Source organism: Lepisosteus platostomus, chromosome 17 (assembly GCF_059453375.1).
Source record: "Lepisosteus platostomus isolate fLepPlt1 chromosome 17, fLepPlt1.hap1, whole genome shotgun sequence".
Classification (NCBI taxonomy): Eukaryota; Metazoa; Chordata; class Actinopteri; order Semionotiformes; family Lepisosteidae; genus Lepisosteus; species Lepisosteus platostomus.
This window is the reverse complement of record NC_142627.1, coordinates 1-259,056: the sequence shown is the minus strand read 5'-3', so window position 1 is coordinate 259,056 and position 259,056 is coordinate 1. Positions and strand designations below refer to the sequence as shown.

The following is a 259,056-nucleotide window of genomic DNA, read 5'->3' as shown; positions in this document are numbered from 1 at the left end:
TACACAACAAACATTGTTTTAATTCAACTACCTCTCCAAGTTGATTTTCTAATTGTAATGAGCCACAGAAGCAAAAAAGAGGTGACGACATATTTTAACATGTAACTAAAGTAAAAAAAGAAAATAAGTTTGAACACTTACAACACTAAATAAACTACTTTGCTACTGTTAAAAGTGATGTAATTGGGTAATGAAGTCAACAGATAAATGTTTTGAGTCTTCGTTGCCTTTGTGTTAATGTCTCTTGTGTTCAGTACACTCGTGTCTACATTTCTTTCCTGATGCCTACGATGAGAGACTCAAATACCGCTTCAGCTTCTTGATCTACACAATAATGCAGCATTTTCTCCCTTGTTTTTCCAAAAACACTTTCTGGTTTCTTTCATCAGTGACATCAAAGCATGATGTGACACAACACTGCATGCCATATGATGTGTGCGTTTCTGGTGACAAAATAAATTGACACGCTTATTACACGAGATTATTCTGTGTTTGGACACTTGTAACGTTTTCTGGTGACAGTGTAGCAATCAACACATGGAATATGCAGAGTCATTTTTATTTTCTGCATCTTTATATACAGTGATATGTCAGACGGCACCAATACTCAAGTGTACCTCACATACAGATGCAGCCATTCAAAATGGGAGGGGTATTTCGCGGTATACCCCGGTGTGCGTGTCGCATCAAAATGCAGTATCACACGGTATATCGCATCATTTGACGTCATGCCGGAAAGTATCCGGAATCACCTTGTAAAACCACCAAGAGGAGCCAATAAAGCTTAACCTCTCATGTACAGCATTTGAGCTTTTAAATTTAAACTGTGTATTACAGCATGTTAATCATCAGTCATTAAAAAGTTGGTATATTTTATGAAAGCAAGATTGCTCAGTTGGACAAAAGTACACAACCTACCTTTATCAGAAATATTTTATGCATCAAAGCCTTTACCGAAGATATTACTAATAGTATTAATAATGAATGACTTTGGACAAGCTGTAAGCTCAAAGTATTACGCTGGTCCACATTCTTTCTAACCGTCATTTTACACTAAAATACTTTTAGTTTTTTCTTTGACAAACACCACAGTTTTTTGTAGATCTAACTAACGAGGACAGGACATTAACTAGCCAATACGACAAAGGAATGACTTTTTTTGCTAATTTCTTTAGCACATTTGTACAAGCACTTGGAATCTGTCCAAGCCCTACTTTGTCAGGCATTTTCTTTTATTACAACGGACATAAAAACTCCCTTGCTTTTAACAGAGCGTTTCATAATTTCTAACTACGAAAATGATTTAAAATGCGACACTTCATTCAGCCAGAGCTCAAAATATCACAAGGGTCTTTAAAAGCACATCAAAGACTGTATTAAAAGATACTTGTATCAGATACATGAGAATCCAGGCTTTTTTATCAACGCTTTCTTCTCCGTATACCAGACATTATGGTACCACTTCAGAAGGGTGTCAGCCAGTCAGATTCCTGGAATCGGTACTCCATTTCTCCCTAAACATTTTAAGCATCGAAGTCTTTAACTAACGTGAAATAGCGTGTAAAAAAGTGGTAGTTTTAAGCTTTTCTGCTAATATAATATGGAATCGCGTATCTAAAGAAATTAATAACGATATGATTATATTCGTGTACTGCGACAGGGCGTTTCCCTGGGTCAGAGATTAAATAAAACTTCACTTGCACCAAACAAATTTATATTTCTAAATATCACAACATGATCGAATTTAAGTCATTTTAATAACAATGAACAATAACAATGAATAGTCACCTACAATATAAACATTTATATTGATTTAAATCGCGTTTTGATTTAAATCGCAAACGCGTTTAAATATGTGTGTTTTTTTATTCACAATCAGACAAATGCAACATAAATTGATTTCTTTGTCTTTTAAGTATCTTAATAAACTTTCAGCATAGCTTTCTCCCCGTTTAGATTTATTTTTCTTGCGATCTTGGGATCAAACGTGGAAAGATTAGATTGTAATCGTTTTTATTTTTTAAATACACTTTAGAAAAGTGTAATCTATACTAAAAAGCTGTACACCACCTGCTATAAAGATACATATTGTAATACTTTTGGGCTCGGATAGAACGGACACAAGAACTCAGACTTGCGGAGTTAAAGCCTTGATTTTATACATCACCTTTAAAAGTGGCATCTCAAAGCAATACAGATTACAAAGTAAATACCCAACACTGATTGTACCCATCTGCCATGCTAATAAAGCACCTTGAATTGAATTGAGAGAGGGGGGGGGGAGGGTGAGCGAGAGAGCACAGCCAGGACAGACAGGCAAATAAGATACACTCCACAGACATTCACAACAGCGACATATCATAAAAAAATGTTTGCACATATTGTTAAATTATTACTTGTTTTTCAGGAAGTTAAAAAAACACTTGAATTACTTATCCAGTCTCTCAAATAAAATTATTTTTCAAGCAATGCAACTAACGTCAGCCAACGTGTTTTTTTTAATCCAACATTGAGAGCCACATCTTAAATCTTGTCAGTCAGCTCTTTTTTCTCTATTTGAATTGTGGCGATTCAAACAACTTGGGATAACAAGTGGTCTCAAAGTCACCGAGCTCACAGAGCTTCAACAACAGATGACAATTCCCTTAGTCCTTCCTTAGTCTTCCTGAAATTGTCAGATTATAAGTGAATAAAAGCATTTTATTAAAAGCACGTTTGCGTTTGTTTGGGATTTTTTATATGTAAGATATAATGATGTGTTCCTGCTTACACATCGCACGACTTTAAAAGCTAGAAAAACAGGTTTTGATTCACATTATCTGGCGAGCCTTGTTTTGTCAAAGGACAGCACACTCTCTCTCACTTGCCCTAAATGGACAATACACAGGGGGGAAGGCGAGAGAGAGACTTTTTTGCCCTCTGTCAAAAAACCCAAATCACTCGGGGCAGAGACTCTGGGGGGATCATTGTGTGGTACAGAGCGGAGCTCAGTCACTCCAAACAAGTAGTAAAGACAGAAGAGTCAACAATTGATTTAAGGACGATCTGTCAAAGTGCAATGAAATACAATATTGTTGTTGTTGTTATTGTTGTTTTTATCCTGTAAAGCGTTTTGAGAAGCCACCTTTAAAGGCAATATATAAAAGCGCTGATTCTTATGGAATGTGTTTTCTTTCTTCTTTTTTTTCCAGCATGGAATATACCTATTACTTGATTCTTACGGATGCCCGGTTCCGCCGGGGATTTTTTTAAATTGCAACCCATAAATAAAGCTTATACTGTTTAGACTTTCAATTACTTTAAACTGTATTACAGCAGCACAATGTGATGTAAATTGCAAAAATGCACTTGGAATCTGTCCAAGCTCCACTTTGTCAGGCATTTTCTTTTACTGTTACGGACATAAAAACTCCCTTGCTTTTAACAGAGCGTTTCATAATTTCTAACTATGAAAATTATTTAAACTGCAACAATTATCATTCAACCAGAGCTCAAAATATCACAAGGATGATATTTTGATACTTTGAAAAGACCGCAAATGTATTAGCAAGGGTTAATGGACCGCACAAAGAAATTTAAAATAGTCTTCTTTAGGTGTGAAGAAAGATGTGAAGACGGGGGTTTGAATTTAATCCTTTCTGTAGGGGGTTTAGACTTCTAAGTCACAAGCTGGGGTTTATGGCAGGAAAGAGGGTTAACTGATAAGGATTGCAGATGCAAGCTAGGAACCCCCCTGGGTGTAATGTTAAACTGACCATTTGTCCAGAACATCGTAAACTGGCCAAATACCATGAACCCCCCTCTTTACCATCAGACCGAGTGACGTCAGAAACGGAGAAGAAAACACTATATAACCCAAAAGTTTGTACCAGTACGTGGAACAATACTTCGGTTTTGTTGTTTCTTGCGGGAAACAAGACTTCGGCTTTATTGTTCCTTGCATGCAATAAACTCATTTTTTTTACTTCATCTCGGGATCAAGAACCTTATTTCTTCTGTTACAACAAATTTGGCGTAGTCGGCGGATGCTCCAGAAGGCGCAGAACTTCCCATCGGCAGGAGAGACGGTCAGCGCTCACATTACTAAGAGGTAAGGACTCCTCTTTTTAAAAAAAAAAGTCCCGACTCTCTCTGACCGATTGGGAAATCTCTGCTCCCTGCAAGAATCGCCCGAGATGACGGAGTAAACTTGAGTTTCTGAATTCCTCTGGCCCGGGGAAGACACTGGTGTATGTAATGGGTTGTTTGCTGTAAGCCCAGAATTTGGTCTGGCAGGGGTTCCGCGGTATTGTGTACAGGCGTTCGAAACTGGTGTATGCCTTAATTGCGCGTGGAGTTTTTGAACGGGTTTTGGACCCTTACCGTGAAGTTCAGGACTGGTGTGGGCCTTAATTGCGCCCGGAGTTCTGAAGGTCAGAACTGGTTTGGGCCTTAATTGCGCCCGGAGTTCTGAGGCTCAGAATCGGTGTGGGCCTTAAGTGCGCCCGGGGTTCTAGAGCAAGTGGTGCATTAAATGCACGTAGTTCAGGACTGGTGTGGGCCTTAATTGCGCCCAGAGTTCTGAAGGTCAGAACTGGTGTGGGCCTTAATTGCGCCCGGAGTTCTGTGGCTCGGGATCGGTGTGGGCCTTAATTGCGCCCGGGGTTCTGGAGCTGAGTGGTGCATTAAATGCACGGAATTCAGGACTGGTGTGGGCCTTAATTGCGCCCGGAGTTCTGAAGGTCAGAACTGGTTTGGGCCTTAATTGCGCCCGGAGTTCTGTGGCTCAGGATCGGTGTGGGCCTTAATTGCGCCCGGGGTTCTGGAGCTGAGTGGTATATTAAATGCACGTATAATCCAGGATTGGTGTGGGCCTTAATTGCGCCCGGGGTCCTGAGATTAGCTACGCCTTGATCGTGCACGGATTGGCGTGGCGTGGTTTTTTGTTTTAAAGGAAACAGGAGTAGAAGAGATAGATATATATGTATGTATGTTTTTGGTGTTTTCCTTGTTTGTGAAATACATATACACACGCACGACACTAACATAAACACACCTCATAATAAAAGAGCAAAGCATTAAGTAGCGGGATTTAAAGGACGTTGAGACCCGAGAATCGCCCTGATTGAGCTCAGTGCGTAAGTCCACCCCGGGGCAAAAGTAGCGATGCTGGCGTTCTGGGGATGGTGAATTACTGATCAAGAAAGGGGGTTTTCGAAGGTCTCGTTCCTTACCTGTGAACAGTGCGGTGTAAGTCCTCTCTAAAGTCTCTGAGAGGTATTTAGATCTAGAGGTAACAGACGCCCTTGGCTGAATGAGTGCAGGAATGCACAGGTTTTTCAAGTGAAAGCATCCCCTTACTGTATGAGCTGTTACCTCACACACGACAAAAGTAAAAGAGACCGAACATGTGTGCTAACTGATGGTTTGAGAAAGTGGTGGAAGGGTCCGTTTATATATCGGAAAAGTGTAAGTTGACAAAAAAAAAAGGAGAAAAATATGCGAAAAGGTAAGTTTGTCGGGGGGAGTCTGGGGCGAAGACGCCTGTAAAGAAAGCATATGAGTATTGATTGGCAAAAGCACAAGCATGTACAGATGCAGCTATTCAAAATGAGCGGTACAGACACGTACCGCAGGTAAGATGACACGCGATACCGCGGTGCGTGATTGGTTGACCGACAGGGGCACTCGTGGTCCGTTGGTCTGTCGTAGAAAGACTTACTGTACTGTAAACGTCTTTACTGTGCCCGTTGTAGATATTGAATTTTACCACTGAAGGGAAATCTTAGTAGCTGAGCATAAAAAGAATAGGAGCATACTGTAACGCGTGTGAAGGCCATAAACAATATTAATTTTGGAACGTAAACATACAGTATATAGCTGGTCTTGGTACTTTAAAGAAAAAAATACACACCAGTATTCCATTTCTCCCTAAACATTGTAAGCTTCGAAGTCTTTAACTAACGTGATACCGGAGTCAACAAGCATACTTTTAGAATTTGATTAAAAGGGAATATAATATGGAATCACGTATCTCAAGAATTTAATAACGGTATGATTATATCCGTGTACTGCGGCAGAACTGTGTAGGGCTCTTTTGCCTGCCTGATCATGCGAGCTCTCTTGTAGCCTACTGGTCTAGGTGTGTGACTACCAACTGGCAGGTTGTGTGTTCGAATCCAGCTGGTGCTGGACTTTTCATTTTTATTTATTTATTTTTTAATCGCGTAACATAAACATATTACCGTATGCAAACTGTACTGTATACAGTATGTATATGTATATTTAATGTCTTAACTGTGCCCGTTTAATTGAATTAAAAAAAAATATTTAACACGAACATTAAGCTGTTTACATCTTCCGCCTGAGAACAGTCACCCGTTGCTACCCAACGCAGAATGGTGATTGGCTGACACCATCTGACACCCCTCTGATTGGAGAAAAAAGACGTGCTGGTTTGCTATACCAGGAAGAGGATTTCTTTCTATTCAAAACGTGTATTTTAAAAGTTTAAGAAGTAAAAACCTTACAGCGTACACAGATTTCTAAACTGATCAGGATCGTTATCTTTGTCTTATGCATAATAATGTTCACCGCTCTGTCCAGCAAATTAATAATAAACTTTATTTTATATAGCTTTTTAAACGAATAAGTAATTAGATTGCTCATAAACCTAATCACTTGCTTTTTATTTTTATTTAGGCTCAGATTTCAACTATAGATCGTATTATTAATAACCATAATAACAACCAACCAACAAAAACAACCATATAAACATAATACCAACCAAAAACATAGATAACAACCACAATACAAAATCAAATAATCAAACCATTTTACACTCGCAAAGTCCTCCAATTATCATAATCCCGCCCCTTATGCAAAACCAAACCTTCCTCCCATCCCAGTTTATCCTGTTTATCATAAACAAAATCCACCTCAATTTTCAACATAAAGCATTACACAAAATCAATACCTCAACACTCCATACTCAACAACGATAATTCACAAACAGCCAGAACATGTAACTACACATTCCCAAACATACCTACTTTCCATAGCCCCGCCCCTTATGCAAAACCAACATCCCTCCCCTGTTCTCTCTCTCCCCTGGCGGTTGTAATTGTTTTTATTTTCAAATAAATTTTAGCAAAGTCATGTATTTTAAAAATCTTAAGATTTTTCTATTTATGTCTTTATTTAGTGGTTTCATTAGTGACAAAGGCTAAACTTTTTTGGAAAAATGTCTTTTATGTAAACCATGTTTGCTATTAATTCATTCAGGGCTAAAATATGTTCATTGTCTTCTAATGAAAGAAGGGTTCCTTTCGCCGTAGTCGGGAGCCTAGCCTTTAACTAGTAAGTACTGTATTTACTGGGTTTTTGAGGGGGGGGGTGTCTTTCGCTGGAAATCTCGCCTCCTACTTTGAAAATACCCGTGAAACCGGTTCAATTCGTCACAGCCAGCAATCCTGCAGAGAGTTGGGTTGTACTTGCAGTGTATACAGTACACGCGTTATGCTCTTCGTTAATGTCTGTGAAGTTTTATTTAATCTCTGAGCCATACTGATTCTTCTGGAAGCCAGTTTCCGCCAGGGAGTAAAAAAAAAAACACACTATGGTATTCTCTCCAATGCAGTGCAGTTAAAAACATACCTCTGATGCTGCTCCTAAATGAATATCGTTTATGACCATCAGAAGCTTTATGCTCCTTTTCTTTTTTCCAGTGGATTGAACAGGGAGAGGCATTTCATGATGTACTTTTCACTGATGAAACAACAGTGGCTCTGGAACAGTTTTCAACCAAGTCGTTTTATAAAAAGGGGAGATATGTACACGTTACTGAAGCTAAAAGTTTAGCCTTTGTCACTAATGTAAACACTAAATAAAGACATATAGAAATCCCTACGTTACAGACTGTATATGGCTGGTATTGGTAGTTTAAAGAAAAAATACACACCAGTATTCCACTTTCTCCCTAAACATTTTTAGGATCAGAGTCTTACATGTGGTTATTTCGAAAACGTTTGTACGTGCTCCTTCTTACCATGTTACTGTTTACCGTTACTGACCATATTAAGTTTAAGTGCCTGTGGGCACTTTTCCTGTCCGTGGGGGGTGGACCGTCTTTCATTAGAAGGTTAGTCTGTTCTACTCTGAGAATGTAGAGGTGGGAAGTGCCCGCGGTCATTTAATTAGTATTAAAATCTTAGTTATCTTTCTAGTTCACAGGTTTGCATGCATAATTTAATTTTGAAAGCCACTGAGACATCAGGTACTACTGTTGTATTTATGAAAAAGAAACAAAACAAAAAACATACTAACAACTGTGCCATCCTACTCCTTAGTTAATACATTTTATTATTCATAAACAGTTAACATTGTTAGCAAAATATTTTGAATTATATTTAACCCTATTTTTTCTTTAGTTTTGTATTTAACTTATTATATGATAGTCAGACTTAATGTATATTAATGTATATTTGAACAATGAAAATATATTTTTACAAGATTTTACATTAAGCACTTAAAATTAATATGGTTAATAATAGTAAACTGTAACATGCTGTAACAAGATCGGTTAAACTCCGAAGAAAATCCTTTCAGAGAAAATGTTTCAGGTGTGAAGAACAAACCTGTTCCCACACACCCTGCCCCCACTACCATTAGAATATACACAAACATTTTAGCGTTTCATTCTGAGCAGAAGACCCTCACACCTGAAGAGTGCTGGCTGTGACGAATTAAACCGGTTTTACAGGTTTCAATCACAGATTGGGACTCAGTAAAGTAACACACAGCGCCACTGGATTTGATAATACTGTACCTAACCAAAATCCTCAATATGGAAACAGAACCTGTGTAATTGTTGATAGATGATGTACTCGTAACATTTTTTCCAGACGAACTACAACATTTAAAAAATGACTTGTATGTACTTGATATCTCTAATCAATCCACGGGTTCCAGCACAAAACGAAACTAAAACGCATACCGTTTAGCGCTTCTTATTAGTTGCTCAAAAGTAATTTGACCGTATGAAATGCATAATATAAACCTAGAAACATATACGTGAGCAGTACTTAAGCACTGTAGTATCGGTGTTAAGACATACCTCTCAAATACTGTAAACCAAGTTAAAAATATCTCAAGACCGATTCTGGTCGTAATGAAACCATGTTTCGTGTATGTTTTCTTTTTCATCTTGAAATAACTCATTTCTAAATACCTTTTTCACTGTTAACATCTTGTAGCAACAAAATATACACTCTGACAGTTCATCCTGCTACCAACATTAAATAAAACAAATCTTAAGATTTCTATATTTATGTCTTTATTTAGTGGTTTCATTCGAAGCTTACAATGTTTAGGGAGAAATGGAATACTGGTGTGTATTTTTTTCTTTAAAGTACCGAGACCAGCCATATACTGTATGTTTATGTTAAGATTTCCCTTCAGTGGTAAAATTAGATATGAATATTCAATACTTAAACGGGCACAGTTAAGACATTAAATATACATATACATATTGTATACAGTACAGTTTGCATACGGTAATATGTTTATGTTACGCGATTAAAAAATAAATAAATAAAACTGAAAGGTCCAGCACCAGCTGGATTCGAACACACAAGCTGCCAGTTGGTAGTCATGCACCTAGACCAGTAGGCTACAAGACAGCTCGCATAAGCAGGCAGGCGAAACAGCCCTCCCGCAGTACACGGATATAATCATACCGTTATTAAATTCTTGAGATACGCGATTCCATATTATATTCCCTTTAAATCAAATTCTAAAAGTATGCTTGTTGACTCCGGTATCACGTTAGTTAAAGACTTCGAAGCTTACAATGTTTAGGGAGAAATGGAATACTGGTGTGTATTTTTTTCTTTTCATGATAGGTGTCGCATTTTAAATCATTTTCGTAGTTAGAAATTATGAAACGCCCTGTTAAAAGCAAGGAAGTTTTTATGCCCGTTGAAGTAAAACAAAATGCCTGACAAAGTATGGCTTGGACAGATTCCAAGTGCTTGTACAAATGTGCTAAAGAAATTATACTTTGAGTATACAGCTATTCCAAAGTCATCCATTATTAATACTATTAGTAATATCTTCAGTAAAGGCTTTGATGCATAAATATTTCTGATAAAGGTAGGTTGTGTACTTTTGTCCAACTGAGCAATCTTGCTTTCATAAAATATACCAACATTTGAATGACTGATGATTAACATGCTGTAATACACAGTTCAAAATTAAAGGCTCGAATGCTGTACATGAGAGGTTAAGCTCCCCTGGCGGTTTTACAAGGCGACGCCGGATAGCTAGTCACGTGACACACGTGATACCGCGTGATACCCCGGTGGGCGTGTCGCGGTATGCCGTGAAATACCTCACCCATTTTGAATGGCTGCATCTGTACATACACCGGTGTCTTCCCCGGGCCAGAGGAATTCAGAAACTCACGTTTACTCCGTCATCTCGGGCGATTCTCGCAGGGAGCAGAGATTTCCCAATCGGTCAGAGAGAGTCGGGACTTTTTTTTTTAAAAAGAGGAGTCCTTACCTCTTAGTAATGTGAGCGCTGACCGTCTCTCCTGCCGATGGGAAGTTCTGCGCCTTCTGGAGCATCCGCCGACTACGCCAAATTTGTTGTAACAGAAGAAATAAGGTTCTTGATCCCGAGATGAAGTAAAACAGATGAGTTTATTGCATGCAAGGAACAATAAAGCCGAAGTCTTGTTTCCTGCAAGAAACAACAAAACCGAAGTATTGTTCAACGTACTGTTACAAACTTTTGGGTTATATAGTGTTTTCTTCTCCGTTTCTGACGTCACTCGGTCTGATGGTAAAGAGGGGGGTTCATGGTATTTGGCCAGTTTACGATGTTCTGGACAAATGGTCAGTTTAACATTACACCCAGGGGGGTTCCTAGCTTGCATCTGCAATCCTTATCAGTTAACCCCCTTTCCTGCCATAAACCCCAGCTTGTGACTTAGAAGTCTAAACCCCCTACAGAAAGGATTAAATTCAAACCCCCGTCTTCACATCTTTCTTCAAGTATAATACACATTCAAGAAACAAGTTAAATAAAGATGCCATTTCAGTTATATCGCAACACAAGTGAAATTCTTTGAGCAGTGAAGGGCTGAATTCAGCATGCTGAACAGAACCATAGTGCACCGCACATCATCCTCTGATGCGAATTTAGATACATATTCTAGATGGCTGCATCTGTATGTCAGAAAGTGATTGGTGCTGACTTTTTGCCCTTTCCCATGTCTGTGAGTTCTGAGTTTTGTGTAAAGCATGTTCCATTCTAGAGGACCCTTCAAACCCTTCTTACCTTCATACTTCACACAGATTTTCCAATTTAAAAACAAATAGGGTTACGTTCTCTAACCTTGCTTAACAAATGATTATTTTCTGTATGCACATGTGTATTGCTTGTTTACGTTTTTTCTTTATATTGTCTGCTGCTTTAAAAGAAAATGCCCCTTGCAGATAATAAAGACTCTCTCTCTAAATATTAACGAGGCTTTCATTTTTTAAAGTGAGTGAACTTTCTTTGAATTTCCTGAATTTGAATACTGCCTCCTTTAGTTCACTATGAAATCTATGGATATTCAATTATCCATTTATATCCCGAATGTGTTTTTCAATTCAATTTCCTATTTCAATTCAATAATCTGATTGGAGGAAAACTAGAAATTCAGAGTTGCCCTGACCCCTGGCCTTTGCAATATATGGTCATGTTTTACAAATATCGATTTGTCTATTTGTAATTATTTTCTTATTTTTCTTACACACAAACAGAAAAAAAAACATATATGTGGCTATCCTGTCAACTTCAGTTTTCTTTTACTATTCTTTCACATAATGCATAATACTCAGTGGTTCTAAATTACGACTCTTGGTGTAACATTGGGATTATTGTAAAAATGTCATTATTAGGATACATTATATGTGTATAAATGATCAGTTATACGTGGGATATGTGCTAGATACAATTGAGTACATTACATATGACAGAAGACTAAAATCAAATTACAATGAAAATTGTACTCTTTTGGAAGTCTCTTCAAGTTTATCTTTTAATCTTACACAAACATTCTGTCAAATACAGCATGTGTTATTCCAGAAAAAGAATAAAACGTAAACCATCTCTATCACAATCTGCAATCTTTCATTGTCACATCACCGGTTCCAGCAGCAGGCCTGGAGTGAGAAGTGGGTTTGGCTCAGACTGAGCGTTGAACTCTGGACTACTATGATTCCAGAGGAACAGAAATGGTAATTAATGGTCAGATTTTGTCATCTTGTTTGAGGAAATAGATATGCAAAGGTGGTGTTTCTCACCTTGAGTGTGTGGGTGAGACCTAAACCTTTGTAAAAACAATAATTTGTAACCCCAGTTTTCTCAAGATTCCCTTTCCTGGGAAACCTAGCTTGATAGATTCCTGCTTGGAAATCACAAACCCTTATACATACTGTAAATGATGTTTCTTAACTCAATGTGGGATATGAGAGAGAGAGAGAACCTTACATAGTTTGGCTTATAGTAGTAGGATAAACCCTTTCTTTGTTGCTTTCTTTTGTTGATATGAACCACTCTACCGCTTTCTTTAACTTACCAGTGGTTCAATGTGGTAACAACCAAGTGTGCTGCCACATACCTCTCTAAAGCTCAGTCAGCTGAGTCAAGCTCAAACCTGATGGCTCTAGAACAACTCCTCTGGTCAGACATCACTCAGTGATTTATAATTTAATATAATTAATTATAACTTGTCAATTTCAATTTTCTTTTACTATTCTTTTCACATAATGCATAATGCTCACTGGTTCTACATTACCACTATTGGTATACAGTAACTTATTATTAGGATAAATGATATGCGTATAAATGATAAATTATACATGGGATATGTGCTGGATACTACTGAGTACATACAATATGACACATGATACAATGTAAATTATTTTTTGTCTTGTTAAAGTCTCTTCAAATGTATGTTTTAACCTTACACAAACATTCCTAACATTCCTAACAAGTACAGTATGTATTGTTCCAGAAAAAAACAAAACATAACATTTCTGTCACAACCTGCAGTTCACACCAAAGAAAAAGATAAAAATATAAATAACAGATTCAGGCTTGGATTGAGAAATGGGTTTGGCTCAGACTCAATATTGATGACTTTTCTGCTCAGGAGGAACCGAAATAGTAATTTTTGCCATTGATCGACACAAAACACTCTGTCAAAGTGAAAACAATTGTACAGACCCTCCTAAACTAACTACAGTATACATTAAATATAAAATAGAAAATGATTGAATAAGTAATCATCCCTCTTGAGTCAATTGGTAGAGGACCTTTGGCATTTGGCAATTTTTGTCCATTCTTCTTTACAAAATAGCTCAAGATCCCTCAATGTGAATGGAAACTTCTTACTACTGATGTTAGTGGCTTTCTCTCCCTCTCTCAGATCATCTCATATCTCCCTGATCTCCATGTTTCTGCTGTTTCTGTCTTTTTATATTTTCATTAGAGCTTCAGCTGCAGTTGTATGTTGCAATCTTTATTTCATTCCTTCGGTCTCCTCTACACCAAGCAATAGAAACTTCTCTGTGATTCCTTTTGATTTGGCATCAATTCATGGAGCATTGTTGCCCTAGATAGTTTTTGCAATCTTTTTGTATCAAAGAAAGGTTGGTAATTTAAGGGTGATCTCCAGAATCAGGATTGGGGATCACTTCATAACAGGGTCACACTAACTTCTTGCTCTTTTTCAATAACATCAGTAGAAAAAACAGATACATTAAGCATCCAAATAAGAAAACAGTACATTATTTTAAATAGTTTGAATACAAACATTTACGAATGCAAACATTTACTGTTTGTTAAACATCCAGTGTTTGTGTTCAAATGAGCTCCTCCACAGGCTGTGTCCTGTGCCTTTGCCTTCACCCTCAGCACCTGCAGTAGGTCCCAGCTGCAGAAGTGCTTTCACTATGCAGTCCTACTGAGGGAGGTTTTTGTATGGGTGTGTAGTACTGTGTGATTACACAGGTACTGCCAGGGTAGTGGAAAATCTGATGGGAATAATCTGATGCATCTTCAGCCAGGATTTAATGTCAGAGTGAAGTTAGTTCCCAATCCACTACCATTGAAACACCTGTGATCCCAGATTGATGAGTATTGCATCATGTATCAGGAGTTTATTCGCTTTCTGTTGGTATCAGAGGAGGCAATTGTCACTGTAGACTGCAGGCCTGGTCTTACAAGTGATAGTAACTACTTCTCTTGTCTGAGCTGATATCACAAGTGTATGAGTCCCACTAAATTGTCCAATAGTCTCTGAAAATGAAAAAAATAGAATTCAATAAAGAGAACATGAAGATATAACCCTATGATGAACTGGTAACCTATCCAGAGTGTACCCTGCCTTGCACATGTTGTTTGAAGGGATAGGCTAAAAATCTGTTAAAATCTATAGATAATGGATGGATCCATATTAAAATATCCACAATTTGTGCTTTTTCTAATTTTGTTTCTTGAATTATACAAAATGCTTCCTTCCTTACAGATTAAAAAAAATCAAATCTATGCTGGTAGAACGTAAACAGTAATTCTCTAAACACATTCTTCCCCCGAGAACAGATGAGGAGTGTCCAGATGAAGATGGTGATGAAGGTCATTGTTGCTGTAGGTTCTGTTGACATGAAGGGCAGCTCTCAGTCATTAAGTGATAAACTCACAGGGCTATAAACACTCCCAGAGCACTGAAGCATGTGCTGCCATATATCTTTTAATGCAAATTGTCTTTCCTGATAAAGTAGTTGTCATGACCACCAACCTGCCCAGAACAGCCACCAAGAGGACTAATCAGTTCCAGCATCAGGGTGATAATTACAAATGCTGCCGTACGGTAAGGTGTCTGATGTGAAATTAACACGTGCGGCACATCAGACGCCTTACCGTGCGGCAGGCTGCATTATTTAAGCCTCCCTTACCCGCTTATCGCTGCTCGGTATTGAGTAAACTTCTCGTAAGCTCTACCTAGCGTTTTGTTTACCTTTTACCTTCCTGGAATTCTGACTACACCTTTTTGCCTTCGGACTTCGGATCTCGCCTTGCCCCTTGGATTGTTTGCTAACTGTGTCTACAGTGTATATCGGATTTGACCCTACCGCTCTCTTTTCGACCTCGATTCTGTCTCACGTTTTGGATTGTTCGACACCAGTGTCTTTACCGGATCTCGACCTACCTTACACCTTCGGACTACGATTCAGCTCCTGGTTTCGGTTTGTTCGCTTACTTACCTCCAAACGACTCCTGCATCTGCATCGGATCCTTTTCACCTCTACAGAGCAGCGTTACAGTAGTGTTGTGACAGAGCAAGATGATCAGTTTAGCAGTAACACTCCCATGACAGCAGGACTAGACAGAGAGCAGCTTTAAAAGGTGTAGCTGATAAGACACAACAAGCTAAACCCTTCTTCCACCCTAATACAGCTGGAATGGAATTGAGTGTGAAGGGTCTGGTTATACAGTTGGTGCTGTGTGCTCAGAAATAACAGGGCTGAATCCGCACTGAATCAATGTCAAACAGCAAAAGCGATAAAGAACGCCTTTGCCTTGTGACTTGTAATTGTCATAAATTAATATTGTGGCTTCCAGACAGGCAGATAACAGTGAAACCACTTTACAAAGAAGTCCTCAAAGCCAGAACAGTTAATTTAACCAAAAACATGTATTTCCATTCAAATTGATTAAATGCATCTATTTAGCATCTAATAATATGACAGCAAGTCCAGGTGTTCTTATTACAATCAGCATATAAAATATTCAACATGTGTCATTTTTGAATAAGAGAAAGAAAACCACCCAGGACACAGATCCTCTCTGATCGGGATGTATCGGGTTGTATAAGGGATGATATGTATTCCATTCTTTGAAAAAATGAAACGTTTCCCTTGGTCAGAGATTAAATAAAACCTCACTCGCACCAAACAAATTTATATTTCTAAATATCACAACATGATCGAATTTAAGTCTTTTTAATAACAATGAATAGTCACCTATGCGTTACAAAATAAACATTTATATTGATTTGAATCGCGTTTTGATTTAAATCGTAAACGCGTGTTTAAATATATGTGTTTAAAGGCGATATACTGTATAAAAGCGCTGATTCTTATGTAGTGTGTTCCGCCGGGGATTCAAAAAATTATTTTTTTTTAATCGCGTATCTAAGGAAAATTGCAGTATAACTTTGTTCATGCACAAACAGTGGCATGTTACATTATAATTTGGGTGTCTCCTCTTGCCAGAAAGCTCTAAATTGCATTTTGAGTGCGGTTTTTGACTTTTTCTAAATTGCAACCCATAAATAAAGCTGATAAAGCTTAGACTAACTGTATTCTAAACTGTATTACAACAGAACATTGGACAATGCAACGTAAATTGCACAAATGCACTTGGAATCTGTCCAAGCCCTCCTACGAAAATTATTTAAACTGCAACACTGATCATTCATCTCTAAATAAGCTTTATTTTATATAGCGTTTTAAGCGAATAGGTAATTAGATTGCTCATAAACCTAATCGCTTTTTCTACATAAACACAGCGTGATTCCTCTCTGAAAATGCTTTTCCTTTATATTTAGGCTCAGATTTCAACTATAGATCGTATTATTATAAACTTTCTTGGAAAAATGTATTTTATGTAAACCATGTTTGCTATTAATTCATTTAGGGCTAAAATACGTTCATTGTCTTCCAATCGAGTCGAGTTGACATTGGAAGCTTGCCACGCCCGGACTGTTAAACCAACGCATTAGCATGTTAAAGCAATTCCACTGAGGAGCCCAGCTACCAGTTAACACTGTACTTCCTACTTTGAAAATACCTGTGAAACCGGTTTAATTCGTCTCCGACAGAGAGGGGGTTGTACTTGTAAAGTAGAAGCAGGCGAGATTTCCCGCGAAAGACACCTCCCCCCCCCCCCCTCAGAAACCCAGTAAGCAGTAATGCTTTATGTTGAAAATTGAGGTGGATTTTGAGGATGATAAAGAGGATAAACTGGGGTGGGAGGAGGGTTTGGTTTTGCATAAGGGGCGGGATTATGATAATTGGAGGAATTTGCGAGAGTATAATGGTTTGATATATTTGATTTTGTATTGTGGTCGTTATCTATGTTTTTGGTTGGTATTATGTTTATATGGTTGTTTTTGTTGGTTGGTTGTTATTATGGTTATTAATAATACGATCTATAGTTGAAATCTGAGCCTAAATAAAAAGAAAAAGCAAGTGATTAGGTTTATGAGCAATCTAATTACTTATTCGTTTAAAACACTATATAAAATAAAGTTTATTATTAATTTGCTAGACAGAGCGGTGAACATTATTATGCATAAGACAAAGATAACGAAATCTGTGTACGCTGTAAGGTTTTTACTTCTTAAACTTTTAAAATACACGTTTCGAATAGAAAGAAATCCTCTTCCTGGTACAGTACTGTATGTATAGCAAACCAGCACGTCTTTTTTCTCCAATCAGAGGGGTGTCAGATGGTGTCAGCCAATCACCATTCTGAAGCCCTACCATAATCTCTGGTATGGGGAGACCCCAGAATTCTGTCCCATAGTTTAGACAGATGATAGATACTTTTATTGATCCCGTGAGGGAAATAAAGTAAATCATTTTCATTTTAGGAAATTATTAAACGCTCGGTTAAAAGCAAAGGAGATTGTCTGTTATAGTGGACATAAAAACAAGAGTTCGCTGGCATTATATCCTAGAAGACACAGACCGGCACCAGACCGGGAGAATGCCCGCAGCGTAAAAGAAAATGCCTGATGAACTAGGGATTGGACAGTTTCCAAGTGCTTGTACAATCGATGGAAATGTTCAAATAAATGTGCAAAAGAAATAAACAAAATAATCATTTATTTCTTTATCATATTGGCTAGCTAATGTCCTCTCTTTGCTAGTTAGTGGCTGTGTTTCTGCGTTGGGTAGCAACGGGTGACTGTTCTCAGGCGGAAGATGTAAACAGCTTAATTTTCGTGTTAAATAATTTTTTAAAATTAAAATTCATTCTATACAGCAGTCACATATTTGGGTACCGTTTCATAAAACTTTCATGCTTAAAATGTTTAGGGAGAAATGGAAGACTGGTGTGTATTTTTTCTTTAAACTATCAAGACCAGCCATACACAGTACAGTTTATGTACATACAGTAATGTTTATGTTCCTAAATTAATATAGTTTATGATGATATGACGTTATGCTCCTCTTCTTTTTATGCTCAGCTACTAAAATTTCCCTTTAGTGGTAAAATTCCATATAAATATTCAAAACTAAGTGGATTAAAATGTGCACAGTAAAGACATTAAATGATTAAATCTTTTCACTACCAACCAATGCACCACGAGTGCCCCTGTCGGTCATTTTGGCCAGCCAATCACTTACCGCGGTGCCCTCCGGTGCCCTGCGGGTAGGTTACTGTACCGTGGGTTTTTACCGCGCATTTTGAATGGCTGCATCTGTACACATTCACAGACTTCAATGCAAGTCATTAAAAAACTGGGAGGCCATAGGGATCACTGTGAGAATCCTACCAGACTAAATCCATCCTACACTCATTAGTGCTCAGCTAATTTTACATTGATTGTGAAGGTCCTGTCACAGTCACTAGTGACATGAGGTTCAAACCAGCAACACAACCTGCACTCAAGTGGGGAGCTTTGTAGTTAAGCCAATCAGGAGCTGTGGAATCTCATCTATTAATCAGCCCAGAGACTGAGCAATATAGATAAAAAGATAAAATATAGATAAAATCTAAGACAAGCTTAAGATCATACTTCTAAGTTCAATTTGAATAATTCAACAGTTCTATAATTCAGCATAAAGCATGCAGTAAAGAAAGAAAAACGTATATATTGTTCCTCATCATTTCTAAAAATTGAAGATTCAACAGTAAAAAGGCAATGAGTGCAAGATTGAGCCTTCTGATGGTGACGTTCAGATAGCCACAATGTTCTTCACAACAGATGGAAGCATGTAAGTGTATTTCACTTTTGTGCTTTTATTAAGGGACTTTATTTAATCTTCAATCTTCTCCAGGTCAGATCTGAATCCAAAAATCAGATCCTGAGGTCTTTTCTCTGTGAAGAGCTTCTCTACAATACAGTTGCAGCCATTCAAAACAAGTGGGGTATGCTGCGGTATAACACAGTGGGCGTGTCGCAGAATACCGTTTGAGCTGTTACCAGAAAACATCCGGTTTCGAATCCCGATCACTGCTGAGGGACAATCTTTATTCAATTAATTATAATTAATAATTGCTTACACTTATGTAGAGCTTTTCTGGACACTCCACTCAAAGCGCTTTACAGGTAATGGGGACTCCCCTCCACCACCACCAATGTGCAGCATCCACCTGGATGATGCGTCGTGTAGCGGTGAGGCTTAATAATAAGGCAGAATTAAGTGTTTCTGAGCTTCCCAAATGAGGCCCCATTTCTCTGTTCATCTCTGTGGTGCAGCCACAGAGAAACTATTCATGCAAGATGTTTTCTTTTGATAAGGACAGCTCCCAAAGGGGGATGCACTTAGCTAAGCCTGGCTATCATGATCAATGGTCATCCATTGGCGCCTATCTGTTTAGGGAGTGCCAGTTGGACATCTGGACTGCATTACTAAGTGTCAGGACTAAGTGACTCATATCTCACCCTGATCAACCAATCAGGGACTGGTAGGGCCGAGTAACCCACGTGGGACTCTGATGCCCATGGAACTTTCAGCCAATCAATGAGCTGAAGTTCCTCCAGGTAAAAACAGGCAACACAGAGATTCAACAAGATTCAGAAGGGAAGATTCAACAAGATTCAGTAAGATTCTAAAGGGAATTCAAAGGAGAATTCCAGGGCAGGACAGCCCAGGAGCAGAAGGCTCCCAAGGGCAGGACATTCTCGCAGCGTGCCTCCTGACCATCCTGAGACTCAGCCCGGACAACCACGGAACGGCCAGTGTGTCCGAGTGCCAGAACTTTCCTTTGTTCTAAGAGTCTAGAGCGGAGGTTGCCAGAGAGTAACCAGCAGCAGGCCTCGTGAACAGGTCGGAACTGTGGACAGCTGAATCACTATTCAGAACTAGCTCTTCATCAGGAACGAACCGGTCCTGTTCCTGACTTGCTGGGACCCACAGTCATCTTTTCTCCTGTGCACAAACTTTGCCAACTAGCCGGACAGTGAGCATCAGCAGCGCACCGTCGCAAGCCGCACAGCACAGCCTGGCACGGAGCCAGAGAGCGCGGATTGGACAGCAACAGCCTGCAACTGTTTCTTTGTGCCCGCAGGAGATCTGAATCCCCAAAGATTGGATGAGTATTCAACTTCAATGCATTACAGCTCGAGAATTCAATTGTTATCCCAACCAGTTGATATCAATTTAATTCCTAAGAGTTATGTACTTGTTTTGAGTATCTAATGTAGAAGTTGTAACCAAGTTCACTTTACGAAACGGTCTAAATGAATGATATACTGAACGTATGTCCTCTTGATATGTGTAACACTTTGTAACTGATTGAATATATACCTTTTGTATTCTGATAACCCTCTCGATAAGATCTGTTAGGTTTACATGCATATTCTATGTATTAATAAATGTATCCTCGTGTATTAGTACCTGTGTGTGCGCGTTGTTTGAGTTATGTCGCATGGTTGGATTCTAAAGCCATCAAAAGAATCAACTTTGTGATTTACTGCTACAATTAATAATTGTCTCAGTAAATGCCCAAACCCTACAGAACTGGTGCCTTCAGAGAGCCACTATGATTACATATTTGGCGTCCCTGAACCGGTTTTCCCTACATTATTTGGCATCCCTGGGTGGGCATGGCAAGACTGAAATGAGTCAACCAAGCGGAATAATTCAATATAAAACGCCGCGGGTTTCATACACGACAATACAGTGTGCTGAAAGCCGAAAGAAAAAGTTCCCCTTGCTCTTTAAGCAGTGCTTGATTGTTTTGTGATCTTTTGCGATCTACCGGGTTGATTGCATACTTGATCTTGTGGTTTTCTGTGGTAAAACTGTGATTTCGTACTTAAAAGTAATACTCTTTAAGTTTAACGATGGTTGCTAAAAGGTCTGAATTCGAGTCGCTATTAAGCACTCTCTCTAGCAGCGACAGGTCTGACAACGATCTCTTCCATATCTCCGTCAGCGGAGAAGCTAGGAGAATAAATCTCCATTCTCTGAGAGAGCTAGCGAAGGACATAGAGAGATTTGACCCCGCAGTGTCAGAGAATAATATCGAGAGTTATATTCAGGACCTCAGGTATAACCTGCAGTACCTGCCAAACGCCACAGAACAGGAGAAAGTGTTTCTGGTTAGAAAAACTACCAGCAGAGCTGTACATGAGTGGATGGATAGGCAGATGAAAGAAGTCTGTAATGACTTTGAGCAGCTATGTCAAGCACTTATCGAAGAATACAGTGCGTTTATTGACCCGACCGCTGCGATAGCCGCCGCTCTTAACATTAAGCACGAGAGAGCAGAGTCCCCTCGCGAATATTACGAGAGACTTAGACGAACTTATTTTGCAGGGCGAAATGATGAGGGTTGCGAAGAGAACACACATTTCAAGGGTTTATTCATTGCGAATCTCCACCCGTCAGTCAGAAAGATGATCTTAATGCATACAGATGCACAGACCATGAAAATGACTGATATTAAGAGATTCGTGCAGAAAGCCTGGGAGTATGATGTCCAAAGTTGCTCTGAGCAAAAAGCTGCTAAAGCGACTGTGTTCGCCGTCAGAGCCAGCAGGGTTAATTCCCCCCTGCTCGAAGGAGCACAGGCTCCTGAGCTGGCTAAGCCCCGTTCCAAAGCACTCACACAGGACCGCACCCAGTGTCCTAAGTGCCATGAGAACACCGGGGGAGGGAAAGGGCTAGATAAAGCTGAACAAAAGCATTCAGTAGCCGCCCGCCTGGCCAGGCTTGAACAAGCTTTATTAGGACAAGGACAACCGCTCCCCAAGGCTGCCGGAAGCGTGAATGAGCTGATACTCTCCACTGGAGGAGGCGGAGACCCGCCCCCTCTCCCTCCCTTAGTCTATCTGATTGAGCGGAAGGGTTCCTGCCTGGATAAGGTCAGCCACTCCCAAGTGAGTGCTGACTCCACCCCTGAAGTCACAGAGCAGCCAGTAAAACGCAGAGGAAAAGTAAGAAGCTTTTACCTCAAGGCTGCCATTGGAGATGTCTTACCCAGTGAGACACTGATTGACACTGAGGTTGAAAGGTGTTTGATGTCACACGGCAAGCTCAAACGGGTAGAAAAAGAAAAGGGCATGCGACTCAGAGAGGAACCTTTGGTGGATCACCAGAAAGGCAAAGTGTGGAAACAGGTCAAGGCTCCTAAGCCTTCTGTACAGAAGGAAAGGGGGGCCAAGAGGCAGACTGTGCTCACACAGTGCCCACCGAACACAGAAGCCTATGTGAAGATTCCTTCTGTTCCCTCTGGACAAGAAATAAAAATATTTCCTTGTTCCCCAGATATACAGGGAAGTCGTGTCCCGGCTGAGGTCACAACAGCCTCCCTGCCACAGGAGCGGTGCTCTGAGCAGCCGCCTGATCCACCAGGTAAAGCACACACCTTTTACATCCCTAAAGAGGAGCAGATCTCCCCACCTGGCGATGAAAAGGAGCTTTCCCTGTGCACCCTGGGACCCAAGAGGGGTCAGGACCACCACCCCGCAGTGGTGGAAGGGATCCAGATGGCAGGAGAGCAGGTTGGTGATGTAGCCCTCACCCTTAGCCCTGACAGGTCCTCTATTAGTGAGGATCTGCTTGAGCAGCTGTCACAGTGCCACCACCAGGTGCCCCTAGTGCAACATTCACAGGTTAGACAGGAGGTCCAGCTGGACGCTGAGACTACTGCGCTGTGGACACACCTGATCCCAGATGCCGATTCCCTCTGCTTTGACCCAGGGAACCTGCAGTCAGGTAACATTATTTCTCACAACTACCAGGTAGTGAGTGAGACTGACCTGATTGTTCCTGCCTCAACGGCAGGGTTGCCAACACACCCAGTCCCCCAGAAGGGACAGGGAATGAAAGCCGAGCCGGTTTTCTTACAGCCACCAGCTCAGTCTGTCAGTCTGAGTCTGACCAACAGTGGTTCAGCCAGACTGGAGCTGGATGGTCAAGCCACCCGCCTGCCAGTGCAGGACATCGCAAAGAGGGGTGTCAGAATCCCCGCCTGCACTGACATGGGCCTGGTGAGTGATAGTGAGTTCAAAGATAGTGAACTAGCTATCCCACTGCTGGGGCAGCTCCCTGAACCCCTAGCGAGGGAAGGGGGGAGCGAGCAGGTGTCCTACACCTACCCCCAGCGAAAGATTGTAAACATGCCGATAGAGGGATTCCTCAATCAGGAAGTGTGCAGGGTGGACCTGAACAGTGAGAATGGGGTAACAATCCCAGATCACTCAGGTGCTCCAGATGACCACTCAGCCGAGGGTCAGGCATGCTCCACCACTGCACCACCCCCTGCAGGGTTCCTAGAGCACAGGCATGAACAAATCGAAAAAGCAAATGCCCTGGAAAAGGAGGAGCAGCATCAGCAGCTGCGTCAGATCTCCCCAGATTTCCAGGATGTTGGCGCCCAAGATGCCACAGGGCATACTGAGAAAGACACCATGTACACGCTGCGCCAGCTTAGAAAGGCAACAGTCACTCAGAAGGAGATGACTGGGATCAGCCACCCGAAAAGACTTTTGGGAGGACTGATTGCTGCCACCACTGTTGTGCATTTGCTATTTCTGGTAGGTTTGTGTGCTACTGGCACTCTCACCCTGACTGCCCCAAGAAGGCAGGTGTCAGAGATGCCAGAGGGTAGTGACAGACTGTATCAACAGCAGCAAAAGTTGGAAAGCTTAGGGAAAACCCTACAGGCAACTTCCTATGCAACAGGGTTAAACCTTATTCCCCAAACAGTGGACATGATTGTTGGTGTTATACAGTGGGTTTATGCTTGTGTGCAACAGGCCAGAATGTTGACACAAGACCTGTTAAGGGAGTTTAGTGCCACTGTAGCCAGTCTAACCACGGCACAAATCCCAACCCACTTGATTCCACTCTTCTCAGTAGAGGAGTATGTGACATTAACCCCATCGCTCATAGCTCACCCAGAAGGCAATCCAAGATTGAATTCGGTTCCAAATCTTGAGATGGGTATGGCTACCAAAGCTATCCATTGGCTGTGTCTAAACGATTCACCAATGAAGGGTGTAAAGCTACTAACGAGCAAAGGGAGGTTAATGAACCCCATGAAGAGCAGGTGGGAAGTAAATGGCTGGTAAGCACACCACATTTAACAGACACTGTGACTTGTGACAGGCATGATATAGCTACCGCAATGCAGCTTCCTAATCAAACAGTTTCCTGCAAGTTCCCGAGGAGGCCACAGTGCTCTTGAACTTAACACTGTACGGTCTGGAACCAGACAACATAAGACCAAACGTGAGGTCGTGGATGCCTTCAGATGCCACACTAAGGATTTGGATAGAAATCCAAGAAACAGTAAGCCCTGAAGAGGTACAGGTAGTTAATTTGCTTTAATGGAACAAACCTCCAAATCACCCTAGCAGATACCCAACACAGGTGTTGTGGTTTATCGGGGGGCTGGGAACAGGAACTGTTGTTGTTGTAACACTACTGCTGGGTAGCTGGATCATGACTGACAGTGTACTCTGAATGCTGTACTCTCACATCAAGATGTACTCTGGGTAGCATGAATGAGTCAAAGGTAGCATGTCAAAAGAAAGGAAGTGACTTCTCCCCAAATATCTACCACAGAGGTATCAGATATTGACAGTGAACTTCCTGATGTGTAATTCCTAGACTTAGATAATGTCTCCTACCGTGTTTATACATACTCCAGATGTTATTCATCCTGTTTGTATCCAATGCTGGTTCCGGTATGAATTCTCGAGGAGTAATGTAGACATTTAAGGTTAATGTTCTAATGGCAAGGGACATCACTTAACTCTGTTTTGTTTTGAAGGCAACAATGCCTCGGGACCTCGTGGCCTTCAAAAAGGGGGGATATGTAGCGGTGAGGCTTAATAATAAGGCAGAATTAAGTGTTTCTGAGCTTCCCAAATGAGGCCCCATTTCTCTGTTCATCTCTGTGGTGCAGCCACAGAGAAACTATTCATGCAAGATGTTTTCTTTTGATAAGGACAGCTCCCAAAGGGGGATGCACTTAGCTAAGCCTGGCTATCATGATCAATGGTCATCCATTGGCGCCTATCTGTTTAGGGAGTGCCAGTTGGACATCTGGACTGCATTACTAAGTGTCAGGACTAAGTGACTCATATCTCACCCTGATCAACCAATCAGGGACTGGTAGGGCCGAGTAACCCACGTGGGACTCTGATGCCCATGGAACTTTCAGCCAATCAATGAGCTGAAGTTCCTCCAGGTAAAAACAGGCAACACAGAGATTCAACAAGATTCAGAAGGGAAGATTCAACAAGATTCAGTAAGATTCTAAAGGGAATTCAAAGGAGAATTCCAGGGCAGGACAGCCCAGGAGCAGAAGGCTCCCAAGGGCAGGACATTCTCGCAGCGTGCCTCCTGACCATCCTGAGACTCAGCCCGGACAACCACGGAACGGCCAGTGTGTCCGAGTGCCAGAACTTTCCTTTGTTCTAAGAGTCTAGAGCGGAGGTTGCCAGAGAGTAACCAGCAGCAGGCCTCGTGAACAGGTCGGAACTGTGGACAGCTGAATCACTATTCAGAACTAGCTCTTCATCAGGAACGAACCGGTCCTGTTCCTGACTTGCTGGGACCCACAGTCATCTTTTCTCCTGTGCACAAACTTTGCCAACTAGCCGGACAGTGAGCATCAGCAGCGCACCGTCGCAAGCCGCACAGCACAGCCTGGCACGGAGCCAGAGAGCGCGGATTGGACAGCAACAGCCTGCAACTGTTTCTTTGTGCCCGCAGGAGATCTGAATCCCCAAAGATTGGATGAGTATTCAACTTCAATGCATTACAGCTCGAGAATTCAATTGTTATCCCAACCAGTTGATATCAATTTAATTCCTAAGAGTTATGTACTTGTTTTGAGTATCTAATGTAGAAGTTGTAACCAAGTTCACTTTACGAAACGGTCTAAATGAATGATATACTGAACGTATGTCCTCTTGATATGTGTAACACTTTGTAACTGATTGAATATATACCTTTTGTATTCTGATAACCCTCTCGATAAGATCTGTTAGGTTTACATGCATATTCTATGTATTAATAAATGTATCCTCGTGTATTAGTACCTGTGTGTGCGCGTTGTTTGAGTTATGTCGCATGGTTGGATTCTAAAGCCATCAAAAGAATCAACTTTGTGATTTACTGCTACAATTAATAATTGTCTCAGTAAATGCCCAAACCCTACAGAACTGGTGCCTTCAGAGAGCCACTATGATTACATATTTGGCGTCCCTGAACCGGTTTTCCCTACATTATTTGGCATCCCTGGGTGGGCATGGCAAGACTGAAATGAGTCAACCAAGCGGAATAATTCAATATAAAACGCCGCGGGTTTCATACACGACAATACAGTGTGCTGAAAGCCGAAAGAAAAAGTTCCCCTTGCTCTTTAAGCAGTGCTTGATTGTTTTGTGATCTTTTGCGATCTACCGGGTTGATTGCATACTTGATCTTGTGGTTTTCTGTGGTAAAACTGTGATTTCGTACTTAAAAGTAATACTCTTTAAGTTTAACGATGGTTGCTAAAAGGTCTGAATTCGAGTCGCTATTAAGCACTCTCTCTAGCAGCGACAGGTCTGACAACAATCTCTTCCATATCTCCGTCAGCGGAGAAGCTAGGAGAATAAATCTCCATTCTCTGAGAGAGCTAGCGAAGGACATAGAGAGATTTGACCCCGCAGTGTCAGAGAATAATATCGAGAGTTATATTCAGGACCTCAGGTATAACCTGCAGTACCTGCCAAACGCCACAGAACAGGAGAAAGGGGGGCCATGATTGGTAAGGGCCAATGGGAAATTTGGACAGGACGCTGGGGTTACACCCCTTCTCTTTTTGAGAAACGCCCTGGGATTTTTAATGACCACAGAGAGTCAGGACCTCAGTTTTATATCTCATCCGAAGGACGGCGCCTGTTTTACAGTATAGTGTCCCTGTCACTAAACTGGGGCATTGGGACCCACATGGACCGCAGGGTGAATGCCCCCTGCTGGCCCCACTAACACCTCTTCCAGGAGCAACCTTAGTTTTTCCCAGGAGGTCTCCCATCCAGGTACTGACCAGGCTCACACCTGCTTAGCTTCAGTGGGTTGCCACTTGTGAGTTGCAGGGTGATTTAAGTTGTATACTCTTTAGACTTTTAAATTCAAACTGTGTATTACAGCATATTAATCATTATACATTAAAAAGTTGGTATATTTTATGAAAGCACGATTGCTCAGTTGGACAAAATTACAAAACCTACCACCTTTATCATAAATATTTTAATTATGCAGAAATATCTTTTGCATCAAAGTCTTTACCGAAGATATCACTGTCATGCCCAGTACACCTAGAGGGAGCTCTACTTTTCTCCTGTTCCTAGTTCCCTGTGATCATTCTTGTCTTTCTGGTGTGTCTTGTTGTGTAGCCTATTTATTTCCTTCTGCTCTGCTCCTCGCTCAGCATTTACATTCGGATGTCCTGAAACCAGCCTAGCACCAGGTCGCCCCACGTCCGCTACCTGAGGGCATAGGTTTCTATACGGCATTTCCTGAACAGCTGAGCCCGGGCTTACCCCCGTCTCGTTGCTATGCATAGGGTCTTTTCGCTCTCTTGCCATTCTACAATTACCCTTATCCACATTCTTTGTAACCATCTTTGTAAATGAAAATACTTTATTTTTTCATTGACAAAAAGTAACAACACAGCATTTTGTTGATACGATCACGCATTCATGCGTTTCACATGCTCATAAAATATATTAATTTAGAAACATAAACATAATACTGTATGTAAACTGTACTGTATTTGGCTGGTCTTGGTATTTTAAAGAAAAATACACACCAGTATTCCATTTCTCCCTAAACATTAATATACAGTTTGTAACGTAGGGATTTCTATATTTATGTCTTTATTTAGTGGTTACATTAGTGATGAAGGCTAAACTTTTAGCTTCAGTAACGCGTATGCTGTATAGTATACATGTTTGTTTTGGCTTTTGCTTGTTCACATATTTCCCCTTTTTATAAAATGACATGGATGAAAACTGTTCCAGAGCCACTGTTGTTTCATCAGTGAAAAGCACATCATGAAATGCCTCTCTCTGTTCAATCCATTGGAAAAAAGGAAAGGAGCATAAAGCTTCTGATGGTCATAAACGATATTAATTTAGGAAAAACAAAGAGATATGTTTTTAACTGCACTGCATTGGAGAGAATACCATAGCGCATTTTTTTTTACTCCCTGGCGGAAACGGGCTTCCATTAGAATCAGTATAGCTTCTGAGAAATACATTTTTCTTACATTTAAGTTTAACTAGTTCAGAGCGCCTATTTCTTTTTAAAAAAATTTTTAAATCATTTGCGCAGCCTAAGAGAGGGGGTCTGCTCTCAGTGACAGCTGACAATCCTCCATACACTCAAGTGAAAAATGTAAATGTTGTATTTACAATTTGTTGATAATAAAAATGTTATGTTTTCTAAAGCTTTGTGATAGTTTACCCAGGGAGCTGTGTAAGCATTCGTGGCCAGCAAAAGATCAGCTAAACTGGAAAGATGCGACACGGAAGAGATCATTAATAACCTTTTAAATCTGAAGGGAGATCTAAAGGGATCCCCACACGATCCACATGATACAGGTGTCATGCCCTCTACTCACTGCATTCTCACACGGAAACGCACCCGTACTAATTACACTCCAGTCCTGAGCAATTCTGCCAAACGACACTGTCCCTGCAAATCAGCCAACCACGACACTTCCTTAATCAATGCACCTTCCTCTTCGCACAGTACTTAACCCCCTCTGAACGCTCTGCTCTGTGCTTGGTATTGGTTGTATTTCTGTTCACCTGCCTTGCCTTTGTTACTCTTTGTCTTCTGTATCCTCATTACCAACCACGGAATTCTACCTTGACTGTCTTGCCTCACAGATTTGGAAACCCACTTGTTGCTCTCCTCCTACTGACCTTTGGATCTGCATACTCGACTTTGACCTCAGCCTTGCCCCTCTCCAGTTTGGATACCTTCTCTCTTGCCTTTTTCCTCACTGACCTCGGAACCTGACTCGGACTTCGCCTTTTGTTTTGCTCCTTAGGTACCACATAAGGACCATGTACTTAACAGGTCACTCCTGACAACAGGTTCCTGCTACTGGAGCGATTCAGAGGGAAAGACGGTGACTATTCATTGTTATTAAAAAAATAACTTCGATTCGAACATGTTGTGATATTTAGAAATATAAAAAAGTCCATTAATTGTCCATAATATTGCTATTTTAGTTTTTCAAAAATGTTTTTAAAAGAAAATTCATGGCGCTAGCTGGATTTGAACATCCAACCTCTCAGTTAGAAGTCGGGCACAATCATCATGCCACTAGCACAGTCACATGACAAGTGGAGAAACAGCCATACACACGTAGCGGCAATGCTTGTTAATAAGACAGAATTAAGTGTTGGTATGCTGTCCTAAAGGAGGCCCCATCTCACCCTCCATCTCTGTGGTGCAGCCACAGAGAAAGTAATCATGCAGGCTGATTTAAGATGTTTTCTTTTGATAAGGAACAAGCTCCCAGAGGGGGATGCATTTAGCTAAGCCTGGCTATCATGATCAATGGTCATCCATTGGCGCCTATCTGTCTAGGGAGTGCCAGATGGACATCTGGACTGCATTCCTAAGTGTCAGGAGTAAGTGACTCACATCTCACCTTGATCAACCAATCAGGGACTGGTAGGGCCGAGTAACCCACGTGGGACTCTGATGCCCATGGAACTTTCAGCCAATCAACGAGCTGAAGTTCCTCCATGTAAAAACAGGCAACACAGACAGCCTAAGAGAATTGTGGAGAATTCTGTGGACTTTTCTAAAGGGAATTCAAAGGAGAATTCCAGGGAAGGATGGCCCAGGAGCAGAAGGCTCCCAAGGGCAGGACATTCTCGCAGAGCACCTCCTGACCATCCTGAGACTCAGCCCGGACAACCACGGAACGGCCAGTGTGTCCAAGTGCCAGAACTTTCCTTTGTTCTAAGAGTCTAGAGCGGAGGTTGCCAGAGAGTAACCAGAGGATCCACCCGAGGTTAGCACCAGCAGCAGGCCTCGTGAACAGGTCAGAACTGTGGACAGCTGAATCACTATTCAGAGCTAGCTCTTCATCAGGAACGAACCGGTCCTCTTCCTGACTTGCTGGGACCCACAGTCAACTTTTTTCCTGTGCGCAACTTTGCTAGTTAAAGCCAACACTAACTAGCCGGTCAGTGAACATCAGCAGCGCACCATCGCAAGCCGCACAGCACAGCCTGGCACCGAGCCAGAGAGCGCAGATTGGACAGCAACAGCCTGCAACTATTTCTTTGTGCCCGCAGGAGATCTGAATCCCCAGAGATTGGATGAGTATTCAACTTCAATGCATTACAGCTCGAGAATTAAATTGTTATCCCAACCAGTTGATATCAATTTAATTCCTAAGAGTTATGTACTTGTTTTGAGTATCTAATGTAGAAGTTATAACCAAGTTCATTTACGAAACGGTCTTAATGAATGATATACTGAACGTATGTCCTCTTGATATGTGTAACACTTTGTAACTGACTGAATATATACCTTTTGTATTCTGATAACCCTCTCGATAAGATCTGTTACGTTTATATGCATATTCTATGTATTAATAAATGTATCCTCGTGTATTAGTACCTGTGTGTGCGTTGTTTGAGTTATATCGCATGGTTGGATTCTAAAGCCATCAAAAGAATCAATTTTGTGATTTACTGCTACAATTAATAATTGTCCCAGTAAATGCCCAAACCCTACAGAACTGGTGCCTTCAGAGAGCACACTACACACATATCAATAGATACTGTATGTGTACAGTATATACTACTGTTTGTTTTACAGTACATGAATATAATTATATCGTTATTAATTTATTTAGATATGCAATTCCATATTATATTCCCTACTAATCAAATTCTAAAAGTATGCTTGTTTACTCCGGTATTGAGCATAGTCACAGAAAAGCTTAAAACTATCACTTTTCTCACAGAGTACTGTATATTGTATAAACGTCCAGTACAGTAACATGCTCAGAGGGAGCAAGGAGCATGTACAATAATTTCTGAAATAACCACATGTAAGACTTCAATGTTTAAAATGTTTAGGGAGAAATGAAATACTGGTGTGTATTTGTTCTTTAAAATACCAAGACCAGCCATATACAGTACAGTTTACATACAGTAATATGTTTATGTTCCTAAATTAATCTTTTATGAGCATGTGAAAGGCATGGTGAATCGGAGATTCTCAAGAATTACTTTGTATGATTGGAAACGAATACATGATCGGATCAATGAAATGCTGTGGTGTTACTTTTTGTTAATGGAAAAAATAAAGCCTTTTGTTTACAAAGATGGTTACAAAGAATGTGGACCAGGGTAATACTTTGAGTTTACAGCTTGTCCAAGGTCATTCATTATTAATACTATTAGTGATATCTTCGGTAAAGACTTTGATGCATAAGATATTTCTGCATAACTAAAATATTTATGATAAAGGTGGTAGGTTATGTACTTTTGTGCAACAGAGGAATCTTACTTTCATAAAATATACCAACTTTTTAATGTATAACGATTAACCTGCTGTAATACACAGTTTATATTTAAAAGTCTAACCAGTATACAACTTAAATTCTTAATTGAATTAAGATTGTCCCTCAGCAGTGATTGGGAGTCGAAACCGAGTGTTTTCTGGTGACAGCTCAAACGCTGTACATGAGAGGTTGAGCTTTATTAGCTCCTCCTGGCAGTAATTCCAGATACTATCTTACATACGGTATGACGCATTGCGAGGTGTTATACCACGACAAGCCCACCGCGTTTTACCACAGCATACCCCGCTCATTTTGAATGGCTGCATCTGTAGCAGTTTAAAGTACGTCACTAACTCCAGCCACAAGCTCTATGACTGCTGTAGGTGATTGCAGCTGGGGAGCTGTATAACAAATATCACTCAACAGCAAGAGTCAATGGACTCAAAGGGATCACTCTGCAAGCTTTTTTGAAAAACTCGTGCTGAGATACTATTTATGTATATAGTATATACAGTTCTATATCTTCTAAAACAGAGTCATAATGCTCAACATAAATGAATGAATGCTCAAGAGCATTAAATCCTGAGTCTGCTGAGGCAGGTTACTGTATATATAAGAAAGATTGCTTAAAGCTTAGTAAAAATGTCTAAGATTTGACAACTCTTTGTTTTGATTGTTCTATGCTTAGCCATGTGTATCTATGCCTTTTTGTCTGGGTTTTGTCTTTCTTGTCAGGCAAGTGAAGTGAACTTGTATAGTAAGCATAGATTGCATTCTGTGCTCAAGAAATTTCAGTAAAAAATTAAATTAAATGAATTATTAAATTAAAACTTTTGAGCTTAAAAATAAAATGCTGTACAACGGCATAGGGAATTATTCTTTTCTATTCATTTATCTGCAACATATAAATTTGACCACATTCTTCCAGGGCACTAAGGTATCAAGTACGATCAGAGGTGTGACACAACCCAGTAAACTGTTTTAGAGGAATTCCAAGAAAATATTCATAGTTTGAAATGCCACTGAAGATATCAATTATCCATGCCTTCCTATACACAATTCCTACTGTATATTTGTGTAACAGTGCCAGACCAATGAAACAAATTACAGGTTTAATAAGTATTTTTTTACTTGTTCAACAATAGGCAACCTTGACTTTTCCATTCTATTAATTGCAAGTCATTGTTGCAGATAATCCTTAATTTTGAGAGAGTGGTTTAGTACCAGGGTCAATTAAAGAATGAGTATATTGGCAGGTTAAAAGTCCTGTAATGGCATGACAGGACCATGACAGGACAGGACCAAAAGTCCTGTAATGGCATGACTCCGGCACTGAAAGCACTATGAGCATCATCCCCCGGGCCAGGCTGACCATCACAGCTGACCAGGTGAAGAAGGAGCTGAAGAGGCTGCACGGGGGTAAGGCCACAGGACCAGATAACATCTGTCCCAGAGTTCTGAGGGCCTGTGCTGATCAGCTGAGCGGAGTGCTCCAGCGACTGTTCAACCTGAGCCTGCGCTTGGAGAGAGTCCCGGTGCTCTGGAAGACATCATGCCTGGTCCCGGTACCAAAGAAAGGGCGCCCCTCTGTCCTCAACGACTACAGACCAGTTGCACTGACTTCTCACATCATGAAGACACTGGAGAGGCTGGTCTTATCCCACCTGAGACCCATGGTCAGCTCATCACTGGACACCCTACAGTTTGCCTACCAGCCCAGTGTTGGTGTGGAGGATGCGATCATCTACATGCCGCAAAGGGCCTACTCACACCTGGACAGGGCTGGCAACACTGTAAGGATCATGTTTTTCGACTTCTCCAGTGCCTTCAATACCATCCAGCCCTTACTTCTAAGGAGGAAGCTGGAGGAGATGCAAGTCGATGCCTCCATGACCTCGTGGATCACTAAATACCTGACGGGCAGACCACAGTCTGTGAGACTTCAGAACTGCGTGTCTGAACTGGTAGTGAGTAACACAGGGGCACCTCAAGGGACAGTTCTTTCTCCATTCCTCTTCACCCTCTATACTTCGGACTTTAAGTACAACTCAAAGTCATGCCACCTGCAAAAGTTCTCAGATGACTCTGCAATTGTGGGATGTATCAAGGGTGAGCAGGAGGAGGAGTACAGAGGACTGGTCAGCAGCTTTGTGGAGTGGTGTGGGGTGAACCACTTGGAACTGAATGTTACAAAGACAAAGGAACTGGTGGTAGATTTTAGGAGGAAAAAGGTCAAACCTACTCCTGTCTACATCCATGGGAGTGGCGTGGAGATGGTGGACTCGTACAAGTACCTGGGAGTGCACATCGACGATAGACTGGAATGGTCTAAGAACATCGAGGCCATCTATAAGAACGGACAGAGCCGACTTTACTTCTTGAGGAGGCTCAGGTCCTTCAATGTGTGTAGTAAGATGCTACACATGTTTTATCAGTCGGTGGTAGCGAGTGCCATTTTCTACGCAGTGGTGTGCTGGGGCTCTGGGATTAGAGCAGTAGATTCCAAAAGGCTGAACAAGCTCATCAGGAGAGCGAGCTCTGTCATTGGGTCTGACCTGGACCCCTTGGAGGTAGTGGCTGAGAGGAGAATGATGTCCAAACTGGAGGCCATCATGGACAACTTCTCCCATCCCCTCTATGACAGGCTTGCAGGAATGAAGAGCACGTTCAGCAATAGACTGATTCACCCACGGTGCGACAGGGAGCGCTACAGGAGGTCATTCTTGCCGTCTGCCATAAGACTGTACAACGCATCCACCTTGCGTCTTGGCAGAGGCAACAGCGACAGTGAACTGTTTCTGGACTAAACGCATATACACATATACTGCTACATCTGTTCTCTTTCTTTTTCTTTTTCTTTTTCCCGTTTACAACCACTTTTGTGCAATATATGCCAGGGACCTGTGCAATACATTTATATTTATATTTATATCTATGGTTACATCTATATTTATATTCATACGTGTGATACGATTTTCTGTGTACTGTTCTGTTCTAGTTTCCTCTTGTGTGTCCGGACTGTGAGTAACTCTTGTATTGTATTGTATGTATTGTACTATTAGTATATAATTCGTTACACTGTGGCTGTGTTGTGTGTGTTAAGCTGCTGTTGCACTGCAATTTCCCTCACGGGATCAATAAAGTATCTATCTATCTATGAGATAGAGGAGACATTCCAAGGGCCAAGAGATGAATGGAGCAATTCCTGGTGTTGTCTGGGTTTTGTTCTATTTGCATTCTAAAGTTACATAGTGGGTCTAATTTAATTAGCTGCAAAACTGCTATCCTACCAAGGCTGCATGAGGATTTATAAGTCTGTACCCTTAATGAAGTGAATGTCTTGTGTAATCAACTTAAAAGACCTTAAGAAACAATCTATGCATGTTTGAGAAAAGTGCAATGATTGTTTGCCTCCTCCAGTTGGAACAAAATCTAGAAGGCCTTCCTAGACCTGTCTGTGGCTGTTGGAATGGAGAATTGAACAATTCTCAAAAAACAAAGCAGCCATGACATAACTATTACATAACCGAAGCACATCTGATCTACATTTGTAATTGTATTCAGATCACAATGCATTGCACGAATTATTCATCTGAATCGTTTCAAAAGTTCTCATATAGTACATTGGGTGATTTCCCAATTCATTTTGTAAATGATTATGCTTTAAAACTTAATAATTTGTGGACTTTGCTTATGTTTACAGGCTACCTTGAGAAGGATGAAGCAAAACGTCTAATCCACAATTACAATCTCATTTTCAACTTGAATTTGAAAATTAGTGAGGGACTTCATACTTTTCAATCTGAAGGGGGAGTCAACTTGGATTCATTGCTGCATTATCTTAAAGAATTGTAACACTTGTTGTGAAAATACATAGAACCACATTGTATATGATGAGTAGATTTTATTTCTTTTTAAAAAACTCAAAGCTACAAGTTGTTGTACTTAGACTGGAGCTGATTATGTTTCTTAAAATAATATCTCATTTCTGAAATCTGTTTTTAATCTATGTGCAAAGTAAACTGACACCAGGGTTAGATCCCTACTCTTTTCAAGAAACACCCTGGAATTTTTAACGACCACAGAAAGTTAGGACCTCAGTTTTACATCTCATCTGAAGAATGGAGCCTTTTACAGTATAGTATAGTCACTATATTGGGGCACCAGGAGCCACACAGACTGCAGAGACTACAGGGTGAGCACCCCACACTAGCCTCACGTCCAGCAGCAACCTTGGTTTTTCCCAGAAGGTCTCCCATCTAGGTACTAATCAGGTTCACACCTTTTTAGCTTCACTGGGTTGCCAGTTGTGAATTGCAAGGTGATATGGCTGCTGGCTATTATTATCTGAATTATCTGAATTTGATGTTGATGTTTGCTCTAAATTCATGTTTAATCAGTTAATAAATACAGCAAAGAAATTCGATGGTTTTGTGAATAATGTAAATCATTAAGTGTAATAAAAAGGTTTGGAAAAATCTACAAATCCAGCTTTTGAAGCTCATAATTTTGCTGAAGATATGTAATTATATTAATAAATTTGTGGATGTTCTGCCAATTAATATAGTAATGTTTATGTAGCGCCCTCGCCTGGCGTTGTGGCAGAAGAGTGCCCGGTTGGGGTGCACGGCAGAGGCAGGAAGGGAGTAGTAGTGGCCAGGGCGGGGACTAGGAGAGCCACTGGTCGGTGCAGCCAGAACCGGTGTTCACAGTTGCGAGATCGCCCGGACTCATGTACTGTAAATAGTTTCCCTGGTTTTGCACCCCTTTTTATACATATACCCAATTATTACCCTATACCTGTGTAACCAGTGTGTTGTACCGTGTTTGTCTCTTTCTCTCACTCACCTCCCATTGTGGTGGTTGTGCCGGAGGTGCGCCTGATTAAAAAAAGCGCCGTGTTCTCAGTTAACAAGAGCTAGAGTTCTTGTCTCCGTCCTTGCCGGACCCGTCGCGTTATGTTTATTATATTTTTAAACATACAGAAGAAGAGACTTCTTTTTCAGGTGAATGCTGCACATTGGTGGTGGGGGGGAGTCCAGTTAAGTGGAGTGTCCAGAAAAGCCCTATATACTGTAAATGTAAGAGATTATTGTAACCCTCCGGGGTTTACATGGGCGCCCTCACCGCTGCTACCTCAGGTCAGCCCCCCAGCATTGGGGACTCAAACCTGGGCCTCCGGCATCACTCAACAGGGACCCAGCCTCTTGAGTCAAAGGGAAATCTCCACTCAGCCCGCCGGCTGCGGTCCCTGCTATTCACAGGATGGGCGGTGACGTCACCGCGCTTGTAAGCCGGCTCTCACAACCAATTGAGGCCGTATGCGTTACATTATTATTATGATTATTATTATTATTATTATTATTATTATTATTATTATTATTAATATGCAAATAGTCGTGAAATTATGGAGCAAGCTAACCGTTTTTTAAAGAAACAAACGGACAAGATTTTGGTATAAATTTCCTACAACAGTACAAATGAAATATTATATAGTTTTGCTAAACAGCTTCTTATTTTATGGAAGCCTGTTTCCGCCAGGGAGTACAGAAAACGAGCTATGGTATCTCGCAATTGCGACTTACTGTAGTATCTCAGAATTGCAATTGTGAGATACAGATGCAGCCATTCAAAATGGGTGAGGTATTTCGCGGCATACCGCAACACGCCCACCGGGGTATCACGCAGTTAACGTGTGTCACGTGACTAACTATCCGGCGTCGCCTTGTAAAACCACCAGGGGGAGCTTAACCTCTCATGTACAGCATTTGAGCCTTTAATTTTGAACTGTGTATTACAGCATGTTAATCATCAGTCATTAAAATGTTGGTATATTTTATGAAAGCAAGATTGCTCAGTTGGACAAAAGTACACAACCTACCTTTATCAGAAATATTTATGCATCAAAGCCTTTACTGAAGATATTACTAATAGTATTAATAATGGATGGCTTTGGACAAGCTGTATACTCAAAGTATAATTTCTTTAGCACATTTGTACAGGCACTTGGAATCTGTCCAAGCCATACTTTGTCAGGCATTTTGTTTTACTTCAACGGGCATAAAAACTTCCTTGCTTTTAACAGGGCGTTTCATAATTTCTAACTACGAAAATGATTTAAAATGCGACACCTATCATTCAACTAGAGCTTAAAATATCACAAGGATCCTCAAGAGCACAGCAAAGAGTGTATTAAAAGACACTTGTATTTATCAACGCTTTCTTTTCTTATGGAACCACTTCAGAGGGGTGTTCCAGGAATCGGCACTTTAAAGAAAAAAATACACACCAGTTTTCCATTTCTCCCTAAACATTGTAAGCTTCGAAGTCTTTAACTAACATGATACCGGAGTCAACAAGCATACTTTTAGAATTTGATTAAAAGGGAATATAATATGGAATCGCGTATCTCAAGAATTTAATAACGGTATGATTATATCTGTGTACTGCGGCAGGGCTGTGTAGGGCTGTTTCGCCTGCCTGTTCATGCGAGCTGTCTTGTAGCCTACTGGTCTAGGTGCGTGACTACCAACTGGCAGGTTGTGTGTTCAAATCCAGCTGGTGCTGGACTTTTCATTTTTATTTATTTATTTTTTAATCGCGTAACATAAACATATTACCGTATGCAAACTGTACTGTATACAGTATGTATATGTATATTTAATGTCTTAACTGTGCCCGTTTAAGTATTGAATATTCATATCTAATTTTACCACTGAAGGGAAATCTTAGTAGCTGAGCATAAAAAAATAGGAGCATACTGTAACGCGTGTGAAGGCCATAAACGATATTAATTTTGGAACGTAAACATACAGTATATGGCTGGTCTCGGAACTTTAAAGAAAACATACACGAAACATGGTTTCATTATGACCAGAATCGGTCTTGAGATATTTTTAACTTGATTTACAGTATTTGAGAGGTATGTCTTAACACCGATACTACAGTGCTTAAGTACTGCTCACGTATATGTTTCTAGGTTTATATTATGCATTTCATACGGTCAAATTACTTTTGAGCAACTAATAAGAAGCGCGAAACGGTATGCGTTTTAGTTTCGTTTTGTGCTGGGACCCGTGGATTGATTAGAGATATCAAGTACATACAAGTCATTTTTTAAATGTTGTAGTTCGTCTTGAAAAAATGTTACGAGTACATCATCTATCAACAATTACACAGGTTCTGTTTCCATATTGCGGATTTTGGTTACGTAATATTATTTTCTAGATTTCACGTTGTGAATATGATGGGATGTCTGATGGGATGTTTCTAAAAATCCATCCTCTGTAAAACGTCTTCTCTAGTTGTCCTGCATATGTATTCGCTAATGAAGCTGTGTGTTCTGAGCCTGGATCTCTACATTTCTGTATGAACCAGCTTAGAGGGCTAAAGACAGCTTGTGTTTAAATTGAGTGTAAGGCAATTTATGCTTCTAAAGTCATGGTCAGCATTTATTTTTGTACTGTGCTGTAAACTTGTTCTGTGCCAAGTCACATTATTTTATAGCGTTTTTATAGCGTTATCAAATACGGTGTTACTGTAGTTTACTGAGTCCCATGTCACATGGTCTGTGATTGAAACCTGTAAAACCGGTTTAATTCGTCACAGCCAGCACTCTTCAGGTGTGAGGGTCTTCTGCTCAGAATGAAATGCTAAAATGTTTGTGTATATTCTAATGGTAGTGGGGGCAGGGTGTGTGGGAACAGGTTTGTTCTTCACACCTGAAACATTTTCTCTGAAAGGATTTTCTTCGCAGTTTAACCGATCTTGTTACAGCATGTTACAGTTTACTATTATTAACCATATTAATTTTAAGTGCTTAATGTAAAATCTTGTAAAAATATATTTTCATTGTTCAAATATACATTAATATACATTAAGTCTGACTATCATATAATAAGTTAAATACAAAACTAAAGAAAAAATAGGGTTAAATATAATTCAAAATATTTTGCTAACAATGTTAACTGTTTATGAATAATAAAATGTATTAACTAAGGAGTAGGATGGCACAGTTGTTAGTATGTTTTTTGTTTTGTTTCTTTTTCATAAATACAACAGTAGTACCTGATGTCTCAGTGGCTTTCAAAATTAAATTATGCATGCAAACCTGAGAACTAGAAAGATAACTAAGATTTTAATACTAATTAAATGACCGCGGGCACTTTCCACCCCCTCTACATTCTCAGAGTAGAACAGACTAACCTTCTAATGAAAGACGGTCCACCCCCCACGGACAGGAAAAGTGCCCACAGGCACTTAAACTTAATATGGTCAGTAACAGTAAACAGTAACATGGTCAGAAGGAGCACGTACAAACGTTTCCGAAATAACCACATGTAAGACTCTGATGCTTAAAATGTTTAGGGAGAAAGTGGAATACTGGTGTGTATTTTTTCTTTAAACTACCAATACCAGCCATATACAGTCTGTAACGTAGGGATTTCTATATGTCTTTATTTAGTGGTTACATTAGTGACAAAGGCTAAACTTTTAGCTTCAGTAACGTGTACATATCTCCCCTTTTTATAAAATGACTTGGTTGAAAACTGTTCCAGAGCCACTGTTGTTTCATCAGTGAAAAGTACATCATGAAATGCCTCTCCCTGTTCAATCCACTGGAAAAAAGAAAAGGAGCATAAAGCTTCTGATGGTCATAAACGATATTCATTTAGGAGCAGCATCAGAGGTATGTTTTTAACTGCACTGCATTGGAGAGAATACCATAGTGTGTTTTTTTTTTACCCCCTGGCGGAAACTGGCTTCCAGAAGAATCAGTATGGCTCAGAGATTAAATAAAACTTCACAGACATTAACGAAGAGCATAACGCGTGTACTGTATACACTGCAAGTACAACCCCCCTCTCTGCAGGAGTGCTGGCTGTGACGAATTGAATCGGTTTCACGGGTATTTTCAAAGTAGGAGGCGAGATTTCCAGCGAAAGACACCTCCCCCCCCTCAAAAACCCAGTAAGTACAGTACTTACTAGTTAAAGGCTAGGCTCCCGACTACGGCGAAAGGAACCCTTCTTTCATTAGAAGACAATGAACATATTTTAGCCCTGAATGAATTAATAGCAAACATGGTTTACATAAAATACATTTTTCCAAGAAAGTTTAGCCTTTGTCACTAATGAAACCACTAAATAAAGACATAAATATAAAAATCTTAAGATTTTTAAAATACATGACTTTGCTAAAATTTATTTGAAAATAAAAACAATTACAACCGCCAGGGGAGAGAGAAAACAGGGGAGGGATGTTGGTTTTGCATAAGGGGCGGGGCTATGGAAATTAGGTCTGTTTGGGAATGTGTAGTTACATGTTCTGGCTGTTTGTGAATTATCGTTGTTGAGTATGGAGTGTTGAGGTTTTGATTTTGTGTAATGCTTTATGTTGAAAATTGAGGTGGATTTTGTTTATGATAAACAGGATAAACTGGGATGGGAGGAAGTTTTGGTTTTGCATAAGGGGCGGGATTATGATAATTGGAGGACTTTGCGAGAGTAAAATGGTTTGATTATTTGATTTTGTATTGTGGTTGTTATCTATGTTTTTGGTTGGTATTATGTTTATATGGTTGTTTTTGTTGGTTGGTTGTTATTATGGTTATTAATAATACGATCTATAGTTGAAATCTGAGCCTAAATAAAAAGAAAAAGCAAGTGATTAGGTTTATGAGCAATCTAATTACTTATTCGTTTAAAACGCTATATAAAATAAAGTTTATTATTAATTTGCTAGACAGAGCAGTGAATATTATTATGCATAAGACAAACTTTAAAATACACGTTTTGAATAGAAAGAAATCCTCTTCCTGGTACAGTATGTATAGCAAACCAGCACGTCTTTTTTCTCCAATCAGAGGGGTGTCAGATGGTGTCAGCCAATCACCATTCTGAAGCCCTACCGTAATCTCTGGAATGGGGAGACCCCAGAATTCTGTCCCATAGTTTAGACAGATGATAGATACTTTTATTGATCCCGTGAGGGAAATAAAGTAAATCATTTTCATTTTAGGAAATTATTAAACGCTCGGTTAAAAGCAAAGGAGATTGTCTGTTATAGTGGACATAAAAACAAGAGTTCGCTGGCATTATATCCTGGAAGACACAGACCGGCGCCAGACCGGTAAAATGCCTGATGAACTAGGGATTGGACAGTTTCCAAGTGCTTGTACAATCGATGGAAATGTTCAAATAAATGTGCAAAAGAAATAAACAAAATAATCATTTATTTCTTTATCATATTGGGTAGCTAATGTCCTCTCTTTGCTAGTTAGTGGCTGTGTTTCTGCGTTGGGTAGCAACGGGTGACTGTTCTCAGGCGGAAGATGTAAACAGCTTAATGTTCGTGTTAAATAATTTTTTTTAAATTCAATTAAACGGGCACAGTTAAGACATTAAATATACATATACATACTGTATACAGTACAGTTTGCATACGGTAATATGTTTATGTTACGCGATTAAAAAATAAATAAATAAAAATGAAAAGTCCAGCACCAGCTGGATTCAAACACACAACCTGCCAGCTGGTAGTCACGCACCTGGACCAGTAGGCTACAAGACAGCTCGCATGATCAGGCAGGCGAAACAGCCCTACATAGCTCTGCCACAGTACACGGATATAATCATACCGTTATTAAATTCTTGAGATACGCGATTCCATATTATATTCCCTTTTAATCAAATTCTAAAAGTATGCTTGTTGACTCCGGTATCACGTTAAAGACTTCGAAGCTTACAATGTTTAGGGAGAAATGGAATACTGGTGTGTATTGTTTTCTTTAAAGTACCAAGACCAGCTATATACTGTATGTTTATGTTCCAAAATTAATATCGTTTATGGCCTTCACACGCGTTACAGTATGCTCCTATTCTTTTTATGCTCAGCTACTAAGATTTCCCTTCAGTGGTAAAATTCAATATCTACAACGGGCACAGTAAAGACGTTTACAGTAAGACTTTCTACGACAGACCAACGGACCACGAGTGCCCCTGTCGGTCAACCAATCACGTACCGCGGTATTTTGCGTCATCGCGCGTCACGGTGCACGACGCCGTAGCCAATTACCTCCGGTACGTGTCTGTACCGCGCACTTTGAATGGCTGCATCTGTACCATAGTGCGTTTTTTTACTCCCTGGCGGAAACGAGCTTCCATATCTTATCGTTTGCAAACATTAATTTTGCAAGAAAAAATAAGGACATTGGGCAGTCACCCAAGCTTAACTCTAATGGTGTCTGTCTCTGATAACTTTTTAGCTGGCGCAACAAGTCTGAAATTGTGGATTACTACCAAACAGTAAGCTAAAGTTTTCCCCTTGGGGAGGCCGTTTTTTCTAAGATTTTCTGGTGCGTAACAGGACATTTAATAACGTCGTCATGGATGTGTTGACTGTGTCCCAGTTTATAAAACAATTCACAAAGATCACTATGTGTGCTACGCCTCAGCGTACTGTGGTCAGCAAGTGGTATTACAACAGAAGTGCACAGTGAACTTTAAATCGTAGCGCAGAGCAAACCTACTTCTTTACACACTTCACTTTCGGATATTTTATCTATTTATAATGGAGTATCTTCGCATTTTCTTTCATTACTTCTGGGAATGGTTGGACGTTCGAAGTATTCTGTTATTTTCTTTCGTGTTTTTGGTTCTCGGCGATGTGTTTAAAAACAAGATGCCGAAAGACTTTCCACCAGGTCCCATGGGTCTACCTTTCCTCGGAAATATCTGGGATTTTGATGCCGAGAAACCTCATCTGTATATGGCTAAGGTACACTGTATATTTGTTTAAGGTTTTGTAACCAGAGACTGAACACGGGTAAGATAATATTAGGTGAAACTAAGAAAAAAAAATAACCCCACCCGATTTGGCAGCGTCTGTGCGGAGTTGTTCAGTACATTAGCTCCTTCAGCACTTTCAAGCCTGACCAGTTTAATTCGTTTACCACTTGCCTTTTTATTACTCGTTTTCTCTGTAATATTATGAGAATTATTGTTAACGTTCCTCTGTTTTGGGGGATGGGGGTTGTTATGTGAGGGTCCTTTAAAACGTGTTTTTGGACGTTTTGGTTTCGGTTTATAACACTAAAATGGAGTTTATGACGACAATCCGGAAGGTATGTCAACAACCAAGTTCAATCAACCTCAGCAGTTAGTAATTTGTAACCATTCCTGATGTAATTTCCTCACATAAAAAACAACAACAATAATAATAAGAATAATAATATGCATAATCTTCTTATTTTTCTCTAAAACTACTTTTGCGACCCTCCTCCACCGTGTATCCACCTTTGCAGCTGCCCTTTGGACACTCCTCATGGGAGTCGTAGCCCCTCGTCCTATGGCCAGGGGGTTTACCCTCAGCCAAGCTGGCTATGGCAATGTATTTATTGTGACTAAAACACTATAAACGTTTCAATACGCTTAACTGCTTAATTTTAAAGTGGTGTTATTCCTAGTGAACTGCTATCATGAAATAAAGAAACATACTTTTCACTACACTTCAAGTACAGTACTGTTTTATTTTGTATACTGTGGTAATCACAAGTATAATATTTAAAATAAATGTGGTTAATGATTATTAGAAACATACAATACCAAGAGAACAGTGGTTGGTAAATTGAGTAGGACAATAATGCAATACGTGCAAAATGTCTTTTGAAGGGTCTGTGGTTGTTAAAAATCCAAAGGCGCAGATCCTTAGCCACAGAGCCACCACACCGTTTCTGCAGTGAACCAAGATATACTACAGTTTCATGGAAGTTCGGGAGGGATGACAACAGCCAAGTTCAATCAGACTCAGCTGTGTAATCAATCCTGACATCATTCCCTCTTCCTCTAATACACTATAAATACTGTATGTGATCCCCTTCTCTCTCTCTCACATATGTCTTTTTGCATGGACTGTGATATGACCCTGCTTTATCCTATCTTTTTTTCCCACTTTGCAATGGATATTCCTGTTTGCTGATCCAAGTGAATAGTTGTTGCTTTTTTTGTCTCGGCCAGGAATCTCCAGCTCTTCACCTTCTGCCTGTACCTGCATGTGCTCCATCTGCTCCTTTGCTGTCTAAGTTCCTCTCTTTTCCAACCCTGTCTTGTTTGGGTCTCTATTCTTGGTGTCCATTTCAGCCCTGTGTTCATTCCTCTCCTCCCCTGCTGTTCCTGATGTCATCTCCTTGGCCCCTGATCCACTTTCGCTTTACCTACATTCGAGCAGGTACTGTAGCTCCAGGTTGCTGCTGCTTCATGGTCAGTGCAGCACCTTCTCAGTTACAGTAATATAGCTGGAAGGATTTACTGTGACTGAAACACTTTGTACTGTAAATCTTTCAATATGCTTAATTCTTTGATGTTTTTGTTCCTAGTGAATTATTATTATTGAATTAGTGAATGTGAAGTGTCTGAATGTAAGAACATCTTTCTTTTTGTTGTTCATTCAGTAGGAAGAAAAAATGAACCCATTGCCAAAGACTGCACGCTGCTTGCAGACCCTTTTGAACATTTTTGCTTTTGCTTACTGAAAAGCAAGCCGAGCTGTGCCACCATGTCAGCAGATGTCTTGGAGAAAACACTGGAAAATGAGTATAGCTCTAATCAAGGGTCTTTTTTCATTAGCAGATGTTTGAGAATCTTAAACTGCTGTGGAATGAAGAGGTTAATAATAGTCCATGTAGCATAAACACCATTCTGTGTCATTGTAGATCCTCAGAATTGTGTTACCTTGAGGTTAAGCTGGGTGCAGCCTGTCATGTGAGATGTTTAGATATCTATCAACATAAAATGTAGGTAAAAGATAAAGGCTGAATCACTCAGGAGAAAATAACTTCCTCTCATTTAACACCCTTTGTTAATTGTTTTATTTAAAGAAAATAAATCCACCGTACTTCTTTGGCCTGTCAACAAAATATTTTATGACACACCTGAAGAAGGCTCCACGGCCGAAACGTGTTTTCTTTCTCCTTTTTTCAGCATGGAATAAACTTATTACTTGTTCCTTTGCAACAAAATATTTGACATGCTTACTGCCGATTCACAACTAATTCTCGGATTGAATCAGTTCCAAAAGGAGCAATCCTTGCTGCCATTTGTTTTTTTCTCCAGATAAAGCAGTTGTCTGGAGAAAAATGTTTTAGCCATGATACTGTTCCACTAACAAAATGAAAGTTTGTTTTACTTATCTGAAGACATGTCAGGTCTTCAACGATTGACCAACTGGGGTGTAGACTAAAGAGTTAAGATTTTGCGCCTGTATGATTAGTTCCATTCTCTAAAATCAGGAGTTAGCAAGAAAAATAGGTATCTTATTTTATGTGTGCAGCTCAAGTAATAAAAAAGAAAAGGGAATTTTGAGGTTTCAAACTTGCCTTCCCGTAGAACTATGTTCCCACAATACATTGCACTTTTTCTGGTAACAATTTTTTTTTCTGATTTTCTGGTAACAGCACCAGTAGAGTGGTCAGAAAACTCATAATTATTGGCAGTTATAGTAAGTGTGTTAAAATAGACTCTACTCTCTAATCAAACCATCACCAAATATTCACAACTCTGCATGGGGGTCCTAATCCTCTTCCTATGATCTTAGCTCTCACCAAGAGGGTTAAGCCAAAGTTTGACTGAACACTTGACAATCCTTTCAGTACACTTAGTTTTAAGGTGTTGTTTTTCTTAGTGAACAATGATTTATCATATTATATTCAAGTATTTCACAACTTTTCAGCTGAGCTAAAAGCATTTACAGCTCTCCTCAAATATGATACTATAAAAAGCTGTTAGAACATTTAAATTGAATATCTAATGTACTTCACATGCAATATTTATACAATACAATACTATATTTCCACTTCTCAATAGTATATAGAAAATCAGCTTGTAAGCTCTAAAGTTCAACCATTTTTCAATTATTGAGGTTATATGACATATGAATGATATCTCCCTTGATTTAAAATTGCTTTTCCATTCAGCTTGCAGAAAAATATGGAGATGTATTTACCATCCGTTTGGGAAGACGCTTTGTTATTGTAAACGGCTATAAACTGGTAAAAGAAGTTTTGGTTCATCAAGGAGGCAGTCTGACAGACCGTCCACCATTTGCAATGGGTGATGAGCTCACCAAAAACCAAGGTATTTACAGTAAATGATTTAAGTAAGGAACATGTGCATCTTGCTCATAAGCATTCCATCTCAAACCTGATCTGATTTAAAAAGCTATACATAGATGAAGAAAATCAGTGGCTCAATGTTGCAGATAGAACTGGTGTTGGGTGACTTGTATGACTTGTAAGTAGCACAACTTTGTACAAGGTATTTACAACCTCCCTTCATGTGTTGACAGGGACCATTCTTTTACTAAAGCTATACACTAAGGTCTTTACTATTGTTGTAACAGAAGAAATAAGGTTCTTGATCCTGAAATGAAGTAAAACAGATGAGTTTATTGCTTGCAAGGAACAATAAAGCCGAAGTCTTGTTTCCCGCAAGAAACAACAAAACCGAAGTATTGTTCAACGTACTGTTACAAACTTTTGGGTTATATAGTGTTTTCTTCTCCGTTTCTGACGTCACTCGGTCTGATGGTAAAGAGGGGGGTTCATGGTATTTGGCCAGTTTACGATGTTCTGGACAAATGGTCAGTTTAACATTACACCCAGGGGGGTTCCTAGCTTGCATCTGCAATCCTTATCAGTTAACCCCCTTTCCTGCCATAAACCCCAGCTTGTGACTTAGAAGTCTAAACCCCCTACAGAAAGGATTAAATTCAAACCCCCATCTTCACATCTTTCTTCATTCCCCCCTTATAAAATATGGCATACGTCAGTGTAGCCTATTTTTATACATACAATGTCAGGGCAGATATTTCCTTTCTTGGCGAACAGGTATGTATTGCCATGTCATTGTACGTTCCACGGTTATAGCAAGATGTGATACATGTTTTTGTGAACGTGATGATTACAATTATACATATAAACAATACTATTCCTACAGATAAACACTATAAAAAGGTTCCACCCCAGGCCCCAAACACAGACTTTACCCAAGACCCAGTTCCCCAATTTTCATTATAATAGTCCTGATATTTCTGTCCCTCATTGTAAATGTGTTGGGCCAGATCTGAGATGTGCTCAGAATTATCAGGAATATATGTGCAGCATTCAGTGCCAATTACTGCACAAGTTCCTCCTTGGGCCGCCAGTACATAATCTAAAGCTAGTCGGTTCTGCATGGCCACTGTTCTGAGGGCTACCATCTCATCATTAACAGCCTTCAGACTAGATGAGGTAGAATTTGCTAATTCTTCTAAAGTCGAGGCCATTTGAATTAACTCTCGACTCAGAAAGTTGATGCCGGCTTGTGGAAATATTATACCTAAATAATATTCCCAATCAGCCAATTTTCTTTGTGGTCTGTGGTTAGGTCCGAAGGGGCTGTGGATTTGAACACGGATATGAGGAACCACATATCCTAAATAACATGAGCCAGACCACTGGGCTGGCAACCATGGGTAGGCTCGTTTTCCACAAATGAAAGATGTTCCGTTTGGCGCTCCCCATGCCTCTGAAAATAAGAAGCTTATACCGAATTGTGGGGTGTGCCGATCCCATCCTGGAATTTGGAAGGTAGAGGTGGATATATTTGCAGCGATGGTAAGGTTGCAACGACTCCATCCAACCAAGTGCAGACCATTAGTGTGCTGAAAACATATGTTTCCTCACGTTCCTTATTTAGAGTCAGGTATGGTGGTGTATGGCTTCTGTTATATTTAGGAGCGTAAGAGCCTGTGAAACTCGTGGGCTCTAAGCCTCGCTCCTGTAGCTATTGTAATGTTGTGCAGGTTAAAGTCGTGTTATGGCAACCCCCATAGTTTGTCATATTAAAATCTCCTAAATTATCCCTCCAAATGATCATGCCTATGACTTCCTCGAGACGCCAAGGAATGGCTCCCATAGGAAGTCCTCCCTGCACATATTTGGGTAATGCGGCACACACCCAGCAGGCACTTTGGTTGGTTTTCTTAGCTGTCAAATAGGAGAGGCCTAAAAAGGAATTAATTCCATGTTCTCCTTTGTGGGAGAGATGATCATTAATTCCTGCGGAACATAGTCCTACAGCAACAATTATTGTTGTAAACAGAAATGATTTCATTCTGAGTCTGTAAATGGGGATGAGGCTCGTCGGCAGTGTGGCGCGTGGATCCAGCGATCTTTTCCTTCCACTCGAACCGCAGACTCGGTTGTCAACAGGATCTGGTAGGGTCCGTCCCACCTGGGCTGGAGAACCTGTGAAGGAAATTTCCTGATCCACACCCACTCTCCTGGGATGAGGTTGTGCCCTCCTTCAGGTGGTGGTCCCCACGCCTCCAGGACCTGCTCGCGGGCTCCTTGGGTGGCCTCTGTCAGCAACTTGCAATAATACAAAGGAATGGTTAATCCATCTGAGGAAACCCCAGTCTCAGCACCTGTAAGAGAGCTTGTTTCAAATTATTACAGGCGGCTTTTGCTGCGGGAACCAAGGCAATCTTGTCCTTGTACTGCACTCCCCCCTTAAGCAGATCTGTTAAGAGTTGTGCTCACCCTGTAAAAACATTGCACCCAGGCCCTGTTAAAATTTCACAATGCTAGACACAAAAGGGCCTTATCATAACTGCTTCTATTAGACACTCTAAAGCTGAAGCAACTCAGACTTGTGGGTTTCCTCGTCAGGGGAAGCACTCAGAATACCATCAACATACTGAGTGATCACAGCCAGTTGAAGCCACGTGATACCCTGTTCTGGATAGTCATTCTTTGTAATGCATAATATTCCAACCCAATAGATCTGGAATAAAACCACCCATTAAAATCTGGTACTCGGCAAGTAAAACTTGCTGTCCCAATACTCCTGTGGCCTCCTGCCGTCTTCCCATATACATTAATCTATAGCACACTGTCGAACAGAGGAGTGAAACAAGCATGACAGTAGTGCTCCAGTATCCCCTAACAGAGAAACCAACACTCCATTAACAGTACATTTTTAACCACTGGACTGGGACAGACTTAGGGAGGCTACAAGGGATTTACAGGATCTAATCGTTAGGTAAACAGATTTTCTCACAAGACGTTATTCTCCCCAGTCTCGATTCTAAACCTACAGCGTTTCAGCATGTCTGGTTTCGAGACATTCGAATAAAACCAAATTGTTTCCATTATTGCAACTAATTGTATAAAAATACAAAAACTGTTTAACTACTTTTACGTCCACCTGTACTGTACTTATATGTTTCAGACGCTCTTATATTTTCCAATCTCCTTAAGTTGATTTTCGTCAAGTCTCTTTAGTTACGTCTCACTCACACCGTCATTTAGTATACCAAAACTCACAGTTACACACATACATGCCGGCACACAAATTCATAAAACACACATACACATCGAGAATATATTTTTCTCTTCGTAATACAATGTGCTGTATTCTTGTTTTACTTCTACATGAATCCTTTTAATTCCTGAAGCGCACTCCAGGTTCGCTGCATTTCTAATTTCGGGTGCGGTACTTTAGCCCACCGGTCAATATCTTACGGTTTTGGATTTGATCGTATGGGGGAATCAGGGAAGGTAGGTGCGAGTGCAGACCCCCTCGACGGGGTGCGAGACAGTGTTAGAGTGGCGCTGTCATCAATGGCGCCAGCCCCTGCTACATCAAGTCCTTTCCCTCTTCGAGTGAGAGTACAGATCTGCGGGCGCCCTCCCTCTAACAGGGGAGACCCTGATCCGTCTTTATCACACTCATACCAAGTGTTATCCCAATCAGACCCCCCTTCTCCATATGGCCACTGTGGGAATTGATCCCAATTATTTTCGTTTCCTGCCTGTTTGTTCCCTGTGGGAGAGCAGGATATAACTTAGTCGCCGGCTGTAGCACATTAACCAGTGCAGCGTGACCAGGAGTTAATTCCTTCTTTAGTTTCTCATTCTCCTGTACTGGCTCTTTTAGCTTTTTTTCTATACTCTTTCGTAGCGAGTAAAGTATCTTTTCTTCCGGGTTTTTGTTTTCCCCGTAAACACACTTTTAAATCACATCCCAATTTCTTTTTTTTTTTTCATGTATCTGCCACCACTGGTGCCGGCCGTGCACCAGGGTGGGAGCTACATGCTTGTGCTTTTGCCAATCAATACTCATATGCTTTCTTTACAGGCGTCTTCGCCCCAAATTCCCTCTGACAAACTTAGCTTTTTCCATATTTTTCTCCTTCTTTTCCGTCAACTTGCACTTTTCCGATATATAAACGGACCCTTCCACCACTTTCTCAAACCATCAGTTAGCACACATGTTCGGTCTCTTTTACTTTTGTCGTGTGTGAGGTAACAGCTCATACAGTAAGGGGATGCTTTCACTTGAAAAACCTGTGCATTACTGCACTCATTCAGCTAAGGGCGTCTGTTACCTCCAGATCTAAATGCCTCTCCGAGACTTTAGAGAGGACTTACACCGCACTGTTCACAGGTAAGAAACGAGACCTCAAAAACCCCCTTTCTTGATCAGTAATTCACCATCCCCAGAATGCCAGCATCGCTGCTTTTGCCCCGGGGTGGACTTACGCACTGAGCTCAATCAGGGCGATTCTCGGGTCTCAACGTCCTTTAAATCCTGCTACTTAATGCTTTGCTCTTTTATTATGAGGTGTGTTTATGTTAGTGTCGTGCGTGTGTATATGTATTTCACAAACAAGGAAAACACCAAAAACATACATACATATATATCTTTTCTACTCCTGTTTCCTTTAAAACAAAAAAACCACGCCACGCCAATCCGTGCACGATCAAGGCGTAGCTAATCTCAGGACCCCGGGCGCAATTAAGGCCCACACCAATCCTGGATTATACGTGCATTTAATATACCACTCAGCTCCAGAACCCCGGGCGCAATTAAGGCCCACACCGATCCTGAGCCACAGAACTCCGGGCGCAATTAAGGCCCAAACCAGTTCTGACCTTCAGAACTCCGGGCGCAATTAAGGCCCACACCAGTCCTGAATTACGTGCATTTAATGCACCACTCAGCTCCAGAACCCCGGGCGCAATTAAGGCCCACACCGATCCCGAGCCACAGAACTCCGGGCGCAATTAAGGCCCACACCAGTTCTGACCTTCAGAACTCCGGGCGCAATTAAGGCCCACACCAGTCCTGAACTACGTGCATTTAATGCACCACTTGCTCTAGAACCCCGGGCGCAATTAAGGCCCACACCGATTCTGAGCCTCAGAACTCCAGGCGCAATTAAGGCCCAAACCAGTTCTGACCTTCAGAACTCCGGGCGCCTGTACACAATACCGCGGAACCCCTGCCAGACCAAATTCTGGGCCTGCAGCAAACAACCCATTACATACACCGGTGTCTTCCCCGGGCCAGAAGAATTCAGAAACTCACGTTTACTCCGTCATCTCGGGTGATTCTCGCAGGGAGCAGAGATTTCCCAATCGGTCAGAGAGAGTCGGGACTTTTTTGTTAAAAAGAGGAGTCCTTACCTCTTAGTAATGTGAGCGCTGACCGTCTCTCCTGCCGATGGGAAGTTCTGCGCCTTCTGGAGCATCCGCCGACTACGCCAAATTTGTTGTAACAGAAGAAATAAGGTTCTTGATCCCGAAATGAAGTAAAACAGATGAGTTTATTGCATGCAAGGAACAATAAAGCCGAAGTCTTGTTTCCCCGCAAGAAACAACAAAACTGAAGTATTGTTCAACGTACTGTTACAAACTTTTGGGTTATATAGTGTTTTCTTCTCCGTTTCTGACGTCACTCGGTCTGATGGTAAAGAGGGGGGTTCATGGTATTTGGCCAGTTTACGATGTTCTGGACAAATGGTCAGTTTAACATTACACCCAGGGGGGTTCCTAGCTTGCATCTGCAATACTTATCAGTTAACCCCCTTTCCTGCCATAAACCCCAGCTTGTGACTTAGAAGTCTAAACCCCCTACAGAAAGGATTAAATTCAAACCCCCGTCTTCACATCTTTCTTCACTATACACTCACTAAAGATTCCATGGTAGAAGTCGCAAAGTTGCAGTATCTAATTCTGACACTAATTCTGTTGCCCTCAATTAGCCACTATAATACTGTGGTTAAGAATATACTCTACTTTGTTGAGCCTTTTGCTTGTAAAAAGGAGCAGGTGGAGGTTAATTATGTTCTTAAAAGTATAAAGAAGAAAAAAATGTAGTGTTCTCACTGTGAGTGTGAAGAAGTTTCATTTTGGAAAAAGTACTTTATCAATGTTGGGTGTTATTAGGACCATGATTATGAAGTGCTAGTGGTATACATTTTCAGTTTTCAAAAAGCAGTTGTATTATATATATTTGTGTGTACTGTATATGTACGTTCATTTTCTTAAACAAATGCATGTTTCATTGGATTATGAAAGATATTAGATACATTTCTAAGAAATTAAAATTATCGCTTTTTAATCTCTTTGGACACAAACGTTACATCGGTGCAGGCCCTATTTATAAATCTATAATGTACAACATGCAGGGTTGGTATTATCCAATGGTTACTTATGGATGCAGCAGAGAAGATTTTCCCTTATGACTTTAAGGAATTTCGGTGTGGGCAAGAGGAGCCTGGAACATACCATTGTGGAGGAGTGCAGGTTCCTGAATGAGGCCATGGAGGATGAGCAAGGTATCTGTTACTGACCCAACTGATTTTTGTCCATGACTTGTGTGAGTGTCTTGTAATGTTATACCAAAGGTGAACTGTTATGTTACTTTGCACAGGGCTGTTATTTCTCCAATGAGCTATGTTGTCAGTGTCATCTTTGTACTCATATCCATATTTGTTTCACTATAACTTCAGTACCATATACAGATGCAGCCATTCAAAATGGGTGAGGTATTTCGCGGCATACCCCGGTGGGCGTGTCGCGGTATCACGCAGTGTCACGCGGTTAATCGCGCGTCATTTGACGCTCTGCCGGAAACTATCCGGCGTCGCCTTGTAAAACCGCCAGGGGGAGCTTAACCTCTCATTTACAGCATTTGAGCCTTTAATTTTGAACTGTGTATTACAGCATGTTAATCATCAGTCATTAAAATGTTGGTATATTTTATGAAAGCAAGATTGCTCAGTTGGACAAAAGTACACAACCTACCTTTATCAGAAATATTTATGCATCAAAGCCTTTACTGAAGATATTACTAATAGTATTAATAATGGATGACTTTGGACAAGCTGTATACTCAAAGTATAATTTCTTTAGCACATTTGTACAAGCACTTGGAATCTGTCCAAGCCACACTTTGTCAGGCATTTTGTTTTACTTCAACAGGCATAAAAACTTCCTTGCTTTTAACAGGGCGTTTCATAATTTCTAACTACAAAAATGATTTAAAATGCGACACTTATCATTCAACTAGAGCTCAAAATATCACAAGGATCCTCAAGAGCACAGCAAAGAGTGTATTAAAAGACACTTGTATTTATCAACGCTTTCTTTTCCGTATACCAGTTTTTATGGAACCACTTCAGAGGGGTGTCAGCCAGTCAGATTCCAGGAATCTGTACTTTAAAGGAAAAACACACACAGTCAATTCAAACAAGTTCAGTTTCAAAAGAACTGCAACGGACATAAAAACGTCCTTGCTTTTAACAGGGCATTTCATAATTTCTAACTACGAAAATGATTTAAAATGCGACACTTATCATTCAACTAGAGCTCAAAATATCACAAGGATCCTCAAGAGCACAGCAAAGAGTGTATTAAAAGTGTATTATGAAACGCCCTGTTAAAAGTTTTAACATACACCGTTTTTATGTCCGTTGCAGTTCTTTTGAAACTGAACTTGTTTGAATTGACTGAGCTCCGTGCTGTACCACACAATGTCTGTTTTTTTTTTGAGCTGTCCTACTGTACTTCCTACATTGAAAATACCCGTGAAACCGGTTTAATTCGTCACAGCCAGCCCTCCCGCAGAGAGGGGGGTTGTACTCGTTAATGTCTTAGCACAAAGCAGAAACTTCTTGGAAAGATTACAGATTTTAATCGTCTTTTTTCTGAACCAGGGAAAATCTGATCATGTTTCTCTATAACAATAATAAAAAACTTTATTTTACATATCACCTTTAAAAGTGGCATCTCAAAACAATACAGTAGATGTAAACCACAGATTACAAAGTAAATACCCAGACAAAAGCAAACGCGTTTTTAATAAGATGCTTTTATTCGTTCATAATCCGACGATCTCAGGAAGACTAATGGGGGTCTGGCTTTTTTTCTGGAAAACCATAACTCTGGTCTTGTCCTTATTATTGTTATAGAGAAACATGATCAGATTTTCCCCAGTTCAGAAAAAAGATCTAAAGGGCTACACATAACTTTCTTAATTCGATGTATTTAAAGCAGTGAACTACTGTAGGTGTCACATAACATTCAGAAATACAATCACGTATTTGACAAATAAAAACGATTACAATCTAATCCTTCCACGTTTGATCCCAAAATCCCAAGAAATATCAATCTTGACGGGTAGAAAGCTATGCTGAAAGTTTATTAAGATACTTAGAAGACAAAGATACTGTATCAATTTATATTGCATTAGCCTGATTATGATTAAAAAACACATATAATTAAACACGCGTTTGCGATTTAAATCAGAACACGATTTAAATCAATATAAATGTTTATATTGTAATGCATACTGTCCAGCCTCCATTTCTCTATAAAAATTTACTCTGTTGCACACACACACACAATAGAAGCAGGAAGCAGAAGCAGGGACTGTTGTCAGAAGGGAAGAAGGTGACTATTCATTGTTATCAAAAATGACTTAGAATCGATCATATTGCGATATTTTGAAATATAAAAGTCAATTGATTGTCCATAATATTGCTATTCTATTTTTTCGAAGAAATGTTTGTTAAACAAAAAGTCCAGCACCAGCTGGATTTGAACACACAACCTGCCAGTTGTTAGTCAGGCACGTAGACCAGCAGGCTACAAGACAACTTGCATGAACAGGGAGGCGAAACAGCCCTACACAGCCCTGTCGCAGTACACGAATATAATAATATTATATTCCCTATTAATCAAATTCTAAAGGTATGCTTGTTGACTCCGGTATCACGTTAGTTAAAGACTTCGATGCTTAAAATGTTTAGGGAGAAATGGAATACTGGTGTGTATGTTTTCTTTAAAGTACCGAGACCAGCCATATACTGTATGTTTAAGTTCCAAAATTAATATCGTTTATGGACTTCACACGCGTTGCAGTATGCTCCTATTCTTTTTATGCTCAGGCACTAAGATTTCCCTTCAGAGGTAAAATTCCATATAAATATTAAATACTACAATGGACACAGTAAAGACGTTTACTGTAAATCTTTCTACGACAGACCAACGGACCACGAGTGCCCCTGTCGGTCAACCAATCACGTACCGCGGTACCCTGCGTCATCTTGCGTCACGATGCGCGACGCCGTAGCCAATTACCTCCGGTACGTGTCTGTACCGCGCACTTTGAATGGCTGCATCTGTATATATAGCTTTTATAGTTAAACACTTCTTTTAAGTATTTAAATGAAGGGCTAAAGGATTGTGCCATTGTGTGAGTCTAGAATAAACTATTACCTCGTGATCTTGCATCCAATATTCTGGATTACTTCAAGAAATAGCTGGATTAGATCCTTGGATTAATTAATTACTAGAAACTGAACACCACAGATAATCCAAAAGACTCTCCTATTGTTTGGAACATTTCTTTTGTTCTTTTGATTCTTTATCTCAAACCAGCATAGGGATATCTGTGATCAAACTTTACTGTAGTTTGCAGCTTGTACTATTACTGTACACTGATGTATCATTTGTTATGTGCCATTTTAGGGAGGCCCTTTGATCCCCAGTTCATCATTCACAATGCTGTATCTAACATAATCTGCTCTGTGGTGTTTGGAAACCGGTATGAGTACACAGACAGACGCTTTCAGGAGCTGCTGCATTTGATTGACGTAACATTAAAAATGCAGGTTACCATGTGGGCCCAGGTGAAAACAGCATGTTTTTCTTTTCCTTGATGTAACCATGAGAAGATTCAAATAACATTTCCATGAAAGTCTTTGGCTTTCCAGTGAAGTGTTTAGATACTGTCCCTGGTTTGTGTTCTCAGTAATGTGTTTTATGTATGTAAAAAGGGCTACATAACGCACTCCCTGAATTGTTAAATTGAAGATCAAGAGACAGACAAACTTCTCTGGACAGAATGTTCCTAAAACATCAGTTCCCTTGAAAATCTGTGCAGTTCAATCCAGCATACCACGACCATCATCATAATTTAATCTGTCATCACAAGGCTGTGAATTTAAAATTAGTTGTGTATTTTATAAAGCTATCACATTCATAGTAGACCTTAAGAAATGTGAAGATGCTGGGAAACATGGAAACATTGCTGTAACTTTTTACCACAATTAAAAGTAGGTACATCAGATGGAAACACAATTAAAAAAGAAAATACATGGTGATTTATGATGCATAAATGTTAGTGTCATAATGGTTCTCTCTTGTGCAGCTGTATAATGTGTTCCCTACAATAATGAAGATAGTTCCTGGGCCTCATCACACTATCTTTTCAAATTGGAAGAATGTGATTTCATTTGTGAAATCAGAGATCCAGGCTCACAAAGAAGACTGGAATCCATCCTGCCCCAGAGATTATATTGACTGCTATCTGGATGAGATTGAAAAGGTAAACCAAAGCCATAGTCCAGTCATATCAGGTAGTTGAGCAGTTGGCTAGAATTGCACTGCTTTTCCATGAAACTTCTACAGTTTATCTTAAAAAATGAGGAACCTCAAGTCAAAGTGACTGTTTATCGGAGTTGATAATGAAAATTAGGGGGAAGGGGACTCTAATTCTCAGTATACCCCAGTGTTGTTTATCCTATCCCAGTGTTCATTGTACTAGCAATCTCCCAGTCAACCATTCAGCTAAACACCAGCATCTTGCTTGCTGACAGTTCTCAGTTTCCTTATACCTGTCCCTGGCTGCTATTGATTTCAACTGCTAGTTAATACCCCTGACCTTTATCAAAGTTTCAACTATAGCCATCTGCACCTGATATCTTGATACCATACAGAACTACTTATACAGTGTTTCAGATACTATTCTTTTAAATGCAATCATCTTAACTGCTGCTTCCTTGATATATGACAGCTGTGACATAATCATTTAATTATTCTGGATCGGTCATTCTTTTGAAGTCTTCCATGTCATCGTGTATTAATTCCTTAGGTGTTGCAGTTATTCAGTGAACAAGTGTAACAATATTCTAGCTCTGATTAATTGCTACATACAGTATGCTTCAATTGATAAAGTGTTTTTGTCTAACAGAGATGGAACCAAATGCTTACCAAGCTAAGATAGATATCCTTATTTGCTTTTAAGTAAGCTTTTAAGCGCTTTGAGAAGCCACCTTTAAAGGTGCTATATAAAATAAAGTTTATTATTATTATTAAGTAATGTTTCTTTGCTGCTATTCTTATAATGTGGCCATTTTCTTAGATTCCTCATTTATGTCTGATAATGGTGTTTTTTTATTATTTTTCTGTCTCTTATGGCATTTCTAGGGCCCAACTTTTTGACCTATGTTACTGGAAAAAATAGGAATAAGACTGCAGAACTTAGAAATTGAATAACTTGTTTTAGTTACTGCAGTTCCTGGCTTATGTCCACACAATTCATGAATCTCAATTTTTATTATTTGCAAGTATCAGTGTTGGTTTAATCATGTTTTTCTTAAAGCTTAGCTTAGTCATCCTTAAGGGTCTTATTAAAGAATCGTCCTTGTATTTTCCCCATTTAATGGAAGGTAAATAATGCTTCCCAGGTTTTTATCAATCAGTTTACCATTTATAGCAATATATCTTGATATATCCATACACTTCCTACAAGAATATTTTCCACAATATATTCCACAACTTAAATGCATTAAATTCCAAGGGATATACAGTATAGAATATTCTTCTGACTGTTCCCAGGATGTCCACAAAAATATTTCCTAAAACTGTGGAATGTCCAATGTTTCGTTTTTGAGTACTTTGAAACGTAAGATATTTTAGTAAACAGGATTTGTTTTTCCACTTTCAGAGTAAAGATGATGTTGACGCAAAATTTGATGAGGAAAACCTATGTTTCTGTGTTCTCGATCTGTTTGTGGCTGGGACAGAAACCACAGCAACCACACTATGCTGGGCTCTCCTCTTCATGACCAAATACCCAGAGATACAGAGTAAGTCAAGTGCGATGATCTTTTTGTCTAAATTACATATTGAAAATTGACATTTTCATATCTTGGCCTTCAGTGCAAGGTTGATTCAGTGCAGGCTCTTCTTTCAGGAAAGCATATTTTATCACACATGGAGTAGAATGTCATAAACATTTTTGGGCTGTTCAAGGTACAACAGATACACAAAACAGATGTGATACAGAGTTAAAGCTCTTTAGGTTACAGCGTGGGGAGAAATAAACCGACACCACAAAAATCAAACAAAACAAAAGCCTAGTTCTCTTTGTACAGATTTGTACAACTGTATAATTAAACTGTGTACCAGCAACAAAACCAAGTCTGTTCTGGGACTCTTCCAAAACGCAAGTGTCAAACCACTGCAAAAGGTCAACCATTCTATCTCTCCCTCTGGCGTTACTTGCATAACAGAGGATCTGCCCTCTATCTCTATCTGATGGCAAGTATAGTTGAGACAAGAATCTGAACTTGTCTCATTCCACCACCCTCTCAGTTGGCTATATAAATTCATAGTATATACAGTACATTAAGTCTAATAAAGATCTCTCACTTGGGCTCATGTTATGCTTAATAGATAAATCTATTGAAAGATTTCCTCTTTACTTACTCTGTTGATTTTTACAGAGAAGGTCCAGGATGAGATAGACAGAGTCATTGGACAGGGACGGCAGCCCTCTATGGCAGACCGTGCTAACATGCCCTACACTGATGCTGTGATCCATGAAGTCCAGAGGATGGGCAATATTATTCCTCTGAACCTGCCCAGGATGGCAACAAAAGATATTACTGTACGAGGTTACGTTCTTCCAAAGGTAAGACTAATGGAGTATATAATGAAAGTTTGGGAGGAATGACAGCAGCTAGTTTCAATCAACCTCAGCCAACTTTGTAATCATTCCTGACATCATTTCCTAACATAAAAACAATAAATCCTCATAATTCCCTCGCAAATGTCTTTTGTATGCCTCCTCCTTCCCATTTCCACCTTTGCAGCTGCCCCTTGACCACTTCTAACTCCACATGGGGGTCGTAGCCTTGTTGTCCTATGCTCAGAGGTTGGCCTTCAGCCAAGCAGGCTGAGCAAACTTTACTGTGACTAAAACACTATATAAATTCACTACACTTAACTCTTGGATGTTGTTATTCCAAGTGAAATAAACTTTCATGTTAAAATACATATATTTTTACAGAATGCATGTTGCTTATTCTAAGTAGGTCATAAATCATACAATGAAACTGTTGTACTAAAGTTCAACTAATAAATAGGTCAATACATTGAATAGGGAAATGTTTTAAGTAGTTAAAATAAAGTCACAAGAAATTAATCACTCTAGATGAATCTTGAACTTTCTTTACTTATAAAAAGAGATTACATAATGGCTTTGCTTATAATGATATCAGATACTGACATGGAATTTACATTTCATTAGCACGATTCCTTTCCTTTCTGGACATTTGTATCAAATATCATTTCCTTTTCAGTGCTGTATGTTATTGTTAAGAGTGTTTTGAGTACTATTGTTAAAGTTGATAGATATTTAAAGTTGTAATTTATTTTTTTAGGGTACACAGATCTTTGGAAATTTAACTTCTGTGCTTTTTGACAAGAATGAGTGGGAAACACCACACCATTTTAATCCTGAACACTTTCTAGAGGAAAATGGGAAGTTTGTCAGAAGGGATGCATTTATGCCATTTTCTGCAGGTAAACATTAGTGTAACCTAATACAGTATACGCTAGACATTTTATTATAAGAATAATACATCTAGATATTTTAAGCAGATACATTTTCCATGCTGTAAAATGTAAAATGAAAAATCCTTTCAAGTCCTAAACTACCTTCTGTTCCTCTAGGAAAGAGGGTGTGTCTGGGGGAGCAACTGGCTCGGATGGAGTTGTTCCTATTCTTCACTTCTTTTCTTCAGAGGTTCACAATTTCCCCACCACCTGGCGTGGAGCCCAGCCTGGAATTTAAGATGGGATCCACACTTTACCCTAAGGAGCTGAAAATCTGTGCTGTCTCTCATTAGAAGAAAAAACTTTGCAGTTAAAGCAGGTTATATACTAAGTTCTTGAGCATCTCAAAAGGTCAATTTAATTAAAGTATTTCAAATCTTTGAAGGCATTGATAAAGTCACTCCAGTGGACTTCCTCAGAGTCAACAGTGAAACCCTAACAGAGAACACAAACTGACATTACTGGGAAATGCATTTAAAACTGAGAGTAGGAAACACTTTTTTACACATAAGGGCTGTGGGGGTCTGGAACAGGCTGCCTAGTGATGTTGATGAAACTGATACCATTTCAAGAAATGGTTGAATACGATCCTTAGATCAAATATGTACTTGAAAACATCAGCTTGGGCTGAATGGCCTCTTTTGATTTGTGACATTTCTTGACATGACATGTGGGACAACAACACTGGCCAGAAATCACTCAGAGGGGGGTTGTCTAATTAGCTCAACCCCTGCATTATGAGACAGCTCTTATTACTTGAGGCTGAGAATCGCAACAAAAAAAGGATGCAGCAAACACAGCTCTGTTTTTGAGACCTGATTATGGGTTATAGGTTTTATTTTCAATACAGTCTTGTTTGGAAGAGTGACTGGTAATGGAAAAATAAGTACTGTAATACAGAAATGTATGTGTGATCTGAGAAGTGTTCTGAAAAGGCTTGTTTACGGGTACAGTAGGTAATTTGATTACCGCCTTACCCCAGTTCTTTAGAGAGACCTTTGATCCACAGGTTTATTGTAAGCTCCAGAAAGAGAGCTAGCTATTCGCCTGGTTTGCTTTACACTCCTAACACGTGATGACAAAACTAAAACAGCCTAACTGTTGTACCCAGAAGTAAAAAAATGCCTTTCTAACAATGCATTTCCCCAGCAATTTTATCATCACAAATGCATTACCTTTCCTTACACTTTAGTCTATCAAGTTTTATCTTGGAGAATACCCTGGGACACCCACAACAGGTCATTCCAAAGGACCAAAGGACAGCCCTTTTTTACAGTATAGTGTGCCCATCACTATACTAGGGCATTAGGATGCAAACAGACGACCGAGAGCCCCCTTCTGGTCCTACTAACACTTCTTTCAACAGCAACCTTAGCTTTCCCAGGAGGTCTCCCATGCAGGCACTGGCCAGGCTCACACCTGCTTAGCTTCAGTGGGTTATTAGTTGTGAGTTGCAAGGTGATATACTGGTTATGAGTAATGGTGATTTAAATTTAAAGTCCAAGAAAACAAAAAAGTAAACCACTGAGAATGTTGTAGTATGCATTTCCTCAGAAAATGTTTTGCCTAATGACTTGTTACATCTGAACATCATTAACTCTTTATATACAGTATTTAGCATGTATTCAGTTATACTGCTCAGGGTTACACGGTCACCTTGAGGAGTCTTTCTACAGACTCCTATAAAGAAGGTGTGGCTTGAAGCGTGTGGGATGGTTGGGGTAAAGGAACTGAGGGAATTAACTAAAAGTTCTTACTAGAAGTTTGTATTATAACTTGTTAACTATGTATCTTTTTACTTACATTTTACTAAATCCGTCTCAGGATATCTGGTCTCAAAAGATAACTTAGCCATATGGTGTCTTTATGCACAGCTGACATAGTTCTCAGGGAAATGACCGAGTGACCTCTCCTGGAACAAATGGTTTATTCAGCAGAAGGGTCTGCTTGTCACGCAGGCCAGCAGTAAAGGATATATACGTAATGGTCAGCCTTTTAGAATGACCATATATAGCCACAATGCAAGTAGAGAGTCACGTGGGACTGTATCTTGTATCGTTTGTTTCACTGTATAAAAGAGCACAGTAAGCATTGTCTTTGAACTCCATCTGTCGTGTTTTCCAATAATCCAGAGGTGACCTTGCCTGTCAGCAGTTAGCCCATGCTGTGCGCTTTATCCTCCCATCAGTTCAATTTAAAACTTTGCAAGGTATCTCTAAGGATAACTGCTTCAATATAACCATCTTGTTATTGTAGGTTCCAATGCTGTATGCATATGATATGAGCATCAGACATGTTTATATACTGTATAGTAATGACTGTCAATATCTTGTCTCCCTGGACCTTCTTGATACATTTTTCAAAGGGTTTGTATGATTATAAGGGCAAAGTTTGGTTTTTAAGACTTGTGAGTGTTACATTTGTCTCATTTTAAAATAGTGCTCGGCTCTGATTTCAACATGGTTATGGACCCCTCTATGGATTATTCCAGCTCCACAAACACCAGGCCCAGTCACATGCAACTGCAGACTTAAAGCACTGCATATTGGATATACAGCAGGTTTAACCTACTGTTTCAAGTATTCAGTCCTGCACTCAGGGAATACATCTACAGTACCTGTATTTCTCACAGATTGTAGTATTCCAGGATTCCAGATAGAGCAAACAGGAGTGCAGAAAATGCACAACCCTGACAAGTCCGGCTGGAGATTGAAAATTGTGTTGAAATTAATTATCATCACTGACAGATTGAAGTATAAGACTGTAATCATATCTACTAAGTCTTTGCCCAGTCCAAAGTGATCCAATACAGCCCAAGAGATATTCCCATTCCAAGCGAACAAAAGACTTGAGATTATTATATGATCAGTTATATGAAGGAGTCGCTGGATATTATCTGAGGCCAATCTTTGGTCTTGATGTACAGATGCAGCCATTCAAAATGCACGGTACAAACCCATACCGGACGCAACTACCCACAAGCCACCGTGTTGTACCGCAGTACGTGATTGGCTGGCCAAAATGACCAACAGGGGCACCCGTGGTGCATTGGTCGGTAGTGAAAAGATTTAATCATTTAATCTCTTTACTGTGTACGTTTTAATCCACTTAGTATTGAATATATGGAATTTTACCACTAAAGGGAACTTTTAGTAGCCGAGCATAAAAAGAAGAGGAGCATAATGCATGCAAGGTCATAAACAATATTATTTAGGAACATAAACATATTACTGTATATGTATATGGCTGGTCTTGGTAGTTTAAAGAAAAAATCCACACCAGTCTTCCATTTCTCCCTAAATATTTTAAGCATCAAAGTTTTATGAAATGGTCCCCAAATATGCGATTGCTGTATAGAATGAATTTTAATTTAAAAAAATTATTTAACACAAAAATTAAGCTGTTTACGTTCCTCCGCCTGAGAATATAGTCACTCATTGCTACGCAACGCAGAAACACAGCCACAGGTAACTAGCAAAGAGAGGACATTAAGCTAGCCAATATGATAAAGGAATAAATTATTTTTTTCTTTTGCACATTTATTCGAACATTTCCATTGATTGTACAAGCACTTGGAAACTGTCCAATCCCTAGTTCGTCTGCATTTTCTTTCTGCGTCTTCTAGGATATAATGTCGGCGATTTGTGTTAAAATTGGGTTTCCAATAATGCCGCAGCAAACTCTTGTTTTTATGTCCACTATAACGGACAATCTTCCTTGCTTTTAACTGAGCGTTTCATAATTTCCTAAAATGAAAATGCGACAGAATTCTGGGCTACCCCTATACCAGAGATTACGGTAGGCTTCAGAATGGTGATTGGCTGACACCATCTGACACCCCTCTGATTGGAGAAAAAAAACTTGCTGATCTGTTCTACATAGCAGGAAGACATGAGCATATGCTGCTTCTATTCAAAACCTGTATTTTAAAAGTTTAATTAGGAAGTAAAAACATTAACAGCGTACACAGATTTCTAAACTGATCAGGAGGAAGAAAAATCACCCGTGTTTCGCACATAAAAAGTGGTTATTAACTATCCAAACCTGTTTTATTTATTTTATTTTTATTTAGATTAAGCGTTCCCGTCACCGCCATTTCCATTTAAATCGCAAACCCGTGTTTAATTTAATATTTTTATTGATTCACAATCTGGCAATGCAACGTAAATCGTTATCTTTGTCTTCTGCATAATAATGTTCACCACTCTGTTCAGCAAATTAAAAATTTTCTCGGAACGTTTACCCAGCGTAATATTGTATTTCATTGCAGTTTGACAGATTGTCTTTAAATCAATTGTTGTCAGAATATCACCGCCTACAAACAAGAACAAAATTGCAACAATTTTATTAACTGGCTGTTTCAGTATATATTTAACGTAATAATTTAACAATATATGTAAATGTTTTAAGATATGTTTATGTTGTGAATGTCTGTAGATTGTATCTTATTTTTAGGTTTTGTTTTGTTTCATGTTAATTTTATAAGGGAATCTTGATTAAAATACTTTTATTTTTTCAGACAATTCACATTCGCTGCAGACAAATGGCCTTGCAGATCAGATATCAAGGAACAAAACAATTATCGCGCCTGGCTCTTTAATGGAATCGCTTTAACATGCTAATGCGTTGGTGTAACACTCTGTGTCTACAGTACATTGTAAACAAACCGGTTTCCCAGGTATTTTCAACCCCCAACCACTGTTGTTTCATCGGTTGTTATCCTGTAAAGCGCTTTGAGGAGCCACCTTTAAAGGCGCTATATAAAATAAAGTTTATTATTATTATTAATATTGATCATATTTTTCCTCCCAGAAGTTGTAAATTGTTGTTGTTATCCTGTAAAGAGCTTTGAGAAGAATACTGTCCAGCTTGTCAGGTGCATTCTCTTGTAAAATAATAAGTAGAGCTTTGGGCTTATTAGTGCTCCACTTAAAGCAACCCAATGTAAATACACTTTGTCTCCAAATCCACCACCACTTATATGAATCATAGCCCTGCCAAATGATGCAAATTCCACTGCAATGGTTGTGTGCAGAAATTATTCAGTATGGCATCTCCATGTTCAAGTAAACACTGCTCTGTGTGCAAATGCACATGCATTTAAAAAAAGTTTTTTTTTAAAAAAAGACACCTTTAAAGGCGCAATATAAAATAATGTTTATTATTATTAATATTGATGATATTCTTCCTCCAAGGACTTGTAAAATTGTTGTTGTTATTGTTGTTATCCCGTAAAGCACTTTGAGAAGCAAACTGTCCAGCATATTCTATTTCATTGCACTTTGACAGATCGTATTATAATCACTTGTTGTTAGAATATCCCCCAAGATGATATTCCCCCCAAGAGGATATAGAGGATATCCCCCAAGAGGTATCCAGGTAACAGTGAAACGGGCGTACAGTCTGGGGAAATCGCCCGTTTTCCATGTAAATAGTTCCCTGGTTCCGCACCCCTTGTTGTCTCTCTCTCTCGCTCTCTCTCTCTCTCTCGGGCCTGCACTATTGGCGGGCTTGTCTTATGTCTCTCTCTTGTCTGGGCGCAGGAGTGCTGCTGGTGGGTGGTGATGAAGAAGAAATAAAGAACAGTTTTTAACTCCACAAGTTTGAGTCTCTGTGTTCGTCCTCAACAAACTCAAATTCATTACATTGGTGTCAGAAGCAGGAGGATGGACAGTGAACATGGAGATGCCATACTGAATAATTCCTGCACAGAACCATTGCAGCGGAATTTGCATCATTTGGCAGGGCTATGATTCATACAAGTGGTGGTGGATTTGGAGACAAAATGTATTTACATTACACAGAGACTCAGTAGCAATAGCAATTAGCAATATCAAAATAGCAATATTATGGACACACAATTGACTTTGTTTTTACTTTTTTTTGACAGCTGGTTTTTGTTGACAGCTTGACACAAGTTTATCAGTGAAAAAACCACGGGCATTCTTCCTCCCCCCTACATTCTCAGAGTAGAATAGAATTTATTATTAGCACAATTTATTACAGTGCTAAATTTAATATTATTGATTACTAATAGTTTATGCTAACACCTAGCTTTCTAAATGTGAGAAGTACTACCGTAAGTACTGTACAGTAAGTACTTACTGTACTTACTATACTGTACTTAAGAACTACTAGTGTAAGCAAAAAAAAGGGGTTTTGGAGGGGGGAGGTGTCTCTCGCTGGAAGACTCGCCGCCTTCTACTTTGAAAATACCTGTGAAACCGGTTTAATTCGTCACAGCCAGCACTCCTGCAGAGAGTGATGAAAACCGCGCAGCACCAGGCGAATGCACATTAATATGTTGGGCTTTCGGGTTTGGGTGGATTTGCGCCCTACAGTTCAACCTGCGGCACCGCTGTGTACTGTACATACAGTACAGTACGAACGTGTTATTTTGAAATATAAAAAATGTCAATATACTGTAGGAGAAATTGAGTATTGGTGTGTATTTTTTCTTTAAAATACCAATAACAGCAACATACAGTTTACATACTATGTTACCGGGGTAAAGTTAGCTTGAAGTTCGAAAACGATTTTGGCACGCCTGTAGCGCTTTCACGAAATCTCTTAGAGTTACAAAAACACTTGCTTTGTGTATAAAATACATTGTGGATGATTTCTCAGCCTTTACTTTTTCGGTTTTATGACATTTTTTTGACCAAGCACGAATATTCTTTTGTCCATATCTCCGCAATGGAAGCACAGAACGCCTTCAAACCAAAAGCATTTTAAAGACCACGACTTGTGGATATTTCCACAGCCTTTACATCAAACTATCAGTGAGCTAATTATCTTTTTTTAAACCTCCGGTTTTTCCGCTCACACACGTTCACAACGCGAGAAATACTGTTCAATACGGCTTCGTGCGAAAAATGTTTATGTTCCTAAATTAATATCGTTTATGACCTTTATGACCTTCGTTATGCTCCTCTGCGTTTTATGCTTAACTACTAAAATTTCCCTTTAGTGGTAAAATTCCATATAAATATTCAATACTAAGTAGATTAAAATGTGCACAGTAAAGAGATTAAATGATTAAATCTTTTCACTAACGACCAATACACCACATTATCTTCCGTGTCGCATTAACATTGGAATGTTTTTTTTACAAGTATCAAAAGAAGCGATACACAACCTGTCTCCTCTATAACTCTTCAGTTTACAGAGAAATTCCACCAGAGCATCACAACATTGTCCAATACTCTTCTTGTTTCTAATTTTAAGAAGGATTTGAGCTACAGACCATAACAGACCAAAAAACAGAATCCACCTGCGATTCGGGTGTTAACAAAACGTGTTTACAAAGAAAGTGAAATACAGTAATACTTCCAGCTATATAGATACATATATTTAGATATTTAGATCCTTAAATTAATATCATTATTAATTTCTTTAGATACGTGATTACATATTCTCGATTATAAAACAGATCATTCCGAATCTGACTAGCTGACACCCTTCTGAAGCGGTACCATAATCTCTGGTATACGGACGCCCCAGAAATTTGACTTTTTACTGTGTGATAAATTTTAAAGACTACTTCTTAGCGTAGATAAGAAAGCGTAGATAAAAAAGCTTGGATTCTAATGTATCTGATACAAGTATCTTTTAATACAGTCTTTGTTGATCTCTTGAGGATCCTTGTGATGTTTTGAGCTCTGGTTGAATGATGTGTCGCAGTTTAAATAATGTTCGTTGTTAGAAATTATGAAACGCTCTGTTAAAAGCAAGAGAGTTTTTATGTCTGTTATACTAAAAGAAAATGCCCGACGAACTAGGGATTGGACAGTTTTTCAGTGCTTGTACAATTGATGGAAATGTTCAAATAAATGTGCTAAAGAAATAAACAAAAAAAGTAATTTATTCCTTTATCCTATTGGCTAACTAATGTCCCATCCTTTTTAGTTAGATCAACGAAATGCTGTGGTGTTACTTTTTGTCGATGAAAAAATAAAGTCTTTTCATCTAAAATGACGGTTACAAATAATGTGGAAAACCCTAAGCTTGTCCAAGGTCATTCATTATTAATACTATTAGTAATATCTTCGGTAAAGGCTTTGATGCATAACATTTTTCTGCATAATTAAAATATTTCTGATAAAGGTAGGTTGTTTACTTTTGCCCAACTGAGCAATCTTGCTTTCATAAAATATATATCAACTTCTTAATGACTGATGATTAACATGCTGTATTACACAGTTTAAATTTAAAAGTTCAAATGCTGTACATGAGAGGTTCATTGGCTCCTCCTGGCGGTTTTACAAGGTGATTCCGGATACTTTCCGATGTGACGTCATATGACGTGTGATACTGCGTCATGCCGGGTTAGGATGCGACACGCCCACTGCATGGTACCGTGGTGTACCTCACGCGTTTTGAATGGCTGCATCTGTATCAAGGTAGTCATGAACATCTCAATGCATTGGGCAAGAACGTTTACAGTATATAAGTACTGTATGAAGTTAGCTATTAATTTAGGAAAGGGGATGAAAACTTTTGCAATTACCTAGGCCCTTCTCTTTCTTTAATAAGAGTATGTTTGCCGAATTTACATATCACAAAAGCTGCATTTACTCACAGTATTCCGAATCATGATCTCATCAGTTGGTCCCAGCAGTAAAGTGGAAGCTCTGGCTGTATCCCTTCAAGGCCAGGGGAACAGTTTTTTGCAATAGACTGTAGAGCTGCTTTACACTCCTCCAGACAGACGCTTACGGCTTGTCAAAAATCTTGAATATTTTTCTCAGTCAAGTTGGCCATGAGGGGTGTGTAAAGTTTGATAAAAATAATGGAATTCAGAATTTATTTGGTGAGGATCAGACAGCAGAGCACCATTACTGGATTTAATTTAAAGATAATGCCCACCAGCTTTTTACTGCACAATTTGAGCACTCATAAAGGACTTGGTCTTACATAATATCTACAATATGCATATTACAATAGTAAAGCTGCTGGGTTTTACAAATTAAGAATTCAGCACATTGATTAAGTTCTGTTCACTTTTAACTAAATGAAGTTCTTTGATGGTAAAGTCTTAGAATTTAGACTGTTGGGTATGTTCTAATATTTTTATATTTCAGATCTGAAATTTTGTAAGCCTGTTCTTGTTTAAATGGGATGGAAATTTAGTTGGAAAATCCCTGAAAAACCCTCTTTTAGTGTATCCCCTAATTTACGGGGATACTTGACTGAGCCCTTATTGAATACAATAAATTCAAGAAATCATGTTTGAAATTCAAACTTAAATCTCTGTTATATCATAGAGACGTGTAAAAATACCATCTGGGGGCAGGAGATGAGGAATCAGTATGGACCTTCTGCCTGCACAAGAATGATCTGAAATTCTGTTTTGCATTATCTCACAGCCCTGCCTAAAATGCTTAAATGACGTACCATATCCCCTGTTTTTCATTGTGTCTAATCAACCTATTTTATTTTCTTTATGGAAAAATAGAGGCATGCACACTTCAATGATATCATTGAACATATTACTCTGCTCACATTTGAGGACCTCAAATTGAAGTACACATTTCAAGGTACCTCTTCCTTTTTGTATCTGCATTAGTGCTCTGCAATTCATGCTTACAGAGGGCGTGGAGGGATACAGTTATCATTACATGAGTTGCAGGATTTTTTTAAAATATTGATAAAAAGAAAAACATACAATAATTCCAAATAATACATTTTCTTTTCTTGAAGGCAAGATATCAGAAATTAGCTGTTCACTATACGTGGGTTAGATTTCTGCAGATGACATTACATGGGACACAACATGGACAAAGTTGGCATACATTATGCCTCCAGAAATCCAAATCATCAGTTTATGGATTCAGTCTCATCCACAGATCTCATTTTATCTGACAAAAAAGGTATCTAATGAAATTGGAACCATTGGAACTATGCTGTGTTCTCGGGATGCTGTGGGCACTTTTATGCATATGTTTTAGGACTGTTGGGAGGTGAAATGTTTCTGTACTCAAGTTGCTTTACAAGGGCTACACAAGGCCCAGGGGGAAACAATTTTAGCAGGACATTGCTGAAACAGCCAAGACACCTATATAAATACACCTATACACCTAACACAAAATATTTGAACGATTAAAAAAAAATCTTTCTTTTGTGTCTCCCCTTATGTTTCATAACTTAAAGAGATGGAGAGGAGGGGATGAGGAAGGGGAAAGGAGAAGATAGGGGAGAGGGAGGGAGGAGTAGAGGGGAGAGGGAGGAACTTCACTGGGTTTTGTCTTCTTATTTTTTACGTACAATTCCTTTGCATTCACTTCACACCATATACAGATGCAGGCATTCAAAGTTCGTGGTACGAACCCACACTGGGGTAATGCAGTGCCCACACTTGGGTAAATTTTGCCTGAAGTTCAAAAATGATTTCGGCACACCTGTAGCTTTTTCACGAAACCTCCTAGAGTTATGAAAACACTTGCTCTGTGTACAAAGTACATTGTGACAGTTTTCACAGCCTTCACTATGCCGTTTTTTTATTTCTATGAAGAAATCTATGAAGCTTGTCATGGAAATATAACTATCAAGGAAGCCACAAGAGAGAGTTCTCACCCGAGTAAGGTCTTTATTTCAATATTGCAATGTTGGGAGCCCTGTTTTCACTCTGCAAAGTGCATCAGAGACTCAATTTGTTACAAGCAGGACAGGTTTTTTTTTAAAGATGTTGCGCTGTAAGAGAAAGCTCAGCAATTTGTCCCTTCTAACACTTCCCCTTTCCTTAACACAAAACAGATTACATCATAAAAACGAAAGAAGAAGCACCACTAGATTTGTTTTCAAAGCTTATCAGTTACTTTCGGCTAATCTAATGATCCAGACAGCAAATATTGTTTTGGTACATTGTCTTCTAAAGTAACCTTAACAGTGCGTACTTTGTTGACACACTGTTTTCTAAAGTTCTGCACGTAGCACAGCAGTTACATCCTTGAAATATATTTTCTAAAAGCACCAATATATTTTTTGCAAAGCTCTCTACATTTTAAGAATCAATTTACTTATTAGATTTCCATTTCAAGCTTTGTTTGATTTAATTTCTTTGTTTTATTTCTGAAACACTTTCTTTATGTCCTGTTTTCATTCAGGTAAGGGTCAACTATGTAAACAATACTGCTGACAGCAGGAAAATTCTTATACTTTACTCAGCAGCATCTTAAAAACAGCATCCATGGTGTACAAACCGATTTTTTTTACACAGAAAACTGACACAGCTTTGCGTTGTGAATCTGTTTTTCTAAGAAACACATCAGTGGGGGAAGGTGGAGTGTCTTTCATTGGAAGACTCACCCTATTCTACTTTAAGAGAGAGAGAGATGCAAAAACCATGCAGCGCCAGGTGAATGCACAACATTCAGGGCTGCACAACAGGAATGCACAACATTCACGTGGAGTTGCACCCTACACCCTGCGGTACCACTTATACATATAGTATGAACATGTTGTGATACAGATCACAGATCACAGACCTTTTTTATCTGTGATTTATTTTTTAATCTGTGATCTGTGCTAAAAAAAACCGGTTGAACAACTCTCAAGCACCGGGGTGAAGTTAGCTTGAAGTTCGAAAACAATTTCGGCACACCTGTAGTGCTTTCACGAAACCTCCTAGGGTAACAAAAACACTTGCTTTGTGTATAAAGTACATTGTGAATGTTTTCTCAGCCTTCACTTTGTCGTTTTTATGACTTTTTTTTGACCACGCACAAATATTCTTTTGTCCATATCTTCGCAATGGAAACACAGAACGCCTTCAAACCAAATGCATTTTAAAGACCGCCACTTGTGAAAATTTCCACAGACTCACCATCAAATTATCAGTGAGCTAATTTCAACGATGCGCAATTATACACTAACTGGAACAGCTGTGTACACACGTTCACAACGCGAGAAATACTACTCAATACGGCTTCGTGCGAAAAACCTGTATATCACCATTGGAAGCAGAACAGCGCAGTCTCCAATTACCCAGACTGTAAGCACGGGAAAAAAGCTTTGTTTGATTTCTGAAACCCTTTCTTTACGTCCTGTTTTCATTCAGGTAAGGGTCAACTATATTTACAATACTGCTGACAGCAGGAAGATTCAAATATTCTTTACTCAGCAGCTTATTAAAAACAGCTCCCATGATGTTCAAACAGATTTTTTTTCACAGAAGACTGACACAGCTTTGCGTTCTGAATCTCTTTGTTCAGAATCACAATGCTGCAAGTAAGTGTTTTACACAGTAAGCAGGTCCTCTGACCTTTCCAAGCCTTGCTTTGGCTTGTGAAACCTATTTTTTATTATTTTTTTCAATATGGCACATTTAGACATGCAATACACTGGGATAGGTGGGTCTTCTTCATGACTCAATAGCTTTTTAAGCACAACAGCTACAATGCTGCAACCAAGTGTTTTACACACCAGACAGTCCCCCTAACCTTATACAACCTTGCTTTGGGTTGTGCAACCTTTCTTTATTTTTTATAATTTTTTTAAAGATAACACTACAGGTAATACACTGGGATAGGAGGTCTTCTTCATGACTCAATAGTTTTTAAGCACAACAGCTATAGTGCTGCAACCAAGTGTTTTACACACCAGACAGCCCCTCTCACCTTTTACAACCTTGCTTTGGGTTTCAGAAATCAAACAAAGAAATCAAATCAAACAAAGCTTCATAGATTTCTTCATAGAAATAAAAAAACGGCATAGTGAAGGCTGTGAAAACTGTCACAATGTACTTTGTACACAGAGCGAGTGTTTTCGTAACTCTAGGAGGTTTCGTGAAAAAGCTACAGGTGTGCCAAAAACATTTTCAAACTTCAGGCAAAATTTACCCCAGTGTGGGCACTGCATTACCCCAGTGTGGGTTCATACCGCGAACTTTGAATGCCTGCATCTGTATATGGTGTGAAGTGAATGCAAAGGAATTGTATGTCAAAAATAAGAAGACAAAACCCAGTGAAGTTCCCATCTGTATATAATAATAATAATAATAATAATAATAATAATAATAATAATAATAAACAGGATAGGAGTAATATGAACACTTGCACTAGACCTGGTCAGGATTCTGGCTGCTGAATTTTGGACATACTGCAGTTTGTTTAGAGTAGATTTAGATACCCAGTGAGCAGAGCATTACAGTAGTCAATTCGAGAGAATACAAATGTGTTGATTAGCTTTTCAGCCACAGTTAATGATAGCATAGGGCATAGTCTTGCGATATTTCTAGGGTGAAAAAAATATGTTTTGACAGTTTGCTGCACATGTGGGTCGAATGTTAAGCCAGAATCGAAAGTAACCCCAAGGTTTTTCAATTTTGATTGAAGCTCAAGTACAGAGCCATCTACAGATAGGGTTACAAGACTGACTTTACGAAGTTGATGGGGGTACCAATAAGCATGACTTCAGTCTTGTCGCAGTTAAGATGAAGGAAGTTTTGAGTCATCCAAATTTTTACATCAGAGATGCAATTAGATAGAATAGAGACAGCCACATCAGTGTCAGGTTTGGTATGCATGTATATTTGAGTATCATCAGCGTAAAAATGAAAGCTGAGGCCATGTGATCTTAAAAGCTGACCAAGTGGGAACATGTAAATGCTGAAGAGCAAGGGGCCCAGTATTGAGCCCTGAGGGACACCAGACTTATCAAGACCAATTTCAGACCTGTACCCATTGAAAGAGACAAAGTGACAGCGATCAGTGAAGTAAGATTTGAACCAATTGAGGGCAGTGTCAGAAACTCCAAACACAGTCTCAAGACGAGAAATGTAAGATGTTATGGTCAACAGTGTCAAAAGCAGCACTGAAATCAAGAAGGATGAGTATATAAAGAGAACCAGAATCAGAAGCTATTAGAAGATCGTTGGTGACTTTGACTAGGGCAGTTTCTGTGCCGTGAAGTTGACGGAAGCCAGATTGGAGGGGTTCGAAAAGGTTGTTTGTCATGAGGTAAGGTTGTCATGAGAGAAGATGGATAAGGAGGGAGGAGGTAAGGAAATGAGATGCGTAGTGGAGAGAATGTGATGCCGGATGTTATCAATCTTAGAACTAAAGAAATCTAAGAATGTGTTGCAAAGTTGTGATGAGGCAGGTAATGTGGTGGGGCAGTTTGGCTTGAGCAGTCTGTTGATGGTGGAGAAAAGATGTCTGGGGTTGTTTTGGTGATTTTCAATGATGTGAGAGAAGTAGGTGGATCTAGCAGACTCTATAGTAACCTTATATTCAGATAAGTAATTTCTCCAATCCTGATAATGTACATTTAGGCTGGAAAGATGCCACCTATGCTCAAGTTTGCAAGAGGCTACCTTCATTGATTGCAGATGGTCATTGTACCAGGGGGCAGGGCGAGAGAAAGAGATGGTTTGAGTTTTTAAAGGAGCAAAGCTGTCGAGGGTAGACAAAAGAGCAATGTCAAGTAACTGTATTTTGTCCTCTAGAGCAGTGGTTCTCAAACTTTGTGGACCAAGTACCACCCCTAATCCAACCAAAGTATCCAAGTACCACCTACAAGTCATCATCTCATAGGAACCCCAGAAATGATCAATGACCAACATGAGCGCACTTGCACACACACTCACACATACATATAATAAATATTATAATAATAAACTTTGTTTGATATATTAAAATGTGGCTTCTCAAAGTGTTTTACAGAAAAAAAAAAACAACACATAAAAATAAAAAAGCACCATTTCAGTGAGAGGGGTGAGCCTGTTTAGTCGAGCAAAGCAGATGTGAATTAATTTTTCGAGCCTTGATACAATTCACAACAGTCTAACAGATTTTAAATCGTCAGGCATTTTCTTGACGGCAAAGGTCTCGCGGTGGATGTTGCAATGAAACCATTAATTTCTGGAGCAACCTCTCTAATTCGTGCAACTACACCGCTGTGTCGGCTTGTCATTGCTCTAGCACCGTCTGTACAAACTCCGACACATTTTATCCAGTCGACGCCATTCTCTTCGATAAATTCATTCAGAAGCTGAAATACGTGCTCTCCTGTAGTTCCTGTTGGTAGCGGCTTACAGAACAGAAAGTCCTCACGGGACGTACCCTCAAACTCGTATCTAACATAAACGAACAAATTGGCCAAATCGACTACAGACTCATCTAATTGCAGTGAAAAACATCTGCTCATCTTAACGCGCTCTGTCAGCGTACTTTTGATATAATCCTTAATTTCAATAATTCTATGAATGACTGTGTCTTTCGGGGGGGGCAGCAGGTCGAGCTGTTCAGCAGCTTTTTCTCCACACATAATAGTGTGGGGCTTACCTGATTTAGCAATCCGCAAGCTTGCATTTTTCCACGTTTCGGTTTTTATTTCAGTGTTTATTTTAAGTATTTATTTCATGCGCATGGGAGAGAAACACAGAGACGCTCGGTGTATTTTTCTCAAATTAACTTAGAACAGTTCTTAAATATTTTTCTGTTATTTTTCACGCTTTCCTGTGCTCACAAGATTACCAGCGTTCGTAGCACGCATTTCTATGCATTCCTGTGTTTACAACGTTGGCATTGTTCCAAAATCACGCACATTCTCATTTCTCCCTGTTTGCTGGAGATACAGTAGCTTTTTTTAAATACAATTGGTCACTTGCGTCCGTAGCACGCATTCCTATAGAGTGGTATAGAATTACAGAGTATCTCTTGTGTCCACTGAAGTATTAGCGCGCAATGTATCGTAGTACATAGGTTGCGTATTCGACACGTATAAAAATACAAAATATGAAAACCCCTCCCGATTTTTTCAGCGCACACAACACAGTTCCAGGGTCATTTGGCATACCACCTGGCGGCAAGCCACGTACCACTGCCGGTACGCGTACCACAGTTTAAGAACTACTGCTCTAGAGGGTCAGAGGAAGAGAAACAAGATAAGGAGGACAGAACAGAATTTGCAAACCTTGGTTGATCAATTGATCGCCAGTTGAGGAAATTTACAGAGCGTGGGGGGGAGGTGTGGTGTGGTATATGGTGTGAAGTGAATGCAAAAGAATCGTACATCAAAAATAAGAAGACAAAACCCAGTTAAGTCCCTCCCTCTCCCCTATCTTCTACTTTCCCCTTCCTCATCCCCTCCTCTCCATCTCTTTAAGTTATGAAACATAAGGGGAGACACAAAAGAAAGATTTTTTTTTTAAATCATTCAAATATTTTGTGCTTGCCGATGAAGTAATATAGGTGTCTTGGCTGTTTCAGCAATGTCCTGCTAAAATTGTTTCCCCCTGGTCCTTGTGTAGCCCTTGTGAAGCAACTTGAGTACAGAAACATTTCACCTCCCAACAGTCCTAAAAAATATGCATAAAAGTGCCCACAGCATCCCGAGAACACACCATAGTTCCAATGGTGTCAATTTCATTAGATATCTTTTTTGTCAGATAAAATGAGATCTGTGGATGAGACTGAATGCATAAACTGATGATTTGAATTGCTGGAGACATAATGTATGTCAACTTTTCCCATGTTGTGTCCCATGTAATGTCATCTGCAGAAATCTAGCCCATGTATAGTGAACAGCTAATTTCTGATATCTTGCCTTCAAGAAAAGAAAATTTATTATTTAGAATTACTGTATTTTTCTTTTTACCAATATTTTTTAAAAATTCCTGCAACTCGTGTAATGATAACTGTATCCCTCAAGGTTCTCTGTAAGCATGAATTGCAGAACACTAATGCAGATACAAAAAGAGGTACCTTGAAATGTGTACTTTAATTTAAGGTCCTCAGATGTAAGCAGAGTAATATGTTCAATGATATCATTGAAGTGTGCATGCCTCTATTTTTCCATAAAGAAAATGAAATAGGTTGATTAGACATAGCTACGATAAGACAGGAGATTAAACCTACTGTATATCCAATATGCAGTGCTTTAAGTCTGTAGTTGCATGTGACTGGGCCTGGTGTTTGTGGAGCTGGAATAATCCATAGAGGGGTCCATAACCATGTTGAAATCAGAGCCGAGCACTATTTTAAAATGAGACAAATGTAACACAAGTCTTAAAAAACAAACTTTATAAATTGTCCTTATAATCATACAAACCCTTTGAAAAATGTATCAAGAAGGTCCAGGGAGACAAGATATTGACAGTCATCTCTATACAGTATATAAACATGTCTGATGCTCATATCATATGCATACACCATTGGAACCTACAATAACAAGATGGTTCTATTGAAGATGTTATCCTTAGAGATGCCTTGCAAAGCTAGCTGCAAGTCTGCATCTTTGTTTTAAATTGAACTGCTGGAAAGATAAAGCGCACAGCATGGGCTAACTGCTGACAGGCAAGGTCACCTCTGGATTATTGGAAAACACGACAGATGGAGTTCAAAGACAACGCTTACAGTGCTCTTTTATACAGTAAAACAAACGATACAAGATACACTCCCACATAACTCTCTACTTGCATTGTGGTGTAAGAGGACACCGGGAAGGGCCACCCAGGATAACCAGCTGACCCACTATTGGAAAAGGCCTATGCAGCGAAACAAGGAGACACAGCTGAACTACATCAGGAAACGAGATATAAATGCCCCAGAAGCGGTGAGCCGGGGCGGAAGCCGATAAGGTGAATGCGTTTTGGAGGAAGTAGAGGTTTAGGATTGTGCTGGAAGGAAATAAAGAATAACGGACTACGGGATACAGTTTATGACTAAGATTTATGGATTACGACTTGGATACGGTGCGGATTTGTGTGGACATCCGGAAATTTGGATCATTTAAGGATACTGGCAACGGATATCCTTATCCAGTATCCTGGGAAAGCTAAGGTTGCTGTTGAAAGAAGTGTTAGTAGGACCAGAAGGGGTCTGTTTGCATACTAATGCCCTAGTATAGTGATGGGCACATTATACTGTAAAAAAGGGCTGTCCTTTGGTCGTTTGGAATGACCTGTTGTGGGTGTCCCAGGGTATTCTCCAAGATAAAACTTGATAGACTAAAGTGTAAGGAAAGGTAATGCATTTGTGATGATAAAATTGCTGGGGAAATGCATTGTTAGAAAGGCATTTTTTTACTTCTGGGTACAACGGTTAGGCTGTTTTAGTTTTGTCATCACGTGTTAGGAGTGTAAAGCAAACCAGGCGTATAGCTAGCTCTCTTTCTGGAGCTTACAATAAACCTGTGGATCAAAGGTCTCTCTAAAGAACTGGGGTAAGGCGGTAATCAAATTACCTACTGTACCCGTAAACAAGCCTTTTCAGAACACTTCTCAGATCACACATACATTTCTGTATTACAGTACCTTTTTTTCCATGACCAGTCACTCTTCCAAACAAGACTGTATTGAAAATAAAACCTATAACCCATAATCAGGTCTCAAAAAAAGAGCTGTGTTTGCTGCATCCTTTTTTTGTTGCGATTCTCAGCCTCAAGTAATGAGAGCTGTCTCATAATGCAGGGGTTGAGCTAATTAGACAACCCCCCTCTGAGTGATTTCTGGCCAGTGTTGTTGTCCCACATGTCATGTCAAGAAATGTCACAAATCAAAAGGCCATTCAGCCCAAGCTGATGTTATCAAGTACATATTTGATCTAAGGATCGTATTCAACCATTTCTTGAAATGGTATCAGTTTCATCAACATCACTAGGCAGCCTGTTCCAGACCCCCACAGCCCTTATGTGTAAAAAAGTGTTTCCTACTCTCAGTTTTAAATGCATTTCCCAGTAATGTCAGTTTGTGTTCTCTGTTAGGGTTTCACTGTTGACTCTGAGGAAGTCCACTGGAGTGACTTTATCAATGCCTTCAAAGATTTGAAATACTTTAATTAAATTGACCTTTTGAGATGCTCAAGAACTTAGTATATAACCTGCTTTAACTGCAAAGTTTTTTCTTCTAATGAGAGACAGCACAGATTTTCAGCTCCTTAGGGTAAAGTGTGGATCCCATCTTAAATTCCAGGCTGGGCTCCACGCCAGGTGGTGGGGAAATTGTGAACCTCTGAAGAAAAGAAGTGAAGAATAGGAACAACTCCATCCGAGCCAGTTGCTCCCCCAGACACACCCTCTTTCCTAGAGGAACAGAAGGTAGTTTAGGACTTGAAAGGATTTTTCATTTTACATTTTACAGCATGGAAAATGTATCTGCTTAAAATATCTAGATGTATTATTCTTATAATAAAATGTCTAGCGTATACTGTATTAGGTTACACTAATGTTTACCTGCAGAAAATGGCATAAATGCATCCCTTCTGACAAACTTCCCATTTTCCTCTAGAAAGTGTTCAGGATTAAAATGGTGTGGTGTTTCCCACTCATTCTTGTCAAAAAGCACAGAAGTTAAATTTCCAAAGATCTGTGTACCCTAAAAAAATAAATTACAACTTTAAATATTTATCAACTTTAACAATAGTACTCAAAACACTCTTAACAATAACATACAGCACTGAAAAGGAAATGATATCTGATACAAATGTCCAGAAAGGAAAGGAATCTTGCTAATGAAATGTAAATTCCATGTCAGTATCTGATATCATTACAAGCAAAACCATTATGTAATCTCTTTTTATAAGTAAAGAAAGTTCAAGATTCATCTAGAGTGATTTATTTCTTGTGACTTTATTTTAACTACTTAAAAAATCATTTCCCTATTCAATGTATTGACCTATTTTTTAGTTGAACTTTAGTACAACAGTTTCATTGTATGATTTAAGACCTACTTAGAATAAGCAGCATGCATTCTGTTAAAATACTGTAGATGTATTTTAACATTAAAGTTTATTTCACTTGGAATAACAACATCCAAGAGTTAAGTGTAGTGAATTTATATAGTGTTTTAGTCACAGTAAAGTTTGCTCAGCCTGCTTGGCTGAAGGCCAGCCTCTGAGCATAGGGCAACAAGGCTACGACCCTTATGTGGAGTTAGAAGTGGTCAAGGGGCAGCTGCAAAGGTAGAAATGGGAAGGAGGAGGCATACAAAAGACATTTGCGAGGGAATTATGAGGATTTATTGTTTTTATGTTAGGAAATGATGTCAGGAATGATTACAAAGTTGGCTGAGGTTGATTGAAACTAGCTGCTGTCATTCCTCCCAAACTTTCATTATATACTCCATTAGTCTTACCTTTGGAAGAACGTAACCTCGTACAGTGATATCATTTGTTGCCATCCTGGGCAGGTTCAGAGGAACAATATTGCCCATCCTCTGGACTTCAGGGATCACAGCATCAGTGTAGGGCATGTTAGCACGGTCTGCCATAGAGGGCTGCCGTCCCTGTCCAATGACTCTGTCTATCTCATCCTGGACCTTCTCTGTAAAAATCAACAGAGTAAGTAAAGAGGAAATCTTTCAATAAATTTATCTATTAAGCATAACATGAGCCCAAGTGAGAGATCTTCATTAGACTTAATGTACTGTATATACTATGAATTTATATACCCAACTGAGAGGGTGGTGGAATGAGACAAGTTCAGATTCTTGTCTCAACTATACTTGCCATCAGATAGAGATAGAGGGCAGATCCCCTGTTATGCAAGTAACGCCAGAGGGAGAGAGAGAATGGTTGACATTTTGCTGTGTTTTGACACTTGGGTTTTGTCCCAGAACAGACTTGGTTTTGTTGCTGGTACACAGTTTAATTATACAGTTGTACAAATCTGTACAAAGAGAGCTAGGCTTTTGTTTTGTTTGATTTTTGTGGTGTCGGTTTATTTCTCCTCACACTGTAACCTAAAGAGCTTTAACTCTGTATCACATCTGTTTGGTGTATCTGTTGTACCTTGAACAGCCCAAAAATGTTTCTGACATTCTACTCCATGTGTGATAAAATATGCTTTCCTGAAAGAAGAGCCTGCACTGAATCAACCTTGCACTGAAGACTCGGGGGCCAAGATATGAAAATGTCAATTTTCAATATGTAATTTAGACAAAAAGATCATCGCACTTGACTTACTCTGTATCTCTGGGTATTTGGTCATGAAGAGGAGAGCCCAGCATAGTGTGGTTGCTGTGGTTTCTGTCCCAGCCACAAACAGATCGAGAACACAGAAACATAGGTTTTCCTCATCAAATTTTGCGTCAACATCATCTTTACTCTGAAAGTGGAAAAACAAATCCTGTTTGCTAAAATATCTTACATTTCAAAGTACTCAAAAACGAAACATTTGGACATTCCTCAGTTTTAGGAAATATTTTAGTGGACATCCTGGGAACATTCAGAAGAATATTCTATACTGTATATCCCTTGGAATTTATTGCATTTAAGTTGTGGAATATATTGTGGAAAATATTCTAATAGGAAGTGTATGGATATATCAAGATATATTGCTATAAAAGATAAACTGATTGATAAAAACCTAGGAAGCATTATTTACCTTCCATTAAATGGGGAAAATACAAGGACGATTCTTTAATAAGACCTTAAGGATGACTAAGCTAAGCTTTAAGAAAAACATGATTAAACCAACACTGATACTTGCAAATAATAAAAATTGAGATTCATGAATTATGTGGACATAAGCCAGGAACTGCAGTAACTAAAACAAGTTATTCAATTTCTAAGTTCTGCAGTCTTATTCCTATTTTTTTCCAGTAACATAGGTCAAAAAGTTGGGCCCTAGAAATGCCAGAAGAATAATAAAAAACAGCATTATCAGACATAAATGAGGAATCTGAGAAAATGGCCACATTATAAGAATAGCAGCAAAGAGACATTACTTAATAATAATAATAAACTTTATTTTATATAGCACCTTTAAAGGTGGCTTCTCAAAGCGCTTAAAAGCTTACTTAAAAGCAAATAAGGATATCTATCTTAGCTTGGTAAGCATTTGGTTACACCTCTGTTAGACAAAAACATTTTATCAATTGAAGCATATGTAGCAATTAATCAGAGCTAGAATATTATTACACTTGTTCACTGAATAACTGCAACACCTAAGGAATTAATACACGATGACATGGAAGACTTCAAAAGAATGACCGATCCAGAATAATTAAATAATTATGTCACAGCTGTCATATATCAAGGAAGCAGCAGTTAAGATGATTGCATTTAAAAGAATAGTATCTGAAACACTATCAAAGTTTCAACTATAGCCATCTGCACCTGATATCTTGATACCCTACAGAACTACTTATACAAAGGTCAGGGGTATTAACTAGCAGTAGAAATCAATAGCAGCCAGGGACAGGTATAAGGAAACTGAGAACTGTCAGCAAGCAAGATGATGGTGTTTAGCTGAATGGTTGACTGGGAGATTGCTAGTACAATGAACACTGGGATAGGATAAACAACACTGGGGTATACTGAGAATTAGAGTCCCCTTCCCCCTAATTTTCATTATCAACTCCGATAAACAGTCACTTTGACTTGAGGTTCCTCATTTTTTAAGATAAACTGTAGAAGTTTCATGGAAAAGCAGTGCATTTCTAGCCAACTGCTCAACTACCTGATATGACTGGACTATGGCTTTGGTTTACCTTTTCAATCTCATCCAGATAGCAGTCAATATAATCTCTGGGGCAGGATGGATTCCAGTCTTCTTTGTGAGCCTGGATCTCTGATTTCACAAATGAAATCACATTCTTCCAATTTGAAAAGATAGTGTGATGAGGCCCAGGAACTATCTTCATTATTGTAGGGAACACATTATACAGCTGCACAAGAGAGAACCATTATGACACTAACATTTATGCATCATAAATCACCATGTATTTTTTTTTAATTGTGTTTCCATCTGATGTATGTACCTACTTTTAATTGTGGTAAAAAGTTACAGCAATGTTTCCATGTTTCCCAGCATCTTCACATTTCTTAAGGTCTACTATGAATGTGATAGCTTTATAAAATACACAACTAATTTTAAATTCACAGCCTTGTGATGACAGATTAAATTATGATGATGGTCGTGGTAAACTGGATTGAACTGCACAGGTTTTCAAGGGAACTGATGTCTTAGGAACATTCTGTCCAGAGAAGTTTGTCTGTCTCTTGATCTTCAATTTAACAATTCAGGGTGTCCATTATGTAGGCCTTTTTACATACATAAAACACATTACTGAGAACACAAACCAGGGACAGTATCTAAACACTTCATTGGAAAGCCAAAGACTTTCATGGAAATGTTATTTGAATCTTCTCATAGTTATATCAAGGAAAAGAAAAACATGCTGTTTTCACCTGGGCCCACATGGTAACCTGCATTTTTAATGTTACATCAATCAAATGCAGCAGCTCCTGAAAGCGTCTGTCTGTGTACTCATACCGGTTTCCAAACACCACAGAGCAGATTATGTTAGATACAGCATTGTGAATGATGAACTGGAGATAAAAGGGCTTCCCTAAAATGGCACATAACAAATTATACATCAGTGTACAGTAATAGTACAAGCTGCAAACTACAGTAAAGTTTGACCACAGATATCCCTTTGCTGGTTTGAGATAAAGAATCAAAAGAAATGTTCCCAACAATAGGAGAGTCTTTTGGATTGTCTGTGGTGTTCAGTTTCTAGTAATTAATTAATCCAAGGATCTAATCCAGCTATTTCTTGAATAATACAGAATATTAGATGCAAGATCACGAGGTAATAGTTTATTCTAGACTTACACAATGGCACAATCCTTTACCCCTTCATTTAAATACTTAAAAGAAGTGTTTAACTATAAAAGCTTTATATATGGTACTGAAGTTATAGTGAAAGAAATATGGATATGAGTAGAAAAATGACACTGACGACATAGCTCATTGGAGAAATAACAGCCCTGTGCAAAGTAACATGACAGTTCACCTTTGGTATAACATTACAAGACACTCACACAAGTCATGGACAATATCAGTTGAGTCAGTAACAGATACCTTGCTCATCCTCCATGGCCTCATTCAGGAACCTGCACTCCTCCACAATGGTATGATCCAGGCTCCTCTTGACCACATTGAAATTCCTTAAAGTCATAAGGGAAAATCTTCTCTGCTGCATCCATAAGTAACCATTGGATAGTACCAACCCTGCATGTTGTACATTATAGATTTATAAATAGGGCCTGCACCAATGTAACGTTTGTGCCCAAAGAGATTAAAAAGCGATAATTTTAATTTCTTAGAAATGTACCTAATATCTTTCATAATCCAATGAAACATGCATTTGTTTAAGAAAATGAACGTACATATACAGTACACACAAATATATACAATACAACTGCTTTTTGAAAACTGAAAATGTATACCACTAGCACTTCATGATCATGGTCCTAATAATACCCAACATTGATAAAGTACTTTTTCCAAAATGAGACTTCTTCACACTCACAGTTAGAACACTACATTTTTTTCTTCTTTATACTTTTAAAAACATAATTAACCTCCACCTGCTCCTTTTTACAAGCAAAAGGCTCAACAAAGTAGAGTATATTCTTAACCACAGTATTATAGTGGCTAATTGAGGGCAACAGAATTAGTTTCAGAATTAGATACTGCAACTTTGCGATTTCTACCATGGAATCTTTAATGAGTGTATAGTAAAGACCTTAGTGTATAGCTTTAGTAAAAGAATGGTCCCTGTCAACACATGAAGGGAGGTTGTAAATACCTTGTACAAAGTTGTGCTACTTACAAGTCATACAAGTCACCCAACACCAGTTCTATCTGCTACATTGAGCCACTGATTTTCTTCATCTATGTATAGCTTTTTAAATCAGATCAGGTTTGAGATGGAATGCTTATGAGCAAGATGCACATGTTCCTTATTTAAATCATTTACTGTAAATACCTTGATTTTTGGTGAGCTCATCACCCATTGCAAATGGTGAACGGTCTGTCAGACTGCCTCCTTCATGAACCAAAACCTTTTACCAGTTTATAGCCGTTTACAATAACAAAGCGTCTTACCAAACGGATGGTAAATACATCTCCATATTTTTCTGCAAGCTGAATGGAAAAGCAATTTTAAATCAAGGGAGATATCATTCATATGATATCTCATATGACACAGCTGAAGAAGGCTCCATGGCCAAAACGTTGTGTTTTTTCTCTTTTCTTTTTTTCAGCATGGAATAAACCTATTACTTGTTCCTTTGCAGCCTACGCATGCTGACGCAGCTACCCACCTGAATCATTCATATGTCATATAACCTCAATAATTGAAAAATGGTTGAACTTTAGAGCTTATAAGCTGATTTTCTATATTGAAAAGTGGAAATACTGTATAGTATTGCATTGTATAACTTTTGCGTGTGAAGTACATTAAATATTCAATTTAAATGTTCTAACAGTTAAAAGAAAAGGTGCTTTTTATAGTACCATATTTGAGGAGAACTGTAAATGCTTTTAGCTCAGCTGAAAAGTTGTGAAATACTAGAATATAATATGATAAATCATTGTTCACTAAGAAAAACAACACCTAAAAACTAAGTGTACTGAAAGGATTGTCAAGTGTTCAGTCAAAATTTGGCTTAACTGTCTTGGTGAGAGCTAAGATCATAGGAAGAGGATTAGGACCCCCATGCAGAGTTGTGAATATTTGGTGATGGTTTGATTAGAGAGTAGAGTCTATTTTAACACACTATAACTGCCAATCATTTTGACTTTTTCTGACCACTCTACTGGTGTTGTTACCAGAAAATCAGAAAAAAATACAAAAATTGTAAAAATTGTTACCAGAAAAAGTGCAATGTATTGTGGGAACATAGTTCTATGGGGAGGCAAGTTTGAAACCTCAAAATTCCCTTTTCTTTTTTATTACTTAAGCTGCACACATAAAATAAGATATCTATTTCTCTTGCTAACTCATGATTTTAGAGAATGGAACTAATCATACAGGCGCAAAATCTTAACTCTTTAGTCTACACCCCAGTCGGTCAATCTTTGAAGACCTGACATGTCTTCAGATAAGTAAAACAAACTTTCATTTTGTTAGTGGAACAGTATCATGCCTAAAACATTTTTCCTCAGACAACTGCTTTATCTGGAGAAAAAAACAAATTGCTCCTTTTGGAACTGATTCAATCCAAGAATTAGTTGTGAATCGGCAGTAAGCATGTCAAATATTTTGTTGCAAAGGAACAAGTAATAAGTTTATTCCATGCTGAAAAAAAGAAGAAAGAAAACACGTTTCGGCCGTGGAGCCTTCTTCAGGTGTGTCATAAAATATTTTGTTGACAGGCCAAAGAAGTACGGTGGATTTATTTTCTTTAAATAAAACAATTAACAAAGGGTGTTAAATGAGAGGAAGTTATTTTCTCCTGAGTGATTCAGCCTTTATCTTTTACCTACATTTTATGTTGATAGATATCTAAACATCTCACATGACAGGCTGCACCCAGCTTAACCTCAAGGTAACACAATTCTGAGGATCTACAATGACACAGAATGGTGTTTATGCTACATGGACTATTATTAACCTCTTCCTTCCACAGCAGTTTAAGATTCTCAAACATCTGCTAATGAAAAAAGACCCTTGATTAGAGCTATACTCATTTTCCAGTGTTTTCTCCAAGACATGTGCTGACATGGTGGCACAGCTCGGCTTGCTTTTCAGTAAGCAAAAGCAAAAATGTTCAAAAGGGTCTGCAAGCAGCGTGCAGTCTTTGGCAATGGGTTCATTTTTTCTTCCTACTGAATGAACAACAAAAAGAAAGATGTTCTTACATTCAGACACTTCACATTCACTAATTCAATAATAATAATTCACTAGGAACAAAAACATCAAAGAATTAAGCATATTGAAAGATTTACAGTACAAAGTGTTTCAGTCACAGTAAATCCTTCCAGCTATATTACTGTAACTGAGAAGGTGCTGCACTGACCATGAAGCAGCAGCAACCTGGAGCTACAGTACCTGCTCGAATGTAGGTAAAGCGAAAGTGGATCAGGGGCCAAGGAGATGACATCAGGAACAGCAGGGGAGGAGAGGAATGAACACAGGGCTGAAGTGGACACCAAGGATAGAGACACAAACAAGACAGGGTTGGAAAAGAGAGGAACTTAGACAGCAAAGGAGCAGATGGAGCACATGCAGGTACAGGCAGAAGGTGAAGAGCTGGAGTTCCTGGCCGAGACAAAAAACCCAACAACTATTCACTTGGATCAGCAAATAGGAATATCCACTCGACCTCAGGGTTATAAGTCAGTCACTTAAGCGATCACGCCACCGAGGCAGTCATGTGACAAGCACATCTCAATGGAAAGTCTTATACTACTGTTTGTGCTACAGTACATGAATGTAGTTCTACTGTAGTTCTACTGTTATTAATGTATATAGTTAATTCCCTATTAATCAAAATTTGAAAGTATGCTTCTGTTTACTCCGATATCGAGCGTATTTGCAGAAAAGCTTAAAACTATCACTTTTCTCACAAAGTACTGTATACTGTATAAACATCTAGTACAGTAACATGGTCAGAAGGAGCAAGGAGCACGTAAAAACGTTTCCGAAATAACAACATGTAAGACTTTGATGCTTAAAATGTTTAGGAAGAAATGGAATACTGGTGTGTATTTTTCTTTAAAATACCAAGACCAGCAAAATTCAGCTTACATAATATGTTTATGTTCCTAAATTAATATCGTTTATGACCTTCAGATGCGTTATGCTCCTAGTTTTTTTATGCTCAGCTACTAAAATTTACCTTTAGTTGTAAAATTCCATATAAATATTCAGTTCTAAGCAGATTAAAATGTGCACAGCAAAGACACTAAATGATTAAATCTTTCTACGACCGACCAACGCACCACGAGTGCCCCTGTCGGTCATTTTGGCGCGGTATGATGCGCTATGACGTAATGATTTGCCCACGGTACGGTTTTGTACAAACACAGGGAAAACATACAAAATCTACACAGATAGCACCCTGGGAGTTGACACCAGAGCACTGTCAGAAAGCAATGCTGACCACTGTGCCAACCTGTATGAAGTATGTTGATGTAAAAATGACAACTCTATGAAAACTGTGATATAACATCTATAATATATTCTTGCATTCTTATCCAGCACTTTTATTACATTGGTGCATCTATGTAAATGTCTAGATTGTCTGCTTGTAAAATTATAATATAGAAACACCACCTACTTAATGGAGTTTATAACAAAAGTTCAGGCAAGATGACAACAACCAAGCTCAATCAGACTCAGCTGTCAGTAATTAGCAATCGCTCCTGACAATCCATTCCTCTTCCAAACGCTATAAATACCTATGAGATCCTAGTCCCTCTCACCCTTTTACATCCCACCTCCCCCTCTGCAGCTACCTCTTTGTCACCCTGCAGGGGGGTCCTGGTCTCCTTGTCCTCTGGCCGGGAGGCCAGCCCTCAGCCGAGTGGGTTAAGCCACATTTTCGCTCCAAGACGCTTTCATCTTGGGCATTGTCATTCCTCGTGAACAGCCCAAAGTTTGTAGGTCTTTCACTTTCAAATTCATTCAAAACACAATCCAGCATTTACTAGTGCACAACCAGTGCAGCAAGACAGAAACTGTAACCCATAAAAAAAATTGTTGTAGAAAGTGTTGTCACTTAGATATGCATCTGCACATTGTATAAATGAGTAACTGCAATACCATGAGGTTCTGCAGGTGTACACACCTATTGTTTTATGTGGAAATTACGTCAATCCTTCGTTTATAAAAGCAAGTATAGGTGAAAGTAAAGGTTATTCTTGTTTTGCCTTCCCACCTGCTGATTGAGAAGAGAAGACTTTAGTCCAAAGTCAGACGACAAGTAATGTATTTAATGTCTTGTTATTTAAATTCTATACTGTAACTATTGTTAAGGTCTGACATAAATGATGTTGAAATTAAGCGTTACACTTTTTTTTGTCTCTTTGCAGGTACAGCTCTGGAAAAGTGTGATGGCTTCAGCTTTGGGCTGGACTCTAGCAGCATTTTTGCTCACAGAAACTCTGGCCTTCTTTCCTGTTCCAGTCCCATTTGTAGTCAAATCAACAACTCATGCAGACATCACCCGTAGAGCCATCCTGCGCAAGACAGCTGAGGTCTGCAGGGACCTGGCCCAGGCACAAGGCAGAGACTTCATCCTGATGGTGAGGACACACATTGTTTTGTTTCTGATATATATGATCATCAAGTTCCTTAAAATTGTTGGCACACTTTAAAGCAGATACTGTATAACATTGGAAAATCTAACTTATATTGTTAGTGTTTTCATAAGTTGAACATTGTTTCTCTAAATACTTCCATCCATCCTTTCTTTTATTTTTAACACGCAATTTAGGGCGCAGGGGAGCCTGAGCCTATCCCCGCAAGCAATGGGTGCAAGGCAAGACACTCCCTGGACAAGACAGTTCATCACAGGGCAGACACACAGATGCACACTCACACCAGGGCCAATTTTCCTAGAAGCCTATTAACCTACCAATATGTTTCTGACAGTGGGAGGAAACTGGAGCACCTGGCAAAAACCCACAAGATCATGGAGAGAACATATAAACTCCCTGCAGATAGCTAACAAAGTCTAGAATTCTAACCAGGGCTTCAGCGCTGCGAGACAGAAATGCAACCCACAGTGCCACTGTGCTGCCCTTCTCAGAACGCTTTTACGATCTAATTTACACAACCTGTGAAAATTAGAAACAGTATGTTTGGTGATGATTATTAAGATGCATGTACTGTATGTTGCATAAAAAAATCAACACAGATTTAGTGTGTACCTTAGTAAGTAAGTAAACTATAAAATTTAAATAACCAAACACCCCACTATTCAGGAAATGTTAAATGTTAAATGTTCACATGGCTTCTTTGTTACTGGCATGGTGGGCTTTCAGAATAAAAGAAAAAGTACTCAGAATACACAGACTATAATTTGCAAATATGTTATGTATCTGTGAGTATTTGTGCCTAAACTATTAAAAATCTTGTGACCTGGATATCATAGTGACAAACAGATCTCAGCCCCTTCTAAATCTGAGACAAATTCAGTAGAAGAAAGATAAAAAACTTTCTCATAATAGAGCCTGTTTAGGTTTTATGGCAAATGGGAACAGAAACTTAAATCTGAAATGGGCATCCACATGTTAGTGAATGATTTGAAAATATGTCAAGGTTTATTCCATGCTAAAAACAAAGTTTTGGCTGTGGAGCCTTCTTCAGCTGTGGCCTTCATCACACCCGAAGAAGGCTCCACAGCCAAAACGTTGTGAAATAAACCTTATTTGTTCCTTTGCAGCCTATGCCTGCAGATGCAGCTACTGTACGTACTTGAACTTATTCAAATATGTGAATAAGAACATAAGGTTACATTTGGCACATCTAGTAGTAGTTAATTGATCCAAGAATCTTATCCAGTCAAAGTACCAGCTTCAAAAAGTGATGAAAGTATTAGCTTCAACTAAGTTACTGGGTAGGTTTACTTTTCCCATTCTCATTTTTTCCATGTAGTTTTCACTTGTTTTCTCTCATTTGGGTTTCACTGATCATCTTGAAAAAGTCCTCTGTGTTGACTTTGTTAATGTCTTTCAGCATTTTAAATACTTATATAAAGTCTCCTTGCAGTCCTCAAGACTAAAAAAAGGCCCACCTTCTCATTCTGTAAGTGTAGAACATTTCTTTAAGTCCTGGAATATGTATATGTAGCCTCTTCTAGCTCAGTGCTCAGGATTTTGTATTTATAGGTAATTTTTACTACCTGCATGCCAATGCATTCCCGCACGTGTCTATATTAAATATCATCTGTCAGCTGTTTGCCCCATCTAAACCTTTCGGAATTTTATTTCCTGCTTCTCTAGTATTACTTAATTCTATTAATGTGATATCATCCACAAACTTGACCTGATTACCAAATATAACAGAATCAAGATCTTTCATATACAGTATATAAGAAAGAACACTGTCATGATCATCATCCCTACTCTAGAGGGTGCTCCGACCCTTTTGTGTTTAAGTGTCATTATCCCGTACACCCGTCCCTGGATTCCCAGATATTATTTAAACCCCGTGCTCCGAAAGCTCAAGGCTCTGCATTGGAAGACGGACACCCTCACCTAGCATCAAGTCGCCCTACGTCCGCGGCTGGCTCATGGCCAGTTAATTTACAGTTCTTCCTGCAACAATCTGCCCCTCAAAATTCTCTTTATCAGCAATTTAAATGTCGTTTATGCTAATACTTCAAATTGTAAACTGCTTTATAGCAAATTTGGAAAAGGTTTACCAAAATTATCTTCACCTGTCTTGATTGTTGATTGTTCTTCATGCAGTTGTCTCATACCAAACAGTAAAATGTAATTTTCATGACTTTGTTTCCAATGGTGTCACAACCTTCCTTTTCTTAAAATTCCTATGTCCTTCTTACGTTCATACTTCAATTATATATTTGAAATGTTTTGGCTTTCTTTGTACCATGTAAAACATTGTTTTCTTGTTTGCACATAATTTATGCAGCACAGCTAGGGTACAGGAATGGATTCTGTCAGTAGCGTGCAGTACAAATGCAGCCACTCAGAATACATGTCAGTTACGAGTACCATATTGGCTGTACTGCAGTGCAGTACATTCTGTGATTCACTGGCCAAAGACGATTGATAGGTGGCACTTATGGTGCATTAGATGTTAGTGAAACTATTGTTGCATTTTCATCTCTGTACTGTGCATGTTTACATCTGCTTAATATGGAATATCAATATGGTACTTTAGAACTGAAGGAAACTTTTGTTAGCTGAACATAAAAATAACCAGAGCATAACGTCTCTGAATGTCACAAACTATATTAATTTAGGAATATAAATATATTATGTATACTGTGTATGCATGGTAGTGGTAGCTTAAATAAAATGTACACAACCGTATTTCACTTTCTTCATAAACATTTTATGCATCAAAGTCTTTAACTCAGTAACTTACTGTGGTTGTTTAAGAAAAGTTTTGATGTGCTTGTTCTTACTGCATTAAGTTTATATATAAAAAAACTATAACGTTTTAAACTTTTCTATGAACACTTGCTGTTGTTACTGCAGTAAAAATGTGTACTTTTCAGAATCCGCTTAATAGGGAATATAATATGGAATCTCATAACTAAAGAAATTAATAACGATATTAATTTAAGGATCTTAATATATTTATATGGCTAATAGTATTACCATATTCCACTTTCTTTGTAAACATCTGCATCAATTTATTTTATAATTTTTATATATCACCATGTGTTCCACCAGTTTATTTAATTCAGTTAAAAAATACTTTTATTCATCCCAGTGGAGCAATTAAACACAAGTCTTTATTATAACAAAGTGGTATTAAAAAGACCACTGAAACTTAACTATAATAACATATCTGATCATTGTTAACAATATAAATGTATTAATAATAAATAATCATTTCAAACATTTTGTATTTTGTTCAGGGTAATTTGTTGTCTCCAGTTTCCATAGCCTTTGCTTTCTTATTAAAATGTCTATTTATGAGACACCATGTTTCAGATGTCAATAACTTTGCAAACAAATGACACAGAGCCTTTAAACCACAGGTATTTTAGTGATCGTCATTTGCGAAAATTTTCACAATTTTTATTTAAATAACATCTAGTACTTGGTTGCATTTTTAGAAACCTTAGCTTGAATGAAGCGGATCCCAGGTGTAAGCAAGTTCATATCGCGAGAATTACAGTGCAATTCAAAAGCTGCTATACTGTATGTGAAACACCTGACCTTATAAAGCAGAATAACACAAACTCATTGGGTTTAACCCTTCTTTAATTTGTGAACCTCTTTCTGTATTTTCTGTTTTTACGCAGATAAGAATGAACTAGATATGAAATTCTGTTGACAGGAGGAAAGATGTTCTGTGCTCAATAGCTTGATCACCACAGCACACATTAAGCTACATTTTTATGCATCAATCGAAGCATTCTGAAGTCTCTCAAAAACATAAAAAATGTAATATTATACGGTATGGCATAATGGGCAACTGATTCTTTCATATTTTAAATAAGAAACAATGACGTGTCACTGCCTAACGTAGACATTGACTTTAAGAGCTATAAAAAAACAGGTTTAAATTTTCTCACTTTTTATGTGAGAAAAAGGGGTGATTTTTCTTCCTTGTGATCAGCTTACAATCTTTGTGTGAGCTGTAGGTTTTTCACTTTTTAATTAAACTTTTAATCATTTTAAGTTTGTAAACGTAACATGCACTTTTTGTACAGAAAAAAAACATTACATTCTCCTGTCTTCCTTTGGTGTGGAGCAGATCAGCAGGTCTCTGAGAAAATTGCACACCAGCCGCTGGCTCCGACATCCAAAAGCAAAAGGAAGCGTGCTGCTCAGCAATACAGAAAGACTGTTCTGCAGACTGGAATGCCTGCGGCACTGAGCGCGTTTGCCTTTAAAGTTAGTTTTTAAATTGTGTTAAAAAACATTAAAAACAACATGGCGTTACAGTACATACAAGGTGTATCCTGCCGTGCACCTATTGTTTTATGGGTTAGATTCCAGCTCCCCTGTACTGGACACATCAGTATTCATAGCTAGTTTGTTATTTGAACAAATTGTCTCTAAATATGAACATCTTAAGGTGCTGGCTCCGTGGATCAGCATCAGCTACTGTATGTTTGCCAATTCCTTCTATTTACAGTATGTGTAGTTTTCTCTTTATTTTGTTACTTGTCCTACAGAGCTAATTGTTTCAAGAATCTTTAAATTAATCTACGCACTTTTTAAACTCTTATTACTAAGCACTGAATTATTGCACTTGACATGTGTTGTATCCAACAAAGGAGACACGATCCGGGTGTGTGTGAAGCAGGCATTACCTTTATTACGTGTGCACACGGGAGCCAAAGCCGATGAAGCACTGACTCAACTCATTGATACAAAAGGACACATTATATACAAAATCACAAACAGAAAACCCACCCATGCCATATATGGTGTAAAGCCAAGGCTGCTAGTCTTGGTACATAATAAACTGCAAGAATATTCTTGGGTTCCTTTATTTATTGTTTAAGCAGATAGTATTGTAATGCATACGGCCACCATTGAGCGTGTAAGAGCCGGCTTACCAGAGCGGTGATGTCACCGCCCTTCCCTGTAATAGCAGGGCCCACAGCTGCTGGGCTGGGGGGAGATCTCTCTTTAGCTCAACAGGCTGGGTCCCTGTTGAGTGACGCCGGAGGCCTGGGTTTGAGTCCCCGACAGTGGGGGGCCGACCTGATGCGGCAGTAGGAGAAGGCGCCCACATGAACCCCGTAGCGTTACAGTATGTACTTCTAGATTTTGTTAATCATGGTTTAAGCAGATGCCAGACGCTCTCAGTTCTGGTCAGGCTGCCCGAAGCTGGCTCTGCCCTTCACATTCCAGGCCCTTCTCATTATTTACACAGTAAAAGCAAATTAGGGAAATAAGAGAAATAAATGTTTGATCCTTCACATTGCTTAATTCACCCTTTCCTGAACTTCTGTGGCTAGTGCTGTCTCTGGTGTGGTCTTCTGCAGTTGAAATTTCACTGTTTAAATAAATAAAAAAATAGATTATTTCAATTTCTAATTACTTATTCTATGTAAACACTAAGTAGTTAGTCTCTAAAAATATTTTTCTTGTTTGTTTTGGAGACATTGATCAAAATTGATTTGAGATCTCAAAAAGGATTTATTTTCTTTTTGTATTTCTGCTTCAGAAAAATTACACATTTCCAACGTTCCTCTGTTTGTCAAGATGTTAACTCTATATTTAGGCTCAGATTTCAGTTATAAATCTTACACTAATTACTAGCAGTAAATATGAATGTTTTACTTCCCATTACCACATAAATTATATAAATGTATTGTAGCTGGGATTCACTTTTTTCCGTGTGTGTCTCTCCCTACTCTCTCACCTGCTGTGATTAAGACATAGAATGGTTAAAAATGGGAACAAGTCAGTCAGCCAGAGCGAAGAGGGGGGTCATCTTCCCACCTCTATGACTAAAAAGCCAAAGAGGAGAGGCTTAAGCAACATACAGTACAGATCCGAGTAGCTGACAGTTTGAGGTAACCTATCATGTAAACTTGGCATTGTTGCTGATAGGTTAAGCTTTCAAAACGCAGCCTCAAAGTCATGTGACTGATTTTTCGCCCTGTTTTGTTGGTTAAACTCAATGATCACAAGGACCGCCATGTTAACTGTGTAGTTTTTAGTACAGCTGGAATTGTAACTGTATGTACTGTCTTTAAAGAGGTGGAGCGCCAAACATTTTCAGTGCCATCTTCTCTGCTTTAATGGTACCCTCCTCATGGAAGAATTTTCACCTTTATCGTTTGCCCAGCAACTAACACAAACTAAATAACAACACAAAGTGTATGTGCAAGAATAGCAATTACAAACATTTAAAAAGCATACTTGCAAGATCAGAGTAATACACTGTTATATTAAAACACTCTATGGGCACTACACTGTGAGAGACGCTGCCCAGTAACCCAAAAACTTCATGGCAACGTCACGTAGCTAATTCACAGCTGGATACAATTTTATCTTGCCTCATGAAGCTGAAAATCCAGAAATTTGTCAACCTATTTACTAAAATGATCATCATTAATCTCATTGTGCACCCTGGTGCTCACTCAGTCTTCATACTCCCAGTATAGTAAAGAAAAAAATGTGTTTTTTTCAGGTGTGAAATATATTTTGTAACTGTTAATAAATATAATTGTGATTCTCTCACAATAAAACACAATGCAAACTATATTCACATTTCTGAAAATTGTACATATCAAATACTAATATTGATAATAATGTAACAACATGAATAAACCTCCTGACCATCTCCAAGATGTTCAGAAAGAGCTCAGGAGGGATTGTTTCATGCCAGCCAGCACATTATCACCTTGCACACAAGAGGGAAGGGAAAGTGCTGGTGAGCTTTTATTTTACTTTCCATTACCCCCCCCACCCGGAAGGACAAAGGTGAAAAAGGTAATAAAAATACGTTCAAAAGGGTGTGGTGTGTTAACACAAATTTTAACAGAGCTTGTAAGAGCAAGGTGACTTTCTGCTCAATTAAAGCTATAGTACAGATAGATTTTAAATAATTCAAGCAAAATGAGCTGTTTTTCAAAATCAGCTACTTTACAAGCAGTACACGACTTCTGAAAAGGTACCTTTTGTCTCTCGTGCAAACTAAAGTTTATTTTTTTAGAATTCTGAAACTTGGAGGGTATTCCTTAGGGACTCATTATAGTATAATCAAAATCCCCCCCCGCTGGGTCTCACCTCCCACTGTTCCACACACGCGAAACCCATGAAGTCAGATCCACAGATATACCACAACAGTAGCGCGCATGGCAATGAACGGCAGTGTGTTCCTATACTGTATAAATATACGATACTGTATGGTTTTAAAGCCACTACAGTACAGTATGTATGAAGTATTTTTACAGATGGTGGATACATATAATTTTTTGCAGTTTATTACTGAACATCCTCATTTACTTCTCCGCATTCTCTCCCACTCTCTTCCTGATCTCCCCCTGTCCTAGTCACGTTCTCCCTGTAAACCTCTCCAGCAACTGATCCAGAGAATTGCACACAACTCCAAAACATTTCAAACTGCTCGACTGAGCAGAACTACAACAGGACCTAAGCTTACATTCATATTCCCTATTGTGTGGTATTACATCTTATAACAATAATGGCAAGTGTTCTTATTACACATTCTTCAAAAAGGATAAAACATTTTTTTATGAAGTATAAACACATCAAAACTTTTCCAAAATATCCACAGTAAGTTACTCAGTAAAAAACTTAAATGTATAAAATGTTTATGAAGATGTTGTACTACTGTGTATACTTGTTTTTTTTTTACATTTAGTTACTACTACCATCTACTGTATGTACATTAAGTTGCAATATATATGAGACAGTACGGCTTTAAAGATACAGCAGTTCAGTGTGTGTGAAATATATTTTTCACTTTCAGAATTTAAAGTTAAATTATCCTGATTACTCATTGCTGAAATTTATGTTAAGGAACAATACAGTATATATTATCACAATGTGGATGCAAGCCTAAAAAAAGCACATTGTGTTCACAACAAGCCACAGTAGAATAATAAACTATTTTTCATATATCGAACTGAGTAATGTTGTTTTTGCAGAATAGCCCTACTTTTTTTGTTAATTTAATATTTAGCATACTGTAATAATCTGTTTTAAATTAATAAAAGTCTAAACAATTTACAACTTGTTGTGTATCTTAATAAAGAGCCGTTTTTATATTCTTTTAACTATTTTATTAACTACACAGATCACGCCCTTACACCATATATTCCCGCCTTCTACTCTCCAGTTCTGATGTCTACTCACTATACTACATCCCTTCCTTTGTTATTTTTAAAGTCCATAACTTTTCCATACAATTGTAACAATTCTATATCAACACACAGTAAGCGGTTATTAACTATTACAACAAAATGTATGTAAAACCTTCCATTTCTATTCGACACATTCAACTTTTTTTTACAACTATTTCTATGCGTACCAAATTTTAGTTCAATTTCTACTTAAGTCACTTCTAAATATCACCTCATTTCTAGAAGTCTAAGCAACATCTACATAGATAACACAAACAAAATAGGGCAATTTAACATTTGGAGAGCTATGAAAGTCCTGTATTTTAAAATGTCTCTGTAACGAGCCGGTTTCCTGATAACCCTGCCACTTCTGGTTGTTACTTCACTTCTGGGTAAAGTTACTGGCTCTCCTATGGATGTACTCTCCACTGTCTGAGGACTCGGCACTTCCTGCACATCAGAGAGTCCTGTATTCTCAGCTTTTTTTGTTTCTGCAGATTCAAAATCAAGATACAATGGAGGAGCGTGTCAAAGATGTTTTACATTTCTCATTATTTTTGAGCCATCTTTCACATTCACTAACTCAAAAGAGTTACAAGAGGTGTTTCTTAATAACACATAACGAGTGTCTTTGAACTTGGCATCCAATTTACTGTTGTCTAGGCCAGCCACAAACACTACATCACCGATCTTGAAGTTGTGATCCCTTGCTCGATTTGTCTAGTCTGCATATAATTTCATTTTATGTGTGTACTCCTCATGATGTCTATGGATATCTTTTGTCTTTTGAATGTCCCTCGGCTCTTCTTCTTTCTTTTCCACGTTTGGTAGTTTAGTCCAGATATCACGTCCAAAGATAAGATTAGCTGGGGTTTCTCCAGATGCCCTGTGAGGTGTTGATCTATAAGCCAGCAGAATCTTAGGGAGTTCCTCTCTCCATTTTTGTCCTTCTTTCACAGCTGCTCTCAAGGCCCTTTTCAGGTATCTGTGAAATCTTTCAATTTTGCCATTACTTCTCGGATAGGAAGGTGATGCACGGATGTGTTTAATTCCACAGTTAGTTGAAATGATTCAAACATCTGTCCTATGAATTGCCTGCCATTATCTGTTACTACCTCTAGTGGATAACCAAATAACTGTGGCTGAAGATATGTCTGATACAACAACCGCCTCAGGGTAAGAAGTATAATAGTCTATGACAGTCAATATGTTTTCATTCTAAATGGGACCTACCAGGTCAATGCCCAATTTTGTCCAAGGCCTTGGTGGTAATTCAAGTGGTTGGAGAGGTTGACCCTCCTGCATTGGCTGATTCAACACACAAGTGGAACAATTCCTGACTAGTCTTTCAACATCACTGTCCATGTTGGGCCAGTAAAATTTGCTTCTCAGGTACTGTTTTGTACGAACCACACCCTGATGTGTCTCATGTGCTATTTTCAATGCTTGTCTGATTTTTGTTTTAGGTAACACAATCCTCTGTCCTCTTAAAAGCAGTCCATCATATGTAGATAACTCCAACCTTTACCTGTGATATGGCTGCAGTTCTTCTGGAATTGGAATAGGCCATTGTCCTTTTTCCACTATGGACATCAACAATTTCAATGTGTCATCTTCATTTGTTGCTTGCTTAAGTTCCTCAAGTGTCAGTGCATGCAGTTCATAAGTGCTGATTGAAAGCACTCTATCAACATAGGTGTCTACATAACCAGTGTCTTCTGTGTCTGGTTAAGGAAGACGTGACAATGAGTCTGCGACATTGGTTTTCCCTACTATGTGTTCAATTTTGTAATCATATGGCCGTAATCTCAATCCAAGTCTTTGTATCCTGGGTGGTAACAATGTTGCCTTTTTGGGATTGAACATGTAAATTAAGGTTTTATGATCCATTTGAAGTGTGAACTTGCCTCCCCATAAATATGTCCTAAAATGTTCCACTCCTCAAACACAACCCAAGGCTTCACGCTCTACATGCAAGTAATGCCTTTCTGTTGGGGTAAGTGAGCGACTTGCATATGCCACTGGCTTGTTCTGTCCGTCTTCTTGTCTTTGTAGCAATACTGCTCCAAGTCCTACAGGACTCGTGTCACTGATCACTACTGTTGGCGCATCTAGTTTGAAGTACAGTATGCCAGACACGGTTCAGTTACGAGTGCTCTTTTCAACTCGGCAAAGGCTTTCTCAGTTTCATTCCCACTTCTGTCCTTTCCTCGTTAGTTTTCTAAGGGGTTCTGATATATCTGCATAATTAGGAATTAATTTAATCAAAAATCCACAAGTGCCTAAGAACGAGCGCAAAAGTGCAACATTCTCAGGTCTCGGTGCACTGCAAACAGCTGTCACCTTTTTCAGGTCTGGTTTTATTCCTTCTGCAGTGACCAAATGTCCCAGTATCTCGATCTCTTTCAGGCCAAAGATACACTTATCTTTATTTAAAGTTAAGCCTCTGTCTTGGAATCTTTGGAATACTTGCCTGAGCCTCTGTTCTATTTGTTCTTCCTTTTCCTACAACATCATCCATATACCATCCAACACCTGGCATTGCACACAACATCGAGTCCATAGCCTTCTGATAGGTCTCTGGGGCACTAGACAAGCCAAAAGGAACTTTTCTGAAACGGTAACAACCCAACTTGCCAGAACCCTTTTCGAGCATCTAACTGCAAAAACCTTGGCTCCTTGCACTGCTTACAATATGCTGTCAACCGTTGGTACTGAATGTCTCTCTCTGATTACTGCTTTATTCACTTCTCACAGATCCACACACAGTCTCACTTCCTTGGTGTCTTTTTTAGGTATTATCAGAATATTTTAGATCCATTCTGCACCTTCATTCACATCTTCAATAATTCCATCATCCAACGTTTTTATCTAACTCCTGATTAACAGCTTCTATCATCGGATAGGGTACTCGTCTCAGACTTTGAGCTACTGGCAAAACTTTCTCATCTACTGAAACCTTGTGACTGTCCTAAACCTTTAAAAGAGTGACTCATATTCCTGTGCTAACTGTCACGATTATAGTCCCCCCTCCTTAAGGGTGCTCCAGCCCTTTCACTTGAGACTTTATTCTGTGCACCTGTTTCCTATTCCCAGCCCACCTTAAAAGCCAGGCGCTGACGCTAATCCGGGCTCTGCATCTGATTTCCGTATCGTGCGAGTCCGGGACCTGGAAGCGCCTGGTCCCGTTAAGGTTTTAATCTCTGTTCCCGTTCCTATTCCCTGTCCGCCGGTTCTGACCCGGCCTTCGTGTTTTAATTCCGCGTTCTGATGGATCTCCTGGTTTTGGACTTACCCTTGTGTTTTGGATATTCTCTAAGGACTACTCTTTTGGATTGTTCACCTCGGCCACACCTCCCCCGTGCACCAGCGCACCTTGGACACGCCCCCCTGTCTTCAGCCCCGTATTCCTGCATGACGTTTCCCCAGTGTTTCCCCACTTCGTCCGATTGTGTCGTCCGCATAGGGTCCGGAAAGAACTGTTCGTTACACTAACTGCTTAAATCTCTCTAAAGACTAGTCAACCGCATTGACAGTGTCTCCTACACTCAGAATTTTCAGATCAAAACATGCTTTTCTTCCCAACAATGCTTCTACATTTCCTTCAATTACATAAACTTTGTCCTTTATTACATTTTTCTGCCATTTCAGCTGTGCCTCGAAGTAGCCAACACACTTAAGTGGACTAATTTGTTCATAGGCATGAAATTTCATCTTAGTCTGCTGAAGTTCAGTTCTGTGTGCAAACACTTTCTTCAAAAGTTCTACTCCAATGAAGTTTCTTGGACTTCCTGTATCTATCACCATTTTTATCTCTTGGCCATTTATTCGAATAGTTTCTTTACCTTCAGGGTCAATGGAATTAACAAATTCATCTGAGTCTGAAGAAGGTTCTTGAACTGCTCGCAGTTTTGTCCCTTCCTTATTTGTATTAAGTTTCTTTTCCTGATGGGAACCGTCTTTCTTTCTACACACTCGTGCATAATGTCCTGTTTTCTTACAGTGTAGACATTTTGCTGTTCGCACTCCGCATTCATCTGCTTTGTGCGTTGTTAGTCCGCACCTGTAACATTTAATGTCAGCCGTCCCCTGTTCTTCTATATCTCTAGCTTGACTGCATCCGGCTGCTCGGCTTTTGTTTGTAAAGTTTGAGCAAGTACCCCGTTCAGTGTTTCTTGTGAAGTAAACATGACTCTGTCTAGCTTTGTCACTGTGGTCAGAAAGCATTCTTGATTGTGCTTGAGCTGCTTCATGAATTCTAGTGACTGTAAGAGCTCTTTCTAAAGTCAGCCCTTCCTCCTGCAACAATTTATCATGCAGTCTCTTATGTGCACATTTTTCCAGAAGCTGATCTCTTAACATGTCAGCTTCCAACACTCCAAAGTCACACGATTTAGCCAGTCCTCTTAGTGCATTCACAAAAGCATCAACAGATTCGTCCTGAGACTGAGTTCCCTGCCTAAATTTATGCCATTCCAAAACCACATTTCTCAGCGGTGTAAAGTAAGCGTCTAAGGCAGCTACAGTCTGTTCATATGTTCCTTTTTCTCCAGGGAGGTTGGCGAAAATCCGCTGCATGGGAGCCCCGATACAGTGCAGTAATGTAGCCCGTCTCACGGCATCCGGAGCTTCTGTAGATCCACTGGCGATTTAAAAAAATCTGTACGACTCCATCCATATCTTGTATTCGGTATACAAATCCGGAGCTCCGAGGTTCAGTGGAAGCGGTGGAGAAAGCTGGGCATAAGCAAAGCTTCTTGGCGCGGCGGCCATATCTTCCATGGCACAAGCTAAACGAACAGTCCGAATATTCAAGAGTTCGTTTCTACCAGCAAGAGAACTAAAATCTGCAGTGTTCTGCTCGCTTTGAGTTCGTCAAGCACTCATCTCTCGTCGCCATAAATGTTGTGTATCATAATAAAGAGCCGTTTTTAAATTATTTTAACTATTTTATTAACTACACAGATCATGCCCGTACACCATATATTCCCGCCTTCTACTCTCTCGTTCTGTTGTCTCGTGATGTCTACTCACTATACTACACAACTTAAATTCTATAATTGGGAAAAGATTGTCCCACAGGATTGACCGGGATTTGAAACCAGGTGTTTTCTGGCAACAGCCCAGATACTTCTAGGCCACGTTATGCTTTCACTGCTCCACCTGGTGGTTTTACAAAGTAGTGGTAACCCGCAGTGCAGGCACTGCAATGTACTGCAATATCCTGCAAGCATTTCTGAATGAGTGGATCTGTACTAAAAATTATAATAGTGAATTATTATACACTAGTAGTAGCATTATATACACAAATCACAAATATATTCTTGTGTGCATATATCAATACATATATACTAATTATATACAAACCATATTCTTTGTTTTTTGCAAATGCAGATTGATGACAATCTCACCCCACAGCAAGTGATCCAGGCACACTATGACACGATGGGTGAGAAGGTGTCTTCAGAAACATTTGAGGAAGCTATCCAATCCATTGTTTTAAGTAATGCCTGGGTGGATCTGAGGCACGTATTGAATGAGGAGTATCATTTTGACAATGAGTCCTTTCTGAAGGGGAAAAAGCTCATTACTGATGGGATAGCCAGTGTGAAAGGCAACATTAGGCAGCAGAACTTCTATACAGCAAGAAAGAGACTGGGGCAAATCTTTCACACCCTGCAGGTGAGTAAAACATTTCATCGTGCCTGGTTAAAAGTAAAGATACTATGTGTCTATGAGGTTTTTATTGTTGATAAAAGCAGGATAGCAATCTTTCCAATCATACACCTAAATTACAAGAATTAAGAGTAAAACAAACCTGACAGAAGCAAGAAAATAATATTTTTGTGATTATAATTATTACATTATTCCAAAAATGGGATACAACAGAAATCCAGGAATAAAAAAAAAACCTGAAAAAAATAGCATCTCTAAGCACATAAAGCCAATAGTCTGTCTGGGTGTTTGTCAGGTTGCTATAAATATATCACCTCCAGAAGAAGGGTGTTTTTGATAAAACAAAGGAATTTTAGACATACCTTCTCATTAAATGTTATAAAGGTTATTATATGGTACATATTTAAACAACAGTTGCTCCCTTAGCATTGACACAATCCTGTTTCATGTTTCTTTATTATCATTCTCTTCCCAACATGTATGTTTGTATTTCCTAGGATTTCTACAGCCACAGTAATTGGATCGAGCTGGGCTACAAGACTCCTTTTTCCAACTTGATCCAATCCAGTGCCTCTCTCGAAAATATTGCATGTGAGCTTCTGTCTGTTGTTCTGTGCTGACACAAAGAGTGACGACTAATCTTCATTTCTCCTGCATCAGCACACTGCAGAACCTCCCAGTTTCCAGAACACAATCTCGACAAGACACGTCAATCAGCTGCTTCATCTATATACTTGTTATGGCAGCAGCAATGTCCCACCTGTGCACGAATAATGACCATACCTACAGTATCTCTTTGGGAACAGACTATTTAAGATAGGACTTTGCTTTACTCAGAGCTCAGTCTTAGAGCTTGTTCTGAGTATGAGATGGGAAGAGATTCCATTCCTAATTCTCGACTCCTTTATAGTCTACGTGCTTTATACCGTGGATTTTTTGGCTGTGGCCATGCTTGCTTTTTATTTCAACTATATCTTTGGATTGCATTTGTCTGTTTACTTGTTCGCTATGCCAGCTATTCTGCTTGCCTCACCTGCTCTTGGGTTCTCCTCTGGAGACTTTGAGTCTTCCTATCTTGACAGCTTCGGTCATCAGTAGAGGAAGCTGAAACAATCGCATTTTATATGGGATGGAACATTATTTAACCTTTTCTGTCTGGCACTTGCACTGCCACATCATTTCACAGTTTTGTTTATTGTGCAATAATAGTGTAAGATGCATGGAGAGATCGAAGATGCAAATTACAATTTGTTCTCAGCGAAGGATTATGTGTACAGAGTGTAGTTTGCACCTCTCCTTAAAAGATGGAGCTGAATATAATCAGTTCCATGAGGCACAGTTCATTAGCCAAGACATTGATTTCTTCATGCCTGTTATCCATCCATTCTTTTTCCTGTTCAGAGTTGTGTGGCAGCTTGAGCCTATCACTGCAAACAATGGGCCTAAGGCAGGGTGCAGCCTAGGTCCATCACAGGGCAGACACACACACACTGACACCCAGGGCAAATTTGCCCAGAAATCAATTAACAGGATCACCCAGAGGAAACCGACATGGACACGGTAACAAACAAGCTCCTTGTAGATAGCACTCCAGATCTGGAATCGGGGGCCCTAGCACTGTGAGGCAGCAGTGAGAACCACTGTGTCTCTATTCCAGCCTCGTGCTTGTCATGTAATATTTTACTCTTAGGAGTCACAGAAAACTCTATATAGTAGTATCACCACCTGAACTTTAAACGTGCTTACAAATATGTCACATTTAAAGATTTCCTGCATGACAGCCAGTCATCATATATTGTCTAAAGAATTCACTATGTAATTTAAGCATTATGTTTATTTACACCGTAAACCCTTCTATATCAGGGTTTTCACTATATTTCCCCAAAGGAAACAGGTAATAGGAGTCAAAGCGTGAAGACATAGAAGAAGATTATTTTATAAACAGCAAAATGTATTTTATACTCTTGTGCTTTACTGTACATACATTTTGGAGCTATACTGGTGTATTAATATTTTGTTCTTTCTCTACTTAATATCTCAAAGGTTCACATGTCAGGTCTGTGTCAGTTTCTCTGAGTGTCTGTGACTGTCATCTGGCTGTTCCACCCATCAGCACTACTTGCAAAACTTGTCTTTTCCTTCAGCTAAAGGTGAGCCAACATGCAGTGACTGTGCTGAGGGGACATGTCCGGACAACATCCTGGAAAGTATATTACAAGGAAGGAAGCTCACATCAGGGTATTTTGATCTCAGGCCTTGGGCATCAAAGCCAACAGGTATTGTAAACCAGTTACACCTGTTATAATAAACTAAATTAAACTACAACTATATATTTCATATTATTTGTTAATTTTAGAGGACATTTATTTCTGTTAAGATTTCAGTCTTCATTTTCCTCAAGTATTTCTTTCATCTTGATAAGTAAAGAAATTGCCTTTCAGCTCATACAAATTACTATGTATGAATGACTAATTGTATTTATTGCTCGACAATAAACATCCATCCACCCATTTTTGAACCACTTCATCCAATTCAGGGTTGCAGGGGAGCCAGAGTCTTTTCTGGCAATCAGTGAGCACAAGGTGGGATACACCCTGGAGGGGACACCCGTCCATCACAGGACACAACCACAGGGTCAATATTTTAACCTACTAATACGGCTTTGGACTGTGGGAGGAAACCGGAGCACCAAGAGGAAACTCACTTGAACACGAGAAGAGCGTACAAATTCCACACAGACCGCACCACAGGAATTGAGTCCCGGGCCTTGACACTGAGGCAGCAATACTAAGCACTGTGCCACTGCTTCGCTCATCAAAAAACACATCACAGTTTAAATTAAGGTTTATTATTTTTATTTTTTGTATACACAAATCAATTGTGACAAGAGTCCTTGAAAATGATAATTTGTAGTGCTTATAAGGTTGTGAATAATAATAATGATAATAATAATAATAATTGCTTACACTTACATAGCGCTTTTCTGGACACTCCACTCAAAGCGCTTTCCAGTGTAGCGCTGCGCGTTGTAGATTCAATTATGAATCTATGCGGAGTTGTGGAGCTGAGTAGGGAGAGATTTTAGGTAAATGCTGGTTCAATACCAAAGATAATCCAGGAGGAGAAGGCAGAGAAATACAAACTGCTAGACGAGATCAGGATCAAAGGTGAGTTCTGGGTTCGAGTATCCAAAAGCAAGAGCAAGTAGTTACCAATGCGAGGTCAGGGGTTCCAAGAAGCTAACAATACTGAGCAAAGGAACAAGTAACAGGTTTATTCCTGCAGAAAAGAGAAGAGAGAAAACACAACGTTTCAGCTCTGGAGCCTTCTTCAGGTGTCTTTCTTCTCTTTTCAGCTTGGAATAAACCTATTACTTGTTCCTTTGCAGCCAACGCATGTTGACGCAGCTACCCACCTGAAATATTGAGCAACGATCAGTGAAATGGAGAAGGCTTTAGTATGTTTGGAAGTGGAGGGTTTGTTAACAAGTGAGGCACTCTGATGGGATGAAGTGATAGATCGGCGGCATTTGCAGGGATTGCCTCCAGATGGTGCTTGATTGGGGCGAGACCGTCTGTGTGGAGGATTAGCAGGGGGTGTGACATCCAGGTCATGGGGATCCCCTCCACCACCAATAGTGTGCAGCCCCACCTGGATGATGCAACCACAGCCATAGTGCACCAGAACACTCACCACACATCAGCTATCAGAAGGGAGGAGAGCAGAGTGATGAAGCCAGTTCATATTTAACGGCTCATCCGAAGGACAGAGCCTTTTTACAGTATAGTGTTCCCACTAACACCTCTTCCAGCAGCAACCTTAGTTTTTCCCAGAAGTCTCCCATTCAGGTTTTGACAGGCTCACACCTGCTGAGCTTAACGGGGCTGCCAGTTATGAGTTGCTGGGTGATATGGCTGCTGGCTAATGATGGCAATGAATGATGGTTTGTATGTCTTTGCTGAGCCTGAATACAAATTGCTAGCAATGTTATCATGTCCAGTGCAATGGAAACATTATTTCAGAAACATGAAAAGTTAATTACAAAACAGCGTAAGCATTATTGAAAGATTAGTTTAGAGGTTAAATGTGAATGGCAGTCTGCAATTGTTCAGTACAATGTCTCTGGGCTCTAAATGCAATCTTTTAAAATGTGATCATCACTACGACTTGAGATCTACATGGAAGGTAACAGACAGCAGTTAAAGGCCCTGAACGTTTTATCATTGCTATCAGTAACAAAACCGTGTACAGACTTTAGCAAACAATTAACATTTTCTCCTACTGGAATTGTCAAGCCTTCCTGAGTGCTGACTGTTTTTCCTGTTACTGCTCTTATCACAAACCTAAACTGTACATATATACTTTATACTATGGTTTATTCTCTCTCCCTGTGTGTTCCCCTCTTTCTCACTTTTCTACTCTCTATCTCTCCAACTCTAGGGAAGTGTAGTCATGGTGGGTTGTCTGATTTCACTAGTGATGATATTCCCCGTGGAGGTATCAGTAAGGATACTTACAGTTCAAATCATGGCTCTCTGCATGAAATAGCTGCACAAATAGCCACCACAGCTACGATGGAACAGCTTCAGGACCTCCGCAATGCAGCTGGAGATGATGAGTTTCTACGGTATGAACAATTTTGAAATTTATTATTTTTAACACGTGTCAGAGTGCCAGTCATTCAGTGTGATCATTCAGTATATCTCAGTGGACTTTTAGAGTGTTCGCTCACTTATGGTCAGTGCTATGTCATTTTGGCCATTGAAGTGCAGTTCTGTATTTCACTTTCTAAACCCCTACTCTCACTTTTCATTCCAAATCGTTCTCACACATACCTGTTCTTCTGTCTTCCAGGTTCATGGGAATTTCTCGTCCTTCTGTGCTCTGTTTTGTCATTGACACTACAGGTAGTATGTCTGATGACATAGAAGAGGCAAAGAGAAGATCCTTCTCCATTATAGACACAAAACGTGGAACCTCCAATGAACCCTCTGCTTATATTCTGGTGCCCTTTAATGATCCTGGTGGGTAATGTATGATAATATACTGATACATAAATGCAGGACTCATGTTTTATGTATTTAATCAAATATGTTAAACAATTATCAAATACAATCACTAAAACTATGAATACCAATATACATCAAATAATTATTAAGTATTACAACTGTCAAATGAACGTTATAAAAAAATATCAGCTACTGTATGACCTGAGAATGAGAATTGCAGGGTGACATGGCTGCTGGTGATTAGCCATGACCACAGTGATCACCTTATTGTGGTCTAAAACACAAAAGAGAAGGACTTGGAAATCAGCACCTACATGTGCTGACAATGTCCCTCAAAATTCAGAATTACAAACTCTGGATATATGGTACTGATAGCCCTGGGTAAAATCTTTTCTGATGGAAAATTTAAATTAAAGGAATCCTATCCCTGAGGTCCCTGCTTCACTCAATGAGTACTTCATTACCTCCTCATACTATATTAATATGAATAATAGGAAACTTATACACCTACATAATTTAAAGCGATAATCTTAAGTCTCTCCTCCACATTCAGACAACAATAACATTCTTGAAGAAAACTCAGTCTTCACTCGGGTTAGGAGATTGTCAGTGATCTTTTATTCGATCAGCTGAAGGGGAGCACAGCACGGAGAAAGGCACCCATTTAATATGCTCGCTCAACTGAAGTTTCACTTTTCCTTTTATACATTAAATGTAGGCGAGACTTGAACATATCAAAGGAACACAAAAGGCACAGGAAACTCACAGAAGTCTTTCAAACAAACAAAATAGGACAGGACCATTCCATTTGGCATCCCGCAATCGGTTTTATGTCTCTCTGATAAAACACACGGGTGTGAAAAGTCACAGGCTTTGGTTGCATAAAGACAGCTGTCTCAGGTGCAAACAGAAAACCTCTCTCGCACATAGTCACAGTCTTGACCCTTCTCAAGAGTTCGTCTCATTTAGTCTTCCACTGCAAGACAGCCTTTGCAACATTGTGCTGTACTTCTAATGAAACAATGCAGGTACACCTGACACTTGTGACAGAAATTATCTTTAGTTCCTTAAACACGAGCCGCATGTGATTTGATTATGTTGTTCTTACGAGTGCATTGGTATTTTGTGACTGGACAGTCAGAACTAGGATTTAACATTAGAAGTAGGCTCCGTCGAAGATATAGATGCCTCAATGTATTATCTGGACCCAGCCATTCACCCATTAATTTACTGTACATCTGATGCCCTACAGCCCTTATACCTGCAAATTCAGATGACTATACTAAAAGTGTTGAATTAAATTCTCTATGTAGTATTCAGCACTACATTTTTGAAGAGTAGATATATTCCTTTCTTAATGCATTTGTATGTTTGCATTTTAGCTTTAACTTGGCTAGAATTAAAACTGGCGTAGACTACTCTGGAGCCTTTTAGAAAATACTGCTTGACACGTTAATTTTCTATTGTGTGTATAGATTTTGGACCAGTGACAAGGACAAAGGACCCAGAAGTTTTTAAAAAGAAGATCAATGCTCTCACTGCCAGTGGAGGAGGTGATGAGCCAGAGATGTGTCTGTCTGCCCTTCAGGTGACTATATATATATAAGTCCTAACAGAGTCAGCTAAAATCAGCATGTTATCTCCCAGTCAGAAAGCCCATGAAGGTACAGTAAAAACAAAGATTGAAGGCGCACAGCCCTTTTCTCATCACAGATGCAGTACGGTATGTCAAACTGAGTATCACATACATCCAATTTTTTTGAACCACCAATCAACAATTTTGAACCTCTGTCATATTCTTTTTTCGTTCCACGCCTTGACTCCTTGTTGAACAATTATCCAGACCCCTATAGACACATGTGGCATCTTAGTAACATATGAACTCCAGATCTACAGGACAATATGAGGAGACTTGTGTACGATTGGATTTAAAGTGTGGTTCATAAGGGGTAAGCTCAAAAGTGCTGCAGAACATAACTACATGTAGTAAATAACAGCATATTTTATAAATTGCTTTTACATTGACATTTTGAATCTGTGTATGTACCTGCATTTCATTATTCTTGTAACCCAGGTTCTCTGAAGGAAGATAGTAGCCATCTGCCAATTAGATATCACTTGGTGAAAGAATGAATGAGTGTTTGTGACAACTAGGCTTATCACAAGTGTGACACTGAGTGGTTCAAGGACCCAGTCACTGCTAGTCTGAATCTCAGATATATGTTTGAATAAGTTGTAACATAGATGTCATACAGAAAAGTAGTTCAGGTGCTCACACCTGAAGAAGTCTCCATGGCCGAAAGGTTGTGTTTTCTTTCTCCTTTTTTTCAGCATGGAATAAACCTATTACTTGTTCCTATACAGAAAAGTACTCTGAAGTAGGACACATAATTTAATCATGCTTTCACTGGTGTGCACTTCAACCCCCTCTAGGACTTAGCGATGTTTAGAATGTGGAAATCACATTCACAATCCAGTGAGAATGGTGACTTTTCTGTGGGCACCCAGGAATAATAAAATAATAAAAGATGAGTGTGTGGTCAGAAAGGCATGTTACTCAAGTCAGGTCTATCTAACAGCACCAGATTGATATTGCACTTTGTTCAGACACATGGGTTGGGCCATAATGACACTCTATATGATTTACTGGGTGAAATGTAGACAATGATTCAAATATCATAAGCATATGGAGATTAATGTCATTTTCCAGAAACAACAGCAAGCAAAAACATTGTCTGAATATACAGAAAACGGAGATCCGCCATCTAGTGATATTCAAATGGATTTTACTGTAAATGAGAGCAACAGATCTGGATTCATTTTTTGATAAAAGGTGTATGAGCTTCAACAACGTGGCGGAGCAGCTTGTTCCATACTCCCACAACCCTTTTTGTAAAATTGTGAAACTTGCATTTCCTTAGTTTAGTTTCCTCTACTGTCCACTGGTTCATGTTTTACTGTTGATTCTGAAGAAGTCTGTGATGCTTCATACTGTTCATAACCTTGCATTTAAGTGCAAATGTGTTTTTTTGTAACCTTACTGATTTTTTTATTGATTGATTTTATTGATTTATTCTGCCTGTGTACGGTTTTCAGCTGGCCCTCACCAGTGCCCCCCCTTCCTCGGAGATCTATGTGTTCACTGATGCCTCAGCGAAGGACTCCTACCTGAAGAGCACCATCATTGCACTGATTGAGAGCACCAAATCTGTGGTCAGTAGTTCTAAATGTGTGTCCTGATTAAGAGAAACAGAAGTCCTTTGCAGATATATATGTGATTGCATTAGGCTAGATTTCAGACATTAGCCTTTAGGAATGATAATGACAACATCTGTACAGAAGTACATCCACACATCTGCACGACATCTTTCCAGAAAGACATCTGAAACCAAAATGATCCTGTATTATCACACCTCCCTCCTTGCCTTAACAACAGATTTGTCTCCTTCTAATCCTTTCTATTCATCAGCAGGTTTTGACTTCACAGTTCTGCCAGGAACACTCCTTCTCTCCTGCTTCCCACCTCCTCTCAACTACCCTGTCTTTTGTTCTCCCCTGCTTCATTAACCGCTCATTAATTCATTAATTCCCTCTCTCTCTCATACCTGTCATACCTGCTCCACTGTGTCTCACTTCCTTTCAGCATGGAATAAACCTTTAACTGTTCAATGGAATTCAATGTATTTTATATAGCGCCTTTCACATCAAGGTTGCCCCAAGGCCCTTAACAAAGCTGTGTGACAGTACATAACAGTACAATTCAGGAAGAGAAAAAGCCAGAAGACATCAGAGGAGAGGAACCAAAAACTCTTCAGTAAGGAGAAAAGAAACCTTTAGGGTCAACTGGCTGCCCAACCACTCTGGACATGCTAAGATTATACAATTAAAAAAAGTACTAAATGAGGAGTATTAAGTCCATTATGTCCTTCTGTGTGCCAGTACTCCATGCAGTTCTCTGTAGACCAGCAAATCCTCCTAAACGATAGCTATATCCACAATGCCTCTCTTGGATCAATGGCAGTAATGCAACATCCAACTCAGATGGTGCCCAGCCCGGGCGCCATCCAGACATGTGGGGAGGAGAATAGGATAGTTTGGTCAAAACAGATGTATCTACCTGGTGGGCCAACATACTGTAGAGACACACAGTGGTATGTACAGCAGCACCAGCAGCCATGATGTAAGGTGTGAGTAGGCTAGGCTGAAGTAATAGGTTTTCAGTCTGGATCTGAATACTGAGATTTGCAGCTACCTACTTGAACATATTATTATTATTATTATTATTATTATTATTATTATTATTATTATTATTATTTAATGATATTATTGTTAATTATTATCAATATTAATACTACTACTAATAAAAATAACTTTCATTTATATAACTCTTTTTCTCCAGCTAAAGCACTTTCTCTGCTTTTTTAACCATCTCTCTGTTTTTACCTCCAGGTCAGCTTCTTGCTCACAGCCGGCCTGTCTCGGCGGCGACGGTGGAGCAGCAAAAGTCAGGAACACGGGCAGCTGATTGCAGGTCGACTCTCTCAAGATGCAGCCCTGCTGTACCAGGACCTGGCACAGACATCAGGGGGGCAGGCAGTACGCGTCAGCAAAGGTCAACTGTCGGAGGCCTCTGCCATCATTTCCTCCAGTGCTGCTCTGGTAAAACGTGCTTTCAGTGTTGCATCTCAGTTTATCAGAGGTTGCACTGGCAAGATAATTACAAATGGGGGTTCCAAAAATTGTGAAATCAGGAATTAACCGAGCAGCTTAGTCAATAAGTACAATAATTATCCATAACCCCCAACTTGTAAGTGGTTTCTACAGAATATACCCGGCTGGTATAATTAGAGGCACATGAATTCTTTATTTCTGGCACAGCTTTGGTGAAAAGAGGAATAATCCAGACACACTTGGTTAAACAAATGCTTATTTTAATGACAAGACACAAACTACACTACACACAACAAAACATACAGCACACAAGTTACTCTATGTACAGTATTTACAGATAAAGCATTTCAGAGGCCTAACATTCCGATCACCCAGAAAAACCCCAGATGTCTACTAAGCATGAAACTCTTAATGCCTACAGAGGCCACATAAGAGATAAACTGTCTTTTTAGTACAGTAAATGCAATACAACCTGCAGTTAAATCTCTGTGCCACAAATCTGGGTGCAGCAAAACAAATGGGATCCTATCTCCCTTTTCCAAAATAAACACCTTCAGCAGGAAAGACATCTCTAACAGAGATATTTTTACCCAGGAACCCAAGTTCCCTAACAACACAGAACAGCAAGCTCTCTCTAGCAAGGTTGAGATAGCTCCAGTCAGGTTTTGTTTGGATGATCGTGAAGTAGGGGCTCTCGTCTGGTACAAGTTCCAGCGCCTCTAGACTCCATTCTTCTCTCTCTCTTTCCTGCTTCTTCTTTCTTTTCATTGTTCGCCCTGTGCTCTTAATGTGATCTTATATGGTGTGTTTCTGTACTGCTTGTTGACAATCATCAATCCAAAGCTTACCTAGGTATCCTTAGGTATGTTGGTTTCTTAACAAGGGACCTCCACATTTCAACAAACATCCTCTCTGCTTTGAAAATAGAAGTGTTTACTCTGACAAGTGTTACAATTTATCTTAAATCTAAGAGAAACTTCTCAGTCAAAGCTCTAACAATATTTTTCTCTTTCTATATACCTATACATACCTATATCTATTATTACTGAATGCCATTGTGTGTGCTGAAAGTAAATTTGTGATAAAAAAAGAGTTTGTTTATTTTTGTCTGCTTTATAATGGTGCATTTAATTAATAGATTATTTTTGTCTTTAGAAAGTTTATCTACAGGGATATTTAATCTCTGTGCTGATTTTTTGGACTAGTGATTATTGCCAGTGAGATCCAATAGAGAGCCCTTTCAGATTTTTCTCACCTTACATTCTTACATGGTGTCAAGATCAATGTTATTGTGACTGTCCTATTATAGAAATGTGTTGCACATGAAGAGAATAATTGGAAAAGCAATAGGATGTGGAAACATAAAATCAGTCTTAAGAACAAATGCAGATATTTAGTACATTCATTCCTCCTGATATACTGGGGAATATGTGAATATTAGGGAATTGAGTAGAGTGCCTGTTGCCTGTGTGGAGCAGAGAGCTAGTTTTGCTAGGGGAATTAGAGTGCAGATTCAGAGGGCAGAAGTGGAAAACAAAAAAAGACAACAAGTGCAAGCAGACACTGGTGAGAATCAAAGTCCACACATATACTGTAAGTAGTGCAAGTGGTTACTGCTAAGGACAGTCATTTTTATTACTTTTTTAAGTTTTATGTGTCTAGAGCTATGTCACACTGATTAGCTGTAATAAGGATAAACAAAGCTTTCCTTGCTTGTTTACTTTAATGTAAGTACAAATTATACGTCTGCTGAGATGTTTCTGCTTTCTAGTGAAATGGTTAAACTTCATAATTGATATCACATTTTGGTCATTTTCATTTTATGGTATTCATCCACTTAAACATTTATTGATCTCTGATTCTAGGTGACACTGTTCCAGTCTGTGACTGACCCAGGAAAAACAGAGGAAATATTTTCATTCTATGTTGACCCCTCGGTCAGTAACCTCACTCTCTACATCACAGGGAGCTTCCTCAACTTCAAACTGCACAGCCCTGCAGGTAAAGAAAAATAGCATTTCATCTCTGCCCTGTATAAAAGGCAACACATCACCTCTAACCTATACAAAAGGCAATACATAATAAGAAAAATAAGGAAAAGAATAAATACACTTACTGTATATAGTGCCTTTCTGGATACTAAACATAAACAAAAAAATATGTTGCAAAGTTGCAATGAGGCGGGTAATGTGGTTGGGCAGTTTGGCTGGGTTATTATGGTTATTGTCAATGATGTGACAGAAGTTTCTGGATCTAGCAGACTCTATCGTATCCTTATATTCAGACAGTGTGTTTGTTCCAAGCCTGATAATGATACAGTTCTATGCAAAAATTTGGACATCCCTGGCCAGATAACATGTTTTGTTGGTTTTCTAAGTGCAAAGGAGTTAATGCAAACTCCAAAGGAGGTGTTACTAAGTACGGACTGATAGGGTGCCCAAACTTTTGTACATGCCTGTACATGCCACATTTACTGTTTTATTTGTTTCAATCTGTTAAATTTAGCTAATTTATTTCAACAAATAGTAACTGTGCGTTACAATTCGCAAAAATATGTCTAATTTTATTTTGTTCGCTGCAGAGGTTGTGTTTACTTCTTTTCACTTAGAAAATCAACAAAATCTGTAGTTTGGCCAGGGGTGCCCAAACCTTTGCAAATGTATGTGCATGCCAGAAACACACCACCTACATTCAAGTTTCTGGGAGACCGGGGTACCAGGGACAGAGTGAGAAAAAGAGATGGTTTGATTTTTTAAAGGAACTAAGGTTTCCTTCTTCTACATTGTGTCTTGCAAAAAGAATCGGCCCCTTCCAACAGTGTCTTATTTTGGTGACTTAGAAATGATCTAGGAAAAACATTTAAGCAGGCATTTAATCAAAACTTAAAAGCTCAAACTAAACATTTTTTTGGTGTTAGCAGAAACTGCAATGAAAAATATAAAACTGTTTATTTCTTACAGAAAAAGGAATTCAACATTTCCTTTATAAAAATCATTTCTGTCCTCTGGGAACAAACACTATCACCATCTTAATACAACAAGCAAATAACACCTCTGTCCTTTACAACACACAGTTTGTCTTTCCATTGAAAACTGTTACAATGAGTAACACACTCTATTCTACGTAAGTATTAACAAATCACTGGTAACACCACCAATAATGTCTGATGTCAGTCCTCTACTACAGTCAAAATACTTCACCTCTAACATTTATCAGCAAAAGGACCTCACAACTTGTTATTGCTGCACAACAACATGTTATTGCTGTTCTGTACAGCAGACAATACATAACATCTCATCTCTATAATGACACACTTTTCCTCTGTCCTGTACAACTCAAAACAAGTGTTGTGTTTATTGTAATGTGACTCCTGCAGGTTTATCTCAGAACAGTTCTGTGATAGAAGGACCTTTAGGCAGGCTGCATGCTGTGGGGAATTTATACACTGTGTACCTAGAGAACCAGACTGGACTGTGGGAGATCAATGTCACATCCTCAAGGCCCTGCAGCATCAAAGTCACAGGTGAGCTCTCTCAGTCTCTCATTAATGCTAGCATTAATGGAGTTTGTGGTTTTGTATGATCGTGAATGCAGTTTTACATCTTTTGAATTAAGGATATGATGTTGTGTATAATACAACTTGCATTATTTGTAGAAGTTGATAATGTTGAAGATGACTTTTCAAGGTAAGAGTGCTGGGTATTGTTTTCATGGCATCACTACACATTTCTGTATAGTAATTATTTTCTTTGGCTTCTTGGTTTATTTCTTAAGAATTCTCTTTTTTAAGGATTAGAGACTGTTTGTCATGATCGCTACTCCTCCTCCTAAGGGCGCTCCAGCCCTTCCTCGTTCTGTCCCATTACCCACACCTGTTCCTTATTTCAGCCCCACTTCAGTTCCACCTTAAAAGCCAGACGCGGACGTCACTCGAGGCTCTTCATTAAATCCCGTTTCGTGAGAGCCCGGGTCCTGCTGCGTCTGGCTCCATTATGGTTTTAACTTTCTGTTGCTGATCCCCCCCGCCGGTTCCAACCCGGTTCCCGTTCTTTTTCCCCCGGATGGATCGCCTGGCCATGGACTTTAGCTTCTGTTTTGGATTACCCGTTTGGACTTCTACATGGATTGTTTGCCCCGGAATCACTACCCCTGGACACCTGCACCCCTTGGACATGCCCCCGTCTCCATACCCTCTCCTGCATGACTTTTTCCCCATTGTGTCGTCTGCATAGGGCCTGGAAAGAACTGTTCGTGACACTGTTTACAGAGATGATTTTGTGTTGCGAAGTTCTTCAAAATTATAACTAGGTAACATGTGTATGGTAGCACAGTGGTTAGCGTTGCTACCTTACAGCTACAGAGTCCCTTGGTTCCATTTCTGGGTGTCATGACTAGTGCTGCCCCTGGACATGTAGGTGTTACAGACCCAATAGCTAGGCTTCCGGCACACACCACAGGCACAAGACAATGTGGCACCAAGCCAGCCTGAGGTGACACTGTCTCCTCGAGTCTGGGGATGGAGTTGGCTGCAGGGTGTTACTCTCATCAGATTTGGATAGTGGGATGGAGGACAGCCTGCTGGAGTTGGCCAGGGTGCAAATAAGCAGATTGACTGACTGGAGAGCAGGAAGGGGAGGTGCAGGATGGGAATGAGCCACCAAAGTCCAGAGCTGTGTTTCATCTAAAAGGCATTGCAGGAACGAGGAGTCTGACTTCCCTGGCCGGCAGGAAACTCCCAATAAGGGAACCACAGACCAGGCCACTTTTGCACTGTCAACCTGGTCTCCTGGAAGACAGTCCTCAGGGGAAGCACTGTCTGGAAAAAGACAGAACCAGATTTCCAGGACTGGGCAAGGAGACATCTGCTGAGCTTCTCTCTCAACCACTGGAATCCTCCAGACAGCACAGCCACAGGCAAAGCTCCTGCTGGAGCCCTAGCGAACTGGAACTTTTAGACAGGCAGGGCATCTACATTAGGATGCTGTTTATAGATTACAGCTCAGCCTTCAACACAATTGTTCCCTCCAAGCTGGTCCTGAAAATCTGGAATCTGGGCTTTTGCAGTTCCACCTGCAACTGGATACTGGAGTTCATGATGGGTACACCACAGGTACAAGAATGTACACTAGGTGGATGCTGCACGTTGGTGGTGGAGGAGAGTCCCTGTTACCTGTAAAGCGCTTTGAGTGGAGTGTCCAGAAAAGCGCTATATAAGTGTAAGCTATTATTATTATTATTATTATTATTACTCCTTGTTCACCTATGATTGTACAGCCATTTACAACAGCAACCACATTATTAAGTTAGCTGATGACACCACAGTTATGGAGCTGATCACAATGTTGACTCTGTATAAAGGAGTAAGGTTGAAGTAAGACAAGATGTGAAAAGGGTTAACTTAAGTCAGTTCTGCCTGAAAATTAGACTTCTAAGCAACAGGAGTTTATGGTAGGAAAGTGAGAACTGATAAGGATTCCAGATGCCAGCTAGGAAAACCCCTGGGGACTTAATCCCTGACCATTTGGCCAAAAGGCTGTTTAACTGGTGAAACACGTGACCTCCCCCCTTTACCATAATAACGAATGACGTCCGAAGCAGCAAGGAAGGACTATATAAACCTGAAGTTTGTAGCAGCACCTTGAACAATATTCCGGTTTTGTTGTTTCTTGTGGGAAACGGACTTCGGCTTTATTGTTCCTTGCTCATCTGTTTAACTTCATCTCGGGATCCAGAACCTTATTCTTTCTGTTACAACAAGGTAGAGCCCCTAATAAGGATGAACAAGACAAAAGAACTCATTGTGAACTTCAGGAGACCCAGAGGGAATCTCGCCCCAATCAGTATTGAGGGCAAATGGTCAGCTGCTTCAGATTCCTCGGACTGCAGATCTCCGCCAGCTTGGCTTAGCCTCACAACACAAAATATAAAACATGAAAGCTGTATTTAGCACATTTCTATTACAATAACCGCCAACAAATGAAGGGTTTTTGAAAGTTTTCAGATCCTGATAATTCGATTGAAGACTTTGCATCTAATTTATTTGGGCTGATGACTGTGTCTGTTCACAGGTCAGAGTGTCATCGGTTTCCTGTATTCCTTTGTGCAGCTCTTTCAGGGACCTCACCCTGGCTTGGCATTGATCGAGGGGCGCCCCCAAGTTGGTAAGATAGGAAAGTCAGTTGTTTCAGGTGAAAATGGGTACATAACAAGTGAAATGCTGATGGTTGCTTTGGTGTTCTATTAAGTTTCTTTTTTTGTATTGACACAAAGTTTACCTGTGTCACTCTCTCTTTCATCTTCATTTCTAAAAATATTTTGATATTTTTCCTACGTTAGCAGAACAGTTTCTTAGATTGACATAACAGACCACTTTAATCTCCAAGTAGATTCTCCAACTTAAAACTGCTGCTTTTCAGGATTTAGGGCTTCATTCACTCAACTGCAGTAGTATTAGTAGTATAAACTGCATGTATTAAATTCAATTTGGTTAAATTTAGCAACACAGCATAGCAATCTTGCCAGGTAGAAGATGGAGTTTAGCATGAACAGAAAAACATTATATTTATTATGATATGTAAATAATTCAAATACATTGATATTTTTCAATTATGATTTCTGGAAATGTGTGCAATATCTGTATGTAATTTTGTGATTATCCTAATAGTCACCTATAATCTACCTCTCAGCCTTTCTCATTTTTTTTTCCACAGGCAAGAATGCCACTCTGTTAGTGTCAGTAACGGGCTCTGAGTCTCTGAGAGTGGCAGAGGTCTCTCTGGTGTCAGCTTCTGGTTCAAGAGTGCAGAGGGGCAGTATTACTCCACTGGACAGGAATGACAGGAGAGAATATCTGGTGTCAGTGCCCAGTGTACCTGCAGGGCAGTTCAGTGTCTTACTGATTGGGGTGGACAATACTTCATCCACACCCTTCCAGAGGCAATCCAACACTCAATTCACATCCACCAGCATTGAGGTCAAGGCAAGTAAACACTCTTACCAGCAGTTTGATGGGTAAGGTTGGGCAAACAAATGTTCAACTGAAATTTGTCTATTTACAATTAATTTAAACAGGACAGATACAGATACTGTCTTTTATTTTCATTCTTTATATGTTTTTGTTTCCTGTGACCTCATAGGGTTAAAATTAAGAGAAAAGAAGTCTGATGTCCTTAGCATGCAATAAACATATCCTAAGCAGTTGAGAGTAACTATAGTGCTGGCATGATTGTATTACTTTGTGGGGTGATTCACTGGTGAAATAACGTAGACTGTTCACCTCAAAGGCTCAGGCCAACACAACTCTGGAGCCTGGAAAAGATTTCATCATCCCCTTCACTGTAGCGACCAATGGGATGGGAGAAACATACACCATCAATGCACGAGATGACAAGGGATTCGTCAAAGCATTCACAGACAAGTGAGTACAACAAAAAAAAAATAGAGGAAGAGAAACAAACAAATAAGAAGTCATATTACTTTTCTTCTGACATAAATAGTTTAAAATAAATTATGCAATAGATGTATCAGTAATATTGCCCCAACCCCCGGAGCACTGGATTATTGTTAATAAAAGTCTTGGTACTTAATAGAGTTTAATTTAGTATTGATTCATTTCCAAACTTTACATATTAGAGGGAGCATATTTCCTCTGTCAGTTGGGTCATGTATGACAATTTCATATTCAGTCAGCAGCTCCACTATAATGTAATTCTGGAAGACTAAAGTGAGAAATTGCCTCACTAGTTGAATTAAGGAGAAACCTTTGGGAGGCCAGAAAGTCCAATTGCATAGATAAATTTAACAGGGGTTATTTGTGAAGGATTTTCTTGTCCACAGGGGAATGTGACACTTTACTGTATTGTAAGCACTGCTGCAGTAAACTGGATTTCCTTGTTTGACTCCAGTACCAGCACATACCTTGTCCGGCTTAGCTTTTGTGATCTGAAAGGGTACAATAATGCTATTCTGTGTTGCAAAAATGGAGATGTTGATACATAATGAAATAAAAGCCAAGTAGGTTTTGTGATTACAAGCTATGGAGCAGACCTGGTTCTTATTAAACAAGTCTTTATTACTCCAATGTAAAAAATTGAAAGGACTATTAATAAGTTTGTGACAATAGAAAATAAGTGAAACCATTTCTGTGATTTAATTAAACTTTTTTATTAACCATTAAATATAAATTCCATCCATATAAGTCAAAATTTAGCTACAGTACTACATAATTACATCTTAATGTCATGATGCTAGTGTCTGGGGGTTACACAAAAAATAAAAAAATACACAAAGTAAATACAATTTGAAGTTTTTTTTACCAGATGAAGACATTTCACATGGTAGAATAGGAATATATAAACGGTTACAAACAGCAGGAGGCCATTTGAGCCACGTTTTCCATTGGATAGTTATCATTTAGGGTTAGTAACATTTTAACAAAAAGAACCATGTTCAATCACCAGGGTTTGACAAAATTTAGGATTTTCACTTTCACAAATGCTCACGAAGAGTAATATCTGGTTACATAACTACAGTAACATATCTTCAACTCTTGACCTGCTCTGGGGCAGCTGAACGTATCCTGGAAAAAACAGGAAAAGCTATTGTAAAACATTACTAAGATAAACTGAACCTGGCTACATTATGAGTTGAAAACTACAACAAAATTGAAGCGTCATACACTGTATGAATGGCAGCACCAGAGGCATTTGCATTGAAAAAACTTTTTTTCAATATTGTAGCTAGTCAATAAATTAAACAGAAAACTAAAGAAGAAGAAACTTTATTTTACAGTTTGCATATTAGCAAATTACTGTTTTTGTCTTGGCTGGAGATTAATGTATAAAAGGTAAGTTACTCTTTTAAAATGTGAGTTGGTCGAACACACTGCATTTCAGCTGTGTGATGCCATTAAAGTCAACCTGTAATGGCAATCAGAAAAGAATGTTCTTTAATTACATGTGAGTTGTTTAGGTGGCTGGGTGTTAACCTTACCAGGAAAATATTATCATAGCGCTAATATTTTTTCAGCTCATGGAGTCATTCTGTCTTATTTTTTTCAGAAAAGCATGTGAGGAGTGAAGGTGCAGGGCTTTCATTTTGTAAGCATGATACTAGAATGATGTCATCAGCACTTAGACAAGTATTACACATTGCTAGTTTTTTATATCAAAAGGGCTAGTTATTAATAATATTATACCAGTGAGTTAAAGAATGTATATATTACTTGTCCTGAGGGTGATATTTTTAAGTTACTCATGCAATAATTCCCCTATAGATGTTGCAAATTCAATATTGGTATGAGCGTCTACTGAAAACATTTTTAATAATATTGCTTTGAAACTTTAAAAAAAAGTTACTTTAAAAAAATAACATTACAAAAATAATTATTATTAACAGTGCCAAAAGAGATTTTCTTATTAGGCCAGACTCACTGGGTGTCTCTGCATAAGATTGTTATTAATCCTTTATTGTGCAATTATTTCTTGTATTTATATTATTCTAATTCTGTTTCAGTTGACTGAAAGTAAGAGTAATTATATTCAAAATTATTCAACTAAAGTAAAAGTGGATGACTAGAAAGTGGCTATGACTAAAAGACATTTAAGTCAACTTGGCTAAGATTATGACTAAATCAGGTGACTGAATTAACACTGCTGGAGCCCCACAGAAAGACTCCTTTTCCTTCTTGAGATCAGGCTGAGAGAATGGCCACCACACAGTGGAGTACAGTGAAATTGCCACATTGCTTGTTCTTAGTTAAGTCTTTGTTCTTTGTTAGCAAGGTTAGTTAGCAAAACAATGTGTCTGAATGTCACAGTCCAATAACAACAGCATACACTGCATAACAGTCACTAAACTAACAGAAAATAGTTTAAAATTCAATGTAGTCAGTGCACCACTGTACAACAAAAGACACACCACTAACTGAAATGCTGTAACGCATCTGATTCCGGAAGGTAAACCAATATCTTACACCAGCTAGTTACAATGCAAAATTACACATGATAATGTAAAATGATCATGATCAAAAACATTTATCCACATCAAAGAACTGATTAACCTAACAGAGTAAATTAACATCCTTAACTAGCTACCTCAGTCTCCAGACCTCAATTCAATTTATTATAACCATTTATTGTTCAAAGTCAAGAAGGCAAACCACCGATGGAAAACAAAGTGCCTGAAGGACCTAGAGCATATCTGTCTTGATAAATGGTCCAAAAAAACTGTGAAGACCAGAACCTCATAGTAGAGTGCAGGTAGCATCAGTCTGATTCTTCTCCCTCTTGATTGTGTAATGCTCACCAAAAATCCTGACAGAAAATTAGGCCTTGTAGGGAATGTCTTAAATATATAGTCCATTGCAAGTCATCGTGGTTTCACTGTGCTTGGATACTGTGTTCAGTTCCTTTAGTTTTATCTGAAGATAAATAGAGCAGCCAGAAAAATAGTTGAATATCTGTCGTCTATACAGGTGTGGCTATGTGGCTTTTGCCCGCCTCACCTCCTACAGTGCTTAGAGGCTAGCCAGGGGACCACCATTCATCAATGTTTCGCCCCCTTACCGCGGTACATCTCCTAGTGGTGGGGCAGTGACAGGGATGTCTCCCTGTCACCCCCTGCAGCTGGCCTCTCCCTAATTAGTTTTTTTCTTGCCCCCAGGTCCTATCTCTTCTCCTCAGCCATAGCTAGAAGCTTCCTTTTTCCACCTCCTCCACTAGGTGCTTTACTGCCACTCCCACATCCCCGAGGAGGTGTAACATTGATGTACTTTTAAAGCTTCAGCATTCCACTTCCACAGGGCAGGTCTCCAGTGTGGTCTCCAGCCACCTTCTCTGCATTCTGCTGTGAGCTCAGAGTACCTCAGCCTCTTCCTCTCATATGCGGCGTCTATTACCCTCCTCTCACAGGACTGTCAGTTCTACAAGGAGTACAGTCTTGGTCTCTTCTGTCCACACTACTATATCAGGGCACAGTGCCGTGCTACAGATTTGCATTCTTGCAGCCCGTCAGAATATGCTGCAGGTTTCTATTGGGGGTGTCACAAAGATGGCAGGCCTCCTCCATCCTGTACCATAGGTGGGGTTTCTTGGAGCAAGGCAGGATATCATAGGTCGCCCTGATCAGATAACTGAGGTGTGTTTACTGGGACCTTCCACATGTCCTCCAGATGATTTTCCTGTTCACCACAGTCTCACACTTAGTACAGCTTCCCTGTTGGCCTTGTGAAACTGCTTTTATCCTCTCCATCTTTGTGACCTCCATGACCACCATCTCTTTCCAATCATTATTGTTGGCTTTGGACCACATGCGAAGTCTGTCTCCATCCTAGTCCTGCTTGACCTGTTGGGATTGATCCAACCACCTCCCTGTGTTGCAGCCTGTTCACGGTCTTCTGCATTTAATCTTGTGCCCTCCAACTTCTTCCAGTATGCACCTGGACATTGACACCTCTGAGTGTCTGGTTGCTGGACTCTCTCAGTTCCATGATTAGCCTGCTCTTCTCCTGCTTATAGCCTACACTTATGGATTTTATAGGAAGCTAGAGAGAGTTCCTCCCAAAGAGGCCCATCTCTGAGAGACATTGTGGGAGGTTTAGCCACTTTCAATTGTAAATGTTGGCTTTTATGTCTATTTTTTCAATTATTGTTGAGGTCATCTCACAGATCTTCACATTATCCTTTGGTACAGTATAAATTGGTAGCACCACACCTTGTACTTTCCAGTAATCTGATATCTCTGCTGCATTAATATCTATATAATAGTATACCATATAATAGCATTAATATTTATTATCTGCCAAGACTTGGGTGGGTTGCTCTGCAATCAGGGGGATGCGCTCTCCGCCTACCGAAATGGAGATCTCATCCTTATCCCCTTCCTGATTGACAGGCATCTGGACTTACTTGGCTTAAACTTCACTCATGCCCAAGTGATCAGCTCATCCATTCTCCTCAACAATCTGGCTGTGCATGCTGCTGTCCTCAGTGAGCTCGTGAGGTCTTCCATGTCCCTGATGTTAGCCTTATGCCACCTAATGATCTCAAAGGCCACCACGAACAGTATTGGAGAGAAGGAACATCCCACTGTTATTCAAACTTCCAGTTGCTGCCAGCCTCTTGTATAATCCTGTAGCGCAAAGCACATTTATAAGTCCCTGAAGTAGTTGATTACCATTCCTTTAACACATTCTGGAAAGTAAAACAAGTCCAGGACAAATGCATTTAAATGCATGTACATTTCAATTACACATGATGTGCTCTGTGTTACGATCCCTGCCTCCCAGCAACGGAAGAGGCAGAAGAAGGCGTAGTCTTAGTTCATCAGTCCACCTATCAGTGTACTTATTCACCACCACACCTCCGTCTCATTTTGTATTTAAGCACTAGTCTTTCCCTCCCTCCTCGCTCAGTATTGGGTTTTCCTTTTGAGCTTCTTAGTTGTGCTATGCCTTCTTCCTCTTGTTACTTTGTTGGTTTTCGGACTTCGGTTTATTCGGATTACGGCTTGGCGTCGGTACTCACTCCCTGTTCTGGATTACTGGCTTCCCCTGGACTCCCGGATGGCTCTTTCGACTACGGTTTTTTGGATTACGGTCTGGCTTCAGTAGCTCACTCCCTGTCTGGATCTCTGGCTTCCCCTAGACTCTCGGATAGCTCTTTCGTCTTCGGTTTTGGATTACGGTCTGGCTACGGTTACTCACTTCCTGTTTGGATCTCTGGCTTCCCCTGGACTCTCGGCTCGTTCCTTCGACTACCATTTTTCTTTGGATCATGGCTAGACTTTATCAGCTCCTGCAAGTGGGTTCATTACTTGGTTTCGGTTTCACTTACCGAATCCGTAACAGAATACTGAGCCCTATAACATGGACCCAGCGGAGCAAGAGGATAATCGTTCGGTTTTAGATCATCACGGGCAAGCATTACTCCAGTTAACGGCTTCCATCCTACAGATTTCAGCGCACCTGTCGGCAATGCCGCCTACCGGTAGTGGTGAAAGTAATGCTGAAGCAGCTGTTTCGGCACAGCCCCAGCCGGCTTTTACACCCGCCCCTCGACCTCTTCCTCTTACCCCACCTGACAGGTTTGACGGCAACCCTACGAAGTGTCGGGGCTTCTCAGCTCAGTGTGCACTGGTTTTCAGGCTCCATCCTGAAACTTTTTTTTCTTCTCAGGACAAGATAACCTTTGTAGTTTCTTTGTTAAATGGCCGTGCTCTGCAATGGGCTACTGCTCTATTAGATCGCGAGGCTCCTGAAGTACAGAACTACGATCTCTTTTTTGAGAGATTTAAGGTTTTTTTTGTCGTTCCTCGGCTGGACAAGACTCCGCCTTCCGCCTCTCTTCTATCCGCCAGGGCCACAGGTCTGCACAGGATTATGCCATAGACTTTCGAGTAGCAGCGGCTGAGACTCACTGGGATGATTATGATTTTTCTTTTCCGGCAAGGATTATGTGAAGAAATTAAGGATCACCTGGTATCTATGCCACAGTTGGGCAGAAGTAATTTCCCAGGTGTTAGAATTAGTCAGACGAGTAGAGAAAGATCTCGGACATGAATATTAGAGATTTTTTGGCCACCACCTACCAGAACCCTGGACTTGGAAAAACCTATGGAAACTGCCCGCACCCGGTTAACCCCAGAAGAAAGAGAGAGACGCCGACGAGAGGGTCGCTGCATGTACTGTGGAAAATTAGGACACTTTAAAGCTGACTGCCCGGTGTTACACTCATCTTTGAGGCGCCTTCCTACTACTCAAGATCCTGAGGTGAGGGAGAGAATTCGATCCTCTCAGTTTTTTTTCAGGATTTTCCACGCTGTTTTGGGGCAATAAACGGATGCCACTTCTTGCTTTTTTTTACTCTGGGGCAGCGGGGAACTGCCTCCATAGCTCAAAGTTGGAACTTACCCTTGACCCAGGTGACTCCCCCTCTTCGTGTACAATCTATAGATGGTTCCCCAGTATCTCCAGGATTAATAAGATGGCAAACTGAACTAGTAAGATTGCAAATTGGCGCCACACACATGGAAGATATCTGGTTTTATCTCCTTGAGACCTTGCACATCCCCTGGTCCTTGGCTCCAACAGCATGACCCTAACATTTCTTGGTCCTGCAGAGAAATATTTACTTGGGGACCCTGATGTATAAGTAGTTGCTGCCGTCTTCCTGTAAGAGTTGCATTCACAGAAACACCCCCTTCTGGTGTTCCTACTATACCCCCCAATATTCTGATCTGTAGGAAGCCTTTAATGAGCAGGAGGCTTTGGCTCTCCCACCCCATCGACCTTATGATTGTGCCATCGACTTTTGCCAGGAACTATCCCTCCTAAAGGTTGTATATTTCCGCTCTCCAATACTGAATCCGAGGCCCTGAAAGTATATATACAAGATTCGCTGAAGGCTGGAATTATACGTCCATCCACTTCGCCTGCATGTGCCAGTTTTTTTTTTTGTGGGAAAAAAGGATGGTGGGCTTTGTCTCTGTATTATCGCGGCCTTAATGAAATCACTATTAAGAACCGGTACCCTTTGCCTCTAATTCCTGCAGCGCTTGAGTCCGTGCATGGGGCTAAGATCTTCACCAAACTAGATCTACGAGGGGCCTATAAATTAATCCGTATTCGGGAAGGGGACAAGTGGAAGACAGTATTCATGACAACCCATGGACATTACGAATATTTAGTCATGCCTTTTGGTTTGGTTAATGCCCCAGCAGTATTTCAGACCTTTATTAATTATATTTTTTGTGATCTGCTGCAAAGCTGCAAAGATTTGTCTTGGTATACCTTGATGACATTCTAATTTTTTCTAATACCTTCCAGGATCATGTTCTCCATGTCAGAGAAGTACTCTCCCGGCTCATTAAGAATAAACTGTATGTCAAACTGGAGAAGCGCACTTTCAATGCTTCCAGGATTCATTTTTTAGGTTACATCTTCTCTCCAGAAGGGGTGGAAATGGACTCAAGTAAAGTCTCCGCGATTACTGATTGGCCCACACCCAAGAACCTTAAAGAGTCACCGGCCGCTTTGGTGACTCTGGATAACCTCGGGCCGATCGCACGTCCTCCGTGGCGGCGACGACTCATTCGAATGTCTGCCCTATCAACTTTCGATGGTACTATCTGTGCCTACCATGGTGACCACGGGTAACGGGGACATACAACATACAACAGTTCCTTGGCTTTGCTAACTTTTAAAGGAGGTTTATTCGAAATTTCAGCTCGGTGGTTGCTCCCATAATCTCTTTAACTCGCAAAGGACCTACACAAGGTAAACTAGATTCAATTTTCCTATCACCTACACTCCAGGCTCTAAAAACATCAAAGCTGATGCTCACTCACGAATCCATGACGCCCCGGGGCTGAACTGCTTCCTGAACCCATCATCCCATCTGGCAAATTCCTGGGTACTGTAAGATGGGGCATAGAAGTTATTGATAGACACGCCTTGGCTGGAAAACAGTACCTCCTCTGTGCCCTCAGGACAAGTTATTTGTCTCAACCCCTGTCAGATCTTCAGTCTTACAATGGGGACATGACTCCCGTTCCGCCGGACACCCTGGATAGAGACGTACCTTGGATTTAATCTCCAGAGACTTCTGGTGGCCTACCATGGTGAAAGATGTCAAGGAGTATGTCAAGGCCTGCTCTATCTGTTCCCGAATTAAGTCTTCTTGGATGAGGGCGGCAAGCCCTCTTTAACCCTTACCTATCCCCGACCGTCCTTGGACCCACCTCTCAGTTGATTTTATTACAGACCTTCCACCAAGCCAAGGATACACAACTGTTATGGTAGTAGTAGATCGCGTCTCTAAATCCGCCCATTTTATTCCCCTACCATCCTTGCCTTCGGCTAGGGAACTAGCAGACTTGTTCGTACTGCATATTTTCCGCCTTCACGGCATCCCTAAAGATATTGTTTCTGATAGGGGCCCCCAGTTTGTTTCCCGATTTTGGAAGGCTTTCTGGGAGCATCAGTTTCGCTAACTTCATCTTACCACCCTCAGGCCAATGGTCAAACTGAACGCATGAATCAAGAACTGCTAACCTACTTACGGGTATATATCTCATCCACCCATGATAACTGGGTGTCATTGCTTCCATGGGCAGAGTATGCTCACAATTTGTTATATACTTAATCTACGGGCATGTCTCCCTTCAAGCGTGCCTTAGGTTATCAGCCTCCTCTCTTTCCAGACTCCCCTCCTGACACGGAAGTGCCATCTGTTCAGGAATATATCACTAACCTGCAGGACTTCTGGAGGAAGGCTAAAACTGCCCTTCTTCACACAGCAGCTCAGCAGAAGAACATGGCGGATTGGCACCGTCGAACCATACCCAGATTTCAACGTGGACAATTTGTCTCATCTTGTATTTAAGCACTAGTCTTTCCCTACCTCCCCACTCAGTATTGGTTTTCCTTTCGAGCTTCTTAGTTGCACTACGCCTTCTTCCTCTTGTTACTTAGTTGGTTTTCGGACTTCGTTTTTTTCGGATTACGGCTTGGCTTTGGTACTCACTCAGTGTTTTGGATTACTGGCTTCCCCTGGACTCTCGGATAGCTCTTTCGACTACGGTTTTTCGGATTACCGTATTCTATCTAATTGCATCTCTGACATAAAAATTTGGATGACTCAAAACTTCCTTCATCTTAACTGTGACAAGACTGAAGTCATGCTTATTGGTACCCCCCATCAACTTCGTAAAGCCAGTCCTGTAACCCTGTCTGCAGATGGCTCTGTATTTGAGCTTCAATCAAAATTGAAAAACCTTGGGGTTATATTCGATTCTGGCCTAACATTCGACCCACATGTACAGCATACTGTCAAAACAGTAAAAACAGAAAAAAAGCTTTTTTTCACCTTAGAAATATCGCAAGACTACGCCCTATGCTATCATTAACTGTGGCTGAAAAGCTGATCAACATATTTGTATTCTCTCAAATTGACTACTGCAATGCTCTACTCCCTGGGGTATCTAAATCTACTCTGAACAAGCTGCAGTATGTCCAAAATTCAGCAGCCAGAATCCTGACCAGGTCTATCTAGTGCAAGTGTTCACATTACTCTTATCCTGGAGTGCTTGCACTGGCTTCCGGTCAAATTCCGCGTAGACTTTAAAATCCTCATGCTCACCTATAAGGCTCTGCATGGCTTGGCACCTCAATACCTGTCTGAACTTTTATCGCCCTACTCCCCACCTCACAACCTCCGCTCTTCAAATTTTGCCCTCCTTACTGTCCCCCAAGCCCATCTACATTGTATGGGCGACAGGGCCTTCTCCTGCTATGCCCCCAAGCTCTGGAACTCTTTGCCCAAGGACATTAGAGAGTCACCTTCTCTAAACTCCTTCAAATCCAGACTCAAAACCTTCTTCTTCAGAAAAGCCTTTACTTAACTGGTTCCATTCTTCACCCCTCTGCTCTTCTTAATACCACCTTCCACGGTCTCCTCTATTGTTATTGTTGTATTGCTGTAATTATAATTGTGTCCTATCTTGTGAAATCTTCTTATTTATTGTTGTATTCTTCTTATTTATTGTTATTGTCATCCTGTAAAGCGCTTTGAGAAGCCACCTTTAAAGGCACTATATAAAATAAAGTTTATTATTATTATTATTATTATTATTATTATTATTATTACGGTCTGGCTTCGGTAGCTCACTCCCTGTTTGGATCTCTGGCTTCCCCTGGAGCCTCGGCTCGTTTTTTCGACTAGTTTTCTTTGGATCACGGCTAGGCTTTATCAGCTCCTGCAAGTGGGTTCATTACTTGTTTCGGTTTCACTTACCGAATCCGTAACACTCTGTTTTTATTGAGGATTATAATATGTTGTTCGAGATCAAAAGGAAACACATTTCCTTTTTTTGTGCCCCGAGTTGTTTTCTACATTGAACAGTTTTTTCCCCCGTTTTCTCTATATTACTCATCTTTGTGACAAACAGTACAAAAGCTGTTTAACATTTGGTTCCGACTGCAACTCACACCTCCGAGAGCCCTTTTATTACTTTTATTACTGAAAGGATAACATGGTGCTGTAGCATCTATTAATTCATCTATTATTAGCAGGAGGTAAGCTAAGAATTTAGAAATGTTATGTTATGTTAGAAATGTTATGAACCTTTGAATCAAAAACTGTACAATACCATACATTTCCATCTGTTTTTACAATTAATGCGATCCACTACACTACTCATTTTACCGCAAGTTACCGTATTAATACCGTAAATTCTCACATAGTGCCGCATGATACCACGTGGTACTGCAAGTAAAACAATAGTATCCGGAATTTCCGCAAGGTGGAGCCAATAAAGCTCAACCTCTCATGTTTGAGCTGTCGCCATCAAAGTCTTTAACGAAGATATTACTAATAGTATTAATAATGAATGACCTTGGACAAGCTGTAAGTGTAAACTCAAAGTATTGCCCTGGTCAACATTCTTTTTTTCATTGACCGTCTTTGTAAAAGTAACACCACAGCATTTCGCAATCACGCATTTGTTTCCAATCATGCAAAGTACAGTGATTCACCATGCCTTTCACATGCTCATAAAAGAGATTGATTTAGGAACATTAACATATTACCGTATGCAAACTGTACCATATACAGTATGTATATGTATATTTAATGTCTTAACTGTGCCCGTTTAAGTATTGAATATTCATATCTAATTTTACCACTGAAGGGAAATCTTAGTAGCTGAGCATAAAAAGAATAGGAGCATACTGCAACGCGTGTGAAGGCCATAAACGATATTAATTTTGGAACATAAACATACAGTATATGGCTGGTCTCGCTACTTTAAAGAAAACATACACGAAACATGGTTTCATTATGACCAGAATCGGTCTTGAGATATTTTTAACTTGATTTACAGTATTTGAGAGGTATGTCTTAACACCGATACTACAGTGCTTAAGTACTGCTCACGTATATGTTTCTAGGTTTATATTATGCATTTCATACGGTCAAATTACTTTTGAGCAACTAATAAGAAGCGCGAAACGGTATGCGTTTTAGTTTCGTTTTGTGCTGGGACCCGTGGATTGATTAGAGATATCAAGTACATACAAGTCATTTTTTAAATGTTGTAGTTCGTCTTGAAAAAATGTTACGAGTACATCATCTATCAACAATTACACAGGTTCTGTTTCCATATTGTGGATTTTGGTTACGTAATATTATTTTCTAGATTTCACGTTGTGAATATATGATTTGGGCAAACAGAGCCGCAAAGAAGTACATTATAGGTTGTTGTTGTTTTTTTTGCAGTTTTATCTAGAACAAGCGATGCTTAAATCTTTGTCTGATTCTTGTGAAACTATCCACACGACAGTTACAGTACCTAGGAGTTGACTTCAGTGATGTCACCGATGGGATGTTTCTAAAAATCCATCCTCTGTAAAACGTCTTCTCTAGCTGTCCTGCTAGAGTATTCGCTAATGAAGCTGTGTGTTCTGAGCCTGGATCTCTACATTTCTGTATGAACCAGCTTAGAGGGCTAAAGACAGCTTGTGTTTAAATTGAGTGTAAGGCAATTTATGCTTCTAAAGTCATGGTCAGCATTTATCATTGTACTGTAAACTTGTTCTGTGCCAAGTCACATTATTTTATAGCGTTTTTATAGCGTTATCGAATCCGGTGGCGCTGTGTGTTAGTTTCCTGACTCCCATGTCACATGGTCTGTGATTGAAACCTGTAAAACCGGTTTAATTCGTCACAGCCAGCACTCCGGTTGTAAAGTAGAAGCAGGCGAGATTTCTAGCGAAAAACACCTCCCCCTTCTTCAGGTGTGAGGGTCTTCTGCTCAGAATGAAACGCTAAAATGTAATGTAGGCTCTGAATGGGTTCAATTATGATTTGGGCTTGATTAAGGTCGCTGCCTTTCATCTAAAACCCTACTTGAATCCTTCTAAACTAAAAATCAGTGTTAGTGAGTTCTAAATAAAGAGGTATCCAGGTAACAGTGAAACGGGCGGACAGTCTGGGGAGATCGCCCGTTTTCCATGTAAATAGTTTCGCACCCCTTGGTGTTTCTCTCGCTCTCTCTCGGGTCACCTGATCATTAGCTCGAAAGATTTGAGTGCTTTGTGTATATTCTAATGGTAGTGGGGGCAGGGTGTGTGGGAACAGGTTTGGTTGAAATTGCATTGGAGATCTATGTTCTTCACACTTGAAACATTTTCTCTGAAAGCATTTTCTTCGCAGTTTAACCGATCTTGTTACAGCATGTTACAGTTTACTATTATTAACCATATTAATTTTAAGTGCTTAATGTAAAATCTTGTAAAAATATATTTCCATTGTTCAAATATACATTAAGTCTGACTATCATATAATAAGTTAAATACAAAACTAAAGAAAAAATAGGGTTAAATATAATTCAAAATATTTTGCTAACAATGTTAACTGTTTATGAATAATAAAATGTATTAACTAAGGAGTAGGATGGCACAGTTGTTAGTATGTTTTTTGTTTTGTTTCTTTTTCATAAATACAACAGTAGTACCTGATGTCTCAGTGGCTTTCAAAATTAAATTATGCATGCAAACCTGTGAACTAGAAAGATAACTAAGATATCCATCCATTTATAATGGTGGCAAAGTGGTTAGCATTGCTATCTTGCAGCACTGGGGTCCTAGGTTCAATTCCTGCCATCCTGTGTGTGTGGGGTTTACATGTTCTCTCTGGGTTACATGGTTTTTCTCCATATGTGTGATATGACTCCCTCTCGCACTCCAAAACATACTGGTAAGTTAATTGGTTTATGGGAAAACTGGCCCTGGTGTGTGTGTGTTTGTGTCTGTCTGTCCTGTGATGGACTGGCGCTATGTCCAGGGTGTATTCTGCCTTGTGTCCATTGCTTACTGGGATAGGCTCCAAATCCTCTGTACTGGATAAAGAGATTAGAAATGGAAGTAAAGGCACTGTGTGGATGGAACCATACACAGTGTTAGAAACCCACTATGAAATGGCAGCATCTCACTGAGAATAAAACATTTTATAGTGCTGGCTTAAGGAAACAGCCTTTCCACCTCTCTTGCACATCAGTATCCATACCTAGTTATTTAAACAAATTGCCTCTAATTATAAACATCTTAATATGCTGGCTCTGTGGATCCGCATCAGCTATGTTTGCCCATTCCTTCAATTCATGTGCATCCAACACACAGTTCAATGCCAGCAACTACACATAATCTAAAATACAACCCTTATTTCAGTATCTATGTAAACATATAGTCTGTTAACTTCATCATCTTCATCAAAAGTATGCCTAACCCCATAAGGAAGTGTTCTTGTTATAAGTGTATTCCTCAGCTTTCCGCAAATTATCTTCTTCTTGCCAACATCTCTAGTCTTTTATCCTGCAATAACTTAGCCAACACTTAAATCTCCAAAAGCTGCTTGTGTTAATTTCTTTAAATCACAAATATCATGTGTAAATACTGGCCATGTAATACTCTGCATTGTGGAATAATAGTTTATTTTAAAGGGAACTAGAGAAACTAAGAACTAGAGAAATCAAGAAAGGCTTTTTTTTCTAGAATTAATAAATGCACATCCTGTTCACTGGGGAAATTAAATCCACACTGAGCAATCTTCAATATGTTCAGAATATGACAGCAAGAATCCTATCAGGGATGCATTACACCTGTTTTCAAGTCCTTGCACTGGTTACCTATCAGATTTCGAGTCAACTGTTATTATTGATCTCCGAATTATTGTACTTGACATGACTTCATTCAGCCTTTCCTGAACGTCTATGACAGGCAGAGAGAGTGCTGTTTCTGGTGCGATCTTTTGCAGCTGACATTTCACTGTTTTAAACGAACAAGAAATTAGATTGCTCATAAATCACTTATTCTATATAAACACAGCGTAATTGCCCTCCGAAAATCCTCTTTTTCTTGTTCGTTTTAGAGAACTTGATCGAAACCGATTTTAGATGTCAGAAAGGATTTATTTTCTCTGTATTTCCTACATTGCTTTGTCGAGATTTTAACTTTATATCTAGGCTCAGATTTCAACTATAAATCGTACAGTAATTAATAGCAGTAAATACTGATGTTTATACATAAAAAAGTCATGCCTTGGAGTTTAGACCCCCAAAGGAATGCCATAGACTCAAACTGCAAAATAAACACATACAGAAAGAAAGTATTTGTATTGTAATTGCAAATCCTGGTACTGTATGAGTGATTGGTATGACTTTCCTCATTACAAATCTCTTATTAGAATTTAAATTTCTCTGTAACTCCAGGTCAGAACAGAGAAAATGTAACTGCCTTAAGGAGTTTACGATTATGAACAATAGAAGGATAAGCATGATACGTATGTCTTCTGTCATTTTCTAAGTCATGTTACTGAGCACCAAATCTTATTGAGAATATGAATCCATTTAAGGTTTATACCATTAAAGTAAGGGTTTATTCCATGCTGAAAATGTTTGTACCAGACTTTTTTGAGGCCTGTTTAATTGTGTCTGAAGTCTGATGTTGTAAATGTTATTGTTAAAAAGATCCATGAAAATGTCACTACTAAAGTTAGCTGGTACTGTTGGTATTGTAAGTGGCAAGTAGAGCTCATATTTTAGATTTTGTGTAGTTGCTAGCGTTGAACTGTGTGTTGGATGCACATGAATTGAAGGAATGGGCAAACATAGCTGATGCGGGTCCACAGAGCCAGCATATTAAGATGTTTATAATTAGAGGAAATTTGTTTAAATAACTAGGTATGGATACTGATGTGCAAGAGAGGTGGAAAGGCTGTTTCCTTAAGCCAGCACTATAAAATGTTTTATTCTCAGTGAGATGCTGCCATTTCATTGTGGGTTTCTGGGTTTCTTCAGTGCCTTTACTTCCATCCATTTCTAATCTCTTTATCCAGTAGAGGATTTGGAGCCTATCCCAGTAAGCGACGGACACAAGGCAGAATACACCCTGGACATAGCGCCAGTCCATCACAGGACAGACAGACAAACACACACACACCAGGGCCAGTTTAAATCTAACCTCAGAACCTTTCTTTTCAGAAGACTTAGTGTCTGTATCTGCTTCATTTTCTAATTTTGGTAGCACCTCTAACTGCTTGTCTTTCTTATATGCATTTACTTTGTAATCTGTGGTCCTTTTATCTGTTTTTACATCTACTGTATTGCTTTGAGATGCCACCTTTAATGGTGATATATCAAATAAAGTTTTTTATTATTGTTATAGGGAAACATGATCAGATTTTCCCTGGTTCAGAAAAAAATATCTAAAGTATACTAGTTTGTCACTCTTCTCATTCCCTTTGCTAAATGACTTTTCATACTAATCTGATCAATCTAACTGCCAGTTTTCTGTGCTTTCTCTATCCTGCTAGATTTGCAATTATTCTGAAAATTTTCATCTTGAAATAACTCATTTCTAAATACCTTTTTCACTGTTAACATCTTGCAGCAACTCTGCGACAAAATCTACACTCTGACAGTTCATCCTGCTACCAACATTAAATAAAAAAAATCTTAAGATTTCTATATTTATGTCTTTATTTAGTGGTTTCATTAGTGACAAAGGCTAAACTTTCTTGGAAAAATGTCTTTTATGTGTTGCGGAAAAAACTGACTTGCTTTAACAAAATATGTTTACAAATCTTTTCACCTGGCATTTTCGTAGTTAGAAATTATGGAACGCTCTGTTAAAAGCAAGGGAGTTTTTATGTCCGTTGCAGTTCTTTTGCAACATGAATATAATTATATCGTTATTAATTTCTTGAGATACGCGATTCCATATTATATTCCCTTTTAATCAAATTCTAAAAGTATGCTTTTTGACTCCGGTATCACGTTAGTTAAAGACTTCGAAGCTTAAAATGTTTAGGGAGAAATGGAATACTGGTGTGTATTTTTTTCTTTAAAGTACCAAGACCAGCTATATACTGTATGTTTATGTTCCAAAATTAATATCGTTTATGACCTTCAGATGCGTTATGCTCCTCTTCTTTTTATGCTCAGCTACTAAAATTTCCCTTTAGTGGTAAAATTCCATATAAATATTCAAAACTAAGCGGATTGAAATGTGCACAGTAAAGACATTAAATGATTAAATCTTTTCACTACCAACCAAGGCACCACGAGTGCCCCTGTCGGTCATTTTGGCCAGCCAATCACTTACTGCGGTGCCCTGTGGGTTGGTTACTGTACCGCGGGTTTTTACCGCTCATTTTGAATGGCTGCATCTGTATGTGTGTGCTCTAGGTTCCCTGGTAACATTTTTATTAATGGGAAATCCTTTACCTCATTTTTGACTAGTGGATAAACTTTCTGCTGTTTTTGTGTCATACACACCGTATTTCACTCTTTTTAGTACCCTGGGTATCATTTCTTATACCATGCTAACATGTTTGTTTAGCCTTTCTTCTTTCTGGATGCTTCACTTTATAATTGACCTTCCCAATTCTCTGAATCCCTTAATAAGGCTCTAGCAATTTAGGAACATACATTCCACTGTAGGAACAAGAAAGAGTACATCTCCTGGTTTAGTGATCTGGTGTTTTACTTCTACCTGTCTTAGTTGCTCTCTGACAATAAGTAATTTTCTATATTGTTGTCTTCCAGTCTAAACCTGACCAATGGGGGCAGTGCTGAGGGCTCAGTGACACTTGTAGCACCAAATGGCACAGAATCTGGAACAGACGTGTCACTCACCGTTGAGGTGGCGTCTTCATCCACTGGCAATTTTAACTACATTGTTCTGCGTATCACTGTTGCCAGTAAGGTAAGCCTAAAAGATTAAATATATAAGGCTTGTCTGGTCTTAGTTTAAAATTCAACAGAAAGACTATTGCTGTGCTGCACCAAAAACCAAGTGTGCCATCTGCAGGTAGTTTTGCTGTCTGAAAGAATTGGTGTTTAATTGTACTACTGAATATCAGCATGATTCAGGATCATTGATTAGGCATTTTCCATAATGTCCATAATGAAGGACAGTAGATATACAGTAATATTGTGACAACATGCACAATCACACAACTCATTTTCAAAATGAGTGAGATTTGTATCGTGTTAGGTCTTGCAAAGATAATTGTTTTTTCACCTTTGCCCATTCAGGTGACAGACTTCCGCCCGCCAGTTTGCAACATAACTTGGGTGACAGCAAACTGTACAGAGGACTGCAGCCTAAAAAACTGGGAACTCTCAGCCAACCTGAGTGACGGGAGAGGGTCAGGAATCCAGAGTGTGTACTCCCGCCTGGGCAATGGCTCACTCAGTATCACACGATCACTGGACACAGAAGGCATCAACGTCACTGTGGCCACCTACAGTGCCACCTGTTGCTCCCCAGATGTAGAAATTATTGCAGTGGATGCTGTAGGCAATGTGGGTACCTGCAGGCACTCCATCAGGACCTCAGAAATATCAACTACTCCTCCCTACTCCCCCACTACTACTACCACCACCAGATTCTACTCCACTAACACCACTATCTCTGTCTCAAGTTCCACTCTGTCTATCTCTTCCACAACTGGAGGCTTCTCCTTCACTCTCAAACTGTGCTTAATGCTCTTCCTCACCATCACACTGTCACCTTGAGCTTTTAACTCATGAACAGATAAAAAGCAGCGAGTATGTTACATACTATACATGACAGTACACTACGTACACTTTAATTTCTTTAAAGAAAAAGACATTCAAAAATAAATGTAAACAAAGAACATTACGTAAAAGCATAAGCATGTCATCTTAAAATCAAAGTAAAAAATAAAAAGATTGAAGCGTCAGCAATCTGTTTTATTCTGTTGTGCCTCTGTTCCTTTTAATGTGCTTTTGTGTTTGGAGAACTGGACAAACTAGACAGCTCTCTGTTTCTGTTTCAAGTAAACCTTTTGGATTATTTTTCTCTGATCTTTAAGAATAAAATAAGTGGCTTACAAAAATAGTGGATATCGGAAATTGACCAAGTGGATAAATCAATAATCATAACTCCCAACTTGTAAATAACTTTGCCAAGAATATACCCTAAGGTTGGTATTGTTAAAGGCACATGAGTTTGTTTTCTGGCACAGCTATGGTGAAAAAGAGGGACACTGGGTTAATCATTTGTTTATTAACAATGACAGTACTCACACTAAACAAAACACAACATAAACATACAACACGTTACAATATTATCAAATTTTCAAATAAGGTACCCCTAACTACACAAAAGGCCATACTGCTACAAAGTATATAACTCTTATATAACACCTACAAAGGCCCCCCAAAAAAGAAAAGCTGCCTTCTAAACTAAACAGAATACAACCTGCAGTTAAATGTCTCTCTACACACCTGGATGCTACAAAATGAATCTCCCTATCTCCCTATTCTAAAAATCTACCCACTAAGCAGGAGAGGCTGTTTTTAACAAAGGGATCCTTCACACAGGAAATCAATGTTCAACGTCTTCGTAACAAAAACAGAATAGCAAGCTCTCTTAACAAGGTTCAAATAACCAGACTCCAATCTGGTCTTTCTGGGTGATAAGGACAAGGAGCTCTTGCCACCCATCTTCCTCTCCTGTCTCATACTGTCTCATCTTGTTTTTCTTTTTTCTTGTTTGTATCTGCTTGTTTTTATGCTGTGTTTCTGGACTCTTGATTTACAAGAATCATCTTTATCTAAGGTAAACTAAGGTATACTGTACAATTGCTTTGATCACTGAATCTGGACCCCCTACATCTCAGCAAACATCCCTTTGTTTTGAAGGTGGAAACGTTGACATTTGTCAGGTGTTGCCCTAGATTCTTAAAGACACTTCAGGACAATATTTTAAAGCTTAACTAATAGGAAGGATGTCTGAGTGCTCTTTTGGTTCTTTTGAAATTATGTTCTACATACAGATGCAGCCATTCAAAATGCGCGGGGGATACCGCATTATTTTGCGGTGCGCTTTACGTGGTCTACCGCGAGTTACCGTATATTCTCCTATAATACCGCAATTAAAATAATAGTATCCGGAATTTCCACAAGGTGGAGCTAATAAAGCTCAACCTCTCATGTTTGAGCTGTCGCCATCCAAGTCTTTAACGAAAATATTACTAATAGTATTAATAATGAATGACCTTGGACAAGCTGTAAACTCAAAGTATTGCCCTGGTCCACATTCTTTTTTTCATTGACCGTCTTTGTAAAAGTAACACCACAGCATCTCGCAATCACGCATTTGTTTCCAATCATGCAAAGTACAGTAATTTTTGAGAATCGATTCACCATGCCTTTCACATGCTCATAAAAGAGATTGATTTAGGAACATAAACATATTACCGTATGCTACTGTACTGTATACAGTATGTATATGTATATTTAATGTCTTAACTGTGCTCGTTTAAGTATTGAATATTTATATGGAATTTTACCACTGAAGGGAAATCTTAGTACCTGAGCATAAAAAGAATAGGAGCATACTGTAACGCGTGTGAAGGCCATAAACGATATTAATTTTGGAACTTAGAGATACAGTATATAGCTGGTCTCGGTACTTTAAAGAAAACATACACACCAGTATTCCATTTCTCCCTAAACATTTTAAGCATCAAAGTCTTTAACTAACGTGATACCGGAGTCAACAAGCATACTTTTAGAATTTGATTAAAAGGGAATATAATATGGAATCGCGTATCTAAAGAAATTAATAACGATATAATTATATTTATGTACCGCAACACAAGAATAGTACACGCTGTACATTGTCTTTTGCAACGTAAATTGCAAAAATGCACTTGGAATCTGTCCAAGCCCTACTTTGTCAGGCATTTTCTTTTACCGCAACGGACATAAAAACTCCCTTGCTTTTAACAGAGCGTTTCATAATTTCTAACTGCGAAAATTATTTGCGACACTTATCATTCAACCAGAGCTCGAAATGTCACAAGGATCCTCTAGAGCACAGCAAAGACTGTATTAAAAGAATCGCGTATCTAAAGAAATTAATAAGATATAATTATATTAGTGTACTGCGACAGGGCTGTGTAGGGCTGTTTCACCTCTCTCTTCATGTGACTCTTTTCAAAAGCCATTTAGCAAAGAGGGGATGAGAAGAGTGACAAACTAGTATACTTCAGATCTTTTTTTCTGAACCGGGGAAAATCTGATCATGTTTTCTATAACAATAATAAAAAACATTATTTTACATATCACCTTTAAAAGTGGCATCTCAAAGCAATACAGTAGATGTAAAAACAGTTAAAAGGACCACAGATTACAAAGTAAATACATATAGAAAGACAAGCAGTTAGAGATGCTACCAAAATTAGAAAATGAAGCAGATACAGACACTAAGTCTTCTGAAAAGAAAGGTTTTGAGGTTAGATTTAAATGCACTCAGGGTGCGTGACTGATATCACTGGGGATACAAATCGAGAGCTCTGGGGTGCAGCTAGAGAAGGTCCTGTCACTCACAGAATGTAGATGTTCTTGAGGACAGCTAGAAGACCAGAGTCAGACGGACAAAGGTGGGGAGTAGACAGATAATAAGCCAAATACAGTAGGTACTGAATGAGGATGAGGAATTTGAAGTTAACTCGAAACCTGATAGGAAGCCAGTGCAAGGACTTGTAGACAGGTGTAATACATTCCTGTTAGGATTTTCGCTGTCATATTCTGAACATATTGAAGATTGCTCAGTGTGGATTTAATTTCCCCAGTGAACAGGATGTGCATTTATTAATTCTAGAAAAAAAAGCCTTTCTTGATTTCTCTAGTTCCTAGTTTCCCTAGTTCCCTTTAAAATAAACTATTATTCCACAATGCAGAGTATAACATGCAGAGTATTACATTACAAACGCGTTTTTAATAAAATGCTTTTATTCATTCAGCAGAGAGAGAGCGTTAAACCTGGGCGTAACAGCTGTTCCTTTTTCTGATCACTCGCTCTCTGGATAAACGTCTCGCCTGTCCTGTTCTTTGTTTTCCTAATTTGCTGATTATGCCTTCTGCGTATGTGCTGTCCTTAAGCTGATATCACATAAAGGTGATTTGTAAAATAATGTTTTTTATTATTGTTATAGAGAAACATGATCAGATTTTCCCCGGTTCAGAAAAAAATATCTAAAGTATACTAGTTTGTCACTAGTATACTTTTAATAGTGTCTTTGCTGTGCTCTTGAGATCCTTGTGATATTTCGAGCTTTGGTTGAATGATAAGTGTCGTAGTTTAAATCTCTCTCTCTCAATTCAATTCAAGGTGCTTTATTAGCATGACAGATGGGTACAATCAGTGTTGGGTATTTACTTTGCTTTGAGATACCACTTTTAAAGGTGACATAGAAAATCAAGGCTTTAACTTGCTTTAACTACGCAAGTCTGAGTTATTGCGTCTGTCCTATCTGAACCCGAAAGTATCACAATATGTATCTTTATAGCAGGTGGTGTACAGCTTTTTAGTATAGATTACACTTTTCTAAAATGTATTTAAAAAATAAAAACGATTACAATCTAATCTTTCCACGTTTGATCCCAAGATCCCAAGAAAAATAAATCAAAACGGGGAGAAAGCTATGCTGAAAGTTTATTAAGATACTTAGAAGACAAAAATATCAATTTATGTTTCAAGGGGTCCAGAGGCAAAAATGCCTTGCCTTGCAATCTCCGGGAAACCATTAGTAGCATGGTGAATCAGAGATTCTCAATCCTACCTTCGTACGACTGGAAAAGAATTTGTGATCGGATCAACCAAATGCTTCGTAGAAGGAGGCGCTCTTTTCCTCTAGTCTAAAGTCTGTCCACAAACAAAACATTCCTGTTAGACAAGAGGAATGTAAAAAACAATTACTTTTTGTCAATGAAAACTGGTATGTGTGTCTCTCTCTGCTGGATGTCCCTCTCACTTTCTGCTGAATGAATAAAAGCATTTTATTCAAAACTAATAATATGTTGCATTTGTCTGATTGTGAATCAAAAAACACATATATTAAAACCCAGTACTGTCTGGCGGAATAAACTGAAGAGGTTAGTTAATGCGACACGGAATTACTTTCCACCCCCTCTACATTCTCAGAGTAGAACAGACTAACCTTCTAATGAAAGACGGTCTACCCCCCACGGACAGGAAAAGTGCCCACAGGCACTTAAACTTAATATGGTCAGTAACAGTAAACAGTAACATGGTCAGAAGGAGCACGTACAAACTTTTCCGAAATAACCACATATAAGACTCTGATGCTTAAAATGTTTAGGGAGAAAGTGGAATACTGGTGTAGATTTTTTCTTTGAACTACCAATACCAGCCATATACAGTCTGTAATGTAGGGATTTCTATATGTCTTTATTTAGTGGTTACATTAGTGACAAAGGCTAAACTTTTAGCTTCAGTAACGCGTACATATCTCCCCTTTTTATAAAACGACATGGTTGAAAACTGTTCCAGAGCCACTGTTGTTTCATCAGTGAAAAGTACATCATGAAATGCCTCTCCCTGTTCAATCCTCTGGAAAAAAGAAAAGGAGCATAAAGCGTCTGATGGTCATAAACCATATTCATTTAGGAACAGCATCAGAGATATGTTTTTAACTGCACTGCATCGGAGAGAATACCATAGTGTGTTTTTTTTTACTCCCTGGCGGAAACTGGCTTCCATAAGAATCAGTATGGCTCAGAGATTAAATAAAATTCACCCGCACCAAACAAATGTATATATCTAAATATCACAACATGATCAAATTTAAGTCATTTTAATAACAATGAATAGTCACATAGGCGTTACAATATAAACATTTATATTGATTTAAATCGCGTTTTGATTTAAATCGCAAACGCGTGTTTAATTATATGTGTTTTTTTATTCACAATCAGACAAATGCAACATAAATTAATATCTTTGTCTTCTAAGTATCTTAATAAACTTTCAGCATAGCTTTCTCCCCGTTTAGATTTATTTTTCTTAACTAGTATACTTTAGATCTTTTTTTTCTGAACCGGGGAAAATCTGATCATGTTTCTCTATAACAATAATAAAAAACATTATTTTACATATCACCTTTATGTGATATCACCTTAAGGACAGCACATACAAGGGTTAATTGCACAATGGACCACGCAAAGAAATTTAAAATAGTCTTCTTTAGGTGTGAGGGCAGGAGTGGATCGCAGAAGGCATAATCAGCAAATTAGGAAAACAAAGAACAGGACAGGCGAGACGTTTATCCAGAGAGCGAGTGATCAGAAAAAGGAACAGCTGTTACGCCCAGGTTTTACGCTCTCTCTCTGCTGAATGAATAAAAGCATTTTATTAAAAACGCGTTTGCGTTTGTCTGGGTATTTACTTTGTAATCTGTGGTTTACATCTACTGTATTGTTTTGAGATGCCACTTTTAAAGGTGATATGCAAAATAAAGTTTTTTATTATTGTTATAGAGAAACATGATTAGATTTTCCCTGGTTCAGCAAAAAGACGATTAAAATCTGTAATCTTTCCACTTGTATGTCATTGGAAAATACAAGAAGTTTCTGCTTTGTGTAAGGATGGTATCAAAAAGTAATCTAAGTGGTCAGAAAGCTGTGCTCCTCAAAGCGCTTTACAGGATAAAAACAATAACAACAATAGTGTTAGGCTGGGCAAACGATTTTTTTATAGAAATACAAAATGAGATATAATGATGTGTTCCGGCTAAGACATTAACGAGTACAACCCCCCTCTCTGCGGGAGTGCTGGCTGTGATGAATTAAACCGGTTTCACAGGTATTTTCAAAGTAGAAGGGGGCGAGATTTCCAGCGAAAGACCTCTCCCCCCTCCAAAACCAAGGAAGTACAGTACTTACTAGTTAAGAAAGCTAGGCTCCTCAATGAAATCGCTTTAACATGCTAATGCGTTGGTGTAACAGTCCGGTCGTGGCAAGCTTCCAATGTCAACTCGACTCGATTGGAAGACAATGAACATATTCTAGCCCTAACTGAATTAATAGCAAACATGGTTTACATAAAATAAATTTTTCCAAGAAAGTTTATAATAATACGATCTATAGTTGAAATCTGAGCCTAAATACAAAGAAAAAGCATTTTCAGAGAGCAATTATGCTGTGTTTATGTAGAATAAGTGATTAGGTTTATGAGCAATCTAATTACTTATTCGTTTAAAACGCTATATAAAATAAAGTTTATTATTAATTTGCTGGACAGAGCGGTGAACATTATTATGCATAAGACAAAGATAACGATCCTGATCAGTTTAGCAATCTGTGTACACTGTAAGGTTTTTACTTCTTAAACTTTTAAAATACACGTTTCCAATAGAAAGAAATCCTCTTCCTGGTACAGTACTGTATGTATAGCAAACCAGCACGTCTTTTTTCTCCAATCAGAGGGGTGTCAGATGGTGTCAGCCAATCACCATTCTGAAGCCCTACCATAATCTCTGGTATGGGGAGACCCCAGAATTCTGTCCCATAGTTTATGTAGATGATAGATACTTTTATTGATCCCGTAAGGGAAATAAAGTAAATCATTTTCATTTTAGGAAATTATTAAACGCTCGGTTAAAAGCAAAGGAGATTGTCTGTTATAGTGGACATAAAAACAAGAGTTCGCTGGCATTATATCCTAGAAGACACAGACCGGCGCCAGACCGGGAGAATGCCCGCAGCGTAAAAGAAAATGCCTGATGAACTAGGGATTGGACAGTTTCCAAGTGCTTGTACAATCGATGGAAATGTTCAAATAAATGTGCAAAAGAAATAAACAAAATAATTGTTTATTTCTTAATCATATTGGCTAGCTAATGTCCTCTCTTTGCTAGTTAGTGGCTGTGTTTCTGCGTTGGGTAGCAACAGGTGACTGTTCTCAGGCGGAAGATGTAAACAACTTAATTTTCGTGTTAAATAATTTTTTTAAAATTAAAATTCATTCCATACAGCAATCGCATATTTGGGTACCGTTTCATAAAACATTCATGCTCAAAATGTTTAGGGAGAAATGGAAGACTGGTGTGTATTTTTTCTTTAAACTACCAAGACCAGCCATACACAGTACAGTTTACGTACATACAGTAATGTTTATGTTCCTAAATTAATATCGTTTATGACCTTCAGATGCGTTATGCTCCTCTTCTTTTTATGCTCAGCTACTAAAATTTCCCTTTAGTGGTAAAATTCCATATAAATATTCAAAACTAAGTGGATTAAAATGTGCACAGTAAAGACATTAAATGATTAAATCTTTGCACTACCAACCAATGCACCACGAGTGCCCCTGTCGGTCATTTTGGCCAGCCAATCACTTACCGCGGTGCCCTCCTGTGCCCCGCGGTGGCTTGTGGGTAGGTTACCGTACCGCGGGTTTGTACCGCGCATTTTGGATGGCTGCATCTGTAAATACATATATTTAGATCATTAAATTAATATTGTTATTAATTTCTTTAGATTCGTGATTCCATATTATATTTCCTTTTAATCAAATTTTAAAAGTATGCTTTTGTTTACTCCAATAACGAGCGTATTCACAGGTAAGGCTAGCCTCAGGACAGCACTGCTAGAGCACCACAACTTTGTAACACTTGTTTTTCCGTACTGTAGTTTGAGTATTTGTGTAAGCTGTAAGTTTTCGGGCTGTAAGCTGTAAGCGATTTGGGCACAGAAGGGTTAAAAAGAAGTCAGACAGGCAGAGGGAAGGGGAGGGGTGAAACTGTTACCTGTCCTGGATAAAGCGGTTAGAAAATAGGTGGATTTACACCTGTGAAAAGGGTTCCAATTTTAATGCGATACGGAAGACATTATTCATAATAAATGATCTTGGAAGGTCTGTAAACAGAAAATTTATAATAATAATAATTATAATAATTGCTTACACTTATATAGCGCTTTTCTGGACACTCCACTCAAAGCGCTTTACAGGTAATGGGGACTCCCCTCCACCACCACCAATGTGTAGCATCCACTTTTATAGAAAAGTCATGTTGTGTATCGCCTCTTTTTACACTTGGAAGAACATTCCAATGTTAAAGCGACACTAAAGATATTATTAATAATTCAGGTGTTAATAAAACATGTTTACAAAGAAAGTGGAATACAGTAATACTACCAGCTATATAAATACATATACAGTATTTAGATCCTTAAATTGATATAGTTATAATTTCTTTAGATACGCAATTCCATATTAAAAAATATTATAAGAATTATCAGATTCTAAAAGTATGCTTTTGTTTACTCCGATAATGAGCGTATTCGCAGAAAAGGTTAAAACATTAGGACCTTTCACAAAGTATATTAACTTAATATGGTCAGTAACAGTAAACAGTAACATGCTCAGAAGGAGCACTTAAAAACGTTTCCGAAATAACCTTTGTAAGTAAGACATTGATGCTTAAAATGTTTGGGAAGAAAGTGGAATACTGGTGTATATTTTTTCTTTTAACTACCAATACCAGCCATATACAGTTTGTAATGTTGGGATTTCTATATTTATGTCTTTATTTAGTGGTTACATTAGTGACAAAGGTTAAACTTTCAGCTTCTTGTTACTGACGTACTGTACGCCATACATGTTTGTAATGCCTTACGCCTTGTGATGCGACACGCCCACCGTGTTTTACCACAGCATACCTCGCCCGTTTTGAATGGCTGCATCTGTATTTACCCTATCCTACATCCTGCATACTTCAACACTTAATCACTTAAGGGCATCATGTTGTCTGATCCCAGCAGGTAAGAATGTCTTTCAGTTTTGAGCCATTTACAGGAAAGAGTGCTTTTAACAACAAAAGTTAGAACTCTTGTGATTTTTATCACAATGAAGAATGAAAAGCTTGTGAAAGTTTGCTAAACATTTTTTCTAGAAACAAACCTTTTACTGTCTAATGTTTTTTTTTTCAATTTTTCTCAAGAATGTAAAATGTTTTAAGATTATAAAACTTACAGCTAGATGATTTGTTAAAGCCTTAACACAGAATAGCATCAGCAGGTGGGGATTCAACTTTATTAGATCACTATGACCTGTCCTCTTTGCCAAGCTGCACTCATTGTCTTAACTAGTGGCTCCTGGACAAAATGCAGCTGCATAAACTCAACAGAACAAGTTCAGCTCTTTCAGGAAAGCTTGTGTCGCTTCCAGAACAAAACAGAACAGAATATACCAAGTATAACAAGTATAAGAAACAATGAATGATAGCCCACCTTCTTAAAGACAGGGTGAAGGTGGGTTGTTTTGTTTTAAGACAAGAAAAACATCACTACAGCCACAGTTTGGCTATCCATCAAGTTGTGACACGATGAACCCAATTTACAATATCCTAATTTGTTGAAAATGTTGCTGTACAGAGGGCCTCATCTCATATACATGACAAAAATCATAAGAAAGATTACGAACAAGCCTGCTCATCTTCCTCCAGAAAAGCTTGAAGTCCACCCCTTGCTCTACTCTTAAGCTCTTGGAATAGTTCCCCATGTCAGCTCTGGTCATGCACAGTGGTTTCTGGGGGCTGTATCTCACCTTGCTGCCAAAGGCCCAGACAGAAGAATTCAGAGGTTGGTAAGGCCTAGGATGCACAGGTCTGTAAAAAATGGTGCAATTACTGTAGGTCCCAGATGGCATAGGAATTTGAAATAGTAGAGAGTGCTTCACTTAGCTGGCTGCTGAAGACAGGTCCTTAAGGAAGTTAGGGTGGTGCTGAACTTGAGACAGGATGGGACAACTCGGATGCACACTTGGAGTATGCTCTGATATTCAAGATGTCAAGACAATGGTCCAACTGTATTCATTTCAAGGATCAAGTGGTTTACAGGGTACAAACTTTCTTCTGGTGCAGAGACAAACTTGGGAAGAATTGTGATACATACAGACTCACTCCGCTTACTGGCCTGGCTTCTCGAACTTACAGTCAGGACGCAGATGGCAATGGTTCACATGATTGGTAATGTTGTGAGATAGTCAGTTTCAACGGAAAGAGAGAAAATGTACAAGTGTTCCCTCCAGTACATTCTAAACCAGAAAATCATTGTTGCTGATGACCTTAGTAGGTATAGTGTAGTCTATATAGTCTGTAGGTATATTCCACCTGGATGGTGCAATGGCAGCTATAGTGTGCAAGTACGCTCACCACGCATTAGCTCTCAGTGGGGATGAGAACAGAGTGATGAAGCCAATTAATAGATGGGGATTATAGAATACCCCTGCTCTTTTTCAGAAACACCCTGGGATTTTTAATGACCACAGTCAGTCAGGACCTTGGTTTTATGTCTCATCTGAAGAATGCCTTTTTACAGTATAGTGTGCCTGTCAGGGTGAGTGCCCCCTACTACCCCCCATTAACATCTCTTCCAGCTGAAACCTTGTTTTTTCTTTGAGGGTTAGGGTTAGGTACTGGCCAGACTCACACCTGCTGAGCTTCAGTGGGTTGCCAGTTGTGAGCTGCAGGATGATATGGCTGCTGGCATATTAAAGACTCAGGACATGAATTCTTAGTGTGTTACTCAGAAGCCTGAGCTGCTAGGTTTACTGTCTGCTCAATGCAATAGAAATGTTATTATAAATCCTTAATAAGGCAATTATTAGTTAAATAATATACCTTGTTGCTGCTTCTTTTTATTTCCTGCTTTCAATGTGGGGACTTAGATGTAACTATTTTTTGTTGCTACATCATGACAACAAGATTTCATCAAAATGTGAAAACTGTAAGATAGATGCAGTTTATTGTGTCCCTTGTTTTTACAGAGAACCAGCACATCCTGCTTATCAGGGTTCCATCACATCAACATTCCTAAGATGCTTACTCAAAGGATTTAAGGTGTGACATTTGCCATTCAGGAAAACAGAAAGAAATCCGTATGTTTCCTGAATACAAAATTCTAAGCAAAACAGATTTGTACTACACTTTATGTGACTTTACAGCGATGCTTTTTCAAAATATAATTTATTGTAAATGTAAACAACGTTGAATGTGAAGTATTCAATGTTATGCACAATTAAATTTCTTTTGAAACAGAATAAAGGTTTTTACTCATGTTCACTAGGTTACAAATGATAAAAAAAAGTATTTTTAGGTACAACATATATCCCACAAAGTATAGCCATAAGGAGAAAATGCTTTCAATCACAGTCTGAGCTCTTTGAGCTCTGGCTATACCTCTTCTCTGAGTCCAGATCTCTCTGTAACTGGGCAGCCAAGCTGCTTACAAAAAGCATCTACACAATTTTCTTACTAACTGTTCCTCCTGGACAGGTCAATAGCAAATGGAAAAGCTCTGTTTCATGGTAATTAAATGTTAACCAATCAATTACTGTACATTTTTTTCGAAGGTATCCTAATTTATTTGTAGAAAGTTTTTCCTTGCCTCAGAAATGAATTGCCTCTTCTCTAAATACGTGATGGTTGTCTTTTTTACAGTTCTTTTACAAAACATGTTTTTTAAAAAGTACCCTGCAGTTAAACGAGATTTTAAAAGACGTTTTTAAAAGCATTAACATCCAAAGTGAACATTTTTCGTTAAAAACTGCAGCTTTCAAACACAAACAAATTTTATAATATACTTCCGGTTCCAGAACTGATACTGAAAGAACTAAAGGACTTTTCAGAGCTGTTCATTCTTTGTCGAAATAAATACAGGCTTGAACTGTATTACTGTTACTAATGGTAAGAATTAAGGGAAGCATTTTCCTTCAATATCATATTGTTAATGAGTAAAACACTTTATAGGTACAGATGCAGCCATTCAAGGTGCGCGGAACAGACACGTACTGCAGGTAATGGGCTACGTCCTCGCGGATCGTGACACGCGATGATGCGCAATACCACGGTACGTGATTGGTTAACCAACAGGGGCACTCGTGGTGCGTTGGTCGGTCGTAGAAAGATTTAAATGTCTTTACTGTGCCCATTTTAGTATTGAATATTTATATGGAATTTTACCACTGAAGGGAAATCTTAGTAGCTGAGCATAAAAAGAATAGGAGCATACTGTAACGCGTGTGAAGGCCATAAACAATATTAATTTTGGAATATAAACCTACAGAATATGGCTGGTCTCGGTACTTTAAAGAAAAAATACACACCAGTATTCCATTTCTCCCTAAACATTTTAAGCATCAAAGTCTTTAACTAACATGTGAAATAGCATGTATAAAAAGTGGTAGTTTTAAGCTTTTCTGCTAATATAATATGGAATCGCGTATCTAAAGAAATTAATAACGATATAATTATATTCATATACTGCAACACAGTAGTACACACTGTACAATGTCTGTTGATTCTGTATGCGTAGGGCTGTTTCACCACTCATCATGTGACGTTGCTGGTGGTACTGTTGTGTACATTCCAGACTTGTAAACCAGAGGTTGAGAGTTCAAATCCAGCTGGTTTCTTCTGGTTTGCACATCCTGTTCACTGGGGAAATTAAATCCACACAGCAATCTTCAATATGTTCAGAATATGACAGCAAAAATCCTAACAGGAATGTATTACACCTGTCTACAAGTCCTTGCACTGGCTTCCTATCAGGTTTCGAGTTAACTTCAAAATCCTCATCCTCATTCAGTACCTACTGTATATGGCTAATTATCTGTCTACTCCCCACCTTTGTCCGTCTGACTCTGGTCTTCTAGCTGTCCTCAAGAACATCTACATTCTGTGAGTGACAGGACCTTCTCTAGCTGCACCCCAGAGCTCTCGATTTGTATCCCCAGTGATATCAGTCACGTACCCTGAGTGCATTTAAATCTAACCTCAAAACCTTTCTTTTCAGAAGACTTAGTGTCTGTATCTGCTTCATTTTCTAATTTTGGTAGCACCTCTAACTGCTTGTCTTTCTATATGTATTTACTTTGTAATCTGTGGTCCTTTTATTGCTTTGAGATGCCACTTTTAAAGGTGATATATAAAATAAAGTTTTTTATTATTGTTATAGAGAAACATGATCAGTTTTCCCTGGTTCAGATAAAAAGATCTAAAGTATACTAGTTTGTCACTCTTCTCATTCCCTCTTTGCTAAATGGCTTTTCATACTAATCTTATCAATCTAACTGCCTGTTTTCTGTGCTTTCTCTATCCTGCTAGATTTGCAATTCTGAAAATTTTCTTCTTGAAATAACTCATTTCTAAATACCTTTTTTCACTGTTAACATCTTGCAGCAACTCTGCGACAAAATATACACTTAGCTCAACCTGACAGTTCATCCTGCTACCAACATTGAAAAAAAATCTTAAGATTTCTATATTTATGTCTTTATTTAGTGGTTTCATTAGTGACAAAGGCTAAACTTTCTTGGAAAAATGTCTTTTATGTAAACCATGTTTGCTATTAATTCATTTAGGGTTCACTGACAGAATTGCTGTTTTTTATGCATACCAAAAAATTTCGGTGCCGTCGTCTCCACTTTAAAGGTACCCCCGTGCTGGAAGAATTTGACCTCGGAACGTTTGCCCAGTGTACTAATATAGGCACATCCCGGAAGTTTAAATCATTTTCGTTGTTAGAAATTATGAAACGCTCTGTTAAGAGCAAGGGAGTTTTTATATCTGTTATAGTAAAAGAAAATGCCCGACGAACTAGGGATTGAACAGTTTTTCAGTGCTTGTACAATCGATGGAAATGTTCAAATAAATGTGCTAAAGAAATAAACAAAAAAGTAAATTATTCCTTTATCATACTGGCTAGCTAATGTCCCATCCTTGTTAGTTAGATCAACGAAATGCTGTGGTGGGTGTTACTTTTTGTCGATGAAAAAATAAAGTCTTTTCATTTAAAATGACGGTTGCAAATAGTGTGGACCAGCGTAATACTTTGAGTTTTACTGGTGGAGCTCATACAGCTGTGTCTGGATATCTTGGTCAAATATTCGGCTAGAGTGTATTGTCTGTTTAGGGTTCTGTAGCATTCCATACGGCTGGGCAGCTTGTTCCCCCCTCCCGCTGAAGACTCGACCACTTGAAAATACCTGTGAAACCAGTTTAATTCGTCACAGCCAGCACTCCCGCAGAGAGTGATGAAAACCACATGTAAGACTTTGGTGCTTAAAATGTTTAGGGAGAAATGGAGTATTGGTGTGTGACTTGCAGAGTTAAAAGCTGCCTTTATTTTCTTCTCCATCACCACATGCCAGCGAGCTTTCCCGCGCCCCGACCAGAGAGAGACACACGACGAGCCCTGCTAATAAAGCACCTTGAATTGAATTTAATTGAGAGAGATGGGGGGGGAGGCGAGCGAGTGAACGAGCGAGAGAGAGAGAGAGAAACACCCAGGGGTGCAGAACCAGGGAACTATTTACATATTAAAACTATTTCCCAAATTTAATATGTGCTTTTCTATATTTATTGTCGATTAATTGTCCATATTATTGATATTCTATTTTTTCAGAGAAATGTTTGTTAAAAGAAAAGTCACAGCACCAGCTGGATTTGAACACACAACCTCTGGTTTACAAGTCAGGAACATAGACCACAGTACCACCGGCAAGGTCATGTGAGGAGTGGTGAAACAGCCCTACACATACAGAATCAACAGACATTGTACAGCGTGTACTACTGTGTTGCAGTATATGAATATAATTATATCATTATTAATTTCTTTAGATACGCGATTCCATATTATATTAGCAGAAAAGCTTAAAACTACCACTTTTTATACACGCTATTTCACATGTTAATTAAAGACTTCGATACTTAAACTGTTTAGGGAGAAATGGAATACTGGTGTGTATTTTTTCTTTAAAGTACCAAGACCAGCCATATTCTGTATGTTTATGTTCCAAAATTAATATCGTTTATGGCCTTCACACGCGTTACAGTATGCTCCTATTCTTTTTATGCTCAGCCACTAAGATTTCCCTTCAGTGGTAAAATTCCATATAAATATTCAATACTTAAACGGCAGTAAAGACATTAAATATACATATACATACTGTATACAGTACAGTTTGCATACAGTAATATGTTTATGTTCCTAAATCAATATCTTTTATGAGCATGTGAAAGGCATGGTGAATCGGAGATTCTCAAAAATTACTGTACTTTGCATGATTGAAAACAAATGCGTGATTGCGAAATGCTGTGGTGTTACTTTTATAAAGACGGTCAATGAAAAAAAGAATGTGGACCAGGGCAATACTTTGAGTTTACAGTTTGTCTAAGGTCATTCATTATTAATACTATTAGTAATATCTTCGTTAAAGACTTTGATGGCGACAGCTCAAACATGAGAGGTTGAGCTTTATTAGCTCCACCTTGCGGAAATTCCGGATACTATTGTTTTACTTGCAGTACCACGTGGTATCATGCGGCACTATGTGAGAATTTACGGTATTAATACGGTAACTTGCGGTAAACTGCGTGAAGCGCACTGCAAAATAATGCGGTATCGGCTGCTTGTTTTGAATGGCTGCATCTGTATGTAGTTAATTTGATTAAACTTATGTTTTTACAATTAATAGTCATTTTTTAATTATACACTGTTGGAATGTTCCTGTTTTAGTAAATATATAGTGATGTAACATCAAAACAATTTAAACACATGGCTGTTGGCTTTAATTTGATTTTTTTGGGTTGTTTTTAATCAGTTGTTTCAGGTACTGATTAAAATATTTCACTCGGGAATAATACATCAACATGTATTAAAATGTAATTGAAAATATTTTCAGTTCTGTGGAAAGATGTGCATTTTGCTTTTGTTTTTGTTAAATCATAATTTCTACTATCAGCTGCATTTCAAAGATTCTAAAATATTGTTGTAAAAATCATTGATTTTTTTAAAAGAAATGCAATAAAGGTATTTTGGTTTATATTGAATAGTGATGGCTCCCAAGTGCAGAGAGGACTTGAAACAGGGTTGTGTATACTTTTTCAAAGGAATATTACAAATACTTTTCCATATCTTTTTCAGACTAACATCAGATTTTCAGTATTTCTGCCTGCATAGACTACTCAGACCTTTAGTTTTATCTGATTATTTTTTTATTCTTATTTTATCTATAGCTTAAATATAAGTTATGGGAACAAACTAAGCTTTTTTGTGTGTGCGCCTCTAAGCTTTGTGCTTCAGTTTTATGCTGAATACTGATAGCATATATTTTATTGTGGGGGGTGTAATTGCAGTAATTTTATGTTGTAAGCCTCTAAGTAAAACTATGTTGTATAGATCCTGTATTCCTTTGTATCATTCAGTTTTCTAATCTTACACCTTTTCAACGTTCTCCAAATTTTCTCTTAAGGTTTTTGTTTGTAATTAGTTTCTTCACCGTAAGCTCATCTTACATTCATTAAAAAAGATGCAGCCCTAAATGAATTCATGCAGATAAAACTCCACTGTCTTGAACTCAAATGGTTACCCATCACCTGAATAATCATTTTCTACTTAAGGCCAGGTTCTACTGTAATTATTGACTAGTTTCCAGTAGTCACTGGAGATACAATGAAGCTACTAAATGTACTAAATGTACAAATGTACACTACTAAATGTATTGAAGTCCCTAGCATCTGGTAGATGCTATCAACTGGTTTATCAGCTGAACTGTAGTTCTCAAATTCCAGCCTGTTATCACAGTTTTTGTTGAAAGGCTCAGGCTGTGCAGTCTGAACAGCTATCCATGAGCTCGCAGAAGCCTAGCACACTAACAAGCACGGGAAAACCATGAAGCACAAGATACGCAGGAACAGAAAAATAAGATGAGTTTAATCGGGAGGTGGTAGAGAACGGAATATGTTTGACTGGGTTTCTAAAATATGAAAATGAATAATAAAGACATTTGTTAGCTCTTAGATAAGGAATAGCTTTTTGTAAAACAAACAGCTTTGTGACACAAATAAGGTGAACTATCACTCCCTCGAGTGTTCTGATTCCTGGTTTGGATTCTAACCCTGGGAACAAAACAATCCGTTACCCAAATCAAGGTGGCCATGAAACCAACTGGTTTAGTTCAGTCTTAGCACGACTGCACAGAAGAATCTTTCAAAAATTTAGTGTAAAGATGTATTTTTTTAAATACAGAGCTTCTGGTTGCTTATAACTGCTTGTATTTATGGAAGTGACACATAAGATGTGGTTATTAAAAGTTGGGATCTGACGCATCAGCCTTGATGTTTGAGGTGATTCACCTTGGTTCTTCTGAATGTGCACTCAAACTAATCTATGTTTGCAGGATTCTTCCCTGTAAACTTTTATTAGAATAGTCATAATGTTACGATACAGAAAGATAAAAGCAGTCAGCATTTTTTTATTTTGTATTACAAGTTGATTTACAATATCAAAAAAATGATTGATAACAAGTGAAAAGAACAAACAAAGATACTTAGAAGATTAGGAAATTAGCAAATTAGGAAAACAAAGAACAGGACAGGTGAGACGTTTATCCAGAGAGCGAGTGATCAGAAAAAGGAACAGCTGTTACGCCCAGGTTTTATGCTCTCTCTCTGCTGAATGAATAAAAGCATTTTATTAAAAACGCGTTTGCGTTTGTCTGGGTATTTACTTTGTAATCTGTGGTTTACATCTACTGTATTGTTTTGAGATGCCACTTTTAAAGGTGATATGTAAAATAACGTTTTTTATTATTGTTATAGAGAAACATGATCAGATTTTCCCTGGTTCAGCAAAAAGACGATTAAAATCTGTAATCTTTCCACTTGTATGTCATCGGAAAATACAAGAAGTTTCTGCTTTGTGTAAGGATGGTATCAAAAAGTAATCTAAGCGGTGAGAAAGCTGTGCTCCTCAAAGCGCTTTACAGGATAAAAACAATAACAACAATAGTGTTAGGCTGGGCAAACGATTTTTTTATAGAAATACAAAATGAGATATAATGATGTGTTCCGGCTAAGACATTAACGAGTACAACCCCCCTCTCTGCGGGAGTGCTGGCTGTGATGAATTAAACCGGTTTCACAGGTATTTTCAAAGTAGAAGGGGGCGAGATTTCCAGCGAAAGACACCTCCCCCCTCCAAAACCAAGGAAGTACAGTACTTACTAGTTAAGAAAGCTAGGCTCCTCAATGAAATCGCTTTAACATGCTAATGCGTTGGTGTAACAGTCCGGGCGTGGCAAGCTTCTAATGTCAACTCGACTCGATTGGAAGACAATGAACATATTCTAGCCCTAAATGAATTAATAGCAAACATGGTTTACATAAAAGACATTTTTCCAAGAAAGTTTATAATAATACGATCTATAGTTGAAATCTGAGCCTAAATAAAAAGAAAAAGCATTTTCAGAGAGCAATTAAGCTGTTTATGTAGAATAAGTGATTAGGTTTATGAGCAATCTAATTACTTATTCGTTTAAAACGCTATATAAAATAAAATTTATTATTAATTTGCTGGACAGAGCGGTGAACATTATTATGCATGAGACAAAGATAACGATCCTGATCAGTTTAGAAATCTGTGTACGCTGTAAGGTTTTTACTTCTTAAACTTTTAAAATACACGTTTCGAATAGAAAGAAATCCTCTACCTGGTACAGTACTGTATGTATAGCAAACCAGCACGTCTTTTTTCTCCAATCAGAGGGGTGTCAGATGGTGTCAGCCAATCACCATTCTGAAGCCCTACCATAATCTCTGGTATGGGGAGACCCCAGAATTCTGTCCCATAGTTTATGTAGATGATAGATACTTTTATTGATCCTGTGAGGGAAATGAAGTAAATCATTTTCATTTTAGGAAATTATTAAACGCTCGGTTAAAAGCAAAGGAGATTGTCTGTTATAGTGGACATAAAAACAAGAGTTCGCTGGCATTATATCCTAGAAGACACAGACCGGCGCCAGACCGGGAGAATGCCCGCAGCGTAAAAGAAAATGCCTGATGAACTAGGGATTGGACAGTTTCCAAGTGCTTGTACAATCGATGGAAATGTTCAAATAAATGTTCAAAAGAAATAAACAAAATAATCATTTATTTCTTTATCATATTGGCTAGCTAATGTCCTCTCTTTGCTAGTTAGTGGCTGTGTTTCTGTGTTGGGTAGCAACAGGTGACTGTTCTCAGGCGGAAGATGTAAACAGCTTAATTTTCGTGTTAAATAATTTTTTTTAATTAAAATTCATTCTATACAGCAATCGCATATTTGGGTACCGTTTCATAAAACTTTCATGCTTAAAATGTTTAGGGAGAAATGGAAGACTGGTGTGTATTTTTTCTTTAAACTACCAAGACCAGCCATACACAGTACAGTTTACGTACATACAGTAATGTTTATGTTCCTAAATTAATATCGTTTATGACCTTCAGATGCGTTATGCTCCTCTTCTTTTTATGCTCAGCTACTAAAATTTCCCTTTAGTGGTAAAATTCCATATAAATATTCAAAACTAAGCGGATTAAAATGTGCACAGTAAAGACATTAAATGATTAAATCTTTTCACTACCAACCAATGCACCACGAATGCCCCTGTCGGTCATTTTGGCCAGCCAATCACTTACCGCGGTGCCCTCCGGTGCCCCGCGGTAGCTTGTGGGTAGGTTACCATACCGCGGGTTTGTACCGCGCATTTTGAATGGCTGCATCTGTATATAGCACATAAGGGTTACTGTATATAACACATAAACACATTTCAATGGGCTGTAAATAAAAGCAACCGAAAGACAAACAAAATATTTTCCAATACTCGGTGAGTATTGATATATGAGAATTGGAAGACTATACTGAAGTCTACAAAGCTTTATCTATGCACAGCTTCAGCCTTTAAAAGACTCTCAGACTTTACCAGATGCACTGCCTTCAAAAAGTATTCAGATCCTTCCTATGATGTCCTATTTTGAAAAGTTAATAAAATGGTGCATACAACATTTTTAAACAGTTTATTTAAACTGAAACGCTATAATGGCAATCTCTAGCTGGCCTAGGGATTCTTTTGATAATAAGTTCACTTTTCCATTAGAACTCAAAGGGACATTATATAGACAGATTTAAAGCAAAGCAAAGATTTAAGATGTTATGAAACCAAATTCCCACCTCACTTAATTCCCTGCCCCTCTTAGAGAAACACTGTAAGAAAACCCCTAATAATCAATTCATACACCTTGTTTTCTTGTCTGGCAACATATTTGCCCTTTTTTAAATTGGGTTGAACCTTTTAGAGGAAAACTCACTGTCTGATGAATCACAACTAGATCTAGAGGTAAATTAATTATTGTATATGTTCAGCAGGAGTCTGCCTTAATGTTCTTTATCTTTTCTCTTAATTATCTTCTTTCACAATGCAAAAACGTTCTTGAACCAAGATTGTTAACTCTGCCCTACTGGTTGCCTATACTTGAGAGCCAACATTATACTCACAACTCTGCTCAGGATTGTAGAGCTAAGTAATACGGGACTTCAGGAGACTGCATTCTTCAATCACCAATTTTCCCCAGGTTGGGGAGGGGGTTGTATCTATATTCACTGTGAAAAGGACTTACTACGAGACATTGCATCAGAAACATTGCAGTTACTGTGTAAAACCGAAGGAGCATTGATAAAAATATCCCCAGTTAATATGAGAGAATTTCTCATTTTAAGGGTCTATTTTTCCAAACTGAAAAAAAGAGATAAGATAAGATAACGCAGAGATTCTGTTTATCTGATGTTCACAAAACAAAAGTATGGGTGAAACAGCCTATAGCTAGGAACTAACTCACAGTTGCTCACAAATGTTCAGAGGCTGAAATTTAACATGACAATAGTAAGCTCTACAATATTCCAAAATTGCTGACAGCCAGACCTCAGTCTGTCAGAGTTGTAATGATGAGACCACGATGAGAAATACTGGAATAAGGTATTGACATGCTTTAAGGCATTGGTAAGTATGAAATAAACATCTTTTCAATTTTCTCTAAGGTTTTCTCTGAGGTGGGAGAAATGGGATGTTTTTTAACCATAAAATCAGTTTATTTTTTCATGTGGTCTTATTTGATTACTGTTTAGGTAGTGGGACATGGTGTCTTTTATAAGGTTGAGCCTGAATGCAAATGACCTTTTTCAATTACTGTAATACAAGAGCTGTTTTTTCATATGGATTTCACTTAAAGTTCACCGCAGTACTGAAAAGTAATTAAGTAAAAGAAAACTAAAAGTAAAAATAAACTAAAAAATATCCAGGAGCTTGTACAATGTAACATTATTCCTACAGAAAATCTATTTACTTGCCACAGTGTTTACTTACCACAGTTCTTCTAATTTACAATTTGGATCACTCTGAGCTGCAGACAAGAGTTTCTTTCCTGAATCACCCAAATTATTGTCACTTAGATCCAGCTCTCTCAAACGTGAGTGTAGTAATCGAACAGCAGTGGCCAGATCTTCACAGCATCTCTCAGTTAGTCCACATTCTGCCAGCCTGCAAATGAACGGGAGTGCACTTAAAGATCTCTGGAGCTCATCCACATCTTTTTAAATCCATTCTATAAAACCAAACCAATTACTGAAATTGTGAGAGACATGCTTTTTCAAAATGTTAAATTAATACCATTCTAATTTTGTCAGCATGATTGTAATCAAACAAATATTTTTTGTGACTGAAACCCGAAGAAGGCTCCACAGCCAAAACGTTGTTTCCTTTCCTCTCTTTTCAGCATGGAATAAACATTTACTTATTCCTTTGCATGCTAAAGCAGCTACCTACTTAAACTACAAATAATTATTAGCGTTCTAACAGATCCAGTATAGTAATACCTAATCAACAAGAATAACATCATGTAGCCTCCTTTGTACTCTCATTGAAAACATGAGCAAATCAGGGGATTATCATTCTAACTATCCAATCTACATCACAAAACAGATTTCATGGCTTGGTGGGCATGAAGAGCCTATCTGAGCAAACATCAAGAGGAGCAGGACTTCCAGGTCAGTGCTGCTGACGCTGCCTCTGTTTTGTCCAGCAGGCTGGCTTCCAATTACAGGGATGACGGGGTCAGGTTCTGTAGAAGTCTTGTCTGGAGAGTATATCCTTGACATGGCTTTGTCTAGTTCGTTTTTAGATCTGGGTTGATATGAGAGTGAATACAAACCAGGAGAAGAAAACTGCCCCTTGTGCCTGTCTAGAATTAAATCTCTTGACCTTCTTAATGCAATCAAGGTTTTTATTATCCATGAATACTACTAAGGAGAGTGAGGTTCCCTCTGGGATATGTCACCGTTTTTTTAGACCATCTTGACATCCAGCTGCTCCCAAATGATCACACTGTAGTTCGGCTCTGCAGCAGACAATTTTCAGGAGAAGGAGGGTGGAGTTTGGCTATGTATAAAAAGGGCTGTGATCGCTATACGGTTCACCCAATACAGACAAAAATACCCTTGAATTAAAGTTAACATTCTGCACTTTAACCTTAGTCATTGTTTTATTTCAAATCCTGGAGTACAGAACCCCCGAAAAAAACTGTCACTGTCCAAATACTTATGGACTGCACTGTAAAATATACAGACCTGATTTGTTTGCATCTATGTTATTTCAGTGACTGGAGCACAGATAAAGCTGCCATATACTGTATGTATGCTCTGTTATACTTTCAAACACAATAAAAATAAAACCTGATTACTGATCTTTTTGATTTTCTATTGAAGTTATATCAGAGTGTTGCATGGATATACAGAACTTAGAAGAACATATTAATAAGTCAATTTTAGTCTTATGGTGTTCTAACAGTATTTTCTATTGGATGTTTTTATAGTGAATCATTATTTTTTATACTGAAGTCTAGTTATATTTTATTTGAGCATTAATCAATACTGTTGCATCACATTAAAAATGGAGAATATGTAATATGAAGTAATATGTATTCGAATTATAGCCACTTGGAGCTGTATTTTGGGGAGATCAGTTGTCTAAGAAGTGGCCACAGTGTCTCCTAACCTCCTGTCTGAGTGTTTGATTGATAGAATTGAAGCACGATACCACCGGAAGGACTGAAAGACTGGTAATAACCACTGAAGACTCCCTCATATAAGTGTGAACACATAATTACCAGCAATACAGGACCAAATTAATTTTAAGAGCTGCATGTTTTGAATACAGTCAAGCAGAAATACTTTGCCATATGCTAATACTAAACATTGACTTTCACAGAAATTACTCAATGTTATCTTACCCCAGTTCTTCCAATATACAGTTGGGATCCTTCAGAGCTTTACAGAGCAGTTTCACACCTGAATCACCCAAATTACTGTTATTCAATTCCAACTTTTAAGAGAGTCTGCTTATAGCCAAATTTCTCCCAGAGATAAAGTAAACCTAAGCCTCTTTTGTACCCATCTGCAACATCATCTGTGGACTGAGCAGAACTCACTTTCTTTTTGCAGTTTTTTTTTATGGATACCCCTGCTTTAATGCAATATTTTGCACGGAACTTTCCATAACGTAGCAATTTAGTTGTTCATTTTATTCTTTCATTTGGTAAATCTCCCCAATTTTCCTTCTCCTTCTGCTGGCTGGCCTCCAGCAGGGCCTCTGTGGAGAGGATCTCTTCCAGCTGTCTCTTCTCAGCGCCTGTCTTACTGAGCTAGATTCCCCACACGAGCCCAGCTGTCCTTCAGGTCTGTCCCTGCACTCTATGACTAGCAGGGACACCCTGCAGAGCTGTGTTTGTCTGGCCTGTTCCAGGAGCCCACTATTGCTGTTCTGAGACTTCCTGAGCTTTTCAGTCATTTCTTTTAGATGTGTCCGCAGCACGTATTCACTTTCTGCCAAGCTAAACTGCAGCTGACTGACAACTACCCAGGGCAACTACCTTGGACTGCAGGCTCTTCCTCTGCTGATTATCAGCCTGTAGGGCCTCATTCTCCTTCCTTAGCTGCTTGATCTATTTTTGGTGCAATCTTGACAAATCTTTACAACTCAGCTTTTTCTTCTAGCTGGCTTTCTATCAGGTGGATGACATCTGAAGAATTTTCCATAATCTAAATAGGCTCTTTCTTCAGCTGGTCCCAGTCTCTGAGTCTCTGCTGGGTCTCAGTCATGTAGACGTCTTCAGCTGGGCTTCTGGATACTTTTTCATGTGGCTTTCTTTTCCTCTAGGAATTCTTGAGATGGTCTGAGCTTGTCCCATACAAGAGTTTCTACTGCACTTCTTTGGGACCAACTGCCAACAGCCACTGCCCTGCCATGGACTTACAGCTCTTCTTCTTCTCTGGGGGCTGGGACCTTTGATACCCCCAGCCTCTCCTGACGCTTCAGTTCCAGCACATTTTTTCAATTTTTTCCACCCTCCCCCTGCAGGAGGATCTACGGGCAGGTTTTGCAGTAGACTCTAGCCTTTGTCCTTGAGACAGAATGAATGTAGTGGGGTCCCCTCAAGTGCAAGCTGCCTTTGTTCATCCTCTCTACACCGCTATGTGCAATGAGTCCAGGCCACAGCTGTCATGACATCACGATTGTCATGACATAAGATTGATTTTACATACAACAGTGTGAAAACCAAAGCTCCTAAAGTAACAACCAAGCCAGGTAGTGACCTATACTAGGAACAAGGTTTATTCCAGGCTGAAAAGAGAAGAAAAGAAACACAACATTTCAGCTGTGGAGCCTTCTTCAGGCGTGTGAGATGATGGAGTTTATTATCCTTCTCTGCTGTGAGGTTAGTTATGAAAGGAAGATGATGTGGAGCTGTTAGACATAAAGATTCCTTAGCTTCTTTGTTGTTGTCAGAAAGGGTAATCTGCTGTTTGAGGAAGAGAGTGGTAGAAAGCATTAGTTTCCTCGAAAATAGTTGTAGAAGTCTGTGAGTGTTACTCTGGGTGGTGTCAGAGTTGTAGAAACCAAGAGATTTGAACCTGAGGTGTCTGTTCGCCAAGCAAAGCTTTATTGTAGGCATACACGGAACCACAATAAAGACTATTGTTATAGTAATTCAAAGGGGATATGACTCTACACAATTTATATACACTTTTTCTATACCCTCCCTCCTGTCTTTGAGGTACTTTCTCAAGACACTCAAGGACTCAGAGAACAATTAAATACATCCCTTATCAGGGAGTTTGGTACAGAAGATGGGAGAAGCATCTGCACTAAAGCAAGTGTGAAGGTTAGAGTTTAGCATGTGAGTTCAGCAGGCGTTCACATCTCGTACCACTATATTGAAGTAAGACACAAGATGTAAAAAGGGTTAACTTAAGTCAGTTCCGCATGAAGATTAGACTTCTAAGCAACAGGGGTTTATGGCAGGAAAGGGGGTTAACTGATAAGGATTCCAGATGCGAGCTAGGAACCCCCTGGGGGCGTAATCTTAAACTGACCATTTGGCCAGGGTCTCTTAACTGGCCAAATACCATGACCCCCCTCTTTACCATAACACCAAATGACGTCCGAAGCAGCAAGGAAGGACTATATAAACCTAAGTTTTGTACCGGCACATTGAACAATACTTTGGTTTTGTTGTTTCTTGTGGAAAACAAGACTTCGGCTTTTTTGTTCCTTGCATGCAATAAACTAATCTGTTTAACTTCATCTCGGGATCCAGAACCTTATTCTTTCTGTTACAACAATATGAATACAGAGTAACATACAGATTCTGCTAGCAGACTTCATCAGAGTAAAAGGAAAAGGTGTTAAATTTCAGACTAAATCTTTTAGGAATGATATTATAACGACGACCGACATCTGTAAAGGAATATGAGGTAGTTAGAAAGCCTGGTCTTGGAACAGTTTGCTGTGAAGAGAAGGAATGCTGGTTTGTTGAGAGACGGGGGCAGGTAGTCCAGGGAGGAGGAGAAGAATGACAAAGAGATCTAGAAAAAGATTTAGCAGAAGGCGTAGTGGGTCGCAGCAGAAATAGGCTGAAGTAGTTCAAGTAGGGAGCTGCATCAGCATGCGTAGGCTGCAAAGGAAAAAGTGAAGGTTTATTCCATGCTGAAAAGAGAAGAAAAGAAACAACGTTTCTTCTGTGGAGCCTTCTTCGGGTGCGTGATGCAACACAGGTACAGAGATGCAGCTGTACAGTCAGACAGCCAGAGGTCTTTGAAAATGAAAGAACAGTACTTGATACAAACAGAGCATATGAAATTGTTTTTCAACAATCCATGTTTGGACTTCATTAGGACTTTCATGAAAAGATTAATACTCAAACTGCAAGTAGTAGAACTATGGCTACTCACTATACTCAAACGTAGGCAGTATAACTTCTTTACACACAAAACAATGCTGAGAATATTCTTGACAATACTGTCTTGATCCTGAATATTAAGTAGCAGACGAGTCTTGCCTTGTTTTCCTTTTAAAGAGTGTTTTTCCCCACAGAAATAACTCGGAAATAACTTACCACAATATTTCTAATTTACAGTTTGTTTTCATCAGAGATTCAGACAAGAGCTTCCCTCCCGCATCATGAAGAATATTATCACTCAGCCAGAGGAGCCTCAGGCTCGAATGTTGTGACTGAAGAGAACAGGCTAGATCTTCACAACATCTCTCTGTTAATCCACAGTTTATCATCCTGCAATCAAAAATAAGCACCATAACTCAAAATAGTCCCTTATACCACTATATATGTATTAATGTACTCTGCTACATCATCATACTTCATGTTAGGTTGACAAAATCAGAAGATGATCTCAAAATGTATGCTGAGGAGCTTACATGAAATTAGGGAATACTACACTAGTATCATTTATTTCATTTTAAAGGCCACAAAGACAGTGGCTTGTCCTGCCTAAACAGTCTGACTAAACTCTCTGTTGTATACAGGTTGTACAGTAGTGCTGTATACAGGTTGGCCAGGTATGAGGAAAACACTTGGGGATGTAGAAATATTTAATACAGGCTGGCTGGATGAGAGAGACACTGGGAGCTGTAGGAGTGTTAAGCCCAGGCATCTCTCATTTGCAACTCGGTATCATGTATACTGTTCAAATACAGGAAAGAGTGAACGTTTGAACAGAGGGAAGGGTAGTTTGTGTACAACATAAAGAGGAGTGTTCCTGTTCAGAGGGAGAGGTGTTCTGATTGCCTAGGAAGATGGAGTCTATAACTACAACATTTTTCATTTTACTGTCAGTTTAACTTTGCAATTATCATGTACATGATCATTGATCATTTGCCAACCCTTTATTTTTCCAACTTCAATTTAACTATTTCAATTTAACAGGTTGAATCCTACAATTATTGCAATTGATGTTTTCTGTCATAACTTTTTTTCTCTTAGGTAAAACCTACCTCAGTTTTAAATTTACACTTAGGATCCCTCAGAGCAGCAGACACCACTTTCACTCCTGCATCACCCAGTGTGTTGTCACTCAGATCCAGGTCTCTCCTACTGGAATATTGCATCTGAAGAGCAGAAGCCAGATCTTCACAACATCTCTGTTAACCCACATTTTAGCATCCTAAAGAATAAAAGACAAGAGCACAGATCACATCCTTCTTTGTTACACTACATTAGCCAGCAGCCATGTCACCCTGCAGCTCACAACTGGGAGACATCCTGGGAAAAACTAAGGTTGCTGCTGGAAGAGGTGTCAGTGTGGCCAGTAGGGGGTGCTCACCCAGCAGTCTTTGTGGTTCCTAATGCCCCAGTATAATGAGGACACTATACTGTAAAAAGGTGCCATCCTTTGGATGAGGTGTAAAACTGAGGACCTGACTCCCTCTGGTCATTAAAAATCCAAGGGTGTTTCCCAAAAAGAGTAGGGTTGTAACCCTGGTGTCCAGGACAGATTTCCCATTGCCATTGGGCTTCCTAATCTCCATCTGAACGGGCTTCATCACTCTGCTCTCCTCCCCACTGATAGCTGATGTGTGGTGAGTGTCCTGGAGCACTATGGCTGCCGTCACATCATCCAGGTGGGGCTGCACACTGGTGGTGGTGGAGGGGATTCCCATTACCTGTACAGCGCTTTGAGTGGAGTGTCCAGAAAAATGCTATATAAGTGTAAGCAATTATTATTAATTATTACACTAAAAATAATTTTAAACAATTCGGAAAACAATTTTAGTTACTCCACACCTGTGAACATTCACTTACATTTTTGATGCTATTCTTACAAAATGGGAGTGAAACTACACTGTTGAAGAGTGTCAGGTAAATGTGTAGTACATGTGAAGTGGGACATGTGTTCTTTATATACTTTGGCAATGCTCTGGTAATAGAGTAATTAATCAGAGTCAGACACAGTCAAGACAAAAATTTACTAACAACAATCAAGGCACAACATACAGTATGCACATACTTCTGAAATATTTTTATATTGACTGAGTTTCAGAGGCCAATGTCTTTCAGACCCACAAAATCCAATATCCTAGCCCTCCAAAACTCTACCAATACTGTAACAGGCCAAACAGATAAATAAAAACCTGCAACCTAATAACTGAATTATAAACAGAATGAAAACGTCCTACAAAACAAATGCTCAAAAATAAGAGTACGTGTTTTGTAGGGGAGAACGTTCCTCTTCTGAGGGTTCCACAATACAGGAAATCAGTATTTATAACTCCACCGCCCTCCTCTCTCTGCTGAACCAACTTGGCTGACAACAGAACCATGTGCCTGCCACACTTGTTGTCTGAACTTTGGGTCTTAAACTTTTTTCCTGAGGCACCGAGTTAGGGGGTGAGCCCGAATATAATTCCTCTCCTGTATTCCATGAAATGGGGGAATTATGAACTCAACCTGCAGCCTTGGGGTGGCACCTGCACTACCAGTGACAGCAGCAGGAGCAGAGAGGAGCTTTTCAGGGCTCAAATTGATTAAAACACCTGAGGTCGAAAAGATAGGCAAATTGATTTATAGAACGTTTTTTTATATATATATATTATATATACTATATTAGTATTATATATACTTTCACACGTGCTCAGCCTTACTGATTTCATATCCCTTGCTATTGAGTGCTCTTGTTTGATGAAGAATGTAAATGCAGGATTAGGGAGAAGAAAATAGCAAAAAGGAGACAGGGGAGGTGGTGAGGAGAGATATGAAAAAAAGAAGTTAAGGGAGGGCTATGGAGACAAAAGAATGTTATTTTTTTATATTGTCTCTTGTATCAATCATTCTCCTGCAATAATCCTATTGAGGTGATAAAATTAAAAAGCAGAAACTGTTCCATTCTCACCATTCACAATCATCGAATAATTAACTAATTCACCTCTTGTGTGTTTTTAGAGGCCTAAATTGTGCATCTTAAACAAACAAGTTGATCATATTATCAATCTTTTCTTAACCCAGTCTGCCACACCTTGATACCAGTTTGGACGCACTAAAACACAGGAAGATTCATGAAAGCAGTGGGGGACCAAACTGTCACTGAATGACTTCTTACCAAAGTGTTTGTAATTTACAGTTTGGATCCCTCAGAGCTGCAGACAGAAGTTTGACTCCTGAATCACCCACGTCATTGAAGCTCAGATCTAATTCTTCAGGACTGGAGTGTTGTGACTGAAGGACAGAGGCCAGGTCCTCACAACATCCGTCTGTTACACCACATCTTGGTAGCCTACAGAAACACATGGTCACAAACATCTTCATTTTAAGATTTCACCAATATTTACTAACATATTTTTCTAAGTGTTGCACAACAGAACTACCTAGTGCAACATTTAGAAAACCAAATGAACATAAGATTTACACTTGTATTCTCTGCAGTACAGCAGTTGTTACCTAATTGGTTGGCTTTCCTAGTGCAATTGAGCACGATCATACTGGGTTAGACATCTATACATTGCACTGTCACCACCATGGTTACAAAGCACGTACTTTGCAATAGGAGGCAATACGTCTCCATTATCTTGTACAAAAGTATGTGTGATGAGATCATAGCATTTATCTTCCTCTAAAAAGGTGCAGTGAATGCTTTTATGGAAGCCTCATTATTTGATAAAATATTGATACAAAAGTTTTTATCTTCCTGGGATAATAAGTAGCTTCCTATGAATATCTCCATCCATCTCATTGGAAAAATATCATACAAAATCAAAAGATCACACCAGGAAAGAGAGCATATCATTCACATTTCTAAAGCCCTACTTTAGTAAGGCTTGTCAGGCTTTTGTAAATAAAATAGGCTCAAGAAGTAAAATTATACGATAACCTAGCAATCCCAAATAACAATAGGAATACATTATTTTTATCACAGAAATGTTTTTTTTTCCAGGTAGAAGAAAACTACCTTATCTTTAATAAGAAAACAAAGCCAAATAATGCAATGACACCCAAAATAAACTAGTAATGCAAAGTAAAGGAATAAACTGCCATTATACCTGAATCTAAGACAGAGCAGGCCGTGTAAAAAGTAATAATGAAGCAAAAGAATGAAGTAGAAGAAATTTTAACTTGAAACATTATTTTAAGATAAAGTTATATTTAGATAAAATGTAGAAAGCCTGAAGAAGGAGTGTGAGGGGTTGGGCTTCTGCCTGAGCAATATCAATCTCTGAGTGACAGCAGCTTGAGAATTTGGACTGATGAGCTCCAGCTGTGGACGGTCTTTCATGGACAGACAGAGTAAGAACCAGACAGCAAGAACTGGCACAGCTGCTTGAGACACTGCCGTCTATGAGGTGAGAGCTGATCTGCAATCTGAGAGCGCAGACGGCTGTGTGTATCACAGTAGTTTATGGAGTGTTTATTATTATTGAGTAGTTTATTGAGCGTGAGCCTGGCGGCTATATGAGTTATGTCATATGGGAAGCCAACAGGCTGAGTAGGTTACCGCTTCTCTCAGGAGAAGAGTAAAGTGACATAGGATCTAGGACAAATATGTCCCCTATTTGATTTTTGTTTTTTACTTGAATATAGTCTTATTTCCCCCCCTTTTAATTCTATTCTTCTTTGGAGCACTTCACTTTTTGACAAGTACAACAAACACAAAACAAATATAGGAAAAGGTAAAGGCTTATTCCATGCTGAACAGAGAAGAAAAGAAACAGCGTTTCGGCTGTGGAGCCTTTCTCGGGGTGTCATACAGACAGCCACGAGGAAAATGGGAGCACTGATGGGTCTCTGAGCACCTAGTAGCCCACTCTGCCCATAAAAAGGCGGTAGTGAAAGAAGTACTTAATTATTAGACATCCCAAGTGATAGAGATTCTTGTATGGTGTGCTGTCTGCCTGGTGCTCAGGCTCCTGTCCAGAGCCAGGTTGGATCCAGCTGTAATGGTCCATGTTGGACTAAAATGGCATAAGAAGATTAGGCTGTTTAGTCCGCAAGACAAATGACAAATTTAAGGGTTAGCATGTAAGCTGAGAAGTAGCATGACTATGATGATCTTACCTACTGAGCCAAAGGAATCCCAAGGAAGCAAGAGAAATATGGAGATTTAACATGGCGCTAAAACACTGGTGCAGGGAAGAGAGGTTTCTGATGATGGGGAACTGGGGGTACTTATGTCACAGGTGGAACCAGGGGGGCATCGACATAGTGGGCATGTGTATATGTAGAGTAGATGAGGAGTACACAGTTCTTATGGAACTGTAGGCAGGGAGCATAAAACAGACCAGTTCTGTGGGATCAGAAAAAGCCTTTGACAACACTACAACAAATTGTTTATACCTCAATGCCAGGAGCAATACAATGCATGAACTTGCAAGGTGGTGGTGTGGGGCTATATATCAAGTTTAGGAAGAACAGAAGGGCAGGGAACAGGAAGACAGCCAGGATATAATTAAGGGAATAGACATGACAGGAGGCTAGGATCCCCAAAAAAGAACAAAGCAGGACCTCAAACCACCAAAGCAGAATTAAGGAAAGCATAGAGAAGGGAAGAGAAGTGTTCTGTGATGTAATGCCTAAACTGTGGGTCATTGCAACAGTTGGATAGAAAGCTAGAGGAATCTTGTTCTGTGTAGGTTTATGTAAGGGTGGAAGGCCTTGGATGACCAGCGGCCAGGTTGCTAAATGAGATCTTCAGGAAAGCATTGATGAGCTGCTGACAATGTAGCTTCAATCCAGAAGGAACGTCCAGAATTGCCCAGCAGCAAATCCAGTCCTTGTGAGAATGTCTCGCAGAATATAGAGAAAACAGTTACAAACAGTACAGGACTTTTTATTAGGGAAAGGGGGATTAATGAGAGAGGCTCACTGAGAGATGCTGAAGTAAGCTGAACATAAGGAGCAGAGGTTCTTGATGTAAGTAGATTTCATTGTTTATAAACTGATCTTAAAATTTTCCTTCCAGTATAAGAGGAAGGATGAGATCAAAGATGTAAAGTTTAACATAAAAAAGGGTGGAAGATCTGACAACCTTTCCCAGCGATTGAGTAAGAACCGGGGTGTTATGTGCAGCTCTAGACAGAACAGTACTTTGAGCTAGCTGAAGGAAGTGACAGAAAGGGTGAATTTGAGAAACACAATATCTGAATAAGGAGGAAAAAGACAGGGATCCTGCTCGGCATTCAGGGCTAAGATCTTAAACTTCTGAGACTGGAAGTGAGAAAGAGAATCTACGATATTATGTCTTATTATATTATATTACAAAATCACCTTTATTAATTTAAGCCTCCGTGTGGGTTTTCAAATTAGTTCAAAATCTATAATCAGCAGCTTTAAACCCTCTGAAATGGGGCTTATATTGGTACTATAACTGTATATGTAGATAATACAAAAAAATATATGTGATGTGATGTAGGAAGGTGATTCTAAATATACAGAAAAGTATTGTTGGGGCACAAAGCCAAACAATTTGGTCGCATTATATTTCTAGACGATTTTGAATTTCTATGTTAAGTGCCATATGGGAAATACTGAAGCAAAAATTTGAGGTGAATGATACAGTTAATATTTGATTCTTAACACAGTTCCTAAAAGGACCAGCTATGCCAAATGATCTGATTAACTTAATCTTTCCAGACAGCCAGGATATAATTAAGGGAACAAACATGACCGACAAAGGGAAACAGTGTCTTTAACATGTATGTGATTAACGTATGTAAGCTCCAGTAAACAGAAATAAAAATAAAAGTAGAGCAACACAACTGCAATGGCACAGCAAGAAATAATGACCATTGACCTGTGCAGGTGAAAGATGAGAAGGGCTTGTTGTCCTTTGTGCTACCACATACTGCGCTCCACAGCAGAGGGAGAGTGCCTCCTCCACACTGGACTTCATGTAAAAACAGAGCAAACGCGTCACGGCATGAAAAAATAAACAAATAAAACAGGACATCGAACTATATGAAAAAAGTGTTTAAGGTTAAGGTGGCTTGAATTAGAGTCCAATAGCTCTCTTGAACACCGACATGCCCACTCAAACCCCAGGTTATCTTACCACAAGACTTTGAATTTACAGCTGGGAGCTCCGAGAGCCGCAGACAGCAGTGCCACTCCTGGAGCACCCAGGCTGCGAGAACTCACGTCCAGGTCTCTGAGAACGGACCGTGGTGAATGAAGAACAGAGGCCAGGTCTTCACAACACGTCTGTCCCGTTTCACAGTGCCACACTCTGCAGGCAAAGAACAGGACCATGACTGACCATCTGAAGAGCTCCTTCTTATCATGCTAAATAGCACCTGCGATTTTTACCATTTTTACACATATTTTAATAAAACAAGTATGGACCAAACAATGTAACATATGCTCACCAATAAGTGGTAGTCTCTTTGTTTTATGTATGATAAAATAAGATTACACTGATATAATCAATTAACAGTCATACTACATAAGATCAAATATCCTGTTTGGAGCTGTGTACAAATAAAAAAGGTCCATGTTGCCACAATCTTCCTTCATCTGGACACTCCTAAAATGAGTAAGATTCTTACAGAGCACTACTGTGTAGAAAGAGCATGCACAGGACTAGTGATGTGTGACAGTCTGTCAGGGATCAAGCACCACTTATGAAGGAAACAGAAGTAGATTCATTCAGCTTCCAATAGGATTTTTGGAAGCGGGTTTGATATTGTTCTAAAAACAGGTCTTCTGCTGCCGCACAGTTCTACACCGTCTAGGTTTCAAGGAGACGATGTCAATTTCCTTGACACACTGAGCCATGGATAACTGACAGACTGAAGGAACTAAATGCTTTTTTAAAATTCTTGAACACAGACGACTATGAGGGAACCAGATACAAGTACAGTATAGCACATCTTCAAAGGCCATGCCGAGGCTAACCAAGAGGACTCGTTCAGAACCAACAGTGAAGCATAAACCAGAGGACACAGCTGCTCTGAAACTCTGGAACTGAGAACAGTAGGCAGTTTACACCCCGGGCTCCAGAGCAATAGGTATGGGGGGATGTGCAGTAGCCAGAGATGTTACATTTGAGTCCAAGATATGATGAGAGAAAGACGAGCAGAAGCATGCTCAGGAAGGGAGATACTTATGTTTAGAAGACAGGAAGTTTAATTCTGAACTGACATTTAAAAACTCAATTTTGTCTGTTCTTGTGATTCATTTGCCGTTTTCATTTTTGCTAGTCCCTGTATTTTTATATTAATGTAAACTATAAGAGAATCTAAGTCACTGATATACTGCAGATCAGGAAGATCTAACACTGATCCCTTCAATACACTGCTGCTTACAACTGGACCTCTCATCAAGTGGAAGTCATGCTGCTTGTGATGATGAACCGTCATGAGGAAGAATATACTTATATATCCTTACTGAAACGTTTAAAGCTATTTTGCAGTTTTGCTGACATTCAAATTTGGGCAATTAAAATTTGCAGACAAAGATTTGTCTTGAAAGGTAAATTAAATACTTAAATATGAGCACATTACTGAAATAAATATAATAACACAATATAGTTTTTAAAACTGTTATGTGCTTTTCAAAATTACTCTGGATTTCATTCATGGCATTTCCCTGTTTTGAGCACTTCCAAATCAAAACTACTTTTAAGTTTGTTAAAATATGTTTTGTATTCTTACCTGAGAGCTTCTGATATAAAAGGTATCAATCTCTGTACATTCTCTTCTAATGCAGTATAGCATCGTGTCAGAACTATTTCAGCATTTTCTGTAACTGAAAAGTAGGCAAGTTCTGAACACTGTGAAGGTGTAAAGATTTGTCCTGAAAGTTTTCCGGAATATAGGAATGCATCAAACGCATCCATCAAAGACTTGTAATTTAGCTCACTTAAATAATATAAAAGACTGAAGCATCTTTACACAGAGGAGGTTTCCTTAATCCCTAATATGTTCTACTGTTTTCTGGATGTCACTAGAGTGATCTTCTGTGCTGGATAGGAATCCTTTTAAAAGAGCTTGGGTTTTCTCCATTCCCATTCCTAGAAGGAATTGGACGACGAGATCAAGGTGGCCATTTCGGCTCTGGACGGCCCGTTCAAGGGCTTCTGCATTCAGACTGAATATCGATTTTCTGCTGCCAGCACTGGAGAAAGACACAGCTAATTTCTTTGGTAGGCTTAGATTTTGATTTTCAGAAAAGAAAATATACAGAGCTGCAAAATACTCTTGGACTGTGAGGTGCACAAAAGTGTACACTCTTCCTTGAAATAAAGTTAAATTCTGTTAAAAAATGTCCTTGCAGACCCTGGAAAAAAGGGAATTGGTGCTATCAATGCCACAGTCTTTCAAATCTGTGTCAAAGAACACACTCTTTTTTTCTAAATGTTCAAATGCCAACTTCCCCAGTTTAAGAATTGCTTCTCGATTTGATTTGAGGACGTTTTCTGCTTTCTCTTTCTTGTTCCTTAGCAAGAGAACAATAAACTTTGTGTAGATGGCTGTCAGACTTGCCATCTGGTCCTCACAGGTCTCTCCCAGTGTGTGCTCAAGAACACTAACCACAATCCAACAGAATACAGGGACTTGGCATAGAATGTAAAGACTTCTCTGCATCTTTAAATTTGAAATAATTCTGTCAGCCAGATCTGCATTTCTTTCTGGTGTACTCTTCCTTTTTCTCATCTTGAAACCCTTGTATCTCTGTCGCTCTGCTGATGTGCTCTAGAGGGATGAGGCTTGCTCCAGCTGGTCTAGAGGTTATCCGGATGGAGGCTTCACCAAGAAGGCTTCCTTGAATGAGACTGGTTAATAACACATCAACAGCCATGGGCTGTTTTACATCAGAACATCTCAGATTTGATTCAAAATCCAAAGGAAACCTGCTTTCATTCAATCCATCAAAGACGAACAGGACTTTACAACAATCCAAAGCATCGCCCAAGTTTACCATCACTGGGAAGAAAGACTGGATGAGTTCTAGCAAGCTAATTTCTGACATGAACAAATTCAATTCACAGAATGGAAGATAATATATCAAATCAAATTCCTGGTTCTCCGTTCCATGTGCCCAATCAAGAAGAAGTTTTTTCACCCAGAGTGTTTTACCAGAGCCAGCAATTCCCTTTGTTAGTAGAGTTCTGATCGATTCTGCCTGTCCCGGCAGCAGCTTGAAAATATCACTGCCTGTGAGGGAACGATTTGGGAGACTGTGGTTTTACAGCCAGTCTCGGACTGCCTGTCATCATGTCGGATTGCAACTTCAGTTATCCACACATAGGTAAAAATATCATTGAGAAGTGTCTCCTTTCCTGGATTAGAAACTCCTTCAGACACAGATTCAAACATCCTCTTTACATTCGCTTTGTGATGTTCTTTCAGCTTTTGTAGACATCCTGGGAAACCTAAAATGATCAAAACAAGGTACAGAATAATTACATTTCTCTTTAATTCTTATTCATGCCTACGAATAATGTCAGAATTTAAGATAAAACTGAAAACCTTGAATAGATCAAATCTCAAAGCTAGGGTGTTTTTAAGATCTTCCTCTGTTGAGGCGAATGTTTCCAAGAACATACAAACAAGCAGAATTCATATCATAGTGTGGTAGAGAAAAACATCTCCAAAGCAAGCATGACACAGAAATGATCTACCTCCACTGGTATTACACTGACAAAAGGGCATCGTGAGATTTCAGACCAAGCCAAGCCATAAAAGGGGTGTTTACTGTGCTGTGACAACCACAGACCCATGGACTTAGTGAGCTGAAATAATGTAGAATGGTTAGATGGATACTTTATTAATCCTTTGAAGGAAATTGAGGGAAACCTTGTGAGGGAAAATGGTTCCTGTATTATTATAATCACAGACAGTCTGTGTTAAAATTGTAGACAAGACCTACAATACGTAACCACATCAGCTTTCAAGGCCAGAAAAAGAGCCGAAGAACACGATCACACATCTTTTTGACACCAAGGTGACCAGCAAGACCAAGACCATGGTCAAGAGCTAGATGCAACACCTCGTTATGAAAATGCCTTGGCATTACTACCTGATATACCACACTCCACTGGAAGATCAAGTGGCACACACCTCTGTTGTTATGGACCTCTAGTGGCAGTTCACTAGATCTGGACATAACTTCTGGTGTTACAGGAAGTAATGTAGAGCTGTTGTGGGAGGTTTGTTTAATATAAAGTTATTGCAAAGTGTGGTATTCTAAATACGCCTTGCATTTTATGGCACCAAAGATGGCAATATCTTTTCACACTTTCTGTTCAAATAAATGCTTTGAATGAGAGATCAGCCTGCTTTCTCCAAGAATTATTTAGCTGACTGGATAGCTGAACAGAAGATACATTTAGTGAGGCCAGTACATCTGTCTATAAAATAATCAACGACATGTTCAGAAAGCTCATTTGGGTGACAACACAGCAGTGCTTTTATCTCAGGATCACACTTCTGTTCAAAAAACAAGACGTCTTTATCAAAGGTATAACTCCATCCTCAACTACAGGATCAGCTGCTACATAATCAGGACGAGCAAGAAAAGAGTCTGCCAGTAACACATCACTCATTGTACTAAAACAATCAGTCCCCTGTTCTTTGGCTTGTGCACACGTCCCAACACAAATAGGGAAAACAGCAGGAGAGTTCTCCATCGCTAGATTGGAAGACTCACCTCACAAAGGATTATCAATGACCTGGGGTACAGGCAACACCTTACCCCCCGCCAAATCTCTTCCTAGAATACAAGAAACAGCAGCACAGGCAATCCAGAATGCACAGCCACCCCTGGTCACCAAGTCCAAGTTCAAAAATACATTACCTAAAGAACGACTTCGCCACACCCGTGTCTCTTCAGATTTCAACTGGGATCTCGGGATTATCCAGCAATGATACGAATCTATCCGGAATGAATGGACTGTAGCTCACCTCAAGGGCTGACTCACTATCTGATTCAGAAGTCGTCTCTGAAGACCTGGATTTTTGCAGAATTCCAGCACTCTTCACTGACTGATCCTTTCTCTGCAGTGTTCTACATTCTAAAATAAAATAGCCAGGTATCTTACAATAATCATAAACTGTACCTGTTTGATTCTATTAACAAAAGAAATGTCACTAATTTATTTCCAGAATTTTGTGCAACATGTCTCAATGACAGCTCACCAGAACACACCACAGGGGCTCCAGTAAAAACATACTCGTCTGCCAAAACTGACGTCTCACGAAGCTGAATCACTTCATGTTCATTCAAATGCATTGCTAGACACTCAGGAGAACAATTTTTTTTAAATCTTCTAATAAAATTAATTCCCGAAGCTGAGCAAAGTTGGTACCCTTTCTGCGCACTACACCAGCAATCTAAAAAAATTTATTTCTCACGTGTTTTTGCCAAATTAAATTTGAAAATTTCTCCTGCAAATTCAACAAATTAGTTGGTTAGTTCTTATACTTCCTAAATGTTGGTCTTTTTTATGCTCGTAAAACTGCAGCCTTAACAGAAGCATAGTCGACAAATGTGCAGAGTGGCTACAAGCAATAAAATAAAAACAATTAGCACTGCACACACGACACATGGTAAATAAAATGCGTAATTGAAACTAGAACAGAAAATAATAATAAAACTAAAACAAAAAAACAGCCGATCAAGTTAATTTACTATTTTGATGAATTATTACCCATTGTATGAATTACCAGGAATAAGAACGTCTAAACAGAGTGGCTTCAGCAAACTTGATCTCTCAATTATTAACTAAATCCTTCAATAATGCCTACAGGTTATAAATGAGAGCCTATCTAGACCATTTGATAGTACCCAATTGAACCAATGATCTCATTTGAAGAAAGACAGCGTATTGTCTTGAACAACAGGGCTGGGTAGCTTGTTACATGTTCATACAACTCTAGGTACTGTAAATAAAGTGTCAAGAATAGAAGCAAAATGTACATAATAGATTAGTTTGTTAAATATGCTCTTCTACAGGTAGGGGAGTACTGCAAGACCTGCGACTGTCTCTGGACAATACCACCCATATGGAAGAAGTACAAGTGCAGTGCCTGTGGCTGTACAGTAAAAAAACCTGAAATGTGAACAGTTTTAAGCCTCCCTGGTTATCCCCTCTGCACCACTGTCAAACTGCACAAACTGGGTCTGCCAGCTTACCTTACATGACAAACGATAGTTCATCATATAGTTTAGTTGTGAACATGTTTTGTAACAGCTGACAAGCTGGCCTTGTTAAATTTAAATAGTATCAACCATAACAGGCGTTTCAAAATGGAAAAGAAAAAATGATAGCAACTGAACTTTTCAGAAAAATAGTAAATATATCATAAAGAGTATATCATATATTACATATACTGTTTATAGCTAAAATGTAGTGGGGAGCACCTTATTGTTCTTGAAAGGAACTACATTTTACTATTATTGCCACTCTGTTAAATTTCTCCATTCCCAGATTGCTGTTAACAGCCTCTCATAGGGATTACAAGCGATTATCGCTAACTTTGTTGATCCTTGTAACTACTTTTACACCTTTAAATTGAATCTCTTCTTTCTGTAAGTTTGATACCACAGTTCAGAAGTACACATGCAGAGTCCATTCATTGCATAATTGTAGATCTGGATGTATAAAATATGGAATTAACCTTTTAACTGAAATTACTAAACAGTTGCTACAAGAAAAGTAAGCCACAGGCTAGAGAACTATGAATTAGAATAATTTCAACAATTACCTTAAAGGAAACACAAAATCTGTAGTATAGGATGTATACATTAAAAAATGCAAAAAGACTTTCTGTTCATTTTCCACAGACTAGTTTTCTGTTGTAGGACCTTTCCTGCCAGAACTCTTGCTGCCAGATCACTGATACAGCAAACCTCTTCCGGTCGGAGTCCACAGTGGGGGTGCAGACACAGGCAGGACATGCTGGCCACACAGTTGACAAGCAGGCACAACCTTTACACAGTGTAACGCCAGAAAAACTCTAAACAAAACTTAGCTCCCACTTCAAAATCTTACTACTGTTCTCTCAAATAATTTCAAAACCTCTGAAATTGGTTTCTAATCCCCTTAATCTTAATCCCTTTAAAAGTCCTTTGTAATGTTCCCTCCTTGTGGTTTAATTCCTTAAACTTTTCTAGACACTCCAGTCAAAGCTCTTTACAGGTAAGGGGGACTCCCCTCCACCACCACCACCAATGTGCAGCCCCACCTGGATGATGCGACGGCAGCCATAGTGCACCAGTACACTCACCGCACACCAGCTCTCAGTGGGGAAGAGAGCAGAGCAATGAAGCCAATTCATAGATGGGGATTATTAGGAGGCCATGATTGGTGAAGGCCAATGGGAAATTTGGCCACGATGCCAGGGTTACACCCCTACTCTTTTAGAAAAAAACCTTGGAATTTTTAATGACCTTGGTTTAACCTCTCATTCGAACGACGGTGCCTTTTTATTTACTGTTCCCATCACCATATTGGGACATTAGGACCCAGACCACAGGGTAAGCGCCCCCTGCTGGTCCTACTAACACCTCTTTCAGCAGCAACTTTAGTTTTTCCAGGAGGTCTCCCATCCATGTACTGACCAGGCTCACACCTGCTGAGCTTCAGTGGGCTGCCAGCTGTGAGCTGCAGGGTGATATGCCTGCTGGCTTAAATAACTTATCCTGAAAAGTTACTGTTGTGTTCTTTCATTCAGATACAACTGCTGTTACGATATTTAATTAAAAACAAATTAAAAGATTACTGCTTGTGACCTGTGCGCATGTACAACAGAGGGTTAACCAGTGCAACGAAATGACCAATTTATCATGTGTCGCTAGTAGTTGGTTTAATTAATTCTTTAAATAATAATTAATAAATGCTTACACTTATATAGTGTTTTTTCTGGACACTCCACTCAGAACGCTTTACAGGTAATGGGGATCCCCTCCACTACCACCAATGTGCAGCCCCACCTGGATGATGCAATGGCAGCCATAGTGCGCCAGAACGCTCCTCACACACCAGCTATCAGTGGGGAGAGCATAGTAATGAAGCCAATTCATAGATGGGGATTATTAGGTCATGATTGGTAAGGGCCAATGGGAAATTTGGCCAGGACACCGGGGTTACACCCCTACTCTTTTCGAGAAATGCCCATGGATTTTTAATGACCACAGAGTCAGGACCTCGGTTTTTACGTCTCATCCAAAGGAGAGCACCTGTATACAGTATAGTGTCCCCGTCACTATACTGGGGCATTAAGACTCACACAGACCGCAGGGTGAGCACCCCCTGCTGGCCCCACTAACACCTCTTCCAGCAGCAACCTTAGTTTTTCCCAGGAGGTCTTCCTTCCAGGTACTGACCAGGCTCACACCTGCTGAGCTTCAGTGGGCTGCCAGTTGTGAGTTGCAGGGTGATATGGCTGCTGAGCTAAATGACTGTCAGGTCTTCTGCTCAACTGATGTACTGCATTTTGGACAGATACATTTGTCATGTATTTATAAGGTGCAATTCTAAGCTGAAACCATTTTGTCTTGTGTAAGGAGAACTACCATCCTTGTTGGACTTTTTAAAAAAACTAGTTATAAATTGTGTCATAATCTCAAATAATGAACCGAGAAGCTCATAAATTAACAACGCAAAGCATTGTAAAATGTGTGCTTAGATTTGCTTACGATTGGTTAAAGCAATTTGTGGAGGAACAGGCGTTTGTGTTATATCTGTAATAAAGTTATGATCTGATCAGTCTGTTTTATTTATGCCCTTTTAAGTCTTTTAAACAATACAGTGTAAAAAGATTAGTGTATGAAAAACTGTAAAAGGAGAGCAAATACACATTTTATTGCATGGGCTAACTTTCTACCAGAAGTGTTATATGTACTGTAGCAGATCTAAGGTAGCAAGTACGTGGAGGGTCGATGTACATAAATCATAAGAAACAGGTAGAAGTTCATTTCGTGCTGAAAGCTGAAGAAAAGAAACACTAGTTTCGGATGTGGTGTCAGGTGTCGTGGCCTGAAGAGGGCTCCACATGCTGCCTACTTGTTCAGAAATCACACTCTCTCTAGTATACGGGAAGCAGCTGCTGAGATGAGGTTGGACCAACCCGATATGTAACCCTTCCAGCCCAAGTTTGGTCCCTAACTCAAGCATTAAAACATGAAGACTATAGTTCTACGACAATCTGACACAGCAACTGTCGATGGTACAGTATCTCTGAAGTTTCCAAAATATAAGGATTGACTAACAGTCTGAGTCACCTCTGAGTTTTCTCACCAGATATTTTACTGATCTACCTCCTACTAACTAAATTAGTAGGGAATGATATTTGTAGGTTTTAAAACTACTTGGCTTCATCGGATGTGTTAGAAAATGTTACGGAATACGAAAACAACAAAAATGCAGTTGTGATGCACACCTCCTTCAGCTGAACGTTTCTGGTGTAACACTGGAGGGAGTGTTTTGTGGTGTGAAACTGGGTGTGGGCTTTTATTTTCACTCTCCGTCGAAACGCATTCACAATACTCACTGAGTCACTTTCCAATCCTCACGAACCCCACAGGATGACTTCTTGACAGCGTCTACATCTCCTGGTGACTAATGCATCTTACCGTGAGGACATTATGGAACGTAACAAATTCATTCAAATGACTACTCAGAAATTGTTTTAATCTGGTCTTTTAAATACGATTTTAAAGTGACTGTCAAATATTTGTATAAATCTTGAACTCTCTAATGATGCCTTCAAATTAATACTTACACTACATTGACATTTTTACTAATGTTATATATCATAGTATGTTAAATATTCATAATCTTTTAAGCCCACATGGGGACGTTTCAGAGGTTGAACTGACGAAGGGAGACAATAACTTCAACCCCATCCCACACCTCCAGAGAGAGAAAGGTATTGTATCCAGTCAAAAGGGTGCAGTGCCACAGAGCTCAGTGCATTTACAAGTTAATGTGAGGCTATGAACTGCAGCAGCATAAAAGAACAAGTAATAGGTTTATTCCTTGCTGAAAAGAGAAGAACAAAAACACAACGTTTCTGCCTCAGAGCCTTCTTCAGGTGTGAGAAAGACAGAGCAGTAAGCAAAGGTAATGTAGCAGGAGAACAAGAGCTGGGAGAGAGGAGGGGCGAGGGGCAGGAGCAGGGGACAGACAGAGAGGCCAATCAGGAGGTGTGAAGTCAGGACAGGTGAAGAGAGGTGTGAAATGAAACCTACAATGAATAGAGAGAATTTAGAAGAACAGTAGTCTGTCGTTAAGAGAAGGGGGAAGGTGTGATCCTAGCTGCAGGATAATTTTAGTTTCTGAAGTCTTTCTGATGAGAATTTAAACTGTTTCCTGATTACTCATTGATGAATCTTAGCTCAGTGAAGTTGTCCCCCTCTAAAAATAACTCAAGCAAGAAACCCACTGCATGTGTTAGTGCTGCTCTTGTGCTGCTTGCGTTTCCGAGATATAGCGCCTTCTTTTCCTGGGGAAAATCCCTACAACGCCGCAGGTGAACCACACAGGCCTTCGTGTCAGTTTGTGCCACTGAAAGTAGCTTACCTGCGCTTTCTTTTTCGGGTGATCATGTGATCATGCATGGCGACTTCGACCTCCAGTAACCCTGTCTGTTCAGTTCAAGCACTCCGTTACTGGTCCAAGGGTTAATATGTTTCTGTTTGCCTGGGGGGTGGGGGTCGGCGACGGTCGATTTTGTATTTAATACCAGAATCGTCTGTGCATTTGTGTGACCAGGAAAATTAAATTGGTCTCTAATAAAATATCCAAATCCGAAGAGTTGCAGGTTTAGCCTTAATAAGTGAACATTAGCAAACAACTGCATGTTCTTAAAAAAGGCTTTACCTAGCACGTATATGTGGCCTTTTTTAAAATCTGTTCTTTTTTAAAGTTTAAAGAAGTAATCAGTTTCTCATTGTGTCCTTCTTAAATAAACATGCAAATCAAGGGACGTTTAAAGTTTCAACCAGTCTTTCAAGCGAATTATCAACTTCCTGTATTACAAGCCATTGATTTGATCTTTTTGATGTAAATGTAACCAGACGAAGAGGGGTGGGACACGGGAGTCAGGAACAGGGCCGCGCGCAGGCTGGTAGTTAGACCCTTGATACCAGCCTGCTGAATGCCTGACTGGTACGTATCTCTGGAAACCCTCCTGTGGTTTTCTTCTAATTTTTTAGAAAATAAAATTTAAGAAAGGGAGTCCTGTGCGAGTTCCTCCTGTACGCACTGGTGACAGCACATGATCTACAGTGAAGCTGCCAGAACGAGGAGGGACCCGCTGGATGTCACCACAGCCAGGCAGAACAGGGCCGTGACAGACGCCACGAGGAACTCGAACAGTGCATTATGGGAGCTGTAGTTCCTAAGCCAACGCTACGTCCGTGAGCAACTATAACCAGTTCTAAAACCTGTCTCCCCTTAAGAGAGGGTTACACAAAGCAAACTTGCAAACGTGAAAAATAACTATTTTTTAAAAGGACAATATGTACTATGGTAGTTCATAACACATTTGCAAAACATTGGAAACTCCTCTAACAGAAATATTGGAAAATATTTTCCGATAAAATTACATATCTAAGGTCTTAAAAAAAGTCATTATCCATATCTTTGTATTACAGTGCTCTCATCTTTAAACATAGCATGATTAGATCAGTCTTTTTATTTCTAAGTTGATTTACTTGATTACAGTCTATATTTCAACTATAAACTAAACAGGTCTGAATATAAAATTAATAACAAAAGTGCTGTAACTAACTTGTTTAATTGAGTAAGCCTACTGACATCAACAGTAATTGCTTACACTTACCTGTATATAGTGCTTTTCTGGACACTCCACTCAAAGCTCTTTACAGGTAATGGGGATCCCTTCCACCACCAGTGTGCAGCCCCACCTGGATGATGTGCTGGCAGCCATAGTGCACCAGTACACTCACCACACTTCAGCTATCAGCGGGAAGGAGAGCAGAGGGATGAAGCCCTTTCAGATATGGGATTAGGAGGTCTATGGGAAATTTGACCAGAATGCCAAATCAAAATATATGATTTAAGGAAAAGGTTAAGTTAACCAGTGCTAAAGGACTCCCAGCAGCCCTGCACTTTGTCCCATCTACACTACACCCTTTCAGAGCAGTAAACAACAGACCCTGAGGTCATCTGAAACAAAACATTACTGTTTCTAGTTACCAAGTGTCAAAAATGTGTCCACCAACACCAGCACTGTGAATCACATGCAAGTCCAGAACCAGCACTGACTGGCTTAAAAGGAAATATCAAAACTCATTTAATTGGAAGGTGGTGGCTGGTTATTAGGTCAGCAACAAACATCACTGTCATGTGTACAACTGCGGGAAACAAGAATCTGTTACCGTCTAGTAAAAACAGCTCCAGTAGTCTAAATCTCTAGCTTGAAAATGTATGTCTACTGTTTGCTAGTTACATGGATCTGACAGACAAAACCAAATGAAAGAAATTATTATTATGTATTACAATAGACTGACTGGGCGTCCCTCTGAGATCACTTTCCCACTGTTTTCTGCGCTTCACAAACATTACATACTTGATTATGATTGGTCTTTTTTTTTACCAGACTTCCATTAAGATGATCCACAGCAGCAACAGGAAGAGCCACTACAGCGAATGTCTTGCTCAATTTGAATGTGCAGAACAAAAATACGTTGCAAATTGAGGGGTCCCCCTGGCCACGCAACCTATAAAAAGACTGGGGCAACAGGAGGCACAGAAATACGATAATTCTTACATTAATCGATGCCCCAAAAACAAAAACGGAAAGGATACCTAGTCACACTGTGAAAACAATGTGAGTTTAAGTGTGACCTCCCATATATAAAATGCTGGTAAGTGTAACAATGATTGTGGTTGCATCCCATCTCTTAATGTGCATTTCAAACTTACTGTAAAGATACTACACCTCTGTCGACCTCCTTGTCAAAGTAAAGAAGTAGCACATGTAAGGCCTACTGTGGACAACAGTGTGGCAAGTAGGCCGGTAATTCCACCTGAAGCCACAAGAGGGTGCCCATGTACTATCAACTCCATATAAGTCATGCTTTAAAGAATTTATCACATATATTAGAGCAGAATGACTCTTGTGGGTATTCTAACAACGCACAGCCAATCTCTGTTTTTTAAAGAAGGGACAGGTGTAGAGTGGAATCTCAGTTTGATTTCATGATTAGTAAAGCACATTGAGTTATATACAAAATAAAGTAATGGAAATTATGTTGTTTTGTTGTTTTATTGGAACCAAAGAACTAGAAATAACACTGAACAGTGTAACAGAACAATTTAACATGCAGATTTTTGTCAATCAATAAATGATCGAATCTTTTTTCACAAGGTACTGGAGGTTAATTTTGCTTAGCAAAATAATGTCAAATTCAAAATATGACAAGTGTGTGTCAGCTGTAACATTTTTGTCTTTAGAATGAGTAAAGGTGACATTCACAACCTTATGAAACACGTTTAGCATGTCTGATTGCCCTTGGCTATTTCATCTAAAACCTTCCTCTAAAACATTGCTGAGGCAAGACATTCTATACTGACTTTTAATTAAGAGTAATATCATGGTGAGGGCCAGTAATTTACCTTACAGTGTATAATTACTTACATCTTGCATGCTTGGATATTTCAGTTTCCTCTTCACCTGTCGACAAAAGTAGGAACAAATTATTTTACTGAAAAATTCTGATCATTTACAAGGTCATGGTGATAGACTCTAACCAGGCAGACAGAGGGCACTAGTGTTGCAGTGTCCTAAACAAAGATAAAAACTAATATTTTGTCTCAACAAAACACAAATTTAACGTTACTCACAATACATTTACACACAAGTAAGTTTTGAAAATTTCATAGATAAAAATAGTTTCTCATTTGAGATCATATAGAATCCAAATGCACATATCAATAAGACAGTAAACAATTTTATTATAAACACAGTGGACAAAGCAAGCACATCAAACAAACAGCTTTGGGCAAACAATCTACAGACTTTTTTTTACAAAAACAGCACAAGTTCAAAACAGCTCTAGATTTGCTAAACTATAATGCAGGTCTATTAGCTATATTTGAAGAATGTAAACATTGTCGGAACCCAGTGCCTGTCCACTCCATGGACAGGACACCAGAGCACTGCAGAAGGCAAACCACACACATACTCACAGAGTGGACAATCTTGCCAGTCGCCAGTTTGCCATGACAATGTATTTGGACTGCAGGAGGATAAGAGCTCAGAACCCACATGATGAACATGCAAAAACACACAGAAGCTTGCATGGGCCAGAGTCACACCCAGGACCCAAGAACTTTAACACCAACGCTACCTGCCACACTACTGTGAGTGTTTGGCAATTTTTAATCTTCTAACATATTATACAGTGCTGCTTCCACAACAATTGTATTTCTAACTGCAAATGCTTCAAAGGTCTCACAGTGTTACTATGTGGATCTAACTATATCTGAGGTCTCTCTTGAAACCTGAGTTCTTTAACGAATGAATATGGACAATAAATTGAATCTTTGAACCCTACTGGAGATGAATACCAATTTAAACTGGAAAAAATGTTCCAATTGACATGACTTGCCTGTACAATATATGCAGACACCATAACTTCATAAATCTGCCAAATTTCTTAATGGTAGAAATTCATCCTCTTTGCTGTTTTTCTAAACTCATTTCTAAGTAAAAATAAAATAAAATAGAAATATATGCATATGACTGACATAAAATGACCAAACATTTCAAGGTAAGGAGTCACAATCAATCAATCAAGGTTTATTTATCAACGCACGAATTGTACAGCACACAGTGGTGTTGTTGCCAATGAAATGCTTTATCCGCGAGCTCGTTAAGAGAGATAGAAGAGCTGAAGGACAGGAATTAGGATTAGGATTAGATTAACGAAAAGAGGAAAAACAATTAGGATACAATAAACTACACAATTACAATTTACAACACAATTTACAGAGTGTGCGAAAGTAACGCAAGGACAGGAGGTATTTAGCCCTTTTTGTATGTCCTGAGAGTGCAAGTGAACCTGTCAGTTCAAGGAGGTAACTGCAGGCATCTGCTGTGGTTGGCTGTTTCAAATAGCTACACTGTTTGCCGATGACCCGACAACAGGCCATTAAGCTCATTCATGAATACATTTGCTACACTTCATGTTTACACAACAAACATTGTTTTAATTCAACTACCTCCCCAAGTTGATTTTCTAATTGTAATGAGCCACAGAAGCAAAAAAGAGGTGACGACATATTTTAACTAAAGTACAAAAAGAAAATAAGTTTGAACACTTACAACACTAAATAAACGACTTCGCTACTGTTAAAAGTGATGTAATTGGGTAATGAAGTCAACAGAGAAATGTTGAGTCTTCGTTGCCTTTGTGTTAATGTCTCTTGTGTTCAGTACACTCGTGTGTACATTTCTTTCCTGATGCCCACGATGAGAGACTCAAATGCCGCTTCAGCTTCTTGATCTACACAATAATGCAGCATTTTCTCCCTTGTTTTTCCAAAAACACTTTCTGGTTTCTTTCATCAGTGACATCACAGCATGATGTGACACAACACTGCATGCCATATGACGTGTGTGTTTCTGGTGACAAAATAAATTGACACGCTTATTACACAAGATTATTCTGTCTTTGGACAATTGTAACGTTTTCTGGTGACAGTGTAGCAATCAACACATGGAATATGCAGTCATTTTTATTTTCTGCATCTTTATATACAGTGATATGTCAGACGGCACCAATATTATAGTGTACCTCACATACAGATGCAGCCATTCAAAATGGGTGGGGTATTTCGCGGTAAACCCCGGTGTGCGTGTTGCATCAAAACGCAGTATCACGCGGTATTACGAATCATTTGATGTCATGCCGGAAAGTATCCAGAATCACCTTGTAAAACCGCCAGGAGGAGCCAATAAAGCTTAACCTCTCATGTAGAGCATTTGAGCTTTGAAATTTAAATTGTGTATTACAGCATGTTAATCATCAGTCATTAAAAAGTTGGTATATTTTATGAAAGCAAGATTGCTCAGTTGGACAAAAGTACACAACCTACCTTTATCAGAAATATTTATGCATCAAAGCCTTTACCGAAGATATTACTAATAGTATTAATAATGAATGACTTTGGACAAGCTGTAAACTCCAAGTATTACGCTGGTCCACATTCTTTCTAACCGTCATTTTACACGAAAATACTTTTAGTTTTTTCTTTGACAAACACCACAGCATTTTCTAGATCTAACTAACGAGGACAGGACATTAGCTAGCCAATAAGATAAAGGAATGACTTTTTTTGTTCATTTCTTTAGCACATTTGTACAAGCACTTGGAATCTGTCCAAGCCTTTGTCAGGCATTTTCTTTTATTACAACTGACATAAAAACTCCCTTGCTTTTAACAGAGCGTTTCATAATTTCTAACTACGAAAATTATTTAAACTGCGACACTTATCATTCAACCAGAGCTCAAAATATCACAAGGATACTCAAGAGCACAGCAAAGACTGTATTAAAAGATACTTGTATCAGATACATGAGAATCCAGGCTTTTTTATACCAGATATTATGGAACCACTTCAGAAGGGTGTCAGCCAGTCAGATTCCAGGAATCGGTACTTTAAAGAAAAAATACACACCAGTACTCCATTTCTCCCTAAACATTTTAAGCATCGAAGTCTTTAACTAACATGTGAAATAGTGTGTAAAAAAGTGGTAGTTTTAAGCTTTTCTGCTAATATAATATGGAATCGCGTATCTAAAGAAATTAATAACGATATGATTATATTTGTGTACTGCGACAGGGCGTTTCCCTGGGTCAGAGATAAAATAAAACTTCACTCGCAAATTTATATTTCTAAATATCACAAAATGATCGAATTTAAGTCATTTTAATAACAATGAATAGTCACCTATGCGTTACAATATAAACATTTATTTTGATTTAAATTGCGTTTTGATTTAAATCGCAAACGCGTGTATAAATATGTGTTTTTTTATTCACAATCAGACAAATGCAACATAAATTGATATCTTTGTCTTCCAAGTATCTTAATAAACTTTCAGCATAGCTTTCTCCCCGTTTAGATGTATTTTTCTTGGGATCTTGGGATCAAACGTGGAAAGATAAGACTGTAATCGTTTTTATTTTTTAAATACATTTTAGAAAAGTGTAATCTATACTAAAAAGCTGTACACCACCTGCTATAAAGATACATATTGTAATACTTTCGGGTTTGGATAGGACGGACACAAGAACTCAGACTTGCGGAGTTAAAGCAAGTTAAAGCCTTGATTTTATATATCATCTTTAAAAGTGGCATGTCAAAGCAATACAGATTACAAAGTAAATACCCAACACTGATTGTACCGAACTGTCATACTAATAAAGCACCTTGAATTGAATTGAGGGGGGGAGGAGGGCGAGCGAGAGCACAGCCAGGACAGACAGGCAAATAAGATACACTCCACAGACATTCACAACAGCGACATATCATAAAACGTTTACACATATTGTTAAATTATTACTTGTTTTTCAGGAAGTTAAAAAAAACACTTGAATTACTTATCCAGTCTCTCAAATAAAATTATTTTTCAAGCAATGCAACTAACGTCGGGCAACGTGTTTTTTTTAATCCAACATTGACAGCCACATCTTAAATCTTGTCAGTTGGCTCTTTTTTCTCTGTTTGAATTGTGGCGATTCAAACAACTTGGGATAACAAGTGGTCTCAAAGTCACCGAGCTCACAGAGCCTCAACAACAGGTGACAATTTCCTTAGTCCTTCCTTAGTCTTCCTGAAATAGTCAGATTATGAGTGAATAAAAGCATTTTATTAAAAACACGTTTGCGTTTATTTGGGAGCTATATTATGCATTTTTCATATGTAAGATATAGTTATGTGTTCCTGCTTACACATCGCACGACTTTAAAAGCTAGAAAAACAGATTTCGATTCACATTATCTGGTGAGCCTTGTTTTGTCAAAGGACAGCACACTCTCTCTCACTTGCCCTAAACGGACAATACACAGGGGGGAATTCAAGGTAGAAGGGGGGAGATTTCCAGCGAAAGACACCCCCCCCACCCCCCAAAACCCAGTAAGTACAGTACTTACTAGTTAAGAAAGCTAGGTGTTAGCATAAATTATTAGTAATCAATAATATTAAATTTAGCCCTGTAATAAATTGTGCTAATAAATTCTATTCTACTCTGAGAATGTAGGGGGAGGAAGAATGCCCGTGGTCCTTTCACTTACTGCAATATTATGGACACTCAAAAGCAGCTTTTTTTTTTACAGCTGGTACAGCACCCCACCGCGCCCACGCGCCAGCATTATATTCTCATGTACAGGTAGAATATGTTCATTGTCCTCCAACGAAAGAAGGGTTCCTTTTGCCTAGCCTAGCTTTCTTAACTAGTAAGTACTGTACTCACTGGGTTTTGGAGGGGGGGAGGTGTCTTTCGCTGGAAATCTCACCCCCTTCTACCTTGAAAATACCTGTGAAACCGGTTTAATTCGTCACAGCCAGCACTCCCGCAGAGAGGGGGGTTGTACTTGCAGTGCATCGATATAGGTGGGAAAGCCAGAGCCGAGTCAAGTCTAGCCATGTGTGAGTCTAGTCTCACAGAGCTTCAACAGCAGATGACAACTTGTGAGTTCGATTAAGAATGAATAAAAGCATTTCATTAATAACGCGTTTGCGTTTGTCTGGGTGCTGACAAGTAAAAAACAATTACTTTTTGACAATGAAAAACTGTGTGTGTGTCTCTCTCTGCTGGCGTTTGCAATCATTTTTATTTTTAAATACATTTTAGCAAAGTAATGTACCATAAAAGTATTGTGAGACATATTTGGGTTAACATGTTCAGTGTTCATGTGTGGTAATGTGTGGTACATGTGTGATAAATGTGTGGTAATTTGTTTGGTGCGAGTGAATTTTTATTTAAAATCTGACCCAGGGAAAAGTGTGGTGTGGACGGCTGAGGAGAGAACGCGTTGTGTCCGTTATTCTTTGTCTTTTTGAGCCAATGAAAGCTCTGTTGTCCTTCACATGAATGCCTGAATCATTGTACCGAACCCAGGATTTTACAGCATTTTTTCTTTAAAATACCAATAACAGCAACATACAGTTTACATAATATGTTGATGTTCCAAAATTAATATCGTTTATGACCTTTATGCTCTTCGTTAATGTCTAAGCCGGAACACATCATTATATCTTATTTTGTATTTCTTTTTAAAAAAATAATAAAAATCGTTTGCCCAGCCTAACAGTATTGTTATTGTTTTTATCCTGTAAAGCGCTTTGAGGAGCCACCTTTAAAGGCGCCATATACAATAAAGTTCATTATTATTACTATTGTTAATTTGCTGGACAGAGAGGTGAACATTATTACGCAGAAGACAAAGATAGCGATTTACGCTGCATTGTGCTGCTGTAATACAGTTTTAAACAATTAAAAGTCTAAACAGTATCAGATTTATTTATGGATTTTAAATAAAGGCGATTTAAATCAATATAAATGTTTATATTGTAACGCATAGGTGACATTGTTATTAAAATGACTTAAATTCGATCATGTTGTGATATTTAGAAATATAAATTTGTTTGGTGCGAGTGAAGTTTTATTTAATCTCTGACCCAGGGAAACGTTTTATTTTTTCAAAGAAATGTTTGTTAAAAAAAAAGGCATGGCTCCAGCGGGATTCACACAACGTGTGATGTGGGAGTCATGAATCTAACCCACAGCGCCACCGGCAAGGTCACATGAGGAGTGTTGAAAAAGCCCTACAAAACATTATCAACAGACATCGTACAGTGTGTACAATTCTTGTGTTGCGGTATATGAATATAATTATATCGTTATTAATTTCTTTAGATATGCGATTCCATATTATATTCCCTTTTAATCAAATTCTAAAAGTATGCTTGTTGACTCGGGTATCACGTTAGTTAAAGACTTCGATGCTTAAAATGTTTAGGGAGAAATGGAATACTGGTGTGTATTTTTCTTTAAAGTACTGAGACCAGCCATATACTGTATGTTTATGTTCCAAAATTAATATCGTTTATGGCCTTCACACACGTTACAGTATGCTCCTATTCTTTTTATGCTCAGCTACTAAGATTTCCCTTCAGTGGTAAAATTCCATATAAATATTCAATACTAAAACGGGCACAGTAAAGACATTTAAATCTTTCTATGACCGACCAACGCACCACGAGTGCCCCTGTCAGTCAACCAATCACGTACCGCGGTATTTTGCATCAACGCGCGTCACAATGCGCGAGGCCGCAGCCTATTACCTCCGGTACGTGTCTGTACCACGCACTTTGAATGGCAGCATCTGTACAGTACATTCTCCTGCTCATACCTCAAACAATACATACTGTACACACCTCTATATATATATATTCTGAAACAACTAACAATCCAGGTTTTGTTTGAAAAAAAACTATTTTGAGAACAAACCATTTTCACCGCTCTTTCGTCTAAAAAGACTACAAATTTAAAGAAAATTTAACATGTGAGTGAATTTAAGAAGAATGTATTAATGAATAATCATGCAGTGTTTCAGATTCTCACATTCTTTAAGATAGAACAAGAAAATTATCCATTCATGTTTAAACAGTTAAACTGTTGTATAGTTTATCTTTGCTCAATCAACAGGAGTTAATAGACTGGATCATCTTAGCTCTGGGACTTGCACTGGGAATGTTTGATGCTCCTCTCTGAAGCTTGTCTTAATCTGTGAGTTGGTTCATTAGGCTCCCCAGGCGAGCCTGGGTACCGACAGTGAGGTGTAACATGAACAGTGATCAGCGCTCTTCTATTGAAGCCCTCATGAGCCCAAAACAATCACAAAACATTGCTGGGCAACAGACAATTCAGAGTTCACCTTGGACAGGCAGCAAGTACATGGACAAATGTACCATTGTGGTACATCAGACGCAGCCGGTGCCCCAAGCACAATCTAGCCTCCTAAACAGTCTCCATTAATTCAAGTGGTGAAGTATTTAAAGTGGTGTTATGACTGTAGCAGTGTACATCCCACCCAGTGCCGACTCGAAGAGGCACTGCCTGTCCTTTACGAACTGCTCACCCTGATGGCTGTGTTACCGCTGCTGGTGACTTCAACCACACAGATCTTAAGGCAGTCCTCCCTAAATAGCTCAAACCTGAAGAAGGCTCCACAGCCGAAACATTGCTTTCTCTCTTCTCTTTTCGGCAAGGAATAAACCTATTACTTGTTCCTTTGCAGCCTACGCACGCTGACGCAGCTGCATACCTGAGCTACTTCCCTTAATTCTACCTGTATGTTAATTTTGCAACCAGAGGGGTGAATATACTGGACTTAGCTTATACAAATATCCCTTATGCATACAAGGCTGCCCCCTGCCCCCACCTGGGCCACCCTGACCACATTTCTGTGATGCTTATTCCTGCATACAGACCACTGCTAAAAAGTGCCGAATCGGTTTTGAAACAGACCCTGGTATGGCCAGAGGGAGCCACCTCAGCATTACAGGACTGCTTTGAGCACACAGACTGGAATATGTTCAGGGAGGCCGCTATCTATGAAAAACATATCAATCTAGAGGAGTATGCAGCATCTGTGCCTTGCTACATCACCAAGTGCATTGATGATGTCACTGTCTCTAAATCTATTATCACACGGGCCAACCAGAAGCCATGGCTGACTGCAGAGGTCCGCACACTGCTAAGAACTCACAATGAAGCACGTAGATCAGGTGACAAGGAAGCCCTTCGGACTGTGAGGGCCAACCTGTCTCGTACCACCAGGGAGGCAAAGCATAACTATGCACGGAAGATTCACGGTCACTTCTTAGACACCAGAGACATATAGCACAAGTGGCAGGGCATCCAGTCCATTACTGACTGCAGGACTACTCCACGCGCCAGTGACAGAGATGCATCCCTTCCAGATGCGCTGAACGACTTTTATGTGCGATTTGAAGCACTCAATACAGTTCCTGTGAGAAAGACCATACCTCCTCCTGATGATCAGGTGCTTTGCCTGTCCACAGCTGATGTGAGGAAGACACTAACAAAAGTTAACCCACATGAGGTTGCTGGAGCTGACAAAATACCTGGTTGTGTGCTCAAGGAATGTGCAGCACAGTTAGCTGATATTTTTACAAACATTTTTAATACCTCCCTGTGCCAAGCGGTCATTCAATTCAACTTTATTGTCATTAAACTTACACAGGTGCATAGTATAATGAAAAGTGTTTCTCATTAGTCACTCAGGTGCAGTATATAAATAGGACAGAAGATGAGACAATAGACAGTTACACAATAAGACAGTTACACAATAGCAATAATAGTAACATGCAATAACATAACATAAATAACATGTAATCAAGTAATCGAAAACTGTGCAAAATTCCGCAAACAGAGAAAATTTAACATGACAAAAACAGTGCAAGGTAATTCTTGGAACAGTGCAAAAAAATTGTGTGGTTAAAAGTAGTATGGTTAATTAATATTAAATATTATTATGCCTGTTACAATTTTACTGGGCTATCGAGGGGACAGTACAATTTTGGCTTACATGTGTGTGTGGTGGTGTAGGAGTACAGTGGTTATGGGTACAGGAGGATGTTAGGAGAGATCATAATAAGGTGGAAGGGAGTGGGGGCGTAACCAACTTGACAGCTCTGGGGAAGAAGCTATTTTGGAGTCTAGTTGTGTGCGACTGGAGTGACCGGAACCTTCTGCCAGATGGTAGGGGAACAAACAAGTTATGACCGGGGTGAGTGGGGTCAGACATAATTTTGGTGGCTTTTTTCAGACTCCTGGTGTTGTATATTTCCTGGATGGATGGTAATAAAAAAAGATACATCCCTGTATCTTTCAAGACCACCACGATTATACCAGTGCTGAAGAAGACTACTGTGTCCTGTCTCAATGACTATCGCCGCAGCACTCACACCAATTGTCATGAAGTGCTTCGAGATGCTAGTCATGGGCCACATCAAATCCAGACTCCCCACCTCTCTGGCCCCCTCCAGTTTGTGTGTCGTCCCAACTGGTCTACCGATGTTTCTGTATCCCTCGCCCTGTCCCATCTGGATAAGAGGGTAAGGATAAGAATGCTGTTCATTGACTTCAGTTCAGCATTCAACACAATCATCCCCCAGAAACTTATAGAAAAACTGAGCTTGCTGAACCTTAACACCTCCCTCTGTAACTGGATTCTGGACTTTCTGACCAAGAGACCTCAGACAGTCCGGATTGGAAACATCTCTAGTGCCACGATACTGAACACTGGAACCCCCCAGGGCTGTGTACTCAGCCCACTCCTGTTCACGCTGATGACTGATGACTGAACTGCTACGCACAGTGCAAATTACATCAAGTTTGCTGATGAAACGACAGTGGTGGGCCTCATTAGTAACAAAGATGAGGCACCATACAGAGACGAGGTGGAGAAACTAGCGGACTGGTACTTAACCAACAATCTGTCTCTGAATGTAGATAAGACAAAAGAGATTATTGACTTCAGGAGGGCCGGCACTAATCACTTCCCACTGCACATCAACGGCTACCTTATGGAGACACAAGTTTCTTGGTGTGCACATCACAGATTATCTCACTTGGACCATCAACACCACCTCCTTAGCTAAAAAAGCACAACATCTCCACCTCCTGCGGCAACTGAGAAGGGCAAACCTCCCCCCATACTATCCACATTCTATAGGGGTACCATCAAGAGCATGTTGACAAACTGTATCATTGTTTGGTTTGGGAATTGTAAGGTCCCAGACCGCAAGTCCCTGCAACGAATTATCAGTAGAGCAGGAAACATCATTGGAGCCTCCCTTCCATCCATTCAGGACATCTACCACAAAAGAATAAGGTGCTGTATATAATGACTAAGAAAAACAGAGGAGGCAACTGAAGGAAAGGAGAACAATGTACACAAGAGCATTGAAGGATGAAATATACTGAATAGAAATATACAGAAAAGTGAGAGGTCAGATAAGGTATGAATTCTCAATTTGGGATGATGTAATTAGTGGATACAATGAATACTATGCTAGTTAATATCACTGATCTAGGTTCTGAAATTCAATTAACTGGACGTGTCAGCAAACCACACCAAAGTAGGATGATAAACCCTATAAGTGCAGGAGATGAAATGCAAAAAGTTCACACTTTTTGTGTGAGGTAGTAAGGTTCATTACTCTGTTCTCCTCTCCACTAATAGCATCATCCAGGTGGGGCTGCACACTGGTGTCGGTGGAGGGGATCCCCATTACCCCATTACCTGTAAAGTGCTTTGAGTGGAGTGTGCAGAAAAGCGCTATAGAAGTGCAAGCAATTATAATAATGTATTATTATAATTAGCTATAGATGCAATATATCCCTCGGGAGGGGGATCAGAATACCTCCTGGGTATCCCTGCCTGTCGTAAGAGGCGACTAAAAGGGTTGTGTCAGGAAGGGCATCCGACGTAAAACCATCTTGCCAAAACCATGGTTGCAAAGAACACAAAGCACATACCGGATCGGTCAGGGCCCGGGTTAACAACGGCCGCCATTAGTGCTGTGTCCCAACAGGGTACTAATGGAAATTATGCTACTGTGGGGAAAACTGTAGAGTGGGGGCTACAGAAAAGAAACAAGGTGAAGGGGCCTGGAAGGAATGTTAAGTCAATGAGAGTGGGGAGTTGGAATGTTGGCACCATGACAGGGAGAGGGAGAGAATTGGTTGAAACTATGGCAAAGAGAAAAGTGGAGATCTTGTGTGTGCAAGAAACCAAGTGGAAAGGAAACAGCTCAAGACACCTAGGAGAGGGATACAAGATTCTATATGCTGGAAAGAGTACCAAAATGAATGGAGTGGGTGTGATAGTGTGCAAAGACCTAGCAGACAAGATAGTGAGGGTGGTTAGACACTCAGACAGGATTATCAATGTACAGGTGGCTTTTGAGAGTGGGTTATGGAATATCATCTCTGTATATGCACCACAGGTAGGAAGACCACAGGAGGAAAAGGATAGCTTTTTGGAAGATCTCGAAGAAGTGATTAGCAGAATCCCAGGAAATAAAATGGTGGTAATTGGAGGAGACTTCAATGCACATTTAGGAGAGAAATGCCCAGATTATCCAGATGAACATGGTCAGAGAGGGCTAGGAGAGAGAAATGAAGAAGGAGGAAGGCTACTAGAAACACTCCAAGCTCTTGAATTGTTTGCAGTGAACACAGGGTTCACGAAGAATTATGAGCAAAAGGTGACATACAGGAGTGGTGGCCATGATACCCAAATAGATTACATATTAGTGAGAAGAATTGATAGAGCGAAAGTCCAAGATGCTAAAGTCCTGCCCTATGAGGCTGTTACCAGACAACACAGGCTACTGGTGATGGACATCACAATATTGAAGGAGCGAAGAATAAGGCAGAGGAAACACCCAGCACGAACAAAAGTGTGGAAACTGAGAGAAAACAAAGTAGATTTCAACAGGCTGGTGAAAGAAATGAAAAACAACACAGAGGAAACAGAGGAGCCTTCAGTTGAAGAAGAGTGGACTGAGATGAGCCACATCCTAGAAGAGGCTGCTACCAGGGTTTGTGGAAAGACAAGAGGAGGCAGACCGAGGGAAAATGAAGAGTGGTGGTGGGATATGGAAGTTCAGGAAACACTGAAGGAAAAGAAAAAAGCATACAAGGCACTGAAAGATGGCACGGGAGAATTACAAGAATATAAGAGACTAAAGAAGGTAGCAAAAAGAAGTGTAGCAAGAGCAAAGGAAAGAGCCTGGAAAGAATGGTATGAGAAACTTGAAACAAAGGAAGGAGAGGACCAAATCTACAAGATTGCTAAACATAGAGCGAGACAGAAAAAAGATATTATCCGGGTGGCAGTACTCAAGGATGGAGAAGGCAGAGTCTTGATTAAAGAAGAACAGATCAAGCAAAGATGGCTGGAGTACTTCAAAAATCTGTTAAATGTAGAAAATGAGAGGGAGAACCTATTGGAGGCAGACGTAGTGTGTGGCCCAATCCAAGAAATTTCAGTAAAGGAAGTGACAGAAGCTATCAAAGAGATGAAAGTGGGCAAAGCAACTGGACCATCAGGAATAGCAGCAGAACACTTTAAGAACCTCGATGAAGAGGGGATTCAGTGGCTGACGAGATTGCTAAACAATATTGCAAAGGAAGAGAGAATTCCAGAAGAATGGACAAAAAGCAGTATGGTTACCATCTACAAGGAGAAAGGAGACCCAATGGAGTGTAAAAACTATAGAGGAATAAAACTTCTGGAACATGGATTGAAAATCCTGGAAAAAATTCTGGACAAGAGACTCAGGAAGATAATCAGGATCCACAACTCACAATTTGGATTCTCAGCGGGGAAAAGCACAACAGATGCCATTTTTGTGATGAGACAGCTACAGGAGAAGACACTAGAGAAAGGGAAAAAGCTGTATGTGGCCTTTCTGGACTTGGAGAAGGCATATGACCGTGTGCCCAGAGAGGTGGTGTATTGGTGCTTGAGGAAGAAAGGAGTACCAGAAAGCATGGTGAAGTTAGTTCAAGCAACCTATAGAGATGCAACTACGAAGATGATAACACAACAGGGAGAGACAAAAGAGTTTGAAATCACAGTTGGAGTACACCAAGGATCAGCACTAAGTCCTTTCCTTTTCATAAACATTATTGACACACTGACAGAGGAGGTAAGAACAGAAGTGCCTTGGGAACTCATCTTTGCTGATGATGTGGCACTGATGGCAGACTCAGAAGTAGAACTACAGGAGAAAGTGTTCAAATGGCAGAGGAGTCTGGAAAAGGGTGGACTGAAAATGAATGCAGAAAAATCTGAAATAATGGTAATGGAGAGAAGAGGAGATACTATGACCAATGTTGAGGAGACAAATGGAGGAAAACTGAAACAAGTTGATGACTTTAAATACCTTGGATCAAAACTGGTAAAGGGAGGAGAAACACTGGAGGCAGTAAAACAAAGAGTGAAAGCTGGATGGAACAAGTGGAGAGAGATAACTGGAATAATCTGTGACAGGAAAATTCCCAGAAAGTTAAAGTGCAAAATGTACAAGACTGTGATTAGACCTGTACTACTATATGGAGCTGAATGCTTGGCAGTTGGAAAGAGGGAAGAGAACTTGATGAGAAGAACTGAAATGAGGATGTTGAGATGGATTCTGCAGATTTCAATGAAGGATAAGATCAGAAATGAAGAAATCCGTAGACGATGTAGGGTGGTGGATGTGGTTGAGAAGATGCGAGAGGCGAGGTTACGGTGGTATGGACATATCATGAGGAGGGACGTTGAGGAAGTAACAAAGAGGGTAATGGAATTTGAGGTGGAAGGTAACAGAGGAAGAGGCAGGCCTAGAAAGAGATGGATAGATTGTGTGAGAAAAGATATGGAGGTATGTGAAGTGAGTGAGGAAGATGTGCTCGACAGAGACAAATGGAGAAGAGCAACCAAAGCAGCTGACCCCAGGACAGTCTGGGACTAAGGCTGTGAAAAAGAAGAAGAAGAAGAAGCTATAGATGCAATAGGAGGTGTCATACCTCATTTTGCCACTAGAGGGCATTCCAAGTCACACAGAGTATAAGTAAGTATAATATAGTTCAGCAGAGGAGCTGCGTCAGCATGCGTAATAGGTTTATTCCGTGCTGAAAAGCCAAGAAAGAAAATGTTTCGGCCGCAGAGCCTTCTTCAGGTGTGTGAAAGACAGGGCAGTCAGCAAAGGTAATGTAGCAGGAGAACAAGAGCTGGGAGAGAGGAGGAGCGAGAGGCGGGAGCAGGGGACAGACAGAGATGCCAATCAGGAGGTGTGAAGTCAGGACAGGTGAAGAGAGGTGTGAAATGAAACCTACAATGAATAGAGAGAATTTAGAAGACAAAATGAATGTCGTTGAGAGAAGGGAAAGGTGTGATCCTAGCGGCAGGATAATTTTACTTTCTGTAGTCTTTATGCAGCTGTAAACCTGAAAGAGGCACATCACGTTCACAAGCTACAGTATAATAAACTTTATTACATATCCAACAGAGCAAACCTGCTTTTATCAAATACACCTACTTTTAAATTAGTTTTATGTTCAACATGCTGTAATACAGTTTAAAATGAATAAATCTAAACCGTATACAACTTAAATTCTTTAATTAGAAAAAGATTGTACCCCAGCGTCGCCTGGGATTGTAATTCAAGCGTTCTCTGGCTCCACACGCCCTGTTGAGCGTTCACTGGTCCAGCTGGCAGTGTTACACAGTAGTGCAGCCGCACCGCTGAGTATTTCTAAAGAGGTGCAGTATCCCGCAGCCCCTGAACTCCAGACTACTGCAGTATCTCTCGCACATTCTGAACGGCTGGAGCTGTAATTAGTGTAGTCTATAAACCACACCAAAGCAGGATGATTAGCAAACCCTATAAGTGCAGCAGATGAAATACAAAAAGAACACACTAAAATCTGCTACTGCTCAAACACTCTGGTTCTCTCTTCCTCCCCTCACCTGACTGCCCATGTCTTCCTCAGGCTTGCTGGGCTGCCACATTGTGGACAATCTCTTGAAAAAACAGGTTCAAGAACAGGTTAACCTGAGGGGAAAGAATGTCAGATTCGAGTTTAACTGTACACACATCTACTATCTATAAAACTTAATCAGCAATTAAAACCTATGATTCTGTTGTAATCACATTAGAAAAGCACAAATGTGAGGATGCAATTTGGTTGCTAATAATTAATTGCTCTGAATACCTCACGCAGCTGTTTCACAGCTGAAGCAAAAGCATTAGTTCCAGAGCAGCAACCTTTTGTGTTACATGGTGACAGAGATTGTACTGTACTCTGAATGAGGCAGACTTCATTATACCTTTGAACATGACAACCCTCAGTTTAATTCTACACTTTCAAATAATGTGTATAATTATTTCATTTTACTACCCGCACAGAAAACCCTGTACTTGTTTACAATGTCATCTGCCAGGTGTTTGCTCAGTTTTCAGTGTTATTCAAGTGTTTGTTTTAATTTCTCATTTCACAGTATTTTAGCTAATCCTCCAATCGCTTTACCTTAGAAAATCCTACAAGAAACCTTACGTGTTAAAACCTCTATTTTTTCCTAAGTTTCCAAAGGTTTAGTATTTACATTTCTAGCTTCTAGCCAGCCTGTGCTATCAGGAGGCACAGCCTGCAGGGCTGGAGGATCAGTTCTTCTGCACTGAAGACAGACGGCCACAGTCCAGGTCCCAGAGGAAACAGAAGGGTCTCCCATGGATCAGACAGTCACGCAGCAGAGACAGTGGGGTGAGTCCAGGAGACCGACAGCCTTACCAATCAGGTCAACCCAGAATCCTCCACAGCTACTGCAGCCAGGTGGACGGACAGGAACCGCCAGCACAGACGATTCAGCAGGGACTGAGAGGAGGAGGAGCTCTCGGCTGGCTTTTCCTTCGGACTGACGTGACTAGAAGCTGAAGAGCCTTTGCCTCCAGGAGGTCTCGCCTATTAGCATGTTACCACTGTTACGTCCCCATGCGTGTCCGTGTTCGTTTTGTTTTTTCCGCTTCCTGTACTCAGGTACCCCCCCCCCCCTCCCCCCATTGGTCCATCACTACACCATCATTGCAGCTGTGACATCATCAGTCACCTCCTGACCAATCAGCAACTAGATCTACAGTTTAATACCGAAGAAGTTCCGACCTCGAGAGCTTTCGGCTAAACTTTGGTCAGCTTCGGCTCGTCTTCGCATTTGCTTGCTAGTGTTACGTGTTTGTTCATTGTTAGCTTCGGCTTTGTTTGTTTGATGGTTGGTTGGATGGCTTTGATTACCCGTGTTTTGTTATAACCTCGCCTTGTTACTTTCCTTTTTACCTTGCTTGTGCTCGTCTGTTACACTATTCCTTGCTTGTGTATTTTCTTCCGTTTTACCCGTTTTCCCATAATCGTGCAACTGGTCACTTGTGTCGTGTTATTGTGAACTGTGAACTTGCTGTACAGCAGGGGAAAGGTTTAGGTAAGGTGGCTGGGTTACACTGTGCACTCGTAGGGTTGTTTTCTGTCTAGACACGCTAGGTTAGGGGTGTGTGCCACTCTTGTGTTTTGGTTCTGGTTAGTCAGTGCAGGGAAGTTAGGGTGCTTGAAGACGCAGAAGACACTTTTGATTTTTGTTTGTTTATGTTAGTTAGGATAGACCTCACTGTATTAGCCAGATACGTATGGGTTTGTTGTTTTCTTTCCTTTGGCACCGCTCAAGTTCCTTTTCCCTGTGTATTGTGTCCTGTATACCGACCAGTCACTTATTCACTTTTTAAAAATAAATCACTTTTGCACCAAACTTGTTGTCACGCTTCCCAAGTCCCTCACCGGAATCCCACCTGCATCCAAACCCATCCGAAATGTTACATCCCTTTACTCCTAGACACCTGGGGTCATAACAAGCACAATATTCAAAGAAAAACTAAAAATGAATATGTTTATTGCATAAGTATTTTGCCCCTCAGTCAGTAGTTGGTGCAAGGACCTCTGACTGCAGCTACAGCTTTGAGTTTTTCTGGTTAAGTCTCGATCAACTTTGCACACCCAGGGCTATGCCACAGCTGCTGTTAAAGGAGAGTGGCAAGTTCTTACCAATTTGAAATAACTCATACTGAGGTGGCACAGTGGTTGGCATTGATACCTCACGGTGCTGGGGCCCTGGGTTCAGTTTCTGCGGTGTTGACTGCATGGAGTTTGCATGTTCTCCCTGCTTTTGTGTGTGTGCCCGTGTAACCTGCGAACGACTGGCACACCTTCCAGGGTGTATCCCCCCTCATGCCAGCTGCTTTCTGGATTAGGCTCCCTTGCAACAACGTAGTAGATAAAGCAGTTCGGAAAACGGATGCTTGAAACCAAGGCTTTAGAGAGGTGGTTTTCAACCAGTGGGCCACGGGGGTACTGCAGGGGGCCGTGAAATGATCAGGGTACGCTACGGGGGTACAATGAGTGCAAGATCTAAGGGGGCCTGTTGCTAACGTCAGTAAAATTTTTTTTTAGAAAAGACCATCTGTAAAGTAAACGAACGAGAGTTCGTATGTCTGGGGCGGGGAGCGCTGTGTATTTTCAAATAGCAATATTAGTCTGACATATTTAAAATTAAAACACAATGATCTAGAAAACATGGCTGTGTGGATAATTTGTAATTGATCATTGACGTGTCATTCCCAAACGTGTAGAATTGGATAACGCGACCTGTTCCCCTGCAAGACTGAGCAAGAGACAAGCTTACTTTTAAGTAAGCTGTCTTCGTTAGTGTGCAACTTAAAAGCAATCCAGAAATGTAACTCAGGCAGCGAGAAACGCAGAGAACAGAAAAGACCATTAGAGAGGAAAAGTTTAAAGTGGACTTTATCAGTTTCTTACTGGACACTGTCATCAGTGAGACAGAAGGACGTTTTTCTTTCTTGAGTGAATTCAGCCGTCTTTTTGGCATTGTTTGACATTAAAAATACTGGAGATAATTCAACTGAAGCTGCAACAAACGTGCCTTGTTTTAGGAGACATGGCGGAGATTTGGCAACTGGAATAAAGTTTCTGTCTCATCTGCGCCCCAATGAAGTCAACACTCCGTTTGAAGTACTGCAGTATTTGGTCAATGAAGATATGAAATCTGCTATTCCAGACACAGTGATAACCTGTCAAGTGTTTTTAACAATTCCAGTTGCTGTCGCCAGTGCTGAATGCTCGTTTAGCAAACTCAAAATTGATCAAAACTTATCCAAGGTTCACCATGAAGCAGGACGGACCGTCAGCTCTGGCTTTGCTGTCTGTAGAGAACAGCACCGCACGGCAGGTGGATTTCAGTGATATCATCGCTAAGTTTGTTGTGACGAAAGCACGACAAGTCAAGTTGTAAACTTTTAGAAAGCTTGTTACTGAGCTTGTTAAGTTCAGCATGTTAGCCCGTTTGAATTCTGCTCTCTTGCTCTGTGTGCACCTGCGGAGGCAGAAGGAAGCTGGAGGGGCTTTTCTATTTACTTGCACCCGAACCCAAGTATGGGCTGCCAAGGCCCTGGCTGCAATTGTATAACAGTTGTAAATATATAAAATATATAATATAAATAACAAACACTTGTATATATTATGGCTTAGCATGCTGGCATGACGTGACCGCCATTTAGCGCTATTATATGTGACATGACAAGAAGGGTAATGCAGAATGTAGTATAACTGCCTAACTACGCCTCATATCATGGGTAAGTGGCTTGCGTTTGGTTCTCTTACGAGGACACACAGAAACCTCTTCAGTGTCTTATACCGATAACCCAAAATCCAAACCCAAACTAAAAAAAGAGAAAAAGGGAACTGAGAACGAGCTGCTGCTGTGCTGTTTCGAAGTGTTACCAAACGAGGCTTTAAAGCCAAACAAAATACGTCTCTGCAGCCTGACATCCAGCATTTGGTATGTATCAAGGAGAACCAGCCCTCTCACTAAGTGAGCCAGAAATACAGCCGGGCTACTTGCAAGCTACTGAGTGTGCATTCCTGCGTCCATTGGGAAATCTACGTGTTGAATATAATGTAACGGATGAGGAGTTAACATATACTTCTGATTTATAATTAGATAGTTATTGTGCATATTTTTGTTTCTCAATGTCCTCATAAGTTCATTGGGACAGAAGGCTACCCCACACTTGTGTACAAATATTCAGTTCCTTTTGATTCCGCTCGCTCAGTTTTGTTTCTGACAAGGCTAACGTTAAGTATGAGAGACATCACAATTAATCAGCTGTACTGATGCCCTAGTTTTTACAATATTTTTCTTATTTTTTTTTTGAGGTGCTGATTTGACTCCTTCTGTAATCAATAAAAGGTCTTTGTAAACCATGTTTGTAGCTTGTACAGTATATGCGTATTTCCTCTAATTACTGGAGTCGACTAGGCTACTGCTGAGGTATAGAGCTAGCCCGTTTCAAACGTTGAGGACGGCTGGGTCCTTGTGCGGGCCGCAGAAGTTTTTAGTGTCGGTCATGTGGGCCGCGAGCTGTCATAGGTTGGGAACCTCTTCTTTAGAGGGTCTAGTACAGTTAAAAAGAAACCACTGGGTGTTTCCACAGTCCTAGTCCTCTTCATACTGCAAGCCAGATTATCATAGAAAGACTGGGAACTATGTGAATAGCTAACAAAGATAAGGTTATACTCTAAGGTTTCAGAAGGCTGGGTAACTGGTCCTGGAAAATGCATGCTCTGGGACAGGGCTAGAGACTCGACGTAAAGTCCCCAGAGCTGTGTAGCATTAGAGCCATAGCAAGAAACCCAGCCATAGGCCACCAAAATAAGGTGCAAACACTGGATTGGAGATAAGCAGGCACTCAATTACACTTCAGATTGAAAAATCACAAACTTAACTACCAAATGCAGGGAAGAAATTAACCAGGAAACTACAGACCTGCAACTCTTACTTCTGTTTTTGGCTAAGTTAGAAGAACACATAGCTTGGAAAGTGAAGGTCTTATCTAACTAGAATTCTTTGAAGAAGCAACAGACATTAAATAACACTAAAGCACATGACATTTTGATTTTCAGAAGGTGTCTGATAAGGCAGCTTTTTAAAGGTTGATTCTTAAAAGCCACAGAAATGCAAGCTAATGTACAGTAAAACCTTAGTTTTCAGGAGGGTTAATCACCCTGAAGTCTCTGCAAAAGGCGATTTTGCAGATGCAGGACTTAATCCTAATGGGTAAAGCAGGGTATGGTACAGAGGCTCATGAAACAGGCATTTTGGTAAAAAGCCTTTTCTTAGAACATATTTATTTCAGAACTAGTGTTAATAATTATTGGTAGCATCTTTAATGAAAGATAACACCGTAAACTTAAAATTATGCATTGTTTTATTTCTGTATTTTACAGTGGATATAAAAACGATATCGCGATCATAGCATAACCTTCTGATGAGAGTGCATTACTACTTTTTACATCTTGTGTTCATTAGAAATCCAGCACTACTGCTCTGTAATGAAGTTTATTACAGCACAGTAATACAGATGCAGCACTTGGAATGTGCATCACTTCTTAGTAACGTGGCATGGTGTTGTGTGATTCACTGGCCAAAGATGATCAATAGCTTGCACTTATGATGCGTTAGATCTTAGTGAAACCATTGCTTTGTTTAAACTGATTCCAAACTGTTCACCATCTTTAAATCCAAGCCCCTTGCTTTTCAGCATTTACATGTTTCCACTTGGTCAGCTTTTAAGGTCACATGACCTCAGCAATCATTTCTATGCTGGTGATACTCAAATATACATCCATACCAAACCTGACACTGATGTAGCTGTCTCTATTCTATCTAATTGCACCTGTGACATAAAAATATTGGATGACTCAATTTCCTTCATCTTAACTGTGAGAGACATGCTTACTGGCACCCCCCCATCAACTTAGTAAAGCTAGTCCTGTAACCCTATCTGTAGATGGTTCTGTACTTGAGCTTCAGTCTAAATGGAAAAACCTTGGGGTGATATTCGATTCTGGCTTAACATTCGACCCATATGTGCAGCATATTGTCAAAACATATTTTTCACCTCAGAAATATCGCTAGACTACACTCTATGTTATCACTAACTGTGGCTGAAAAGCTGATCAACACATTTGTGTTCTCCTGAATTGACTACTGTAATGCTCTACTTGCTGGGGTATCTAAATCTACTTTGAACAAACTGCAGTATGTCTAAAATTCAGCAGCCAGAATCCTGACCAGGTCTATTACAAGTTATCACATTACTCCTATCCTGGAGTCCCTGCACTGGCTTCGGGTCAAATTTCGTGTGGACTTTAAAATCCTCATGCTCACCTATAAGTACCTAAGTACCTGTCTGAGCTATTATCGTCCTACTCCCCACCTCGCAACCTTCGCCCCTCTAATTCTGGTCTCTTAACTGTCCCCAAGCCTGTCTACACTCTAGGGGTGACAGGGCCTTCTCCTGTTATGCCGCCAAGCACTGGAACTCTCTCCCCATTGATATCAGAGAGTCACAAACTCCTTCAAATCCAAACTATGAACCTTCTTCTTTAGAAGAGCCTTTACCCCTCTGCTCCATACTTAGTACCACCATCCACAGTCTCCTCTGTGTATTGTAATTGTGTTTTATCTTGTGTATTTTTACTGTAATTCTGTAAAGCGCTTTGAGAAGACACTTTTAAAGGCAATATATAAAAAAATATAGTTTTATTACTTTTTAAAATCGACTTAATAGGGAATATTAATATGAAACCATTTAATTTGGTAGCAAAATAAAATGTTTCTGATCGTCATTAAGAATAGGAACAAGCAAGTTTATTCCATGTTGGTGAAGAGAGGTGAAGAGAGGTGTGAGGTTGAAACCTGCAAATGAAGAGAGGATTAGAAGGAAGCGAGTCTGTCGGTGAGAGAGGGGGGAAGGTGTGATCCTAGTTTCAGGATAACTTTAGTTTTGGATTCCTTTTTCAACCCCTCTTTGAGAACACAAATGGAGAGATCAGTGTGATCATGGCTGTTAGAGGTGAAATGAGAAACTATGGGCTTGGAGAAATCTTTGATACCGCCATTAACCTTATTTACTGCATCACTTGCAGAAAACGCCCACTACCTACACTGGGAAAACGGAAGGAGACTGGTAGACTGCCTCAGGGAACATGTCAGGGCTGTGAGGATCAAAGATTCTCTCATTTGTGAAACTTTTTGTATTTTCTTGTTTTTACTCAGATAAGAATAAACTACATATACAATTCTTTTGACAGGTGGAAAGATGTTCAGTGCTTAACACCATTTTCACCAGAGAAAGCATTATGCCACATATTGTCTCTCAAATACCACACTAATACTATTAGTGTGGTATCGAAACTAAAATTATTCTGCAGTTAGGATCCTACATTCTCCCTTCCCTTAACGACAGATTACTGTTCTTTTAAATTTTCTCCATTCATTGGAAGTTTCATTTCACACCTCTCTGCACCCATTCTGACTTCACACCTCTTGATTGGCCTCTCTTTCTGTCCCCTGCTCCCGCCTCTCACTCCTCCTCCCTCCCAACCTTTGTTCTCCCGCTACTTTACCTTTGCCTACTGCCCTGTCTCTCTCACACCTGAAGAAGGCTCCACGGCCGAAACGTTGTGTTCTCTTTCTTCTTTTTTTCAGCATGGAATAAACCTATTACTTGTTCCTTTGCAGCCTACGCATGCTGACGCAGCTACCCACCTGAACTACAACACTAATACTACTGTGTGTCACACCCCTACCTTAAAGCTAGTAATAAAATGGGCTGTAAATACACAGTATGTAGGGGCACTTTCACACACCCCAACTCTATGTCTTGCAATAACACACTGCATTCACAAGAAGGCCAGTCTTTTTAAATAAAAGCTCTTCTAAAAAAGGTTTTGAGTCTAGATTTGAGAGAGCAAAGGTGACTCTCTGATATCCTCAGGTAAACCAAGAGACTAAAGAAATCGCTAATGATAAAATATCTGCCTTGTGCCATTTCTCAAACTGCTCCAAAATCAGGCACAGAATAAAAACCTCTAATCTGAATGCCATGATGGACACACCACCAATTACCCCTACACAGCACCTTTAACACCAAGGACAACTTAAAACGAATACACGCAACAAGTACACGCACCCCCCAAGGAAAAAATACTGGCTCCACAAAACGGATCAACAATGCCGGACCAGCCCTGGAAATATGTTTGATCCACACGACAGTTACGCCAGGGTGAAAAATGGGAGCGATGTAAAAGCTGGATATAATGAACATGCAGAAACAAACTGAAGAACAGTAAAATTTGTTTTGCAAGAACGGCAATTACAAACGTTTTAAAATACGTACTTGCAACACAAAGATCACAGTAATGCACTGTTATTTTAAAACTAGCTCTATGGGCACTACATGGTACTGATGCTGCCCACTATTATTTGCTGCCCACTAACTCCCTTTCCCAAAAACTTTACAGCTAATTCACAGCTGGATCTTATGGAAGCCCGTTTCCACAAGGGACTAAAAACAAAACGCGCTATGGTATCTCATAATTCCGACTTAGTATGATACTTTTTACATATTTGACATATTTCCATTGTATGTCCTTTTTTACTTAAAAAAGAAGGTCTTCTTTAGCTCAGCTGGTAAGACCTGGGTTCGAGCCAATGCAGTGAGGCACGAACTAGGGTGGGAGCAGCGAGGGCACAAGGCCTAGAACCCGAATCCGTTACAATAACAAAAGGACAGACAATGAAATGTGGGCTATTTCGAAGTCACAAATGTGAGATAAAAGTCGCAATTCTGAGTTACTAAGTCACAATTCTGAGATACCATAGCGCGGTTTTTTTTACTCCCTGGAGGAAACGGGGTTCCATCGGATCTTGCCTTATGAAACCAAAAATCCAGACTTTTGTCAACATACAGTGAATATCAAAAGTCTACACACTCATAGCAATTTCAGCTTGTGTTGATATAAAGGCTGAAATCAGGACAAATCATATCAGACCTTTTTTCACTTTTAAGAAGGTCTTGTAACCAACAATATTTAAGTGAAAACCAAATGCATCATTTTTATGAAAAATAATTAAAAACAAAACTCTCAATTGGTGTGTAGACTTGATACCCACTGTATTTACTAAAGTGATATAGCTACATAATTTCACAGTGTTAAACAGTGCCCCATTGCTCAATGAATCTTTACACCCTCAGTATGATAAAAACAAAAACCATAATCTCATAGGCAGGCGTGAACTACAGTAGAGTTAATAACTTCCTTTTTAAAGAAATACAAATTTTAAAACACATCTGAGATCTGTTGTAACTGTTAATGGTAAATATAATTGTGATTCCCAACAAATTAATATGCAAACTACACTCATTTCTAATAACTGTACATTTCACAATGTGTCAAAAATTAAAATATTAATATTTACTAATAATATTAAGGATATCAGGGTGTAATAATAGATTGGATATCAGAGTACGTTTCGGGAACTGTTAAGGTTTTATAATTTCCTAGAGAAGACTGTCAAACAGGGGTAGTGAACACATTATTATGTTTTAAGGCAGACTTATCTGCTTGTAAGAGCAAGGTAACTTTCTGCTCAATGAAATAAGCTACAATACGGTCAGGCAGACAGATTTTAAATTCTTCAAACAAAGCAATAGCTTAGCTATTTAAGTTAACAAAAAATACCCCTATCTCTTGTGCAAACCTAAAGGGTGGATTGTTTTTAAATTTTGAAACATTTCATGGTATGTCTCAGGAACTAATTCACGGTATAATCAAAACAAAACACCCACTGGGCACAACGAGGTATGACATGCAGGTGTGAAATACAGTAGAGTTAATAACCTCTGTTACTAAAGGTTTCAGATTTGTTGTAACTGTTAATATAATGGTCATATAATTGCAGTTCTACCATTTGTCACCTAATACTGTTATTGTTATACATGTGTGTTGTACCAGTGATGTGGTTGTTGGGGTTATTCACAGGTCCAGTCTTAGTATACTGACTCAACCATTGAGAAAAATATGCATGTACTATGTTGATGTTAGTGATTTTACAATAACTTTTGTCTTACAAATTAAGTCCCAACGTTAGACTATGCAGTGCAATGAGGAAATACAATCATCAACAGGACTTTTTTCTCCCAGTCAGCATTCTTTAAATAGTGCCTTCTCCTCTCACATTCCCAAACAGTAGCGCACACGTCAATGAAGAGCAGTGTGATTGTATACAACATCAATATACAGTAAAGTATGATACCATATGGTTTTAAACCCACTACAGTACAGTAGGCGTGAAATATATTTTTATAATCCAATTTTCTGGCTACAGCCTAAATATTTCCACATACCGCGTTTCACTGCTCCACCTGGTGATTTTACAAACTAGTCCACTAGAAGAGTATTAAAAAACATATGCGATATGGTGTGGTGTGTAAACCGCAACCTGCTGCCTGATTCTGTGTGCGTTCTGAATGGGTGAATCTGTAACAGAAGTGTGCTCACTCCCTTCCCACTCAACCAACTCTCCTCTAATGTTTGTTACCCTTTTCCACAAACCATGTGAGAACCGAGACTGTGGTCACTTAGGGACCAAAGGTTTAACTTACTTAACAGCATAACACTAATACAGCCATTAGCCTCATGTCTACCCACACCGTACATGTAGTGCCTTCCTGACAGATTGAATACCTAATGCATGACGCACCTGTACATACAGACCCAGCCATTCAAAATCAGCTGTGTTAAAACGCAGTGGATGTAACGCAATATACCGCATCTTTTTTTAAAATAGGATAACAGTATCTGGAAGCACCTTGTAAAAACACCAGATGGAGCTAATAAAGCTTAACCTCTCATGTACAGCATTTGAGCTGTTGACAGAAAACGGCTGGTTTCTAAGCCCAGTCACTGCCCAATCTTTATTCAATTAATAATTTAAGTTGTATACTCTTTAGACTTTTAATAATTTTAAACTATGTATTACAGCATATCAACCATTAAACATTAAAAAGTCAATATTTTATAAAAGCAAGATTGCTCAGTTGGACCAAAGTTTACTAACATGAGTTCTGGTTTTAACGCGCTTGTTCTAACATTAAGCTTATATTCTGTACTTCATAAAAAGTTGTGACGTTTTATCCTTTTCTAAGAATATGTAGTAAGAACACCACTTGCTGTTATTGTAGAAAGATACATGTTGTAGTGATTTAACATAACTTGATAGTTATATGAATATAGAATCGTGTAACTAAGCAGTTAAAGTATCACAAGTGGACATTTTGGAAACTTTATGACATTTTTTTTAAACTTCTATTGTCCTTGTAGTGGCAATGAGCACTTTAATGTAGAGAGCTGCACCCAGGTGGTTCAAAACGCCATCAGAGCCGAATGCATAAAAATAGTCCACTATTATACAGATGCAGCCATTCAAAATGCGCGGGCGATACCGCATTATTTTCCGGTACACTGTACGCAGTCTACCGCAAATTACCGGTAAATACCGCTAGTTACCGTAAATTCTCCTATAATACGACAAGCAAAATAATAGTATCCGGAATTTCCGCAAGGTGGAGCTAATAAAGCTCAACCTCTCATGTTTGAGCTGTCGCCATCAAAGTCTTTAACGAAGATATTACTAATAGTATTAATAATGAATGACCTTGGACAAGCTGTAAGTGTAAACTCAAAGTATTGCCCTGGTCAACATTCTTTTTTTCATTGACCGTCTTTGTAAAAGTAACACCACAGCATTTCGCAATCATGCATTTGTTTCCAATCATGCAAAGTACAGTAATTTTTGAGAATTGATTCACCATGCCTTTCACATGCTCATAAAAGAGATTGATTTAGGAACATAAACATATTACCGTATGAAAACTGTATTGTATACAGTATGTATATGTATATTTAATGTCTTAACTGTGCCCGTTTAAGTATTGAATATTCATATGGAATTTTACCACTGAAGGGAAATTTAGTAGCTGAGCATAAAAAGAATAGGAGCATACTGCAACGCGTGTGAAGGCCATAAACTATATTAATTTTGGAACATAAACATACAGTATATGGCTGGTCTCGGTACTTTAAAGAAAACATACACGAAACATGGTTTCATTATGACCAGAATCGGTCTTGAGATATTTTTAACTTGATTTACAGTATTTGAGAGGTATGTCTTAACACCGATACTACGTAAATACTGCTCACGTATATGTTTCTAGGTTTATATTATGCATTTCATACGGTCAAATTACTTTTGAGCAACTAATAAGAAGCGCGAAACGGTATGCCCAGGGCGTTTTAGTTTCGTTTTGTGCTGGGACTCTGCTTTAACAATGTCGCCGTGGATTGATTAGAGATATCAAGTACATACAAGTCATTTTTTAAATGTTGTAGTTCGTCTTGTAAAAATGTTACGAGTACATCATCTATCAACAATTACACAGGTTCTGTTTCCTGTTTCCATATTGCGGATTTTGGTTACGTAATATTATTTTCTAAATTTCACGTTGTGAATATATGATTTGGGCAAACAGAGCCGCAAAGAAGTACATTATGGGTTGTTTTTTTTTGCAGTTTTATCTAGAACAAGCTATGCTTAAACCTTTGTCTGATTCTTGTGAAACTATCCACACGACAGTTACAGTACCTAGGAGTTGACTTCAGTGATGTCACTGATGGGATGTTTCTAAAAATCCATCCTCTGTAAAACGTCTTCTCTAGTTGTCCTGCATATGACTTTATTTACTATGACTTTATTTTTTAACAAACATTTCTTTGAAAAAATGAAACGTTTCCCTTGGTCAGAGATTAAATAAAACCTCACTCGCACCAAACAAATTTATATTTCTAAATATCACAACATGATCGAACATTTATATTGATTTGAATCGCGTTTTAATTTAAATCGTAAACGCGTGTTTAAATATATGTGTTTAAAGGCGATATACTGTATAAAAGCGCTGATTCTTATGGAGTGTGTTCCGCCGGGGATTCAAAAAATTTATTTTTTTTAATCGCGTATCTAAGGAAAATTGCAGTATAACTTTGTTCATGCACAAACAGTGGCATGTTACATTATAATTTGGGTGTCTCCTCTTGCCAGAAAGCTCTAAATTGCATTTTGAGTGCGGTTTTTGACTTTTTCTAAATTGCAACCCATAAATAAAGCTGATAAAGCTTACAACAGCACATTGGACAATGCAACGTAAATTGCAAAAATGCACTTGGAATCTGTCCAAGCCCTCCTACGAAAATTATTTAAACTGCGACACTGATCATTCATCTCTAAATAAACTTTATTTTATATAGCGTTTTAAGCGAATAGGTAATTAGATTGCTCATAAACCTAATCGCTTTTTCTACATAAACACAGCGTGATTGCTCTCTGAAAATGCTTTTCCTTTTTAGGCTCAGATTTCAACTATAGATTGTATTATTATAAACTTTCTTGGAAAAATGTACTTTATGTAAACCATGTTTGCTATTAATTCATTTAGGGCTAAAATACGTTCATTGTCTTCCAATCGAGTAGAGTTGACATTGGAAGCTTGCCACTCCCGGACTGTTACACCAATGCATTAGCATGTTAAAGCGATTCCATTGAGGAGCCCAGCTACCAGTTAACACTGTACTTCCTACTTTGAAAATACCTGTGAAACCGGTTTAATTCGACACAGCCAGCACTCCGGCAGAGAGGGGGTTGTACTCGTAAAGTAGAAACAGGCGAGATTTCCAGCGAAAGACACCCCCCCCCTCCCCCCTCAAAAACCCAGTAAGTACAGTTCTAGTTAAGAAAGGCGAGGCTCCTCAATGAAATCGCTTTAACATGCTAATACGTTGGTGTAACAGTCCGGGCGTGGCAAGCTTCTAATTTCAACCCGACCACAGCGAAAGGAACCCTTCTTTCATTTGAAGACAATGAACATACTTTAGCCCTGAATGAATTAATAGCAAACATGGTTTACATAAAAGCCCTTTTAGCCTTTGTCACTAATGAAACAAAGGTCACTAGCCTTTGTCACTAATGAAACCACTAAATAAAGACATAAATATAAAAATCTTAAGATTTTTAAAATACATGACTTTGCTAAAATTTATTTGAAAATAAAGACGATTACAAACGCCAGGGGAGAGAGAGAACAGGGGAGGGATGTTGGTTTTGCATAAGGGAATGCATAAGGCTATGGAAATGAGGTCTGTTTGGGAATGTGGAGTTATATGTTCTGGCTGTTTGTGAATTATCGTTGTTGAGTATGGAGTGTTGAGGTATTGATTTTGTGTAATGCTTTATGTTGAAAATTGAGGTGGATTTTGTTTATGATAAAGAGGATAAACTGGGATGGGAGGAGGGTTTGGTTTAGCATAAGGGGCAGGATTATGATAATTGGAGGAATATGCGAGAGTATAATGGTTTGATATATTTGATTTTGTATTGTGGTCGTTATCTATGTTTTTGGTTGGTATTATGTTTATATGGTTGTTTTTGTTGGTTGGTTGTTATTATGGTTATTAATAATACGATCTATAGTTGAAATCTGAGCCTAAATAAAAAGAAAAAGCAAGTGATTAGGTTTATGAGCAATCTAATGACTTATTCGTTTAAAACGCTATATAAAATAAAGTTTATTATTAATTTGCTGGACAGAGCGGTGAACATTATTATGCATAAGACAAAGATAACGATCCTGATCAGTTTAGAAATCTGTGTACGCTGTAAGGTTTTTACTTCTTAAACTTTTAAAATACACGTTTCGAATAGAAAGAAATCCTCTTCCTGGTATAGTCGCATGAAGAGAGAGTCGAAACAGCCCTACACAGCCCTGTCGCAGTACAATAAATATAACATATCGTTATTAAATTCTTTAGATACACGATTCCATATTATATTAGCAGAAAAGCTTAAAACTACCACTTTTTCACATGCTATTTCACATGTTAGTTAAATTTAATTTATTTATATATTATATATTTATATCTCCGACCAAGGGAAACGTCTCATTTTTTCAAAGAAATGTTTGTTTGTTGATTGTTATCAAAAATGACTTAGAATCGATCATGTTGTGATATTTTGAAATATAAAAGTCAATTGATTTTCCATAATATTGCTATTCTATTTTTTCGAAGAAATGTTTGTTAAAAGAAAAGTCCAGCACCAGCTGGATTTGAACGCACAACCTGTGAGTTGGTAATCAGGCACATAGACCAGTAGGCTACAAGGGAAGTCGCATGAAGAGGGAGGCGAAACAGCCCTACACAGCCTTGTCGCAGCACACGAATATAATCATATCGTTATTAAATTCTTTAGATACGCGATTCCATATTATATTCCCTATTAATCAAATTCTAAAAGTATGCTTGCTGACTCCGGTATCTCTTTAGTTAAAGACTTCGATGCTTAAAATGTTTAGGGAGAAATGGAATACTGGTGTGTATTTTTTACTTTAAAGTACCAAGACCAGCCATATACTGTATGTTTAAGTTCCAAAATTAATATCGTTTATGGCCTTCACATGCGTTGCAGTATGCTCCTATTCTTTTTATGCTCAGGCACTAAGATTTCCCTTCAGTGGTAAAATTCCATATAAATCTTAAATACTACAACTGGCACAGTAAAGACGTTTACTGTAAATCTTTCTACGACAGACCAACGGACCACGAGTGCCCCTGTCGGTCAACCAATCACGTACCGCGGTACCCTGCGTCATCTTGCGTCACAATGCGTGACGCCGTAGCCAATTACCTCCGGTATGTGTCTGTACCGCGCACTTTGAATGGCTGCATCTGTAGCTTACTGTGAACATGTGTTTATTTAGGTTTACACCCGAATAGAGAAAATCGACATTTTGTCTTACTCCAAATGTCAGCACCCAGTAATCAGCCAACAATTTAATTTGGAATTAAAAAAAAAGTTTAAACTGTACTATGAAGTACACCGCCTGGGACTGAACCCGATCCGTCAGCGTCATTCAACAGGGAACCAGCTGGCTGGGCTGAAGGAGACCTCAGTCCAGGTGCCTGATTTGCTCTGGGAGGTTGTGTCTGGCAGAACTGGCTCCGGCGTGTGTATCTGAGTGAATTATTACACACGATGGTTTTGTGTTTAAGAACTTTCTCACAGAAATCTTTAAATTAAACGAGGGAGGGGGGAAGGGTTATTTTTTACAATTGCCAGTAATTGGAGCACAGCTTATCAATACGATGGGCAAATGTTTTTTTTTATTTTTAAAAACAAAATAAAAAATAAGATACAATGACATTTTCCTGCCTAAAACATTGCAAGACTTTAAAAGCTATAAAAACTCGTTTAGATAGTTAAAAAAAAAACAGATTTGCGAAAAACGGGTGATTTTATTTCCTCGTGATCAGCTTAGAATCTTTGTGTATGCTGTAAAATTTTTACTCTTTAATTCAACGTTTAAAATATTTGAATTTCATAAACGCAACACACGTTTCATACGGGAAAACAATCATCTTCTCTTCTCTTCCGGTTGTGCAGGACAGATCAGCAGGTCTTTTTCTCCCAATCAGAGGCTGTGAAAATAGCGCACCACCCGCTGTGTTCCGTCAGGGGGCTTGGGCACGAGGAGCAGCACAGCATGAGCGAGCTCTATAGTGCGGAGTGCGAATGACACCAATAGCGTCTGCATTTATCGCTTATTTCAAATTAAACAATGTTAATCGTTATCTTTGTCTTCTAAGTCACTTAATTAACTTTAAGCATAGCTTTCCCACCATGTAGATTTTCCCACCAAACAAAGCAGGAGCTGATTGTACTTCCTAATGGCATCACATGTGTAAGGATTAGATGGTAATCGCTTTTTTAAAAACACATTTTAGCAAAGTTTCATCTACACAAATGCCACAAAACTATTCTCAATTGTATTTCTGAATGTTAAGGCACACTTAGTTAAACGTTTTAAAAACATCTAAAGAAGAAAGTCAGGTGTGAACAAACGATTAGTTATCGATAATATGAAAATTAGCACTAATAAATTGTTGCACTTTTCCACATCCTGTAAAAATATTGATTTACAAAGCTTTGTTCAAATGTATGTTAATTCTGACTATTAGATAATAAGTAAAATACAAAATTAATAAAGAAAATAGGGTAAAATATAAGTTAAAATATCTTACGAACAACCAACAATGAATAATCTCAACTGTTAATAAAAAATAAATATCTAAGGAATCGGATGGCACAGTGGTTAGCATGCCTTTTGTGTTCTTTCATAAATAAAACAGGACCACCAGACGTCTCTGAAGAGCTCAAAATGAAATAATGTATGGAAATCACTGAACTGAAAGATGACTAGGATATCCTTCCATGTTTCATTAGCTTGGCCACCCTGCCGTGCCGAGGCCCTGGGTTCAACTCCTGAGGTATTGTCTGTGTGGAGTTTGCATGTTCTCTGTGGGCTTTCTCCAGGTAAACTTATTTCCTCTTGCACTCCAAAACACACTGGTAGGTTAACTGGCTCAAGGGAATACTGAGCCTGCTTTAAGCGTGTGTTTATGTCTGTCTGCCCTGTGGTGGACTGACACTATGTCCAGGGTGTATTCTGCCTGGCATCTGTTTCTTGCGGCAATAGACTGTTACGACCTCAAAAATACTTCTAGGGCCCCAACACAAAAGAATGGCCGAGAGATCGGACTTCCCCTGGAAAACAAACCAACTTTATGATACCAAAAAAACCCAGGGAGGCAGCGGTGCACATCTGTATTCCAACTGGGAGGGGAAAGACCAAAAGAAAAACACAACCCTGACAGACTGGCTAAAAAAAACAACTAGATAAGATAGAACCGGGAAAAAAAGGTGGTTGTGCCTAACAATGCGGCCATACCAAAAAAAAGCCTTCTGCATCCTACCCATATCTACACTAACTACCCCAAGCAAAAGCAAAAACAGAAAAGCACACGTCTTTCCCCCATCCCCAATACACACCACTCAACTAACCTCATTCCCCATCTCCGACCTCTCAGCGCTCTCCCTTTTGCAGTCTCATTTCCCCTTTTAAATGTTTCTGCCTCATTTGCTTAATATATCATTTGGCAGCACCCGGAGAAAAAGGAGAAAACTATTAGGAAAAAAAATAACTCTCCAACTGAGGACCGTAACAGACTCCAGCTGCTCTGTAAAGGATAAAGAGATGGAGCTAAAGGCACTGTGTAACTACTGTATAGACAGAGACCGAAGCGCACCACCAGATGGCAGGATCTCACTGAGGAGAAATGATTTTATAGTGCTGGTTAAAGGAGTCAGCCTTTCCACTTCTCTGGGTCTGATCAATCCAACGACCTATTTTCTGTGCTTTCCCTACCCTGCTTGATTTATAATTATTCTGAAAATCTCCTTCTTGAAATAGGTCATTTATAAATACCTGTTTTACCTGTTAACATCTTGCACCAACTCTGTGATAAAATATTCACTGTGCTCAACCTGACAGAGTTCTTAGTTCATCCTGCTACCAGCATTGAATATAGCAATCTAAAGATTTCAATTATATCTTTATTTAGTAGTTCCACTAGTGACAAAGACTAAATTACTTTCTTGGAAAAATGTCTTGTTCCAAAACAATGACTCGCTTTAACAAAATATATTTACAAATGCTTTCCCCTGGCGATCTACCTGACTGTCCGACTGTTTGAGAAGCCCTCCATGAAACCATGTTTGCTATTAATTCATATAAGGGCTCTCTTACTGAATTGCTGTTTTTCATGGGTGCTAACTTTCTGACCCTCTATCCAATCACACTTTCACAGTCTCCCTACCAGAAAAAAACCTGATTATTCAAGCCCCTAACTCTCTGCCAAATCTACTTCTGGTTCACATGGTCTTTTGTAACACACACCTTTCTGGGATTTTTTGCATTTCTAAGCTTTTGCAAGTGTTCCTGCATCCCTCTTCTGCACTATGTCTGGTCATGGCTTTTTTCTGTTTGCTTATTTCAAGGTAACACCTGCTCCAATTCTAAAACTTTTTGCTCATGTGGATTTTTGTATTTTCACATTTACATCTCTAACACTTTAATGTTCCAAATTTTCATTTGCCTTCATTTTTAAAAATGAATTTCAGTTTCAGCCTTTAAAATGCTTAAGTTTCTTTCTTTTGTTCTTGCCCTACAGAGCTCTTTAACTGTGAAGTTCCCAGCATTTTTAAATGAGTCTAATAATGGTCAGGTTACTTGGACATGAGAAGCAGATAGTGATCTCTGGTGCGAACTTTTTGCAGCTGAAATTTCACTGTTTAAACAAATAAGAAATTAGATTGTTCAAAAATCTAATCACTTATTTTAACTAGTGCTGGGTGATAATTCGATAATGAGAATTATCGCGATATAATTTTCATCAATATAATTTTAACAAAAGTTCGTTGTTTGAGTTATTTTTAGAGGGGGCCAACTTCAGGGAGCTAAGATTCATCAATGAGTAATCAGGAAACAGTTTAAATTCTCATCAGAAAGACTTCAGAAACTAAAATTATCCTGCAGCTAGGATCACACCTTCCCCCTTCTCTTAACGACAGACTGCTGTTCTTCTAAATTCTCTCTATACATTGTAGGTTTCATTTCACACCTCTCTTCACCTGTCCCGACTTCACACCTCTTGATTGGCCTCTCTGTCTGTCCCCTGCTCCTGCTCCTCAATCCTCCTCTCTCCCAGTCTTTGTTCTCCCGCTAATTTACCTTTGCTTACTGCCCTGTCTCTCTCACACCTGAAGAAGGCTCTGCGGCCGAAACGTTGTTTGCTTTCTTCTCTTTTCAGCATGGAATAAACCTATTACTTGTTCTTAATCAACCGTCTGTGTAGGGGGGTTGGGCAGAGCGATGGAGAGTGAAATAAATGACCGCCGGCACTTTTCCTTCCCCCCAGTGCGAGGTGATAATGTGGAAAACGGGGTTTTTATTTTACTGGGAGTGTGAACACTGAGTGAGCACTTGGGCGCACATTGAGATTGACACAGTGAGATTACCGAGATGGATAGTTTTAGTAATATGTTGACAAATATCTGAAGTTTTGCTTTCACGAGACAAGATAAAATTGTATCCAGCTGTGAATCAACTACGTGACCTTAACCCCGTGAAATGTGGGAAAGAGGTTTAGTGGGCACCGTTACTCACAGTGTTTTTCATGTGTGCTAACTTTCTGACCCTCTATCCAATCACACTTTCACAGTCTCCCTACCAGAAAAAAACCTGATTATTCAAGCCCCTAACTCTCTGCCAAATCTACTTCTGGTTCACATGGTCTTTTGTAACACACACCTTTCTGGGATTTTTTGCATTTCTAAGCTTTTGCAAGTGTTCCTGCATCCCTCTTCTGCACTTTGTCTGGTCATGGCTTTTTTCTGTTTGCTTATTTCAAGGTAACACCTGCTCCAATTCTAAAACTTTTTGCTCATGTGGATTTTTGTATTTTCACATTTACATCTCTAACACTTTAATGTTCCAAATGTTCATTTGCCTTCATTTTTAAAAATGAATTTCAGTTTCAGCCTTTAAAATGCTTAAGTTTCTTTCTTTTGTTCTTGCCCTACAGAGCTCTTTAACTGTGAAGTTCCCAGCATTTTTAAATGAGTCTAATAATGGTCAGGTTACTTGGACATGAGAAGCAGATAGTGATCTCTGGTGCAAACTTTTTGCAGCTGAAATAAAGAAAGTATGTTTTTAATGTTTGAAATCGCTATACTTGCAAGTACATTTTGTATTCAGTTTGCTTGTGTATGTTTGCTGGTGGGCAAACATTCGAGGTGAAAATTCGTCCACAAGGAGTGTAGCTTTAAAGACGGCACCAAACTTTTTCGTCTCTGTGTGTTGCTCAAGCCATTCCTCTTTGGAGCCTTTTGACCCCTCCCCCTTCCCTCTGCCTGCCTGACCTGTCCCCATTATTAACCAGTGTGTGTCCGAATCGCAGCAGGTAAGAGAGAGTTGGGAGAGACAGGAAAAGGTGAAATCTGGTTTAAATTTAAATTACATTTTACCTTCATTTTTTATTTTATAATTGTAGAAACCGAGAGATTCAAGCCTGAAGTGTCAAGCCAAGCTGTATTGTATGCACACAAGCAGCAGCGTATTTGAGGCTTACTGCTGTATTGCTCCTTGTATGCATACAATACAGCTTGGCTTGACGAACGGACACTTCAGGCTTGAATCTGTTGGTTTCTACATGTTTGTATTTTACGTACTTTTTGATAGATTTAACGTATGTTTGAACACAGTCTTGCAAGTTAATGTTTATAGAAGATGTGGAAGAAGTGCAACAATTTATCAGTGTGGAATTTGATCAAATTATTGATTACTAATAGTTTATGCACCCGAAGCCTGACTTTATTGAGATGTATATAAAATATTGAACTGTGACATAACATTCAGAAATACAATCGCAAATATTTCTGTATAAAAAAATATTTGTGTAAATTCAAATTTTCTAAAATTTATTTTTTTTAAACTAAAAATGATTAAAATGTATAATCTTTCCATATGTGATGTAATTAGAAAGTACAATAAGCCCCTGCTTTGTTTAACGATGGTTTCAAATATAAAACTAGTGAGAAAGCTTAGTTTAATGATAATTAAAAGAAATTATTTAGATTCCATTATGAAGTTTTAAAGGCAGACGTGCTCAGTGCCATAAACACTGCAGGCTGCAGAACGGTCTCCTCACAGCGCCGCCTCTTCTCTGACTGAGCTGAGCTCAGAGGGCGGGGCGCTGTTCTCTCAGCCACCTGCTAATTCGCTACACACCACAGGAAGACAGGAGAACACGACTGTACTGTATCGGTACGAAATGCATCTGGATTTTATAAAATTAAAGTGTTTAAAATGTTTCAAAAGTTAAAAAAACATACAGCTTACACAAGGATTCTAAACTGATCACAAGGAAGAAATATTACCTGTTTTTTGTGTATTTCTTGTTTTTAACTAAACCCTTTTGTTACGGGTTTTAAAATCATTTAATGTCCTTTACAGGCAGACACGTTATTCTTATTTTTTAATTTCTTTAAAATTTAAAGATACAGTTGCCCATCGTGCCACACGATGTTCCATTTTTATGTTTTTGAGAGACTTCGGAAAGCTTACACTGACGCATAACAAATACAGCATAATGCCTTCTCACATTAGGAAGTCTCTTGCACCTGGGATCCGCTTTATTCAAAAGATGCAACCAGGTACTAGATATTGTTTAAATAAAAGCTGTGGAATGATTCACAAATTGCGATCTTTAAACCTATAGGTTGCAGGCTCTGTCATTTGTTCACAAAGTTATTGACTTCCGAAAAATCATGTCTCATAAATAGGCGTTTTAATAAGCAAAGGTTATGAAAACCATAAAAAAAAGACTGAAAAAGATACAAGAAGCTTTATTTTTTATTTAATTAATACTGCTTATAATGACCAGACACATTATTATAGCTTCAGTGATATATTTAATACCGCTTTGTTATTCTCGATTCTAATTACAATATATACGATTTTGTTTTAAGGCTTGAGGCGTCTGTTAAATTGCCCCACTGAATAAAGTGTTTTGAATTAAACCGGTTGAATAGGTTTTTACTCCAACTGTTGGCAGTATTCACGTTTGATAATTCACATTTTTATTCCATTATTAATATCAGTTAACATTGAATAAGCCATAATGCAGGTGTAGCGGCCAGGCTTAATAATAAGAAAGAATTAAGTGTTCTGGGCTTTCCCAAATGAGGCCCCATTTCTCTGTTTATCTCTGTGGTGCAGCCACAGAGAAACTATTCATGCAGGCTGATTTAAGGTTTCCTTTGATAAGGTTTCCTAGGACAGCTCCCAAAGGGGGATGCACTTAGCTAAGCCTGGCTATCATGATCAATGGTCATCCATTGGCGCCTATCTGTCTAGGGAGTGCCAGTTGGACATCTGGACTGCATTCCTAAGTGTCAGGAGTAAGTGACTCATATCTCACCTTGATCAACCAATCAGGGACTGGTAGGGCCGAGTAACCCACGTGGGACTCTGATGCCCATGGAACTTTCAGCCAATCAATGAGCTGAAGTTCCTCCAGGTAAAAACAGGCAACACAGAGAGCCTGAGAGATTCAGGAAGATTCAGTAAGATTCTGGAGGAGAATTATTGGACTTTTCTTAAGGGAATTCAAAGGAGAATTCCAGGGGAGGACGGCCCAGGAGCAGAAGGCTCCCAAGGGCAGGACATTCTCACAGCGCGCCTCCTGACCATCCTGAGACTCAGCCCGGACAACCACGGAACGGCCAGTGTGTCTGAGTGCCAGAACTTTCCTTTGTTCTAAGAGTCTAGAGCGGAGGTTGTCAGAGAATAACCAGAGGATCCACCCGAGGTTAGCACCAGCAGCAGGCCTCGTGAACAGGTCGGAACTGTGGACAGCTGAATCACTATTCAGAACTAGCTCTTCATCAGGAACGAACCGGTCCTCTTCCTGACTTGCTGGGACCCACAGTCATCTTTTCCCCTGTGCACAAACTTTGCTAGTTAAAGCCAACACTATCTAGCCGGTCAGTGAGCATCTGCAGCGCACTATTGCAAACCGCACAGCACAGCCTGGCACGGAGCCAGAGAGCGCGGATTGGACAGCAACAAGCCTGCAACTGTTTCTTTGTGCCCGCAGGAGATCTGAATCACCAGAGATTGGATGAGTATTTAACTTCAATGCATTACAGCTCGAGAATTCAATTGTTATCCCAACCAGTTGATATCAATTTAATTCCTAAGAGTTATGTACTTGTTTTGAGTATCTAATGTAGAAGTTATAACCAAGTTCATTTATGAAACGGTCAAAATGAATGATATACTGAACGTATGCCCTCTTGATATGTGTAACACTTTGCAACTGATTCAATATATACCTTTTGTATTCTGATAACCCTCTCGATAAGATCTGTTAGGTTTATATGCATATTCTATGTATTAATAAATGTATCCTCGTGTATTAGTACCTGTGTGTGTGCGTTGTTTGAGTTATGTTGCATGGTTGGATTCTAAAGCCATCAAAAGAATCAACTTTGTGATTTACTGCTACAATTAATAATTGTCCCAGTAAATGCCCAAACCCTACAGAACTGGTGCCTTCAGAGAGCCACTACATTTACATTTTGGCTACGGCAACATTACATATTTGGCGTCCCTGGGCCGGCTATCATTACACAGGTCTTCTTCATGTTCCACGCATTCATAAAAAACAGTTGGCAGTAAAGCCTTTAGTTACAGGGCCCCTAGCTTATGGAACAGTCTCCCACCCCATGTTCAAGAGGCCGAATGAATCTCAGTATTCAAATCCAGACTGAATACCTATCACTTCAGCCTAGACTACTCACACCTTACATCATACCCTGCTGCAACCATGGAACCTGGGGCTGCTGTACATGCCATTGTGTGTCTCAGTGTTGGCCCACCAGGTAGATACATCTATTCTGACCAAACTATCCTATTCTCCTCCCCACAAGTCCAGATGGCGCCCGGGCTGGGTACCATCTGAGTTTAATGCTGCATCACTTCCATGGATCCAAGAAGGACAGCGTGGATATAGTTATTCTTTAGGAGGATTTTGCAGGTCTACTGAGATCTGCTAAAGTACTGACATACAGAAGACATGATGGATGAATGAATACCCTTATTCATTTATTCCTTTTTTAATTATATAATGTTAGCATGCCCACAGGGGTTGAGCAGCCAGTTGACCTTGGACCCCTGGAGGTTTCTTTTCTCCTTACTGAGGAGTTTTTGGTTCCTCTCCTCTGTTGTCTTCTGGTCTTTTCTGTTCTGTATTCACACATATGGTAACTTGATAAAAGCGCCTTGGGGCAACCTTGTTGTGAAAGGCGCTATATAACAAACTGATTTGAACTACTGTAAAATGTAAACATTGCTTAGTTTGGAAATTAGTGTTAATTTAACCTTTAATGGTCAATAATATAATAGAATAGTATAATAGAAAAGTAATACTGATATCATTGGAATTATTTTGTACTAAAGAAGAGCAAGTTCCAAAATAATAAAATGATTGGGCAATATTTCTGGGATTCATAAAACAGGAATTTAGACAATCTTATGGGAATTTATGTTCAACTTATGAATTTACACTTTATGAACAGTTTTTAAGGAACTGATAATGTTCACAGATCATGGGATGTCTATACAAAATGACTGGGTACTCACGATTTGGGAAAAACAGGATTGAAGAGATGGTGGCGTGGAGCTACGTACCAAAATTACCTGCAAGACAGAGACCTGAATTAAGAATGGGAAGGTAACTTAGAACCTGTACGGATGAAACTGTAAAACAGAAAATCAAAGGCTTTATCAACAGGTGTTTGCTGCTGACTACCCAATGATGATACAGGCACAAGCAGCTTACTGTCTGACGAGAGCAGGGAGGTATGTAGCAAAGCTGACTTTACATTGATATAAGACTAGCTTTGCACATATACCCTGGGATATGGCAACAAGAAATACAGAAACTGAATCGTCTGAAATGGTTATTTGCTGCTTAGTTTTTAAAAGCATCTGATAGGAGGGATGCTCTTTTTGACAAGCTTTTCAAACCACTAAGAAATAATTAAGGGGACTGATGATAAAATAACTACTGTAGGTGATTATAACCATAATAAACTGTCTTTGGCTGTATATGTTAAAATTCAATAACATGTAGGACAATAATATTATAAAAACAGGCTGACAGAGTGGGGAATGCAGAACAATAAATTGGAACCAAACTGATGCAGAGTCAATAGGTTAATAATAATAATTGCTTACACTTATATAGTGCTTTTCTGGACACTCCACTCAAAGCGCTTTACAGGTAATGGGGATCCCCTAAGCCAACACCAGTGTGCAGCCCCACCTGCATGATGCGACAGCAGCCATAGTGCACCAGTACACTCACCACACACCAGCTCTCAGTGGGGAGGAGAGCAGAGTGATGAAGCCAGTTCAGAGATGGGGATTATTAGGAGGCCATGATTGATAAGGGCCAATGGGAAATCCGGCCAGGACCCGGGGTTACATGGTTGGTTATATTGCTTATATCCGGTTCCACTGGATGATTATATTTCGTAAACGGTTAAAGGTCCACACTGAAAACAGTACACCTAAGTCAAGGCAGGTATAGCACCTGTCTAGTGCTCTTTATGGGACTATCCATGAGCTGAAGGTTTAGGAGCAGTGCTGTTTTCCATGACAACTTCCTACTGGGAGCAGGAGCAGCGCTGCTCTCTCTGGATTTATTGTCGGGTTAAATTTAATAAATGTGACTACATTTGGGACTGATTTTTCCTAAGGTAAATTTTACCTTAGAATAATAATATCTGATATTGGGGGTTAAATTAATCTTATAGCAAGCTGATGTAAGCACATGATATTTATAACCATTATAATAACATCCAAAGAAAGTGATTTTATCAAACCCTCCCAAATTGAAACGGTCCAATCTGCATCTCCGACTGGGACACTCGGTCCAAAGCCAGAATTCCTTATCAAGAGATTAAAACACCTTGCCTCTGTCCAACTGGCCGTCTCGTATCCCTCGGTGTCCTGGAACTCTGGTGCATCTGAAATAAAACCCATAAGATCTTCATCTTATCATTACATAATTTACAACACTTACACACACAAAAAACTGATTATTACCCTGGGTATTGCAATGGAGTGAAACAGAAGTGTCAGGCCATTTCATAACAAGAGGAATAAACGCTGTCCCTGGGCTCCAGCCTGAACTACTGTGTGGGGTCAATCAGTACAAGTTCCCTCTCAAAGGTTCACGAAGCTTGCCGTTAACACGCAAATTCACAGTAGGAAACTATTTTAAGGAACAAAACGTTTATTCCATACTGAAAAGAGAAGAAAAAAATCACAACGTGTCGGCCGTAGAGCCTTTCATACCCGTTTCCCCGTGTGAAGCCCCTTGAAGACAGACCCTTCCCTTTGCAGCCCCGGTTCAGGCGTTTCTCGGCGTCACGGGCGTTTCCATAACTTGATCACGTTAATCGTTTTCACTCAGTTAATGATGTTGACTATCGCAGTCATTACCGCATTAAGTCAACCGGGACAACCCTCACAGGAATGTAACAGCTTTATTTGCGAATTCAGCAATGTCAGGCTACTTATGAATAATACCTGACACTTTCCTGAACCTCGGGATGAAGTGCTGCACCTTAAGTGATTGGAAATTTAAGCGCATTAGACGACATTTGGCTTAAAACGGTGTTCGAGCACCGAGCAACACTCGTAAAACCTACTGAAGTGGGGATGTAAAATACTGAGAGCTCAAGAAACGGCCGAACGCAGGCCTTTCAGCAAAACGGAAAAACGGAAATAAACTACACGCAAGTCTGCATCGCTTTAGTTCACATAAATAAAACCGCGACACGATCAGTAATATTGTAGGTGTGTGATGTGCTCGACACAAGGTGACATTTTCACAGCGCTCAGCGGTGTTTTCTACAGGAGCTTGCTGTGGCCTCAGGCAAGCGGCCGTTAATTAACAAGCTCGTCTCCACTTCAACTCGTATATAAAACCTTCCTCGTCAGACGCCCAGCTACAGGCTTTCACCGTCCCTCGGCACAGACTCGGCACGTTACAAACTCGGTCTCATACACTATTCCGGTTTTCTTGACAATTACTGATATTTCAACAGAAACTCAGGCGCTGAGCTCCAATGACGAGTCTACAGGCAGACACGAGCGCCGCGCGCGCTTCCACTCTACCGTCCCTCATCCCTGGCGCGCGCGGGGGCCGGCGGGGTGACGTCACCTCTCGCGAGAGGCGAGCTCAGCCCAGCCCGACGGAGCCCCGCCCCGCTTACGTCACGGCGGTTTGAATCTGCGGGCGGGAGAAGGACGAGCGACATGGCGGCACTGCAGCACGGTAAGAGATTTATTTTCAAATAGTTGCTTAAAATCCCACATCCTAACGCAGTAACTTCGAGTTATTTGTTAACTGTACAATTCAGTTTATCGGGGCTCATGGTCTGATCAGTGTACAGCATAATGTTAATGTTTAGTCTTTTGCATCTGTTGGCTGTTTTTTGTGAAAAAATGTGTTTATTGCAAAACACGCAATGTGGTTATTCGGTGGTTGTTGTGTCTGTGTTACAAAGCTGTGCTCTTTGAACCGAGAGCGATGCGAAGGGCTCGTTTTGCACCTGTATCATTGTTTTAATAGCGGCAGTAGTTGCAGCTGATCAGAGCTGTAATGTGAAAAATACCGCTGCGTGTTAATTCAACATGATGCGCGCTGGCACAGCTCACAGTAGACATGGTGGATGAATTAATACCCTTATTCAATTATTCCTTTTTTAATTGTATAATGTTAGCAAGCCCAGAGGGGTTGGGCAGCCAGTTGACCTTGGACCCCTAGAGGTTTCTTTTCTAATTACTTACTGAGGAGTTTTGGGTTCCTCTCCTCCGTTGTCTTCTGGTCTGTATTCACATGCACGGTCACCTGCTTTGTTAAGCGCCTTGGAGCAACCTTGTTGTGAAAGGCGCTATATAAAAATAGATTCAATTGAATTTGGGTCTGAGTTTGGAAAGCTTAACCTATCGGCTACAACGAAAAACTTACATGCTAGGCTCAAACTGTCAGTCACATGGCTGTGTGTGTCCCTTAAGCCACTACTATTGGGCTTTCTAGTTATGGGGGTGGGAAGGCGCCCCCTCTGGGTGCCTGACTTGTCGCCGTCTTTAACCGCTCTGGTGCAGAGCCGCAGCGACTGAGAGACCCTGAGAAAGAGGGGAAAAAATGAATCCTGAGAAAGCGCTTGTGTGCCCTAGTGGTAAGGGATAGCAAAACATCAGCAGCTACTGCGAGGAATCGGGGATAGATGTAATCAGACTTAAAATCTGAACGAATTCAAAAACTAGATGTTACAATCTTGAGGAACAGAGCGATGATGGAGATGAACACATTTTCCGGAGCCAAGAAATCAAATAGGAAACAAGCTTTCTGATATCTAAAATCACGATTTCGATCTAGGTCTTGAACATAAAAAACAATATTTTCAGAGAGTGGTTGGTTTGTATGTACAGAGGATCATTGATAAGAAATCCCGCTTAAGAAAAAGTGAAAGGGATGATTTTGACCTCCAGATGTTTGCTCTGCCTCTAGTAAGTAAGGAGAGCAGTGAAACTTCAGCTGCAGAAGATGCACAGCGAGCACTAGCTGTGCTTGTGATGTGAGATCAGGAATGGGTGAATTCAGTGCTGTGAAGTGCACTAATGAGGTAGTAGGTGAATTAGGAGCACAGTTTTAATGTGCATAGATTCATGGAAGAATGCAGGAAGCTAGATGATGAAAGAGCTAGGTTAGACAAGAAAAAAAGAGAGAGGACTTCTGCTTTATAAGGCTGAAACTGAAATTCAAGCTCTCAAAAAAATAAATAAGCAAGGCAAATGAAAAGTTAGTGTATGGAGGTTTTAGGAATGTGAATAAAAGGCTTAGACGCCGGGATAGTAAAATTAAAATGTGGAGTGTGAGCAGGCAGTCATTTTGAATGAGCCAGAGAAGGAAAGGGCACAGCTAGAGAAGAGTATTGATGAATTGCATGAACAGTTGCAAAACCTTAGATATACAAATAAAGGAATCGCAGAAGGTTGCGTGTCACAAAAGGAAACGTGATTCTGAAGCAGATTGAGCAGATGGGGTGAGGGACCTGGATGAGCAGGGGCACTTCTGGCAGGGAGAACATGAAGGCTTGAAAACAGAGACAGAGGGGCGAGTGAGTCACAATATGAGCACGTGTGAAAAAGGAAAGTATAGTGATGCTGGAAGAGAGGCTTATATGAAGTTAGTAGCAAACATGAGTGTTGGTGCAGGAAAGGCTTTTCAGATAATCAGAATATTTTTGGATAAATTGGTAAGTATTCAGGTTGACAGATTGCCAGGGGAAAGTTTTTGTAAATATCTTGTGTTAGAAGCAGGGCAAGTTTCTTTGCAACATCTGAAAGAAAAACTGTTGCAAAGTAATTTAAGCCTTGCCACAGATGGGACCACTAAATATGGCCATAAATATGGAACTGCAGGGATTTCTTTCCAGGAGGGTAGCAGAATGCATTTAGGACTCGGAGAGCAGGCGTCGGGTTCAGCTCAGCGCATATTTGACACGGTTAGAGAGGTGGTGCAAGATGTTGTTAACACTGGAAGCACGGATTCGGATGCAACACGTTCCGAGAAGGAAATGTTCTGCAAAATTACAAATCTAATGGACGACAGGGCAAGTACAGAAAACAAATTAGTGAAATCCTGGCGCAGTACAGAGCTGAAATCTTCCCTGAAATTGTAGATGGATTTGATGACCTCAGTGAGACAGACAAGCCCAGGATCAGAATTATCAATGAGTTGTTCTGTGGATTGCATGTAATTGATGGCTTGGCACATCAGGCCAATGTTACACTTTCTGTCTGGGAAGGCATGATTGTTGGTGGTGAAAAGGTGGGCAGTGCTAGTTTAGACTGGATGCACAGAACGGTTGGAGAGTGGTAGTTAGATTGATTAGATCAGTGTGCAAAGCTGTCCATGAAAGAGGGTGTGAGAAAAGTGGCAATTCTGTGCAGTTTAGATCTTTTTGTTGAGTCAGGGGGAATCTGATCATGTCCCTCTGGTTCCCTTTAAAGGAAACTTGCAGCTGGAGTTTATTTTTTATGTGCTGAATTGCTGGAAATCATGCTTGATATATGTAATGAAAACAAATGAATAGAAGCAGTGTTTGAGGATTTGAGTGTAGGTCAGTTCACTGCAGGATGCTGAGCACTGGGAATTATTTGTAAATTAGTGACACAGCCTTTGTGGAAAGCTCTGGGGAAAAAAGAGCATGTTTTAGAAATGAATTCAAGATACAGGGAGATAGTGTGCAAACTGAAGAATGGCAGGATGATAGCAGTACGTTAGTCAGCTTGTTTACTGACACACAGGTACATTCTGGACCTGATCTGCAGAAGCTAACAGAACAGAGGAGCCCTGAATCTGAGGACATGATTAGACAGGCTGTGGAACTGATCCTTGCTAGTTTTGTAAAAGTGTGTTGTAAGATGGTAGCAGATCATCTAGAATATGGCAGGTATGATGAGGTTTCTCAGGAGATGTTTGAAAAGCTTGAATCAGCACCCAAGACGAATGTCAGCCGTGAGAGGGATTTTGGAATCTTTGACAATTTACTTAAAGTTAAGGCCAGAGCAACAGCATTAGCTCTCGAGGGTATGGTTATGTTCAAGGAGAACAGGTCTTGGCAGTGGCTTGAAAAACTGGATTCTGAAAAGAAGGCAGAAGTTTTATCTCAAGCTAGAGAATCGGTTAAAGAGCAGAGGGCTGTGTTTTGTGAGAGGATGGCTAGGATAAGAGATGCCAGGTTGCGGACACTTTGAGAGAAGAAGGAAAAAAAGATAGAAAAGGAAACAAGAGATATAAGGACAAAGGAAGTACTAACGGTAGAGACAGGAGAGTACGGGGGAGTTTGGAACAGCGAGGAAGAAATAGACGAGCAACTGAGGAATTTAGATGAGGACAAGAAGCTTCCTGCAGTTACAGCACAGTTGAGGTTTAGGAGACTTGTGAGAGGAATGAAACATGAAAATTGAGTTTTCAATTTTTCAAAGGACAGGAAAAGGCTTAGTCTAGAACAGCTCATTGATCATTTAAAAAAAGTGTTGTCTGCAGGCCAGAGGAAATCCCAGCTACATCTAGAGAAGACAAAGATTATTGTTTGGCACCGTCAGAATGTATCGTTGAAGAAAAGGCAGAGTTTTCAAAGGAGGCCGTTAAGCAGCATTTTAAGGCTAGAGATCTAGGTAGAAAACAGGTTGGTATTGAAAGCTGAAGAATTCCTATGTTCATTAAACCAGAACACTTGTTAGGAAAGAGAGTTAGACATGCCTTTGAGAAAGCTAGGAAGGTGTGGTACAAGGGCACAGTTGCTGAAATGAGACTAGATGGCCAGGAGTATATTTTTCAAATAAAAATGGATTTTGAAAAATGTGTTGGTTTGCTTTGGGGACAGATTATATGGATAGTTGTTTAGAATTGCTTCCTGTTAGTGCAGAGGACTTCGTAGGCAAGAAAGTTGAGCACATGTTTGTGAGCAGTGAAGATGGGAGTGAATGTTGGTGGCCAGGCAGGGCAGTCCGTGCAGATAGAACAGGAGGCTTGTTTGTCGTGGATTATGTAGAGGGGGGTGATGATGAAGTTAGTGGCATAATTGAGTATCCATTGTTAGATGATAATGAGGTGAGGATTGTTGCTTAAGTTCCAGGCTGTTGCTAATGTTACGCTGTGTGTCAGATGCAGATAATTTTGAGGAAGAGAAAAAGGAAAACATCTGGTAGCCGATGCTGATGCGCCAGGTAGGATGTTGAACAGTGAATAATGTAAATATTTTCCACATTTAACATAATTAGAAAGTACAATAAGATCCCATTTTGTTTAAAGATGTTATCTTTGTTATGGTGAAAAGCTGATCCCTGGAGCCAGCATCTTAAGATATCAAGTTCGACATCGGCTTCCAGAACCAAGCCCTCAAAATGTGCTTCTTTTTCATCAACAGAGGATACCCCAGCAGCGTTATTGACAGGGCCCTCGCCCGAGCCAAAAACACCCCCCAGACCATCAACCCAATCAGGAACTCCTGCCATAACAACTGCATTCCTTTGGTGCTTCCCTACCACCCCAACACACTTCCTATCCCCAGGACTATTAACCACAACTTTTCCTTCCTACAGGATGATCCCTCCATTGGGGCCCTCTTTTCTGACTGCCCCATCATCTCATATTGCCAATCACCTAATCTGCACAACCTTCTTGTTCACAGCTCTCTTGACTGCCCTCAGCACCTATCCACACCAGGACTTTCCCCTGCAACAGAGCTCGCTGTATCACCTGCAAGTACACATCTAACACCACACTCATTCAAGGCCCCTCAGCACAATTCTGCATCACCCAGATGGCATCTTGTACCTCCAGCAACCTTAATTACTGTATCTCCTGCAGTAAATGCCCAGCCATCTACATTGGAGAAACAGGAAGGAGACTCGGAGACGGCTTTAGAGAACACGTCAGGGCTGTGAAGATTAAAGATCTCTCCAAGCCCATTGTTTCTCATTTCACCTCATATGGCCATGACCACATTAATCTCTCCATCTGTGTCCTCAAAGATGGTTTTCCAAACTCATACATCAGAAAGACAACAGAAACTAAAATTATTCTGCAGCTAGGATCACACACAAGTTTAATTTCACACCTTTCTGCACCCATTTTGACTTAACACCTCTTGTTTGGCCTCTCTATCTGTCCCCTGCTCCTGCCCCTCACCCCTCCTCTCTCCCAACCTTTGTTCTCCTGCTAATTTACCTTTGCTGACTGCCCTGTCTCTCTCACACCTGAAGAAGGCTCCATGGCCAAAACGTCGTGTTCTTTCTTCTTTTTTTCAGCATGGAATAAACCCATTACTTGTTCCTTTGCAGCCTACGCATGCTGACATAGCTCCCCACCTGAACTACTATCTTAAGATATCTGTATTTGTAGATACCTAGGGAGGTCAAAAGGCTGATCCCTGGAGCCAGTAATATGAAATTAATTAAATTTAATTAAAAAATTAAATCCTCTATACATAACTTCCCCGTGCCTTCAGATAGCTGGTTTCCAGCACTGTGTATAGTTAGTCGTTAGTTATAATTTTTAACATTTACATTGTCATTGTTATTCATTGAATATGTTTGCTGTTCAGTTCTAGTTGATATACTTTTAAGATGTATCTTATGATGTAGGTGTGATAATGCCTTTTTCCCATCAGGTCCAAAGAAAGAGTATGTCCTCGGTGACTCTATGTTGCGGGGCCTGGAGAAACTGATGCCAGCAGAGCAGGTGTGGCTGCACCCTGGCACAGCCCTGCAGTGCAGTGCCCACCAGCACCTGCACCACCTCCAGGCCCTGAACGGGGATATATCACTGATCGTTAACACAGGGACCAATAACAGAGCCCTGGGTGACATCCTTAGAGCTAGGGAAGAGCTGACTGTGGCAGTAAGAGCATCTCCTTGGAAGGTTCATATGGCAGTTTGCTCAGTTTTGCCACGGCTCTGCGATGCCTCTTTGCTGCTGGAGCTGTGAAAGAAGCTGCCCGGGCTCTTCCACAGCTCCCCTCTCACATGGACCATGTGCAGCTCCTCAGGAGCAACAGAGTGCTTCTGCAGAACCAGCAGCCTCAGGCCTCTGCTGCTGATGGGCTTCATCTCAGTGCCACTGGGAAAAGGAGCATTTTTCAGTATATTTTACATTTTATTTCTCATTATTTTAGAACTTTAGTTTGATTTATTTTACTAGTGCCGCATTTTATTTCATAATTTACTTTTTTGTTTACTTTCATTTTGTGATATTTTTATGTTGTCAGATCAAATGCACATTTGACCAAGGTCTTGTAAATGATTACGTTTTACAAGACATGGGAAAAAAGTGCAACAATCTATTCCAACGCAATTTTAATATTAATTACTATATTTGTCATTCATACTTAATATTATGTATGACAATTATTATATTTATAATGTATACTAACTGTTTTTATACCTTTCCAAAATGTAGAAATCATTAAAGATGATTAAAAACGTATTTTCCACGTGTAAGTACAATAAGATCCCGTTTTGTTTAACGATGTTATCAGTGATCCGTCTAATTTGTTGAAAAAGCTCTGTTTGTTTAATGATAAGTAGAGGACTTGGGAGTAAAAAGAGATGCCTCACACTGCTTGATTAAGTTTAAACACTAGGCTGTGATTGCAGACGCGGTCGGTGCCGTTAGCGCTCCGGGCAGCAGAGCGCCCATGCGGCACTGCGGAGCCCCGCCCCGCTGACGTCATGGCGGTTTGAATCTGTGGGCGGGAGAAGGACGAGCGGCATGGCGGCACCGCGGTGCGGTAAGAGATTTATTTTCAAATAGTTGCTTGAAATCGCACATCCTAGCGCAGTAACTTCGAGATATTTGTTTACTGTACAATTCAGTTCATCAGGAGTCATGGTCTGATCAGTGTACAGCATAACGTTAACGTTTAGTCTTTTACACCTGTTGGCTGTTTTTTGTGAAAAAATGTGTTTATTGCAAAACGCGCAATGTGGTTATTCGGTGGTTGTTGTGTTTGTGTTAGAAAGCTGTGCTCTTTGAACCGAGAGCGATGCGAAGGGCTCGTTTTGCACCTGTATCATTGTTTTAATAGCAGCAGTAGTTGCAGCTGCCTGTTATGATCGAAGCAGTAAAAAGCTCTCAGGTGAAAAATACCGCTGAGTGTTAATTCAACATGATGCAGGCTGGCACAGCTCACAGTAGTCACGCCATGTAACCCAGGACGGTTTTAACCGCCAGAACCCAGTTTGCGCGCAAGAGTGTGGCGAGCTGACCGCACTTATCTGTGAATAAAGGGGTTTTAATCGGTCCTAATAAGAGAAGCACACAGTAAGCACCAGTGGTTTAATCAGCACCGAGCTGGACCGCGGAGTGGCTGGCTCTCCGGGTCTTCATCAGCGCAGCAGCCGAGGCGCTGGTGGGTGTGAATGGCGGCGATCTGACTGCCCAGTCTCCTGTCCTGAGGCTGGGCTGAGGTGTCGAGCCCAGCTGTGCGGCACCTGCGGCTGCTGAGGATGGAGGTAGTGTTGCTGCGGAGAGCAGGGCAGCGCTATAGTGAGCTCGTCATGGCGCCGGCGGGGTGAGGCTGCCGAAAAACCTGAACCTTGACCCCAGCGGCCGGGGCGGGCAGGGCGACCCCAGCGGCTCCGGGGTGTCTGCGCTACTATGGGGCATCATCATGCATGGATAGTGAAAACACTGAGGTTTCTCCAAGACGGCAGGTTGAACCGTAGTGCAGCAGCAATACTGTCATAAAAATAAATTCCCCAGAGGCTCGTGTCCAACAGACATGGAGATTTCTGAGGGCTTTTCCCCAGCATTTCACTTGAGTGCAGATCCGAGTCATTCCAATGGGAGGCAGGGGAGTGCCCGATTGAACGCCGCTAGTTTTTACCCGTGTTACCACTGCAGCAGAGAGGAATCCTTTTCGGCTCCCGTGCGTTTTCCCTCCAAAAAACTTAGGTTTTTCAGCCTTTTCCCAGGGAGGCAGGCGTGGCTTGCTTGCTTGCTTGCTTGCTTGCTTGCTTGCGTGTGTGTCCGTCCCCGTCCCTGCAGGCGGGCCCCTTTCGACAGCTGGGCGTTTTCCCTCCAAAAAACTTAGTATATCCACCTTTTCTTTCTTTTGTTTCGGCAGGCAGGCGTGTGTGCGCGCGCGTCCCCGTCCCTCCCTCCCTCCCGAGAGAGAGCTGCCCCTTGCCTCTGCCCGCAGGTGCTGGCGCTCGGCTTTCGCTTGCAGCCGGTTGGGCGCAGCTGCTGCCGGTGGGAGGGGCCTAAGCTAAGGAGGCCGGGCGGCTGGCGCCCCCTGCGGCTGCGGTCGTTGTCGGGCCGTTGACAGAAGATCAAAGAGCAGGGCCCCCGCCCGGGACTGGCAGGAAGGCAGGCGGGCAGGCAAGAGAGTGGGGGAGCAGAGTCCCGCGGCAGGCCTCTGGCTGCAGGGAGGCCGGCAGCTGCGCGGGTCCCGGGCTCCAGAGGAGTCGGCCTGCGCCACTGTGCGCCAGCGGAACGCCCGCGCGTCGGTCCGCGCCTTTGTGGGCATCGCTTCTCGGCCTTTTGGCTAAGATCAAGTGTAGTATCTGTTCTTATCAGTTTAATATCTGATACGTCCCCCATCGGGGGACCACATATTAAACGGATTTTTGGAACAGGGAGCTGGATCAGGAGCTTGCTCCGTCCTCTCCACGCATCGGCCCGGTATTGCAGCGCCTCCGGGAGCGGTGCACCACCTTCTCTCAGCGGTGAAAAGACAGACGTAGGTAGGTAGCGAGCGAGCAAGCGAAGTGGACTGGAGCTCCTTCTTCTCGGGTCTCGTCCCTCGTCCCCCATCTGTGTGTCTCTGTGTTCTGTCTCTCTCTCGCCCTCTCGGTTCCCGTGCTCCCTCTGTGCGCTTTCCCGCGTCTCGACTCTCTGGGCAAGCAGGCCGGCCCCCTTTTCGGCTCCCGTGCGTTTTCCCTCCAAAAAACTTAGGTTTTTCAGCCTTTTCCCAGGGAGGCAGGCGTGGCTTGCTTGCTTGCTTGCTTGCTTGCTTGCTTGCGTGTGTGTCCGTCCCCGTCCCTGCAGGCGGGCCCCTTTCGACAGCTGGGCGTTTTCCCTCCAAAAAACTTAGTATATCCACCTTTTCTTTCTTTTGTTTCGGCAGGCAGGCGTGTGTGCGCGCGCGTCCCCGTCCCTCCCTCCCTCCCGAGAGAGAGCTGCCCCTTGCCTCTGCCCGCAGGTGCTGGCGCTCGGCTTTCGCTTGCAGCCGGTTGGGCGCAGCTGCTGCCGGTGGGAGGGGCCTAAGCTAAGGAGGCCGGGCGGCTGGCGCCCCCTGCGGCTGCGGTCGTTGTCGGGCCGTTGACAGAAGATCAAAGAGCAGGGCCCCCGCCCGGGACTGGCAGGAAGGCAGGCGGGCAGGCAAGAGAGTGGGGGAGCAGAGTCCCGCGGCAGGCCTCTGGCTGCAGGGAGGCCGGCAGCTGCGCGGGTCCCGGGCTCCAGAGGAGTCGGCCTGCGCCACTGTGCGCCAGCGGAACGCCCGCGCGTCGGTCCGCGCCTTTGTGGGCATCGCTTCTCGGCCTTTTGGCTAAGATCAAGTGTAGTATCTGTTCTTATCAGTTTAATATCTGATACGTCCCCCATCGGGGGACCACATATTAAACGGATTTTTGGAACAGGGAGCTGGATCAGGAGCTTGCTCCGTCCTCTCCACGCATCGGCCCGGTATTGCAGCGCCTCCGGGAGCGGTGCACCACCTTCTCTCAGCGGTGAAAAGACAGACGTAGGTAGGTAGCGAGCGAGCAAGCGAAGTGGACTGGAGCTCCTTCTTCTCGGGTCTCGTCCCTCGTCCCCCATCTGTGTGTCTCTGTGTTCTGTCTCTCTCTCGCCCTCTCGGTTCCCGTGCTCCCTCTGTGCGCTTTCCCGCGTCTCGACTCTCTGGGCAAGCAGGCCGGCCCCCTTTTCGGCTCCCGTGCGTTTTCCCTCCAAAAAACTTAGGTTTTTCAGCCTTTTCCCAGGGAGGCAGGCGTGGCTTGCTTGCTTGCTTGCTTGCTTGCTTGCTTGCGTGTGTGTCCGTCCCCGTCCCTGCAGGCGGGCCCCTTTCGACAGCTGGGCGTTTTCCCTCCAAAAAACTTAGTATATCCACCTTTTCTTTCTTTTGTTTCGGCAGGCAGGCGTGTGTGCGCGCGCGTCCCCGTCCCTCCCTCCCTCCCGAGAGAGAGCTGCCCCTTGCCTCTGCCCGCAGGTGCTGGCGCTCGGCTTTCGCTTGCAGCCGGTTGGGCGCAGCTGCTGCCGGTGGGAGGGGCCTAAGCTAAGGAGGCCGGGCGGCTGGCGCCCCCTGCGGCTGCGGTCGTTGTCGGGCCGTTGACAGAAGATCAAAGAGCAGGGCCCCCGCCCGGGACTGGCAGGAAGGCAGGCGGGCAGGCAAGAGAGTGGGGGAGCAGAGTCCCGCGGCAGGCCTCTGGCTGCAGGGAGGCCGGCAGCTGCGCGGGTCCCGGGCTCCAGAGGAGTCGGCCTGCGCCACTGTGCGCCAGCGGAACGCCCGCGCGTCGGTCCGCGCCTTTGTGGGCATCGCTTCTCGGCCTTTTGGCTAAGATCAAGTGTAGTATCTGTTCTTATCAGTTTAATATCTGATACGTCCCCCATCGGGGGACCACATATTAAACGGATTTTTGGAACAGGGAGCTGGATCAGGAGCTTGCTCCGTCCTCTCCACGCATCGGCCCGGTATTGCAGCGCCTCCGGGAGCGGTGCACCACCTTCTCTCAGCGGTGAAAAGACAGACGTAGGTAGGTAGCGAGCGAGCAAGCGAAGTGGACTGGAGCTCCTTCTTCTCGGGTCTCGTCCCTCGTCCCCCATCTGTGTGTCTCTGTGTTCTGTCTCTCTCTCGCCCTCTCGGTTCCCGTGCTCCCTCTGTGCGCTTTCCCGCGTCTCGACTCTCTGGGCAAGCAGGCCGGCCCCCTTTTCGGCTCCCGTGCGTTTTCCCTCCAAAAAACTTAGGTTTTTCAGCCTTTTCCCAGGGAGGCAGGCGTGGCTTGCTTGCTTGCTTGCTTGCTTGCTTGCTTGCGTGTGTGTCCGTCCCCGTCCCTGCAGGCGGGCCCCTTTCGACAGCTGGGCGTTTTCCCTCCAAAAAACTTAGTATATCCACCTTTTCTTTCTTTTGTTTCGGCAGGCAGGCGTGTGTGCGCGCGCGTCCCCGTCCCTCCCTCCCTCCCGAGAGAGAGCTGCCCCTTGCCTCTGCCCGCAGGTGCTGGCGCTCGGCTTTCGCTTGCAGCCGGTTGGGCGCAGCTGCTGCCGGTGGGAGGGGCCTAAGCTAAGGAGGCCGGGCGGCTGGCGCCCCCTGCGGCTGCGGTCGTTGTCGGGCCGTTGACAGAAGATCAAAGAGCAGGGCCCCCGCCCGGGACTGGCAGGAAGGCAGGCGGGCAGGCAAGAGAGTGGGGGAGCAGAGTCCCGCGGCAGGCCTCTGGCTGCAGGGAGGCCGGCAGCTGCGCGGGTCCCGGGCTCCAGAGGAGTCGGCCTGCGCCACTGTGCGCCAGCGGAACGCCCGCGCGTCGGTCCGCGCCTTTGTGGGCATCGCTTCTCGGCCTTTTGGCTAAGATCAAGTGTAGTATCTGTTCTTATCAGTTTAATATCTGATACGTCCCCCATCGGGGGACCACATATTAAACGGATTTTTGGAACAGGGAGCTGGATCAGGAGCTTGCTCCGTCCTCTCCACGCATCGGCCCGGTATTGCAGCGCCTCCGGGAGCGGTGCACCACCTTCTCTCAGCGGTGAAAAGACAGACGTAGGTAGGTAGCGAGCGAGCAAGCGAAGTGGACTGGAGCTCCTTCTTCTCGGGTCTCGTCCCTCGTCCCCCATCTGTGTGTCTCTGTGTTCTGTCTCTCTCTCGCCCTCTCGGTTCCCGTGCTCCCTCTGTGCGCTTTCCCGCGTCTCGACTCTCTGGGCAAGCAGGCCGGCCCCCTTTTCGGCTCCCGTGCGTTTTCCCTCCAAAAAACTTAGGTTTTTCAGCCTTTTCCCAGGGAGGCAGGCGTGGCTTGCTTGCTTGCTTGCTTGCTTGCTTGCTTGCGTGTGTGTCCGTCCCCGTCCCTGCAGGCGGGCCCCTTTCGACAGCTGGGCGTTTTCCCTCCAAAAAACTTAGTATATCCACCTTTTCTTTCTTTTGTTTCGGCAGGCAGGCGTGTGTGCGCGCGCGTCCCCGTCCCTCCCTCCCTCCCGAGAGAGAGCTGCCCCTTGCCTCTGCCCGCAGGTGCTGGCGCTCGGCTTTCGCTTGCAGCCGGTTGGGCGCAGCTGCTGCCGGTGGGAGGGGCCTAAGCTAAGGAGGCCGGGCGGCTGGCGCCCCCTGCGGCTGCGGTCGTTGTCGGGCCGTTGACAGAAGATCAAAGAGCAGGGCCCCCGCCCGGGACTGGCAGGAAGGCAGGCGGGCAGGCAAGAGAGTGGGGGAGCAGAGTCCCGCGGCAGGCCTCTGGCTGCAGGGAGGCCGGCAGCTGCGCGGGTCCCGGGCTCCAGAGGAGTCGGCCTGCGCCACTGTGCGCCAGCGGAACGCCCGCGCGTCGGTCCGCGCCTTTGTGGGCATCGCTTCTCGGCCTTTTGGCTAAGATCAAGTGTAGTATCTGTTCTTATCAGTTTAATATCTGATACGTCCCCCATCGGGGGACCACATATTAAACGGATTTTTGGAACAGGGAGCTGGATCAGGAGCTTGCTCCGTCCTCTCCACGCATCGGCCCGGTATTGCAGCGCCTCCGGGAGCGGTGCACCACCTTCTCTCAGCGGTGAAAAGACAGACGTAGGTAGGTAGCGAGCGAGCAAGCGAAGTGGACTGGAGCTCCTTCTTCTCGGGTCTCGTCCCTCGTCCCCCATCTGTGTGTCTCTGTGTTCTGTCTCTCTCTCGCCCTCTCGGTTCCCGTGCTCCCTCTGTGCGCTTTCCCGCGTCTCGACTCTCTGGGCAAGCAGGCCGGCCCCCTTTTCGGCTCCCGTGCGTTTTCCCTCCAAAAAACTTAGGTTTTTCAGCCTTTTCCCAGGGAGGCAGGCGTGGCTTGCTTGCTTGCTTGCTTGCTTGCTTGCTTGCGTGTGTGTCCGTCCCCGTCCCTGCAGGCGGGCCCCTTTCGACAGCTGGGCGTTTTCCCTCCAAAAAACTTAGTATATCCACCTTTTCTTTCTTTTGTTTCGGCAGGCAGGCGTGTGTGCGCGCGCGTCCCCGTCCCTCCCTCCCTCCCGAGAGAGAGCTGCCCCTTGCCTCTGCCCGCAGGTGCTGGCGCTCGGCTTTCGCTTGCAGCCGGTTGGGCGCAGCTGCTGCCGGTGGGAGGGGCCTAAGCTAAGGAGGCCGGGCGGCTGGCGCCCCCTGCGGCTGCGGTCGTTGTCGGGCCGTTGACAGAAGATCAAAGAGCAGGGCCCCCGCCCGGGACTGGCAGGAAGGCAGGCGGGCAGGCAAGAGAGTGGGGGAGCAGAGTCCCGCGGCAGGCCTCTGGCTGCAGGGAGGCCGGCAGCTGCGCGGGTCCCGGGCTCCAGAGGAGTCGGCCTGCGCCACTGTGCGCCAGCGGAACGCCCGCGCGTCGGTCCGCGCCTTTGTGGGCATCGCTTCTCGGCCTTTTGGCTAAGATCAAGTGTAGTATCTGTTCTTATCAGTTTAATATCTGATACGTCCCCCATCGGGGGACCACATATTAAACGGATTTTTGGAACAGGGAGCTGGATCAGGAGCTTGCTCCGTCCTCTCCACGCATCGGCCCGGTATTGCAGCGCCTCCGGGAGCGGTGCACCACCTTCTCTCAGCGGTGAAAAGACAGACGTAGGTAGGTAGCGAGCGAGCAAGCGAAGTGGACTGGAGCTCCTTCTTCTCGGGTCTCGTCCCTCGTCCCCCATCTGTGTGTCTCTGTGTTCTGTCTCTCTCTCGCCCTCTCGGTTCCCGTGCTCCCTCTGTGCGCTTTCCCGCGTCTCGACTCTCTGGGCAAGCAGGCCGGCCCCCTTTTCGGCTCCCGTGCGTTTTCCCTCCAAAAAACTTAGGTTTTTCAGCCTTTTCCCAGGGAGGCAGGCGTGGCTTGCTTGCTTGCTTGCTTGCTTGCTTGCTTGCGTGTGTGTCCGTCCCCGTCCCTGCAGGCGGGCCCCTTTCGACAGCTGGGCGTTTTCCCTCCAAAAAACTTAGTATATCCACCTTTTCTTTCTTTTGTTTCGGCAGGCAGGCGTGTGTGCGCGCGCGTCCCCGTCCCTCCCTCCCTCCCGAGAGAGAGCTGCCCCTTGCCTCTGCCCGCAGGTGCTGGCGCTCGGCTTTCGCTTGCAGCCGGTTGGGCGCAGCTGCTGCCGGTGGGAGGGGCCTAAGCTAAGGAGGCCGGGCGGCTGGCGCCCCCTGCGGCTGCGGTCGTTGTCGGGCCGTTGACAGAAGATCAAAGAGCAGGGCCCCCGCCCGGGACTGGCAGGAAGGCAGGCGGGCAGGCAAGAGAGTGGGGGAGCAGAGTCCCGCGGCAGGCCTCTGGCTGCAGGGAGGCCGGCAGCTGCGCGGGTCCCGGGCTCCAGAGGAGTCGGCCTGCGCCACTGTGCGCCAGCGGAACGCCCGCGCGTCGGTCCGCGCCTTTGTGGGCATCGCTTCTCGGCCTTTTGGCTAAGATCAAGTGTAGTATCTGTTCTTATCAGTTTAATATCTGATACGTCCCCCATCGGGGGACCACATATTAAACGGATTTTTGGAACAGGGAGCTGGATCAGGAGCTTGCTCCGTCCTCTCCACGCATCGGCCCGGTATTGCAGCGCCTCCGGGAGCGGTGCACCACCTTCTCTCAGCGGTGAAAAGACAGACGTAGGTAGGTAGCGAGCGAGCAAGCGAAGTGGACTGGAGCTCCTTCTTCTCGGGTCTCGTCCCTCGTCCCCCATCTGTGTGTCTCTGTGTTCTGTCTCTCTCTCGCCCTCTCGGTTCCCGTGCTCCCTCTGTGCGCTTTCCCGCGTCTCGACTCTCTGGGCAAGCAGGCCGGCCCCCTTTTCGGCTCCCGTGCGTTTTCCCTCCAAAAAACTTAGGTTTTTCAGCCTTTTCCCAGGGAGGCAGGCGTGGCTTGCTTGCTTGCTTGCTTGCTTGCTTGCTTGCGTGTGTGTCCGTCCCCGTCCCTGCAGGCGGGCCCCTTTCGACAGCTGGGCGTTTTCCCTCCAAAAAACTTAGTATATCCACCTTTTCTTTCTTTTGTTTCGGCAGGCAGGCGTGTGTGCGCGCGCGTCCCCGTCCCTCCCTCCCTCCCGAGAGAGAGCTGCCCCTTGCCTCTGCCCGCAGGTGCTGGCGCTCGGCTTTCGCTTGCAGCCGGTTGGGCGCAGCTGCTGCCGGTGGGAGGGGCCTAAGCTAAGGAGGCCGGGCGGCTGGCGCCCCCTGCGGCTGCGGTCGTTGTCGGGCCGTTGACAGAAGATCAAAGAGCAGGGCCCCCGCCCGGGACTGGCAGGAAGGCAGGCGGGCAGGCAAGAGAGTGGGGGAGCAGAGTCCCGCGGCAGGCCTCTGGCTGCAGGGAGGCCGGCAGCTGCGCGGGTCCCGGGCTCCAGAGGAGTCGGCCTGCGCCACTGTGCGCCAGCGGAACGCCCGCGCGTCGGTCCGCGCCTTTGTGGGCATCGCTTCTCGGCCTTTTGGCTAAGATCAAGTGTAGTATCTGTTCTTATCAGTTTAATATCTGATACGTCCCCCATCGGGGGACCACATATTAAACGGATTTTTGGAACAGGGAGCTGGATCAGGAGCTTGCTCCGTCCTCTCCACGCATCGGCCCGGTATTGCAGCGCCTCCGGGAGCGGTGCACCACCTTCTCTCAGCGGTGAAAAGACAGACGTAGGTAGGTAGCGAGCGAGCAAGCGAAGTGGACTGGAGCTCCTTCTTCTCGGGTCTCGTCCCTCGTCCCCCATCTGTGTGTCTCTGTGTTCTGTCTCTCTCTCGCCCTCTCGGTTCCCGTGCTCCCTCTGTGCGCTTTCCCGCGTCTCGACTCTCTGGGCAAGCAGGCCGGCCCCCTTTTCGGCTCCCGTGCGTTTTCCCTCCAAAAAACTTAGGTTTTTCAGCCTTTTCCCAGGGAGGCAGGCGTGGCTTGCTTGCTTGCTTGCTTGCTTGCTTGCTTGCGTGTGTGTCCGTCCCCGTCCCTGCAGGCGGGCCCCTTTCGACAGCTGGGCGTTTTCCCTCCAAAAAACTTAGTATATCCACCTTTTCTTTCTTTTGTTTCGGCAGGCAGGCGTGTGTGCGCGCGCGTCCCCGTCCCTCCCTCCCTCCCGAGAGAGAGCTGCCCCTTGCCTCTGCCCGCAGGTGCTGGCGCTCGGCTTTCGCTTGCAGCCGGTTGGGCGCAGCTGCTGCCGGTGGGAGGGGCCTAAGCTAAGGAGGCCGGGCGGCTGGCGCCCCCTGCGGCTGCGGTCGTTGTCGGGCCGTTGACAGAAGATCAAAGAGCAGGGCCCCCGCCCGGGACTGGCAGGAAGGCAGGCGGGCAGGCAAGAGAGTGGGGGAGCAGAGTCCCGCGGCAGGCCTCTGGCTGCAGGGAGGCCGGCAGCTGCGCGGGTCCCGGGCTCCAGAGGAGTCGGCCTGCGCCACTGTGCGCCAGCGGAACGCCCGCGCGTCGGTCCGCGCCTTTGTGGGCATCGCTTCTCGGCCTTTTGGCTAAGATCAAGTGTAGTATCTGTTCTTATCAGTTTAATATCTGATACGTCCCCCATCGGGGGACCACATATTAAACGGATTTTTGGAACAGGGAGCTGGATCAGGAGCTTGCTCCGTCCTCTCCACGCATCGGCCCGGTATTGCAGCGCCTCCGGGAGCGGTGCACCACCTTCTCTCAGCGGTGAAAAGACAGACGTAGGTAGGTAGCGAGCGAGCAAGCGAAGTGGACTGGAGCTCCTTCTTCTCGGGTCTCGTCCCTCGTCCCCCATCTGTGTGTCTCTGTGTTCTGTCTCTCTCTCGCCCTCTCGGTTCCCGTGCTCCCTCTGTGCGCTTTCCCGCGTCTCGACTCTCTGGGCAAGCAGGCCGGCCCCCTTTTCGGCTCCCGTGCGTTTTCCCTCCAAAAAACTTAGGTTTTTCAGCCTTTTCCCAGGGAGGCAGGCGTGGCTTGCTTGCTTGCTTGCTTGCTTGCTTGCTTGCGTGTGTGTCCGTCCCCGTCCCTGCAGGCGGGCCCCTTTCGACAGCTGGGCGTTTTCCCTCCAAAAAACTTAGTATATCCACCTTTTCTTTCTTTTGTTTCGGCAGGCAGGCGTGTGTGCGCGCGCGTCCCCGTCCCTCCCTCCCTCCCGAGAGAGAGCTGCCCCTTGCCTCTGCCCGCAGGTGCTGGCGCTCGGCTTTCGCTTGCAGCCGGTTGGGCGCAGCTGCTGCCGGTGGGAGGGGCCTAAGCTAAGGAGGCCGGGCGGCTGGCGCCCCCTGCGGCTGCGGTCGTTGTCGGGCCGTTGACAGAAGATCAAAGAGCAGGGCCCCCGCCCGGGACTGGCAGGAAGGCAGGCGGGCAGGCAAGAGAGTGGGGGAGCAGAGTCCCGCGGCAGGCCTCTGGCTGCAGGGAGGCCGGCAGCTGCGCGGGTCCCGGGCTCCAGAGGAGTCGGCCTGCGCCACTGTGCGCCAGCGGAACGCCCGCGCGTCGGTCCGCGCCTTTGTGGGCATCGCTTCTCGGCCTTTTGGCTAAGATCAAGTGTAGTATCTGTTCTTATCAGTTTAATATCTGATACGTCCCCCATCGGGGGACCACATATTAAACGGATTTTTGGAACAGGGAGCTGGATCAGGAGCTTGCTCCGTCCTCTCCACGCATCGGCCCGGTATTGCAGCGCCTCCGGGAGCGGTGCACCACCTTCTCTCAGCGGTGAAAAGACAGACGTAGGTAGGTAGCGAGCGAGCAAGCGAAGTGGACTGGAGCTCCTTCTTCTCGGGTCTCGTCCCTCGTCCCCCATCTGTGTGTCTCTGTGTTCTGTCTCTCTCTCGCCCTCTCGGTTCCCGTGCTCCCTCTGTGCGCTTTCCCGCGTCTCGACTCTCTGGGCAAGCAGGCCGGCCCCCTTTTCGGCTCCCGTGCGTTTTCCCTCCAAAAAACTTAGGTTTTTCAGCCTTTTCCCAGGGAGGCAGGCGTGGCTTGCTTGCTTGCTTGCTTGCTTGCTTGCTTGCGTGTGTGTCCGTCCCCGTCCCTGCAGGCGGGCCCCTTTCGACAGCTGGGCGTTTTCCCTCCAAAAAACTTAGTATATCCACCTTTTCTTTCTTTTGTTTCGGCAGGCAGGCGTGTGTGCGCGCGCGTCCCCGTCCCTCCCTCCCTCCCGAGAGAGAGCTGCCCCTTGCCTCTGCCCGCAGGTGCTGGCGCTCGGCTTTCGCTTGCAGCCGGTTGGGCGCAGCTGCTGCCGGTGGGAGGGGCCTAAGCTAAGGAGGCCGGGCGGCTGGCGCCCCCTGCGGCTGCGGTCGTTGTCGGGCCGTTGACAGAAGATCAAAGAGCAGGGCCCCCGCCCGGGACTGGCAGGAAGGCAGGCGGGCAGGCAAGAGAGTGGGGGAGCAGAGTCCCGCGGCAGGCCTCTGGCTGCAGGGAGGCCGGCAGCTGCGCGGGTCCCGGGCTCCAGAGGAGTCGGCCTGCGCCACTGTGCGCCAGCGGAACGCCCGCGCGTCGGTCCGCGCCTTTGTGGGCATCGCTTCTCGGCCTTTTGGCTAAGATCAAGTGTAGTATCTGTTCTTATCAGTTTAATATCTGATACGTCCCCCATCGGGGGACCACATATTAAACGGATTTTTGGAACAGGGAGCTGGATCAGGAGCTTGCTCCGTCCTCTCCACGCATCGGCCCGGTATTGCAGCGCCTCCGGGAGCGGTGCACCACCTTCTCTCAGCGGTGAAAAGACAGACGTAGGTAGGTAGCGAGCGAGCAAGCGAAGTGGACTGGAGCTCCTTCTTCTCGGGTCTCGTCCCTCGTCCCCCATCTGTGTGTCTCTGTGTTCTGTCTCTCTCTCGCCCTCTCGGTTCCCGTGCTCCCTCTGTGCGCTTTCCCGCGTCTCGACTCTCTGGGCAAGCAGGCCGGCCCCCTTTTCGGCTCCCGTGCGTTTTCCCTCCAAAAAACTTAGGTTTTTCAGCCTTTTCCCAGGGAGGCAGGCGTGGCTTGCTTGCTTGCTTGCTTGCTTGCTTGCTTGCGTGTGTGTCCGTCCCCGTCCCTGCAGGCGGGCCCCTTTCGACAGCTGGGCGTTTTCCCTCCAAAAAACTTAGTATATCCACCTTTTCTTTCTTTTGTTTCGGCAGGCAGGCGTGTGTGCGCGCGCGTCCCCGTCCCTCCCTCCCTCCCGAGAGAGAGCTGCCCCTTGCCTCTGCCCGCAGGTGCTGGCGCTCGGCTTTCGCTTGCAGCCGGTTGGGCGCAGCTGCTGCCGGTGGGAGGGGCCTAAGCTAAGGAGGCCGGGCGGCTGGCGCCCCCTGCGGCTGCGGTCGTTGTCGGGCCGTTGACAGAAGATCAAAGAGCAGGGCCCCCGCCCGGGACTGGCAGGAAGGCAGGCGGGCAGGCAAGAGAGTGGGGGAGCAGAGTCCCGCGGCAGGCCTCTGGCTGCAGGGAGGCCGGCAGCTGCGCGGGTCCCGGGCTCCAGAGGAGTCGGCCTGCGCCACTGTGCGCCAGCGGAACGCCCGCGCGTCGGTCCGCGCCTTTGTGGGCATCGCTTCTCGGCCTTTTGGCTAAGATCAAGTGTAGTATCTGTTCTTATCAGTTTAATATCTGATACGTCCCCCATCGGGGGACCACATATTAAACGGATTTTTGGAACAGGGAGCTGGATCAGGAGCTTGCTCCGTCCTCTCCACGCATCGGCCCGGTATTGCAGCGCCTCCGGGAGCGGTGCACCACCTTCTCTCAGCGGTGAAAAGACAGACGTAGGTAGGTAGCGAGCGAGCAAGCGAAGTGGACTGGAGCTCCTTCTTCTCGGGTCTCGTCCCTCGTCCCCCATCTGTGTGTCTCTGTGTTCTGTCTCTCTCTCGCCCTCTCGGTTCCCGTGCTCCCTCTGTGCGCTTTCCCGCGTCTCGACTCTCTGGGCAAGCAGGCCGGCCCCCTTTTCGGCTCCCGTGCGTTTTCCCTCCAAAAAACTTAGGTTTTTCAGCCTTTTCCCAGGGAGGCAGGCGTGGCTTGCTTGCTTGCTTGCTTGCTTGCTTGCTTGCGTGTGTGTCCGTCCCCGTCCCTGCAGGCGGGCCCCTTTCGACAGCTGGGCGTTTTCCCTCCAAAAAACTTAGTATATCCACCTTTTCTTTCTTTTGTTTCGGCAGGCAGGCGTGTGTGCGCGCGCGTCCCCGTCCCTCCCTCCCTCCCGAGAGAGAGCTGCCCCTTGCCTCTGCCCGCAGGTGCTGGCGCTCGGCTTTCGCTTGCAGCCGGTTGGGCGCAGCTGCTGCCGGTGGGAGGGGCCTAAGCTAAGGAGGCCGGGCGGCTGGCGCCCCCTGCGGCTGCGGTCGTTGTCGGGCCGTTGACAGAAGATCAAAGAGCAGGGCCCCCGCCCGGGACTGGCAGGAAGGCAGGCGGGCAGGCAAGAGAGTGGGGGAGCAGAGTCCCGCGGCAGGCCTCTGGCTGCAGGGAGGCCGGCAGCTGCGCGGGTCCCGGGCTCCAGAGGAGTCGGCCTGCGCCACTGTGCGCCAGCGGAACGCCCGCGCGTCGGTCCGCGCCTTTGTGGGCATCGCTTCTCGGCCTTTTGGCTAAGATCAAGTGTAGTATCTGTTCTTATCAGTTTAATATCTGATACGTCCCCCATCGGGGGACCACATATTAAACGGATTTTTGGAACAGGGAGCTGGATCAGGAGCTTGCTCCGTCCTCTCCACGCATCGGCCCGGTATTGCAGCGCCTCCGGGAGCGGTGCACCACCTTCTCTCAGCGGTGAAAAGACAGACGTAGGTAGGTAGCGAGCGAGCAAGCGAAGTGGACTGGAGCTCCTTCTTCTCGGGTCTCGTCCCTCGTCCCCCATCTGTGTGTCTCTGTGTTCTGTCTCTCTCTCGCCCTCTCGGTTCCCGTGCTCCCTCTGTGCGCTTTCCCGCGTCTCGACTCTCTGGGCAAGCAGGCCGGCCCCCTTTTCGGCTCCCGTGCGTTTTCCCTCCAAAAAACTTAGGTTTTTCAGCCTTTTCCCAGGGAGGCAGGCGTGGCTTGCTTGCTTGCTTGCTTGCTTGCTTGCTTGCGTGTGTGTCCGTCCCCGTCCCTGCAGGCGGGCCCCTTTCGACAGCTGGGCGTTTTCCCTCCAAAAAACTTAGTATATCCACCTTTTCTTTCTTTTGTTTCGGCAGGCAGGCGTGTGTGCGCGCGCGTCCCCGTCCCTCCCTCCCTCCCGAGAGAGAGCTGCCCCTTGCCTCTGCCCGCAGGTGCTGGCGCTCGGCTTTCGCTTGCAGCCGGTTGGGCGCAGCTGCTGCCGGTGGGAGGGGCCTAAGCTAAGGAGGCCGGGCGGCTGGCGCCCCCTGCGGCTGCGGTCGTTGTCGGGCCGTTGACAGAAGATCAAAGAGCAGGGCCCCCGCCCGGGACTGGCAGGAAGGCAGGCGGGCAGGCAAGAGAGTGGGGGAGCAGAGTCCCGCGGCAGGCCTCTGGCTGCAGGGAGGCCGGCAGCTGCGCGGGTCCCGGGCTCCAGAGGAGTCGGCCTGCGCCACTGTGCGCCAGCGGAACGCCCGCGCGTCGGTCCGCGCCTTTGTGGGCATCGCTTCTCGGCCTTTTGGCTAAGATCAAGTGTAGTATCTGTTCTTATCAGTTTAATATCTGATACGTCCCCCATCGGGGGACCACATATTAAACGGATTTTTGGAACAGGGAGCTGGATCAGGAGCTTGCTCCGTCCTCTCCACGCATCGGCCCGGTATTGCAGCGCCTCCGGGAGCGGTGCACCACCTTCTCTCAGCGGTGAAAAGACAGACGTAGGTAGGTAGCGAGCGAGCAAGCGAAGTGGACTGGAGCTCCTTCTTCTCGGGTCTCGTCCCTCGTCCCCCATCTGTGTGTCTCTGTGTTCTGTCTCTCTCTCGCCCTCTCGGTTCCCGTGCTCCCTCTGTGCGCTTTCCCGCGTCTCGACTCTCTGGGCAAGCAGGCCGGCCCCCTTTTCGGCTCCCGTGCGTTTTCCCTCCAAAAAACTTAGGTTTTTCAGCCTTTTCCCAGGGAGGCAGGCGTGGCTTGCTTGCTTGCTTGCTTGCTTGCTTGCTTGCGTGTGTGTCCGTCCCCGTCCCTGCAGGCGGGCCCCTTTCGACAGCTGGGCGTTTTCCCTCCAAAAAACTTAGTATATCCACCTTTTCTTTCTTTTGTTTCGGCAGGCAGGCGTGTGTGCGCGCGCGTCCCCGTCCCTCCCTCCCTCCCGAGAGAGAGCTGCCCCTTGCCTCTGCCCGCAGGTGCTGGCGCTCGGCTTTCGCTTGCAGCCGGTTGGGCGCAGCTGCTGCCGGTGGGAGGGGCCTAAGCTAAGGAGGCCGGGCGGCTGGCGCCCCCTGCGGCTGCGGTCGTTGTCGGGCCGTTGACAGAAGATCAAAGAGCAGGGCCCCCGCCCGGGACTGGCAGGAAGGCAGGCGGGCAGGCAAGAGAGTGGGGGAGCAGAGTCCCGCGGCAGGCCTCTGGCTGCAGGGAGGCCGGCAGCTGCGCGGGTCCCGGGCTCCAGAGGAGTCGGCCTGCGCCACTGTGCGCCAGCGGAACGCCCGCGCGTCGGTCCGCGCCTTTGTGGGCATCGCTTCTCGGCCTTTTGGCTAAGATCAAGTGTAGTATCTGTTCTTATCAGTTTAATATCTGATACGTCCCCCATCGGGGGACCACATATTAAACGGATTTTTGGAACAGGGAGCTGGATCAGGAGCTTGCTCCGTCCTCTCCACGCATCGGCCCGGTATTGCAGCGCCTCCGGGAGCGGTGCACCACCTTCTCTCAGCGGTGAAAAGACAGACGTAGGTAGGTAGCGAGCGAGCAAGCGAAGTGGACTGGAGCTCCTTCTTCTCGGGTCTCGTCCCTCGTCCCCCATCTGTGTGTCTCTGTGTTCTGTCTCTCTCTCGCCCTCTCGGTTCCCGTGCTCCCTCTGTGCGCTTTCCCGCGTCTCGACTCTCTGGGCAAGCAGGCCGGCCCCCTTTTCGGCTCCCGTGCGTTTTCCCTCCAAAAAACTTAGGTTTTTCAGCCTTTTCCCAGGGAGGCAGGCGTGGCTTGCTTGCTTGCTTGCTTGCTTGCTTGCTTGCGTGTGTGTCCGTCCCCGTCCCTGCAGGCGGGCCCCTTTCGACAGCTGGGCGTTTTCCCTCCAAAAAACTTAGTATATCCACCTTTTCTTTCTTTTGTTTCGGCAGGCAGGCGTGTGTGCGCGCGCGTCCCCGTCCCTCCCTCCCTCCCGAGAGAGAGCTGCCCCTTGCCTCTGCCCGCAGGTGCTGGCGCTCGGCTTTCGCTTGCAGCCGGTTGGGCGCAGCTGCTGCCGGTGGGAGGGGCCTAAGCTAAGGAGGCCGGGCGGCTGGCGCCCCCTGCGGCTGCGGTCGTTGTCGGGCCGTTGACAGAAGATCAAAGAGCAGGGCCCCCGCCCGGGACTGGCAGGAAGGCAGGCGGGCAGGCAAGAGAGTGGGGGAGCAGAGTCCCGCGGCAGGCCTCTGGCTGCAGGGAGGCCGGCAGCTGCGCGGGTCCCGGGCTCCAGAGGAGTCGGCCTGCGCCACTGTGCGCCAGCGGAACGCCCGCGCGTCGGTCCGCGCCTTTGTGGGCATCGCTTCTCGGCCTTTTGGCTAAGATCAAGTGTAGTATCTGTTCTTATCAGTTTAATATCTGATACGTCCCCCATCGGGGGACCACATATTAAACGGATTTTTGGAACAGGGAGCTGGATCAGGAGCTTGCTCCGTCCTCTCCACGCATCGGCCCGGTATTGCAGCGCCTCCGGGAGCGGTGCACCACCTTCTCTCAGCGGTGAAAAGACAGACGTAGGTAGGTAGCGAGCGAGCAAGCGAAGTGGACTGGAGCTCCTTCTTCTCGGGTCTCGTCCCTCGTCCCCCATCTGTGTGTCTCTGTGTTCTGTCTCTCTCTCGCCCTCTCGGTTCCCGTGCTCCCTCTGTGCGCTTTCCCGCGTCTCGACTCTCTGGGCAAGCAGGCCGGCCCCCTTTTCGGCTCCCGTGCGTTTTCCCTCCAAAAAACTTAGGTTTTTCAGCCTTTTCCCAGGGAGGCAGGCGTGGCTTGCTTGCTTGCTTGCTTGCTTGCTTGCTTGCGTGTGTGTCCGTCCCCGTCCCTGCAGGCGGGCCCCTTTCGACAGCTGGGCGTTTTCCCTCCAAAAAACTTAGTATATCCACCTTTTCTTTCTTTTGTTTCGGCAGGCAGGCGTGTGTGCGCGCGCGTCCCCGTCCCTCCCTCCCTCCCGAGAGAGAGCTGCCCCTTGCCTCTGCCCGCAGGTGCTGGCGCTCGGCTTTCGCTTGCAGCCGGTTGGGCGCAGCTGCTGCCGGTGGGAGGGGCCTAAGCTAAGGAGGCCGGGCGGCTGGCGCCCCCTGCGGCTGCGGTCGTTGTCGGGCCGTTGACAGAAGATCAAAGAGCAGGGCCCCCGCCCGGGACTGGCAGGAAGGCAGGCGGGCAGGCAAGAGAGTGGGGGAGCAGAGTCCCGCGGCAGGCCTCTGGCTGCAGGGAGGCCGGCAGCTGCGCGGGTCCCGGGCTCCAGAGGAGTCGGCCTGCGCCACTGTGCGCCAGCGGAACGCCCGCGCGTCGGTCCGCGCCTTTGTGGGCATCGCTTCTCGGCCTTTTGGCTAAGATCAAGTGTAGTATCTGTTCTTATCAGTTTAATATCTGATACGTCCCCCATCGGGGGACCACATATTAAACGGATTTTTGGAACAGGGAGCTGGATCAGGAGCTTGCTCCGTCCTCTCCACGCATCGGCCCGGTATTGCAGCGCCTCCGGGAGCGGTGCACCACCTTCTCTCAGCGGTGAAAAGACAGACGTAGGTAGGTAGCGAGCGAGCAAGCGAAGTGGACTGGAGCTCCTTCTTCTCGGGTCTCGTCCCTCGTCCCCCATCTGTGTGTCTCTGTGTTCTGTCTCTCTCTCGCCCTCTCGGTTCCCGTGCTCCCTCTGTGCGCTTTCCCGCGTCTCGACTCTCTGGGCAAGCAGGCCGGCCCCCTTTTCGGCTCCCGTGCGTTTTCCCTCCAAAAAACTTAGGTTTTTCAGCCTTTTCCCAGGGAGGCAGGCGTGGCTTGCTTGCTTGCTTGCTTGCTTGCTTGCTTGCGTGTGTGTCCGTCCCCGTCCCTGCAGGCGGGCCCCTTTCGACAGCTGGGCGTTTTCCCTCCAAAAAACTTAGTATATCCACCTTTTCTTTCTTTTGTTTCGGCAGGCAGGCGTGTGTGCGCGCGCGTCCCCGTCCCTCCCTCCCTCCCGAGAGAGAGCTGCCCCTTGCCTCTGCCCGCAGGTGCTGGCGCTCGGCTTTCGCTTGCAGCCGGTTGGGCGCAGCTGCTGCCGGTGGGAGGGGCCTAAGCTAAGGAGGCCGGGCGGCTGGCGCCCCCTGCGGCTGCGGTCGTTGTCGGGCCGTTGACAGAAGATCAAAGAGCAGGGCCCCCGCCCGGGACTGGCAGGAAGGCAGGCGGGCAGGCAAGAGAGTGGGGGAGCAGAGTCCCGCGGCAGGCCTCTGGCTGCAGGGAGGCCGGCAGCTGCGCGGGTCCCGGGCTCCAGAGGAGTCGGCCTGCGCCACTGTGCGCCAGCGGAACGCCCGCGCGTCGGTCCGCGCCTTTGTGGGCATCGCTTCTCGGCCTTTTGGCTAAGATCAAGTGTAGTATCTGTTCTTATCAGTTTAATATCTGATACGTCCCCCATCGGGGGACCACATATTAAACGGATTTTTGGAACAGGGAGCTGGATCAGGAGCTTGCTCCGTCCTCTCCACGCATCGGCCCGGTATTGCAGCGCCTCCGGGAGCGGTGCACCACCTTCTCTCAGCGGTGAAAAGACAGACGTAGGTAGGTAGCGAGCGAGCAAGCGAAGTGGACTGGAGCTCCTTCTTCTCGGGTCTCGTCCCTCGTCCCCCATCTGTGTGTCTCTGTGTTCTGTCTCTCTCTCGCCCTCTCGGTTCCCGTGCTCCCTCTGTGCGCTTTCCCGCGTCTCGACTCTCTGGGCAAGCAGGCCGGCCCCCTTTTCGGCTCCCGTGCGTTTTCCCTCCAAAAAACTTAGGTTTTTCAGCCTTTTCCCAGGGAGGCAGGCGTGGCTTGCTTGCTTGCTTGCTTGCTTGCTTGCTTGCGTGTGTGTCCGTCCCCGTCCCTGCAGGCGGGCCCCTTTCGACAGCTGGGCGTTTTCCCTCCAAAAAACTTAGTATATCCACCTTTTCTTTCTTTTGTTTCGGCAGGCAGGCGTGTGTGCGCGCGCGTCCCCGTCCCTCCCTCCCTCCCGAGAGAGAGCTGCCCCTTGCCTCTGCCCGCAGGTGCTGGCGCTCGGCTTTCGCTTGCAGCCGGTTGGGCGCAGCTGCTGCCGGTGGGAGGGGCCTAAGCTAAGGAGGCCGGGCGGCTGGCGCCCCCTGCGGCTGCGGTCGTTGTCGGGCCGTTGACAGAAGATCAAAGAGCAGGGCCCCCGCCCGGGACTGGCAGGAAGGCAGGCGGGCAGGCAAGAGAGTGGGGGAGCAGAGTCCCGCGGCAGGCCTCTGGCTGCAGGGAGGCCGGCAGCTGCGCGGGTCCCGGGCTCCAGAGGAGTCGGCCTGCGCCACTGTGCGCCAGCGGAACGCCCGCGCGTCGGTCCGCGCCTTTGTGGGCATCGCTTCTCGGCCTTTTGGCTAAGATCAAGTGTAGTATCTGTTCTTATCAGTTTAATATCTGATACGTCCCCCATCGGGGGACCACATATTAAACGGATTTTTGGAACAGGGAGCTGGATCAGGAGCTTGCTCCGTCCTCTCCACGCATCGGCCCGGTATTGCAGCGCCTCCGGGAGCGGTGCACCACCTTCTCTCAGCGGTGAAAAGACAGACGTAGGTAGGTAGCGAGCGAGCAAGCGAAGTGGACTGGAGCTCCTTCTTCTCGGGTCTCGTCCCTCGTCCCCCATCTGTGTGTCTCTGTGTTCTGTCTCTCTCTCGCCCTCTCGGTTCCCGTGCTCCCTCTGTGCGCTTTCCCGCGTCTCGACTCTCTGGGCAAGCAGGCCGGCCCCCTTTTCGGCTCCCGTGCGTTTTCCCTCCAAAAAACTTAGGTTTTTCAGCCTTTTCCCAGGGAGGCAGGCGTGGCTTGCTTGCTTGCTTGCTTGCTTGCTTGCTTGCGTGTGTGTCCGTCCCCGTCCCTGCAGGCGGGCCCCTTTCGACAGCTGGGCGTTTTCCCTCCAAAAAACTTAGTATATCCACCTTTTCTTTCTTTTGTTTCGGCAGGCAGGCGTGTGTGCGCGCGCGTCCCCGTCCCTCCCTCCCTCCCGAGAGAGAGCTGCCCCTTGCCTCTGCCCGCAGGTGCTGGCGCTCGGCTTTCGCTTGCAGCCGGTTGGGCGCAGCTGCTGCCGGTGGGAGGGGCCTAAGCTAAGGAGGCCGGGCGGCTGGCGCCCCCTGCGGCTGCGGTCGTTGTCGGGCCGTTGACAGAAGATCAAAGAGCAGGGCCCCCGCCCGGGACTGGCAGGAAGGCAGGCGGGCAGGCAAGAGAGTGGGGGAGCAGAGTCCCGCGGCAGGCCTCTGGCTGCAGGGAGGCCGGCAGCTGCGCGGGTCCCGGGCTCCAGAGGAGTCGGCCTGCGCCACTGTGCGCCAGCGGAACGCCCGCGCGTCGGTCCGCGCCTTTGTGGGCATCGCTTCTCGGCCTTTTGGCTAAGATCAAGTGTAGTATCTGTTCTTATCAGTTTAATATCTGATACGTCCCCCATCGGGGGACCACATATTAAACGGATTTTTGGAACAGGGAGCTGGATCAGGAGCTTGCTCCGTCCTCTCCACGCATCGGCCCGGTATTGCAGCGCCTCCGGGAGCGGTGCACCACCTTCTCTCAGCGGTGAAAAGACAGACGTAGGTAGGTAGCGAGCGAGCAAGCGAAGTGGACTGGAGCTCCTTCTTCTCGGGTCTCGTCCCTCGTCCCCCATCTGTGTGTCTCTGTGTTCTGTCTCTCTCTCGCCCTCTCGGTTCCCGTGCTCCCTCTGTGCGCTTTCCCGCGTCTCGACTCTCTGGGCAAGCAGGCCGGCCCCCTTTTCGGCTCCCGTGCGTTTTCCCTCCAAAAAACTTAGGTTTTTCAGCCTTTTCCCAGGGAGGCAGGCGTGGCTTGCTTGCTTGCTTGCTTGCTTGCTTGCTTGCGTGTGTGTCCGTCCCCGTCCCTGCAGGCGGGCCCCTTTCGACAGCTGGGCGTTTTCCCTCCAAAAAACTTAGTATATCCACCTTTTCTTTCTTTTGTTTCGGCAGGCAGGCGTGTGTGCGCGCGCGTCCCCGTCCCTCCCTCCCTCCCGAGAGAGAGCTGCCCCTTGCCTCTGCCCGCAGGTGCTGGCGCTCGGCTTTCGCTTGCAGCCGGTTGGGCGCAGCTGCTGCCGGTGGGAGGGGCCTAAGCTAAGGAGGCCGGGCGGCTGGCGCCCCCTGCGGCTGCGGTCGTTGTCGGGCCGTTGACAGAAGATCAAAGAGCAGGGCCCCCGCCCGGGACTGGCAGGAAGGCAGGCGGGCAGGCAAGAGAGTGGGGGAGCAGAGTCCCGCGGCAGGCCTCTGGCTGCAGGGAGGCCGGCAGCTGCGCGGGTCCCGGGCTCCAGAGGAGTCGGCCTGCGCCACTGTGCGCCAGCGGAACGCCCGCGCGTCGGTCCGCGCCTTTGTGGGCATCGCTTCTCGGCCTTTTGGCTAAGATCAAGTGTAGTATCTGTTCTTATCAGTTTAATATCTGATACGTCCCCCATCGGGGGACCACATATTAAACGGATTTTTGGAACAGGGAGCTGGATCAGGAGCTTGCTCCGTCCTCTCCACGCATCGGCCCGGTATTGCAGCGCCTCCGGGAGCGGTGCACCACCTTCTCTCAGCGGTGAAAAGACAGACGTAGGTAGGTAGCGAGCGAGCAAGCGAAGTGGACTGGAGCTCCTTCTTCTCGGGTCTCGTCCCTCGTCCCCCATCTGTGTGTCTCTGTGTTCTGTCTCTCTCTCGCCCTCTCGGTTCCCGTGCTCCCTCTGTGCGCTTTCCCGCGTCTCGACTCTCTGGGCAAGCAGGCCGGCCCCCTTTTCGGCTCCCGTGCGTTTTCCCTCCAAAAAACTTAGGTTTTTCAGCCTTTTCCCAGGGAGGCAGGCGTGGCTTGCTTGCTTGCTTGCTTGCTTGCTTGCTTGCGTGTGTGTCCGTCCCCGTCCCTGCAGGCGGGCCCCTTTCGACAGCTGGGCGTTTTCCCTCCAAAAAACTTAGTATATCCACCTTTTCTTTCTTTTGTTTCGGCAGGCAGGCGTGTGTGCGCGCGCGTCCCCGTCCCTCCCTCCCTCCCGAGAGAGAGCTGCCCCTTGCCTCTGCCCGCAGGTGCTGGCGCTCGGCTTTCGCTTGCAGCCGGTTGGGCGCAGCTGCTGCCGGTGGGAGGGGCCTAAGCTAAGGAGGCCGGGCGGCTGGCGCCCCCTGCGGCTGCGGTCGTTGTCGGGCCGTTGACAGAAGATCAAAGAGCAGGGCCCCCGCCCGGGACTGGCAGGAAGGCAGGCGGGCAGGCAAGAGAGTGGGGGAGCAGAGTCCCGCGGCAGGCCTCTGGCTGCAGGGAGGCCGGCAGCTGCGCGGGTCCCGGGCTCCAGAGGAGTCGGCCTGCGCCACTGTGCGCCAGCGGAACGCCCGCGCGTCGGTCCGCGCCTTTGTGGGCATCGCTTCTCGGCCTTTTGGCTAAGATCAAGTGTAGTATCTGTTCTTATCAGTTTAATATCTGATACGTCCCCCATCGGGGGACCACATATTAAACGGATTTTTGGAACAGGGAGCTGGATCAGGAGCTTGCTCCGTCCTCTCCACGCATCGGCCCGGTATTGCAGCGCCTCCGGGAGCGGTGCACCACCTTCTCTCAGCGGTGAAAAGACAGACGTAGGTAGGTAGCGAGCGAGCAAGCGAAGTGGACTGGAGCTCCTTCTTCTCGGGTCTCGTCCCTCGTCCCCCATCTGTGTGTCTCTGTGTTCTGTCTCTCTCTCGCCCTCTCGGTTCCCGTGCTCCCTCTGTGCGCTTTCCCGCGTCTCGACTCTCTGGGCAAGCAGGCCGGCCCCCTTTTC

The 259,056-nt window shown here is 41.5% G+C and overlaps 5 protein-coding genes, 1 long non-coding RNA gene, 22 other non-coding genes and 1 pseudogene across 38 annotated transcripts; 24 read left to right on the top strand and 5 right to left on the bottom strand.

Annotated features, from left to right (window-relative positions):
• Window positions 1-43,267: 43,267 nt before the first annotated feature.
• On the top strand, window positions 43,268-63,239 carry LOC148645908 (cytochrome P450 2J4-like). 2 transcript variants are annotated; one of them, XM_088609598.1, is made up of 9 exons: window positions 43,269-43,599; window positions 46,793-46,952; window positions 53,335-53,484; window positions 56,681-56,841; window positions 57,363-57,539; window positions 58,941-59,082; window positions 59,722-59,909; window positions 60,661-60,802; window positions 60,953-63,239. In XM_088609598.1, exons 1-9 carry the CDS (start codon window positions 43,393-43,395, stop codon window positions 61,126-61,128), a joined length of 1,503 nt encoding a protein of 500 aa, XP_088465724.1. In that variant the 5' UTR covers window positions 43,269-43,392; the 3' UTR covers window positions 61,129-63,239. The 2 variants fall into 2 exon arrangements, with proteins under 2 accessions (XP_088465725.1, XP_088465724.1); XM_088609599.1 differs by lacking the exon at window positions 60,661-60,802 and having other exon boundaries at window positions 43,268-43,599.
• Window positions 63,240-79,591: 16,352 nt separating this feature from the next.
• On the bottom strand, window positions 79,592-89,232 carry LOC148645907 (cytochrome P450 2J2-like). Of its 4 annotated transcripts, none has more exons than XM_088610368.1 (8): window positions 89,030-89,232; window positions 84,644-84,729; window positions 83,968-84,128; window positions 83,268-83,444; window positions 81,739-81,880; window positions 80,910-81,097; window positions 80,009-80,150; window positions 79,592-79,858 (listed from the first exon to the last, which is right to left on the bottom strand). In XM_088610368.1, exons 1-8 carry the CDS (start codon window positions 89,215-89,217, stop codon window positions 79,683-79,685), a joined length of 1,260 nt encoding a protein of 419 aa, XP_088466494.1. In that variant the 5' UTR covers window positions 89,218-89,232; the 3' UTR covers window positions 79,592-79,682. The 4 variants fall into 4 exon arrangements, with proteins under 4 accessions (XP_088466494.1, XP_088466495.1, XP_088466497.1 ...); XM_088610369.1 differs by having other exon boundaries at window positions 80,009-80,141; XM_088610371.1 differs by lacking the exon at window positions 80,009-80,150.
• Window positions 89,233-89,343: 111 nt separating this feature from the next.
• On the top strand, window positions 89,344-139,172 carry LOC148645905 (von Willebrand factor A domain-containing protein 7-like). 2 transcript variants are annotated; one of them, XM_088610365.1, is made up of 17 exons: window positions 89,344-89,496; window positions 89,606-89,818; window positions 103,444-103,731; window positions 104,223-104,316; window positions 105,870-106,001; window positions 108,166-108,352; window positions 108,580-108,749; window positions 110,210-110,322; window positions 111,831-111,947; window positions 113,184-113,393; window positions 115,271-115,406; window positions 116,782-116,928; window positions 119,474-119,566; window positions 120,116-120,384; window positions 120,689-120,822; window positions 138,006-138,165; window positions 138,498-139,172. In XM_088610365.1, the coding sequence occupies exons 2-17, from the start codon at window positions 89,627-89,629 to the stop codon at window positions 138,978-138,980; spliced, it is 2,925 nt and encodes a 974-aa protein (XP_088466491.1). In that variant the 5' UTR covers window positions 89,344-89,496; window positions 89,606-89,626; the 3' UTR covers window positions 138,981-139,172. The 2 variants fall into 2 exon arrangements, with proteins under 2 accessions (XP_088466491.1, XP_088466493.1); XM_088610367.1 differs by having other exon boundaries at window positions 89,427-89,501.
• Window positions 121,544-128,813, bottom strand: LOC148645906 (uncharacterized). The gene is made up of 2 exons (XR_015927965.1): window positions 128,747-128,813; window positions 121,544-121,983 (listed from the first exon to the last, which is right to left on the bottom strand). It is a non-coding gene; the product is annotated as an uncharacterized LOC148645906 (long non-coding RNA).
• Window positions 139,173-158,708: 19,536 nt separating the features above from the next.
• On the bottom strand, window positions 158,709-174,292 carry LOC148645904 (ribonuclease inhibitor-like). Its single transcript, XM_088610520.1, has 7 exons — window positions 174,106-174,292; window positions 172,506-172,679; window positions 168,564-168,737; window positions 167,915-167,939; window positions 162,404-162,495; window positions 160,483-160,656; window positions 158,709-159,722 (listed from the first exon to the last, which is right to left on the bottom strand). The coding sequence occupies exons 1-7, from the start codon at window positions 174,288-174,290 to the stop codon at window positions 159,674-159,676; spliced, it is 873 nt and encodes a 290-aa protein (XP_088466646.1). The 5' UTR covers window positions 174,291-174,292; the 3' UTR covers window positions 158,709-159,673.
• Window positions 174,293-174,360: 68 nt separating this feature from the next.
• Window positions 174,361-175,639, bottom strand: LOC148645903 (NLR family CARD domain-containing protein 3-like; annotated as a pseudogene).
• A 181-nt stretch (window positions 175,640-175,820) lies between these two features.
• LOC148645902 (uncharacterized) lies at window positions 175,821-226,255 on the bottom strand. 6 transcript variants are annotated; one of them, XM_088609766.1, is made up of 7 exons: window positions 226,143-226,255; window positions 200,990-201,074; window positions 195,429-195,566; window positions 186,064-186,099; window positions 185,020-185,154; window positions 184,243-184,379; window positions 175,821-177,467 (listed from the first exon to the last, which is right to left on the bottom strand). In XM_088609766.1, the coding sequence occupies exons 2-7, from the start codon at window positions 201,029-201,031 to the stop codon at window positions 177,461-177,463; spliced, it is 495 nt and encodes a 164-aa protein (XP_088465892.1). In that variant the 5' UTR covers window positions 201,032-201,074; window positions 226,143-226,255; the 3' UTR covers window positions 175,821-177,460. The 6 variants fall into 6 exon arrangements, 3 of the variants coding, with proteins under 3 accessions (XP_088465892.1, XP_088465890.1, XP_088465893.1); XM_088609764.1 differs by lacking the exon at window positions 226,143-226,255 and having other exon boundaries at window positions 200,990-204,620; XM_088609767.1 differs by lacking the exon at window positions 226,143-226,255 and having other exon boundaries at window positions 195,492-195,566; window positions 200,990-204,620.
• An 11,362-nt stretch (window positions 226,256-237,617) lies between these two features.
• Window positions 237,618-237,808, top strand: LOC148645901 (U2 spliceosomal RNA). The gene has a single exon (XR_015928039.1). It is a non-coding gene; the product is annotated as a U2 spliceosomal RNA (small nuclear RNA).
• An 811-nt stretch (window positions 237,809-238,619) lies between these two features.
• On the top strand, window positions 238,620-238,810 carry LOC148645900 (U2 spliceosomal RNA). The gene has a single exon (XR_015928038.1). It is a non-coding gene; the product is annotated as a U2 spliceosomal RNA (small nuclear RNA).
• An 811-nt stretch (window positions 238,811-239,621) lies between these two features.
• Window positions 239,622-239,812, top strand: LOC148645899 (U2 spliceosomal RNA). The gene has a single exon (XR_015928037.1). It is a non-coding gene; the product is annotated as a U2 spliceosomal RNA (small nuclear RNA).
• Window positions 239,813-240,623: 811 nt separating this feature from the next.
• On the top strand, window positions 240,624-240,814 carry LOC148645898 (U2 spliceosomal RNA). Its single transcript, XR_015928036.1, has one exon. It is a non-coding gene; the product is annotated as a U2 spliceosomal RNA (small nuclear RNA).
• An 811-nt stretch (window positions 240,815-241,625) lies between these two features.
• On the top strand, window positions 241,626-241,816 carry LOC148645897 (U2 spliceosomal RNA). The gene has a single exon (XR_015928035.1). It is a non-coding gene; the product is annotated as a U2 spliceosomal RNA (small nuclear RNA).
• Window positions 241,817-242,627: 811 nt separating this feature from the next.
• Window positions 242,628-242,818, top strand: LOC148645896 (U2 spliceosomal RNA). Its single transcript, XR_015928034.1, has one exon. It is a non-coding gene; the product is annotated as a U2 spliceosomal RNA (small nuclear RNA).
• Window positions 242,819-243,629: 811 nt separating this feature from the next.
• Window positions 243,630-243,820, top strand: LOC148645895 (U2 spliceosomal RNA). Its single transcript, XR_015928033.1, has one exon. It is a non-coding gene; the product is annotated as a U2 spliceosomal RNA (small nuclear RNA).
• An 811-nt stretch (window positions 243,821-244,631) lies between these two features.
• LOC148645894 (U2 spliceosomal RNA) lies at window positions 244,632-244,822 on the top strand. The gene has a single exon (XR_015928032.1). It is a non-coding gene; the product is annotated as a U2 spliceosomal RNA (small nuclear RNA).
• An 811-nt stretch (window positions 244,823-245,633) lies between these two features.
• On the top strand, window positions 245,634-245,824 carry LOC148645893 (U2 spliceosomal RNA). Its single transcript, XR_015928031.1, has one exon. It is a non-coding gene; the product is annotated as a U2 spliceosomal RNA (small nuclear RNA).
• Window positions 245,825-246,635: 811 nt separating this feature from the next.
• Window positions 246,636-246,826, top strand: LOC148645892 (U2 spliceosomal RNA). Its single transcript, XR_015928030.1, has one exon. It is a non-coding gene; the product is annotated as a U2 spliceosomal RNA (small nuclear RNA).
• An 811-nt stretch (window positions 246,827-247,637) lies between these two features.
• Window positions 247,638-247,828, top strand: LOC148645891 (U2 spliceosomal RNA). Its single transcript, XR_015928029.1, has one exon. It is a non-coding gene; the product is annotated as a U2 spliceosomal RNA (small nuclear RNA).
• Window positions 247,829-248,639: 811 nt separating this feature from the next.
• On the top strand, window positions 248,640-248,830 carry LOC148645890 (U2 spliceosomal RNA). The gene has a single exon (XR_015928028.1). It is a non-coding gene; the product is annotated as a U2 spliceosomal RNA (small nuclear RNA).
• An 811-nt stretch (window positions 248,831-249,641) lies between these two features.
• LOC148645889 (U2 spliceosomal RNA) lies at window positions 249,642-249,832 on the top strand. Its single transcript, XR_015928027.1, has one exon. It is a non-coding gene; the product is annotated as a U2 spliceosomal RNA (small nuclear RNA).
• An 811-nt stretch (window positions 249,833-250,643) lies between these two features.
• Window positions 250,644-250,834, top strand: LOC148645888 (U2 spliceosomal RNA). Its single transcript, XR_015928026.1, has one exon. It is a non-coding gene; the product is annotated as a U2 spliceosomal RNA (small nuclear RNA).
• An 811-nt stretch (window positions 250,835-251,645) lies between these two features.
• On the top strand, window positions 251,646-251,836 carry LOC148645887 (U2 spliceosomal RNA). Its single transcript, XR_015928025.1, has one exon. It is a non-coding gene; the product is annotated as a U2 spliceosomal RNA (small nuclear RNA).
• Window positions 251,837-252,647: 811 nt separating this feature from the next.
• LOC148645886 (U2 spliceosomal RNA) lies at window positions 252,648-252,838 on the top strand. Its single transcript, XR_015928024.1, has one exon. It is a non-coding gene; the product is annotated as a U2 spliceosomal RNA (small nuclear RNA).
• Window positions 252,839-253,649: 811 nt separating this feature from the next.
• On the top strand, window positions 253,650-253,840 carry LOC148645885 (U2 spliceosomal RNA). Its single transcript, XR_015928023.1, has one exon. It is a non-coding gene; the product is annotated as a U2 spliceosomal RNA (small nuclear RNA).
• An 811-nt stretch (window positions 253,841-254,651) lies between these two features.
• On the top strand, window positions 254,652-254,842 carry LOC148645884 (U2 spliceosomal RNA). Its single transcript, XR_015928022.1, has one exon. It is a non-coding gene; the product is annotated as a U2 spliceosomal RNA (small nuclear RNA).
• Window positions 254,843-255,653: 811 nt separating this feature from the next.
• Window positions 255,654-255,844, top strand: LOC148645883 (U2 spliceosomal RNA). Its single transcript, XR_015928021.1, has one exon. It is a non-coding gene; the product is annotated as a U2 spliceosomal RNA (small nuclear RNA).
• An 811-nt stretch (window positions 255,845-256,655) lies between these two features.
• LOC148645882 (U2 spliceosomal RNA) lies at window positions 256,656-256,846 on the top strand. Its single transcript, XR_015928020.1, has one exon. It is a non-coding gene; the product is annotated as a U2 spliceosomal RNA (small nuclear RNA).
• An 811-nt stretch (window positions 256,847-257,657) lies between these two features.
• Window positions 257,658-257,848, top strand: LOC148645881 (U2 spliceosomal RNA). The gene has a single exon (XR_015928019.1). It is a non-coding gene; the product is annotated as a U2 spliceosomal RNA (small nuclear RNA).
• Window positions 257,849-258,659: 811 nt separating this feature from the next.
• Window positions 258,660-258,850, top strand: LOC148645880 (U2 spliceosomal RNA). The gene has a single exon (XR_015928018.1). It is a non-coding gene; the product is annotated as a U2 spliceosomal RNA (small nuclear RNA).
• Window positions 258,851-259,056: the final 206 nt, after the last annotated feature.

Excerpts from the sequence above, each read along its gene's own strand:
- LOC148645908 (XM_088609598.1), top strand. The coding sequence starts at position 43,393 with ATGGAGTATCTTCGCATTTTCTTTCATTACTTCTGGGAATGGTTGGAC. Across the intron at positions 57,540-58,940 it reads ATCTGGATGAGATTGAAAAG|AGTAAAGATGATGTTGACGC; the intron begins GTAAACCAAAGC and ends TTCCACTTTCAG. Across the intron at positions 60,803-60,952 it reads ATTTATGCCATTTTCTGCAG|GAAAGAGGGTGTGTCTGGGG; the intron begins GTAAACATTAGT and ends CTGTTCCTCTAG.
- LOC148645907 (XM_088610368.1), bottom strand. The coding sequence starts at position 89,217 with ATGCTGGATTGTGTTTTGAATGAATTTGAAAGTGAAAGACCTACAAAC. Across the intron at positions 81,098-81,738 it reads CAAATACCCAGAGATACAGA|AGAAGGTCCAGGATGAGATA; the intron begins GTAAGTCAAGTG and ends TGATTTTTACAG. Across the intron at positions 80,151-80,909 it reads GAGGTTACGTTCTTCCAAAG|GGTACACAGATCTTTGGAAA; the intron begins GTAAGACTAATG and ends TTATTTTTTTAG.
- LOC148645905 (XM_088610365.1), top strand. The coding sequence starts at position 89,627 with ATGGCTTCAGCTTTGGGCTGGACTCTAGCAGCATTTTTGCTCACAGAA. Across the intron at positions 113,394-115,270 it reads TTTCCTCCAGTGCTGCTCTG|GTGACACTGTTCCAGTCTGT; the intron begins GTAAAACGTGCT and ends CTCTGATTCTAG. Across the intron at positions 138,166-138,497 it reads GTATCACTGTTGCCAGTAAG|GTGACAGACTTCCGCCCGCC; the intron begins GTAAGCCTAAAA and ends TTGCCCATTCAG.
- LOC148645904 (XM_088610520.1), bottom strand. The coding sequence starts at position 174,290 with ATGGATGCGTTTGATGCATTCCTATATTCCGGAAAACTTTCAGGACAA. Across the intron at positions 172,680-174,105 it reads TTTATATCAGAAGCTCTCAG|AGTGTGGCACTGTGAAACGG; the intron begins GTAAGAATACAA and ends CTTTGCCTGCAG. Across the intron at positions 159,723-160,482 it reads TGTAAATTAGAAGAACTGTG|TGAATATAGATACAACCCCC; the intron begins GTAAGTAAACAC and ends TCCTTTTCACAG.
- LOC148645902 (XM_088609766.1), bottom strand. The coding sequence starts at position 201,031 with ATGTGGCAGCCCAGCAAGCCTGAGGAAGACATGGGCAGTCAG. Across the intron at positions 195,567-200,989 it reads AGGAAGACATGGGCAGTCAG|ATGGGACAGGGCGAGGGATA; the intron begins GTGAGGGGAGGA and ends CCTCTTATCCAG. Across the intron at positions 186,100-195,428 it reads AGCACTTCATGACAATTGGT|GTGAAGAGGAAACTGAAATA; the intron begins GTGAGTGCTGCG and ends TTTTGTCGACAG.